This window comes from Carassius auratus, chromosome 46 (genome assembly GCF_003368295.1).
Source record: "Carassius auratus strain Wakin chromosome 46, ASM336829v1, whole genome shotgun sequence".
Classification (NCBI taxonomy): domain Eukaryota; kingdom Metazoa; phylum Chordata; class Actinopteri; order Cypriniformes; family Cyprinidae; genus Carassius; species Carassius auratus.
The window spans coordinates 5809619-6097976 of record NC_039288.1 but is presented as its reverse complement, the minus strand read 5'-3'; the positions used below and the strand labels follow the sequence as shown (position 1 = coordinate 6097976).

Here is a 288358-nt window from a genome sequence, read left to right as displayed (position 1 = left end):
GTACATCCCCAGGACAAGGCGCACTCCACTCATCCACTCCAGCCATACTTCACTTGGCACTGGTCACCCGGGGGTCAATGAAACCCTCTAGTTGCTACGGGAATGCTTCTGGTGGCCCAACATGGCCTCGGATGTCAGAAGCGAGATGCCATGTCCAAGAGTCCTCGCCATCTACCATCTGGCAAACTCCATCCTCTGCCCGTTCCCAATCGCCCGTGGTCACACCTAGGGGTGGATTTCATCACGGACCTTCCACCCTCTGACAATAACACATGTATTCTATTAATTGTGGATAGATTTTCTAAAGCTTGCCTTCTTCCTCTGAAGGGTCTCCCCACTGCCATGGAAACAGCAGAACTGATGTTTAACCATGTCTTCAGGTACTTCGGCATCCCAGAGGACATCGTGTCGGATCGGGGCCCCCAGTTCATCTCCCGGGTATGGAGAGCGTTTCACTCCCTCCTAGGTGTGCCCATCAGCCTGTCCTCCGGCTATCACCCACAATCTAACGGGCAGACGGAGAGGAAGGTCCAGGAGATCGGACGCTTCCTCCGTACCTTCTGTCAGGCCACCAGAACTCCAGGAACCAATTCCTGCGGTGGGACGAGTACGCACAGAACTCCCTCCGTCAACCCACCACCGGACTCACACCCTTCCAGTGCGTACTCGGCTACCAGCCACCTGGTAGACGCAGGACGGCAGCCAACCTTCGCTGGTCTGAGGCCCCCCAGTACCAACCCGGTCAGAAGGTCTGGCTGTCTACCCGGGACATCCGCCTGCGTCTACCCTGCCGGAAGCTTAGTCCCAGATTCATTGGCCCGTTCACCATCACCCAGCAGATCAATCCGGTCACCTACAAACTCCAGCTTCCCCCTGAGTACCGGATTCACCCCACATTCCATGTGTCACTCCTGAAACCTCACCATCCCTCTATTTCTCTCTCCACAGAACCTGGCGAGACGGAACCACCTGCACCTCATCATCCACTCATCAGTGCTGCACCATTTAAGCCACACACACGCACCCAGTCATCGTCCGGTCACGTTCGCGACAAGATCATTCCTGTGTGCTAACTATTAGGACTAACTCCTCTTCTACCTTCTCTCTAAGGATTGCCTCCAAAGATACCAATTCCCCTACAGTGCGTGTGTGTGGTTCACCTACCCTTCTCGAAGTCACTACCTTCCCGGCACGGATCCTAACACCCATTCACTCCTCACTGCCTGCTCCTCTGCTTGTGTCTTAAAAATAAACACCTTCATCTGTTACTCCTCTGTCTCTTGAGTGATCCGTAACAAATTAAGAGGCTTACGTTTACCTCAGCTTCCTGCTTTCCTTGTCAAAGGAGGGTTGTTAAGTCTATGCCAGTCATAAACCACTTTATTAACTAGTTTTACTCCTTGATCGAAGCCTTCATCCAATTAGTTTGGAGTATATAGTGATATACTCCATATGTTATCTGATCAGTGAGAAAACATCATGTCGTTGGATCAGTGTGGGGCTATGTATAGCATAATTGACCTAACATCAAAAGCAATGAATAATATAGAAGATAAGTTCCTTAAGATCTGAAACGCTATTCATAGACCACTATTCAGAGGTATACCCTCAATGACGTGGGGATTAAACCTAAAAAAGGATTATTGTATTACCATGGAATTGCAGGTGCCTTTATAAATGTTTTCTTTTATTTTTTCTTTTTATTTATTTTTTAACAATCACAAGCCGATTTTTCAGTTCATAAAGTTGTATGAGTATCCAGCCTAGTTCGGAGACACATATTAAATTATATTATATTTATTATATTATATTAAACCTTTTTCACTTTTCTGCAACTTTTCAAAAGAAGAAAACAAAAAGCTTCCTCTGTCATTGTATTAATTGCTGACACATCAACATTAACTAGTTCTCTATAATTTAATACATTTTGAATAAATTTAAATATAAAAAACTACAAGAAATGAGTGAACCTCATTATTAAAGGGAAAGTTTACCCCCCACCCCCAATCTGCCATCATTTACTCACTCTCAAGTTGTTATACCTGAATGAGTTTATTTCTTATGTTGAAAACCAGACAAGATATTTTGAAGAATGTTCAACTGGATCTCACAGTAATTCGTACATTTTTCATGAGGTGGCTTATTCGTATGAATTCGTACGACCACACTCTTACAAATTCATAAACTTTTTGCCAAATTGAACGTATTTTACTAGTTGCACAATTCGTATGAATTTGTACGAATGACCTCCTAACCACGCCCCTAAACCTAACCGTCACTTGGGTTTAGACAAATCGTATAAAAACGTACAAGTGAGGTCGTTGTGAGGACAAATTCTTACAAATAAATTGGTCATGAGATAGCATTGGAATGTTTCCAACCAAACAGGTATCCACTGACTTCCACAGTATAGAGAAAATACTACTGAAGCCAGTGGCTACCTACAACTGTTTGGTTAACCACATTCTTCGAAATACTGTCTTTTGGTTCAGCTACAGAAAGAAATTCATACAGGTTTGGAACAACATGAGGATGAGTAAAAGATGACCAAAATTTTATATTTGGGTGCAACTGCAAAGAAACACAATGAACCTACCTTGCTATAGCAAACTTTTATCTACCTTGGCATGCAAGACCATATATTTCTTGACAAAAATAAGTGGAAGGTTTGGATAAAATAATATTGCACAGACAGCATCTGACTGTAGGCTTTCATTCAATTTTTAATAAATCACAAATGAACTATTGCCTCATGGAATATAGATGGTGGTATATCTTTAAACATATATGCAACCTTAACCTTTTCTTTTCTTTTCTTTTCTTTTCTTTCCTTTTCTTTGGATTTCATCTCATTCGCCACCGCCCCTTAATGACCTTTTAGCCCTTCTTCTCATCGATTATCATTTTACCACATCTGCTGAACTGACCCTTATGCTGTCTTTTGAAAATCTTTAACCCTGCAGCCCTTTCTGTTTCCCTCAATAGAAAGTGCTGCATGTAAATTTCTCCTCAATCACAGCAATAGCAGGTATCTCCACTGGCTACAATGTGAAGGGGAGCAATCAAAGATAATTGAGTGCCTTTCAGAGGGAGCCTGGAGCATTCACTCCCATTCAACACACGTCCATTCACCACATAATCCCTCTTTAAACACACCCAATTTTCTAGGGAGCAAAGTCCTGTTATAATTTTGCTTAAGTGCATACAGAAATCATACCCCCTTTGAGCTGAGATAATTGAAATCAAATCCTTTTCATGGCTACTGAAATTTTTACGCTGCCAAATCAGGGTAATTAATTGTTGAAAATTGAGCCTGAATATTGCTAAATAGAAGGCTATTATGTTTTGAAAGGGGTGAAATGATACCACGCAATGTGGAGACGTCAAAGTGTGTTTCAGTTAAATGTCTTTCTTTCCCATACAGTTTGCTTTGTAAAGATTAACATAAATTGACTCTTAGCATAAGTTTTACTTAGGTCCTAGAGGATAGACCCCTTCTTATTATTTATTCTTTGAACACTTCAGATAACAGATATTTTTTTCATGAATGTCCCTGTTCAGTGCTGCTGTGCTTATGATGGTCACAAATGGCAGAATTCATTCGTTTACAACTAAACATATTTTTCATCAGTTGCATATAATGAAATTCTACATTTTCATTTTCATTTATTTCATTTATTTATGTATTCTCTTTTCATGATAATGCAACACAAAATGCCACAACAACAATCCAACAAACACAAAAAAATATATATATTCCATGACAAGAAGAACAGGAGTAGGATGAAGAAAAAAAAAGCTTATACACTCCTACCCCATTCTTATATAAAAAATTAGATGGCCTCACCGACATGACAATTTTTTTTTTTTAAATGACAACGCCAAAAAATAACAAAATAGCCCAGATGTAATCTACTTTCAATTTTTTTTATTATTATTAATTCTGCGTAAAAAATACTAAACAAACAAAAACAACAGTGATGCAATAATGACAACTCCAGCACTGAAAACAACTACGAGACCATCGTTGTTGTTATAGTTTTTACAATTTTCACATTCGTCTTTTACATTTTAGATAATTTTCTAGAAAATTCCATCTTTTCACACCAGAAACTGAAACACAGTAAAGTTTGTAAAGAAAACAAGTCCTTCAGTTTGAGTAGTCCTGACCTCAGAAACAGTCCTTTAGTATATGCTCTTGGAGCAACTTCATTAATTATTCTTATAGACCTTTTTTGCAAAATAAATAAGGGCATTAAATTAGTGAAATATGAATTTCCCCATACCTCCCAACAATGCATCAAACATGGCTAAATAAAGTAACAATATAGGATTCTCATTGCCTTATAATTTAACATAAACTTTACTTTGCTCAAAACGGCATAACATGATTCATTCTGTCATGATCTAAATGAGTGAAATGAATGAAAGTGCTCTGGATTGTTTATGCATTTAACATATCTTAAATATGATCAAATCGCCCTTTTTTTCTTATTTGTTTTCCGCATACACCCTTTTCTGTTATGTACACACACGTATATATTCATTTGTTTTTGATCATTTAGTTTTGGTAATTTACTTGTGTTCTCTTGCTCTTGCTTATTCTCTCAGCGGTACTTCTAGAGCTATTTGCATTCTGGTGTGACTCCGACTGGGTTGAAACTATTCAAATGTAGCAAAGCAAATTCATAATTTTTCATCATACCATATATTGTTGACACCCATGCTCACATAATGGGAAGGCGATTATGTATAGATAGATACATCTGAAATAAAGAATTTGATTTGAAAACAGTCAAAATCGACCAGTCAGTGATCAGCTGACTGAAATAAAGATTCATATTATGGACCGAGCCACTGGGACCGGTGCTGTTGTACTGAGGTTCTTAAAGCCAAAAGACAATTTTTTGACCTCTGCCTCTGAATTGTTTTAGGGTTAACTCCATGTGTTCCTTCAGCTGGCCATTTCTCAGGTCAGAGGTCAGAATCCCATCACCTTTTTGCAATTGTTCCACAAAAGAAAAAATATTTCTCACCCTCTTCCTTGCTCTCTTAGCTTCACCTTCCTCTGTGTCAGTTGCCATTGTAACAAATTACACCATAGCTCTGATATGAAGTCATTGTAAAAGTGATTGCTAGCCTTTGAAAATCAGTAATAGCAAGTCAATCAGCTGCAGAACTCTACTGTGATTACCTGAGAGTGTGAAGTGTGAGGGGTTAGGGCCTCTGTGCTCTGCCTAGGTTAGATAATGTCTCTTTTGAGCCCTTTTCTGCCCAACAGTTTGAAAGTGATGGAAATGACAAAAAAAAGTGGATTGCTCATTTAAGGATTTTAAAACACCCCCTCATTGGTTAGTTGCTTAAAATCATTTTAGGTGTGTAAAATCTTGATTACATGCACCAGGGCATAAAATGTAACTTTTATCTTGAGGGAACTGAGAGGCAAATATATTAAAACAAAACATAGGATTTCACATTGCTGGTGCTGTAATTTCTGAAAAGGAACTCTTATGTTGTTCCAAGCTTTGAGCACAGCCTCATGAAAATGTGTATAAATAGTAAACCAAATAAAAACAAACACTTTTGGTATTGATACACAAAAATGGACTTTGGTGTGCATATGATATCCATGTATTTGGACTGCATATAATACACAGTTTTCATATGCACATGATACAAAATTTGTTTTGATAGTATCTATCTTGTATTTGTATCTGATATGCAGGTTTTACGTACATATGATACAGATCGACCCCACACGTAGCATAATGCACATCAAAATCAATTTTTGCATATCAAGGCCACGAGTTTTCATTTTTATTTGTCATACTATTTATACACACTTTAATGAGATCGGGTTATGACTTCTCATCTTCTGTGGAAAACAAAAGAAGACAGGCTATTGTATAGAACCTTTCAACTGTTTCAACTGTTACTGTAGTGGACATTTGAGTTTCATCCCTCTCCTTGGAATCTTTTGTGCAAGTCTCTTAATTCCTGCTGTACTGTACAGAGGACATCCTGGGCTTTTCAGTGATATGTTATTTGATTGGCTGGGAGGCCGGGAACCCCCTCAATATTTCAATCCAAAATGGCCGGCATAGGAACAAGCACATTTTATGGAAAGATAAAAGGTGAGTAAAATATTGTTTGTCTCTGGTTTTGTTACTATGATAATCATAGATTTTCTTGTTCATTAAGGTGTTAGGAATCATATATTTAGTTCTGATAGCAAATAAATTATGTATCTTTTGAAAAATTTGCCATTTTATGAATGTCAATTATAGTGGACATCAGGACTATCTTCATGTAAATAATGACTCCACATTGCTATAGGAAACAGAACTGAAGCAGAAAGAATTCTTTACAAAATAGTCGAGGGAGATTCAGATTTAGAGTTGTCAGATGATGAGAGAGATGAGGATGAGTTTCAACCAGTGAGAGAAGACAGTGATGAAGAAGAGGAAGATGATGCAGAAGGCTCAGTTGAAGGGACAGATGCAGACACAGACGCAGATACAGACAGGGATGAGCAGGAAACTCGACGCCCTCTGTGGGCTAGGAGTAATATGTATGTTTTATGCAGTTCCACAATTTTAAATTCAGCTGCATTGACTATTTAAACTGTTATTTATCATTTATTATTCTTTTTTTCCTTCATATCAGATTTGCACCTGTGTTACCTGGGCTTCATGTGTGTCAAGATGACCCTACAACACATGCAGACTGGAGTCCAATTGAGTATTTTTCACAGTACATTGACAACAAAGTCTTTGAAGATTTGGCAACATATACAAATCAAAGAGAGCTGCAAAGCAAAGGAGTGTGTATGAACACTACACCTCAAGAAATAAAAATCTTCTTTGGCATTTCAGTCCACATGGCCTACCTTGGCTATCCCAGAATTAAAATGTTTTGGGCCAAAAAAACTAAAGTGCCAGTCATAAGTAGCAAAATGTCTAGGGATAGATTCTTCAGGATAAGAAACTCCCTCAAGATTGTCAATGACCTGGCTGTAACAGAGGAAACAAAGAAGGCAGATATTCTTTGGAAAGTTAGGCCAATACTCAATCGTGTGCGGCAAGGCTGTCTCAGCCTTGCAAAGCCAGCAAGGGTCTGCATTGATGAGCAAATCATCCCATTCACAGGCCGTTGTCCAGTCAGGCAATATGTTCCCGGCAAGCCAAACCCTACTGGCCTAAGGTATTTGTCCTTGCATCCCCAAATGGTCTGATGCTTGATTTTGAAGTCTATCAAGGGAAGAATACCTTTTCAGTCCAAAGGTTAGGAGTTGGAGGTGCAGCAGTTCTACGCATGGTTGAATCTGTTCCAACAGGAAGCCACATATTCTTCGACAGGTATTTCACAACCATAGATCTACTGGACGCATTGCTGGCAAAGGGCCTTCCTGCAACTGGAACTATAATGAAGAACCGTGTCCCAAAGCTGTGCCAGCTGCCAGAAGACAAACAATTGAAAAAAGAGGGGAGAGGAACCTCAGTGTCAGTGGCCAGAAAGAGTCCTGAGCTGGCCATCACAAAATGGTTCGACAACAAACCAGTGCTCATGGCATCCACTGTACATGGGAAAGACCCGGAAGACATCTGTACCAGATGGTCCAAGAAAGAAAAGCATGTGGTCCAGGTTAAAAGTAATTAAGCAGTATAATGACAACATGCGTGGCGTGGATCTTTGTGATCGCATGCTTAGCTTCTATCGTATGTCGAGCAGGACCAAGAAATGGACATTGCGTGTGATCAGTCACTTCTTTGATGTTGCCATCACAAACTCCTGGATACAATACAAGTCTGACAGCAAAGCTCTGCACAGATCATCCAAGAACACACATCAGTACCTGGACTTCAAATTAGTCCTAGCTGAAGAGCTGTTGGAGAGTCCGGAACTGGATAACAGCTGTGAAGAGAGTGAGGATGAGTATGAGCCACCATCTAAAATGAGGATCCCACAACCAGAGCCATCTGTTCGCAGACTAGGAGCCATGCACATGCCTGAGATGATGGATACCAAGCATGCAGAAAGATGCAGAAATAAGGGCTGCAAGAGCAAGACGTACATGAGATGTACCAAATGCAAGATGTTCCTCTGCATTACCAAAAAAAGAAATTGCTTCCAGGACTATCACCACTAACAAAGAACAAAATGAAAAGTGAAGGAAAAACTAGATTGGATTCAGTTTGACAGAAGGAAAAAATCCCCAAAAAATCAGTTTCACATTAGTTCTATGTTCATTGTTCAAATAACACTAAAAGGATTCAAGGGGACCAATAAAAGGATACAGAGATAACAAAGTGTTAAGCTTCAATAGTAAAGATATACTTACAAAATCCAAGGAAAAGTATTCAAGAATGATAAATGTGTCTTTTGTATAATCAAAATGTCTGTATTCTTGGATAATAGTCAATTTACAGCCCAAAATGTATGTATTCTTAGCTAAAAAAAACTTTATAATCTGGTAAAATTTGTATCTACCAAATGTGTTTGTTTTCGCACTCAAATGATCCTGTTGTCCACTACAGTGGACATGCTGTAAAACAAAAATAAAAAATAACAATAAAAATGTCTAAATTGTAGGATGTTTTTTTAACCCTAAACAGGTATGGAATCACAAAAAAAAATGATTAGGAAAAAAAAAAATTTCATTGGTTCTCAAGAGGATATCTACTTTTGCATTACTATTCACTTTAATTGTGGGTTAAAGTGTATGCATGTATGCCTATGTTATTTGTCAGTGTCAGTGTTTGGGATTAAAGGATACATTTATTTCCAGAATTATAATTTACTCATCCCCATGTCATCCAAGATGTTCATATCTTTTTTTCTTCAGTTGATAAAAAATTAGGTTTTTGAAGAGCATTCCAGAATTGTTCTCTGTATAATAGACTTAATAATGGTGGCCAATGGGTTGAAGGTCCAAATTGCAGTTTCAGTGCACCTTCAAAGGGATCTACACGTTCCCAGCCAAGGAAGTGTCTTATCTAGACAGATATGATCATCACGTATAAATCAATCATTCTCTAATTCATAGTAAATCATTTGGTGTTTCCTTGTATCTCACTACATCAAATTTGTCAGTTTGAGCATCTTTCTCCATTCTTTTATTTCTATGTATATTGTTTACATTTATATATATATATATATATATATATATATATATATATATATATATATATATATATATATATATATGATATTATATTTATTATTTACTTTTCTCCATTAGCTTAGCAAACAATGTTTAACTTTCTTTTGTGAGTTGACAATATACACTGGTCTAACCACTATGGCAAAAAGACTTTTGCATGAGAGGCAGACCACACGTCCAATCTAGCATCCTCACTTGCAGTCCCCCTACTGACTGTGTCATTCAAATGAAATTATACCTCCTTTCCTAACCACTGTTTCCCAGCTGTTGCCCATGGGCAATTAGCCCAGTAAGCATAATTGCAGTAATTTGTTAAGCGCTATGGCAACCTCCATTTACAGTAGGCCAGAGGTAAATATATGCCTCAATGTGTGCAAGAGTTTTATTTATATGTTCAAGACGGACATACATAGAGCTCGGGAATGTGCACATTCCAATGTAAATTTGTTTTAGTCCCAGTAGAGAACAGAGAACTGCTAATAGGAACAGTAACCATTTGTCATGTACAGTTAATACCAACACTGATTAATGAGTGTCTTTAGACAGTGTTCTCAAAAAACGTACTGACTTTTGGTATGCAAATACTACCGGCACTATGAAGATTACCCTTGTCTTCTTGTCAAACAAAAGATGATATGCTAAGGAAAAAACAATTCATCTTAAAAATAGTGATTGGATTGCTTGTTTTGCCTGTTTGCCTCCTAGCATTACTGTTAATCAAAAGTATTTACAGGGGTTTACCACATTTAAAGGTGTATTTCATCCAAAACTGACCTGAATGCTGTTCCATACCTGTATGACTCTTTTGTCCACACAATGAAAGTCAATGGAGTCCAAAACAACACTAGGCCCCATGGATGTTTTTAAAAAGTTCAAATTCAGTGTTTTTTCAGCATTGAGCTCCATAAAGTCATTGCACTTACCCAACAAAAATCACAATTTTGCAGTGCCATTTTGTGTGTGTACTTTACTGTACAATTGCCCGTAGATGTGAATTAAAAGTATGAATGTGTGAGTGTGTGTGAGCTCTGTAATGGACTGGCCATTTGTCCAGGGTGCTTTCTTATCCACAGCCCAAGATGCAGGAATAGGCTCCAGAATCCTCACAACCCTAGAACAAGCAATTTGGAAAATTGGCAGTTTGGTATGGACATATGTGTCGGTTGCTTCTGACAGCACACGAGAGGTTCCTGTGTCCCATTTGTAGAGTCTAGATTAGCACCATTATTTCTGAACAAACAAATCCCACCTGTCCAAATCCCTCTGCTGTAGAGGTCAATACATGTAAACAAATAACTTCCAGTATCTGACACACACACTTTCTCTCTCTCTCTCTCTCTCTCTCTAAAATACTTCAAGTACATGAATAAATGCATGTAGAAATGCAAATTCATTCCAACATGCTGTGTGATTTGGACAAGGATATGCCAAACATGAATAAGCAGCCCCCCTTTGACTGTCGGAAACAGGATCACTGGACTGTTTTTTAGAAAGGAATAAAAAAGGTACCATGTATTTTGATGAAAGGATGATGTATTTAAACAAAGACAGAGAATCTGTGACACTCGAGTATGGACGACAGGAGACAAAAGCAAGTGAACAGAGTTTATTTAACAAGATGAGATGATGGAAGGTTGGAGAATGACGCAGGAACTACGATGGCAGCACAGACTGGTGAGTAGATGAGTAGCGCGCCTTGCTGATGATGACGACGGTGGTGAATCCAAGAGTGGTGATCGTAATCCTTGCGTGAAGGTAAAGATCCAACAGAAACCAGACAGAAAGCAAGGCAGGAACACACAAATGAGACAACAGCCATGCATCTACAAACAACGATCTGACAAACTGGAGACGAAAGACAGGGTGTTAAATAGGCAGTTGGAATGAGTAGTGATCAGACGATCAGTGATCAATGAGTAATGATCAGACGATCAGCGGCAACACCCACATGAAACAATCAACATGGCGTAACATGAATACAGCTGGAGACCATGCATTCACGAACCGTGACAGAAACCCCTTTGTTGAGTAATTTTAAGAAAAACTTTTCTAAACTCTAAACACTTCTGTGCTAAAAAGAACCATTTAAAGAAATATTCTCTAAAAGTGCTATATAGAACATTAATGGTGTTATAAGGCACCTTTTTAAAAATAGCTTAATATTATTATTATTATTATTATTATTATCATTATTAATCTGAAAGCAAGTCATGTCAGTTAGACACTTTAATATTTTTACTGACATTGGAAACTATAGTTAAAATAAAATTTTTCGGTGAATACATTAGTAAATAATAATACAAATAATAAAATCATTACATGTATGTTGATTTGAATGTTGAATTGAGTGAAAATTTCTCTCTGCAATATACGAGGTTGTGGGGTGTGACAGGACTACAAAGTTCAGGTGTTATTAATCTGTACTTAATCAGTGTTTCAAAAAGCTATTTCTCTGTCTGGGGAACTTCCCCCTAAAAAAAGATATGGAGTACCTGGTGAAAGTGTAGCTGGATAGTTGAACTCCAAAAAAAGTTAAAAAAACAAAAAAAAAACAAGGAATGAGGAATCCTAAACTCTAACACAAAGAAAATTTAGTTTGAAAGGTTTGTTCATGACAAAATAATTATAAATAGAGCTATGTGTAGAGAACCTTTAAAATAACATATATATTTTTTAAGAGTAGTAATAACTTGAGGCACAGACAGCTGTAAAATGTTTGATGTTTCGGTCATGTTTAGAGAAAGGTTAACACGTGTCACATTGTTTTTAAGTATGATATTGACACGTTTTAATTTTAATCATCCAGAAATGGGATTTATCCTCTATGCTAGTATGATTAAGTTAGTATTGATTAAGTATTCATAAACAACTGTGCTATAGGACTGTCATGAGCCTGGTTTTATTTCTTTCCCTTTCTTCCTTTTCGCTCTCTCCACTACAAACAAGACTTCATGCTGACGTGAGTTTGTATCCAGCTCTGTGCCCACCAAGTTCGGCTGGAGAATGGCAAACTTCCTAAGTTTCCTTTTGTTAATAAACTATTTATAATTTCTTGCCTTTCCCCCTGGGGTCCCCTGCAATCCCATAAATGGAGAGGTTAAACAAACAAACAAACAAAAAATCTGAATAATGAGCAAAAGAGGGTAGTCCAATTTTTGCAGCGATGCATGGCAACTTATTTTTTTAAAGAACATACTGTGTTGAGCAGTAATGAACTAATGACTCTACCAATATGTATTTTATAGTAGAATGACTGTAGTTCTTAAAGTAGAACTTAGCGATAACAAGCTTGCCTACTTCATGAGTGGCTCTGTAGCGACCAAATGCTTTTTGTTATTTTTATTAAACAAAAGCACTTGAGTGAAATGGATTATGATATAACCAATATAGCTTTGAAAATAGGATTGATTTCAGTGAATCGGTTTAAACAATCTTCTCTTGCAGCACTGTAAAATCAGATTCATTGTAGTAGTTCTTTATGTTCTGTATGTGGCAAACTGTGATGCACTGTGTTCTGACACCTTTCTATCATGGCCAGCATTAGGCTTTTCAACAATTTGAGCTACAGCTCTTCTGTGTGATGGGGCCAGACATGTTAGCCTTCACTCCCAATGTAAATAAATGAACCTTGGGCACACTTGATTAATTGTCCCTTCTTGCACTACTTTCGGTAGGTGCTAACCACTGCATACCAGGAACACCCCAAAAGATACTCTATCCATCATTATCATTTGCATTTTCAGTGTCACTCAGAACTTTTTGTTTGCCCATTTTTCTGCTTCATACAAATGAAATGCAAGAACCGACCATTCACTTGCTGTCTAATATATCCCACCTCTTTATAGGTACCATTGATACAATATAATAAATGGTATTTACTTCACATGTTATGTTATGTTGTAGCAGTGTGAAATTATGATTAGCATGTACCTTAAACTTTAAACTTCATTTTCAGCTTCCCCAAAGTAGCAAAGCAACACCTGAGTCTTCCCGTTTTAATAAGTGGGATGCTTATAGAACAGAGTTGAATGAACAGAGATTGAAAGATATTGTAATGCACTTCTAGGTGGTTGTCCTGCTTCGTCAATAAACAAGCTACAGGTAGTCCAAAATGCAGCAGCTAGAGTCCTTACGAGGTCAAGAAAATATGATCATATTACCCCAATTTTACAGTCTCTGCACTGGCTACCTATTAAGTTCCCTTTCAGTCGGTCACGTTCAACGTTACGAATGGGGATCTCGCCCGAGAGCCCAATCACCTTCGAGTGGTACAAAACGAGCCAATGGTACACAAAGTACCTTGGTCTGCGGAATTTGCATCGCGAGCTCCGCCCCGCAGAGCGGGTATATAAGGAGCAACGCGAGCAACTCGCGTTCAAGCTTTCACTTCGGAGCCGAGCACATCGCTTGCTGCAATCACCGGAGTGTTTACAAGCAAGAGCTGGTGTTGGTGTGACGGCGCGATTCAGCGGTTCGTCTGGGTTTCCTGCGACAGCTCCCGCGTTCCCCTGAGCGCTTCAACACCTCTAAAAGAGACAAATTTCTCTCACAAAAGAGATACGGGCCGATTTGCATCTTTTTAAAGATGTCATTTCGCCCGTGTGTTTCTGGGTGCGGTCGATATATCGCTCCACGTGACGGTCACGATCGCTGTGTCACGTGTCTGGGCTTCCAGCACGCTGAGACTGCGTTCGTGGATGGCTCATGTTCTTATTGCGGGGACATGACCATCTCGGCGTTGAGATCGAGACTCGATTACCTTAAAAGGTATAGAGTCCCCTCTGCCACACCCCGTTCTAGCTCTTCTTCTCGTAAGAGAGCTACTTCGGCTGGTGGCCAGGGTGATCTGAGGGTTACCGTGTGGGCTTCCCCAACGAGCGAACCTCCTCGGGCCACACCCCCCTCACATACGCCACAGCCGGTCGAGTTCCCGGATGAGTTTGCTGGACCCTCTCAGGCTCCTGACATCTCATTCGGGGCTCGCGAAGAGGACCGTATGTCGATCGCCGCATCACAAGGCGGGCTTGAGTCCTCGGGAGATGAGGGTTCGGCTGCGTTGCCTCCCTCGGGAGTGCCAGCGTTATCCGAGTCTGATCCCGAGCTGACGGCCGTGCTTTCCCGGGCAGCGGAGAGCATCGGGCTTGAGTGGAATCCTCCACCCTGTCCCGAGCGCTCGAGGCTGGATGATTGGTTCCTGGGGGCTGCTCATGCGGATCGCCAGCACCCCCCTCTGGTTCCTTTCTTCCCGGAAGTGCACCAGGAAGTAACTAGTTCATGGAAGGCACCTTTAACTGCCCGAAACCGTTCTGGTTCTTCCTCCGCCTTCACTGCCCTCGATGGCGGGGCGGCCAAGGGGTATGCTGGGATTCCCCCGGTGGAGCGTTCTGTTGCGATGCAACTGTGTCCACAGAGCGCTTCCGCTTGGCGTGGTGGTCCCAAGCTGCCCTCCAAGGCCTGTAAGTTCTCATCCACGCTTGTGGCCAAGGCTTACAGAGCTGCGGGCCAGGCCGCTCCTGCCCTGCATGCCATGGCCTCACTTCAGGTCTATCAGGTCAAGCTGCTCCAGCAGCTGCACGAGGGCAGTGCTGACCCAGGGGTTTTTCAGGAGGCGCGCACTGCTACCGACCTCGCTCTCCGGGCGACGAAGGTCACTGCGCGCTCCTTGGGTCAGGTGATGTCCACTTTGGTGGTCCAGGAGCGCCACCTGTGGCTGAACCTGGCAGACATGAGGGAGTCTGATCGGGCTCAGCTCCTCAACTCCCCGGTCTCCCAGGATGGCCTCTTCGGTGACGCAGTAGAGAGCTTTGCCCAGCAGTTCTCTGCTGCCCAGAAGCAGTCTGAGGCCCACTGCTGCTTCCACCCCGCCGCCGGCGCAACCTCAGCCTGCTCGTCGCCGAGGGCGCCCTCCTGCGGCCTCCTCCACTCCCGCTCGGCCACAGCAGCAGCCTTCACCCCGGCCGCAGCGAGGAGATGGCCGCAAAAGGGCGGCGCAACCTGTCTCTGCCCCTAAACCTGCCAAACGCCAGGCCAAGCAGCGTTCCTGAGACGGGCGACCCGGAGTTGGAGACGTCAGCTCATCAGGAGATGGTAGCAGGACCACTCCTTCCCCCGGAGGAGGGCCGGGGGAGAATCCTTTGTTCTCGTTTTCTTTTTGTTCCGCCACTGGCCCCGCGGCCGGTGGCACCCAAACCTTCACTAAAAGAGCTGTTTCCTCTACCTCCGTGTTCCAAGAGGCCACGAACGACAGCTGGCGACGTGCTTCCTCGCCGCTCTCGTTCCCCTCTCCCCTTGCCAGTTTCCGTGCAAAGACGGCTCAAGAACGCTTCGCCTTCTCATGCCCTCTTTGCCACTTGGAGTCAGACGAGTGCCCGCACTCTGCCCCCGCTAAGGGAAGCTATGCCTCCCATGCCGGGGCTGTCTGCTCCACCACGCTGCCCCACTGTGGGTACACCTGTAGTCCCCTTGACCCCGCTGGTTCGGTTCCTGGGAGCCTGGCTAGAGCTCCCCAGGCCTTCCCGCTGGCTCATCCGGACTCTCAGGCTCGGCTACGCGATTCAGTTCGCCCGGCGTCCCCCCAGGTTTCGGGGTGTCCACGCGACAATGGTGGGCAAAGATGCCCCTGTCATGCGCGCGGAGGTTGCGACCCTGCTGGCAAAGGGTGCGATAGAGCCGGTCCCTCCAGCCGACATGAAGTCCGGCTTTTACAGCCCTTACTTCATAGTACCCAAGAAGACAGGTGGGTTACGGCCAATCCTGGACCTGCGTGCCTTGAACCGAGCTATGCACAGACTCCCGTTCAAGATGCTAACGCCCAAGCGCATTTTCGAAGACTCAAGTTCACACCATTTAGGTGATTGAAAATATCAGAAAGGTGGGACAATTTTGCAAGCCACACGAAATCACTGAGGCGGTCTGAAAGGGGGAAATTTGAGTCAGATAAAAAAAATCCTTGCTTCGTTGCATAATTCAAATAGACGAGTAAGCACCCTGCCTCGTGAAAACCATCGTACCTCAGTGTGTAACAGAAGCTGAACATGGTCACTTCCCATTTCTTCACAGAGAAGTCGAAACAGACGTGACTGAAGGGGCCTAGTCTTTATGAAATTGACGATTTTAACAGCCTCATCCAAGACGCATCTGAGATCTGTGGGCATCTTTTTGGTAGCTAGCGCCTCCCGATGTAAACTGCAGTGGACAGAGCTCATGAGCGGCGCAGCTGTTTTTATGTGTGCAACGACTCCGTTGCGATGTCCCACCATGGCTCTTGCTTCATCTGTGCTCAGACCCACGCATTTAGACCAGTCTATTCCATTTGAAACAATGAACGCATTCAAAATATCAAATATGGCTTGGGCAGTTGATTGCACCGGCAGCGGCTTACAGAAAAGGAAATCTTCTTGTAATTCTCCATTATGTACATAACGTACAAAGGCAAGGAGGTTGGAAAGGTTTGCTTTATCGGTCGATTCATCCAACTGTAGGGCATAAAAGGGACTCTCTCGAATGTTTTTGACCAACTTCTGAGTTATATCATCTGCCATTTCATTGATTCTTCTCTCGACTGTATTATCTGAAAGTGAAATCAGATTTAACTGCTTGCGGGCCTTTTCTCCACACATCACGCCAACCTTTTCTTTTGCAGCAGGTTAAATCAAAGTTTCACCAATTGTGTGCGGTTTTCCAGCCTTTGCAATGAGCTTTGCAACATGATAAGATGCCTCCACTGCTTTACTGTTGTCGTTGCCAGAGAATGCTGTTTCAAGAGTTTTTTTCCTGCTTTGGTACTCTTTAAGTTTGTTCTCAAAAAATTCTATAGGCTTGGATGCATATTCACTATGCTTTTGCCGTCGTAGTTTGATTGGTTTTAAAGCTTCATTTGACAGTATTTCTGAGCACACAACACAGAGCGGTAGCTGCTCGTTCTCTGCTCCAACATATGTGAAACCCAGCGCTAGGCAGTCGCTACTATATTTTCTTAGTTTAGGTTTATTTTGAGGCTTTTCAGTGTCATGCTTACTTGTTGCTGAAGAAACGTCTGTATTTTTTCTTTTCAGCGATCCTGTTGTCAACCAATTATCCATTTTTAAATCTGCTTCAGCACGTATGAATAAAAACAATTTTAGATAGTCTAAGTTGGCGGGTTGTTATTAAACCAATCAGCGAGCTCGAATAGTGAACGTATAGTAACAGTTTATTATTTAATTTCTCATTATTTAATTATATATCAAATTATGATTTATTTGATTTTGACTAGACATTTTTTATTATATTAACAATATTACAATTTCTATTAATAATAATTGGCGGCCCCCCTGCAATACCGTCGGCCCACAAGTTGAAAACCACTGGTCTAGCTGACTACGTCTTGTATTATTATTTTATTTTTTCTAAAATCCTGTCAAATTTGCACAAACTACTAGCTACTACTAAATATTGTAGAAACATAATTTTCTGTAAAGTTGCTTTGTAACGATTTGTATTGTATAAAGCACTATACAAATAAACTTGAATTGAATTGAAAGACAATCAGTTATTTGACCGTGACTGGGGAATGATCCCTGCCCCAGGGGTAACTGAGGTGCTGTTACTTTGAAAATGCACTGACTGACAGGTCTTCAACGGACACAACAAGCACAAGGGACTGAAGAATGACACACTGACACAAGCTCCAAGTGTCTCTGTCTCAGACAGGAATAACTGCACCCAAACACACACACACACACAGACACACACACAGGCTTATAAGTTAAAACAAGTTTTAATCTATGGAGAACAGAGGTCTGTTTAATTTTATAGACACCAACACTTTATTTGGTTGCACTTTATTTTACAGTACGTGTACTTACATGTACTAGAAAGTTAGTACCTAGTTATTACATAGTTATTGTAATTACTATAATAATTAAATAGTATGTACATGTGGAACATGACTGTAAAATAAAGTGCTACCCAGATGATTTTCAATGGTAAGATCCAGTAAGGTACTTTGTAACCCTGTGGAAGTATTTTGTAATCAGAAAAAAAATTGTGCAGTGTTGCTTTATTCTACTGTTTAGTCCAGTACAATCAGATTATAATCTTACATGTTGCTTTTTTCTGAAGCATTATCAATGTTTCTGCTTAAATAAAGGGTAGCATTTTATTTTACAGTCCTGTTCCCCATGTACATACTATGTACTTATTATAGTAATTACAATAACTATGTAATAACTAGGTACTAACCCTGAACCTACCCCTAAACCTAACCCTACCCCATGTAGTTACCTTGTATTACCAGAACTTTCTTAGATAAATACACTGTAAGTCCATGTAAGTACACGTACTGTAAAATAAAGTGCAACCATCATCTGGTTACATTTTTTTTTTTTTTTTTTGGTTCTTTCAACATCCCCAAACCCTACAACTACTTATTTCCTTGCCTGTGTCCCTCACTGAGAAATAAATGGACATTAGTTGTGTGATCAGGCAGTGTGCTCATGGAACTCAAACCTGCTGTGTGTCACGGTAGGGTTTAGGAGAAACACAAAGAGAGGGTAGGATCCAAATGCAGGTAAGGGTTTTATTTAAACAGAAGGGTAAATACAAAATAAACAGTCATGAGAGACAAACAAAACCAAAAGAGGGAACCGGATGAAACGGGGAACTCGGAAGAACGAGAAGGTAGAGGAAGTCTCGGGGAACGAGAGCATGAGACACATAGGGTAAGGACTCCATCATGACAACAGAGAAAGACAGCTCTATATAGGGGAACTAATGACAGAGGATTGTCAACACCTGTGCAATTTAATTGGAGTGCAATTACTGTGAAGACAGAACCAGACTAGAGGAATTAAAGTGCCTATGGTGAAGTGCCTAAAGGGAAGTGAGCTCACTAGGGAACACCCAGGAAAACAGAGACTGGCAGCGTGACATTACCCCCTCCCCTACGGAGCAGCTACCAGATGCTCCACCTAAACCCAGGAAAACCCCAACAGAAAAAGAGGCAGGAGGGAGGTGGAGCGGCGGCGGACCAGGGGGAGGGACGGAGGGACAGAAAACAGGGACAGGAGCAACCATCGGGAACGGCCTCGGCCACCGCCTCGGCCTCCGGAACAGCAGCGGGCACCGCATCGGGAACGGCCTCGGCCACCGCCTCCGGAACAGCAGCGGGCACCGCATCGGGAACGGCCTCGGCCACCGCCTCCGGAACAGCAGCGGGCACCGCCTCGGGCTCTGGGACAGCATCGGGCACCGCCTTGACCTCCGGAACAGCAAAGGGCACTGCCTTGACCTCCGGAACAGCAGCGGGCACCGCCTCGGCCTCCGGAACAGCAGCGGGCACCGCATCGGGAACGGCCTCGGCCACCGCCTCGGCCTCCGGAACAGCAACGGGCACCGCCTCGGCCTCCGGAACAGCATCAGGCACCGCCTCGGGAACGGCCTCAGGCACCGCCTCGGCCTCCGTAACAGCAACGGGCACCGCCTCGGGAACGGCCTCGGGCACCGCCTCGGCCTCCGGAACAGCATCGGGCCCCGCCTCGGCCTCCGGAACAGCAGCGAGCACCGCATCGGGAACGGCCTCGGGCACCGCCTCGGCCTCCGGAACAGCAGCGGGCACCGCATCGGGAACGGCCTCGGCCACCGCCTCGGCCTCCGGAACAGCAGCGGGCACCGCATCGGGAACGGCCTCGGCCACCGCCTCCGGAACAGCAGCGGGCACTGCATCGGGAATGGCCTCTGGCACCGCCTCGGCCTCGGGAACGTCCTCCTGGACGGCAGCGGCCCGCTCGGGAACGTCCTCCTGGACGGCAGCGGCCCGCTCGGGAACGTTCTCCGGGTCCTGAGGAACAGTAGCTGCCTGTCTCCTCCTCCGCCCTCTACGATGGAGAGTCGGTGGCGTTGAGTCGGCCATCTTGTGCTGTGGTGCTGGGCTGGCGGCCATCTTGGGCTGTGGCGCTAGGCTGGCGGCCATCTTGGGCTGTGGCGCTAGGCTGGCGGCCATCTTGGGCTGTGGGGCTGGGCTGGCGGCCATCTTGGGTTGTGGGGCTGGGCTGGCGGCCATCCTGTGCTGTGGGGTTGGGGTGGCGGCCATCTTGTGCTGTGGGGCTGAGCTGGCGGCCATCTTGTGCTGTGGGGCTGAGCTGGCGGCCATCTTGTGCTGTGGCGCTGAGCTGGCGGCCATCTTGTGCTGTGGCGCTGAGCTGGCGGCCATTTGGTGCCGCTGCACAGGACTGGCGGCCATCTGGTACCACGGCGCTAGCTCAGCCGATCTGCATCTCCCCTCTCCTCTCGGGACATCCTGGGGAAATGGCAGCCCCCATCCGAATCCCGGTTCGATGGGAGGCCACAGTGGCGATCGCTGCCGGACCTCCTCTCGACCGCTTGCTCCGGAGCGACCTCCCCTGGTCCCCCGGAACACCACTAGGCGAGAGCCCTCAAAACCATTTCGCTTGCTGGCTGATGAAGACATGGCAGCAGACATACCGCTGGATCCTTGTTTGATGGAGTCCTTCTGTCACGGTAGGGTTTAGGAGAAACACAAAGAGAGGGTAGGATCCAAATGCAGGTAAGGGTTTTATTTAAACAGAAGGGTAAATACAAAATAAACAGTCATGAGAGACAAACAAAACCAAAAGAGGGAACCGGATGAAACGGGGAACTCGGAAGAACGAGAAGGTAGAGGAAGTCTCGGGGAACGAGAGCATGAGACACATAGGGTAAGGACTCCATCATGACAACAGAGAAAGACAGCTCTATATAGGGAAACTAATGACAGAGGATTGTCAACACCTGTGCAATTTAATTGGAGTGCAATTACTGTGAAGACAGAACCAGACTAGAGGAATTAAAGTGCCTATGGTGAAGTGCCTAAAGGGAAGTGAGCTCACTAGGGAACACCCAGGAAAACAGAGACTGGCAGCGTGACACTGTGTCTCCACAAATCCCCAGAAAGCCCCCTCTTATTTAATACAACTGCCCAGGATGGCAGCAGTGGTTATAGTAGTATGCTGATACTGAGACCTCAATAAATCAAGTTGCTTCTATATTTTACTACCATGTCATCCGACACCTACCACAAAGAGCAAACATTTACACGGTAGGAATGCCACAACAATTATTAAGTAATATTCAACTTTTGGCTGAAAAAAAAGAAGGGATATTGAATTTAAGTATCACAGAACATAATACTGTTTTCACATACTGTTTTTTGCTTACTATACAGCAGATAAGTATGCAATTTCGTATGCATCCACTGACCATATGAATGACTCATTAAACATTTTACTCAACTGATTTAATAAAAAAACCATTGAGAAAAAAGTCACTGATCTTACGAGTAACTGAATCATTCCTTCAGCCAATACTTTCAAAAATGAATTATAAAAAAAAAAAAAACAAGTGAATGACCTCATAAGGTTAATTAATCATTCTCTCATCTGATTCATTCAAAAACACTGAATCATTCAGGAACAAAACAAGGGCTGTTCAGCTACATAAATATATTATATTATTTATTTCATAAAATTTGATTTTATTCAGTTTCCCTTTTTTAAATGTCATTGCATGATACATATCCTGGTTTTAGTAGGAACTGTAGCTGCTGCATTTTGGACTAACTGGAGTTTGTTTATTAAACGTGCACAACAACCACCCAATTAAGCATTACAATAATCTAACCTTGAGGTCATAAACGCATGGATTAACATTTCTGCATTTGAAATTGAGAGCATAGGCCGTAATTTAGATATATTTTTTTAGATATATCTCAGTTTTACAAATGCTAGAAAATTGGCTTTCTAAGGAAAGATTGCTATCAAATAGCACACCTAGGTTCCTAACTGATGACGAAGAATTGACAGAGCAGCCATCAAATCTTGGAAAGCATTCTAGGTTATTACATGCAGAGTGTTTAGGTCCTACAAAAAACACCTCTGTTTTTTCAGAATTTAGCAGTAAGAAATTACTTGCATCAAGTTTTTTTTTTATATCGACTATGCATTCCATTAGTTTTTCAAATTGGTATATTTCGCTGTCCTGCGAAGAAATATAGAGCTGAGTATCATCAGCATAACAGTGAAAGCTAACACTATGTTTCCTGATGATATCTCCCAAGGGTAACAGGTAAAGCGTAAAGAGTAATGGCCCTAGTACTGAGCCTTGAGGTACTCCATACTGCACTTATGATCAATATGATACCTCTTAATTCACTGCTACGAATTGATGGGGTACATATAAGTACAATTTAAACTATGCTAATGCACTTCTATTAATGCCAACAAATTGTTCTAGTCTATTCAAAAGAATGTTGTGGTCAACAGTGTCGAATGCAGCACTAAGATCCAATAGCACTAATAGAGAGATACAGCCACGATCAGATGATAAGAGCAGGTTATTTGTAACTAAGGAGAGCAGCCTCAGTACTATGATACAGTCCAAATCCTGACTGGAAATCCTCACAGATATCAAGAAGGAATATAATTGTGAGGATACTACCATTTCTAGTATTTTGGACAGAAAAGAGAGATTCAAGATTGGTCTACAATTAACTAGTTCTTTGGGGTCAAGTTGTGTTTTTTTTATGAAAGGCTTGATAACAGCCAATTTGAAGGTTTTGGGAAAATATCCTAATGACAATGAGGAATTAATAATAGTCAGAAGAGGATCTATGACTTCTGGAAGCACCTTTTTTAGGAGCTTAGATGGAGCTTAGATGGAGGGTCTAACTTACATGTTGTTGGTTGTTGGTTTTGTTGATTTAACAAGTTTATACAATTCTTCCTCTCCTATAGTAGAGAATGAGTGGATCTGTTACTCAGGGGGTCTATAGTGCACTATAGAGAGAACGGATGATGGGATGTGTGTACCAGCAGAGCAGCTGGACTGTGTCTTGTCCAGCTGGGAGATGGCATCGCAGTATGTTAAGCAGTATAACATTTCCGTCACATAATTTAGGTATTCGGCAAATCACAATGCATTGGATAGCCAGCCAATCAGCGTACACATCACTTTTCAAAATTATGAGCTATGTAAAAATCTAAACGTTTCAGAAAGATGGGGCATAGAGTAGAAACTATAATGTACATTATATGGAAAATATATAAATATATATTTTTTTCACTTTAAACCACATAAACACATTGCATTGCACCAAATAAAACATATTTAATATTCTAAAGTATTATTTTACTGTTATTCTACATTATACTGTTGTTTACTGTAATTCTACAAAAATACATTATTACCAAGTATTTTTGATTTTGTTCTTTGTTTTGAACTTGATTTTGTTTTGAAAATTTTAACATTTTAAACAGTCCTTGTTTATGAAAGTTTTTAATGAAATTGTATTTCCCTGCAACATTTATAATGATGTTTTCTAGGTTAACTGCAGTTTTTCATTCTTCATTTTGAACTATATTTTGTTCTGAAAAAAAAAAATAAAAAAAAAAATAATAATTGTAAAAAAGTATTTTTTGCATTGTATCTTTAAATAAAAGTTATCCATCCATCCATTACATTATTTAAAGCTCTTTGTCCTTATTAGCGTAGCAGGGAGCTGGAGCCTTAACCAGTGTCTTGAGCCACAGGCAGGGAAACACACTGGATGGATGGCCAGTCAATCACAAGGCTCAATCAAGTGATTTTTATTGAATTTCTCTTACTTTGATATAGCATGAGGTGAAAACATTCAGTTCCTCTTCAGGAACTCTGCGTCGAAAACCCTTTGGGGAACGCGTTTAGTGTGAGTCACTCTGAATATCATATCTAATCTGTTTTATAGAAGAGCATGACATCACGGGGGGGTGACGTAAGTGACCAGGAAGCTATAAAGGCACGAGCCTCGCATCTGGCATCAGCTTCGCGTATTTCAGCAAGCGCTCAGTGTGTGCATGTCATTCTGTCTTGTCAGTCTTATTTATTGTTGTTTGTCACTATTAGCTCCTCAAAGAGTAAGCAATAGTCAAAGAGCAAAGCTAAGACGAGACATCTGAAAGGCGAATCCAGATCGCGTTTCAGATTGTATGTTCATCATGAGTGGGGATACACGGTCGGTGCGCGATCTGCCTGGGACCGAGGCATGCTGTTTCGGCTCTTGAGGGAGCCGACTGCCTGCACTGGTACACTTCGATCCCGGAGGACTCTTCTCGAGAGGGAGTCTTCGCCAGCATTCCTTGCGGTGTCGGTCCCACTTTCACCGAGGTTTTCTTACCAAAACCAGACCGTCTTTACTTGTCTGATTCTGAGGAATTAAATTCAGTATCTATCTGACTATAAGAAGTTAGTTATGAATTATATCAACAAGGCAGACCGTGTTTACTCGTCTGATTGTTTGTTTGCATTAAATTCTGAGGAATATAATGACGTTTATCTCACTCTGAGAAATTATATATACTGGAGGGGCTGCTGGGTGGGAGCAGCCCTCTCAGTCTATTGTCAGAGTGTTGCTGACACGTTTCGGTCACGACTGCAGAGGGCAGCCCCTACTGGGGTAGAGTGGTGTACATCGCATTACATGGTGCCCGTCTCACCTCAGCGCCCTCTGGGGGCCGGTCTGCCAACCCTGCCAGAGTTCCAGAGCACAGTGGCCTCCAGCGAGGAATGTCATCAGTATTTTCCGCCCGCGTGCGTAGCGGAGCTGAGATGCTCGCCCCCCCTTCGGGGACCTCTTACACCAGAGGTCGGTCTTGAGAGACTGATTCCCTTAGTACATTATTTAGCAGTGTGGAAACTACTGCCAAATGTATCTCAATAGTCGGCCCTGAGCAGGCTCTGGTTACGGAACAGGAAGTGAAAACCCTATTAGAGAAGGAGGCCATTGAGGTGGTCCCTCCTCAAGACAGGGAGTCCGGGTTTTACAGCCGGATGGGGGGTTGCATCCGATCATAAATCTGCGGGTCTTAAATCGATCAGTTATGAGACTGAAGTTCAAAATGCTCATGATCACGGATGTTGTAGCCCAGATCAGGTCCGAGGACTGGTTTGTCAGTCACAATAGATCTCAAAGATGCATGCTTCCACATATCCATCCTTCCACAATACAGGAAGTTTCAGAGGTTCGCTTTCGGGGGCGAAGCTTACCAATATCGAGTACTTCCCTTAGGCCTTGCACTCTCACCCCGCACGTTCACAAAATGTGTAGATGCGGCTCTGGTCCCCCTGTGCATGCAGGGCTTCCGCATTCTCAACTATATCGACCATTGGTTGTTTTTATCTCAGTCAGAGCAGATTGCGGCTCGGCATCGAGATGTCATTCTAGCACACATGAGGGAGCTGGGTTTGAGACTGAATGCCAAGAAGAGTGTGCTTTCTCCAGTTCAGAGAACCACCTATCTAGGCGTAGTATGGGATTTGACTGCGATGCAGGCACGGTTGTCCCCTGCTCGTATCGAGTCGATCCTCATCTCAGTCAAGAGAGTCAAAGAAGGTCAGTCACTCACTGTCAAACAATTTTCGAGATTGTTGGGTGTGACGACCCTGAGTCTTCAGATCCTATTTGATGGAGTGTGACAGTCCCTGACTGGTCTTCTGTTAATTGCTAATTAGTATCATTATATATCTTCTGGCAGCTGCGTCCAGCGTGATATCTCTTGGCCTGCTGTACATGAGACCCCTACAGTGGTGGCTCAAGACCAAGGGATTTTCCCAGAGGGGCAATCCACTTTGAACTATCAAGGTCACACGGCGCTGCCTCCGTGCCTTAGACATGTGGAAGAAACCTTGGTTCTTGAATCAGGGCCCGCTGCTGGGAGCTCCTTGTCGCTGTGTAATAATATCGACGGATGCATCCCTCACTGGTTGGGGTGCGATCATGAGTGGCCACCCTGCCCGTGGTCTGTGGAGCGGTCGCCATCTGACATGGCATATCAATTGTCTAGAAATGCTAGCAGTTTATCGTGCACTGAAGCACTTCCTCCCAGACCTAAGGGGTCACCATGTGTTGGTGCGCACTGACAACACATCGGTGGTCTCTTACATCAACCACCAGGGAGGTCTGCGTTCGTGCCCCTTGTACAAGCTGGCGCACCAGATCCTTGTGTGGTCCCAGAGCAAATTCCTCTCATTAAGAGTAGTATATATTCCTGGGAAACTAAATATGGGAACAGACATACTGTCGAGGCAGGGGCCGAGGCCCGTGGAATGGAAGCTTCACCTCGAGGTGGTGAAGCAGATATGGAGAGTTTTTGGCAGAGCTCAAGTAGACCTCTTTGCGACTCAAGACACATCTCAATGTCCCCCTTTGGTTCTCTCTAGTTCATCCAGCTCCTCTGGGAATGGACGCTATGGTACAGACCTGGCCGAGGCTTCGTCTGAATGCCTTTCACCCTATTCCTATGCTCCCGTTGGTTCTGGCGAGAGTACGCTGGGACGGGGTCCGTCTTTTATTCGGCCCCGCCTGTTCAGGCTGGTCCGAGTATGGTTCACAGATCTAGTCTCGCTCCTCGACTGCTCTCCATGGGAGATACCGATCAGGACAGACCTACTCTCATGGGCACAGGGCACGATAATTCACCCTCGCCCGGAGTTGTGGAAGCTGTGGGTGTGGCCCCTGAGGGGGCACAACTAATAGCATCCGATCTCTCAACCGAGGTTAGTAGTAGTAGCCCTTTATTGTCACTAGCCACAAGTACCAGCGAAATTAGCCATCAAACTGTCAATACATACACAACATATATACAATGGGGTAGACAGAACAGGAAGACAGAGAATTGAAATGGGGGGGGGGGTCGAGGTAATCCAGTGCAGGCAGCAGCCGTCCTACCCTGCAGCTATAAAGCGCTGGTCACGGACCCGCTTGACAGACTGGCGGTACAAAGCGGCGAAGGCGAGGAATGGGGGTGGGGAGGTGAGTGCATATCTGTATATGTGTAAGAGTTCGTGTATTAGTAGGCCTGGAGAGTTGCGATTCTCTCTAGATGCCTCAGTCCGCAGATTATACAGCGTCACAGCAAGTTGCCATGGAGACAGCCTTGGTCAGGTCCTAGACAGAGTCAACAACAATCCCGGTTACTGTGGGAAATGGGTTGAGGGACGCAGAGCATCTTGTTGCCATGCTTTCCAAGGAGAAAATTTGTTATCCAGCCAAGGCCAAGCTGGGAGTGGAGCCGAAAGAAGATAAGATACCAGTTGTTTTGGTCTAGTAGCCGCATTCCAATTTAACGGTCACTATGATTGTCTTTTTTGGTCTCCAAATCCTCCAATTTCCTTTCCAAAGCCGTGAGCTTCACCGTGATGTTATCCATATTGCGGTTAATAGTCTCAGTCTCAATGTTGACCGCTCTGCCCACTGCTTCAATCATGACGGGCAGCCTTGTGAGGCTTTGGACAGCTGTTCCCATCTTTTGAATTTTCCGATAACCCAGGGCAAAGCCTAGTCCAATCAGCAGAAGACCTGTTATCATGGTTCCGAATAGGTAGATGTCTTCAATGTCCTCCACGGAAAGAGCCGCCAGACACACGACCCGCCAATTCGCCCACGCGTCCATCGTGTAGCCAGCTGCAAATGTTCCGGCAGGGCAGTCAGGTTCCTCCGAACCCATGCTCCTCGTCGAGAAGATGGTGTCAATTGTGGTGAGAGACCAATTTATCAAATCCACGTTTTTAGTTTAGGAGAGCAGTGCAGAGAGAGTCTCTCAAAGTAGACAAGACAAGAGACAGGCAAAGCAGGCAAGGCAGGGGAGGAGAGGAAAGAAATGCGACCGCCACCGTTGACAGCTAAAGTAGAAAGGTTGTACGGAGTACGGAGGTTGTTGGGACCATCCTCCAAGCCAGAGCTCCCTCAAAGAGGAAACTGTATGCCCTGAGGTTGAAACTCTTCACCTCATGGTGCAGAGACCACCAGCTAGACCCAGCAAACTGCCCAGTTGGTACAAATCTCCGTTTGAGCCTATTCAAGACATTTCAGACAGACATCTGACTCTTCAAACCGCCTTTCTGTTGGCCATTACCTCTCTGAGGAGAAAAGGAGACTTGCAGGCCCTCTCAGTGGCCCCTACCTATCTTGATTTTGCACCTGGAATGACCAAAGCGTTCATATACCCTCGAGGGGGATATGTCTCAGGACCCACACACTTAAAGGGGCACACCCTAGACCTTGTTTTCTCATTAGGTCTTGAGATAGTAAATGTGTGTGTGGAAGATGTACATGTGAGTGATCATAGTTGTGTTTTCTTTAACCTGAACTTCCCTCGGGACCCACCACCTCTAAGAATTAAGGCTCAAAGGAGAGTTATTAACCAGGATGTTGCTGGGAAGTTTGCTGTTTTGTTTGATCCATGCCAGCTAAGGGGTTGCAGTGATGTAAATGTGTATGCTGAGTCTTTTAACAGCCAATGTTTAGCAATTTTAGATGAAGTGGCTCCTATGAAATCAAACACTGTCTCTATTAAAAAGCCCTGTCCGTGGATAAATGCATCTATTCAGAGCTGTAGAAGTAAATGTCGGAAAATAGAGCGCTTATGGAAAACAACTAAACTTGAAGTTCACAGGCTTTATCTTAGGGAATTAACTGCTTCTCTAAATGAACTCCTGAAAAGTAGGGCTGTAGTACTCGAGTCCGGTCTTGGACTCGAGTCCGGACTCGAGACATTTTTCTGTCGTCTCGGACTTGTCTCGGACTCGTTGCATTTGCACTCGGACTTGTCTCGGACTTGGCCATTGGACTCGCCAAGTCTTCTAGTTGGTCTCGACCGAGTCCAGCAAAAAAATAAAAATAAAAATTCTCCTTCAAAACAAAACCACATTTGCATGATGTCGTGACTGAAAACGTGCGGAAAATGCTAGGCGCGCCGCTCTCCTTATTTCCAAAGCACTCTGTAATCTACGCTCGCGCTCCAGTGGCGTCTGCTGTTGCTGGGCAACCATGACCCGCTCTCCGTGAAGACGCATAAGTTTCAGCAAAGAATAAATGGATTTCCAGCACTAAACACCCCTTTCAGTAGCTCTGCTAATAGATTCATTTAAAAAATGGCTGTCCTTGTTCAGCTATGATCATCTGTTTCTCCATCTTAGCTTTCAGTATTGTTCCGGGAAAGGATGTGCATGACCAGCGGTGCATTTGCTGCGACCTGAAAAGTTTAGATGTTTCTACCTGTTAGATTGTGTTTTATTTACATCTACACCTAGATCGCATCAAACGTCCCCTTTACAATAATGAAATAGGCTACTAATTATTGTTGTACAGTATAGGGGTTGCAAGACTACTGATTTCTACTAGTCGATTTTTTTAATTAAAAATGCTTGAGTTAGGCTACTCGACTACTCGTGGTTCATGCTATTGTAAATGAAAACACTAAATCTTTTTTTTAATCAATAAACGCTTATTAATGTATAGCCTTATGCAACAATTGGCCTACATATGTAAATTTTAAAAAACTTTATAATTATGACATTACATATTAAAATGTTCATGTAACAGCCAGTATTTGTATCTGTAGCAATCACACATTTTTTCCTATCTGCATTCGGATAAATCTTACAGTTACTTTATAAGACCGCTATGACTTTATATATTTTTTATCGTAGTTATCACTGAACAAGTATGTCGTGTTAAACTAGAATAATTATTAATTTCTAAAATAATATTTATCATGCAAGCAGAGAGATGTCATGACAAACGTTTAGTGATCATTTGAACACGACTGAATCCATTCAATGCGCACATTTTCATTACGCAGAACAGAACACTTGAGCGATTCTTGTTAATGAACTTCACTAAACAGATGTGTGTGTGCCGCACAAACCAGCAAAAGGTAAAGATGCAAACATGTAGAAAAAGTAGACAATGTATCCGTATCTAAGCTGATTATTAGCCTACTCTTGAAAGAAAACTGATTTGGTTTTTGAGAGACTGAGACGCGCAGCGCTGCTGTTTGATTGGTGAGCGCGCTGTGCTTATTCCATTCATTCGTATCATATCGTAGCCTAAGCTTTAAATCATTGCCTTTTAAATATATATATGAATACTATAACGTGTATGATGTATTATTATAGGTAAAATTACTATTGCAACGCTCTGATTTCTGAGAGATGCGCAGAGAGGCGACAACAATGCGGTGTTTGAGTTGTGCTCTTTTCATTCATAAAGTTTACATTCATTCACTTCTGGCACAGATCCCCTGGCTCACCTGTTATCTAGCAAACACCAGACTGTGTCAGCTTCAGCCGAGTATTCAGGCAGAATTATTCCTTGTCCGTTATTCGTTTTTAAAGCCATTAACCTTGCCATTCCCAATAAGGTATTCGGTTTCAGGCACAACCCTAATTATTACATTACATATTTTATTTTTACATGCAACATAAGGTCATATAGTAACAGCTCCACGCAATATTGTAATCTAAAATTTACGTCGTACTTGCAAACACTTTGCATTATGCATTATGGTTAATGCATGCATAATTATTTCCAACAGCGCCGAGTAGTCTATGCAAGCACTAGTACAGTATAACAAAAATATTGCTGTATTTATGTGCGCATGCCCAGTAGAGCCAGACGTATCCCTTCTAGCCTTGCTGCGCGCATTTGTCATATCCCGACTTTTGCGTGTCTGTGCACTGTGCCAAGGCAAGGCATCAGTCATTTTAATTTTTGACCACAGACATAATGTCAGCAAAAGCAGCATTACTGAGTAAATAAAATGAAAATAAAGTACATAAAAATAATTTCACCTTCAAATTATTTTGTTCTAGAGGGCCAGTGTCCTTTATAGTTTAGCTCCCAGGATCGGACTGGGGGTAAAACCAGTACTGATTACCAGGCCCCAAAGGAAGAGAGGGCCCTTGAAAAGTATGAATCTGAAATATATTTTATTTTACCTGGATATTTTCATGGGTGGGGGGCATGGCGGCCCATCAGGATTGCCTTTGCATAGGGCCCGGGATCTTGTGTAACGCCCCTGTTAGCTTTAACCCTAATTATACACACTTGAACCAGCTAATCAAGCTCTTACTAGACACACTAATCTTCCAGGTGTGTTAAGGGCAGTTGGAGCTAAACTTTTCAGGACATTGGCCATCCAGGATGTAGTTTGGAGACCCCTGTCCTACAGAGTTTTTACTTTGCACATGCTTTTTGATCATTACAAATAATAATGTAAATTAATTTTCTTAGAATAGGAGATATGCTGTCTCTCGCATCACATACATTATCAGTAGTTAAGTATGTGGTCTTGAAGAGGACCCTTTTTTCTCTCATTTGGACTCGGTCTTGACTTGGACTCGAAACTTTTGGACTTGGACTTGACTTGAACTCGAACCTCTTTGGACTCGGTCTTGACTCGATCTCAACTAGTCCTGGACTTGGACTTGACTTGGACTCAACAAAGCTGGACTTGACTACAGCTCTACTGAAAAGTGCTAGAACAAACTACTTCTCTCAGCTAATATCCTCTAATAAGAAAAACCCCAAATTCTTGTTTGATACTATTAATTCTATTGTTTCGCCATCTGTTTCTCCAATTGTGGAGCTCTCTCTGCCAAAAAGTAATGTATTCCTTGACTTCTTTGTTGGGAAAATTAAGAATATCAGAGCTAGCATTTTACCTCATCCTGCACTCAAGGCTTGCACTTTTGTTCATTCCCATCCGTGTTTCTCCTTTAATTTAGTGACATTACATGATGTTACCACTTTGCTAGATAAGTTGAAGCCCTCTTATGGCCATAGTGATGTTCTCCCGACTTCACTGTTTAAGCAGGTTTTTGATAGTATTGGCCCTTGTGTTGTAGAAATTATCAATACTTCTCTTTTAACTGGTGTGGTTCCTGACTTTTTAAAACATGCTATTGTTGAACCTGTTCTTAAAAAGCCCAATTTAGACCCATTGCAACCCATAAATTATAGGCCTATATCTAAACTCCCTTTTATGGCTAAGATTTTAGAGAAAGTGGTAGCAGAGCAGCTTACTACTTTCTTAGAGATAAATGATATTTTTGAGAAATATCAGTCAGGGTTTCGTAAAAAACATTCTACGGAAACTGCACTGGTGAAAGTTTCAAGTGATATTTTGATGTCAGCTGATTCTGGGAAACATACAGTGTTAGTTTTACTGGACCTTACATCTGCCTTTGACACTATTGATCACAATATTATGCTTAATAAACTTCAGGATCTATTAGGGATATCTGGATCAGTTTTAAAATGGTTTTCATCTTACCTTATCGGTAGAAGTTTTAGTGTTTTTATAAATCAGATCATGTCAGATACTGTAGGTTTGTCGAGTGGTGTTCCTCAGGGTTCTGTCCTGGGACCGATTATTTTCCTTTTGTATATACTTCCTCTAGGACAGATAATAAGCCAGTTTGAGGATGTCTCTTATCACTTGTATGCAGATGACATTCAGTTATACTGTTCTTTTAAGCCTACTGAGTTATATAAATTGTCATCTGTTTGAGTAAGATCAAGAATTGGCTAAATGATAACTTTTTAATACTGAATTCAGCCAAGACTGAAACTTTAATAATTGCCCCTGAGCAGAGCATCCCTCAGATAAAACAACATATCGGTGCCTTAGGTTCGTCTGTTCAGCCGAGTCTCAGGAGCTTAGGTGTTGTTTTTGATGCGGCCATGTCTTTGGAGAAACACTCGAATCAACTTATTAAAAACTGTTTCTTTCAATTAAGGAACATTTCTAAGATAAGAGCCTTGGTGTCAAAGGCCGAGTTGGAGATGATCATTCATGCTTTTATTTCGTCTCGTTTAGACTATTGTAACTGTCTTTTTATTTGCCTTAATAAGAAGGATCTTTGTCGTCTCCAGACTGTCCAAAATTCTGCTGCTAGGCTTTTAACCCACACGAGTAAAAGGGCACATATTACTCCAATTTTAGCTTCTCTTCATTGGCTACCAGTGAAGTTCAGAATGCACTTTAAAATTTTGGTTCTAACTTTTAGAGCCTTACAAGGACAGGCGCCCCCATACATCTCTGACCTGATACAGCTGCGTACGTCCTTACGTAGTCTGAGATCAACAGGCCAGAGATTTTTAGTTGCCCCCCCTTACACATTTTAAAACTAGAGGAGACCGTTCGTTTCAAGCTGTGGCACCTCGGTTGTGGAACGCTTTGCCTCCTTCCATACGCTGCTTGGATTGTGTGGAAAATTTTAAAACCCAGTTGAAAACTCTTCTTTTTAAAGAGGCTTTTAACTAGACTGTAGGCTGGCCTTATGTTTACTTCTGTTTATTTTGATTATGTGCTGTAATGTATTTATAAGTGTTGTGTATTCTAACTATTGTTGTGAAGCACTTTGTGATTTTTATCTGTGAAATGTGCTATACAAATACATTTTACTTACTTACTTACTTACATGTTCCTAAGGTTCCCTCTGTCACACCACGACCTGTAGTGCTGCAGGTCTTCTGTCCTCCTCCCTTTCGGGAGCCTGACCAAGTGAAGCTAAACTGTACGTGTCCAGTTCGAGCGCTGGACGCATACGTCCAGAGAGCTGCCCTGTGGAGAAAAACAGACCAATTGCTTGTATGCTGTGGTCCACCCAAGAGGGATTCTCCTTCTTCTAAGGCATCTATTAGTCATTGGATAGTTGAGGCTATCAATGCCACCTATGAGTCTTCTGGTCGTCCCCCACTGTTGGGAGCCAAGGCTCACTCCACATGGGGTATGACGGCCTCCAAGGCCTTCCTAGCAGGTGTGTCCATGCTGGACATTTGCAATGCTTCGGGGTGGTCCATGCCTTCTACTTTCGCAAAATTCTATGGCTTAGACATGCCAGTCACTCCAGGCACTTCATTCCTCTAGTCCTAAGCTGTGCTCTTCTGAAACACACTAGGCAGGGGTTTGGTAATCTGGCAGCGTTTGTACTCGTTCCCCAAAGCATTTTCGACGCAGCTCGAGTTCCTGAAGAGGAAGCCCCTGCCGGCACTTGCTGGTACTCGAAGCTGATGCCAGCTGCGCGGCTCAAGCCTTTATAGCTTTCTGGTCGCTTACGTCACCCCGCCCGTGACGTCATGCTCTAAACAGATTAGATATTATATTCAGAGTCGCTCACGCTAAACGCGTTCCCCAAAGCGTTTTCGACGCAGCGTCTCATTCCCTCGAGGAACTAGGGTTACATAATTAACCCAGAGAAGTTTTCAATGGCACAGTTTAAAGGGATAGTTCACCCAAGTATCAAAATTATGTCATTAATAGCTCACCCTCATGTCGTTCCAAACCCGTGAGACCTCCTTTTATCTTCGGAACAAAGTTTAAGATATTTTAGTCCGAGAGCTCTCAGTCCCTCCATTGAAACTGTGTGTACGGTCTACTGTCCATGTCCATGTTGATTATGTTTTTCAAGGTAAGAAAAACATTATCAAAGTAGTCCATGTGACATCAGAGGGTCAGTTTGAATTTTTTGAAGCATCGAAAATACATTTTGGTCCAAAAATAGCAAAAACTACGACTTTATTCAGCATTGTTTTCTCTTCCATATCTGTTGTGAGAGAGTTCAAAACAAAGCGGTTTGTGATATCCGGTTCGTGAATGAATCATTTGATGTAACCAGATCTTTTTGAACCAGTTCACCAAATCGAACTGAATCGTTTGAAACTGTTCGCGTCTCAATACGCATTAATCCACAAATGACTTAAGCTTTTAATTTTTTTTAATGTGTCTGACACTCCCTCTGAGTTCAAACAAATTAATATCCCGGAGTAATTCATTTACTCAAACAGTACACTGACTGAACTGCTGTGAAGAGAGAACTGAAGACGAACACCGAGCCGAGCCAGATAACGAACAATAGACTGACTCGTTCTCGAGTCTCACTGGGGGCAAGTTGAGCAAAGAGACCACTTTTCCATAAAGCCATATTTTGGAAGCAGTTTGTTTTAGATCTAAAGTGATTATTCACAAGGATGCACCACATCCTGAAATTTTTGTACACATTTAAGTTGGACCCATTAATGCTATGTGCTAAACACACTGTAAGTAAAAACTCACCCTGCTCTCCCATACTATGAAATTCAGGTGCACTACCCAAAACAAGCCCAGTTATTATATTACTCAAAAAGTTATATTAAGTACATATAATAACCTACACTTATAATACTTTAATAATGTATTATTTTGTTTTATATTTATTAACTAATAATAATTAGTACAAGTATTAGAATCATTTCAAGGCATTTTTTTTATTTCCATTACTTCCATGTTATGAAACAGACTAGCATGTCGATTCAACCTGTCAATCGACCCATTGTGTTAAATACATAGACTTCATTCAGTGTATTTATTATTAGGGATAGTATAATGCCTTAAAGGACATTTAGTATTAACAGCCTGAATAATTTCCATTAGCAGCGTGTCTTCTAGGAAAATGTCAGTCAAAGCGGCCACCCTTTTCCACGTCCAGAACTTTCCATGAATAGCAAGAACGAATGAAGCTGTTTGTCATGACGTAACATATGATTTGCTCTACAAATCATGTTCCTGGAAATCTAGTGAGCACTGATTGTGGTTTTGAAAAAGCCAGTCACTGAATTTAGAGCACTATGAGGTGCCACCTTCTTTCCATAGTTGCATAGTTTGTCCTGCAGCAGCTGACCCCAGACCTAAAAGGATTTTCACACACTGGCTACTGATCGGATAATGGGGCTCATTTAACTGTGCACCTGCTCTTCAATGAACTAGAGGCTTAAAAAGGCACATGGTAGGACACCAAACAGTAAACTTCCATTATTAGCTAGCTAACACATTGACGACTCGTCACACCAAAAACTTACTTGAAAACCAGTATAATAATACTTATATGCCAGTCTCAATGTAAAAAAAACAATGAACATGCAGAAATATAGAATATCTCAAGACATCTTTTGACACTCTAGATCATTCTCTTTTAATTACTCATTTAGAAACTGTTTTTGGGGTCTCTTATACTGTACTAAAGTGGTTTTGAAATATTGAGACACTCAAGGATAAATTTTTGCTTTTAAATATCAACATTTTCCTACTTGGTCAACTTTTAAGATCTCTTGGTTTAAAATTTAATTTCTATGCAGATGATAATCAAATCTATATACACTACAAACTGATGATACTGTGCCTTCCTTCTCAATGTATTTCTAAGATTAAGGAATGTATGTCACAAAATTTTCTTTGTCTCAACAGTGAAAAGACTGTTGCTCAGTGTTATGCTCAGTGGTTCACCCCAACAGTTTTGTAAAGCTAGAACATTTTCTTTAATTGTTGATGACTCTATTTTGGAATCTCAGACGAAACTGAAAAATCTAGGGGTAATAACTGATTCAAATGTAACACTCTTCCATCTTAGAAATATCACCAGATTACATCCAATGTTGTCTGTCCCTGTTGCTGAGAAGATGATTAACACTTTTGTATTCTCTCGAATTGACTATTGCAATGATTTGCTGGCTGGGGTATCAACAGCTACCCTAAACAAATGACAGGTTGTGCAAAACTCTGCTGCAAGAATCCTAACTAAAACAAGTATAAGGCATCATGGCACTCCTATCTTCTTTGCAATGGCTTCCTGTTAGGTTTAGATTTAAATTAACCATTTTAAGAATCTGATGCACAATTACAAAGCTCTGCATGGTTTGATACCACTATCTGTCAGAGCTTTTAACTCCATATACCCCACGGCGGAACCTTCGTTCTTCTAATAGTGGATTGCTAATTGTTCCATCTACCTGCCTAAGTTCGATGGGCGATAGGGCTTTTTCTTCTCTAGCTCCAAAACTTTGGAATTCTCTTCCTACTGAAATAAGCCCGGCTTCAAAACACATTTCTTTAGTGTAGATTCTTAATTTTTTATATACATTTTATATTTTTCTTATTTATAATGTGGTTTATATGTGTTTTTTGCTCATTTTCATACATTTTTATATGGTGTATTTTGATGTTTTATTTGTAATGTAAAGCCCTTTGAGAAGTAACATTTAAAGGCGCTATAGACAAATAAAGATTATTATTATTGTAAAATTTAAGTAATTTATCGTAATTTAAAGAGAAAATTGTTCTGTAAAACTTTTAATGAACATTTCTGTAAAATTATTGTGTTTGCACTTTATTTCAATTAATATATTTTACTTTAATGTTATGTTTTTTTTGGCAGCCTTAGCCACCAGTCATTTACCATTTTGTATGATTATAATTATTTAATTTTTTTACAGTGTGTATAAGGCTAAATCTGTCCATCTCTCAGCATATCAAATTAAGTGCCATGATTTGAGAGTGTTCCAAAGTCTCGCAGAGCAGAAAAGCTCTATATATTACACGTACGTAGAAACACAATGCATTTCTATAATTGCCTCATTTACAAAGTTTTATGTTTCCCATTAATTTTTATTCAAAATGTTCTTCCAGCTCTGAATGGTGGAAACAAAGGATACTAAATGCTCACTAATGCAACAGGATTTGTTGCTAAATATAAGCTCATTGGTATTCTCTTTTACCCCATCCAAAGTAAAATTTGTTTTCTGTACTGTTTACTTGTCTCTGCCAAGCATATATTAAATTTAGCAAATAACCCAACATTTTAATATATTGACAAATTATCAAAGAGATACATTACATTAGGAGGGTGGCACACAAAGAGGATACATTTTTAATCTAACCTGTTATAATTTAAATGGTTACACTGACCTCTGCTGGTCTTGATATAGATTAAATTAAGGAGGGGGACACAACAAGAGGAAATGTTTTTAAGCTTAACCTGTTATGATTTAAACTGTTATACTGACCTCTGCTGGTCTTGATTTGGCTGTCTTCTCATTAATTACTTAAAGTTTTGCCAGTTACAACTGTAATGGCAGGAACCAGGAAGGACTTCTGTATACATTGTAGTTTATTCTGGCCCCCCACTAGCCGACCATTTTGAAAGATCTTTAAGGCAGACTTCACTGAAAAATGAGAATTATCTTTTCATTTACTCACTCCCGTGTGGTTCCAAACCTGTACAACATTTCTGTCTTCTGTGGAATATTAAAAATGTCTTGAGAAATAACTTACTTTTTTCCATTAAAGCTGCGGTAGGGAACTCTGATCCTGAGAGGGAGGCCATGAAGAAATACATCAATGAGTCTCTAGTAGCCGGGTTTATACGTCCTTCTTCCTCTCCAGCTGGGGTGAAGTTTTTGTCTTTGTGGAGAAGAAAGAAGGATTGCTCTGCCCCTGCATTGATTATCGGGGGCTGAATGACATCACGGTCAAGAATAGTGATCCCTTGCCGTTTATGTCTTCAGCCTTCGAACTCTTGCAGGAGTTCGAACCACCTAGTTAGGATTAGGAAGGGGATGAACGGAAGACCACTTTTAACACCCCCACAGGTCACTTTGAGTATTTGGTTATGCCTTTTGGACTTTCAAACTCCCCTGCTCGTTAATGACATGACCAGAGATGTGGTTAACCGGTTTGTGTTTGTATATCTCGATGACATCGTGATTTTCTCCCAGAACAAGCGTGAACACATCCAGCATGTCAGGTTAGTGTTACAGTTACTTCTAGAGAACCAAGCTGGATAATTGTGAGTTTCTCAATTAGTTCCATTCCTGGGGTTTATTTTGTCTCTGTAAGGCATTAGAATGGACCTTGCCAAAGTAGAAGTGGTTGCTAAATGGCCCACCCCAGACAGTGGTGAAGCAGTTCAACGGGATTTCTGGGATTTGCCAATTTTCACAGACGGTTCAGTCTGGACTGACTTGGTTCTGCCCCGGTTATTTTCTGGTTTGGACTGACCACAAAAATCTTGAGTACATTTATTCCACCAAATTAATACATTTCTGACAGGCCTGCTTGTGTTGTGATATGTAATACGTGTATACATATACGTGAGCCTGAAGTGTATGTTATATTGAACATGTGAATCCCTAGTAAAGATCTGAAAGTTCTGATCCATCTCTGATTCTGTCGAGTAATACTTCATGGTGGTAGCCAGGGTGCGATTTGCCGGGGGGAATGCGTGGGATTTCCCCCTTTCTGGTCAATGTATCCCTGCCTCTGCTGATTTTTTTTTTATTCCCGGTGGGGATAAATTTACCCCCCCTCAAAGTGATCAGTGCTACTACACTAGTGGCGAGACGGATCACAAAACTTATCACAGATCTGTGGTTTTATTTAAATCAATTTTATTTTTTAAAAATGCGCTACTTTGGCTGGCTCTGATATAGCTGCCGCACAGCCTCTCTGCAGACTTGCTCAATGTCCCGCCCTCTGCACTTTCTGATTGGTTACAACGCCGGTCCGCTGGGCAGTGGACTTGCTAACTTGGTGACTTTATCGCTAGATTTAGCAACTTTTTTTTTCAAAGAAGCAACTAGCAACAAATCTAGTGACTTTTTGGGCAATCATTATTAAGTCTCTGAGACTCTCTGGTGCTGCTGTACGAGCGTGAGGTCTCTTTTTCCTAGTGCTAGCCTCTCTCTGTATCTGCGAGCGAGCGCAGAGAGCAGCAGCACTTTCAGTTAAAAAAAAAGAAATATATTCTGTTGCTTCTAATTCTATTTTACAAGCCAAGTATAGCCGACATCAGTCACAGCACAGCCACTGACTTTAACGTATGTGTTTTTGATTTCATTAGTGCAGATTAATGTTTGAGAGTTGGTTATGCAGTCTGAATGGACCGCATTTCAGTCATTATAATATTAATTCCGTTTTCTGACGACAGAAACATTAAAGTATAGTAATAAAAACAATTTTATTGAGAATTAAATTTAATGGCTAAATTAAATTTGCAGTATGTGAGTATAGGGAGGCAATACAATATGACGCACTTACGTCATAAATATGCTTATTAGCACATGACTTCATCTAGTTCATGTTCTCATTATTTATTTTTATGAAATTAAAATTCAAAACTTCCCCCATCTGTTTTTTTACACAAATCGCACCCTGGTGGCAGCGGTGAAACAACTATAGTATCATCCGCGTGAGTGTTCGTGACCAGTTAAGTGAGGAAATTATGCCGCGAGCCGAATCTGTTTAACGTTATATGGCTGTGTGGAATGCACTCCTTGATGCGCTCTCTTGTACACATGTGGAATTATAAAAGAGTATTGTCTGCGTGATAATCTGTCCTAGAATACAACAAAATATTGAAAAGAATGACTACTTTTACGTGAATACAAGATAAATGGGCAACAATGGCGGCACATCTACCAATGATGAACTGGTCTGACACCTTGTGGAATTTCTTTGAAGGACAACTAAAGTTAAATGTGAACTTCAGAATCCACAGGCACCATCTCATGCAATATAGACAAAAGCCAAATGAGAGCATTGATGACTTTGTGATTAGAGCCAGAACTTTAGCACTGAAATGCCAGTTCACTGACGATGAGCTCAGTGAACGTTTAGTCAAACTTATCATTGCCAGTAATCCTTCTGATGCTTTAAGAAATGACCTATACAGCAAACCCAAAGGTCACCCAATTACCGAAGTTCTAGCAGAGGGGGGAAAGTACGAAGCCTTAGAATGAGCTTTAGAATGAGCTTTATTGCCAGGTATGTACACATACGAGGAATTTGTTTTCGTGACAGAAGCTCCACAGTACAACAGAATGACAGCGACAGAACATAAAACACATAATAAAAGAATAAAAAATACAAATAAGTAGAGAGTGAATAACAATATACAAATGACAATTGTAGGCAAGTATATTACAAAATGAAGTTATGTATGTACATATATATTGTGTGCAAAATTTAAGTGTATACTAAGTATGTGTGTTAGATAAATAAGTGTATGTGTATATAAATATAAAGTGTAGTGTGTCCGCCGTTATTATAAGCTGTTCATAAGATGGATTGCCTGAGGGAAGAAACTGGTCCTGTGTCTGGTTGTTCTGGTGCTCAGTGCTCTGTAGCGTCGACCAGACGGCAACAGTTCAAAGAGGGAGTGTGCTGGATGTGAGGGGTCCAGAGTGATTTTGACAGCCCTTTTTCTCACTCTGGATAAGTACAGTTCTTGAATAGATGGGAGGGTTGAACCGATGATTCGCTCAGCAGTCCGGACTACCCTCTGTAGTCTTCTGAGGTCAGATTTAGAAGCTGAGCTGAACCAGACAGTTACTGAAGTGCAGAGGATGGATTCAATGATGGTGGAGTAGAACTGTTTCAGCAGCTCCTGTGGCAGGTTAAACTTCCTCAGCTGGCGGAGAAAGTACAACCTCTGCTGGGCCTTTTTCACAATGGAGTCAATGTGAATGTCCCACTTCAGGTCCTGAGAGATAGAGGTGCCCAGGAACCTGAATGACTCCACTGCAGTCACAGTGCTGTTCATGATGGTGAGTGGGGGGAGTGCAGGGGGGTCTCTCCTGAAGTCCACGATCATCTCCACTGTTTTGAGGGTGTTAAGCTCCAGGTTGTTGAGACTGCACCAGACAGCCAGCTCTTTTACCTCCTGTCTGTAAGCAGACTCGTCACCGTCTTGAATGAGGCCGATGAGTGTGGTGTCATCTGCAAACTTCAGGAGCTTGACAGAGGGGTCCTTAGACGTGCAATCATTAGTGTACAGGGAGAAGAGCAGTGGGGAGAGAACGCACCCCTGGGGAGCTCCGGTGCTGATTGTACGGGTGCTGGATGTGTATTTTCCCAACCTCACTAGCTGCTGCCTGTCTGTCAGGAAGCTGTTGATCCACTGACAGATGGAGGTGGGCACGGAGAGCTCATTTAGTTTGGGCAGGAGGAGGTTTGGGATGATCGTGTTGAAGGCCGAGCTGAAGTCCACAAACAGGATCCTCACATAAGTCCCCGGTCTGTCTAGGTGTTGCAGAACATAATGCAGTCCAATGTTTACTGCATCGTCCACAGACCTGTTTGCTCTGTAGGCAAACTGAAGAGGATCCAGCAAGGGCCCAGTGATGTCCTTCAGGTGGCCCAGCACCAGTTTTTCAAATGACTTCATGACTACAGACGTTAGAGCCACAGGCCTGTAGTCATTTAGTCCTGTAATTTTGGGTTTCTTAGGGATGGGGATGATGGTGGAACGTTTGAGGCATGAAGGGACTTCGCACAGCTCCAGCGATCTGTTGAAGATCTGTGTGAAGATGGGGGCCAGTTGGTCAGCACAGGATTTCAGACAGGCTGGTGTAACACAATCTGGGCCTGGTGCTTTTTTCCTTTTCTGCTTCCGGAAGACCTGGCGCACCGCATCCTCGCTGATCTGAATTGCAGGTGTGGGGGAGAGGGGGGATGCAGGAGGTGAGAATGGTGAGAGTGCTTGATTGGAGAGGTGTTCAGGATGGGTTGCAGGAGCTGTTAATGGTGTGAACGGTAGTTTGGAGAGGCTTTCAGGGCTGGTTGCAGGAGTTGTGAAGGGTGTGAATGGTTGTTGGGGGAGGCGTTCAGGGCAGGTGATGGGTGTTCTTTCAAACCTGCAGTAAAACTTGTTCAGATCGTCTGCCAGTCGTTGATTCTCTACGGTGCTGGGGGGTGGTGTCTTGTAATTGGTGATCTTCTTTAGACTTTTCCACACTGATGCGGAGTCGTTGGAAGTGAACTGAGTCCTTATTTTTTCAGAATAATTCCTCTTTGCCACTTTGATCTCCTTTTCCAATGTGTATTTAGCCTGTTTATACAAGACATTGTCCCCCTTCACGTAAGCATCTTCTTTGGCCTGACGGAGCTGTCTGAGTTTTGCAGTGAACCACGGTTTGTCATTATTGTAAATTAGTTGAGTCTTTGTAGGAATACACATATCCTCACAGAAACTGATATATGATGTTACGGTCTCTGTGAGTTCATCCAGATCGGTGGCAGCAGCTTCAAAAACACTCCAATCAGTGAGGTCAAAACAAGATTGTAAATCCTGCTCTGCTTCATTAGTCCATCTTTTTACAGTCCTTGATACAGGTTTAGCTGATTTTAGTTTCTGCCTGTAGGACGGTATTAGATGAACCAGAAGGTGATCAGAACGTCCCAAAGCTGCTCGTGGAACAGAGTGAAATGCATCCTTTATTGTGGTGTAACAGTGATCCAATATATTACTGTCTCTTGTGGGACAAGTAACATGCTGTCTGTATTTTGGCAGTTCACGGGACAGATTGGCTTTATTAAAGTCCCCGAGAATGATTAAAACAGAGTCCGGGTGTTGTTGTTCTGTCTCTGTGATCTGATCAGCGAGTTTCTGTAAAGCTGAGCTCACATGCGCTTGGGGATGGATGTAAACACTGACCAGAATGAACGAGTGAAACTCCCGCGGCGAATAGAACGGCTTGCAGTTAATGAAGAGTGTTTCGAGATTTGAGCAGCACGTCTTCTTTAACACAGTTACATCTGTACACCACCGTTCATTGATGTAAAAGCATGTCCCGCCACCACGCGATTTCCCCGTTGATTCTGTGTCACGATCCGCTCTAAACAGCTGAAAGCCCGGCAGATGGAGCGCGCTGTCCGGTATGGTGTCATTCAGCCAGGTTTCCGTGAAACACAGAGCAGCAGAGTGTGTGAAATCCTTATTTGTCCGAGAAAGCAGAAGGAGTTCGTCCGTTTTGTTGGGTAGAGAGCGGAGATTTGCCAGATGGATGCTAGGCAACGGCGTTCGAAATCCGCGCTTCCTGAGTCTGACGAGCGCTCCCGATCGCTTCCCCCGTCTGCGCGTCCTGAAGCGCTTGATCAGCGCCGCCGCTCCTCCGATAACAACGTTCAGTAAAACGTCTGAATAATTGAAATCCGGTAAAATATCCTGTGGTGTGTTCTGCCGAATGTTCAGCAGTTCTTCCCTGGTGAAACTGATGGCAGGAATATAACTAAAGACAGGACAAACTAACAAAAACACAAAAACATATGCGGAGCTCGTCACGGAGGCAGCCATCCTGTATCGGCGCCAGCAGCTGGTAATAAACATATACAACAACTTGGTATGTCACAGACTGAAAATGTCCATGCTGTAACAAGAGGATGAACGTGTCAAAACTGAAACACAAACCACAAGCCAAGGTAATGCCAAGCATACTATGATATATGCTCTAAGTGCGGTAACAGAGGCCACTGTACAAAGTTCTGTAAAGAGAGCAGACAACAGAGAGAGCTATCCAGCCAGCACAGAAGAAGCAAGTCACGAAGTGCAACAGATGCCACGCTCGCCCATGGAAAGAACACAAACACAAATACGAGTCCAGCATTAGCACTGTAGACAGCACTAAAGATGATGATGAGTAGGTATACAAACCAACAACACTTTTACTCCATCACCATCAGCTCTAAATGCATGCACAGCATCCATGTGACACCACCCAGAGATGAGGCATACACAAATCTGAATATTAAACCACCTCTCTTGCACAGACATCGGTACACACTTCGCCTGAAAATAGATACCGGGCATCTGGAAACATGCTTCCACTGCATACATTCAAGCAGATGAATGGTGCATCACCACAAATAATGGAATATCTAAAATCAGCATCCAATGTTAAATTAACATCATACACTGGTGATGTGATTCCCTGCTTTGGAACCATCAATATGCCATGCCAACACAAAAAGTCCAGATGGATAAATGTAAAGTTCTATGTCGTTGATGTACCTGGACCAGCCGTGGTTGGACTACCCACAAGTGAGCTCCTCTGCCTTTGACGGTAAACATTGATGGGATGACTGAAAGAGAAAACAAGGGACATGGAGAACGACAAACAAAAGTGAGTACCCATCAACACATAAAAGGCATCAAATAACTAAAAGAACAATACCCAGACCAATTTGACAAAATTGGCAGTTTCAGTGGCACAGCAAAGCTCATCCTAAAGGAAAGTGCCAATCCATTCATCGACCCACCATGCAAATGCAGTATCCACATAAAGGACAAACTTCAAGAGGAGTTAAACAAACTTGTCGACCAAGGAGTCCTGCGAAAAGTAGAAGAACACACAGATTGGTGTTCTTAGTCTTGCCTTCAGCACTAAAAAAGACGGATCACTTAGATCTCTGCTTAGATCCTCAGAAACTAAGTGCAAGCCTGAAGAGGAGCCCTCACAAAAGTCCAACTTCAGAGGAACTAAACCCCAAATTTGCAAATGCAAAAGTGTTCAGCAAGCTTCTGTCATGGAATTTTACACAGATGCAAGTTGCAAGTAAAAATATCTCTTTATTGAGTGAACAGTACCGGCCAACACGTTGCAGTCAGCAGGAGAGTGGTGACGCAGTAACATCGATGGGTGATCCAGGACAGGTGAGTGATGATTCGTGCAGAAATCCCTGGAGTGATGAGTGAAGACCAGGGGTAGAACCCAAACAAAACAGGAACGGGAACAGCATGACACGATGAACTTGACTCCAATCAAGGGACACACGAAGAGCACAGGAAGCAACACGGAGGAAACTCCAACAATGATCTGACAAACATGAGACAAAAGACAGGGCAATAAATAGGCTAGCAGATGACATGCAGCTGCCGCTGATCACTGATGATCAGCAGTAACGCCCACATGAAACAATCAGTGAACCCAGACACACACACACACAAACATACAAACTCACAAAAGAGGATGAGACAGCGGATGACCAACCGTGACAGCTAGACGCAAAAGCCAGATACTGGTCGATACATCTTAAAGAGAAGTCACAGATTCTAACCACGTTCCACAATCCTTTTGGCAGATACTGCTGGAGACGCTTACCATTTGGTCTCAGTGTGTCCCAAGACATTTTCCAAGCCAAAATGGACCAAATTCTTGAAGGTCTTTATGGTGTAATCAGCATAGCAGACGATGTTGCAGTTTGTGGAGTTGAGGAGGATCATGACAGGAATCTGATAAGCCTAATGGAAAGAGCTGTAGAAACAGGTCTGGTGTATAACAGTGACAACTGTATCATCAAACAGCAGAGCATATTGTGGCAGGGTGGAAGGAACACGCAAGAGCAAACTCAATTGCAAAGCCCCGGAGGGTGGATTTTATTATACAGTGTAGGGATGCGGGGGTGATGGCGGTGATTCGGCGTGCGGTGGTGCTCTCACTCGAGTCCAGGTGCAGGTGAGTCGGTGGAGTACTCTTGGCAGTGTCCTCTGATCACAGGCTGATTTCTGGAAGAGATGTGAGAGAATTTGAAGACCCTGAGCATCATACTGTTGCAGTTGTAAACTTCTCACCAAACAAACAGGAGAGTCTTAGAACTGAGACTGCAAAAGACCGCAATCTCAGTGCACTAAAAGAAATCATCCATCAGGGATGGCCAGACAGAATTCGACACTTGCCAAAAAACATACGCAGCTATTGGCCTTTCTGAGATGAACTCACCATAGCTGGAATTGTATTTAAGGGAAGACAAGTGCTTATTCCAGAATCCATGATCAGCATCATTCTGACTCCATGCAGCCCACCAAGAAACATGCAGGTTGGCTAGAGAAAGTGTATATTGGACAAAGATAAACACACAGACATTGAAAAAATGTGCATATCTTTGAGTACCTGTGCAGAACACCAAGATGCACAACCAAAAGAACCTCTCATTCCACACAAAACACCCACAAAGCCATGGCAATACCTGGCATCAGATCTGTTTGAGATCCGTGGCCATTCAGTACCTACCTACCATGGGCAGATATTCTAAGTACCCATTAGTTGATGAAATGCCCATACCAGTAAGTAGCCATGCCAGGTTACATGTCTTTATTTGGTCGACCAGATGAAACAAGAATCCAGTGGAGAACAAAATCACACAACCTCTTGATACAAAAACAGACAGGTACTGAGACAAGACCAACATGCACAAGGTCTGGACAGGTCATTATCAAGACAGCCCAATACAAGGACTTTGTGTAAAGCTGAAGTAATAGTCAAACAGTAAAAAGTTTATACCAAATAGGGCTGTGCAAAAAATTGAATGCGATTTTCATGCACATCTCATCAGTAAAGACGCTCCTGTAATTAGAAGTATATCCCCAGCACGTGCGTTCAGATCAGGGTTGCCAGGTTTTCACAACAAATCCTGCCCAGTTGCTTCTCAAAACTAGCCCCGTCTGACAACAGAACAGTTTTACACTTTGCCACAGTCCATTTTAAATGAGCTTTGGCCCAGAGAAAACGCATGCGCTTCTGGATCATGTTTAGATATGTCTTCTTTTTTGACCTATATAATTTTAGCCGGCAACGGCGAATGGCACGGTGGATTGTGTTTACCGACAATGTTTTCTGGATTTATTCCTGAGCCCATGTCGTGATTTCCATTACATTAGCATTCCTGTATGTGATGCAGTGCCGTCTAAGGGTCCAAAGATCATGGGCATCCAATAGGGTTTTCCGGCCTTGACCCTTATGCACAGAGATTGTTCCAGATTCTCTGAATCTTTGGATGATATTATGCACTGTAGATGATGATAACTTCAAACTCTTTGCAATTTTTCTCTGAGAAACTCCTTTCTGATATTGCGCCACTATTTTTCACCACAGCATTGGGGGAATTGGTGATCCTCTGCCTATCTTGACTTCTGAGAGACACTGCCACTCTGAGAGGCTCTTTTTATACCCAATCATGATGCCAATTGACCTAATAAGTTGCAAATTGGTCCTCCAGCTGTTCCTTATATGTACATTTAACTTTCCCGGCCTCTTATTGCTACCTGTCCCAACTTTTTTGGAATGTGTAGCTCTCATGAAATCCAAAATGAGCCAATATTTGGCATGACATTTCAAAATATCCCACTTTCAACATTTGATTATCTATATTCTAGACTACATGTCATCGTTTTCATTGACTAAAACTAGACAAAAATTGTCATGGATAATTCTGACTAAAATAAGACTAAAATGCTCAGACTTTTAGTCGACTGAAACTTGACTAGACTAAAAAGAGTATGAACGTGACTAAAACTAATAAAAACTAAAATGACAGCTTTAATTATAATTCATTATAATTATAAAATAAAATAAAAACAGGCCACCAAAAACAACACTACTTGAAGCCAGTGGCGGCTCCAGACAATATTGATTGGGGGGGGTCAATGGGGGGTCCTGGTCATTTCAAGGGGGGTCTCATGAAAACCAACAAAAAATACAGTGGGCACGGCTAATAACTGCATATTACTGCATTGAAAATACAATTTGGTCCAAAAATAGCAAAAACTATGACTTTATTCAGCACTGTCTTCTCTTCAGTATCTGTTGTGTGAGATTTTAAAACAGTGAAGTGTAGTGATATCCGGTTCACGACAAATCATTCGATGTAACCAGATCTTCTTGAACCAGTTCACCAAATCGAACTGAATTGTTTGAAATGTTTCCAATAAGCATTAATCCACAAATGACTTAAGTGGTTAACTTTTTTAACGTGGCTGACAGTCCCTCTGAACAGGGCCATGTAGAGACCTTTGGAGGGGCAGGTGCTCAAAGTATAAAAGGGGCACATGGAACAAGGCTTTAAATGGCGCTGTTCAAAATATCAATACAGCAATATATTGTGATGCATTCCTTGCTGATTCACGTATCGATTTGGATGGTTATGTATTGATACAGCAGCAAATGCTTTGATGCAGTTTTGAAAAAGAAACAACAGAGAGGACAATTTTAAGTTTAAAATAATAATAGCTCTGGGATTAGAAACTGAAATGTCTTAAATTTTCCCAACCTGATGGCTTTTTCTTCTCTGTTCTACAGAATAATTAAGAACAGCGGTTATAGTAAAAACTATAGAAAACACTTGTGCCTCTACATTTTCCTCTTTCTCACCAGCCTTTGTCTCCTGGCTTGTTGTTCCCTGCTCTCTTTCTGTCACTAGTGCCTCTGCATTTCCCTCTTTTTCTTCCTCTATCTCCATCTACTCATTTGATCTATTACTTTCCACTCTCTGTCCATCTAGGAACAATGCTCAATTTACTATTTCAGCATTAATCTATTATTTTAACCATCACTACTACTCTTGCACCTAATCAATAAGTCCACCTTAAATATTGATACAAAACATTAAAAAGCTGATACACTGAAATTTAGTGATTAATATTATTATTACTGTTATTATTAAAATTGAACACCTTTGCAATGTAAACAAATGAAAGGCTACATTTGTTATTCATATCCTTCACACTGCACTTTGATGTCATTTATATTATGCATTTTTTATTGACATTGATATTTTTACATTTATTTCCAGAGAGATATTATTGAGTTTACAGGCTAAAGTGGTCTTGCTGTTGTAAACACTGTTGCTATTGTAGAAAAATATATATATTTGCGTCACATTTAAAATATAATATAATATAAAATATAATTAATTTCTGAATTGTTTTTATTTTTATATAAATGTCGGAATAATTATTATTTATTATTGTTCTGCATAGTTTGAAGAGAATTTTTTTTAAAATCTTTATCCCGCATATATATATTTTTTTTAATCAGGAAGGTCAAATGGGAGGTCATATAATTTTTTTGCAGAGACCCCCCAAGACGAACCCCCCCCCCCCATGGGCGCTATATGCTGCTTAGTATAGACTACAGGAGCACTGAGCAGCATCTCTGGCAACATAGAGCGCCCTCTTGCGGCTGTAGACGGTAATGTTTTCTGAGAGTTAATTTCTCTCGGTTCATGTCAAATTAATTTTTGATAAATAAGTCGCACCTGACTATAAGTCGCAGGACCAGCCAAACTATGAAAAAAAGTGTGACTTATAGTCCGGAAAATATGGTAGTTAATAAAGCTTTTGTGCACAAATTACATGAGTTTCTGATTCTGTCACTGCTTGTGGATAATGTGCCTTTAACGATCCAATTTTGTGACATGGGACTCAGGTTGCCTGAAACCACTGACTCTGACAAGACCTGACAGTTCACTCGCTGCCGAATATTCCACACTTGACAGTTGTCATTGTAATTATATAATTAAAGCTGCGGTAGGTAACTTTTGACGCTCTAGCGGTTAATAAACAGAAATGCTTGCATCTTGCGGAAGAACATCGTAGCCGGAACTACTTCTCTCTGTTTATGTCTATGAAGAATCACAAAGGTACTGGGTTACTCCGCCGCGGTACCCCCGAAGCAATCTAAAATAGTCCGAATATAAACACTTATTATAGGTGTACCCTAGTGATTCAGGACCAGAGGTGGGTAGAGTACCCAAAAACTTTACTCAAGTAAAAGTAAAAGTAATTCTAGAAATATTTACTCAAGTAAAAGTAAAAGTACTAGTCTTGAATAGTTACTTGAGTAAGAGTAAAAGAGTATCAGATAAAAAATCTACTCAAGTAGTTAGTTACTAGTTACTTTGGGTCATATATACGGAGCCTTTTTTTATATAGATATATAGACAAAAAATGTATGTAATGTATGTGTGTGTGTATAAATGTATATATTTCATCAGCCTTTAATCCAATTTATGTAATTTATTATAAAACCCTGTCTGTTTATTTAAGTAACAAATATAGGTATCATGCCATAACATATTTTTAATACGACTGACTTTATTTTAAATGTGAATTTAACATTGAAAGTTAATGTGATATAAATATTGCTACTAATCTTTCATTGTTCAGAAAGAGAGCAAATAACATTTACATTATTAAACATAATTTTCACTGACAGTCTAGATTTCATTCACTCTCAGAAACTACCATTAAAATCACTGAAACTGTTAACACTGTGAAATCAATATCTTAATTATAGATTCGTACACACATCTGCACTTTGTTGTTTCTGACGAGAGAATTCGGCAGAAAGAGGTATTCAGTAAGTGAGCGAGTGAAGGAAGCACCGGCATTTCAGCGATGACTCATCGGAACACCTCTGATTGGCCATTGCATTCAAAAGCTCAACAGAACCGTGTGTGATTGGTTAATGCGCAGCGCGTAAAAACGCGTCAGTCTCTGGCTCAGCGCCAGCAAGCGATCACAGATCTGAATTTAGCAGCTGATGATATGACTTGCTGAACGTACTCGCACTGGTGTGATTGTATTAAAATTAATAAAATCTCAATCGGCTATTCTTTGTCTTTTGGAAGCTGCATTCAACCTGTTATAAGCCACACACGTACAACAAACTAATGTCACAGTGGTATCGTGTACTGTAATCGAATGTAGCCCAAGTTATTACCTGTTAAACAGTAGACAGCACACGCGTTCATCTAATAAGGATCTCCATCGCAAGCAAAGAATAGCCTTTGCAGATTAGCTTTCAATTCAGTGCAGTTCCATAGCCCCGTTTTCAACGCTGCTAATATTCTTAAACGTTACAACTCTGAGTGAACCGCTTCAGAGCTCAGCGCGTGCAGCATGGAACTGAACGAATCATTCAAACTGATTCATGAACCAATTCACTCGTTTGCCAATTGGTTTGATCAAGCCTTTGAACAGAGTTGACTCAAAAGAATGAATCATTCGCGAATGGGCATCGCTCATTGTCCAGAGAAAAGTAGACGGCACGTTTGGAATAAACTGAAGCATTTATTGCATTAAGATAAAGTAACGAGAGGGGCGTCGCCCACAGTAACGAAGTAAAAGTACAGATTTTTCCCAAAAAATGTACTCAAGTAAGAGTATAAAGTACCCATCTTTAAATATACTCCGAAAAGTATTCGTTACCCCGAAAAATTACTCAAGTAAATGTAACGAAGTAAATGTAACTCGTTACTACCCACCTCTGTTCAGGACAAGCTAAGAACAAGGTTTGGAAAATGGATTCATGGTGTACTCGCTTATCATATACATTTTTCTACATTTTGAACACAAACAAAGTTACGGACCGCAGCTCTGATTGGTTGTTTTTTACCGGGAGCGGATGACTTTCTGCAAAGGCAATAGGACCACTGGGAGGAGCCAAAGGAGCTTGATTTTTTCACAGATTATCTGTCTCATATTCTACTTTCAGGACATAATGACAGATTTAACAAATATGTAAAAAATATATTTTTTTACAAAAGTTACCTACAGCAGCTTTAATGTTATTTAATAGTTTTCAGTATTTGCATTGTTCCTTTGTCATCTCCCAGAAAAGCAGGCCACAGTACAGAATGTTATAGTGGTCCAAGTTACAGAAGCCTTCAGTCAACTTTCAACTCACTATAGTAGTGCTTCCAAATACAGCCAGTTATCTAATAAACTTCATGAAAATTGTTGAAACTGAGAAATATCTATGCATCCATTGCCAGAGAAGCAGATTCATAGCTAATCAATGCTCCTTTTACACCCTCTGGATTTTCCAGGCATTAAACTAGCCTTAAACAAGCCTGAAATATATAACATTGGTTTTCATATGTAAAACAGCTCCTAACCATATTTATGTAATTTGAACTGTCAGTTTTATAGTTGCCAATCACTTTTTTTTTTTTACTTTACCCTGGCTACAGCATTAGTACTATTTCTACTAACTGTAATTTCAAGTCAAGCTTGTAAATACTTTAAATTACATGAAAGCATAGCATCAATACACATTAAAAATTAACCAATTATGATAAATTCGAGCAGTGTCAGGCTGAATTATTTATCATGACATACATTTGTTTAACCAGTGTAATGGAAATAATTGGGATTTTTTTTTTATTTAAACACCACTATTCCATCTTCACCCGGATTCTCCAGGCATTGAATAGAAATCTGAAACACATTACACATTACAACACTTCAACTGCATCTAACAATATTTACTTAATTAAAATACAGTTTTTATCATTTTAAAGCACTTGAAGCCATGCTGTGAATATAATATGCAACATGAGTATAATGTAGCCAATATGTGATATATCATGCCAGAACTGATTATCCATGGCTGTATTCACCATAGAGCATGACCTTGTACCATATTTCTAAAATAACACAACTGAGTAAAACCAGACTAGGCCTTACATTTGGTTGACTGATGGAATGGAAATAATTGTGAAATGAGTCAAACACCACTTGTCCATCTCGACCATCACAGTTGTCCACACACTGGATAGGATTCTAAAACACAATGAAAAAGATATAATATGCAAAAAAAAAAAAAAAAAAAAAAAAAAGATACCTTACCCTACCTTAAAGGTCTCATTCTTTGTGATCCTATGTTTGAAACTTTAGTTAGTGTGTAATGTTGTTGTTAGATTATAAATAATATCTGTAAAATTCTAAAGCTCAAAGTTCAATGCCAAGCGAGATATTTTATTTAACATATTCGCCTACATCGAACGACTAGTTTGGACTACATCCCTCTACTTCCTGCAGTAATTACATCACTAAAACCGTTTTTTGACTAACCTCCACCCACAGGAATACACAAAAAAGGGGGCGTGGTCTTGTTGCACTCGCACAGAAAAGAGGAAGAGTTGCGTTTGAAGAGTGCGTTTGTCGCCATTTTGTCATCGAAACACAGGTTCCTCGATCTCAATCAGTTTAATGCTGAATTTGCACAAAGATTATTCTTGAAATATGGAGCAGTTCCCTTGTCTGGAGAAGGCGTTGTTTATGGACCACAACCGGTAAGTGTATTTTATTATTTAAGTTGGTGCGTTTAACAGTTTCTGTAACTTATTACACAAAGGGCAACTTTGTTTAGCTTTGTTAACTAGATGGTAGGACTACGCAAAAAATCGAATGTGATTTTCATGCGCATCTCGTCAGTAAATGCGTTCTGTGATTAAAAGTAAGTCTCCAGCACGTGCGTTCAGATAAGGATTGCCAGGTTTTCAAAACAAATCCTGCTCTCTTGCTTCTCAAAACTAGTCCAAAACTAGCCCAATCGCGTTTCCAGGCGGGCCGCGTGCGCTAAGCTGCAGTCGAATCAAAACACAGGAACCGCTGGCAGAATCAGAACTCGTTACATATTTCTGTGGGACTTTATATAAAATGCATAGATAAACTATATGATTTGTAATTATACATTTAAATAATTAAACGTCTCATAAAAATCTACTCCACAATGCAGTCCAAAATCCAGACAAAAATACATTCCAAATGGTATATCATACTTCCATAGGTGACTACTGACTTTGAATGAATAAATCCTGAAAATTATTACACCTTATATTTAATGACTACCACTCCAAAAATGTAAAAACACTTAACATTTTTCATATTTCCTGATGTAATTGCATACCAAAAAAAAGTTGACAGGCTTGGCAGGCTTCTCAACTAAAGGAATGCACTGCAAAATGTACCAGTATAAGAAACAACAATCCAGGTGGGGCTAGGCAAATTAAAGGAAAAGGAAAGCCCGATATTTCCTTGTTCGTACCAACAGTAATAAGTTAAAGTCAAAGTTTTTCCAGTGAAGAAAAGATACTAGAAGGTGCATCAAATATTTACAACATGTATTTCTTTAATAAATATACTAATTACAAATACAATATTAATACAATAAACATTCAACAGTTTTGGTGTATGACAACAAGCTTGCAGGGGGATTAATGAAACCTGGTCTATCACAGCCCACAATGAATAAGGTACTAAGGTACTTTAGGTACTACCCACAACCCAACCACAATCACTAAACCAGTAGCGGTTCAGTCCCTAATTGGTAGTGGTGACTGGCAGTCCCCCTTTTTTTTTTTTTTTTTTTTGATTTATGGTAGATTTTGTGTTTTGCGCTCCACCCACTCTAGCTCCAAGGAATACCACTTCTTTTTATTGTGTATCTGCATATGACTCTATTCTTTAGCTGATCAACATTTTATGAAGTAATAGTGACCATGTTAAATTCAGAGCTCAATATAGTGCTGCAGCCATGATGTCAAAACCCTGAAGACTAATTTTCCTGGTCTTGTAAGTATAAACTGAAGATAACTGGACATTTTGCTCTACAATGTCAATTACACATCCATACTAAAAACACAAATTTTAAAGCTGTTATGTTTAGTTTTAAAAATATACATTTTTAATAAGCAACTACATAGAACTTCTGGAGTGTGAATATGTGCAGTTTATGTTGTACACAAATTAACCCAATTATCATCAATTTATGTTAAGCATAGACCTTGTTTTTACTTTTAATTTGTCTGGTTGTTGTCTGGATGAAGTTAACATGAACAGAAGTCAATACTTTTTTATATGTTTGCATTTATGTTTGCATAATTCAGTGAAAGATATGCCTCTACATCTTTGTTGCTATTTTAGCCACTCCCTGTGCAGAAGCTGTCAAGAGGCTTCTAGTAAACAAACAGAAATTCAGAAGGATAAATAGAAAGAACATACCACACAATATGTTTTAAAATAATATATTTGTTTGAGCTTACAAAAGATTTAAGTCACAAGAAAAATCAACCTATGTACTTTTGCCTCGTCACAAGGGTCAGAGTGATTGGCCAGTTATCATTACAGGAGTAAAAGCATAGGATTGTCACACATCTGGCAAGAGCAATCAGTGCAAAGCCAAAAGCAAGTGACAGTCAACTAAAATCTCTACTATGGTGAACAGGAGGCGAAATGGATCTCGTGCTAATGGTCGTTCCGGTCGAGGAGTTGTTAATGCACAACAACAGCAGCAATGCAAGCGGTCACCTATTAAGGTTAGTTTGAACAACTCATAATATTAAAATTCTATAATTTGACCATACAGCATCTGTTTTCTCTGAATCATGGACTTTTCCTGCCCTTTCTGAAATATTCTTATAGCTATTAAGACTATAACTAACTACTGAGATATATGTCAACTTTATATTAAGAAATGTAAAAATATGCATATCTCTACCAGGACCATCCTGCCAAAGATTTGTTTAAAAGTTGTTTAATCACTCATAACACTTTAAAATGCACTGAACATCTCTTTGATGAAAATAATCTGAAACAAAAAGAGCAGAACGTCGATTTACATTACTGTCATTTCTATTACATAACCTCTGGAGTTCGATAACTGAGTGCAAGGTGCAGATTCAATGGCCAACACATTCCTCTACTGCTTTCATGGGCATTATTATTCGTTTTATATGCAGCTTGTAGTTCATATCCAACTTTCATATGCATTAAGCAGTGGTGTGGTCTGATTATAATATCTATATCAGTGAACAGCTGATCGTTCAAAGTTCAACATCATAGATTATTGGGAGTTCATGCACACACCCATTCATACATGTTTATTGAAAAGGCGACTGACTATGTTCATCATTTCTTATCACGCGGACAAGATAATTGACAAAACATTTGATTAAACCTTTTTAACTTTGTTCAAAGAAGTATCAAAAACTTGTTTGTACATTCTGCACATCACATTTTTATATATAGTGTTTAATTTAACATCGAAGTACTGTAATTTTTGTCAATTCAGACAGCTTCATCTGTTCTGTTCCACAAAACACCATTTATGTGGCATACATGTGCTCTACTTGACTTGTTTCCAGTCATTTTCTGATGATGCATAATAACAGCCAAAATTTCCAACAGGCTCTTAGAGAACCAGCCATCTTTGCTAAACAATCAGGCAGCACCTCGGACACCCCACAAGACAAAGTGACTTTAGCCCAGGCTCGTCGTGGCACTCCAGGTGTGTGAAACAGTCAAGTGCAGCTCCAAGAATTCTTTGAATCTAAATTGCATTTAAGTTTGTTTTGCTTTTTTTGCAGCTCGTAGACCCGTACGAGTGTATGCCGATGGAATCTTTGACCTCTTCCATTCAGGTCATGCCCGGGCTCTGATGCAGGCCAAGACTTTGTTCCCAAACACATATCTGATTGTTGGTGGTGAGTCACACTAGCACACGTACACGCTTATCCAGTTTTACAGGAAAACATACACATCACTTTCAAGTGTCCAAAATTTGGAAAAGCCAAAAGTCTTATTTGCATTGTGTTTGTCTGATAACTGCTACAAACATGGTGTGTATCTCTTTCAGTATGCAGTGATGCCCTGACGCACAAGTATAAAGGCTACACAGTGATGACAGAGGATGAACGTTATGAAGCCCTTATACACTGTCGTTATGTGGACGAGGTGGTCCGTGATGCTCCCTGGACTCTCACTCCTGAATTCCTTAAAAAACACAGGGTAAAATAATTTTCAGTCCATTGTAGTATAAATAAAATAAAATAATTGATTATGTACTCATTTTAATTACATAAAATCTCATATTTACCCATGACCATTTTGTGCGCTTTTTACTTAACAATCTGTAAAATTTTGACATCCAAGAAATAACGTCATTTTAACTCTTTCTATAGCATAATGAGAGGATATGTAAATAACTGAATAACTACAATTCTACATTTGGTCACAAATATCATCAAGCTACTTAGTGAAACTCAATTTGAAACCCTGTTACCAGTGTTATTTTAGTATAATTGATTATATTATAGTTTTTGTATTAATTAGGTTTTTTCTGCTTTAATTTTAATATAATTTTGTTGTGTATTTTTGTCATGTTTATTATTTATTATTTTTAATATGTCTATAGTTTTCAAGTTTAGTTTATAATTGCTGTTTATTTAGGTTTAGTTAATTTTAGTACTTCAAATGAAACAACAAACAAAAAAACAAAAAACATTTTATTAATTTAATAACAATATTTTATCAATATAACACAGTTGAAAAAGTTGCAAATTACATACAATTTAGAAGAAAAGAAAAAACGACAAAAATTATATAAAAAATTAATAATGACCCATACTCTGAATCTGAGCTCTGCATTTAACCCATCCAAGTGCATACACACATTAGTGAACACACCAACACCTGGAGCAGATAGCCCATCAATTCAGTGAAAGTAGAGACAATCTGAGCCTGTGGCAGGGCATACAGACCATTGCAGACTACAAGCCCCCACCGCGGATCTGTGACAGCACCATCTCCCTGCTGAACAAGTTGAAAACCTTCTTTGCTCACTTTGAGGAACAAAACAGTACCACTGCACAGAACATTCCACCTCCTCCCGGCGACCAGGTGATGACACTGTTCATGGACAGCGTGAGGAGATCCCTCACCAGAATCACTGCCCGCAAACCTCCGGGTCCTGACCAGATTCCTGAGCGTGTACTGAGAGACTTTACAGTGGAACTCACTGATGTCTTCAAAGACATTTTCAACATCTCACTAAGTCAGGCTGTTGTCCCCACATGCTTCAAAGCCAACGCTGCCATTACCACTGCCATCCACTCAGCACTCACACATCTAGACAAAAAAGATTAATATGTCAGAATGCGGTTCATAGACTTCAGCATTCAGCATAATCATCCCTCAACAGCTCATTCACAAACTGATCTAACTGGGGCTCAACACTTCACTGTGCAACTGACTTTTGGACTTTCTGACTGGAAGACCTGCTGAGCCCCCTTCTCTTCACTCTGCTGACACATGACTGCACACCATCACACAACTCCAACCTCCAACCACAACTGATAAGATCATTGGTGTCCAGCATTCAACACAGTCATCCCTCAAAAGCTCATTCACAAACTGATCAAACTGCGGCTCAACATTTCTCTGTGCAACTGACTGTTGGACGTTATGACTGGAAGACCTGCTGAGCCCCCTTCTCTTCACTTTGCTGACACACGACTGCACACCATCACACAACTCCAACCACCAACCGCAACTTATAAGATCGTTGGTGTCTCTCCCCTCTCTCCAGGACATTTATGGAACCCGTCTCACCCGTAAAGCCCCCTGCATTGCAGGTGATCCCACACAACCACCACACAGCTTCTTCAGTCTGCTGCCATCTGCAGAGCTAATTTAGTCTGCAGACTGCAGAGTCTCCAGGCCAAGACCAGCAGACTGAAGGACAGCTTCATTAATCAGGCTGTCAGGAAGCTGAACTCCCTCTCGATCTTGCCTAATATCTTTTGCCCCAGGCACCACTGAACTCTTAAACCCCTCCCTTCTTTTGCAAAACCACCTCCCACCCAGCTCCCACATCCCCACGTCCTTCCACTCCCCCCTCCCACTAACAAACTCTGCCCTGCACGTCACTTTGTGCAGCATTGGTCTGCTCACATTCTCATTCAACCACCTTTTCAGTCAGATTAAATAAAGAACTGCTCTCTGAGCTTTTTGTCATTTTAAATTAATCTAAATAAGCTCTTTTGCACTACAATCATTTTATCTGCACTGTTTGTTTACTTCACCGGTTTGAACTCTATCTGTCATATGCCTTGTGCTGCTTTATTTAACTGTATTTTAATTTACATTTTTAACTTACATTTTTTTTATTATAATGTTTAACATTCCCTTATTTGTATAGTTGTATTTTATATTTAATCTGTTTCTATCTGTATTTTTATGGTCTACTATTAGTGTTATCTGTATGCACCATGGGTCTGAGAGTAACGCAATTTCAATTCTCTGTATGTATGTGCTATACATGTGGAAGAATTGACAATAAAGCAGACATGACTTGACTTGACTTACCTCAGTCGTGGTATTGAGGGTGGAAGAAAGCGCTGGTTATTCACTCCACCCACCAACAATTCCTGAGACTCCAAGGCCACAACTGCCCCTGAAAAAAAGGGGGTCATGGAGAAGCTCATACAGTAACTGGGATCTCCGTGTCAGTGTGTCATACCTGTTTATTTATTTATTTTTTCAAATTGTCCACAGATTGACTTTGTGGCACATGATGATATCCCATACACCTCTGCTGGATCAGAAGATGTCTACAAACATATCAAAGAAGCAGGTAAAGACTTTAACCGCAACCAAAATATACATTTATAGAACTGAGTGAAGGAATTTCTTCTAAATTGTTTGTAAGGAATGTTTGTGGCTACTCAAAGAACGGAGGGGATTTCTACCTCTGATCTCATCACGCGTATTGTTCGAGACTATGACGTCTTCGTCAGACGTAACCTGCAGAGAGGATACACAGCACGGGAACTCAACGTTGGCTTCATCAATGTAAGAAAGAAACTGTATTGCTTCAAAAGACTAGGAATACAATGAAAGTAGCATTAACAACTGTTACACCCTAAAAAATAAAGGTTCCAAAAGGGGGGTTTCACAGTGATGCTCTAGAACAATTTGAGGTTCCCAAAAGAAACTTTGAATAGTTTTTAAAGTGTAAAGAACATTTTAAAAATGTAAAGATTTTTTTCCACTATAAAAAAAAACTTGTGTCTAATGGAGAATTTGATATGATGTTAAATATTCTTCATGGAACCATAGATTCCAATAAAGTACCTTTATTTATAAGAGTGTATGATAATTTGGGGCACATACCCAGCTCCCATTTGGTTTTAAAGTATAGAAAATAGTTGAAGACATTCAAAATTCAGTGAAAGTAATGAAACCATATGGGTCTGGCACTATATGAGGAAGAGCAGATGAATTCACAATTTACATCTTTAGGTGAGCTATTCCAGCTGTTTTGATTGACAGGAGAAAAAGTATCGCCTTCAAGAGCAGGTGGACAGAATGAAGGAGACGGTGAGGACGGTGGAGGAGAAATCCAAGCATCTAGTGCACCGTGTTGAAGAGAAGAGCCATGATCTCATCTACAAATGGGAAGAGAAATCTCGCGAGTTCATTGGAAACTTCCTGGAGTTGTTTGGTCCTGATAAAGCCTGGGTAAATGAGGGGCATTAACAAAGCTGGGGCATTACACATGCAGTTTTTTTTTTTTTTTGGTGTTTTGCATTTCAAATTGATGTTCTTTGTGCCCTGTAGCACATGATCCAGGAACGGAGTGGCCGTGTTCTCCAGGCCCTGTCTCCCTATCAGTCACCAAGTACGTCGCCCAGCTCCAGTCCCAGCAGAGGTCGCTAAACATCACCTTTCTCCCAATGGCCCCTGCGCCGCTTCCATTCACCTCCACATAAAGGAGCCTCTGTCAGCAGCAGTGAGGGTGACGAGGGGGAAAATTAGGTGGAGGTTGGCTCTCCTACCAACTGCACATTTGCACAAGCACCTTCTCATTTTATTTTCTGTATTTATGCACCAAAATGCTTGATCTTCAAATGCTCAAAGATCCAGAATGGCTTCATAATTCAGTAGAATAAAAAGTATATATGTAATAAATAAAATATATATATTTTTATATGTTTTATTGTTCATCAGCTAGAAAAAAAAAAAACATTTTGAAAGTGATTTTATCAATATTGTTTTTCTGTGTTGTTATTGTTATATTGGTCAAGTTTACTACCCTATTCTCATATGATTAGAACGATTAATACATAAAAACATATTTGTGATTATTTTATAAAACACTGTTTTTCTGAACGTAATGAAGGGTGTACCACTGACCTAATGTATGAGTGTTTTAATAAACTGATCAGGCTAAATACAACATGAGCTAAGAAGCATATTGTGAAATATGGCATAATACAATCAAGGAACATATAAAATACTAATTACATATTTGTTGACAGTTTCCAAACTGATCAATAGATACTGACAAATACAGAAATATTTTAAATCTAGTACAGAAATACTATTAATTCATTAATTAATATTATAAATGATATAATACATGATCATCAATTTATTACCCCAGTCATGAATCATGTATCTCCCCATTGTACTTAAAATCGATCCAAAGCATGCCTTAAAGTGCTACCAGTGCTTGGATATTATGTGTTTCTTTAGTAGAATTTAGCAATGCACTGAAACGAAAATATTTGAAATGCATTCTGAAATTCACAATACACTGGGCAGAAAACTGAAACTAATCAATTTAATGAACTAATTATTGATTCAATTATTTGCCAGTATCATTGCATAAATAGTAGAAATATATTTGATAGTAAATTTAATTTCATAATTTATACAAAAGTTTGGTTTGGTAAGTTTTTATTTTATTTTATTTTTGTAATGTTTTTGAAAGATTTATCTTATGCTCACCAAGGGCCCATTCTTCATGTGTTGCTAATACAATTTGGCATGATCTTGGATTGTTTGGTTCTTCAAAGCTCATCCTGGAGTTGCTTCCATAGCAACAGGTCCGTAAGCTTCTGCTTTTGGGGCAGGTTTATTTCATGTAAACAGGATTAGATTGCATATTTTTAAGCAGAATTGATACTTAAAATCTGTCCGCTACCACCACTACTTTATTACAAGAGTATCCTACTGATCCAGGGAAAATCATTTAAAATAATAATTTTATTAATTAATTAATTTATAGATAATATAATAATGTACAATAATGTGCAGTCTTTAATACTACAGACACAGCCAATTTTCTGTAGTTGTTCTGTATTGTATTGTAGTTCTATCTGTATTTGAGTCTTACACACATGCTATACAGATAATGTAGAGTCGTGCATTAATTTGAGGGATGACAGCTATTATGGGAGTGGCTTGATGGAGCACAGAAGATGCAGATTACATGAACTTGAACCTTAAGAAAATTGTATTAATGCTGCCATGTAACAAATCTGTTCACATTTAAAGTAAATGAATTGCTAATTACTACAGTGAAAAAAAAAATGTAAAGCCTATACAAATATTAAAAATTGTGAATAAAAAAAATTGTTGAACCAACCCATGAATGCACAATTATCTCAGATCTCTTACTCTCACTAATGTAAAACTATTTTCAAACCTTTAGAAATGGCAGTAAGCAAGTCCTAAAAAGGCCAAGTTTGCTTATGTGGCACTGTTCTGTATAAGCTTGGCTGCTGTAAATTGGAAAGAAAGTGATGTGACATGTGGCCAAGTATGGTGACCCATACTCAGAATTAGCAGTGGTGTCAAAAGTACTGGCATTCATTACTCAAGTAGAAGTATAGATACTAGGGTTTAAAAAGACTTTTGTAGAAGTTGAAGTATCAACTCAAGCTTTTTACTCAAGTAAAAGTGTAAAAGTACTGGTTTAAAAAACTACTTAAAGTATAAAAGTAAAAGTAATGTAAGGGGAAAAAAATGCCATTAAGAACAAAAGCTTAGGCCGCACCACAGGGGCCTATTGTGTACTACCCCACCCCCTCAAAAAACATTTTTCTAAAGGCCATAGGCCATAATGACTATAATGTTCATGTTGAAAAATTTGGGATGCACTAGGCTTCCTGTTTCAGCCGCATATATAAAAATACAAAAATGGTGTGCACATCCCAAACATCCAATTAGGACACAGGTGCAAGACAACTAAATGATATAGACAAATAAAGAAGTGAAGTCTGAACACTGAAAACTACTGCTCCAGAGGAATTTAATTAAGCAACGTTTCGACCTTCAGGTCTTCCTCAGCCGCATATATGCCCATTTAAAATGAACGCACTTTAGTACAATGCAAATACATTAAAGGACTAGAGATATGATGACTAGTTGCCAATAAGTATTGTTATAGTGCAAAAAGTCAAACTTCAGAGGCTTGTCATCAATAACTTTTAATGGAATGTTTATGTACATCCATGATTAGCTGCAGGAATCTGCGAGGGCAATGGACAAGAACATTGGTGCAGGCTTAGTAACAATTACACTTGTATGGTGGTCTATTTACAGTAAACATTATAGTGCTGTCAAAATGAATGATTAATCCAAGTGATTGATCAAAAACTAAAACTGAAAAAGAAATCATAATCCTGATACTTTCTTGATTGATAGCTTCTATTTGGTACATACGTCTGCTATGTCCAGTGTTCGGGGGGTAACGAGTTACAAAGTTGGTATAGCCTACTTATCACAACATTGTCAATCGCATCGTCAATCGAAAACGCTAATTTATTAAAACATCTCGCTACCGAACTACCTATAGTAGCTTAATTTGTGGAGGACGAAGAAAAAGCACTCATTTGGTAAATGAGCCAGTGAGAAATAATAACTTTTAAATAGGGTCCAGTGCCTTTTCAATACTTTTAAAATGGTACCGGCTCCTAAACGGTGCCTGAACCGATACTTAAAAAAAAAGAAACACAAAAAAACTATGGATAACTTTAAAGAACATTACAAATATTTAAAATAAATCCATAGTTTGTTGTGCAAGTTGTGCTTCCCTTAATCTAAGGCTAATAAATGTATTTCACAATCTGGGTCATTATTTAATACAAAACCACACATAATGTTTCTACTGTATCTCTGTCACTCACTCTGATATAAAAGTTAACATGAGTGCTGTCTGTCACTGTTTTAAATCAGTTCTGTGAATTACTGTATGGTCATTCTTTATAAAGTAGCAACAATGTCGTTTTTAAAATACAGTACTGTGCAAAAGTCTTATGGAAAAATTAGTATTTTCTCCCCAAAAAGGGTTTTAAGCCAGTTATTTATATCTTTTGCTGTAGTGTGTCAGTAGGAAATATCAGTTGGTCATTAATTTTAGTAATAATCTAGTGCGATTCTGAATGCACAAGCAGTCTGACAACGGGAAAATGAATGTTTGGAAATGTAAACTGATATTTTATACTGACATACTACAGCAAAATATATAAATAACTGTCCGAACACCATTCTTTTAAGTGAAAATACTAAAGTGTCTAAGACTTTTGCACAGTAGTGTATGTATAAAGTACGTATGATTAAATTAAGTATATTTTAGTAAGTGTAATTAAAGTATGTGTTCGTTCATATGTGTTAAGGGCTAGATTTTCGCTGGAGGAAACGGCTGTGGTGTGATGAGCGAAAACTTTACAGATGAGAAACCGACTGCTACCTCGTGACTTTTTGTAAACTGTATTTATGACAAAGAACTGCACAGATATGGATATTCTAACAATCTATCGATAAACACATACCTTGTGTCCTCTGTTTGTTTAAGTGCGCATGCGCTGCTCAGTTCGCGGTCTGCGCCTCTGCGGATTGAAGAGCGCGCTCAAAGACGGGAGGAGACAGGTCTGACGCTGGTTTCATGTGAAATTTAAGCGGACTGACTCTGAGGTGATCGGATACCGGTTCCATACCCAACCCTACTTTTAAGAAATATATATTTTGATAAACGAACCCAAAACTGTCTATGTTGGACTGTGATGTGATTTGTGTCACGTGCAGGTGCGATGGATCGCGTAAAGACCAATAGGGTGTCGGAATGGTATATGTTTATACTTCTCATCCAACCACAATCAAATTCACTCCATCCGGATGGCGCGATTTATCTGGATAGGTTTTTTTTTTTTTTTTTTTAATGATGACAAGCCGGAATGAAAACAAGCCGAAATGAAACAGCAGTAACGAAGCTATTTTTAAAATGTAAGGAGTAGAAAGTACAGATACTTGCCTGAAAATGTAAGGAGTAGAAGTAAAAAGTCTGCTGAAAAATAATCACTCAAGTAAAGTATAGATACCCCAAATTTCTACTTAAGTACAGTAACGAAGTATTTGTACTTCGTTACTTGACACCTCTGAGAATTAGTGAACATACACCGCAATGAACACACACCGTGAACACACATATGGAGCAGTGGGCAGACTTTTTTTTTTTTTTTTGCTGCAGCACCTGGGGAGCAGTTTGGGGTACCTCAGTCATGGTATTGAAGGTGTCACGGTGTGGTAGAGACGGCGCCATGGAAAGAACAATGTCTGGGTCCAAATGCAGGGAAGAGACAATAGACACAATACTCAAACCCACAAAATTTGAATTATGAGTCCAACTCTCTAACCATTTGGCCACAACTTCCCTTTTTTATAGCAGTAGTTGATACAATAAAGTTATATTTTGGCTTTATATTGTATGTGGATGCATCTCGTGGGTCACTGCTCTGGTTATTCCAGTCATCAGCCTCAGGACCTGTCTGGTAATGTCGCCACGCTGACTTATTGAAGACTGGAAGATGCTCAAAAGACTCACCAGAAAAAGCCTGGAGAGAGTGAGAAAAAAAAACACTTCTAGTTTCTAGTTGAAGCTAATGTTATTACCCACGTTAATGTTATTATTGTGAAACAGTGTGGAACCTTTACAGAGATCCTCTTTTCCCAGAGTAACCATTGCTTTCACTGGAGGAAGCCCCTCACTGCTTTTTTCATAGAGGTTCACTGTTGCCCACATGGTATTCTGCATATGTACACATAATTGTCAGACTATGTTCCATGTTTTGTGTGTGTTTTGGTCCCCATGTGTTTCCATGCCAATATTTGTTCATTAATGTTCCTGTCCTTATTGTGTTAATTTGACTTCAGGTCTTCCCTGTTTATTTAGATTGATCCAAGGTGTGTCTCGTCATCCCCTCTTCATGTCATGCATAAATAGTGTTCCCCGTTCTCAGTCCAGCATCCAGTATTGTAAATATTATTTCTGATGTTCCTGTGTCCTTGTTTCTTGAATTCAATTCAAGTTCTGAACGTTCTCTAGTGTTTCCTTGTTCCCCGTTCCTTCCACCCAGTGAAGTGTGACAGAATACCGCACCATGACTCCAGGCGGCACCTTTATTCAGTGGTTCAGGAGAACACCCAACCCTCTCAGTTACGACATTCCTGAGTCAAGTCAGCCGGCCATTCCCAAGTTAGGCCCGCCGGCTGCACGATGTCAAACCCCTCGGCTGCTGCAGCGAAAAGCCCACCGGCAGCCCGGTTTACCCATAACCAAGGCAGGAGGATGAAGAGGAATCAATTCTTGATTCCTTGTTTAGCCCAGGGAGGACTCCTGACCCCAAATTAAGCCCAGGGAGGGCATCTAATTCCCCGTTCAGCCCAGGGAGGGCTCCTGAGTCCCTGTTAATCCCAGGAAGGGCTCCTGATGGGCTTATGCACAACTTCTTCTATCTCATCAGCTGCGGTACACAAAGATCTGAGGAAAATCTATCCCCTAAAAAGAGCAGGGCCAGACAACATCCCTGAGCAGGCCCTCCGAATCTGTGCTATGGAGTTGGCTGATGTACTCTCTTCCATTTTTCTCCCTCAGTCAAAGCATCATCCCCCACCTGCTTCAAGACCATGAACATTGTCCAGCTTCCCAAAAAGAGCCCCCGACCTGACTGAATGACTACAGGCCAGTAGCACTCAATTCGATCATCATGAAGTGTTTTGAGAGAGTGGTGCTGACTCACATTCAGAGCAGTATGCCGGACATATTGGACCCATTGCAGAACGCATATTGGCCCAACAGGTCCACCTCAGATGCCATTGCTGTTCTCAGTCCCACCCTCTACACACTGTTCATCACCGAGGACCTCGCCTGGACACTCAACACCACCCAGCTGGTTAAGAAGGCACAACAGCTGCTGTTCTTCCTGAGAAGGCTGAGGAAGTTTGTCATGTCACCTCAGATCCTCAACAGCTTCTACAGCTGTGTAGTTGAGAGCATCTTGACCAGCTACATCACAACATGGTGTGGCAGCACTACAGTGAGGGACCGCAAATGTATGCAGAGAGTGGTGAAGACTGCTGACTCCTCAGGAGCATCAGCATCAGGACTCCTCTGCCTTCTCTAGAGGCCATTTGACCATCGCAGAGTCCACAGAAGAGCTGCATCCATCATTAAAGGGGGGTACAATGGTGTTTCATGTATTCAGAGTTGTTCACAGTGTTAAAGAGATGGATTCTAGTGCTAAACAAGGCCAAAGTTGTAAAAAATAATTTAGAAGAATGACTGAGAATTTCTGTGCCGAAAATCTTACTTCCTGGTTGGTACAGGTTTTGGCTGTTTTTTTTTTGTTGTTTTTTTTTGATCATGGATCTAATGACGTTGACGAGAGCGGATCTCCTTATATGAGCATTTCTCTCGGAAAAGCACGCGCACACGTTGACCAGAGGAGAGCGAGACCGTGCACATCAACGCACTTCAAAATCGTCGACAGCGCTTCATAGGATTGGTTCGAGAATGCCTCCAAATAAGTACGTTTTTGGATGTGAGGGAAAGTTGACCTTGTTCAGCTTCCCCAAGAACCCAGCGTTACATGAACATTGGATGCAATTTGTTTTTCCAGGGCAGCAACGGAGTGTATCAAGTGCCTTTGTGTGTTCTGGTCATTTGAGTGACGAATGTTTTATAAACAAGGCCCAAGTTGACGCTGGATTTGCACATCGTTTGCTATTAAAACATGGAGCCATCCCTGTGTTAAAAGACCCCATTCTTCTAAGTACAATTGCATCAGATTTCTGTATTTTTTTGGAAATTAGCACATAAGTGAAATAGGGCTGTCACGATATTAGATTTTTCATGTCACGGTTATTGTGGCCATAAGAATTCACGATGTCTCCCGCATATTGAAAGCGGCTCCCTGAGACCCGCAAATTAGTTAAAATCTTTTTTTAACTAATTAAAAACCTTGCGTGTGTGTGCTAATGTGCGTGTGTGCGAAGCGCATGTCAGACAGAGAGCATCCTGATTGGCCTGTTTCTGCAAATCAACCAATCAATTGTCAGTGTGGGCAGGCTTTTATCTCTTCTCCCGAGCAAAATTAATCAGTGTCTATCTAGAAACAGGAGCACCATGGCAGAGGGAGAGTGCCACAAAAAAAAAAAAAAAAAAAAAGTACCCCTGTCTTATAGATGTAAAACATAATTTTCTGGGAAACCTCCTTGAAATGACTTTTTGCAGGTTGGGATGTCTGAACACAGCTCTTCTCAGAGTAGCTGCGAGTGCTGCATCTTCTTCTTGTGTGAGAGGTGTCAGAGTTAAGGCACGATACTGCCACCTGGGCACTCAACCAGGTACTGTTACCAAGTATTTACATGTGGTGTCATCATAAGAGAACTGTTCATTTGAAATATTGCGGTTATCAGTAATACTGTTATCCTCATACAACCCCAAATCAGAAAATGTTGGGACAGTATGGAAAACCCAAATAAAAAAACTAAGTAGTGATTTCTAAATTTACTTTGACTTGTATTTCATTGCAGACAATATGAACACAAAATATTTCATGTTTTGTCTGGTCAATTTCATGTCATTTGTAAATATGCATCCTTTCCTGTTATTCAGACCTGCAACACATTAAAAAAAAAAAGTTGGGACAGGAGCAATTTAGGGCTAGTAATGAGGTAAAATGGTTAAATGATGTGATTTGAAACAGGTGATGTCAACAGGTGATTGTAATTATGATTTGGTACAAAAGCAGCATCCAAGAAAGGTCTAATCCTTTAGGAGCAAAGATGGGCCGAGGATCGCCAGTTTGCCAACAAATACGTGAGAAAATTATTGAAATGTTTAAAAACAATGTTCCTCAAAGGAAGATAGGAAGAGATTTGGATATTTCACATTCAACAGTGCATAACATAATTAAAAGATTCAAGGAATCTGGAGTAATTTCAGTGCGTAAAGGACAAAGGCGCAAGCCTAAGCTGAACAACCGTGATCTCCGATCCCTCAGGCGGCACTGCACCAAGAATCGTCATTCATCTATAAGCGATATCACCACATGGGCTCAGGACTACTTTGGCAAACCTTTGTCAAGTACCACAATACGTAGTTACATATGCCCATTAAAACTGTACTGTGCCAAAAGGAAGCCCTATGTTAACAGTGTCCAGAAGCGCCGTCGACTTCTCTGGGCTCGGAGGCATCTGGGATGTACCATCACACAGTGGAAACGTGTACTGTGGTCAGATGAATCAATATTTCAGGTATTTTTTGGGAGGAATGGACGCCGTGTGCTCCGGACCAAAGAAGAAAAGGATCATCCAGACTTTTACCAGCAACAAGTCCAAAAGCCAGGGTCTGTCATGGTATGGGGTTGTGTCAGTGCCCTTGGCAAAGTTAACTTGCACTTCTGTGAAGGCACCATTAATGCTGAAAAGTACATAGAGATTTTGGAGCATAATATGGTGCCCTCAAGAAGACATCTTTTCCAGGGATGTACATGCATATTTCAACAAGACAATGCAAAACCACATTCTGCACACATTACAAAGTCCTGGCTGCAGAGGAAGAGGGTATGGGTACTTGACTGGCCTGCCTGCAGTCCCGACATTTCTCCAATAGAGAATGTGTGGCGCATTTTGAAGCACAAAATGCGGCAACGAAGACCCCGTACTGTTGCCCACCTTAAGACTTGTTTGCAGGAAGAATGGGACAAAATTACACATGAAACACTTCATCACTTGGTGTCTTCAGTCCCTAAATGTTGTGAAAAGGAATGGCAACATTACAAAGAGTTAAATGCTTTATTGTCCCAACTTTTTTTAAAATGTGTTGCAGGTCTGAATGACAGGAAAGGATGCATATTTACTAATGACATGAAGTTGACCAGACAAAACATGAAATATTTTTTGTTCATATTGTCTGCAATGAAATACAAGTCAAAGTAAATTTAGAAATCACTTCTTTTTTAGAAAGTAAATTTAGAATTCACTTTCTTTTTATTTGCGTTTTCCATACTGTCCCAACTTTTTCTGATTTGGTGTTGTACACTAAATAAAGACGATATCGATAATTGTTTATTTGAATATCATGGTTATCGTCAATACCGGTTTATCGCGACAGCCCTAAAGTGAATATATGTTAATGGAAACAACACGAAATATCAGTATTATAGCTCCGCCAATGGCACACCTCCAGGAGCTCTGCTTTTTCCAGAAAGAATCGGTATGCTGTATTTTTCTTTTATAAATATGATAAAACTAAAGACTTTTTGGATATATGAAGGATTCAGTACTACTCTATAGGTACTCAAGATTAACATGAGATTAGGTGAAACTGTAGCTGTGTCCCAAAATTGAGTGTACACACTTCGAAGGCCACGGACTTCGAAGACAAGGTCTTCGAAGTGCACAAAGGGCCCCCCGAAGTACATGAGATGCTCTGCCACCAGAGGATTCTGATTACCGCTCTGTCGCATAGCAAAAGTACAAGAGGAGCACTGACGAGAGCACAATCCTACCAGGGCAGGTGAAGCCAGAACTGCTAATTTTTGCTTTTATGATTTACGTCATAATAGAGGAGACGGTAAAGTAGCTCAGGCTCTGTTATGCGAGTGAGTCTACAGAGTGCAGAGCCTTTCTCATCCAGTGTGAGGTTGTTTTTTCCCTTCAGCCCAAAACGTATGCAGAGGATCGGGCTCGCATTGCTTATGTCCTCTCTCTGCTCACGGGATGAGCATGCGAGTTCATCTCCCGCTGGCGCTGGGTTTTTCTTTGTAAAGAAGAAGGATGGCTCTTTGCGTCCTTGGATCGATTATCGAGGGCTGAATGACATAACATTCAAGAACCGTTATCCTTTGCCTCTTATGTCGTCTGCTTTTGAGATCCTTCAGGGCGCAAGGATTTTTACTAAGTTAGACTCGCGCAGAGATGTATAGTAACGAAGTAGAACTACTTCACTACTGTACTTAAGTACTAAAAGGCGGTATCTGTACTTTACTAGAGTATTAATTTTTTCTCCTACTTCCACTTTTACTTCGGTACATATTTTCGCTGAGTTTAATACTTTTACTCCGACATTTTTTTTATGTGCTGCAACGTTACTCGTTACAATTATAAAAATGTCACAAATCATTCCATTACAAACTCACATTACCACTGCCAGAACTGTAGATGGCAGGTTTGATGAAGCTGGCACATCATTGAGCGAATCAAGCGATTAAGAAGACTGTGCGTGCTGACTGAACTGCTGTGAAGAGAGATGAACACCGAGCCGAGTCACATAATGACTCGTTCACGAGTCAAGAACTGGTTGCATCGGTTTTCGGATCACCAGTAGTTCTTTCTGACAGTTCGATTCAATAAACCAGTTGAAAAAAAAAACAGTTCACCGATTCTTTTGCGCTCGATTCTTTTGCAAGCCTTCGGCTCATAACATTAGCACAGAATCAGTTCAGAATCAATCTTCAAAAGAATCAGTTCAGTTCAGATGCTTTGTGTGTCGTTTGCTTCACACTGAATCACACATGCGCAGTATCATCAACTCCTCGGTTCACCAATTGGACGCGTCTGACAGAAACGGTTCTTGACTCGTGAATGAGTCATTATCTTGCTCGGCTCGGTTTCAGTTCTCTCTTCACAGCAGTTCAGTCAGTGTACTGTTTGAGTAAATGAATTACTCCGGGATATTGGTTTGTTTTAACTCAGAGGGAGTGTCAGACACATTAAACAAGTTTACAGCTTAAGTCATTTGTGGATTAATGCGTATTGGAGACGCGAACCGTTTAAAACGATTCAGTTCGATTTGGTGAAGTGTTTCAAAAAGATCCGGTTACATCGAATGATTCGTTCGCGAACCGGATATCACAAACTGCTTTGTTTTTAACTGTCTTACAACAGACACGGAAGAGAAGACAATGCTGAATAAAGTCGTAGTTTTTGCTATTTTTGGACCAAAATGTATTTTCGATGCTTCAAATTCTAACTGACCCTCTGATGTCACATTACTTTGATGATGTTTTTCTTACCTTTCTGGACATGGACAGTATAACTTCACACAGCTTCAATGGAGGAACTGAGACCTCTCGGACTAAATCTAAAATATCTTAATCCGTATTCCAAAAATGAACGGAGGTCTTACGGGTTTGAAACAACATGAGGATAAGTTATTAATGACATAATTTTGCAAATTTGGCAAACTAACCCTAGTAACCGTTTTTTTGTTTACAAAAAGTTACAGTCAAAGGAATTGTGATTGTCCTTTAGGTTAATCATTTGAAATAGTAAAATCAATATGTTCAAACTTTTGACTACTTTCTTTAATAACTACATAACACAATACTTGTACTTTTACTTTCAGTACTTGAGTAGAAATTTTTAAATAGACTACTTGCAATACTTAAGTACAAAAAATGTTGAATACTTTAGTACTTTTACTTAAGGTTGGTGCTTAAAGAGCACTTCAACTTCTACTCAAGTCACTTTTTTGATAGAGCACTTGTACTTTTACTCAAGTCTGCATCTCTAGTACTTTATACATCTCTGGACTACCATGTAATGCCTACCATTTAGTGCGTATTAAGGAGGGAGATGAGTGGAAGACAGCGTTCAACACACCTGTTGGTCACTTTGAAAACAAGGTTCTTCCATTCGGTTTGGTCAACGCCCCCGCTCTATTTCAAGTGTTAGTAAACGATGTCTGAAGAGACATGCTAAACGTTTTTGTGTACGTTTACATGGATGACATCTTAATTTTCTCACCCTCTCTCCAGGTACATGTTCAACATGTTCGCCGTGTCCTGCAGTGCTTATTAGAAAATCGCTTATTCGTCAAGGCTGAGAAATGCGTCTTTCACGCCCAATCGGTTACTTTTCTCGGTTCGGTTGTTTCAGCGGAGGGGATTAGTATGGACCCTGACAAGGTTAGAGCAGTTCTTGATTGGGATGTTCCTGATTCTCGAGTCAGGCACCAACGATTTCTGGGGTTTGCTAATTTTTACCAGCGCTTTATTCAAAACTTTAGGCAGGTTGCCGCACCTCTTACCGCTCTCACTTCATCTAAGTCCAAATTAGCTTGGTCTGAGGCTGCTTAGGATGCGTTTGACCATCTAAAGAGGCTTTTTACCTCTGCGCCCATCCTGATCACTCCTGATCCTGAGTGTCAGTTTATTGTTGAGGTCAATGCCTCTGACATTAAGATAGGAACTGTCTTGTCTCAACGCTCTCCCCAGTATGACAAAGTTCATCCTTGCACGTTTAACTCCCACCGTCTTTCGCCCGTGGAGCGCAACTACAAAGTGGGTAATCGAGAATTCTTGGCTATCCAACTGGATATCCAACTGGAACAAGTGGTCAGGCGTGCTCTTTCACACACTACTAGACCACCCCGCGCTCCTGAGGGAACTTTGTTTGTTCCCGAGGCTGCTCGTTTGACGGTTCTTCGTTGGGGTCATTCATCGAAATTAGTTGCACACCCCGGAGTAAGAGGGACGCTAGCGGCCATCTGTCAGAAATTTTGGTGGCCCACTCGTGAGTGCGATATTCGCCTTTCGTTGCTTCTTGTTCTATCTGTGCTCAGACTAAGTCTAGTAACAATCCTCCGGCAGGTCTTCTCAGACCTCTTCCTGTTCCTTCGCGTCCATGGTCGCATATTGCACTGGATTTTGTTACCTGGCTCCCCCCTTCGTCTGGTAATATGGTCATTCTCACCGTCGTGGACCGTTTTTCTAAGGCTGTGCATTTTATTCCGCTTCCTAAGTTATCGTCGGCTCAGGAGACCGCACAGATTATGGTGGATCACATATTCAAGATCCATGGTCTTCCTTCGGACATTGTGTCTGACAGAGGTCCTCAGTTCACCTCTCTGTTCTGGAGGGAATTCTGTCGCCAGATAGGGGCTTCCCCCAGCCTGTCGTCATGATTCCATCCACAGACCAATGGGCAAGCCGAAAGGACCAATCAGATTCTTGGTAGAATGCTACGTAGTCTCAACTCTCAGAATCCTGCGTCATGGTGCGAGCAGTGACCATGGTCCGAATATGCTAAACAATTCTCTCCCATTGTCCACCACTGGGTTATCTCCGTTCGAAGGTTGCCTTGGTTTCCAACCGCCCATTTTCTCTGTGCAGGAGCCTCAGGCTTCGGTTCCGTCCATCGAGACTTTTATTCATTGATGTAAGCATACCTGGAAGAGGGTAAGATCTGCCCTAAGTCTAGCCCTAACTATTCGCTGTGCTGCTGCTGTATGTAAACCTCTGCGGTTCTCTCACCCTGACTGAATTGTCTACTCCTGAGCTTCAAGTCTGCTTCAAGGGAGTCCTCCTCTGTTATTCAGCAAGACGGGAGTATTTCCTTTCAAGTTACCATTTACCAGTTTGGTGGTGGACTGCCTTTGTTATTTATTATTTCATTAAAGACTGTTATTCCTGTCATCTCAGCTTTTGGATCCTTCATTCATCACTGTGACAGGTTTGCTGTGCCCTTTGTCGGATTACAACTTCAAATGCATGTACTGGTTCGGAGCTTACTTGAATAATGTAATGATGCATTTGAAATACTACAAAATACACGAATACACACATAGCAGTTAAAATGTTGACTAAAATCTTACAAAGGTGTGATTTTTATATAGTTTATTGGCTTGACCATGGTGATCATATGAAGACAGGTTTGCAACCCATTTTTATTAAGCAGTTAAGCTTGAAAATAAAACTGAAAAAAGTGCATGGTATGAAAAGTGCTCTGTTTGAATTTAATATTCTGACAATAAATTTTGTTACTTTAATCAGAGGTGGACTGTAAGGAAGTACTTTAGTTAAGTTTACTCAATCATACAAATATAAAGAACTATGTTTTGTTTTGTTTTTCTCACAGACAGCAGCACTACAAAAATATGGTATTTTACAACATGATGCATTGTTATAGATTAAACTACCAGACATTATATTTAGTAGGCAACTTTAAATTGAATAACATTGAACATATTTAGAAGTAAACTGCAGCATACACAGTAGTGCAGAAGTAATATTAAAGTAAAACCATCCTGACAAATGATTTTTCAGAACAATACTGTACATACCTTTACTTTTACTCTCAATACCTTAAGTATATTAGAGTGTGTAAGATAATACTTCTACTTAAAAGATAGTTAAACGAAAAATTATAATTCTGTATTCCTTTGCTCACCCTTAAGTTGTACTTAAGTACTTCTTTTATTTTACACATGAATATGCAAAACAAAAATACAAAATGTATAGAAAAGTTCTTATTTACAAACAAATTACACACACAAAAAAAAGAATAATTTTTGCAACTTGCACAACAAAAATAAACTACACAAATTAGGTTGTTCATTGACAATATCAATTTTTATATTTTTTCATTTTTTTCCCACTGTTTTCTCTTGGCTAATGAAGAAAGTATTTGTTAAGCATTCTCTCAAGAAGAGAAAGCTTGTGCTCCTTTCTGTCTGTCTCTCTCTCTCTGGAGTTTGATGTCCTCCCTGAGCAGCTCCACTCACCCCCACACCTGTCCCAAGACACTTAGCAAATAAACCATGCCTGTTAACAACAACAGCACGAATTTCAGCTAAAAATTGTCTATTAACTTTGTATTAAGTCTTTCTCCAGCAGGCTCACTTTCTAATGGAAACACTTATGAAAAAACAAACACAAAGAGATCTTAACATTAGAAAATATGACACAACAGGACATGCATACAAAATACTGAAGTGCTAAAGTTTAGTTAAAATATTTGTAGACATATCTTGCATGACAGCACTTCAAAAACACAACAAAGGGAAAGACAATTGCCTTATACTATATATAATCTTGAGTTTCTTATTGTTTCTGGGCTTTATGTAAAAAAGTTTTGGGTAAATCAAAACAAAATATTTACATTTCAATGTGAACTCCTGAACAGAACTCTCACCTGCCTTGTTATTTGAATATGTACACCTTCGTCGTATGCACGCAAGTGATTCTGGGATATGGTGGGGTGCGAAGTGTCCATCAGATGTACACTTCATTTTCATAGGAATTGAAGGGCGCATTTGAAGTTGCTCTCGAAATTCATCAGCCTTCATCGTACCGTGGTGATGCATTCGCACTTCAAATGCAGTCTTCGAACTGCGCATTCTGACTTTGGGACAGCTTATGAGGTGACGCTGTGACTCAATTGCACTTCACATCCGCACTTCAGAGTACAAACACTTCTGTTTGGGACACCCTTGTCACGCAGCTGTGACGCATTCACACTTCAAATGTGCACTTCGGAGTCCATGCACTTAAGTTTGGAACACAGCATGTGTATGTTATGTAACCTTTAAAGAGCCCACCCTACCACAACAGTTTCTTGCCTGGAGGAAGAAACTGTTCGTGTGTCTGGTCGTTCTGGTTCTCAGGGCTCTGTAGTGTCAACCAGATGGCAACAGTTCAAAGAAGGAATGTGCTGGATGTGAGGGGTTCACAGTGATTTTGCCAGCCCTTATGCTCACTCTGGATAAGTACAGTTGTTGAATAGAAGGGAGGGTTGTGCCGATGATTCGCTCAGCAGTCCGGACTACCTTCTGTAGTCTTCTGAGGTCAGATTTATAAGCTGATCTGAACCAGACAGTTATTGAAGTGCAGAGGATGGATTCAATGATGGCGGAGTAGAACTGTTTCAGCAGCTCCTGTGGCAGGTTAAACTTCCTCAGCTGTGGCAGGTTAAACTTCGTCAGCCTTCATCGTACCGCGGTGATGCATTTGCACTTCAAATGCAGTCTTTGAAATGTGCATTCTGACTTTGGGACAGCTTACGAGGTGACGCTGTGACTCAATTGCACTTCACATCCGCACTTCAGAGTACAAACACTTCTGTTTGGGACACCCTTGTCACGCAGCTGTGATGCATTAACACTTCAAATGTGCACTTCGGAGTCCATGCACTTAAGTTTGGGACACAGCATGTGTATGTTATGTAACCTCTAAAGAGCCCACCCTACCACAACAGTTTCTTGCCTGGAGGAAGAAACTGTTCGTGTGTCTTCAGAGTACAAACACTTCTGTATTCCTTTGGCCCAGGATCACCAAAAACTGGTGTGAACGGTTGTTTGGAGAGTTGTTCAGGGCGTGTTTCAAGAGTTGTGAATGGTGTGAACGGTTGTGTGGAGAAACATTCAGGGCAGGTGACGGGTGTTCTTTCAAACCTGCAGTAAAACTTGTTCAGATCGTCTGCCAGTTGTTGATTCTCCACAGTGCTGGGGGCTGGTAGTTGGTGATCTCCTTCAGACTTTTCCACACTGATTTTTTCAGAATAATTCCTCTTTGCCACTCTGATCTCCTTTTCCAATGTGTATTTGGCCTGTTTATACAAGACATTGTCCCTCTTCCTGTAAGCTTCTTTGCCCTGATGGAGGTGTCTGAGTTTTGCAGTGAACTACGATTTGTCATTGTTGTAAGTAAGAGGAGTCCTTTTAGGAATACCCATATCCTCACAGAAACTGATATACTGTATGTTGTTACAGTCTCTATAATCTTGTCCAGATCAGTGGCAGTAGCTTCAAAAACAATCCAATCAGTGAGGTCAAAACAAAATTGTAAATCCTGCTCTGCTTCATTAGTCCATCTTTTAACATTCATTAATACAGGATTAGCTGATTTTAGTTTCTGCCTTTAGGTCGGTATAAGATGAACCAAACAGTGATCAGAGTGCCCAAAGCTGCCCATGGAACAGAGTGATATGCATCCTTTATTGTGGTGTAACAGTGATCCAATATATTACTGTCTCTGGTGGGACATGTGATGTGCTGTCTGTATTTTGGCAGTTCACGGGAGAGATTTGCTTTAATAAAGTCCCCAAAAATGATTAAAACAGAGTCCGGGTGTTGTTGTTCTCTCTCTGTGATCTGATCCGCGAGTTTCTGTAAAGCCAGGCTTGTAAACACTAACCAGAATGAACGAGTGAAACTCCCATGGCAAATAGAACAGCTTGCAGTTAATGAAGATTGTTTCTAGATCTGAACAGCAGATCTTCTTTCACTCTGTTACATCTTTACTCCACCTTTCACTGATGTAAAAGCATGTCCCGCCGCCGCATGATTTCCCCATTGATTGTGTATCACGGTCCTCTCTGAACAGCTGAAAGCCCGGCAGATGGAGCGCACTGTCTGGAATGGTGTCGTTTAGCCAAGTTTCTGTGAAACACAGAGCAGCAGAGTGTGAGAAATCCTTATTTGTCGGGGAGAGCAAAAGGGGAGGAGAACTGGCCCGCCAACTGAGCCTGGTTTCTCCCATGTTTTTTTTTTCTCCATTCTGTCACCGATGGAGTTTTGTTTTCTTGACGCTGTCACCTCTGGCTTGCGTAGTTGGGGTCACTTCATTTACAGCGATATCGTTAACTTGATTGCAAATAAACACACAGACACTATTTATATTGAACGGAGATGACATGAATGAGGAACTGCCTTTAACTGTCATTTTGCATTTTGACACACTGTTTTCCTAATGAATGTTGTTCAGTTGCTTTGACGCAATGTATTTTGTTTAAAGTGCTATATAAATAAAGGTGACTTGACTTGACCATAGGAATGATCTGGAATCATTCTAGTGGACTTATCGATCTCAGAGAACAATTGGTTCAAATTGTTTCATCTAATTTGAACATTTGTAATGTCATTTCTGTTATTACTACCATTGTATATTTGTTAATATTGTTCATGTAGCCTCATCTCAAATTGCATATCTGTTACTGTTACTGCTGTTATTGTTATCATGTAGTTGTACTCAATTTGCATGGTACTGCACTATTGTTTATGCACATAAGTTAATACTTATTGTGATTATGTTTCTTACATTGTATGTATGTGTGTATAGTTTGTATAGTGTATAGTATGTGTATGAGTGTGTACATTTTTGCACTGTCTTGGCATTCACTGTGGACAGCAAAGTAAGAATTTCATTACTCAGGGAAACTCGTTTTTACTCACTGGGTATATGACGATAAATGCTTTGGATCCTTGAATCCTTGATCCCCGTAAAGCCCAGGAAGGGCTCCTGATCCCCCCGTTAAGTACAGGGAGGGCTCCAAATTCCCCGTTAAGCCCAGGGAGGGCTCCATCACAGAGTTCAGACCTGTAAGTTCCCCAAGAACTTTTGGGGTAGTAGGGCTCCGTTTCAGAGACAGAGCCGCCATGGCCTCCCGAGTCTCCTGATCTGCAATGGCCTACCAATCTCCTGATCTGCAATGGCACTGCGAACGAGCACCATCCCATGTCTGTCCCAAGGGACCTCCAGAGCACCCACCCCCTCCCCATTGGATGGTGTGTGGCATGAGGATGCACCTTTTAGAAGGGAGGAGTAATGTCAGACTTTGTTACCATATTTGGTCATTCCTGTTCACCGGTGGCGCCTGGGGGTTCCTGGGGGGGTCTCAAAACGCCTTGACCCCCCATTTGACCTCCCACCCTCTTCCTGATTAAAAAATTTCATGAGACCTCCCTTGAAATGACCAGGACCCCCCATTGCCCCCCCCCAGTCAAAATTGTCTGGTGTTCCTGTTCCCATTGTGTTCATTTGACTCCAGGTGTTCCCCGTTTATTTCTATTGATCCCAGTTGTGTCTCGTCATCCCTGTCTTGTCGTGTGCATAAATAGTGTTCCCTGTTCTCAGTTCAGTGTACGGTATTGTGAATGTTGTCTCTGATGTTTTGTATCCCCTTGTTTCTTGAATTAAAGTCAAGTTCTGAACATTCTCCAGCATCTCCTCATTCCTTTCACCCCGTGAAGTGTGACAATACTATAGTAACTTACCCAAAAGTCGTGGGGAAGTTGTGGCCTAATGGTTAGAGGGTTGGACTCCCAATCGAAGGGTTGTGAGTTCTAGTCTCGGGCCGGATGGAATTGTGGGTGGGGATAGTGCACGAACAGCTCTCTCTCCACCTTCAATACCACGACTTAGGTGCCCTTGAGCAAGGCATCGAACCCCCAACTGCTCCCCGGGCGCCGCAGCATAAATGGCTGCCCACTGCTCCGGGTGTGTGCTCACAGTGTGTGTGTGTGTTCACTGCTCTGTGTGTGTGCATTTCGGATGGGTTTGTGCGACCCATACTCGCACAAATTCTGAGTATGGGTCACCATACTTGGCTGAATGTCACTTCACTTTCACTTTCAAAAGATGTACAGAAAGTAAAAAGAATAAAATAGCTGCCAAAAGTCCACCTAAAATGTAATCATTTGAGAAACAATTTGCATTCCAGTTTAATGATCATCTAAAAAAAGTTTTGGTAACACTTCATAATTAGACTTAATTTGTTAACTTAAGATACATTGAACTACCAAAAAAAAATAATAATAATAATAATAATTATAGCATTGATTTACTAATCATTTACTAACTAAAATTGTTGGTCATTTCTATATGTCCTAATATTTGTATTTAAATTATTAATTAACATAAGTTATTATGTTAAGGATTATGAATGATTATATATATATATATTAGGGGTGTAACGGTTCACAAAATTCACGGTTCGGTTCGATACGATACACTGATGTCACGGTTCGGTTTGGTTCAGTTCGATACGTTTTAGATACAGCAAAATGTAAAAACATCTCAACTTTTCAGAATGCCGCAAGCGCACCGCGGGTCATGTGACAAGAACCAACCAATCAGCTTCATCCTTTCCCGTAACAAGGTTGAGAGCTCAGCCAAGATGAAGGAACAGCTGATCATAGTTGTATATGGATTGCAATTTTGAAATAAATTTAGTAGCAGAGCTACTGCAAGCGATTTTTAGAGCTGCAAATCCATTTATCCTTCGCTGAAATTTCCGCGTCTCATGGAGAGAGCACGTCATTGTTGCTTAGCAAAGACAGACGCCTCATGAGCGCTTCTGCCCGAGCGCTTTGGAAAGGAGGAGAAAGACGTGCTTAGCGTTTTCCATGCGTTTTTAGGAGCGATATGTGAACGGCCCCTAAGGCGCTCGCTCACTCAGCACGCGCTGAAGGCTCGTTGCAAAATGTCTAATGCATTTAACAGACCAGAAATATAAGATCCTAAAATAACCAACAGGTCTGGTGTTTGGGTTGGATTCCCTGTAAGCTATAGTGTCTAAATGCTGCAGGGATAGTTTGCTGCGTGCATGTTTCTCCTTTTTTCCGTCTTTTCCCAGATAGTACTGACGCATATATCCCAGATATTCCCGCTGGTGTTTTTTTTTTTTTTGTATTCCCGCTGGTGTACCCTGTCATGTTGCAGATGCGACATACCGTTGTTTTTTTATCCACCACTCTCTTGCCATCACCATTATAGCTTAAAGGGAATCCAAAGTGCACCCAAACACCAGACCTGTTGGTTATTGGAGGATCTTCTCATTTCTAGTCTGTTAAACGCATTGGCTATTTTGCAACGAGCCTTCAGCGCGTACTGAGTGAGCGAGCGCCTGCTGAGTAGCCTAACATAAACATATAAGATGGTGTTTTTTTCTTCTTCGGGAGTGTCAGGGGCGTTGCCTGTTACGTTGTTTGGGTTATTGGGCTACCTTGTTGAACGCATATCATTATATTTCTATCTCTCTCTTTTTTTTTTTTTTTTTTCAAATATAATTAATTACTCCAACGAACCGTTCGGTATACATAATGCGTACCGCGTACCGAACCGAAAGCGTCGTACCGAACGGTTCAATACGAATACGCGTATCGTTACACCCCTAATATATATATATATATATATATATATGTGTGTGTGTGTGTGTGTGTGTGTGTGTCTATATAGGTTTGAATAATGTTATTTCTGTTTTAGTTATTTTACTACATAAAGTTAGCATAAAATTAGTCATTTCTTTGCAACTAGCTGAAATAAAGTTTTTTTTTTTTATTTCATATTTTTTTTAGTTAACATTAATTTAAAGCAATACAATTTTTACAATCTTGATGTTTATTAATTAAATTCACACTGCACCCCTAAGTTAAAAAAATTTAATACTTTAGTTTTTAGAATTTCATCTACTATATTATTATTAACTATATTATCAATTAACTATGAATAATTGTTTATTTATAAAATAGCATTAACCTAGATTTTAAATTATATGAAAAGTTCAAAATTTGTTTATTTTCTTTGTTTGTATCTTATGCATAAATTAATGCTAATTTAACCTTATTGTAAAGTGTTACCCAGTTTTCTTTGGCTAGCAGACAGAGGGAAAACTAGATAGGAAAGACACAAATAGATGAAAAAAATACTATTACTACTACCATTTTTAGTTCAGGTGCTGTCATGTAGTACTGCTCACAGAGCATTTTTGCGGTCTCATATGCATCTGAGATAATAGATCAGAATCTTCAGAACTATCGCTGAGTCCCAATTCGCATACTTATACTACGACCTAAAAGTATGTACTTTTTTCGTGAGGAAAAAGTACATACTTTTGAGTGTGTAGCAAAAGAGTATGCACGTTCTGGGACATACTTCGATGACGTCATGCAACATTAACGACAACCTGGTTGCCTAGTTACGCACACCACAACTGTTAACATTTCATTCATTCTTTATGTCCAATAACATTTTATTTACTATTCCCATCTTTTTTTCTCATCGTTTTTTTTTCACAATACATTTTACAATGTGTTCTTCTACCAAATTGAGGAGTGAAGAAGCAGGGCTGCGTCGTCGTAGAACCAAACGCAGATCGTTTGTGAGGCGGCTGGTTCTGACGTTCATGTGCAATGTGTGTAACGAAATAAAATACAACTTAATTAGTTATTAAAACTTTACAAACATGTGAATTCTTACACTTAAAAGCTGAGGGCTCATCTCCGTTGCTGCATCCGACTGCCATGTTTACATCACCGCAAAGCCATCGCAAAGCTCCTCCCTCCCGCACGCAATGGGTTGTGGGCAATATTAGCACTTCGAAGTGCATTGATCTGCACTTCGAATTCTAATCGGAAATAGTAGACCATCCTGGTATCTTTGGAATACTCTTTTCAACATACTACGATTTGGGACGTACTAATTCTAGTTTCGCATACTATTTAGGACGGATAGTATGCGAATTGGGACTCAGCATATGTTTATTTTATGTATCTATGCATTTTAGGTATGTTTTTCTCACCTCTCACCACCTCAGCCACGTTGCAGGCTGGGTCGATGTGTTTTGGTTGCACAAGACTTTAAACTTTAAAGAGGTGTGTGAACTTGCAAGCACGATGTCAGACACTGTAATATGCTCTGGTCCCCTCCCTGCTTACTGTGGTGACGAGATGCATAGCAGATTGTCATCACTCAATGGCTGGATGTCTAAGTGGTGCCCACAGAAATTACATAGGTTTCATAGACAATTGGACGAGCTTTTGGGATAGACCTGACCTGTTGAAAAGAGATGGTCTTCATCCCTCCTGGGTTGGCGCCACTCTTCTCTCTAGAAATATGGCAAATAGTCTTAGTGTTTATACTTGACTAACTGGGGCCCAGGTCAGAAAGCAGACAGACTGGCTCAAGTCACTGGCTCACGTCACAGAGGTCAGCTAATTCTCAGCACATAGAGACTCTTTCACCTAGATATAACACTATAGAGACTGTGTCTGTTCCCTGAACTAGAAAATACAAAAAACGTCCAAACCAAGTTAAGGTTAACAATTTAATTGAGGTTCAACAAATAAAAAACAAAAGCAACATGGATAAACAAATGATAAAGCTTGGCTTATTGAATATCAGATCCCTTTCTACGAAAACACTTTTTGTAAATAATATGATCACTGATCATAATATAGATGTACTCTGTTTGACAGAAACCTGGCTAAAACCTGATGATTACATTATTTTAAATGAGTCCACCCCCCAAGATTACTGTTATAAACATGAGCCGCATCTAAAAGGCAAAGGTGGAGGTGTTGCTTCAATTTATAACAATGTTTTCAGGATTTCTCAGAGGGCAGGCTTCAAGTATAACTCATTTGAAGTAATGGTGCTTCATTTAACATAATCCAGAGAAACAAATGTTAATGATAAATCACCTGTTATGTTGTTACTGGCTACTGTATACAGGCCACCAGGGCACCATACAGACTTTATTAAAGAGTTTGGTGATTTTACATCAGAGTTAGTTCTGGCTGCAGACAAAGTTTTAATAGTTGGTGATTTTAATATCCATGTTGATAATGAAAAAGATGCATTAAGATCAGCATTTATAGACATTCTGAACTCTATTGGTGTTAGACAACATGTTTCAGGACCTACTCACTGTCGAAATCATACTCTAGATTTAATACTGTCACATGGAATTGATGTTGATAGTGTTGAAATTATTCAGCCAAGTGATGATATCTCAGATTAATATAGCCAAAATTGTAAATTCTACTTCTTGTTACAAGTATGGAAGAACCATCACTTCTACCACAAAAGACTGCTTTTTAAGTTATCTCCCTGATGTATCTAAATTCCTTAGCATATCCAAAACCTCAGAACAATTTGATGATGTAACAGAAACTATGGACTCTCTCTTTTCTAGCACTTTAAATAAATTTGCTCCTTTACGCTTAAGGAAGGTTAAGGAAAACAGTTTGACACCCTAAAGAGAGCAGCCCGAAAAATGGAGCGCAGCTGGAGGAAAACAAAACTAGAGGTATTACATATTGCTTGGCGGCAAAGTAACCTATCCTACAGAAAAGCATTCAAAACTGCTAGATCCGATTACTTTTCTTCTCTTTTAGAAGAAAACAAACATAACCCCAGGTATTTATTAAATACAGTGGCTAAATTAACGAAAAATAAAGCCTCAACAAGTGTTGAAATTTCCCAAAACCACAGTAGTAATGACTTTATGAACTACTTACTTCTAAAATCGATGCTATTAGAGAGAAAATGGCAACCATTCAGCTGTCAGCTACAGTATCACATCAGACAGTGCACTATAGACCCCCTGAGGAACAGTTCCACTCATTATCTACAAATTGTATAAACTTGTTAAATCATCTAAACCAACAACATTTATGTTAGACCCTATACCATATAAGCTCCTAAAAGTGGTGCTTCCAGAAGTCATAGATCCTCTTCTGACTATTATTAATTCCTCATTGTCATTAGGATATGTCCCCAAAACCTTCAAACTGGCTGTTATTAAGCCTCTCATCAAAAAACCACAACTTGACCCCAAAGAACTAGTTAATTATAGACCAATCTCGAATCTCCCTTTTCTGTCCAAGATACTAGAAAAGGTGGTATCCTCACAATTATATTCCTTCTTAGAGAAAAATGGTATATGTGAGGATTTCCAGTCAGGATTTAGACCGTATCATACTGAGACTGCTCTCCTTAGAGTTACAAATGATCTGCTCTTATCATCTTATCATCTGAAGGCTCAGTACTAGGGCCGATACTCTTCATGTTTTATATGTTACCCTTGGCAGATATCATCAGGAAACATGGTGTTAGCTTTCACTGTTATGCTGATGATACTCAGCTCTAGATTTCTTCGCGGCCCGGTGAAACACACCAATTTGAAAAACTAATGGAATTGCATAGTCGATATAAAAAACTGGATGACGAGTAATTTCTTACTGCTAAATTCTGAAAAAACAGAGGTGTTAATTATAGGACCTAAAAACTCCGCTTGTAACAACCTAGAACACTGTCTAAGACTTGATGGTTGCTCTGTCAATTCTTCGTCATCAGTTAGGAACCTAGGTGTGCTATTTGATCGCAATCTTTCCTTAGAAAGCCACATTTCTAGCATTTGTAAAACTGCATTTTTCCATCTCAAAAATATATCTTAATTACAGCCTATGCTCTCAATGTGAAATGCAGAAATGTTAATCCATGCATTTATGACCTCAAGGTTAGATTATTGTAATGCTTTATTTGGTTGTTGTTCTACACGCTTCGTAAACAAACTACAGCTAGTCCAAAATCCAGCAGCAAGAGTTCTTAATAGAACCAGGAAGTATGACCATATTAGCCCGGTCCTGTCAACACTGCACTGGCTCCCTATCAAACATCGTATAGATTTTTAAATATTGCTTATTACTTATAAAGCCCTGAATGGTTTAGCACCTCAGTATTTGAATGAGCTCCTTTTACATTATAATCCTCTATGTCCGCTACGTTCTCAAAACTCAAACGCAATTTGATAATACCCAGAATATCAAAATCAACTGCGGGCGGCAGATCCTTTTCCTATTTGGCGCCTAAACTCTGGAGTAACCTACATAACATTGTTCGGGAGGCAGACACACCCTTGTAGTTTAAATCTAGATTAAAGACCCATCTCTTTAACCTGGCTTACACATAACATACTAATATGCTTTTAATATCCAAATACATTAAAGGATTTTTAAGGCTGCATTAATTAGGTAAACCGGAACCGGAAACACTTCCCATAACACCCTATGTACTTGCTACATCATTAGAAGAATGGCATCTACGCTAATATTTGTCTGTTTCTCTCTTATTCCGAGGTCACCGTATCCACCAGATCCGGTCTGTATCCAGATCAGAGGGTCACTGCAGTCACCCGGATCCAGTACGTATCCAGACCAGATGGTGGATCAGCACCTAGAAAGGACCTCTACAGCCCTGAAAGACAGCGGAGACCAGGACAACTGAAGCCCTAGATACAGATCCCCTGTAAAGACCTTGTCTCAGAGGAGCACCAGGACAAGACCACAGGAAACAGATGATTCTTCTGCACAATCTGACTTTGCTGCAGCCTGGAATTTAACTACTGCTTTTGTCTGATCAGAGGAGAACTGGCCCCCCAACTGAGCCTGGTTTCTCCCAAGGTTTTTTTCATCTACAGCGATATCGTTGACTTGATTGCAAATAAATGCACAGACACTATTTAACTGAACAGAGATGACATCACTGAATTTAATGATGAACTGCCTTTAACTATCATTTTGCATTATTGACACTGTTTTCCTAATGAATGTTGTTCAGTTGCTTTGACGCAATGTATTTAGTTTAAAGCGCTATATAAACAAAGGTGACTTTGACTTTGACAAGACAAGCGGCGTCAACAAACAGAAGAGCTACAACAACATAGAGACCGGTGTACTGCTGTACTTTAGTGTTCCAAGACAATATAAAGACATGACATATTAAGTTATATGTAGTCTGAGTGACGAATTTCAGGCAGGCAACCTAAAGTCACCTTCAGATATGTTGAAGAAACACAGGTGTAACGGAAACAGGTCAATTTAGCTCAAAGGGAATCATTTAATAATTTAAAGGGAATTTGAACAGAATCACTGTTTCACGGCTGATCACTGAGACGCCCTGCGATTCACTGAACAAGCCGTTTAACATCAAATCTGCGCTGGATATTAATATCCAAACTATAGTGAAACACTATCAATTAGCACAGTAACAAGATCGGCAGTTTAAGACATTAATTTGTAAGCACAAAACACAAGATACTTCTCTTTTCAATATGAATAAGGCTTTATTAGATAAATCTAAGACATATAAACTAATCTAACACATAAACGCACACACTCACACATTCACACAAGTTGCAGGAAGATCGAAAGTTAGGGAAAGATTGGTTTAAGAGAATGGAAATATGGAATCACAAGTTTACAGCAATCCGTTAAATTGCATAGACATGAACAACCATCAATCACGTAATTAGCCCTCGCATTGAGTTCCTCAATGGGGTTAAAATTATATTAGATACACCAGCACAAATGTCTGAGAGGGTACATTGCCTTGGTTTCCGAAGTCGCTGATTGGCTAGAAGTTCAGTAGTCGCTGAAATGACGTCTTGGGGAGCCCGTGCTTGGGCGTTGGCTGAAGATGCAGTTGTGTGGCTGGTTGAAGTTGAACTCGACGTTACAAACTTAACTCAGAACACGAAAATCTCAAACAGAAACGAAAAGAAAAAAAGTTTGCCGAGACAAGGTTGGGTTTCTTCTCATCGTGACTGAGTAGCAGCAGACGTGCAGGCTGAAGCACGCTGCAACCGCGCTCAAAGAACAGTGATGACTAAACAGCATGACTAGAAGCTAAAGCTAGGTAGCACAGCTACAAGCTAAAAGCTAAAAGGAAGCTAAAAGCAGACATGGCTGATAGCAGAAGCACAGCTAGAGACTAAAAGCCAAGATTTTATGGTGTCCTAAGTATTTAAACTGGCCTGTTGGCCACACCTCAAATGTTGTCTTGACCAATCAGATATTGTCTTGGCTTGAGGGTATCATAAATCATATGTTTATCTTACCAAGCATGTGGTCCGAATTTTCCTGCCTTGCAGGGTCTAATTTTGGACATGATTCCTATTACCAGATTATGATATATTTGAAAAATAAATGATTGTCTGTTCTAATTCAAGCAAGCAAATTCGATCACACACATACCAAGCATGATTATGAATCGTTAAGCTATACCATAGTTATATAAAAAAAAAAAAACATACACAATAAGTGATTATAACATGATAGTCAAATGTGTGGGTTACACATAAATGAATATGGAGTGAAGCGATGGACTGATTCATTTATAAGTTATTCTGGTCCATATACATGTACAAAAAGCAGTTTCTTTGCCATTCTCATGACAAAGAGATGTTCTGTGAACACAGAGGTTTAAAGCCCCTCCCCCCTTAGGAATTTCAGTCTGGTTCTGCTAGGTGGGGGGAAGTCAATGTAAGTGTTTGACTCATGGGTTTCCATGTTATGTCCAGTGTTGCATTTCAATTACGAACAACAAATTTGACAATCTCTTCTGCTAATTAAAATTGTAAATAATTGTTCTAGTGGTGTTAATGTTGAAAGCTGTTGTGTGAACAAGTTGGTTGGTCATCTTGCTTAGTTCTTGTGGCACTAGAACTGATTTATGACTTCCTGAGGAATTCGGCTCCGTGTTTCAAACATCGCTTTGATAGACTCTTTAATTTGTCTGGTTCGACTCATTTCTGTTACACAGGTTAAGACAGTTTTCAGTCAATAGTCTGTCACACAGACACTTGCTTCTAGCTAGACACCAGACATTTTTAAAATTTAAATTGTCACACAGCTACTCACTTTCATCACAAACACTCACACAGCCAGCTTTCAAACAGATTAAAGGATTTGTTCCCCACTGAATTTCACTTCAGATTCAGTTTAGTGATCTTGAATTCACCGCATTCGACCAGTATAAGCAGCTTGATTGGAAGTGACTTCAGAACAATACAGTCAAGATCAGCCCTCCCTACATGAAGGAGTGTGACATCAGTAAGGTCAAGCATTTTGAACACACCTAGATATACACAGTAAAAAAGTAATTTGTTAAGCATGAATAATTTACACAATTGCTTTGTATATCTGTTGTTTTTATTTTACAATTTTATTTGCTGTCTTGTGTCAGAAGTAGCACAACATGATTATATGAAAATGATTATTGTTACAATTAATACAAATAAATGATATTGAATTGTTAGCATTGTTGTGATTCATGTGCTGAATGTTGAAGACTGTGTGTGACTTCAGCATATTACCAAAAATATGAAAGAATTATATCAACCCAATAAAAAGCTATTCAAGGTATTCATGAAAAAACAATGAAGTTATAAAAGATCATTAATAATGACAAAACAATACACAAAATACAATACAAAAATTAATGATTTAATTTGAAGATCGATCACTTTCTAAAACAATCTATTTATAACTTTCTTTCTTTGAAGTAAAATAACAACAATTTCATGTTGCATTGCTGCAGTAATAGGAAGAAAATTAAATACAAATTAAGTTCCAAGTGCCCAACCAAATAGAATACTAATCACTGTATTGATGAGTAAAATAAATAAATAAATAAAAAAATAAAAAACACATTTTAGGAAAATCAGCATCCCTTTATGAAGGTTTTCGTCTCCTTCTGTTGTTATGTTGCACATTAGCAGCAAATTAGTGCAATGCTTCCTCTCACTTTTATTAAAGTCATTGGTTCCTTTGTGGCTACTTGAATATTTTATAAGTTAAGTTTTATAACTTATTTATAATACGTTTCTCTCAAAACAGTAAGTAATTGTTTTATTTTCTTTGAAAGTAGCTGTAACTTAATAAAACCTGGTAACTTTAACAACTAGGATAACTTAATATATCTAAGTAAGGTAAACTTTTGGACCTTACAGTTACAATGGAAACAGACCTTTAATCCAACAAACTAGATGCCCTTAAGTACTGTTTAACAAAGTTGTTTAACTATTGCATCCACCTGAAAGTTAACAAAAAATTAGTTATGTTTGCTCACTTTTCTTAAGAAGATTCAGTGATTACTTTTTACAGTGCTCCATTCATCTGAATGTGGTTTCATAATCTGAGCTAAGTTTTCTTTTTATACTAAAAGTTAACAGGTTATTGACAACATGCTTTTTTCTAAGTCTTTACTGGAACATAAGCTACATTCACACTGCAGGGCTTAATGCTCAATTCAGATTTTTTTTTTTAAATTAGATTTTTTTGCAAGGGTGTTCACTTTTCCAATTAAATGCGACCTTTTGTGATGATCTGTGTGAACGTGAAATGACCCAGAAGTGACCCGCATGCGCAGAAGAGTACTCAATGGTGAACGACGTCACTCGTTTTTTGCGTAAGTAGCTAACGTTAAACATGGATGTCAACAACAGTGTAGTCAACAGCGTAGCTCTTTTTGCAATATTAAAATTATTTTCCCAACGGAGCCAGCACAATTACAATCTTGTAGTTTTAAGAAGAAAATTAAAAAGAAGGAGGAAAGCAAGGTTTTTGGCCATGGCGTTTTGTGGAGCAGTGTTAGCAACGTCGGTACGGAGAAACGTGTGGTTGCGGAGTCGCAGCTAGGAGTGATGGGATACTGATGTGAGTAGCTCTTCTCGTTCCCGCCTACTTCAACGCAGAATTATGACGTTTGTAGCGTATCAATGACGTACGGGTCAGATACATGTGGCCTGGCCGTTCAGACCAGGCGGCAAGGAAGTCGACCGGAAGTTGAAGTCACCTGCGTGCTGCCATCTTGTAGCAGAACTTCACTTGCGTTAGCATTCCCATTGACTACCATTCATTTTGGCGTCACTTTGACAGCGAATAACTTTACATCTGAGGCGTTTAAAGACAGGCACGTGCACAGGTAGGGCTCAACCTGTGCAGAGCACATGCCCTTTTTGCCCTTACACTCCGAAGTGCCCTTTTTTTGGTGTTTTTTTTTTTTTTTTTTTTAATCAATGCTATTGGTCACCCTTTACGTCTGTCTGTCTGTTTTACCAAATGAAAGTTCTTAAAACGAGCTTGTGTAAATCTTATTCGATCCTCAAGCTGTCAGTAAGCTGATAACTCCGCCCCCTCTATATTCATTGAATCAACTGAAGTTCCACTGCAGCCGCACAGTAGACAACAGCTGAGCAGAACAAAGTTTTGCGAAGGGTAAAAAAATATCTTGTTGTTTGAATAAGTACTACTAAACACTGTCTATAAAGGCTCATATTTTATTTATTTGATGTCTGACTGACTCACTGACTGAGACATGTGGGACGTCGCCTGAGAGAGAGGGCTAGCATTTGCCATCTAGTCATAGCCAATACATAGCCAACACAGCCTGTGCATACAGTTGCATTTCATCTTTTATAAAATGCTAATTTGGCCAAATGCATTTTACCACAGGAAAAACTGAGCGCTCCGTCTATATAGCTAAAAAAACTAGTTTGTAACCTAGATGAAAATGTAATGTGATCCCGGCAGCGGCAGGCGCCGTCGCCGTTTTAATGACGGACAGAAAAAAAAAATCACATTTGCACACATTCGCTGGTCAAAAACGATATATTGATAAGTAATACAACAACAAATAATTTGTTTTTAACATCGGAAAATCATAACAGGTGCGCCCCCGCTGTTTCATACTGGAACTTACACAGCGACGAGTGATCCTCGTCACCTAGATAACATATTTCTAAGAAATTTCTTCTTTGATTTATGATTGATGATACTCTTAATTTATTAACATTTAGGCTAATCATGTTATGGTATACTCTCTGTATAAAATGTTGTAAAACATGGTTTTACTACAGTAATGTAGTAGTAACTAAAAAAAAAAATTACAGAAGATCACTGAAATCTTTATATTTTATCATGCAGAATGTAATTCATGATTCATTCCAAGGCTTCATTTATTTGATCCAAAATACAGCAAAATCAGTAATATTGTGTAATATTTTTACAATTTAAAATAAATGTTTCTATTTGAATATTTTAAAATGTAATTTATTTTTGTGATCAAAGCTGAATTTTCAGCATCATTACATCAGTACTCTTCAGTGTCACGTGATCCTTCAGAAATGCTTTTCACTGCAACTGTACTTTTCACACTATTTGTATTTATTTTTTCATTGCTGGCTTATTTTAGGGAAAGTTTAGTGAATAAGAGACCTTCAAGAGACCAACATCCCTGGTCCACCACAGTATCAAATTTTTGCCAGATACATGGCTCACAGAAGGTTGCTGTTGTAATTAGGTTTAAAGAAGCCCTTAAAACCCTGTTTATCTATATTATCTAATTATCTAATATTATTATTATGGGTGTTATTAATCGTGAATAAATCTAAAGCTTTTGAGGCTATTATTTTGTGTTATTGAATTTGTCATGAAGATGTGACCATTTCTTCCTTTTATGCAGGCTTACTAAATAATCTTGATATAAAAAATGGGGGGGGGGGGGTGCGCCCTTTTTCAGTTTCAGCACATGCCCCTCAAAAGGTCTGTGCACGGCCCTGTTTAAAGACTCTGTTTTTCCATTATTTATTTCTAAAGATACACGGCAATGTATAAAGGGCTCCATTACCTTCTATGTTACATTATGGCCCCGTAGAAACAGTTTTTGTAAAAAATAGGCTAACGATTGCGTCATAACCACTCGACTCTCTGTCGCATTACCGTACAGACAAGAGGAGAAGCTCGCAGGCAATTAACTTAATATGGCGTACTGGCGTTACATTTTAAAATGCTATACAAAATAATTAATCAGAATACTCCTGCTCATTCACGCCAAAGAACTCCCCGCTCAAGCTCGCCGTCTCTGCAAGATTAACGATGGCATTTTGCACGCACAGCTACTAGAACATTTACATCTGTCAGACAGGTTGCTGACGTCGTCAAGCTTCGTTTGAGTCTGCACGTCAGAAACGGAAGTCCTAAAAAACGCTAAAAATGGGCTTCAATTGTCTCAGTTGAGTTCCAATGGGTTCACTGTGTCCATTTCTTTTACTGTCTATGGTTCAGACGGAGGTCGCATTTCAAAAGATCGGATACGTATCGGATTCAGGACCACATACCCAAGTGGCCTGGGTCACATTTGAAAAGATCGCATCTGTGTCGTTCAGACTGTCATGAAAAGATCAGATACAGGTCTCATAGGGGCAAAAAAATCGGAATTGGGTCGTTTCAGCCTGCAGTGTGAACATAGCCATATATTGTGTATCATTGGAACATTCTTGATGTTTGGCTAGTCTGTTTTTAGGAAATGTGCTGATGATCAATATGTATAATAAACTGAGCATCATTCTTCTGAATCTGACGCTTTAGGGCAAAGCCTGCAGTCAAAATAATGTTCAGGACCTCTACAATAATTTTTTATAAAACAGAGTGGTAACTGAACTTAACATTTATCAAACAGGAATGTGATGTCACTCACTGGGCTGGTTGATGAGCATGTGGAAAGAATTGCGATTGGTATAGAAGTGGTCAAGGAAGTACTGTGCATTGCTGCTGATGAAGGGGTCAAAGCCAAACTTCTCTTTGTATTCGATGACACCCTGTGCCATAGTGGGCACCACCTCATTGTGTCTGTTCCGAATCTTAATCAGGCTCTCTAGGAAGTTGAAGTCCACAATAATAAGTTGTTTACTACAGACTCCAGTTGTTAAGACAAAATCAGGTTAGAACTGTTAAACCAAATTATGCAGCAAACATCCATATTCAGTATAAATTCACATTTAAAGGAATAGTTAACCCAAAAATGAAAATTGCTAAAAATGTTGGATGCTTAATTATGGATTTGTTTATTACAAACAAACAGCTTCTCACACAGCAAGACATTAACTGACAGACTGGAGTCGTGTGAATTGTTGTGATGCTTAATTTAACCCCATTAAACTCTCATTCTGATGGCAACCATTCACTCCAGAGGATCCAATGGTGGGCAAGCGATGCAATGCTAAATTTCTCCAGATCTGTTCCGATTAACAAATAGATTTATCAAATAAATCTTGGATGCTCTGAGGTTCAGTGAATTTTTTGCAAATGTTAATTTTTGGGTGAACTATTTCTTTAAATCCCCGTCAAGTGAGATAGTAAAAAAATATTTTAAACTTTCCCTGGCAAAATTGGACATAAGCAAATAAGGCTGCAGACTCATTCATTAAGGGTGTGGGTATCATCTTGACTTCTTGTCTCATATTCTAACAGCTCTTCAAATCTGTGGCTGTCCCTGATACCACAGAAGAAGAAAAAACATGCATTAAAAAGTGACATACAGTAGCACAAGATTATATTAAAGTTTTTATTATATAACACACATACAAAACTTTAATAAGGCTCTTCTCTGCTGGTTATTGGCTACACTGTTATTCCCCTCATACCCTCTAGGTGGCACATGTGAATTCTTTTCTAAACCTAAACACTGCACGTGCTTTTCAATAGCACTTTGGGATTAGCATTCTAATGAATGCACTACTCTTAGCATTTAACCAGTTAGCAGCATGCATACTATGCATAGTATGCACTAAATATCTAGATTTGCGAAAATTAAGTAGAATATGTCCACTGCACTAATTTTAAAGGCTCAGACTTTTCCAGTCTGAGCCACAGTTTTTAAAATCTGATTAGACTGCCAAAATCATTTAAACGATGATCTCTGGATGTCACTAACTTTATAACAATGTTGCATGCTACAATGTACTCTCTGTGGTCATTAAAAATCCCAGTATGTCTTTCGAAAAAGAGTAGAGGTGTGACCTCGGCTTCCTGGCTAAATTCGTCCATTGGCCTCTGACCATCATGGCCTACTAACAATCCCCATATCTGCTGATTGGCTTCATCACTCCGTCTCCTCTCCACCAGTAAGTTGGTGTGTCTTGGGTGTTCTGTTCTGTCATGGAATAATTAAGTCACCTTCACACAGTGCTTTGTACTGATTGTTTCAAAGCAACTTCACTGTGTTAAATAGAAAAGTAACAATCAATGATGCAAACTTCAAATAGGAAGCAAATGCATTTTCTGCTGTAAAGCAGCTCTCATAGCACAAAAAGTTCAGTGTTGATCCAGTTCAGTAAGGTTAAACCTTACATAAAACATATATTGGTTACATACAGTAGGCTTAAAATACATATTTTAAGCCTATTACATTAATTCCAAGTATCCTCCATAGTTGTTAAGACAGTTACATTAGAGGTGATAACTATGGGCAGTCTATAGAACACACTGATATCTGCAATGTGTAATAACACAGTAAAAAGAGAGATAGAAGAATATGTATCGGCTGCTGTTCAGAAAGTTGATAGCTAGTGGAGCTGTCTATAGAACACACACACACACACACACACACACACACATATATATATATATATATATATATATATATATATATATAATAGAGAGCAAGAGAATACATCTCGGATTAACCAATGATCTTATTAAATCTTTGTGATCACTGTAATTTAATGAACACAATCTGTCAAACACCACCTAATGAAAAAACACTGTATAATATAATTATTTCATTCAAGTGCAATATACAGTAGATTTTATTTTTTTTTTATTAAAAATGATATCAAATGAATCAGGAACAAAGTTGAAGTTATAGGGCTATGGCAAGGAATCATGCACTTATATAATATATAATAGCACATAACAAACAACCCGTATATAATATAATATCATAATAACAATCAACCCTACTGGAAAGCAAATTTTCATAATATCTACAGGATTAATCACAAATTGCAATAGTATAAGAGACAGTGTCATATTTCCCTCCATTTTAAATTGAGAAATTGTTTGTGAATATGCAGCTTTATTTTTTACTTTTTTTTTTTTGACAGATTATATTTTAGCAAGTAACACAAATTAAAACCTGTCAACAATAATGAAGGCTACAAAGAAATATTCACGGATGTGTGCTGACTCATCTGTGTCAACCATAACAGATCTTAAGTTCATAAAACCAGTTTTGCCTGCCACATTTATGAGATAGCCCAGGCATGTTTTACAAAGGCTCCTTGCTATGCCACATTATACTTTACAGTTAAGCAGAAAGTAAAAGAAAGCAATGCTTTTGGGTTTGGATTTTTGAATGGGTTATTATTTGAGCAGTGTGGAAATATATTAATTTGTTGATGGGCAGGTGGCTTAGAGCTATTTGTGGAAACCAAGGCTAATGTTGCTTGTTAATCAGCTAAGAAGCTCAGCTCTCTATATCTGTAGTCTCTCACTCTCACTAGGATAAAAGCACTGAACAAAACCTCTGTTCTATACAAGATCAAACATTTTCTGCAAAAACAGAAAGCAGTGTCTAATGGCTTAGAGCATATTGATTAAAGTTAAAATATGGATGGTTTGTTTGTTTGTTGTTGTTATTATTGTTTTTCTTTGTCTAAGCATCCTGTCTACTTTGAGATTCCATGATAATGACGATTCCGTAATAACTCATCTAATTCAGTTTCTACTACTAGTTGGTCCATGTTTTGTCCCCGCCCAGCTGGTTGAGTCCCCATGCTCAACGTCCCAAACACAAATAATTTTTATACTATTTAATTTATATTCATATTTTAATTGTCTGCTATTTGGAAATTTGGTATGGAGTTAAAGGTTAGGATTATATATTTTTGGTTGTATTATATCACATTGTGAGTGTGTATTAGCACCTTTTTTGTTTTTCTGATTCGTTTGGACGCAGAAGCGGTGACATGTGACATCAGACTTAAGCACATAAAGCCACCTGCAGGGACATACATATTTTAGTCTAATATTATTGTGCTTTAATTAGTTTGATAATAAGAGTTTTTTGCCCTATACATTCATGTTTAGCCTAACCCTTTAACCTGGCTATTTATTGTTAACGAGAGGAAATGATGAAACGATACGTAAACTTTAATAGCTGAATCGTGTAAAAGTTGCGGTGCAGTCACATTAACAAACTTCCGTGGCCAAAAAAAGTAAATTGCCTATATTGCTATAATGTAGCAATATATAAAGCAAAATTAATTAATAAAGCCACTTTCATTCCCAGGGAGCTTTTTGTTAATAAATGTTGCGAAATCTGTGTGGGGAAATCTTTCACCCTCACACAAGATTCCAGATTATCTGGATTCCTTTGGAAATGACAGCAAAATCAAATGATTCGTTGGCGAACCGGACATCACTAAACTGCAGTTTTGTGAACGCGCTTACAACAGACCCGGAAGAGAAGACAATGCTGATTAATGTTTTTTTTTTTTTTGGACCAAAATTTATTTTCGGTGCTTCAACAAATTCTAACTGACCCTCTGATGTCACATGGACTACTTTGATGATGTTTTAATTACATTTCTGGACATGGACAGTATACCGTACATACATTTTCAATGGAGGGACAGGAAGCTCTCGGACTAAATCTAAAATATCTTAAACTGTGTTCCAAAGATGAACGGAAGTCTTATGGGTTTGGAACGACACTAGGGTGTGTTATTAATGACAATTTTCATTTTTGGGTGAACTAACCCTTTAAGTTCCGCTCAGACCGATTCAGCCAGATTCGTTCAGAATGATTCAACTGATTCGTCCAAAAGATTACATTCAAAGGAACTATTGGTTTACGATAGAGGGGGATGGTGACGTAGAGGGGGAGAGAGAGAGATGAAAATCAATGCCTGGCCACACTACAGACGCGCCACGCATGAAGAACTTTTACAGCCGAGGCAACATTGAAAGGCTGTCATATCTTGGGTGGTTACGGAGAGCGCCCATGGTATTGTTTAGAGAGCTACTTACAAAATTTCTCCCGTGTTTTCCACGAAGTGAAGGAGGTAAAAACTACCCGCCGCCATTTTTTTTGGGAAGTGACTGACTGACTGGGAGTGGAGAGTTAACGTTAGCTGTAAACTGGCCACAGCTGATTTAGTTTATATTCCTTGTGAGTCATCACCTTCAACACTGTCAGCCCGGACGGCCTGGATACTGTAACGTTAAATACACAGACTCTTCTCCTTCACTGTACGAGGTGTCGAATGCCCAAAGTAATAAACAAGAAGTGATTTTGTTTACACATTTCTCCTGAATTCTTACTAACGTTAACTGTTGTGGGCTAAGTTAGCCACATTAGCACACTGAGGTTTTCTTCTGGAGTCCGCTCAAAACTGGCCTGGTGGACGGGTGAGTTCAACTAAATTACAACCTCAAATGGGCCGTTTATCTGTTCTTGTCAGGACCTTACCGATGTCTCTTTGCGGATGTCTCTTATATTGTCGTCGTAGTAAGTTAGCCAACATTCCATCAACTGCTGAGCTAATGTCTGGCTAATGTGGCTAAGTTGGATTTGGTCTAACGTATAACTTTTGGCGCTGTTTAATCATGTTTAACAGACAAACTACACAATTTGAACCTTTATTTTTTTCTCGAATGACATAGCTGGTGTCACTAATTTTTGACAGTTTTGCTGCTTGGTAACGTTAGGTAAGCATAGTTTTGTTTGTGCCAGCCCAGCATGCAGGATTGACAAACTTGGTTAAGGGTGATGTTGGTCTAAGTTCTATTGGTAAAATTGCTTTGACATTCATGGACTGCTAGTGTTTATTTAACTAGCTAACGTTAAATGTATACATTTTGTAAAGTTGTGCCCTAGCTGTTTTGAAGGATTGAGGTGAGGGAAAACGTTGTGATTTTGTTTCTGAATTGTACTTTATAAATTGAATTATTCTTAATTTTGTCAGTAAAATATAATCTAACCACATTGCTATTACGACAATGTCGAATGTCGCATATATATTATTGCAATGACACTCCCAATTTCACTTGCTTTCAGCAGCAGGCTTTGATAACCAAACAAAAACAAGCATTTTAGGGCCTAGTAGTGTCCTTCCTCATTATATTAATTAACTATCCACAGCTTTGTTATGACAAGTAATCATCTGATTAAAGCCCTGGTTTATCGAGTTGGGTATTCTCTTGTTGTGATCTTCATTCAGTGACGCGCGCCGCATTCCTCATCGGTGTTGACATTGCGTAAGACACTGGACTGGACAGCAGCCTTTGTACTCATCTCCATACCTATTTAAAGCATCATTCATAATAGTCACCTGGCCTAGGGACAATACAGTTCATTTATTAGCGTAGTTACGCATTTTAATAGATTAGTTTCAAACAGCATCGTCTCAGAGCTGAAAGAAGCTCAGCCTGAATATTGATCGCCTATTGATACTGCGCTGCTCTTCCCATCCTTTGTCATCGTGGATCTATCGCTGCGTATGTATACGAGATTCAGTGTGCGTATATGGAGTTTGGCAACCATTTGCATTTGTTAAAATATCTCTAAATCCATACGCCATATTAACTGATTGCTATATATATAGCATAGTATTTTATGTCATCAGCAATGAGAAGATGAATGGGATCAGTGTACAAACAACAAGCTGTATATATATATATATATATATATATATATATATATATATATATATATATATATATATATATATATATATATATATATATATATATATATATATAAAATAAAATATTTTGTTTAACAAGGGGCACATTGGCAAGCCTTTCTAATACATATTGTTACTGTTTAAGTTGTGAATTGTTTGTTTTTCAAGGATGTGATGACTAAATATTTTGCTGACAAATATTGTGTGCCTAAAGTTGATTTTATTCCCCTGTAGTTACCTTTGTGCTGAAGTGACAAAGGGCATGATTTTACACCTTAATTTTGGAAGCAGTTATTACATATTTAACACTTTCTAGCAAAAGTAAAATTTGTATATTTTGTTTGATTCCTATATGAAGCTCTACATATGAACTGAATCTTTCTTTTTATTACATTTTATAGTGATATACAGTGGTCGTCAATTTATGATGCACGTAACCAGTTTAAGCTTTCAGGCACACACATTTGACCTACTGTATGATAAATTATAATAATAATGATAGATTTGATAATATTTTAATGGGTTGTATTGCATGAGCAAGCAACAGCAATTACTTCTCTACATCATCCATTATAAATCACTTTTTGTTTGAACCCCCGTTCATCAATTCTTTTTTCATTGGCTTTGATTGCAAGTTCTGAACGTTGATGATGTCTGTAATGACCCTGATTCAGTGTTGTATTATCTTGATGCAGTATGCTATTCCTTTTTTCGTTTAAAGGGTTAGTTCACCTAAAAATGAGGCTGCGTTTTACTCTTTAATATTGTGATAGTTACTGTGCATTACTGTTTTTGTACACAAAACTAATAGGACTGGGAGCATGACATTTATACTGAACTTGCTTTGATTTAATTTACTGTATCTAACCATTTTGTGTTGAATGTACATACATAGATTGTCCTTATATGGCATGCACAGCGTATTTAATACAATCTCACACTGGCACATTCTGAAATGCTATGTATGGGTGGGGATATGTATAGTGACAGATACATTTATCTAGCCTCAGATCTTAAAACTAGCATAGTATTTGCTGTCATCAGCAATGAGAAGATGAATGGGATCAGTGTACAAACAACAAACTGTATAAAATGAACCGTAGCATATGAAAAAGTCACCAATGATTGATGGGCTCAGATCATCTGTTTCTATTCCACACTCGTGTATATTAAATTTCAGAATCAAACAAACATTTTTAGTATCAAAAGTAGGGTACGAATATTTTAGTTGAGTATTCTACCAAAAATTCCATCGATTAATCGAGTAATCGGATAAAATGTGTTTTTGCTTAATGTGCAATATTAATTATGCAAGAGAAAATAAGACTCCTGGGTCTTGTGTCGGTCACGGAGGGACCGCACGTTCAACATGGACGTTAATACGGCAATAATTCATCATCTTGTAAACATTTTTTTATTTAATTGTGCTGGTTTAAATTCTCTTAAAAAATGATATTTGTCTGCTTACATTCAAATGATTCAGAAACAACAGCAAAATGTGCTCACCATGCTGTGGTAAGGATAGAATCAAAATGTAAAGCAATTTTGATGTTATTTGAACGTCCCATCTTTTTTTTTTTTTTTTTTTTAACTAAGTCAACACTGAGTCCATTTTTTTTTTAGTTTTTATCTAAAGCATACATTAAAAAATGTTTTAAATTGCTATTTTATAGCACTTAAATTTGTTAATCACCATGAAAAAGGCCAAGGAAACTGGTATGGCGTTAAATCCCCAACCAACCATTTGTCTAGCAGGTGGGAACTTGATAAGTGTGTGAGAATGTCACCTTTAGAGAATCAAACTGAAAACCTGGACCAGGAAGGAGGAACCTTCTGTCATGTGAACAGTTTTAACATCAGAGATCTTGATCATAACAGTATGCTTCCAGTGAAGGACAGTCATGCTGTTTTGCAAAAAACAAGCTGGAAAGAACACGCCTGGTGTTGTCTGGTATCGTTTTGACTCTTGAAAACAGCTTCAATTTGATGTTACCAGCTTAGAAAATCTTTTCTTTATCCGATAAACGGCGAAAGGATTTTGAGAACATTGTTATTGTTAAAATTTTGTTAAAAGGGTCATATGATGCGATTTTCCTTTCTCTGTGGAGTGTTACAAGCTCTTGGTGCATAAATAAGATCTGTAAAGTTGCAAAGACTAAAGTCTCAAATCCAAAGAGAGATTCTTTATAAAAGTTAAGTCAACCATACCTAAAACCTCATTCTAACACGCCCCCACGAGGACATCATGATGTGGGAAGATTTGTATAATGCTGCCCAAATGTTCACACACAGAAAGAAGGCATAACTTTTATTCTGGCTGTAGTATTGTTGTTGCCGCGCTGCCATGTTGTGGAGATGCTGTATGTTTCATTGTGAAAGTGAAACTACTTTGTTTGGATTTCCAAAAGAGGACAATACGTGCTTCTTCATGCCTAAATCTGATCCGTGCCATTTGCTGAAGAAATACATAAACTTCGTGCTATACATAAATTACCGTCCACGGTGAAAGCCAATCAGCCCAGGGTCATCACGTGTGGTTCCTTCAACGAATCTTGAGGGCGTGCCATTCTCAAGCCTGCCTCTGCTCACTCTAGCCCGCCGTGTTTGTAAAGCTGTTTCATTGTGAAAATAAAACTACTTTGTTTGGCCTTCCAAAAGACGACACGACTAGAAATCAGTAGAGTACCGCTTGTAATTTCTCCAAATACAAATGCAGACATGGTTTTATGTTTACGTGGTGCGATGCAACTTGTAAAAAGACAGTTTAAGTCATTATAATCAGTAATTATGTCCCCACTGGATGCAACAAATGCTTAGTTTGTAATGGGTTTTATTGGTTTTGTCTGGTCGTGCCTGGAGATGGCATCGCAGTATGGTGAGGGGCGTTACATATATTTTCCTACACTTGAGGTATTCGGCCAATCACAACACACTGGATAGCTGACCACTCAGAGCACACCTCACTTTTCAGACTGATGAGCTTTGTAAAAATCAACGTGTTTCAGAAAGGTGGGGGATCGAGGAGAAACAATAATGTACAGTATGTGGAAAATGTGTTTTTTAAACCTTAAACCAGATGAAAACATTTCATTACACCAAATACAGAAAATAGTGTTCTTTTTAGCAATATCATATGACCCCTTTAATGTGACTTTTAATTAGACTTGTGCTAGAGCTGGGCGATATATCGAATATTAGCTATAGTATCAGAATAATTTTGACGACGATGTAAAATTTGAATATATCAGGAATATCGAATATTTCAAATTTAAGCATACTTTCCCAAAAGAACGCACCGAATGTCCAAAAAAGGAACCTGTAACTGCTCTACGCCCCTCTACTATGAGAGCTTAATGATAGCGGTTGCCAGATAACAAGAGTTTAAATCTCCGAATCAGAGCTCCACTGTTACAAGGATACATTTTCTGCCCGGTGTTTGCTTCTTTTAAGCAATCTGGTAACCATGCGCAGGGGCTCACTCCTCATTGCGGAAGAGCCGCCGCCGATAATCTGAAAACACTAACAAGCTAGAATTGAGCGATCTAATGAAAGCGTCGTTCCGCCGGTCTGTGTTCTGTCGTGAGATCTCAACTGTATTGTTTGCATTTGTGATCGCAAAATAAATGCACTTACTCGACCGCTGATGTTTGAATAGAGAAACATAGGCTATGGCCAATTGGAATTACTATTGGGGAATTTCACTGATATGTTTACCAGTTTCCATAATATAGACAGAGAGAATGCAAAAGTCTTTGGTATTCATTTATATATATTTATATATAAGAAATAGCTATGTGCTTCAGCAACTAGCTCCCCTTCTAAGAGGGTTTTTAATGTCAGTAGGAACATAGTTTCATGCCACAGAGCTTCTCTTAAAACCGCAGACAGTTGACAGACTTGTGTTCTTAGTTTAAAAACTTGTTAAAAAAAATTAAATAAAATACTTATCCCAGTTGCATAGTATAAATTGTGAATTGCGTCCACTAAAAAGTTGACAGAATGCACTTTCTGTACTTAATTTGCAATGCTTCAGTTACATATAGGCCTACATGTATTATAAAAAGCAGTAAGTGATCTCTTAGTCTAGATTTTTTTAACTGCTTAAATAAGCTGTTTAATCTAAATTGTTTTTTTGTGTTTTTTTTTTTATGGGCAAAAGAAAATCATGTTATTATTTAAATGCAAATGCAAACATATCGAGATGTATATCGAATATCGTAAAAATCTTGACAATATCGAGATATAATTTTTTTTTTTTTTATATATCACCCAGCCCTAACTTGTGCCGGTATTTGGTAATGCAATATATTGCGGTGATTATTATGCACAATATTGTTATTGTGGGCACTTCTAAATACCGTGAATAAATATACATTACAAATTATTCCGAATGTGGAATTCATATTAAGAATAATATTAGGGCTGTAGCTATCGAATATTTTTGTAATCGAGTATTCTACCAAACATTTCACCGATTAATCGAGTAATCGAATAAAATTTGTTTTTGCTTAATTAAAGTGCAATATTAATTATGCAAGAGAAAATAAGACTCCTGGGTCTTGTGTCGGTCACGGAGGGACATTCAACATGGATGTTAATATGCACACATATGCACAAACACACACTGAGACTGTATGGTGATACAATAATCTTTTTTTAATTATTGATCAGAGAGTGAATGAAATACCTGTAAACTATGTGTATTGTTCCAGTGTAGCGTTTGTCCCATGATTTTTAGAGCCCTTGTAAGAAACATTGGCAGGAATTATTGGTTCCACTAAGGGTGGGAATCTACCATGTATTAATTGAGCGTGGGGGTTTTAGGGGCAACGTGGCCGAGTTGTTGCTGTTATTTCCTGTTTAATGTGAACAAATAAATAACATCATAGTAGATTTATTAAGTAGAACATCATGCCAATATGTTTCTTTCAGACTCTGTATATTTAAGGGAACATGTGTAAAGTGTTTTCTGTGAGTTTGTCCCTCCACATGTGGTAATGGTGCTTGCCACCAGTATAAATGTGAATGTCTTTGTAAAAGAAGGTAGTCTGTGTTTGTTTCTGCAATGGAGAGTGTGGCCTCGGCCTGAGGGTTGCAGGTATTTTATTCACTCTATGATCCATAATTACAATAAACTCTTGTATCACCAAACGGTCTCGGTGTGTGTTTGTGCGTATTAGCGTCCATGTTGAACGTTCCGTGACCATCCCAGGCCTCTTAAAATGAACAACTAAGTTTCCTTTTTTAGATTTTTTTTTTTTTTAATGCATAGAATGCAATGCATACAACATAAATAAACATTTAATTATTACCCATTGTCTCTCTGTCTGTACTTGTACTGTGAACAATGACAAGAAAGTTGACAGATGAATTAAGTGCATTAAAGTGCCATTCAGTTGGGGTTTTAAATAAAGCACATTTGCACATTAAACACATAAAACATTAATTTAATTTATCTTTTAATTATTGAAAATTAACTTAACTTTTTGGTAAACAAAGGGGATTTACTATTAAAAATAAAACATGGAAGAAATGTTGTGTGATTAAACCTTTAAAAAAAAAAAGTTAGATTTTCTTTTTTTTTTGTAGTAGGCTATGTACATTCTGCTGAACAATAGTCTTTAACCGGACTGTTATTTTGATGGGTTGACGTACCTTTACACTTAATAATAAAATTTAGACTTATTAATATCTTCAAACATTTTATTTTTATTTATTTTATTTTTTTTATCTGGACTGCAAATGCCATAGATATTGTTTGAAAGTGTTTTGATCTTTTATTGTTCATTCACACTTTACATTATGGCTTCATTAGTTAACATAAACTGCCAATTAAAAAAATATCCTGAATAAAACATTCATTAATCTTAGGTATTCCAATATTTAATAAAACATTGTTTAAATTGAAAGTTGCAACTGTGTTTATTTAATGAGCTAACATGAACTAAGACTTGTATTTTTTAACAAAGATGAATAACTTCTATAGTAAATGTAGCTATTGCTCATTGTTTAGCTGTGCATTTCTTGAATGAGCACTTTGTGATGTCCGAACTGATTACACTATATTTTATGTATTGCACTGTATTTTATGTAAAATCATTTTCTATTTTAGAACTGTCTTAAATTCATTTTGAGTCAATTTTTTATTCATTTTCAAGTTCTTAAATTGTTTCCTTTAAATTTTTTTCTTTAAATTTTTGTGATTTATTTTTCTTCATTACTTATTTTTACTTACTTTTTGAATTACCATTGTGTACGAAATGTGCTATATAAATAAACTTGCCTTGCCTTGAATGTTAATGCATTAACTAAGGTTAACTAATGAGGTCTTACTGTAAAGTGACACCTATTGGTTTTTATACTTCTTTTGCACTTTAATGTGTAAAACATTTAAATTTTATATATGTTTCTGTATTGCTTTATTGTTTAAAATTTTTAGTTACTTTTGTTATATAAGAAAAAAAGCTATTTAACCTGTTATACTGTATTATGACCACTTTTTTTAAAACAAAATATAAATACCGTGATAATAGCGTATACCGTGATAAAAGCATTATCAATTAACCGCAACAGGAAAATTTGATACCGGCATATCCCTACTTTTAATAAATATTTATTATGTACTCGCCCTCATCTTGTTTCAAACTTATGTTTATATGGTAATAGTTTTTTTTGTGGAACAAAAAGGGAGACAATTTAAAGAATATATGTTCATCCACATTATGAAGATGAAAGAGATTAGCATTCGTCTAAATTCAGCCAAAAGGCTTATAACATTTATTGCTCAGAGGTCATAAAAATATGTACAAAAAAAAATGCAACGTGTAAAACGTTTGCACAACATCCACATTATATGACCATGCCTTTCAAACTCATTAATGCCAGTTAATGCCATAGTTTTTTATCTAAACTAATGTCATTAGGGTTAACTTGAATTTTGCTCTTTCCTCATGCAATGCTATTGTGTTAATTCAGAAAACTATGTACTGCACAACTTTGCAAAACTTTGATTTTGTGGCTTGACAACCATGGTCAACAAACTGTCATTGATGGGAAATAGCTGATTCTGCAGCATTTCTCCTACATGACTTGAGGAAGGATTCTTGGAATGAAATGAAGTGCATGAAGTAAATAACAAACTATTCCTTTAAGGAAACAATCTAAGCATGTTTAAGTTCAGCTGGAATACCATGGATAGTTTAAATGCCTCTGTAAGTTGAATGTCAATGGTACGCACAGGAATGCCACAAAATGAACTTGAACACTCTGCTTGACTTCACCTTTTGTTTGAATCTTTCGAGTTATCTTTTTTTGTTTCAGCAATAGTTAATATAAAAATAAATCCCTTATTATTATTATTATTATTATTATTATTATTATTATTATTATTATTATTATTATTATTATTATTATAGTTGATTTCCAAACAGCACAGTAGAAGATTTGTTAGTTATGTAATATTCCCCTTTTCAAACTTGCTGGAACAAACAGATGAACATTGTGTCATTTAGAAATTCATTAATTTACACTCTCTGAAAATGTGATATCTGTCAGTCAACAGTTCTTTTGGTGCTGAATTGTGCCTGAGCTCAAGGTAGGCTAGATGTAATAGATAAGATATTGAAGTGTTTAATCTATTCAATTCCTGTTATTGCTGTCTGTAAGAATGTCAGTATGCTTTCAGTCATTCTGCACTAGCGTGACCTCAGAGTAAATGACATGCTCCAAATAATGTCTTTCCTATTTTGTTGTTTTGAAAATCTCGGCCGAAAGGTTTTGTGAAAGATGCTCTTTAACTCTTTCCCCTGCCTGTGTGTGGTTGAGAAAGTAACAACGTGTTATGTGATGATGATTTAATTGTGATGTGTATTCCCCAAAGAGTTTAAGACCTGGCCTATCCAAACTTTTAATCACAATGCTTATTGGAGATTAAGGTCCAACAAATCCAGTTCACTCATTTTTAAAGCTTGTTGAAGGAATTTCCCACAGAGACTTAACTGGAAATCATAGCCAAGTTTCTGTTTCTGTCACACTGCAGTTACTAGTCTGTCTCTCAGACTGTCTTGCTGAGCTTCTGTTGCATACAGGCCTGTAGCTCAACAAAATGTTGATTATGCAAGACCCAGGCCCTAGTTAAGAAGGGGGCATGGACTGCTAGTTAATCACAGTTAATATCTACATTTGTTTCCATTCATGCCTGTGGAGCGGCATTACATGCAACCCACAGATTTTACAATATATTGTGCTGCTGCTTATGTCCTCCTTTAGTTACTATAATTTTCACTTCCATTTAGATCTCATCTGAAATCCAACCCTCCAAATTACCCAGCGCTTAAGTATAGTTTGTTATAGACTGTCTCTATAAAAATATAAACTAGTAATTATAATTTTAATGTAAGCAGTTGTGGGAAGTTAGATTGCAAACAAAGTGTGAAGATCAATATTGTACATTTAAAAGTATTATCTGGCGCATAACCGTATTCCCCATAGCCTAATTAATACTGAGCTGTATTTGTTTGGTCTCAGAGGAGCATCAGTAGGGAATAATTCAGCATTTTTTTTCTCAGAGGCTATGTTTTCTCTATGTGGAATAGGCTGAGAGTGTTTGATATTTCTAAATGAAGTTTTTCTTAAATCAGATCAGTCAATGACGTCAATGTATTAGGGCAGGGTATTGATTCATATGTCCCGATTTGATTCAATTTCGATTCTCAAGATTCTCTCTCTTTTTTTTTTCTTTTTCTTTTTTTTTTACATTCAGTGAATATAATTTTAATACAAATCCTATTAATATTTCAGTGAACAGTAAACATCGGTTTACAAATGGTGAATTAATAATACAAAATAAAAACAAGAACCACAGGCCTGTATTTTAAACCTATTCTTTTTTTGGATAGGGTCCTTTTTTGAACAATAATAGGGCCCTATAAAATGTTCTTTTATTTTTCCTGGTAATCAGATGAAGGCATAAATCTAAATGCGATTAAATTTATTCTAAATGAAAAGTAAACCCTTTTAAACTTTGGCAAACAAAGTGCTGCACAACAGAGGTTTACTGTTAAAGGTGTCATATAATGCTACATACACTTACAAGTTGTTTGAACTTAAATGTTTGTTGGCAGTGTGTGTAAACAACCACCCTGTAATGATAAAAATCCACGCAGTGTTTTTTTTTTTTTTTTTTGTAATCTCGTTAAATGTTTTCCCCTTTTAAGGAAACTGAGTTGTCTGACCATGTGACGTCACATGGTCAGAGGTCCCTCCCGCGATTGTTTGATCGACAGCAGCATTTCAGCACAGACTGGACTGGTGTCTTTCCTCAGACCCGCCCTGAGTGAGCTGTCATCAGTCCGAGATGCAGAAAAGCATGACTCCTAAGCGATTGAGGTGTTTTGTTGTTGGATGTAATGAATATAGCAGTAGTCCGTTATTCCTCACTGAAAACACAGTCTGCGTTTGGATCTGAAAGGAATGTGCCCTTGATCTACCTAAATGTTTGTTCGCACAAATCATTCATTGTCCAGCCTCGCCTGAAGAAGCAGTGAGTATAATGTCTTTTAATGAATCATTGCAAATCCTTTTCCTAATAATGTGCTAATTGGCAAGTTTCACTATGAATGCAGCTAAAGAAGTCTCTCAGAGAGCAAATCTTGTTTTAAATGCGTACTGAAATACCGAAAAAGACAGATTTGTGGCTTTTGAGATCAAATATCGAATTGATGACTTTTAAAAAAAACTATAAATTAAGGGCCCCTCAGTCGTAGTATTGAGTGCTATACATTCAACCCCCCCTCACCCACAATCCCTGCCCTAGGGGTGGGCGATATGGAAAAAATATATCACGATTTGAGAAATTTCACAATTTTATCACAGTTCTTTGTCATGTTGGTTTTACTATTTTGCAAGTTGTCTGAGCATAACAGCCAAACTATTTTCCTATTTGTTACATCCAGCGATTGTCTGTATTTCTCCTGTTCTGTATTTCCGTGTCTTGTTGTTATCTTAGGTCAGTTCCTGTGCTTAATTCATGGGGTGTGCCGGCGCGCGAGGTGTGTCCCAGCTGATGGCATAAAGAGGGCTTGGTTGTGGCGCGTTGGAGAGGGAGAGAGCGGGAGAGAGCGGTGTTGCTTTGTGTTTGAATTGTTGCTTTAAATTAGATTTTTGGTTATGTAAACTTTTGAGTTAACAAATAAATCCTTAGATATTTGTTTGCCGCACTTTCTCCTGCCTCTTGTGTTACTATTTGAGAGCCAGTAGTAACAAGTGGGGGCTCGTTCAAAAACAATTTTTCCTATAATCTATTGTAATCAGAGGCTGATGGGACGCTCGCTCGCGTGTCTCCGATATTAAATCTGGCGTTTTGGGCGATTGCAAGTAATGTGAACAAAGGAAAAAACTGTGCGGTTGGACAGTAGGCTATATCTAAACGTTATATTCTGCCTTGTGCGTGTCTGGGACTAATATGAATGTTTGTTGTCTTGACAAAGCCTTTCAAGAGAAAAAAAAAGAAAAAAAAGAATGGCAGATATTTAGGGCGAAGATAAAAATCTTTGTTCCTATTTTTTAACAACAAAGATAAAAGAATGACAAAGATACACATTACTACTACACATAATATACAAATAAAACAAACACTGCTTTATTTTCAGGTACAATAGGTGTATTTAGCAGGAGCTTTCAAGAAATTGAGTGAACAAATATAAAAATAAAACCCTATATAAACTGATTCCTAAAGCAACTGTATTAAATTTCTTCAGTCAAGAGCAGTGAGTGATTTTTCTCTGTGTTTAGTTTTTTTTTATTAATAGTTCACCACAAGAAAGAAATCAATGCAGGTTTGGGACAACGTGACAGTGTGTAAATAATGACAGGCGCTGTTGGACAGGCTTTAGGACGCTTGCTTTGGGTGTATGAGGCGCTCAGAAAAAGCACAGGTCAGACCAGCGTGCAACTGAAAATTTTAAAAGCACAAGCAAATAATGAGAGAGTAACTGTACCACTGAGTTAACACTGCTATGAATGCGTGTGGCACTGTACAATATATGATTGAAGGTGCCAGAACTGCAGCTGATAGAATGTGCGCTGTAGCACGATACTACAACATTTCTTCAAAACCAGATCGTGGAGACATTTTTAGCATCCACGATCAAAAATCATCATATCGCACACCCCTACCCTGCCAGTACTAGGTCCGACTCCAACCATTAGGCCACGACTTCCCTTTATCTATAGTCTCTTAAGGCACTACTAAATTATTATTATTATTTTTTACATGATTTATCACCGATTCTTAGTGATGTCTGGTTCATGAATGAATTATTTGTTCTGACCGGTTCTTCTTAGTGAACCGGATGAACCAGTTCACCAAATAGGAGTGAATCGTTTGAACCAGTTCGCGTCTCCAGTAAGCATTAATCCACAATTTATTTACTTTTTTAACGTGGCCAACACTCCGAGTCAAAATAAACCAATATCACGGAGTAATTCATTTACTCAAACAGTACACTGACTGAACTGTTGTGAAGAGAGAACTAAAGATGAACACGAGCATAGCAGCCTTCTATGCAGCCTGCGCACTGTGACTCCATGTTGTTTCAAGCTCATCATTCTGCGCACAGGATCCACATAAGCAGTTTGTTGCGCTCTATATTGGGGCCTTCAGTATTATATTTTCTGCGAAATCAAAGATTATTAATAGTCTTTCTTGTTCTGTCCTATCTATGATATGTAGCTGCCTTTGTTATTGTGCTCTAGATTTAAAAGAAATGTCTTTTAGATTTCTATATAATGTATATACTTGTTTTTCAATGTATTTTACAAGTCAAAGAGCAATGTGTAACATTTTTACCAGATTTTAGACTTATTCACTTTTATTTGTAAATAAAATATTTCAAAAGATTTGATAAAATTATTTTGCTCCTGTGATTTTTCTAGAATCTAAAGGATCTTTTGCTGCTGAATTATCTAACAACCTAGTTTATAATAATATTTTTGTAATCGTTTATGATTATATATTTTTTTCATTTGTTATTTTTCACTAAAATTAAGTTTTTTATATGAAGTAGATTGTGATTAACACAAAAGAATGTTGACCAGGTCAACACAGAGAAGTATAGAAATTCTATATTGAATATATATATTTTTTTGAAATGGTATCGTTGCATCCCTATAGTATTAAGCCTCAAATGTCAACTATACATTGGATTGGTTTCTTCTTTAAACTATAAAAAAGTAAAATAATGGGAAAAACACTTGCATCTTAACCACACTGAATAACATGAGTGGACTTTGAAACGATTAATTGCCACTTTGAACGATTATGTAATTGTGGAAACCATAATTGTAATCCCGATTAGAAATTGTATTAACTGTGAAGCCCTAATGCAGTATATTCTAGCCTTTAGTTTTTTTTTTCCTGAACAGATATGACTGGTTTCTGCTGGCTCTTTTTTTTTTTTTTTTTTTTTTTTTTTTTGTGTTGACAACATGCCTCTTTCATCTTTGGGCATAAACTATAGTAACGTCTACATTTTTTCACCTTATAGCTGTGAAAATAAGTTATTAACTTTAACTCTTTCCCCGCCATTGATAACCGATGTGTGACAACACCAGTAATACCGGTAATCACCGTGGGGGCAGGGGCATGGGCGTTCCCTCTTTTCTTCACTTTCCTTTGCTTTTAAATAGCTTTAAAAGTGTGTGCGCATTTTACTTTTACTTTCAAATAACGGAAATTCAGTGTCAATAGCTTGAATACAACAAAATACAACATCAAACTCACTTTTAGGGCTGCAGCAACTAATCGATAAAATTTATTATTATTGATAATGAGAATCATCGAGAATCTGCCCACAGTGCACATTCAACTGCAGCCGATTGCATCAAATTACAGCACTGACTAATGCATTTCTATGGACAAAATGCATCTACAAATATTGGAGGAAACAAAATGAGCTCCTACAGGAAAAGTACGTGATCCAAGCTTCCCAAAACATGATAAATCTTTATTTTAAGCCTCAAGCTGATGCATTAGGGAAATTGCTTGTCTGTCAGACGCTTTTACAGATGTGTGTGCGTCCTTGGTGCCAAAAACTTTTAGTAAATGGTCATATGCTCATATCTGTAAATGTCACAAGTTCACACAAGCCTTTCCCTTATTGCATAAAGGCCCTCCCTGACAGTCTGCGTTAAGTTGAAATATTTACTGAAAGAGCGCAGGCGTGCATGTTAAACAGATGGAACACAGAGAGGGAGAAAACATTAATCGCAAAAACATTCATTGAGCTGAAATATGTTGTTTAACATTTTGTATTCAAGTTTAAAAGTCAACATTCCGTACGAGTAAATTATGAAAGTAGGAACTGTGAAGGGACAGCAGCGTGTAATTGTCTGAATATAAATATCATACGCTTTTACAGGACAAAGAAATGACAGTAAGAGGAGAAGGACAGTTTGACTGTAAATAAAGGTGATTGATTGATTGATTGATTGATTGATCAAAGTGCACGAAAGGCGTTTTCCTGCAGAGCATTACTGTGATTTTTATTTAACTTTATTATCTTTGTATTAATTTTTGATCTAGAGATTTAAACTATATTCACTATACAGCCTTCAGATAAGGCTTCAGATAAAAATCTCAGCATGTCATCATGTTGAGCATTTGGTAGTGTCTCTCCACAGCCTGTCTTGTGACTCTAGCTTTCCTTCTTCATCCTAAATCTAAGAGACGCGCTTTGAAGGGCTAAACCTGTTGTTTATTCACTGCAGCTTTTACTAATGTGGTCACCACAGGAGTAATAAAGGACTGTGGAAAGGCAAGTGGTTGTTATTGGTGGCACAATGAACATTCTGAAGTATATTTATTTTGCAGCAACATATTAGGTGTCAGCAAATGGGTGTTATGCCCAATCTGTACTTATTACACATTTCCACCCATAAAATAGGTTGTGCACTAGACAAATTTTGCTGGTCTCTGCCAGGAACAATATAACATCACAGGCTTCTAAAGGTGGTATAATGTCAACACCAAGTTAAGTTTTTAATGTAACAACAACTGACACAATGCAAAACTTGATTTTTCTTATCATAATCAAGGCTGCTTGACTAGAAATATGGAAATGGAAATCATGCAACTAAGTACCCAGTAGCTCCAGCCACTTTATTGCTAAATTTAAGTACTGCATATTATTTATCATTAATGTCTGACTGTTGCATCACAAGCAGCTTTTTCATGGCATAAAGACTTATAACATCCCTAGTCATACAGATAAACATGCCATAAGTGTTAAGTAGGAGCATAATCAGTTGTGTCATCGCTTTGGCTCTCAAGTCAGTGGAAATTCCATTTGAATGAAAGAGGGGTAACCTACCCACAATCGTTCTTTCATTCATCCAGCTAATCAGCTCTAATGGATTGTGAATATGCCCAGAGTTTGACTATTATTCAACCCATTGCTTCATTTCCCTCCCAACCTGAATGAGCCTGACAAGATTAGAATGCAGCAGATCAAGTCAGTGTGAAAGCTTGGAGCTCACCAGCTGTCATACATTACTTTATTTACAGCCTGTAAACAAAGGTTAGGTAATTGTGTAGAATCAGTATCTGAAAGTAAAAGAGTTTCAATGGCGTCTTAGTCTGTTCCTTTTCAGGAACCACAGACACCCATCTAGCTCAGTTTACATTGGCAACTCTGTGCTCCACCTACAAGTTTGTAAAAGTAAAGAACTGGGCAGGTAATGGAAAGGTTGTAAGTTCAAAACATCAAATACTACACATATGATAATTTTGTAAATAATACAGTATTTTATAAATAATTCAGTTACAGTAACAATCTGTTTGAAACTCTAACAAAGTAGATGGCGGTATCCACCTTATTTTATAACTTCTGATTTGTTAGCTTTTATAACAAACAATAGGGCAGGTGCAAGGTGAAGGTAGAGCAGGTGCAGAGCAGGTAGGTGATACTGCGCATTTGTCAAGCTCATCAATCTCCACTCATCCACGATTGAGTTTATTTTGAAAGCTGTGTGGATAGAGTCTATGTGCGAGATGAGACAAAACACAGAAACTGTATTATACTGGTGCCTACAGAGGTCAGGGCATTAAAACATTCAATTTAATTATTATTAGGAAATGTTAATTTTACTGTATGTAATGTGTATGTGTTTATTTATAATCCAACACCCACGATCCAAGCCGGATGTTCTAATCGATTTCATTTAATTTAAATTATTTAGAATGTTGTTGATGTTTTTGTATGCTTTTTTTTAAAACGTCTAGCCTATAAGTTGTTTGGTGTTTTCTGCATAATAAAATCTTTACTGTTTAAATTGTGTCCATTGAACTGTTTTGAATGTTATTTGTATTGTGATCGGAACAACTTTAGCAGAGTTGTGTTATGTTATGTTAATATTATCTTATTACCTAATCTGAAAAAAAAAAAAATATATATATTATTTGAATTAACTGCGTGGAAATTGAAAGCATGCATTGCACTGCATAGTGCGATTAACATCCTGATATCTGTCAGAAACCAGCGATGGTCGATGGCATTGCCTTTCGGCTCAACCCTTTTTTTTAATAGCTAAATATATTTAGATACGGATGACACTGGAAGCCTTGCATATTCAAGTTACAAAGGGTGCTCACGCCCAAAAAAAAAAAAAACATGATTTTGCCCAGAATAATAGTGTAGTGAAAATATGATACAGTGACAGCCCTATTATATATGTTGACAATGACATATTTGTTTTGATTGTTCCCCCTCAGGTCTCTATGCGTACACTGCCTCCCTCTGGCAGATGAGTAACCAGCGTGGCCGTACGTGTCGCAGTCGCACGGCCAGATAGTCCCCTGCGAGCACGGTGCATCCTCCGGCTCGCAGCATGCCCTCCACCAGCCGGGCAGGGAGCCAGAAGGACACAGAGATCGCAGAGCTATTCTTCAGAGAGGACCCCGAGAAGCTCTTCACAGACCTCCGTGAGATCGGTCATGGCAGCTTCGGGGCAGTGTATTTTGTATGTATCAAATGCTGCAGTGTGTAGAATAAGATACATAATTTTGATACATGCTACTGAAAATAATGAAAAGTTCGGGAAATTAAATTACGAAATCTGATGTGAATCTTGCTCAGGCACGGGATGTGCGGACCGCAGAGGTGGTGGCCATCAAGAAGATGTCCTACAGTGGGAAACAGTCTAATGAGGTCAGTTTTCCTACATTCCACAGTCATTGCATACAGTCACGCAACAGTTTGGTTGTGGATTCATCTTTTCCTTCTGAAGTGCACAGTGAATTGCATTATATTACTCTTGTCCCATGGACTTGACTTTGTTTCACATTCACAAACAACTAGCTTGGCTCTTAAATAGTGACCTGGCACAGTAAAATTAAGCAAATTAAAGTCAGTTGCTGAAGTCACATTAAGTCTTGTGTAACACCACAGATTGAAGCAAAGCACCACGGCCATTCATACTTTTGCTGGTGGCAGCGTTTCCTTTGTAATTTCAGATTAGCAGTAATCGGATTACACGTAATCTCTACAAAGAATCCTTCAGAAGCTTTTAGGACTGACTTTCCTTTTCAGGAGCTGTACTAGTAAGTCAGTATGTCCAGTCTGCTCACGTCAGTAGTGGATGCAGTGATCTGGTGGAAAATTGGAATTCATTGTAGTTTTTTCTGGCTGATCAAATGCTAGCTTGTCTTTACTTAGAAATGGCAGGATATCATAAAGGAAGTCAAGTTCCTCCAGAGAATACAACACCCAAACAGCATAGAGTATAAAGGATGCTACCTGCGGGAACACACCGCATGGGTAAGATCTCTTCCTTACATTTCTAAATTTTTCATTCTCACTCTCACTCTTTGTCATAACATGTTAATGAAAATATATACACAATAACCATTTTATCTTCTCCCCCCTTCTTCAGCTTGTCATGGAGTACTGTTTGGGCTCCGCCTCTGACCTCCTTGAAGGTAAGATACAAAACATTTAGTTTAATTTGGAAGCATTATCACTATTACATACAAAAAATGTGGTTGCTTATTTATTTTCCAACTTAAGTCATAATCAAAGCATAGCTTTAATATTTAGGTGCATTATTTTTAAACCGTAAAACATGGTGCTAGCAACACCAAGTAATAGGTTTGATTCACAGGGAATGCATGAGCTGAAAAAATGTGCCACTTTGCATGAAAGTTACTGTCAATTGCATTAATGTAACTGCAAATAATTGTCAGTTTAAAGAACATTCACCTTTACCATGTTTACTTAGTTCACAAGAAGCCCCTTCAGGAAGTTGAGATTGCAGCCATTACCCATGGTGCTTTGCAGGGCCTTGCATACCTTCATTCCCATAACATGATTCACAGGTTTGTGGGGTTTTCTTTTTGATCATCTTATAAAGTGAGTACTTGATCATTAACCTGTTAGCCAGCACCCCCATTATGGGACTCACAGCTGAAAGTGATCTACCTTATAATTGTAACCTACGTCAGTGTGTTACAAACATAATTTTGGTGTCTTTGGCCTAATGGTTAGAGAGTCGGACTCCCAATCAAAAGGTTGTGAGTTCGAGTCTCGGTCCGGCAGGAATTGTGGGTGGGGGGAGTGCATGTACAGTTCTCTCTCAATCAATCAATCAGTCACCTTTATTTATATAGTGCTTTAAACAAAATACATTGCGTCAAAGCACTGAACAACATTCATTTGGAAAACAGTGTCTCAATAATGCAAAATGATAGTTAAGGCAGTTCATCATTGAATTCAGTGATGTCATCTCTGTTCAGTTTAAATAGTGTCTGTGCATTTATTTGCAATCAAGTCAATGATATTGCTGTAGATGAAGTGACCCCAACTAAGCAAGCCAGAGGCGACAGCGGCAAGGAACCGAAACTCCATCGGTGATAGAATGGAGAAAAAACCTTGGGAGAAACCAGGCTCAGTTGGGGGGCCAGTTCTCCTCTGACCAGACGAAACCAGTAGTTCAATTCCAGGCTGCAGCAAAGTCAGATTGTGCAGAAGAATCATCTGTTTCCTGTGGTCTTGTCCTGGTGGTCCTCTGAGACAAGGTCTTTACAGGGGATCTGTATCTGGGGCTCTAGGTGTCCTGGTCTCCGCTGTCTTTCAGGGATGTAGAGGTTCTTTCTAGGTGCTGATCCACCATCTGGTCTGGATACGTACTGGATCAGGGTGCCTGCAGAGACCCTCTAATCTGGATACAGACTGGATTTGGTGGCCACGGTGACCTCGGAATAAGAGAGAAACAGACAAATATTAGCGTAGATGCCATTCTTCTAATGATGTAGCAAGTACATAGGGTGTTATGTGAAGTGTTTCCGGTTCCGGTTTACCTAATTAATGCAGCCTAAAAATCCTTTAACGGATTTGGATATTAAAAGCATATTAGTATGTTATCATCAGGAAACATGGTGTTAGTTTTCACTGTTATGCTGATGATACTCAGCTCTATATTTCCTCGCAGCCCGGTGAAACACACCAATTTGAAAAACTAATGGAATGCATTGTCGATATAAAAAAATTGGATAACGAGTAATTTCTTACTGCTAAATTCAGAAAAAACAGAGGTGTTAATTATAGGACCTAAAAACTCTGCTTGTAATAACCTAGAACACTGTCTAAGACTTGATGGTTGCACTGTCAATTCTTCGTCATCAGTTAGGAACCTAGGTGTGCTACTTGATCGCAATCTTTCCTTAGAAAGCCACATTTCTAGCATTTGTAAAACTGCATTTTTCCATCTCAAAAATATATCTAAATTACGGCCTATGCTCTCAATGTCAAATGCAGAAATGTTAATCCATGCAGTTATGACTTCAAGGTTACACTATTGTAATGCTTTATTGGGTGGTTGTTCTGTACACTTAGTAAACAAATTACAGCTAGTCCAAAATGCAGCAGCAAGAGTTCTTACTAGAACCAGGAAGTATGACCATATTAGCCCAGTCCTGTCCACACTGCACTGGCTCCCTATCAAACATCGTATAGATTTAAAAAAAAAAAATGCAGTTTTACAAATGCTAGAAACGTGGCTTTCTAAGGAAAGTCTCCACCTTCAATACCACGACTTAGGTGCCCTTGAGCAAGGCATCGAACCCCCAACTGCTCCCCGGGCGCTGCAGCATAAATGGCTGCCCACTGCTCCGGGTGTGTTTTCACAGTGTGTGTGTGTGTTCACTGCTCTGTGTGTGTGCACTTCGGATGAGTTAAATTTATTTGAGCACTAGAAAAATACAACAAGATTAATTTGAGTAAAAAAAATTTGAATAATAATAATAAAAAATTAACTTTGTTTGCCAATTACAGAAAATCCTGAGATTGCTAGAAATTCAGCATTTACAATGAATTACGATGCAAATAATTGCTGATGTGCTGATGGCCACTTATACAAATATGGTAATAACACAAATGTGCCATAGAGTAAATAATCCACTCTCTCTATTCATATAGACGCATTCACTTTGATAGCCGTGATCATACAGTAATAGCGGGCTGATTTGCACTCAAACAGATGGTAATCATGCAGATACATTCACATTCAACAAAAAACTCTCACATATATAAAAACTGTTGATAAACAAAGAAAAAGGCGATTACTATAAGTTCCACCTCCATCAGCTTACAGGTGCATCAGAGCGCGTCAAGAGCCCTCACGAGGGAGTGCCAAAATTCAAATATACTATCTTTCGTCTATCTTTCATTCATTCTTGTTTTCCGGTGGATCGTCTCATTCTGTTTGTGACACTGTATGCTGCAAAACCATTCCGTTTTTTTACTACCAAGACACAGTTTTCGACCGTGAGTTATTCCATAACGGACGCAAACAGTTCTGTTGCTGAAGAAATGAAATGTAAACAAAGGAATTATGATCCATATTACAACATTATTGCTTCGTTGGACTAAACGTGCTTCATGTATAGCGTTGTCATCCTTCATGTTTTAATGTGTACTGCTTACACAAATGTAGCAAATACAGTCTTTATAAGCTTTCCTTTGAAAAACAGCAATCTGTCGTTGTTGCTTGAGGCTTAGATCTTTATAATGATACATAGTTTGTCAAGATTAAATTTGTCCCGTTTCATTTAATCTTTTCATAAACACTGACACGTGCAAGTTGAGGGGCATTCAGGACGAGGGCTTCGGGGTGCTGGCTAAGAGGTTAAGTAGTGTTAGGAATAGAGAACCAGTTCCACTGGAACCAAATGAATTTCATGACACTGGTCCTGTTAACTGTTTTTGAATGTTTGCATTCTTGTAGCAGAACTCTTTGAATACTCTGACAAGGTTTCCTGCACCTTTATTCAGTTGTGGCACAGTGTAGTGCCAAAGGAAGTAGTTTTAGCTTTAGTTGTAAGGTTGCAATGAATCAAATGCAGGGGACAGCAAACATACAGGTAGGGTTGCCAATTTCAGTAAAGGAAAATAAGTGACAATTGTGATTTTTGTATAGGAAAATATGGGACCGAATAAGGGAAACTAAAATATTTGTTTTTTTACAACATAGTGCATGTCATTTCCGTGTCTGCAATTAAGTATATGTATAAAAGTTTCCCAAATATAATCACTTTTTGCTTAACCTACTTATGAGCAATTATTCTAAAAATAATTTTAATGTCATAAATAAAAAAAAGAAATAGAAAAATGGCACACACAAACCTTCGCCTAAGTAATCTGTACCATTATAGAATTGTGACTGCAGAAGTGCTTTAGTAATTTAGGTGTATAAACTGTGAACTTACATAGTCTACATACATGGCTATATGGCATAAAATTTTAAAGCATAACTGAAGATCTAAAAAATGGCAAGTAAATAGAGCATATGTTTTTTAAACAATCGCTAAATTTTGAACTAAAATGTTATTGCAACCATATAGCCTATGAATGAATGAAAATGCTTATTTTTTTAATTAAAGATAGCTTAGAGACTCAGAGTATAGGATTCTTTTGGTTCTTAAATGTGTGCTTTAATATTGGGGTCCAATTTTAAGAATACACCAAGTTGAAATAAAAAAAAAAAATTCCTTTTTTTTTTTCTTCTCTTGTTAACAACATCATGACATGAGTTTCTATTTCAATAGTGAAAGACATCTTCTCTCAGGTTAATGGATGTTTTTCTGCCTTGCTGGAAGGATCCAGTTTCCTGCAGAGTTTAGCTCTAACCCTAATCAAACACACTTGAGCATGCTAATCAATGTCTTCAGGATCATTAGAAAATCACAGGTAGGTGAGTTTGATCAGGGTTTGAGCTAAACTCTGCAGCGCATTGGCCCTCCAGGATAAGTTTTGAGAAACCCTTCAATAGGGCGTGGACATATTGCGCTGATTTGGGACTAGAGTCTGTGCAGTAGTTAACTCGGGACCTGAGTTTCCTAGCAGAGTCAATCACAAGCACATGCCCATGACCCTTTTTTTGATTAGCCTGACTGCTCCAATTTTGTCTGCTGCTTGCCATGCAAAAGGCTTGTTAAAATAAGGTAAATACAACTCTGATCTCCTCATGAAGATCTAGAAAAAGTTAGTTCGCTCAGAGAAGCTGTCAATCTGAGCTCTCAATCATGACTACACATTCCCGTTTTTATAACATCACATAACTAACTAAAGCCAAACGTATTTTTTTAATTATTTATTATTTAGTTTGTCTTGCGTCCCATTCGATTACATGGAGAGGTCTGGGTTTATGACCTATACTGGGACCACTGGGCTTCACTTGCTCATGATCAATTGTCACCCAATTTGCATTCACAAAAGCTTGAATGCTTTTTTGATGCCTTAAATACGGGGCGATCCCATATTATACAGAACAGTTGGCAATCCTACATACAGGTCACCAATTCATTTTAATTGATTCAAAAAGATTTCTAATTGCAAAGTCACATAGATATTAAAACAATTCTTCAGGTGGCACTGCCTGTGGAATTTGAGGGAAACTACCCCTAATTTTGACTGTTATGCATGTCATTCTTCACTTAGGGATATCAAAGCTGGGAACATCCTGCTGACCGAGCCAGGACAAGTCAAACTGGCAGATTTTGGTTCTGCCTCCATTGCTTCTCCAGCCAACTCTTTTGTGGGGACACCATATTGGTGAGCACACTGGTTATCTCTGAGTAAAAATGATTCCATTCACACAGCCTGGTTACTGACATGGCCACCTCCTCTCAGGATGGCCCCTGAAGTGATTTTAGCCATGGATGAGGGACAGTATGATGGAAAGATTGACATCTGGTCTCTTGGGATCACCTGCATAGAACTAGGTGACGAAGAAGTGCTGCTCATTGTAAGAATTGTGTGTCTTTGATGTTGTGAAAGTCTGTCTTACTTTTTTTCCTCCCTTTTGCTGTAGCGGAAAGGAAACCTCCTCTGTTTAACATGAATGCGATGAGTGCCTTATATCACATAGCACAGAATGAGAGCCCTGCACTGCAATCGAGTGAATGGTGAGTCCACTAATATATACATAAAAATAGCTGTTTGAATTAGGGCTTTCTGCATTAATGTGGAGTCATAAGTTGATTTACATGCTGCATCATTTTCTTTCCTCAGGACGGATTATTTTAGAAATTTTGTTGACTCCTGCCTTCAGAAAATCCCTCAAGACAGACCACACTCTGAGGATCTGTTGCAGGTGTTTTATTTTGCTATAAATTATCAACATTTAAATTAAATAAACTTTTTGTTTCTTAATCATATTAATATTACACTTGAATATTTACAATTCTCTTATTTTCTGTGCTCTTTACTAAAACCATAGCATGCCTTTGTCCTGCGAGGGAGGCCAGAATCTGTTCTGATAGACTTAATTTTGCGGACAAAAGATGCGGTCCGAGAGCTGGACAACCTGCAGTACCGCAAGATGAAGAAGATCCTCTTTCAGGAGGCACACAATGGGCCGACCACTGAGACCCAGGAGGGAGATGAGGTCAGATCTCGAACCTTACCTAGTTACGTGTTTTAATATTGACTGGCTCGTATGTATGTATGTACGTATGCATGTATGTAACGTATTTTCTGGACTATAAGTGACACTTTTTTTCATAGTTTGGCTGGTCCTGCGACTTATAGTCAGGTGCGACTTATTTATCAAAATTAATTTGACATGAACCAAGAGAAATGAATCAAGAGAAAACATTACCGTCTCCAGCCGCAAGAGGGCACTCTATGCTGCTCCAAAGTGCTCCTGTAGCCTACCACTGAGCAGCATAGAGCGCCCTCTCGCGTCTGAAGATGGTAATATTTTATCTTGGTGGTTGGTTCTAAATAAATGCGACTTAGTCCAGTGCAACTTATATATGTTTTTTTCCTCGTCATAACATATTTTTGGACTGATGCGACTTATACTTAGGTGCGACTTATAGTACGAAATACGAAAAATACGGTATGTATGTATTTGGGGTCTGAAATCTGAGTCTAAATCAATATAAAAAATTTTCACATTCTGGACACTCTTATTTACTTATTTATTTATTCAAAATAGGGATGTTTGTATCACCATGACGTTTGGTACCTGATACAAGTGCGCCAAAATAACGTTTTCCTAATATAAGGCCTTAAAATGTTTTACATTTGGATTCAATGGGTCTTAAATATTTTTTGTCACATCACCGCTAAATTTCTGAAGTCTTGACGGACCTAATGATGGTTTACAATAAAAACCTAAAGTTGTATATACAACTTCATATAGTTAATCAATTTCACAAGGACGAGTGCCTTTTCTTCCTCCAAAAATTACCATATACAAATGTGATATTGATTTTATTTATTTAAATTTTTTTTACAACAGTTTAATAAACTAGAAGTTTTATTGAGAGACTTACGTTTTAGACACCATTGCCTGTTTTCGCCAACAAAACCATTGTTAAAAAAAAAAAAAAGGCAACAAATTATTTATGCATTTGTAACTGCAATTTAAATGCATTCATGTTCTGCATTGAACTGTGTTTGGATTGCTGGATTGCAAAGATACATTTACATTTCATTTGCATAGTAACAGCCCAAATGTCTTATCATTCTAATTCACTGATTAAATGTAAGAATTTGACTCAAAAGATAATGCACACTTATATATAAAAAGCTTTATAAAGGTAAAATGGCCATAAAAGTTAAAAATAGGCTTTTGTAAAAGTAAATAAAAGTATGCAGATTTAAGTATGTAAAAGCTGATAGAACACTGAAAATATTGCTTCAGAATAAATAGTTTACTCCACCAAAAATCTCAGTGATGCAATTATTTTGAAGGGATATTTAGTATGAAATATTGTCTGCTGACATTAAAAGTTCATTGTATATCATTGTAATAAATATAATTGATTACAGCAATTATATTTTGTTTTCTTTTTAATTTAAACACATTAAATATTAAGTATATGTATGATTCTGTATACTCTGTATACTATTTCTGGTATCAGTTCTGAAAAAGTGGTATGGAGCCAGCCCTAGTATCTGAACTGCTGTTTTTTGTGTATGTGTATTTAGGAGCCAGAGCATGGTCCTGGTCACACGGGCACAGTGAGCAGTGTGGGCAGTAATCAGTCCATTCCCAGCATGTCAATCAGTGCAAGCTCTCAGAGCAGCTCAGTGAACAGCATTCCCGATGCTGCTGATGACAAGAGTGACCATGACCTGGAGAAAGACCACACTTTTATGTCAAATAATTCGGTCATACACCTGAAGCCTGTACGTTCACACATCTTGATAAAATATCTCAGAAATGTCATCCTGCATAACCAAAATCTGAGATTCTTTATACTAAGTAACTGTGAACTTTGAACTTCATGATGCCTAATATATGTTTCCTGCTTTTTTGTCCAACAGGAAGAAGAGGAAGTTTACCCCAACGATCCTGAAACGCGTCCTCATCCCTCAGAAGCCCAGGCGGCACCCGCACAGCCCCCGCAACGCAAACACCATCGCAACCGCGAGCACTTTGCCACCATTCGCACAGCTTATCTGGTGAGTAGGGATGTGCCTGAATCGGAATCTGGTATTTGGAAAGTTAATGACATATACTACGATACTATTAATACGTGATGTATGATGCGAATATATTTCAGTTTTTTCTTTCACAATTATGCCGCTGGATTATTGTCCTGTATATAAACTGTGGGCATCAGGGAGCCGTTATTAATATATGAAAGTCATTAAAATAACTTATAAATGCACGTTGGCTTTTTACTTTCACTTTTGAGATTCATGTTTACACTTAGCCTCCTCCACTACAGAGAGGCACTACTTACCACGCATTTCACAAGATTAGTTTTTTGTCAGTGGAGCTCAGGATGTGCAAATAATTTGCCATCATCCTATCAATCATCTGTCCTTACTTCTCTCTGTTTATGTGGTAAGGGAAATTTTATGTACTGTATGTACTTTAGTGGCTCCATACTCCGTACGACGCATTATTTGTTTTCCATGCCTTTCTGAATACGGATTTGCTATTCAGGCACATCCCTAATGGTGAGCCAGTCATAGTGGATCTGTAGTGAAATGCTTCACAACCCTAAAGACGCATTAAAACTACATTACTCATTTATAATCGATGAACCTTGGCATTGGTTGCTTTCAGTGTAGACACAGTTTAATCTGAATGGCTTCACAAGAATTTTTTGCTCACTCTCAGCCTCAGGCTCTTGTAATGTTCAAAATGTACAAGACGTCTCTTGATTATTTTTATTTCCTCTTCTTCACTTTTGATCCATTTTCTTGTGTTCCTCCTTTCAGGTGACACGCCAGATGCAGGAACATGAGCAGGACTCCGAGCTGAGGGAGCAGATGTCCGGTTACAAACGCATGAGACGGCAGCACCAGAAGCACCTTATGGCCCTGGAGAACAAACTGAAAGCGGAGATGGACGAACACAGGCTGAGACTGGACAAAGAACTGGAGGCCCAGAGGAACAGCTTTGCCGCTGAGATGGAGAAACTTGTGAAGAAAAACCAAGCATCCATAGAGAAAGATGTAAGTTGTGAGAAAGATGTAACATGATCTGTTAGATAACAAGCACAATAATTTCTTGGGCGGCACAAAGATGCGGAAAGTAATGTGGAAGTTCACCTAAAAAATGCTTATGAACTGGGAATTCCCCTCTTCCTCTTATGCCATGGCCCTCAATTCCAGTGAAGACAAATCTTTATATCATAAATTTATGTGCTTTCTACTTTGTGGCAACAAAAAGGGAAGATTCTATTTCTACTTTATCATTACAAAGGCAGTTTGCAACAAAAATATTTTATTTGATCTATTTTATTTTATTTTATTTTATTTTATTAATTTGTATGAATGTTTAATCTTGAAGGCCAAGTCATTTGCCAATGATGAGAAGAAATTCCAACAGCACATTCAAGCACAGCAAAAGAAAGAGCTTAGTAGCTTCCTGGAGTCACAGAAACGAGAGTACAAGCTAAGGAAGGAACAACTCAAAGAGGTAAACACACATGCTCAAGCATGGCTTGATACCCATGTATGAATTTGCCAGTGGTGTTTTTCATCTTGGCATAATCCTACCTAGACTGACCTCTGAGATCTGTGAGATTTATTTTTGCTTTGAACAGTGTAATGAAATGAAGGCAAATGGAAAAAGCCGGAAATGGTAATAGACAACACCGCTATAATGTCATATATTTCTATTTATTCAGCCATTTGACAGTTACACAATTATACAAATGGACAATATACAATCCAGAGGATGAGAAAAAACTGTTACAAAGTTGATTCTACATGTTTAAAGCAAGAAGTAAAATACAGACACATTCATAGTTTTTTTTCCTTAATGAATTAAAAAGAATGTTTATTGATTTAAAGCCTCCCTGCAATCACAAATTTGTAAGCAAGGCTTTGATAATCAAAATAAAAATTTTCCCCATTAAAATAATTGACTGTATAATTGGCCTGTATATTCTTAGTTTTACAGGATTAGTTTCTAGTTGACAAAACCAAACCAACCCAGTCTGGCTTTGTTGGTACCCTGACGCTGATCATCAACTTTCTTTGTCAACCCCCACTTTGATCCTGAGTTTATAGAGCATGTTCACATTAAAGTGTGGAATCTGTAATGAACAGCCAGTTACACACCTTGAAACTGTGATTCAATTTTCACCAATGTTTTAATTCTTGATATTTTTTAAACACATTTACACGGCAAGATAAAAAGAGCAGTCCATAAGAGGACAATTTAAAGAAATCATCTTGCATTATCAGTGGAAGTCAAAGTTGTGTGAGTCGTTTATATAATTAAAACAGTATAAATGTATATAGGTATACAGAGACTAAAAAAATCTAAGCTTAAATGAAGTTATGTTTAAAGTTTTATCTATTGTTTATAATTGCTTATTTATATTATGTATGTATTTGTTTATTAATTAGGCTAAAATGGCTAATGTATTGGATTAAGGGTATAATAATCATATGAATTATATAAAACAATGATAATAAATATCACTAAAAGACAGACGATTTTATCTTTAATAATGTTTTACTATGTAGTGCCCTTTAATTTGGAGCTAGAGTAACTGGGGGAGTGACATTGTGTCACCGATGTGTCTCTTTGCTCAAAGCTGATTGGAAAAATTTCGATTTGAGATCTTTAAACCAGAGCCATGGAGTACAAGTTACTATGGTGATGAACACTGCTGAAAGCCAAACCCCAAACCACTTTCATGGTGCCTAACAACCCAAAGTTAGCGCAAACTTAACTGAAACTTACCTGGCTAGCCAGCCAAAACAGCTTCATTGTATAGGCCCCAGATATAAAAGGCCTCATCTCACAAGTTGACACAATTGGTTACATGTTTGTGACGGTAGGAAACGGGCAGTTTAAAAACACTTTTTTGAGACCGTCTTTATTACACTGCAGTTCTAAGAAGAAAATCCTCATCGATGGTGTTGATTTGATTTTAGATTTGCACATGGTTTGACTTTAAGCAGGATAAAAACAACAGTGAAACTATTTCATAAACCAGATTTAGGATCTGATCACAGTGGATCTTTAAAAATTGTATTATATATAACAAATATATACAAATATGTAGTTAAATCTTGCCTTTTTGTTACTAAAACAACAAAAAAAAAAAAGAAAAAAAAATGTCTGTATTTCACCTTACACTCCATTGATGTTTCCCACGCTGCGTGTAGGAGCTAAATGAGAACCAGTCCACCCCTAAGAAAGAGAAGCAAGAGCGGCTTTCGAAGCAGAAGGAGAACTTTCAGCACTACCAGGCAGAGGAGGAAGCCAACCTGCTCCGCCGACAGCGGCAGTACCTGGAGCTAGAATGTCGGCGCTTTAAACGGCGAATCCTCATTGCAAAACACAATGTAGAACAGGACCTTGTACGGGAGGTAACGTCACGTCACATAACTAATGACTGTTTTGATGCTTCATTAGTTTCTTTTTTTTTTTCTTAAATGTTCCCATATTTTTACTTTTAAAGAAAACATTTATAATGACATCGTTTTTCTTGATCCAGGAACTAAATAAGCGCCAGACACAGAAAGATCTGGAACATGCCATGCTGCTCCGCCATCATGAATCCATGCAGGAGCTGGAAGTTAGGCAGCTGGGCACCATTCAGAAGATGCGTACAGAGCTGATTCGCTTGCAGCATCAGACTGAACTCACCAACCAGCTAGAGTACAACAAACGCAGAGAGCGAGAGCTCCGCCGCAAACATGTCATGGAGGTCCGGCAACAGCCCAAAAGCCTTAAGGTGTGTAGCCTATGCTTGTTTGTTTTTGTAACCTACAGTATGTACTAGTAGTGTAGAATCAGTATTTTCTCTTCTCTAGTCTAAAGAGCTTCAGATCAAGAAACAGTTCCAGGACACGTGTAAAATCCAGACACGGCAGTATAAGGCCTTGCGCAACCACCTCCTGGAGACCACACCCAAGTCTGACCACAAGGCTGTGCTGAAGAGGCTGAAGGAGGAGCAGACCCGGAAATTAGCCATCCTTGCTGAACAGTACGACCATTCCATCAATGACATGCTCTCCACACAAGCTGTGAGTGACCTGCCATGTTAGGTGTATGCATATGTATATTTCTTCCTGTAAAGCCATCGAAGAGTTTGAACCAGTCACAAAGTTCTAAAGGAGTTTATGCAATTACTTAACAGTATTCAGTTATTCAGGGATGTAATGCAGGAGGCAACATTTTTTTTCTCCTAATTAAAATGTGGATAATGTGCCATTCATCTTCTCTTGTCATTAACAAACTAATTCTAAATGTAACTATGCCTCCCATCTTGCTCCTTAGCTGCGATTGGATGAGGCACAGGAGGCTGAATGTCAGGTGTTAAAGATGCAGCTGCAGCAGGAGTTGGAGTTGCTGAATGCTTATCAGAGCAAAATCAAAAAGCAGACGGATGCACAGCATGATCGTGAGAGGAAAGAGCTGGAGCAGAGGGTTTCGCTGAGGAGGGCTCTTCTTGAGCAGAAGGTATGTTAACTGATACAAACCCAAGAAGCCAACTACTTGAAACCACAAGAGGTGGCATGTTGTTTTAAAAAGTTTGAGTTTTTGACATTCTAGAATAAGAAATAAAGGTATATCTCACACAAATATGAAAGTTCTGTCATTTGTTCCATGTAACTCATTTTCAAACTTATTATCAGTGGAATATGAACTTTGAAGCATCTCCAAATCATTGAAAGATGTTTAGCCTAATTTCACATCCAAAATTTAAAAAAGACATTCACTTAACGCATGCCCAAGAACAAGTGTTTTGCCATTTATGTTGACCCCCCAATTTTGAATTTGGACACAGTATTTAAAAAATGTGTAGATTCTTAAAAAATGTCTACTTTTGTATCCCCCCCAAAAATTTACATACAAATTCAGAATGGCACAAGGGTGAACAAATGAAGCTCAAGTTTGACAAGTATTTTGTCTAAAGGCTGGAATATACTACACAACTTTTTTAAAACCTGAACACTGCATCATTCAGTTGGCGACTTTCTGAATGGTTAGAGTGAAAAACTGGTCATCATAAGCTAATATGAGTGATGTTCACACAATACCAGACTTTCAAGTAGTTCTGAACACAATCTCATGCATAACCATCTTCCTCGGTGCTAGGAGACAAAAAAATAAATAATATTGTATATACAATATACGCAATTTTCTGTGAAATCGGTCACCTCTGAGTGCCCAATATCTGCAGGCTAGTGTTATGGAAAAAGTCTCTGTTTTCCTTGCAAAAATCATTCAAGTCACAGAGTTGTAGATGTCAAAGATAAAACTATTGCAGCAGTCAACAAAGCGAGATGCCTGCAGAACCCAGTCACTGCTTTCACTTTTATTCAGTTCATAACCAATGACTTCATCTTTAAACTCTTGTTATAATTATTTAACTATCCTCTTGCTTACTTTCTAAGGGTGAAGCACATACTACCAACATGCGTTAAATTATGTCAATGGCCAGTGCAGCGTGTTTATCATGCACCATGAACAGAATAACACCCATCAAACAGTGACAGAAAGGCCTTACGTTTCCTGGCTTTATTCATACATTTCCCAGGATATCCTACAATCACATCTTATGTGACTAATAAAAATATACTATACTATTTCTGACTTTCTTCAGCTAGCGTTGACACACATGCCACAAATCTGTACAAAAATCTGGGGAAAAGTGATGTGGTGTATTACAGCCTTAACTATACCAACAACAGCTTAGAAAATATAATTTCTTCATCAAAATGTTACCTGATTCTGTTTTGGTTTTTGGTCAGATTGAAGAGGAGATGGTTACCCTGCAAAATGAGCGCTCAGAACGAATCCGCAGTCTATTAGAGAAGCAGGCCCGGGAGATTGAAGCGTTCGACTCTGAAAGCATGCGCCTGGGATTCAGCAACATGGTGCTCTCCAACCTGGCCTCATCCGATGGCCACAGCCACAGCTTTCCGGGGGCCCAGAGTAGCTGGGGCTCCCAGCACGGTGCAAGCACCCAGGGGTCACCCTGGGGAGGACACCACAGTGGCAGCCAGCACGGCCACCACCACCACCCAAGCCACAGTGACTCTATCCAGCAGCCTTGGGGTCATGGCCTACCTTCAGGGGGGCCACCCCCCTGGGGGCACTACGGGTCTGGGGCCAGTCAGCGCTCGAGTGGGGGAAGTGGTGGGCTACGGAACAGTCCCCAGGTGGTACGGCGGGCCACCACAGGTGTCCGCAATGAGCAGGGGATGAGCAGAAGTACCAGCATCGCCTCTCAGATTTCCAATGGTTCGCACCTGTCCTACACGTAAGACCACCCACTGCTTTCCCACAACACTCATCTTGACCCAAAGTGCCATAGGGGAGGGGACAAAGGGGCACCAGGGCTTTTTTTTTTCTTTTTTTTTTTTTTTTTTTTTTTTACACATTCTCTAATCCTCTAAATACATATTTTATACACATGGTAAGCACAAAATGCAGCAATTGTAGTTCAGGTTCAAAGAATGTAAAACATTTTCGAGAAAATGCAGTGTGCATTAAGGAGTGTGTTAAACTGATTTGAAAATGTTAGTGAGGGTGAGAATGAATATGTGGATGCTGTACATTGCCTCTCACAGGTAAAATTGTAAGTCTTTATGCAGTGGGTTTTATCATGGTCTCATTAGAAGCTGGTACCAGTTGTAAAGAGCGGGAGATCTGTTTATATGTATTTCTGAAATTGTTTTCTTATGAATCAGTGTTTCTGAGAAAATTATATGCATTCTCTCAGAAAAATTGATTCATAAGAAAACAATTTCAGAAATACATATAAATAGATGGTATAAAGGTTGGATAGCAGAATGTGAAAGAATTAAGCTTTACAACACACTTGATTTTGTGTAGCTTAGTCTTTTATAAACAAGCACTAATTTTAATATGTGACTGAACATTATACTTTGTGCCAGAACAAATTTTAACTATGAAAAGATACTGTGAAATTCCAAGATTTTGCTGATTTATTTTGATTATTGAATTATTGTGTTTTTTGTTGTTGTTTTTTTTATGTTGCCATTGACATCCTTCCACAGGTCCAAATAACCAAAAACTGTGTGGAGAGCAGGATGCCATTTTGCTTTTAAAACTTTGAAAACATAGCCTAAAATTCTGATAGTAAGTGTATGAACAGATGTGTTCTATTGCTATAGGCCAAAAGGATATAAGTTATAAGGTAGGTGAGCGCTGTGAAATGACTATATTAATATGGAGGTACTGAAAGGTAGCGTTCTGATGACACTAAAAACAGGTTTTGCAATGTGAATGTACGTGAGTGTTAAAGCATGTTGGCACAGTAAAACTTCACTCGTTAATGACAGTATAGCAAAAGCCGCTGAAGTATATTAATGTTTGTTTTAGTCTTTTGATTTAGTGATGCCAAAGTTAACAATCGCAACTATGCAAAAGGATAATAGCCTGTTACATTAAGGTCTTCTTTCATTGAGCTTAACATCACAGAAAAGCACTTTATCATCCTCTTCTTCTCTTAGTTTCTCACTACAATCACATACAAGCAGATCTCCTGGTCCTCAGGTGTCCCCTCCTTCCCTTTCTCAGGCTGGGTTTGACAAGAGCGTGTTGTGTGGATTTTAGGGGTGGGGAGGTTTGGTTTGGGTAGGCTTGACCACTGAATGTTTTTGCTGGGCGGGTGGGTGCTGCTGCTGTCATCCCTGCAATGCCTTTGTTTCTTCCACGCCCACTCTAGAGCTCCAGTGACTGCTGCCCACCCTCCAACTGAACACTTATGACAGCATGTAGAAAAAAAGATTAGAAATGCAATGAAAAATGTCAGATAGCATATAAAACATTATATTGGAAGGGTATAATACAGCCAGGAGACAGCTTTAAGTGAGATGTATAGGAGAATCTGTGTATATTGTATATTTAGAAATTTAAATAAATGAAAATCAATATAAAGACCCAAGATAAAACTATACTAAAATGCCATTGCTTAAATGTGAAGATAAAAGGAAAAAAAAATTACTTTGTTTCTAATACTGATGATTTAAAAAAGAGAGTAAAGAGGTTTCTAATACTGATGATTTAAAAAAGAGAGTAAAGAGAGTATATATATATATATATATATATATATATATATATATATATATATATATATATATATATATATATATACAGACAGACAGACAGACAGACAGACACACACACACACACACACACACACACACACACACACACACACACACACACACACACACACACACACACACACACACACACACACACACACACACATATATATATATACATACATATACATATACATACGCACACACACTCGAAAGCATATTCTCAGAGGTGTCAGGTAAAGATTATTTTTTTTCTTGCAATTACACTCATACAGAGGATGTCATAGTCCTCTCTTTGCTTCTTGCTTTTTTTTTTTATACCGTCAAAGGTATGAATTACCATATTCACTAGTGCCAGTAATCATGTTCTGTTATCTGTGAACCAGCTGTGAACTTTCGTTTTCTGAAAGATGAATGGTTTGGGTTTTCTTTAGTTTCATTCGAAGACAGAGAAATCTCTTCATAACCGCCATCAAGCCTATTTCAGAATGGTTTTACAAATATTTTTTTCCAGGAAAAGAAATTCCAGTTTGCAATATCAGTACTACCTATAATTAAATAACTATGAACACTATTTTTGGCACACTTCTGGTATATGCATGGAATTGCAGATTTCATGAAGTTGCATATCTCAGTCTAACTAAACCCAGCTGAGCCAATGCAGAGCCAATCCTAAAGATTTAGGCCAAATGTAACAAATTAACAAGATATACATACAACATCTCAATTGTTTAATTACATTCAGTACTCTAATGGAATCACTGGAGAAGAGGAATAGCCATAGACTCATAATGTGACTTCTCACAAAGTATTTTCGAAAAGAAAAAAAAGAGAGAGAGGTGTGCCCTTTTATAAGAGAGCAGATTTCTTTGGAAGCTCATAACATCCTTGTTTTAATTACCCTTTTGACAAGTATGAAAACAGAAAGATGAATAATAATCAAGAAAGGTGGTCTATGTACAGTGCGTTTACCAGTATTTCAACCTTTTTCTTTGGATGGATGTCGTATCGTTTTTCTGCTTCAACATTACCATAACAATCCATATATAACCTGTATTAAAATGTATAGATTGTAAAAAGAAATTAAACTGAATGTTTGAGAGATTACAAAAATTGTTATGGCTATTCATAACAAAAACACAAGTGAATTAAAATATACAAAAATTATGAAAACTTAAGAGGATAAATGTAATGTTTTGTTTGTAATTACTACTTTTGCTGGCAGAGGGCTACTGGACAAAGAAATCAACTGTAATAAAGTAATTTTAGTATATTTTGGTTTTGTCATTTGTATGTTTCAATACAGTTTGCTTTAGGTGAATAAGTGTAATCTTTCCTGAACATCCTTTTCATTGGGATTTTTTCATTGATTCCCCTTTAGAACATGGTGCATTTGAATTCAGATAATGAATCCAAAAATTTGAAAACCATCTTGCACACAGAGTGTTGCCTCACTTGCTCCAACTGAATTTGTAAAAAAAAAAAAAAAAATGAGATGGTTAAATTTAGCATCTAATAGTATAGGCCAAGCTGTCAACATAATTAAGCCCCTTTCCAGTTAGATCCTTTTTGTCTTTCAACATGTTCTTGATCTACATTTTTTTCCTAACTTCCTAAGTGCACCTCATATTTCTTAAAGGGATAGTTGACCCAAAAAAAAAATTGTGTCATTAATTACTAACCCTCATCAAGTTCCAAACTTGTAAGACCATCCTCGGAACAAAAAGTAACCTAGTTTTGATGAAATGCATAGACAGCAAGGGAACTACCACATTCAAGGCCCAGAAATGTAGCAAGGACATCATTGGATCGACTGTAATTTTAAGCTACGAGAATACTTTTTTTGCACAAAGAAAACAAATAACTATTCAACAGTTTCTTCTCTTCAATGTCAGTTTGGAATGCCATGAGAGTGTGTAATAAATGGCATAATTGTTATTTATGGGTGAACTATCCATGCTTTTTTGTAGAAAGTTTAGCACTACCAATCTGGTAAGATCTTATAATACCACCTGCTTTTCTCACTCAGCATGTATAGGATCTATTCCAAGTAAAATCCTCCTGCTCCTCTTCAAATGTGAATTTATCGGAGGGAGTTGAGATTTGCCATCTTTTTGAACCTAAGATGGGCCTCGTCTTTTTCGGAGCAAGTTTGTTTTTGTTCTGGACAGCACGGCACTGGTGCAATGCCTCAGACCTCCATGACCATCTTCATGCATAAAGCTGCAAAGTCCTCAATGTTCTGTCACAGCCAGCAGGAAGTAAGGGCTATTATGAAAAAGGTGAAAGAAGAGGATCATCCTGGCTACACAAACCGCACTGGGACTGCCTCTTCTTATGCATCTCGCTTCATTGATAATCTGTGATCCGACTGCTTAGGAGCACAGAACATGAGCTCTTCCATATCTTTCAAGGATTTGCAGTGTAGAATTTTGTGGAATTCTTTTTTTCTTTTTTTGTGGTATTCTTTTGTGGAATGTTATAATTCCTAAAAATTATGACTATAGATTATGCAACTGCAAGTGATTGCAAGATTGTAATTAATGCTTTTAATTATGAATTGTCTCAAAGGGTTTGACATACTGTAAGTGCATTCAGCATAATGGCATAGGATAGCTGTTGAAGTGCATATGCAATTTTAAGAGTTTAGCATAGGACACAAAGTTGCATGAGCTAATTTTATAGTTTTTTTTTTTTCCATTTGTCATTTTTTGGGTGAACTTTTCTTTAACCGAGGGGAGTCCAATCCTGCTTCTGGAGGGCCACTGATCCCTGATACACACCCGAACCACCTGATCAAGGTCTTTCTAGGCATACTGGAAACTTCCAGGTAGATGTTCTGAGGCAAGTTAGAGCTAAACTCTGCAGGACACTGGCCCTCCAGGACTGAGTTTGGACACACCTGCTTTAACCTGTACTTATGCAGCAGTAGATTCTGTAGTCCATAACATTTTTGAGATTGCTGGTCTGTCTGACACAGCCCAATTCAGGGCCACAATACCTTTATCTTTAAGAGAAGGTAACCCTGTGTAAAGCAGACTCCACCGTGCAGTTCAGCGCCTTCCTTTTGTGGGCGATATGAGATTGCTAATTATCTGAAAATGAGTGTCCGCCTGAGGCCATCTTGCCAGCAGAGGTGGCTGGGCCAAAGTATAACAGTGTTTCTTTAGGTGGCTGACAAGGACAGTGGATTTACAGATCATTGTGACTTCAGGTTGACATTCTTCTGTGGATTCTGATACTGTAAAGCCTGGCAGTTTCAAGAGTCTATAGGCCATAGTACATATAGGTACAGTGACCCAACTTCTAAACATCTTTAGCATCTTTTAAGATGACAGATCAAGTTCTATCGATGAAATCTCATAACCAGGACCAACAGCAGAGAAGGTAGCAGGCCGAGGAGTCCCAAATTGCTCTCAAATTTGTAACCTATAGGTCTATCCAAGGGCACAAGGAACCTTACCTTAACACCGAGGTTGGTGGACAATGGTTTCTCAAGTGAGCAAATGGAAAAACCTTTGCTTTGTTAAACCAAATTATCTGTTCTACTATTACTAGTGCATCAGCCTAAATGGACTTTCACCTCCTCCCCCTATCCATAGCAAACATCCATGCTCCCCCCTCCTTCAGAAATCATTAACGATACTTTAATCAACAGTCTGTTGTTAGCAATAGGAATAGCAGTTTAATGGAACTAATGGAGGTTTTGCCACTATGATGTCTGAGATTTAAGTAATTCTTTCCGTTACTGCCTTCAGAATCCACTTCAAGTGCTACAGAGGTGGAACGCATTGAAAGGGACCATTGATAGCTCACAATCTGAATAGGGAAGAGACCTTGAGGATACTGCACTCAAACCAGGACCATTTGTTCCCGAGTTGTTTATATAATAAAACTGTGCTAGCTGCACGGTCCTATAACTAAAAACTGAACAGAGACACTATTTGCTATGTGCCTAGAAATAAATAAGCAAGTTGCAGAGAGAGTAATTAACCATGTGTTGTGTGTGTCCGTGCATTTTTATAAGAAATTAACTATGTATTCAACACTGGCAACATTTTCTTGTAAATAAGTTTTATTCAAAACAAAGTACTCATGAATTATCCTCTACATAAACACAAAACAATGTCTTTGGCTTTTTCGTTTTATATATATATATATATATGTGTGTGTGTGTGTGTGTGTGTGTGTATTTACATTTTGAAATGTTAAACAGAAGCCACATAAGCTTTAATTGTATTGGTCAAAGCTGGAAATTCAGAGGTGTGTAAAATGAGTTTAGTAATATTTTAATAGTTAATAATGTAAGCACTCTTACAAAGAGGGACAAATAGAGACAACTGTTGTTTATGCAAACATCCTTTTGCTTTTTATGTTAAATCATTAGATTAACTAGATTAACATTTGATATCTTTATATAAAGATTTCCAGGAGCCACCTGCCTTAAGGAAGTGTGTATTTATGTTGTCAAGCTTCAAGTTTCAAAAATGTGAAATAAAAATGGTGTAATACTAATACACACACCAACACACACATGCAGGTGCTGGTCTTATAATTAGAATATCATCAAAAAGTTGATTTATTTCACTAATTCCATTCAAAAAGTGAAACTTTTATATTATGTTCATTCATTACACATAGACTGATATATTTCAAATGTTTTTTTCCCCCCTTTTAATTTTGATGATTATAACTGTCAGCTTAGGAAAATCCCAAATTCATCATCTCAGAAAATTAGAATATAACTTGAGACCAATACAAAGAAAGGATTTTTAGAAATCTTGGCCAACTAAAAAGTATGAGCATGTACAGCACTCAATACATAGTTGGGGCTCCTTTTGCCTGAATTACTGCATCAATGCGATGTGGCATGGAGTCGATCAGTCTGTGGCACTGCTCAGGTGTTTTGAGAGCTCAGGTTGCTCTGATAGAGGTCTTCAATTCTTCTGCATTGTTGGGTCTGACATATCGCATCTTCCTCTTCACAGTACCCCATAGATTTTCTAAGGGGTTAAGGTCGGGCAAGATTGCTGGCCAATTAACAGGGATAACATGGTCCTTAAACTGGTAGCTTTGGCACTGTGTGCAGGTGCCAAGTCCCGTTGGAAAATGAAATCTTAATCTCCACAAAGTTGGTCAGCAGCAGGAAGCATGAAGTGCTCTAAAACTTCCTGGTATATAGCTGCGTTGACCTTGGACCTCAGAAAACACAGTGGACTAACACCAGCAGATGACATGGCACCGCAAACCATCACTGACTGTGGAAACTTTACACTGGACCTCAGGGGATTGTGTGCCTCTCCTCTCTTCCTCCAGACTCTGGGACCCTGATTTCCAAAAGAAAATGCAAAATTTACTTTCATCAGAGAACTTAACTTTGGACCACTCAGCAGCAGTCCAGTCCTTTTTGAAACGAGACGCTTCTGATGCGGTCTGTTGTTCAAGTAGTTTGACTTAAGGAATGCGACAGCTGAGACCCATGTCTTGCATATGTCTGTGCGTAGTGATTCTTGAAGCACTGACTCTAGCTGCAGTCCACTCATTGTGAATTTCCCCCTCATTTTTTTATTGGTTTTGTTTCACAATCCTCTCCAGGGTGCAGTTATCCCTATTGCTTGTACACTTTTTTTTACCACATCTTTTCCTTTCCTTCGCCTCTCTATTAATGTGCTTGAACACACTCTTTTGCAATTACCTTTTGTGTCTTGACCTCCTTGTGCAAAGTGTCAATGGTCGTCTTTTGGACAACTGTCAAGTCAGCAGTCTTCCCCATGATTGTGTAGCCTACTAGACTGAGAGACCATTTAAAGGCTTTGCAGGTGTTTTGAGGTAATTTGTTAAAGGGGGGGTGAAATGCTATTTCATGCATACTGAGTTTTTTATACTGTTAAAGAGTTGGATTCCCATGCTAAACATGGACAAAGTTTAAAAAATTAAGTTGTACGTTTGAAGTTTGTACGTTTTGTTCCAAAAATACTCCTTCCGGTTTGTCACAAGTTTCGGAAAGTTTTATTTGAGTATGGCTCTGTGTGACGTTAGATGGAGCGAATTTCCTTATATGGGTCCTAAGGGCACTTCTCCCGGAAGAGCGTGTGCTCCCGTAGAGCAGAGCACTGAGAGCACAGACATTCACTGATCAGAGCGAGAGCGAAATGTCACAGAAGAAGTGTGATTTTGGTTGCGAGGGCAAGACAACCCTGCACAGATTACCAAAAAAAAAAAAAACATTAAGGGACCTATTGAGTGAAAATGAGCATTTCACCTCCCCTTTAAAATTGTGACACCAGGTGTCTTCAATATTGAACCTTTCACAATATTCAAATTTTCTGAGATACTGAATTTGGGATTTTCCTTAGTTGTTAGTTATAAACATGAAAATTAAAAGAAATAAACATATCAGTCTGTGTGTTATGAATGAATCTAATATACAAGTTTCACTTTTTGAGTGGAATTAGTGAAATGAATCAACTTTTTGATGATATTCTAATTATATGACCAGCACCTGTACACAATAATAAAAAATCTTCTGAAGCTATATGGTCTATATATAGTTTTGTATGAAGAACACACCAAAAGCAGTTATATTTAGTTATTTTCAGTTGTGCTGATGGCATAATGCATCTTGTGCTTGTTCCTCAGTGATCCTAAGTCTTCAGAACATTTAGAATATAGTGCACGAGTCACGGGCCACTTTTATGGTAGGTGTTTTTTTTTTTTTTTTTAGCTCCACAGCCCGAGTAATTACTCACATTCATTGTATGGAAAAGAGCAGCTTGGACATTCAGCAACAACTTCCATATCTTCTAAAACATTAAACAATAGTTTGGAACAATATGAGGGTGAGTATATGAAGAATAATTTGGGTGAACTGATCCTTTAAGATAAAATGGCAGGATGTGATGTACAGAACTCTTAATATCAGCCTTAAATCTGAGGGAAATTGGTGCTCGTTCATGTGAGTGACTATTATATAGTAATATAGGTCATATAGTGGAGAGAAGCAATTGAATTAAAATCTGTACTTACTGTGTGAATCTGTATGAACACAAATTGTGTTTTGACTCGAAATTACATTGGCGACCACTTGCAGATTGCAGAACCACTCGCAGAAAAAAATCTAGTGCAAGGGAAATATTGAGTAGAAGTCATCTTAACCTTAACTTATTTATTTTTATTTTTTGGTAGATTACAAGCTTCTTGTGGATCACCATTTTGATTTGCAGGATTTGCAGTCCCAAGCCAGAATTCCATTCATACATGATCTCTCATTCCCTGAATTGGATTCTTACTAGTAAATCGTGTGATGTGTGATCCACAGTCACTGATCTGTCATTATGTGCAAACCACAGAAACTTCATGAACCTAAAAAAAAAAATAGTATAATGTGAAAAGAACAGCAATCGATGACCTGAAAATTGTGTAGTGTTTTGGCGGAATTACTGAGCTCACTACTGTCCTGACATGTCATAGTCATAACGTAGATGTTGCTTTTCCAGAGCTGACCAAATAAGAGCTACATATGCTACCATCTGGTCCAAAGTCCTGGTCTTTATAATAAAGTATGTTCACACAGAGACTACCAAAGACACTGTGACTATTAACCACTACGGCTACATTTCTTCCGTCATTATTTGTCAGCATTTATGTTGAAAAAGCAGTGAGTACATTAAAGGATTTGTAAATCCTAAAATTAAGGTGGTTTTGCCTACCTTTTGCATGCTGACATAAATTCTTCCTGATATGATTCCTTAAGCATTTAACGAATATAGCTTACTGTATATTGTGTACTACTACACAATATTAACAATTTCTCTACAAAGTGCCTTTGCCAAATTAACTCTCCTAATTCTCCAAAATCTAACTACCGTATAGGTGATTTATTCACATGTAAAAAAAGCCTGTGAAGTCAAGAAATCACTTGGTGGTACAGCCAGTTGAACCGGAGTTACGGTTGTTGCCTTATCTGTGCTCGTACTTTAGTTTTAAGGGGTTAGCAGTGAATTGGGGTGTGCATTGGATGAGTTAGCTTTATTCAGACTGCCATTAGTGTACTTCGAGAGCTTATTCTCTAAATCACAGAAACAGATTCGTTTCTCCTGAGAGAGAACTGTGGCCTTCAGATTTTGGACCTCCTCAACAAGCTTCTCCAACAACTGAGGCTAGAGTTTGAAAGAGACTGAGAGAAAGCAAAGGAGAAGATGGCAGTTGGAAAGAGGAAACAGAAGAGAGAAGAATAGTGACAGTAGAATAAGGATGAATAAAAGCAAAAAAAATAGAGGGAAAAGAGCAAGTCAAGGACAGGTTTAATTAGGAAATAAAAAGATATGTTTAGCTTCTAGGGATGGGAATCAAAAGGAAATTAATGATTCAGATTCAGATTACACTTCCATTTATTCACTTACACTGTGGTTTCCACAATTCAATTCTTCAAAGTACCACATTTCAAAAAATATTAGGTACAACTGTCAGGTGTCGCCAACTTACTGATTCAGTAGTATTTAGTGATAGTGTGAGTTATTTCGACAGTTTCATTAAAAGAACCAGATCAGTCATTAATTTGTGATTTAAGCTTATACACTGTATTAATTATATAATTTGGTGGTGCTTTTTTCATAGTATCAGACATCAAGCTACAGCTTAAACATACATATGCCGTAGCATTATAGATTAAAAAAAAAAACACAGAAAACATTGTTAGGGTATGTTTTTATAATGTTCCAATGTGTTTTTTTTTTAAATTATTATTATTGTTTTTAAAAGTAACCGAATCTGAATAAAATTCCTAGCCATATTTGCTTCTTGAGAAATTTCAGAAAAGGAGGTGATAAAGGAACAAAAGCTTTGAAAGAGACCAAGGATAACCAACATATTCTACTTACGGGCAAACTACTTCCATCTATGACAGACATGCTTTTACGTGTTGAAGGCCTGGTGTCTAGAACATTCTTCTTGGCCACCTTTAGCTCTCTACTCTTTGGAGGAACATAGCCATCCCTCATGGACACTAATGTGGGGTCTGCATCTTGTCCGTCCATCCATTCTTCAGGTTCCAGAGCTGGCTCTGGGCCTGCTGTGTCTGGGTACAAAAGAAAGAGAAAAAAATAATGTTTACATACTTTCTAAAAAAAAAAAAAGTTATTTTACATACTTCATCATATATTCAGTTTTGTTGGATTTGTGTTAATATAATCTATAAGGAATAATAAAAGTTTCAGAAATGCTCAGTGTGAATGTTTAGAATACAATACACAAAATGTCAGAGGATTGCACACCTCTGGAGCAACTAGGGGTTGAGTGTCTTGCTCAGGGACACATTGGTATCTCACAGTGGATTCGAACCCGGGTCTCTCACACCAAAGGCATGTGTCTTATTCACTGCGCCAACACCACCCCATTTTTCTTTTTTTTTCAAAGCCATCTCTCCAAGGCTGCATTTATTTGATACAAAAACTAAAAACATTAAAAACATCAAAATTGTGAAATAGTATTACAATTTAAAATAACTGTTTTCTGTTTTAATATAATTTAAAATGTAATTTTAAGTGTTCCTTTAGCTCAAGTAGTAGAGAGTGGTAGAGCATTGTGTTACCAAGCGCAAGGTTTGGGGTTCGATTCCCCGGAAGCACGATAGGTAAAAACTGATAGCCTGAACTAAGATAAAAGCGTCTGCTAAATGCATAAAATTTACACTTAAATGTATTTATTCCTGTGCTGGCAAAACAGATTTTTCATTACTCCAGTCTTCAGTGTCACATGATCATTTTGAAATCATTCTAATATGCTGATTTGGTGCTTAAAAATATCTCTCATTATCCATACTGAAAATATTTGTGCTGCTTAATATTTTTGTGGATACTTTTTTTTTTTCGTCAGGATTTTTTGATGAATAGAAAGCTCAGTAACAGTATACTGTATATTTATTTGAAACACAAATCTTTTGTAACATTACAAATATCTGTCACTTTTCATCTATTTAATGTGTCCCTGCTAAATAAAAGTACAAATAAATCTCACTGACCCAATGGTATTTCTGTATACCACATTTAAGTAACTAACACATATCCAAATTAACCAGCATAACCATGCAAATCTGACCTGGCAATCTCACACTTGCTGACGTCCACTCCTCTCTTGGGCATGAAGCCCATTCCTCTCTGTGGTTCCTTGCTACTGAATTTGCTGATGTAATGCACATAGGGACGCTCCTCTGTGATCTCAAAATACCGAATACTGCTGTCACCCTGTGGAGACATGGAAACAACTTTACAGCACCAGCCTGAGTATGATAGCAAATGGAGATGAAACATGGAGTCATACCTTGCCGCTGAGAAACACAATGCTAGTGTCTGGATCATAAAAAGCCAATAAAACTCCATTACTTGTGTCCAACTCCAACAGTGCTATGGGCTCTTCAAAATTAGTCTAAATGATGACAGGAATAAACACTATCAGTGATATGAAAGAAAACCCCTGCAGTGAAATAAAACTGATCAAATTATAGAAAAATGAATGGAATAAAATCAATAAAATGAATAATTAATTAGCCTTGAATCGATATATGAACATTTTGTCACCATTTAATCACCCTCATATTGTTCCAAACACATAAAACTTTAATTAATTGAGACTCAAATAAAGGTATTTCAGAGTAACCTGAGAGATTACATTCTGTCCACTGATAGTCCAGGTAATCAAATATTGGAATATCCAAAAATGCCACAAAGGCATTATAAAAGTAAACCTTTTGAAGAGATATGATCACATATGGCAAACAACAAGCTCAAACATGTATGTGTTACACAGGATAATCAGTGAGGTTTGTTTTAGCATGTGAGACACATACAGGCTTCCATGTTTACCTTATTTTATGTGCTCTATGTATGTGTGATTATATGTGAATAAAATCCTGTAAAGTTATCATATCTCTTCATAAGACTTGGATTACACCACTCAGTTCAATTATTTTTTATAATGTTTTTTTATTTTATAATGGATCTTCAAAGTTTCAGGCACCTGTTCCCTCAATGGAGTGACAGAAATTTCTCAGGTTTCACAAAATATATTTAAAGGGGGGTGAAATGCTCGTTTTCACTCAATATCCTGTTAATCTTGAGTACCTATAGAGTAGTACTGCATCCTTCATAACTCCAAAAAGTCTTTAGTTTTATTATATTTATAAGAGAAAAATAGTCTGTACCGATTTTTCCCGGAAAAACACGAGCGCCTAGAGGCGTGACGTGTGGGCGGAGCTAAAGAATCACGAGCGCCAGTAGGCTTTTGCTTTGAGAGCGTTTGGAAGCTGTGACACAGATCCAGAGGCTGGAATTTAACAAGAGCAGCATCAGCAAAGGCTTCTCTATGTGGTATGTACTGAAACCTTATATATTTGCTTAGCGGTTTTGGGAAATGAAAAGTTCCACTTTATGTCGCCTTTTTTTTATTTTTTAAGCTGTACGTTACATGTGGAAAGTGCAGTTTGATGACAACATCGCATGTTGATATAACAACACTGAGATATTTGAAGCAGTTTTACTCACCGCATGCGGTTCCAACACACGATCGTGACTCTTTTTCGTTGGGACTGCATTATCCTTAAGAAATAAACGATGTGCAATCCGAAATGCAGGGAACAAACAAAAACACTTGCACAACTCCGTTGATGCTCTGTAAAAATAAACTCCATCAACTGGTCCCTTAATGCTGTTTCTCTTTTGGAAATCTGTGCTGGGTTGTCTTGCCCTGGCAACCAAAAACACACTCCTTTTGTGACTTTTCGCGACGCTCTCGCTCTGATCAGGCTGTGCTCAGCCTCTCAGTGCGCTGCTATACCGGAGCGCGCGCTCTTCCGGCAGAAGTTCCTTAGAACCCATATAAGGAAATTCCGCTCCATCTAACGTCACACAGAGCCATACTCGAAAAAAACTTTCCGAAACTTGTGACAAACCGGAAGAGGTATTTTTGGAACAAAAATACTCCTTCAAATGTACAACTTAATTTTTGAAACTTTGTCCATGTTTAGCATGGGAATCCAACTCTTTAACAGTGTAAAAAACTCAGTATGCATGAAATAGCATTTCACCCCCCCTTTAAATTTGTGTCGAAGATTAGCCAAAGCAAACTAGGTATGGAATAGTATGAAGGTACGTAAATGAACTATCCTTCATTACCGGATCCCACAGGCCAAGCTCTCTCTGACTCATCCGGGTGAAACCTGTGGTGAAAATGTTGCCCTCTCTGGTAAAAATGGCTCTCATTGGCCGGATACCCTCATGTGGGGACAGTCTTTCCTACAGAAGAAAACAATGTGTATTATGTCCAAGTTTACCACAACCACCTCGTTTTTCCGGGGATTGCATACTCGAAGGCGAAGATCCTTGCAAGTGGTACAAAACAGACTACCATTGTAGGTCCAACTGATGTTATAAATGAGATCAAGATGGTCATCCATTGTCATCAAGGGTTCTCCAGTGCCCACATTCCAGATGATGATCAGATTATCACCGCCTGAAACAAAATCACACTGAATGGAAACCATCTACATTGTGGGACAAAGGCTTTCCAATGCTTCTAATTTATTTCCCATGAAATTAATTATTCTTATTGTAATACACTTGTGTATCTGTTTAATGTAATAAGTTGGCGTCTATTAAAAAGGAGTATTGTTCTTAACCTGCAGTAAGGAGTATGTTGCGGGCAGTGGGGTGCCATTCGATGATGCCACACACTACTCACACTTAATCAAGCCTGAGGATGGCTGATTGAATACAATGTTCCTAATTAACTTTTTTTAATGATACTAGTTGTATACATTGTATATTAATTTTGTTTACATTTTTCTGTAGTAACATAATATGGTAATTAAACAAAAATGATCAATTAGCCAAAAAAAAGCATTTGGTGTATTTTCCAATCATCTTTGTTTCATTTACAACTTCAAACCATATATATTTCTTCATATATCTGGTTTAGATAGATAGATCAGGTTACACAGTCTGGGTATACCTATATATTGGCTTGAAGATAAGTTGTATCATTCCTTTGGTATCAAGTGAGCACAGCAGCAATGCCAGCACAGATGACAGCTGCACTTAACCTCTTCTAACAGCAGTGCATGCCATTCATGTTTGGAATGTAATGTTAAGTAATAGCAGTTATAGCATCCACATATTATAATCCCCACATCGTCTATCTTAACTCTGGGGAAATGCATCCCACATCCATTTTAAATGGATTAAATAGTACTTTCAGCATTTATACTCATATTTAAAATGTCTGAATGACATCGCAATAGATATAAAACAAACCAAATGATATCTGCAAGCAAATACTTCTAGAGCTTTTCCAGTAGCAACTTCACTGTGCTGAGCCTTGTAAGTAAATTAAAAAAATAATTACAAGGAAACTTACATTTTAAAGAAAGACTATATATTTATTTATTTTGCAAAATGTACTGCAATTATCTGCGATTAATTTTTTTTTTTTAACAGTGTATTGTTTTATCATTTTAACTTTTCGTGAAATTCTTTTTCTTGAAAGAGGAGCTTATGTTTCCTTTATTAAAGAAAAATGTAAAAATGGGTGGGGGGGGGGGGTATAAGTCATGCTACGAAAGCACTGTATAACTGATATAGGACTATGTTTTATTTATTTTTCCTTTAATTCAAAACAATTCTAAACATGCTTAATATATCAGGAAATATCTCGATTCTCAAACGTGAAAGTAAACGCGTTTTGCACCTTTATAGATTGTTATTTGATCAATATATGGAAAAGTAGTGTAATCTATTAAGTACACATAATACCCCGACTTTTTACTTAAGTGCCATATAATATTTTCGATATGACTGAATTTGCATTTAATGTAAATTTTAATAACAATATTGTAAGTTACTTATTTTAACACTTTCATTTTACAGAGAATTTACAGAGAATTTACATTATCAAAGAACATTTTCATTCAGTCTAGACAGAGTTCAGGCACTCTCAAAAACTACCATTACAATCACTGAAGCACTTTACATTACATTATGCACAGGATTTCTCTCTCTCTCTCTCTGAAGAAAGAATTCGCTAAATAATTCAGTCAGAGAGAAAGTGAACAAAAACACCGCGTTTCATGATGACTCTTCTGCACGTCTCCAATTGACCATTGCATTTATAAGCACAACAGAATCGTTTCTGATTGGTTATCATGAAGCGTTATACGAACGTGTCTGTCTCTGGCCCAGCGCCAGCCAGCGAACACAGATTTGAATTTAGCATTGAATTTGGAAGCTGCATTTAAAATCCACCTTGCTCAGAAATCTCTGAATGGGCATGACGCCTCTGCCCTCGATGCCTGTGAAACGATTCTACCTCAAACAGCACACTAACGTTACTCTACACTACAGGCTACCCACGATATAAACAACATATCTGCATGTTCTCACATCACGTCGTTCTTGTAAAATAATAATAAGTAAATAAATATCAAAATCACTTCGCTGAGAATGAAACACCACTCACCAGCTTCCGCGGTGTTGAAAATATCCTTTGGCAATTAAAAAATGCGCGTGCGGCGTGACGAATCTTCCCAGACGTCGTCAGGTAAAAAAGGTCATCATGTGGGTCATCTTATTGACGGCTAAATTATTATTCAGAAATTTTACTAAAATTTAGATTGGGCATGGGCAGGCATTCACAAAAGGGTACGTAATGACAAAAAAAAAAAAAAAAAAAAAAAAACAAGTTTTGAAAGACTAGGGGCTTTAGCTACATTGTATCGCTAAACTCATATCTTACATTAAAATTTTTTTTAATACATTAAAAAATGTTTTTAATATTTTTATTTTTATGTTTGAGCTTATATGTATCTCTATTATCATAACAGTCTTGAGTGATTCTGATTCATGAACAGTAAACTTTGACGTGTCAGCTTTGTGAAAAAATGTTGATTACAGGTATGTATCTAGTCAGAAAGAATCATGAGCAGAAACCTTTTTATTTTGGGTATGTCATTTCTGTCTCCATGCCAAAAAATAGCCGTGGGCCCCTATATTCATCACCACCTTTCACTCCACTAGCGACAGCCCTGCTTATAACTATAGGATTACTAACTAGAAATTCAAATTAATGTTCAATCATAATGTTAAATGTAAAATTTGCTTGCCATATTTTATAGTCAGGGCTGTCGTGTTGGGATATTTCGCTGTCCGGTGACAAGGGTTATAGAATGCAGTGAGAGCACACACTGAGATCAGGTGGTTGTGAGCATGCAGCATAAACCCTGGCATTTAACACCCTTGATTTAAGCATACATAAATTGTATATACAATCAATCCTACAGATTCAGTCAGGCAATACTTTTGCTGTAGTCCCCTGCCATTTGTCGATACCCTCTCAACAGCTTGTTGTAGCTTTCATGAAATAATGTACATTGCAAAAACCATTATGTCAGGTTTAAGTTAAATTATTATCTATCACTACACAATCCTCACTATATTTGGTCTATTAGGACTGATCAGGTGTGCAGAGATGTTCAGCTTTTAAAGTGTAGCAAGCATCAGTTAAACATGATCTGTGTCCTTAACAATAAGAACAAGTAATACTTTCAGAGTTATACAGGGTTCCATCTCCTACAGACTGGACCAATAGAGAGTGGACTAACAATATATAATCACATACTTTTAGAGATTTTTTAGAGGTTTTAGAGATGAGAATATCTAGAAATATAATGTTTGGGAATAATAATAATAATAATGAATAATAATAATAATAACATTTCCCACAAAACAAAAAACTGTTTTATAGTTGTGGGAACCTGGTCAAAAATACACCCACAAAAGTATTTTTGTAAATTTACTTTAATTGTCACAGTTTAAGCAATATAAAAAGATTAAATATTTTTCCAGTCTTGCGACAAACAGAAAGACATTTCAGCTTTCTTTCTTTTTTGCACAGCACAACACCCTCACAAGCAACTCTAAATATATACTTTTGCAAACATGCTTCCAGAATACAAACCACAGTAAAAAAAAAAAAAGACAATAATAAAAAGTGTACATTAAAATCCACCATGTCTCTTTTTTGTTGTCTTTAACAAAACAGAAAATGCTGAAGGAAGAAACTGGACCAAAGTTGAAAACAGACAGAGAATACATACACTCATATTAAAGTATACATATTATACACATTCACAAAATATACATACACACACTGAGGCCCATAAACTCTACATTCTAGAAGTACCACAGAACCCATTCCCAACAACATGCACACACACAATCACCAACATGCACACACGCAATCTCATATCTGTAATAATTTTAGACACACAATTACATGTCATTCAATTCTGAATGCATTTATACATACTCATCTATGGCTCTCCTGCAACCCTTAAAAAACACATGCTCACTTTCTTTATCTTTTTTTCTTTCTTTCTCTTTCTCTCTCTCTCTCTCACACACACATACACTTCCAGAATACATTTCAGCAATGTAAAAAATGAAATGGTAATGTATTACCATACTAAGCAAAGAATGACCTGGTAGACACTGTGCAAAAAGTATATCAGTTATAACATTTCATTGTTCCTCAAGCTATTTTTTTCCTACTCAAATGATAGGTCAGGATTACATGATTTCTATTCCATGGGCCATCAACCCCACCAAAAACATTCAAATCACATTGTGCTTTAAAATATCCACATTGTTTGATTTCCAGTTGGATAAGGCCCACTGAGGTATGCGTGGCAATTTAAACAAATAGTTTCACCCAAAAATAATTCTGTCATTATTTCCCACCCTCATGTCAACTGAAATCTGTACAACTTTGTTTTATCTGTGGAAAAACAAAACATTTTGTATAACATTATTGTCCAAACAATGAAAGTCAATGGGGTCCATAATCTGTTATTTTAGACCCCACTGAGAATAAACAGAAGAAAAAGTCATATAGGTCTGGATATCCATGAGGGTGAGTAAATGACATAATTGTCATTTTTGGGTGTGCTACCTCTTTAATCACAAACTAAACATGGCAGGCACAAACAAGCATACACTCACACACAGAAAAAAAAAGTCACATAGTGTGGTAAGGGTTTAGTCCATTTCTTCAGGCTCTGCAGCGGATGTGTTCTCCCATATCGTTGGCATGTTTCCACAGGTATCAAGGCAGAAGCAGGTAATGGGGCGTAACCTCCATCCTCCTGTGCATGATCCTGCCTCCAAAACTGACTGGAGGGTGGGGAAAGTGGCAGTGGCATGGGCATGACATCATAGTGAATATATTTTGTGTCTTCAGTCTCATCATTATTCTTCTTGCTTGTCCAAGCATATGAGATTGAGTGGAAGAAATAGGAGAGGCAGAAGAGCAAGGGACAGCAGGAGTCCAATGGTGCAATACCTTCTTTTTTGAGGTATCATCACTAAAAAAGTGGGCACGCAGAGAGTATGGCAGGACTTAAGTCAAGCTCACTCAGGTCAACAGGCGAGAGCTCCAAAGACCCAAGTTTGGCTAATGAAGCAGAGCACTTCATTATTGAGGGTGGAGTCAGACCAGCCTGCCGGATCTGAGCCTCCACCTCTTTGGTCCTCTCTCGCGCAGCCTGGCCCTTTCTTTGCTCCCTCATGGACCACGGTTGGCTGAGCCGCCTGTCTGAGCAGCCACTTACCTGCAAGAGAAATGCCCCAAGCTCTTTCAGGGTCTCCCAGGTTTCCCTCATGTCTTTAGGACAGCATCCCGTTGGACAATTAGAGTCTGTGTAACTCTCCTGCTTGGTGATTCCCTCTAGCTGTAGAACCCTGGCCAGAGACGAGCTAGATGAAATGGAATGGTTTTGTCTTAAGTGTGTGAGGCCAGTGTTCATGCACTCTCCTTCCCTGAGTTGTCTCTCGCACTTTCTTCCCATTCTGTCCTCATCAGCTGAAAGACTCTTGTCTTTCTCTACTTTGCCCATATTGTTCTGAGGCTGGTGATGGTGTGTAGACACAGTGCTTGAATCAGGTGTGAGGTGTGTGTGAGATGAGGTCTCCTCCGTTTTCTCTCTGCTGCTGGTGTTGACGGGGAAGTGTCCCGAGGACACCAGTGCCACTGATGAGACCTGCTTGATCTTCTGCTCAAGCTCCCTGGTGGTTCGACGCACAGTATCCTTTGGCCAGTCACTTTGCTGGTCCTTCCCATGCTCCACCTCCTCCTTTTCAGCTTCCACTGATGTGGCTTGTGTAAACTCCTCTTCCTCACTGATGCTACTGGAAACAAGTTGGCTGGTAGGAGGAGGGGGAGGGGTTACACTGTGCTGTATGGAATCCATTTCTGAAACTATATTATGGACTGAGACACTGCAGCTCTCCTGTAGCAGAAAAACAGGGACATGGTGTGGTTATTTATATTGAATATGTACCTTCATTATTTTCTGATTTAAAGGTAAAGTTCAGCTTTGATACTAGGGTATTTGAAAGTTGACAATGATTCACTATGTAGCTGCTATGGTATTCTGGGTGATGGAATACATTTCTGTGCATCAAAAGAAAGCCATGTGACTTTGCATCAATGAGTTGTGTGACTTAATATGTCTTTCAGAAAATAAAAGAAAACACGTTTATCTGGTCATTTTGAAATAGAGGAGCCAATGCATGTCAAATAACTAGCCTCCCAGAAATGAGCATAAGATATTATGCTGTCTAGAGCTAGCAAGCTGGAAGTTCTTCAGAGTGTTCTAACCTGTAAGAAATTTTAAATTTATTTATTTTACATTTTTTATTTATTACATAAATTATATTTAGTAAACAGCCACAGTAGCCTTTGCAGCGATTCCAACTTCCATTGGCATTGATATTTTGAACCAATTTTCCATGAAGTCGCAACTTTGTTCTCTTGAGCACATCTGATGGAAATGTTGTTTTACTTGTTTTTGAGATTGGGCGTTTCGATTGCTTTTTTCAAATAGATTAAATTTGTAACTTGCATGAAAAAAATAGCTATTGTTAAAAAAATATATATTAAGATAATATATGATTGGTGTACTTTTAGTTTAAACGGGAAGATTAAACCGAAACAGGAAAAATCTTTTTTCCATCAAAAAATTACACATTTCACCTTTTACTCTAATTGTGCATGAAAACTGATTGCAACTGCAGCAGACTGATCAGCACCATTACAGTTGAAGGATCCCATGCAAAATTTGTCATCAACAGTGGGTGCCAGTGTGATAATATATTTTTGGGTGAACTATGCCTTTAAGAAATTAATTAAACACAATTACAGCATTGTAAGGTTAAACTTACATTTCACCAAAAATTCTGTCATTATTTACTTACCCTCAAGTTGTTCCAAACATGCACAGGGGTTAAAGCAAAAAAAAAAAAATCCTGAGCCAGAACTTTTTTCCGGGGACGGGGCATGGGCAGCACATGTAAAGCATACAATGACTGTGACCATTTTAACATTTGAAAGGATACTATGGCAAAGTTATTGCTTTCTTTATTGCTGATTTTCTTTTTCATGGATATATGATTGATCTGCAGAATGAAAGCTGTATCATACACTTAGAAAATTATGAGCTATATCATCGCTTACTGACACTAGGGGTGTGACAATACACTTAGCTAATGAGATGAGACAAAGTACAAATACTTGGTTCACTAGAATGTATCAATATTTTAATACTGTTTTTAAGAAGTTTTCAATAAAATGTTTGTCTTTTTATTACAAAAAGTAAAACAATGCAGTTGTATTTAGAAAAATTTTAACTAATCTATGGCTGTAACTAATGATTCTTTTGGTAATCAGTTAATCTACTGATTATTTTGACAACTGAGTAATCCTATTTTTTTTTTTGTAACAAACAGACCTAAGTGAAAACCGGGCTTTAGTATGACTATTTATATATAAACTAACAATGAGGCAATAATAATTGGCTCAAATAAAACATCAAAACCAAGAAATTACAAGATTGTATTGAACAACACTGTTAAAAAACATGATATAATATGCCTATATATAACATGAATATAACTTAAAGGGTAACTAAACCCCTGGTCAGACCCTGACTCCACCCACTAGCAAGATTTGAAAAATGCTAAAAAGTGGGCAGAGCACAGCAGAGATAGAGGGGATGAACCGAGGGCGGGGCTGAGCGTGTGGGGCGTGAACCTGAGACCTGTAGTGACGGATTAATTGACAGCTGCTGTCAGAGTCGTTAAAATGGAGAGTGACTGTAGTGACGCAAGCTTTAGTATGACTATTTATATATAAACTAACAATGAGGCAATAATAATTGGCTCAAATAAAACATCAAAACCAAGAAATTACAAGATTGTATTGAACAACACTGTTAAAAAACATGATATAATATGCCTATATATAACATGAATATAACTTAAAGGGTAACTAAACCCCTGGTCAGACCCTGACTCCACCCACTAGCAAGATTTGAAAAATGCTAAAAAGTGGGCAGAGCACAGCAGAGATAGAGGGGATGAACCGAGGGCGGGGCTGAGCGTGTGGGGCGTGAACCTGAGACCTGTAGTGACGGATTAATTGACAGCTGCTGTCAGAGTCGTTAAAATGGAGAGTGACTGTAGTGACGCAAGTGGGTTTGCAAGAGCGTTCATTTGAAGTAGAGGACTTTTCTCCCCCACCTTCACCTGAAGTGGAGGATATGTTGAGGTGTCTGTGGCTTGAGCCATATCAATCCGAGCCGCTCAAACTGCACTCTTAACTTCCGCACCGCGACGCTTTTCAGCGCGAGCTGTGTGGAGAAGCCCATTTCCACCTCCATTGCGTTGGAGAAGCAATCTCTTCTGCAAAAAAATGCATTTTAAACACTCCAGCTCTAGGCGGGAACTCGCGGTCTTTCAGGCCAAGTTCATGCAACCACTGGCGCCTAATTTTAAAGTCTGCTGGAAAACTATGCAGTCCAGCAGTGCTGTCGCAACACAACACATACATACCACCCTGACCACTGTACTAAATACAGATAAATCTATGCCAACTTGAAGCTATCCTAACAATACTATGCTACTAACTATGCTTCAAACAATACTAACGTTACACTAACAACTATGCTAATTGACTATATAGGCTACACAAAATAATCTAAATAACTATATAAATGCTATGCTAAATAGATGCTATCATAGTCTATTCTGGTCGTTTTCAATACTCGCAATTCCAACTCCTGACTCACTACAGTGATTTTGACGAAACAAGATGGTTTTATAATGCTAAGGGTGTGGTAGCTCGTACCAAGGGGCGTGGTTTGCTGGAAACTGCTTACGTCACCTGCCACCGCTTACGTCACTTGCCACCACAACATCCAATAGGAAAAATCAACTGCAGTAGCAACCATTCAACCTGAAGAGGGCAGCACTCAGACGTTTTTACACCATATATTGTAGAATTAAAACACTTTATACTCAAATGTCAAAAAAGTTACTCGAATCAATGAACAGCAATAATAAAGCCCCATTCTTACAGATTATTAACTAAAAAAAGTTGGTTTAGGGTTTAGTTAATCTTTAAGTACATTATGTATTAAAACAAATACCTGCAGAGGGCGCCAACGGCCTGGTGACGTTTCACTTTACAGCTTGATTAAACAATGTTTAAATCCATTCAATTTTAATATTTGGCCATGTGTAGAAACATTTATTTTGAAATCGTGATGTACAATACAATGGCATATTTAGACATAGGTTGATGTATCTGCTGTATTGGCAAAGGTTTATAAATGATTTACGTTACAAATCTAGGGAGATAATGCACAGTTTTTCCAGATTACATTAAGCAATTAAAATTCACAGCGTATACAGAGGAAGAGTTTAGCCCCTTTTACACATACAGTCTTTACTGGTAAATTACTGGTAAAGTTACCATTAATAGATCATGTGTGAACAGGACATTTCAGAAATCCCTGTAAATATGTTTTGGCAATCATATCATTCTTATGGAGATGACATGATTACTCTGAGCTGTTTACAAAGCTCCGCTGCTTTATAATAAGATTTTCTATGTAAATACGCGCTAGATGGATATATTAGACCATTTCGCTTCACAGCTTTTTGTCGCGCTTCTCCATTCATGGCAATTGCATACTATTATGCTCGTCTCGTGTTTATAAGGCTACTAATGTTAGTTTTGTTGAGAGTGAAAGCTGCACCTCCATACCACTGGTAGGCGACCGCATGGACTCAAAAGTGATATTTTAAGATTTTATTTTATTTTTATTTTATGTAGAATGAGAATATCTAGAAATATAATGTTTGGGAAAATAATAATAATAATAATAATACATAATAATAACATTTCCCAGGATTAAACGCTGCATGCCGGAAATCCGGCACGGTGCCGGAGAACTTTAAGCCCTGCACTATAAGTTGAACCTAAGTATAAGTCGCATCAGTCCAAAAATACGTCATGACGAGGTAAAAAAAACATATATACAGTATTGTTCAAAATAATAGCAGTACAATGTGACTAACCAGAATAATCAAGGTTTTTCGTATATTTTTTTATTGCTACGTGGCAAACAAGTTACCAGTAGGTTCAGTAGATTCTCAGAAAACAAATGAGACCCAGCATTCATGATATGCACGCTCTTAAGGCTGTGCAATTGGGCAATTAGTTGAATTAGTTGAAAGGGGTGTGTTCAAAAAAATAGCAGTGTGGCATTCAATCACTGAGGTCATCAATTTTGTGAAGAAACAGGTGTGAATCAGGTGGCCCCTATTTAAGGATGAAGCCAACACTTGTTGAACATGCATTTGAAAGCTGAGGAAAATGGGTCGTTCAAGACATTGTTCAGAAGAACAGCGTACTTTGATTAAAAAGTTGATTAGAGAGGGGAAAACCTATAAAGAGGTGCAAAAAATGATAGGCTGTTCAGCTAAAATGATCTCCAATGCCTTAAAATGGAGAGCAAAACCAGAGAGACGTGGAAGAAAACGGAAGACAACCATCAAAATGGATAGAAGAATAACCAGAATGGCAAAGGCTCAGCCAATGATCACCTCCAGGATGATCAAAGACAGTCTGGAGTTACCTGTAAGTACTGTGACAGTTAGAAGACGTCTGTGTGAAGCTAATCTATTTTCAAGAATCCCCCGCAAAGTCCCTCTGTTAAAAAAAAGGCATGTGCAGAACAGGTTACAATTTGCCAAAGAACACATCAACTGGCCTAAAGAGAAATGGAGGAACATTTTGTGGACTGATGAGAGTAAAATTGTTCTTTTTGGGTCCAAGGGCCACAGGCAGTTTGTGAGATGACCCCCAAACTCTGAATTCAAGCCACAGTACACAGTGAAGACAGTGAAGCATGGAGGTGCAAGCATCATGATATGGGCATGTTTCTCCTACTATGGTGTTGGGCCTATTTATCGCATACCAGGGATCATGGATCAGTTTGCATATGTTAAAATACTTGAAGAGGTCATGTTGCCCTATGCTGAAGAGGACATGCCCTTGAAATGGTTGTTTCAACAAGACAATGACCCAAAACACACTAGTAAATGGGCAAAGTCTTGGTTCCAAACCAACAAAATTAATGTTATGGAGTGGCCAGCCCAATCTCCAGACCTTAATCCAATTGAGAACTTGTGGGGTGATATCAAAAATGCTGTTTCTGAAGCAAAACCAAGAAATGTGAATGAATTGTGGAATGTTGTTAAAGAATCATGGAGTGGAATAACAGCTGAGAGGTGCCACAAGTTGATTGACTCCATGCCACACAGATGTCAAGCAGTTTTAAAAAACTGTGGTCATACAACTAAATATTAGTTTAGTGATTCACAGGATTGCTAAATCCCAGAAAAAAAAAATGTTTGTACAAAATAGTTTTGAGTTTGTACAGTCAAAGGTAGACACTGCTATTTTTTTGAACACACCCCTTTCAACTAATTGCCCAATTGCACAGCCTTAAGAGCGTGCATATCATGAATGCTGGGTCTTGTTTGTTTTCTGACAATCTACTGAACCTACTGGTAACTTGTTTGCCACGTAGCAATAAAAAATATACTAAAAACCTTGATTATTCTGGTTAGTCACATTGTACTGCTATTATTTTGAACAATACTGTAAGTCGCACTGGACTATAAGTCGCATTTATTTAGAACCAAGAACCAAGAGAAAACATGACCGTCTACAGCCACGAGAGGGCGCTCTATGCTGCTCAGTGTAGACTACAGAAGCACTTTTCGGAGCAGCATAGAACACCCTCTCGCGGCTGTAGACGGTAGTGTTTTCTCTTGGTTAATTTCTCTCGGTTCATGTCAAATTAATTTTGATAAATATGTTGCACCTGACTATAAGTCGCAGGACCAGCCAAACTATGTACAAAAAATGTGACTTATAGTCCGGAAAATACAGTAAATGTCTTCATTATTCAATTATCTTTCATTCGTGTTCCACAGAAGAAAAGTCATACAGATTTGGAATGACATGAATGTGAATAAATAAATGATGAAATTATAAATGACTATTAGGGAAGTTTCCAAAACTACACCAAGACTGCACATTCCCACAATTTTTTAATACCACCTTGCCTTTTTCTGTTCCTCCTCTTTGATAGGGTTATCAAGAAGTAGCCGTTTGGTTTCTATACTTGGGCTTTTGTTTCAAGGAGTCTGCTGCACCGCCTGCTCAGAAGTTCCACGGATCTGACCCTCTTGAAAAATGCCGTCAAACTTCTCTCTTGCACTGAAGAAGTCAATGCGGTCTGTGCTTAAGAGTCAAGGGAGGGGTGGTAGAGAGCCCAGCTCTGTGTAATGTTGCACTGGGGTGGTGGTCTATATCACTGCTGTAACTTAGTCCTACACAGTCTGTCTCCTTGTGGACTCCGTGTTTTCCCAATGGGAAAGTTTCTGCAGTAGTCACGGAGGTAATATCGGATCTGGCCTCTGGGACCACAGTGGCAGCCCTGGGTCTGGGGGGGGGGGGGGGGGTCTCTGTGGGTCCATGGGTCTCTGTGGGTTCATGGAGAATGTCGTCTGGGTTGCCCTGGCCATTGTAAACGTGGGTATCTGGCCAGGGTGTTGTATCAGGCTCTGTCTGCCCCTTAGCTTCATTATCACTGGCTGAGGTGGGTGTGAGAGTCTGCAGTAGCTCCTGTATTGAGGGTGACATCAGGCCGAAGGTCTGGTTGCGGGACTTGGAATGTCTGAGAGACTGTGCAGCAGTGGCCTTACATAGCGGCCCATGGTGCTCTGACAGATCACTATCCGAGTGGGAACGCCACAACTTATTGTGTCTCTGTTTGCTAGTATGGAAAAAGGGAAAGCTTGGGTAAACAAACCATCCAGGAGTCGGTATAATTTTGGTGGCTGATAAATTATTTTATATCAAGAAAATTTGATTTTAGTCATTGAAAGTAATTAAAGCTGCAGTCCATAACTTTTTTGGGTTAAAAATGATCCAAAATCAATATTTGATCAAGTACATGACCAGCCAGTGTTTGAAACTATTGCTTTACTTTAGCCCGATTCAAAACCGTTAATTTATAATAATGTTTTCTAATTTGAGTGGTTCGGGTAGGTTTTCACGGACAAATTTGAGTATGTGCTTCTTATTACAAAAAGCCTGGGTTTACACAAGATGTGTATTTTGAAGACAACCAGTTCGATGTGAGCATAGTTTGGTTTTTGTGTTAAAATAATTTCTTAATATGAAATTGGAATGATGTATACTCATAGTCAGTCAATGCTGATGTTGTTAACATTAATAATTTGAGAATAAAGTATAACAATAATAATAATTTGCAGGTTTTGATGTGATATGAGCGAATCGCTTGTTAAGATAGATTAAATCATCATTGGTAGCGTGATTTATTGTAATGCTTTTTTCCTCAGTTGGTCAGAACAATGAATGGCAGACTTGTTACTTACTTGTTCAGATGACAATATATGGTGAAAATTCTTATTTGGGTCATATATTCCAAGACATAGGCTAGAATCTGCGAATACTAAGTACAGTGAATATCCACACCGGTGCGGTGACTTTGCAACACATTCACATCAAAACAGTTTCATCCGCACTGGATCACAACCCATGCATGGAATATAATTTCACATCAAACTGCAATTCCAGGTTTTCAAACAGATAGCGACAAAGAGGAAAAACTTACGGACTGCAGCTTTAAAGTAGAATTACAGATGATAATTCTAAGCGCGTTACAGTAAAATATTTTCCGGTTGTATTCTATTTTTTTATGGTGCACTTAAGACCTAACCTGTCTCACTTGAGCCCCTTTCACACTGCCATTCCGGCAAATACACGGGTAAATTGTTCCGGCAATTGTTCCCGGGTCGCTAGATTTTGCACTTTCACACTGCCAGTGATTACCTGGGATATGTGTGTGCTTTCACACACAACCCGTAAAGATCCCGTAACAACACGTGTCAGACATGTAATGTACGAGTCGATAACGTTAGGCACGTTATACTTTTACTGAAGCTGGCGAACGATCTTGGCGTCAGCGCAGAAAGTGAGGAACAAACTGATCTATGCTTCATCACAGTTTGCACATATTTTTTTAGTCGCGAACGTTGATCTTCCTGTCAATGTTCCGGGAATTTGCCGGGTCCGACGTGCAGTGTAAAATGGGCTTTGTCAATTTGCATGCTTGCACACAGTGTATAAACATGAGCTCAAAAGATTCCATGTTTTTAGCCAAGGTGACATCACTATGAGAATTTTTTTCAAGATTTATGCAGCATGTTATGCTGTGTTTGGGCCAGTTTTAATTGGGATCATCTGCTTTAAGTAGAAAATGCAATTCTTAAAATTTTGTTTATGTTTCAGGCTGCACAAATTGTAAATTATTCGTTATTATTGTGAGCACAGAAATTCCACAGTGTATCTATATAACAAGTATTAATATTTTGGTGAAAAAAAAATGCTGTTTTTGATGCAAACTACTAATGAATTATAACATTGTTCTGCAGGTGAGCGCAGAGTCACTCATAGCACATACAGTATGTCTTATTTTACACCCTCTGCCATTATCAGCTGAGTGAATACTACTTATTTGTATTTTTTATTCTTTTATTATGTGTTTTTTTGTTCTGTCGCTGTCATTCTGTTGCACTGCGGAGCTTCTGTCATGAAAACGAATTCCTCGTTTGTGTAAACATACCTGGTAATAAAGCTCATTCTGATTCTGATTCTGAATATTGACTGTAACAACACATTATTTGCAGTATAAACATGCCAGCTTGTGGCGTAAGTCTGTTAAATGACAGAGAAATGTCAACTGTCGTGTAAATAACTACTGAAACCTCACTGGTAGTTTTGTTAATCTTTAATTGTCCATATCATGATTTTCTTGCTTTACCAAAATAAAAGAGCATGCTTCAATGAACATAAACTACTGTTCAAAAGTTTTGGGTTGGTAAGATTTTTCAAATGCTTTACAATGCTGCATTAATTTGATCAAAACAGTAATAATATAAAATATTGTTTCCATTTAAAACAACTATTTTCTATTTTAAAATACAATTTATTCCTGTGAAGGCAAAGCTGAATTTAAAGCAGCCATTACTCATCACATGATTCTTCAGAAATCAATCTAATATGCTGATTTATTGCTCAAGAAACATTTATTCTTATTATAAACTTTTACAAATAAAAGTTTGAACTGCTTATAATGGGTCAGAAAGAGAATGGAAATGGTATAAGACTAATGTTAATTAAAAATGTTTCAAACATGTATAATACTGCTCTTTTCACAGCTTGAGTGGTTTTGTCAGACCTAAAAAAAATTAATAATCCCATTCAGTGATTTTACAGGAAGTGCAAGTGCATTGTTGCACATGCATACCCACCCACACCAGAGCCCATATGCACAATCCTACAACCTTTGAAATGCAAGCACATTATCAAAGATGCTAAGTGGAATGTGGTCAAACCGCCAATGTAACTTCTCAATGAATACAATTAGAGCCCTATAAATCAACTGTGAAAAGAAACAGGTCATTAAAATGGAAGTGAACGTGTCTGTGGTCATTAGAATGAGTGGCATACTTGTACGTTTAAATATTTGAAGGCACACAGACATTTCCTGATATTCACTACACTACACACATTCAAATGACACATTTACCTGGCTATCAGGATTCCCTGATACTCTTCCAGCTGTCTCATGAATGATGGGTTGGGTTTGGTGACGGCTCGTCGCTCTTTAACATACTTAAATGCCTGCTTTAGGTCCCAGCCATACTCCTTCATGGCATATGCGATCACAGTGGAGGCTGAACGACTAACTCCCATCTTACAATGCACCAAACACTTCGCCCCTGCTTTCCTGTGGGTAATATGTAAGTCTTATGTTAAAAGATAGATGAGGTGCTAGTAAAGACAACATGACATTTCTTCGTGAAACAAAACAAAAACACAGGTTAACAATCAATTATAATTAAGACTTTATCTGAAACCAAGGAGCAGAGAGAAAGAGAGACTTTAAACCTGAATCTTTGGTTCTTTTATACTAATGCAGTGTTCACATTATGTCAGAATTACTGTAATGTCAAGTTCCTTATTTAAACTGTTCATACTTTTATTGAACCTGTAATTTTAACTGTTCTTCAGTATTCCTAATAGTTTATCTTTATGATTATTCCTTAATGTTTTGTAATGGGTGTTATTTGAAGTTCTTAATCATTTGGATTTCCAGCAAGTGTATTGTTCATTAGTTTTCTATCATCCAGTTTTCATATGTAAAATTCCTTGAAATCTGCTTAAATGAAAATCGACTTTACTGTTGTGACGTTATGTTAAAAGAACTGGCGAAGCAAAATGGCGACGGCCTCCACAGTAGAAGTGAGTTAGATACTCCAACATATTTTAATATGCAATTTTATTATAATCATAATTGCAAATTGCATATTGAGATTAATTCATATTAATTAATATTTAAATAATATTGGTTACTGGCTGATATTAGTGAAAGAATATTGGTTATTGGCTGATATTAGTGAGTTTTCTTTTTTCATTTATTAGTATCTGTCAATATTGGATGTCCTGTATACCGAACCAATATTGGACATAATGCTCAGTTCTCATATTTTTACATTTAGATTATTTTGATCTAATCATCTAATGCTCGCTCAATTATTTTTTATAACCCATCCATTTAAATTGCATAAATCCTTAATGTTCTGCATAATTAAGGGCGTGGTCACTTAAGAGACAGCTGGATTGCCGCTGCTGTCACCACCTTCAAGCTAGGTGGGTGTGGTTTTAGCAACCAGCTCCCGCCTATTTGTCCAGCCCGGTGACGCGCTGCAAAGATGGCGATGGCCACCTTAGGTTTCAAAAACACTCTTCAGAAAAACACGGGTAACATCGTGGACACTACGTCCATGTTTTGATACAATCTATGAAAACTATACTTTATTTTTTGTTTTAGTTTAATGTTTTGAATATAATATTGTGCTTATATTTATTATAATTATTACTAATATAATTATATTAGTTATCGGTTATTTATTTTATTGTCAAATTTTTATGGTCCAGATTTTTTTATACATCCATATAATTAATGTATTGATAAAGTATTTTCTTGTCATTAACAACAAAGTCATAGATGGATCGATTTGCAGTTATGAGTAATATCAAAATGATTCAGAGTAGAATCTCGCAAATGTAATTCTTACATAAAAAATGCAGCACAAGTATTTAGAAACAGCACAAGTTCTTTGTTAACAAACATCTTTGTATAACAATTACAGCTAGAACACCTGTGTGTTTTACTCCAAAGTGAGCATTAGGAGGTTACTCATACTTACTTTGCTCTGGAGATAAATTTGTAAGTGTCATTCCAGTAAGCCAGCAAGTCTGTGGCCTCTTCATCGTAAACCCGGATATTGTGGTACTCAAATAGGCCTGGAAAGAAGTTATCGATCTCCCGCGTCACATTAAGGATGTATTGCACCCTGAAAACACAGAGACATAACCGAAAATCTGTGTAATCATTAACACCAGGAACAGATTTCAAAGAGAATAATAAAAGATAACAGGTTCATGGCTTACACGGTCTGGCAAAGTAGCTTCTATTGCATGTATTAAAGGTATGTGTGGTTTCATAGACAAAGGATGTCATCAAAACTCACCCGGTGTTTTGTAGCTCTTCCAGATTAGATGCATTCCATTCAGAACCCTATAATTATGTGCAATTCAAAAATGACTTATGGTACAACATAACTGAAATGTATGATTAAAATGTATTGGTGACATAACTCTCACCAGGTAAACATGCTCAAAAATCTCTGTGGGCCTGTCCATCTGCCCTAAAATGATGATCATCTCATTATCAATGTACTCCTTAAATTCCCGTAGATTACACACCATCTGCATCTCCAGCTCTGTGCGGATCTAAAAAGTGTTTGTGCAGGTACAACGTGTGAGCTGAGTACACGTAAGAAGATTCTACTGAATAAATAATTCATTCAGGATGTGTATTTGCATCATACATCTTTAGAGGTGACGTTCTCAAGGTCCTTCTGCGTCATGATCTCTCTCAAGCGAGTCTTGATGAGTCTCTCTGTTCTTTCTCGCTCGGTTGGCCTGGAGACACAAAGCAAAAGATAGATAGATAAATTAATTAGTTAATTAATTAAATAAACACTTTCAAAATTCTGTTAACATTTACATTACCTGAAAAACAAATCTAACACGTTAAATGGTACAACTCTGCAAGCAAAATAGATATTATATTATCTATTAGACATATTTAGAGAAAGTGTTAAAATCTAAAGTTCCACAATGCATGAAAATTGCGTTTGCTCAAATTGCAGGAGCATTCACAAATTAGTACTCACACTTCTGAGAAGAGCACAGGTGAGTCTGCGCGGTGGGACTGCACGTCCTGCATAGCATTCCACTCATTGATGAGGGCCTGATCTGAAGACACCTGGCTCTGGTAGTAACTAACCCAGGTCAGGAACAGGCTGCCTGGGAAGTAGCTATGACAGCGAGCCACTTCACAGGCTTTATGAAGAGACTGCAGGGCAGACCTGGGAGAAAAAGGTGCTCCATATCAAAACATGCCACCATATCAGGGTTGAACTGATCCTAAATTGTTTCTATGGTACAATATCAGCCTTTAGTACCTCAGTATCAATATTAGATCACATGCAACAAATTAACAGTCAATGGATGATATAAATAATTGAATATTTAAATGACAATAAGCTCTGATATTTATATTTTATTTATTTACAAATATATACTTTAATAAAACAATAATTCATATTTTTACTTTTTTTTTACTTTTTCTTTTTATGAAAATAAAATAACATTAATAATAAAAAGAAAATAAGTTAATGGAGCAATAAAAAATTTCCATGAAAAAAGGGGAAAAGGCTTTTGACTGACTATTTTTTAAATATCTAACTGTATTTGATTAAATGACAGAATGAAAACATATAATAACAAATTTCAGTAAGTGTTCAAAATATTGATACAAAAAAACTTTTTTTAAATGTATTTTAAATTATTATTATGGTCCCACTTTATATTAGGTGGCCTTAACTACTATGTACTTACATAAAAAAATAAGTGCAATGTACTTATTGTGTTCATTTTGTATTGTAAAACACTTTTGCTGCTATTGAGGTGGGATGGGGTAAAGGTTAGGGAGAGGGTTGGAGGTATGGGTAAGTTTAAGGGTGGGTTAATGTGTAAAGTATGGGTCAACAGTGTAATTATAAATGTTATTACAGAAATTAAATACAGATGTAATTACATGTAGGTTTTTTTATATAAGTACAATGTAAAAACATGTATGTACACAATAAGTACATTGTACTAAATTATTAATTAAAATGTAAGTATATAGTAGTTAAGGCCACTTAATATAAAGTGGGTCCATTATTATTTTTTTTTATTATTATTTATATTTAATGAATCTCTGGAAAAAAAAGTAAAGCCACCCACCACATAGCTTGGACTGATACAGGCTTGAATATGTGTATCTTGTTATCTGTAGACACACTAAAACCCCTGTGAAGAAAACAAAGGAGTGAAACACTATCTGAAGTACCTGCAGGAAGAGTCAGATGTCTCAGTTTTTGTCTAATTTGCCACACCTACCCATCACCATCCAGGTGGATCCGTGTGTCACTCCACAAAGGAAGCACCATGCCAATGGAACAGGAACTGCAACAAACATAAAATGTAATAATTTCTTGTTAATTTATTTGATTGGTTTAAATTAAAAGTAAAAGTAGAAACACAAACAAACCTGTCGGAGGGGCTGAAGTCCATGCCCAGGACCACACTCTCTTCTGTGTCCTGTCTGCCATTAGTGGAGACCACCACCATGTAACGGGTGCACTGCAGGAATGCGCTCTCCAACCGCACAGCCTTTAGAGAAAGTAGAGATTTAAGTTAGAAAAACATAGTATCATTATTTTAAGCAGTATTTACATGCCCATTTTGGTAATTCTTATGTGTGACGGATTTATGCAGTGTGGACTGATTTTGGTCAAACCATGCCCCAAAATTTACCCTCTATGGCCAATTCACTAAGTTTTGGTGGCAGGCTAGTTACTGTGTGTGTGTGTGGTGCTCACCAGGCGGATGTTGTCCTCTGGCCGCAGTAATGTGAACATTGTCTGCAGGTGCTGCTGAAGGTCCCCTGCACCAAAAGTTCAAATTGTTCATTAACTATAAATATTCATATTCTTTTTATTGCTTCTTTATTGCTTATTTTCATCGAACGAACGCCCTTACCTGCATGTTTGCTGCGCTGTGCTGTGAATCTGTAGGAGCAGGAGGAGGAAGAGGAGCCATTCCCACATGGAAGGAAAAGGGCAGCACCTTTTACTGTTAGGAAGCTTTCACTGATGCTGAGGACAGGGAAAGAGACAGAATCTGAAATATAGAGTTTTTCTGAATAGTAATACATTTCCGTTCAAAAGTCAGGGATCAGTATGTTTTTTTTTTTTTTTTATTCAGCTAGGATGCATTAAATTAATCAAAGTCATCCATTATGTTACAAAAGAATTTGATTTCAAATAAATGTTGTTCTTTTTACATTTCCATTTTTTAAAAGAATATTGAAAAAAGTACTGTTTAAACAAAATTATTAAGCAGCATAACTGTTTTCAACATTTATAACAAGAAAAAAAGTTTCTTCAATATATGAGTTTGATATCTGAATTATCATGTGACACTGAAGACAGCTAAAGGTAGCTTTGCCACCTCTAGAATAAATTACATTTTAAAAACATTTACTTTAAATCTGAATATTTTTTTAACAATTTCTGTATCTACTGTATTTTTGTATAATAGATATTTAGATAATTTTTCAGAAGAGACTTTTAAAAACATAAAAAATCTTATGGACCCCAAACCTTTGAACTTTTGTATGTTTTTTGGATTTTGTTTTGTGTTACTATAATTACATAATTTACATTGTAATACTTTGCAATACAAATAGAAGTTTACATTTTATGAAGCATGCACAGGCAAATGTTGCTATGAACATGCTTTTATGATGTCAGCAAAACACAATAAAATAAAATTAAGTTAAAATTAAGAGAGGGAACCTGAAAATCTACAGAACAGTAAAACAAATGCTTAACCTTTTTTAATTGTGCTGGTGAATTTCTAAGAGGTTATTTTGTGAAATTTTAAAAAGTAGTTGGTTGCATTGGGATTTGGGAAAGCAATTTGTATTTAAATTAGCCATTAGAGGAAAACATCATCTTAATGTGAAAGAAACACTGCATTACTTCATTTTTTTCTATGAATTCACATGGGTTTTATATCCTGAGTGGGGCATAAGACATTGAGTTCAGTAGGGTAATATGGAAGGACTCTTTTTTGAGGGCATTAGCTCTCACACCAAACTCTCTGTGCGGAACGCAAACAAGAGAAGTAAGAGAGCTATAGATTAATTTAGTGACTGTATGGCTGTGGTTTTGAGTCTTGTGCATAACCATGTGTTTTTTTTTTTTTTTTAATGAGGTTGTTATTGTAAGTCGGCTTGAAAGAGTGAGAATGAAGTATTATGGGAGTATGTACATGTGACTGAATGTGTGTCTAAAGTCTGTTGCAGCTCTTTAATGATCTGTTTTTAATCATGAACCTGTTACGTTATTTTATAAACATTACGAAGTGTCATTTCTTATAAGATTTTCTTTTTGCAGTATATTTGGCCGTAAAAGCTTTCTAAATATTAACAAAACATCAATAAAAAAAAAATTTTGTATTAAAAAATTATACATATACTAGGGGTTGCACGGTTCGCTGACAAAAAACCGAACCATTCGGTTCACCACACACGGATCGGCATGCGCTGGGACCGCGTTTATAAAACATCTGTATTATGGTTTGTTATAAATAACAAGTACATCAAACAGAGTTCAGCTAATATATGTGTCTGTTGATGGATGTGCATTCTGGATTCCCAGACATTACAACAATAGCGATGAGGAAAAAAAAAAAAAAACCCTGGACAAATCATTCACTCTTGTTCAATGTGAATGCTGTATTCTGGAATATGAGCAGTCATTTATTCCGTCATCACCCGTGTGCTGATGAGATCTGAACAGCACACATTAATATGTGTTTAAACTAAACTCATTTAAGCTTTGCCAGTTTAAAGGATTTGTTGTAAAGTGAAGGGAACTAAAAATGTCTTGTTGGTACATTATAACATTATTAACCCTCTGGGGTTCTTCATTTATGAGTCACACTCAGGACCTTCGGGTCAAAAATGATGAAAAAGGTATACTTCTTTTCAGTAAAATCAATCAAATGTATTTTTGTTCAATAATATTTTTTCTTTCTTTTTTGGTGTTTTGAGAGAATTTCATGATAATAATGAATTTTTATTCAATAATTATGATAATTTTTTTTCCCATTGAATATAATAGAAAATGTGTATATATATATATATATATATATATATATATATATATATATATATATATATATATATATATATATATATTAGAGGTGGGCATAGATTAATTTTAATTTAATTTAATCTACATTAATCTCACTGTGATCTTGAAATTAATCTAGATTAATCTAGATTAAAATGGCTCATTCGAATTCTGCCAAAGTGCATTCAGAATGTGTGCTACCAAAATAAAATTGACAAACAGTAAGTCTTTGAGAAGGGTTTATCAAGCTAGATGGTGCATTAGAAATGTACATCTCCTGTTTCCAAAATGCATCACAAACTGCTTGAAAAAGCTGTAAACTATTTCCACATTGCACAAGGTGCAAACAACCATACACCTGTTTCACACTGTGTGAAAACACATCGATCCTGTGTGAAAGCGCATCGAGTCCGTGCTGCATCACATTCATAATGCACACGGACTGCATACGCACTGCAGACGGAGTATGTGTGAAACAGGCGTGAGCAGGGCCGTAGCTGGGGTCAGAGGGGACCCGGTGAAGGTTGTACCAGTGGGCCCTGTTTGAAATTGTTTAATTTGTATGTTCATTTATTTTTATTTATTTGTGCTATTTACACAATGTTTAAGTTTTTTTTTCAGGTTTAGGTGTCAAGGTACAGAAACTAAATAATTAAATGTAAAAAAGCACTGGATAGTCTTCATTTTAAAAATGAAATATACAATCAAACCTACATTTATTCAGACACCTTCAACATCTCTCACATTATTATAGTTTTGCTATATATATCAAAAATTATACCTGGTGTCTGAATACGTTTTGGTTTGACTGTTAAAACTACAAAGTAGTCAAGCAGTGAGTGATTTTCTTTCTTTCATTTTCTTGGATTAACATTACAGCCCTGAACACCAGAACACCAGAACACCGCGGTGCTGAATTGTGCTCTTTCACATCTTTTTCTTTGTTCAAACTGCGATTTGTATTTGTTCGTTTAAGTGCAGGAGGGACTTTGAGGAGAACTTTGCAGAAGAGAGCTCGGTTCAGTGTCGCTGTCCGTGATACGCGGCTCTCTCTCTCTCGTGCGCACCTAACATGGCACGCGCTACTCTGTTCAGCTTTTCCGTGTCTTGTGGATGCTTTAATGTTTAAATCGACAAGCGGTAAGGCTTAAAAACACCTGAAAAAGATAAGCTTTCGTGACGATGCGCAGCAGTGGCCCGTCAACTGTCCTGAGCATCTTTTTAGGCCTCAGCCAGTCGGTTATATAAAATATCAAGGTGAAAGTCATCATAGCTTGCTTAGTATAGACCCAGCTCCCAACTCAACTTTGAGAATAGATTAACGGCGATATTTTTTTTATCGCCCGATAAGAGTCTCGCGTTAATGCAGCACGTTAACGCCGATAACGGCCCACCACTAATATATATATATATATATATATATTAGGGGTGTAACGATACGCGTATTCGTATTGAACCGTTCGGTACGACGCTTTCGGTTCGGTACGCGGTACGCATTATGTATACCGAACGGTTCGTTGGAGTATTTAATTATATTTGAAAAAAAAAAAAAAAAAAAGAGAGAGAGAAATATAATGATATGCGTTCAACAAGGTAGCCCAATAACCCAAACAACGTAACAGGCAACGCCCCTGACACTCCCGAAGAAGAAAAAAACACCATCTTATATGTTTATGTTAGGCTACTCAGCAGGCGCTCGCTCACTCAGTACGCGCTGAAGGCTCGTTGCAAAATAGCCAATGCGTTTAACAGACTAGAAATGAGAAGATCCTCCAATAACCAACAGGTCTGGTGTTTGGGTGCAGTTTGGATTCCCTTTAAGCTATAATGGTGATGGCAAGAGAGTGGTGGATAAAAAAACAACGGTATGTCGCATCTGCAACATGACAGGGTACACCAGCGGGAATACAAAAAAAAAAAAAAAAACACCAGCGGGAATATCTGGGATATGTGCGTCAGTACTATCTGGGAAAAGACGAAAAAAAAGGAGAAACATGCACGCAGCAAACTATCCCTGCAGCATTTAGACACTATAGCTTACAGGGAATCCAACCCAAACACCAGACCTGTTGGTTATTTTAGGATCTTATATTTCTGGTCTGTTAAATGCATTCGACATTTTGCAACGAGCCTTCAGCGCGTGCTGAGTGAGCGAGCGCCTTAGGGGCCGTTCACATATCGTGCCTAAAAACGCATGGAAAACGCTAAGCGCGTCTTTCTCCTCCTTTCCAAAGCGCTCGGGCAGAAGCGCTCATGAGGCGTCTGTCTTTGCTAAGCAACAATGACGTGCTCTCTCCATGAGACGCGGAAATTTCAGCGAAGGATAAATGGATTTGCAGCTCTAAAAATCGCTTGCAGTAGCTCTGCTACTAAATTTATTTCAAAATTGCAATCCATGTACAACTATGATCAGCTGATCCTTCATCTTGGCTGAGCTCTCAACGTTGTTACGGGAAAGGATGAAGCTGATTGGTTGGTTCTTGTCACATGACCCGCGGTGCGCTTGCGGCATTCTGAAAAGTTGAGATGTTTTTACATTTTGCTGTATCTAAAACGTATCGAACCGAACCGAACCGTGACATCAGTGTATCGTATCGAACCGAACCGTGAATTTTGTGAACCGTTACACCCCTAATATATATATATATATATGAAGAGTTCAGATGCAAAAACCTCTAAATGCCATCTGAAATTTTCATCTAAAATTAGGATTTTTATCAAGCGCCTATGCTTAGGTTGAGTCATTTTACTGTAATGGCAATGTGCAGGTCCTTTTCCAGGCTATTAAAGTGAAATAACTGAACATAAATATAGGAGCCTGAAAAAATTCCTCATGCAATAGCACATTTTTACCACTATAGAAAATTTACAGCTCTCTGTAGAAAGGCTTGTGAATTCTAGTGATTTTTGTACATATTTGCCTATTCATTTCAGGTTGTGGATTTTAATATATAATCACAGATTCCCAAAGACTATTTTTGTCAAGTTTTTGTTTTTGTTTGGTTGGTTTAAATGTTCATTTCAAGTGCCAGTTTTACTTATACAGTCAAACCTGAACATTGCACTAGAAAGAGAACAAATGGAAAGCATTTTGTTACCCATTGTTTTAATTCTAACTTAATACAAAAATTACATTATTTCAATCATAACATATTTTTATTGACCTTTTATTATAAACATCTCCATTAAAATTATTTTTTGCAATTCAATGAACAGTAACTCTTCAAAATTGCCAACAGCAATTATGAACCAAAAACTAAAATAACAGCAAACGTATAATAATTTTCAAATAGTACGTGTAAATGGAAATAGAAAAATAAAAAAAGTGTCACGCTGGGCATGGGTCGCTCGAATAGGCCTGGAGGTTACTAGGGAAGAATTCCATCCTTTGACCTTACTCTGTTTGTGCGTGTGCGCGCACGTGCTTGTGTGTGTGTGTTTGTGTGTGTTCAAGAGAGAGACATGGTGTGTGTGACTTTTGCATTTTGGATCCAATGTCTCCCCTTTATTTGATTCATTGATTTTATTTCACATATTCTCACATTTCTCTGTTACAGTTTCACCAGTCTATTTCCCTATGTGTGTGAGTGTGTGTGTGAGTGTCTGTGTGTTTGTGTAAGTGTGTGATTGTGTATATTTTGCAACCTTGATGGCTTACAGCCTCATGCTTTCATTGCTGTGCACTTTATTTCTTACATTGATGAATAATTGCTTTTATTTCACACATTTCCCAAAATTAGCTTTTGCAATGACACACTTTCATTTGTGTGTGCGTGTGTTTTTGTGTGTATAAGTGTGTGTGTGAATTTTTTGTCTGTTTTGCACTCTTGATGTTTTAGAGATTCACCCCTTCACTGTTGTGTGCTTTTTTTCTGCATCATGGCTGATTTGTAGATTGTACACACAAAAACAAAACTCAGTATTTTCATATTTTCGCCAATTTCCCATTCATTTCCGATGGCGGGTCATTTTTGACCCGAAGACCCTGAGTGTGACCATTTTTTATGACCACATAAGACTTTTCGAATCCTGTCCCCAATTTAAGTGATTTTAAAGGGAGCCTTCTTTACTTGCTTTTAGTGTTGGGCGAAAGCATATGGCCTAAAAAAAAAAAATCAGATTTATGATTTAAATCAATTTTAAAATCAATATTCAGATGACAAAGAAATTTTTCAAAACAAGTTTTAATATAGTTATAAACTTATAACTGAGACAAGATGATAAAAAACTGTTATGTTATTACCTTAATGCTGGAAAGACCTTTATTCTATTTTAATCAGTAAAAATAATCAATAAAAGAAACAGACAAACTCATATAGCCTTTAACATCCCGGTCGACTATTGCAGTCATTTTGACATGATCAAGCCATATAGCTAAATATGTTTAACATGAATTCTATGTTTAACATTCAAACAAACCAATGTAAATTACAAATTCGAGTTAATTGATAAAATCGATTTATCACACAGCCCTACTTGCTTTCATATTATTTAATGAAAAAAAAAAAAAAATGCAGCTGCATTTAAATACACTCCACGTGTGATGGTAGATGTGCAGCTTTTATTCTTATTTATTTTATCTTCATTACAAATCTTGTTTGGTTTCATTTTAGAAAATTGCATGTAAAAAATCATTTTCGTTGTAATGCAAAATGTGAATTAATATTCATATGCAAATATTTGTGCAAAAATTATTAATTCGCATTAATGACAGGGCGCATTAATATTCAACATTCAACAGTCTGTGAATGTTGCATTTCTCTGTCGGAGAGAGCCAGCACTGTGAATTTCATCTTACAGCAGACAAGAAAACATTTGTTTATTAATAAATAATTAAAATGTCATTTTTCACAATTATTAGGCTACTTCTGCATGAACTTTGTGGCAAACTTAATGCATGTGCTTGAGCGCGGAATATATTAAGATTTGATTATGTAAATTTAATATAAACCTCTGATTAGTTGAATATAACAATATAAGATGGCACGATGTATGGCGACACACTACGAGCCTCTCTCACGCTGCACTTAGTGTTAGTTTTAATTTTATTTATTAATTTGATAATACAGCCTATGTCCTCCTCTATTACTTATGATCGACAGACTTTATTGGACATTAGGCAAAATGTTCCAAAACTGTATTTAACATCTAGGATACCTGTGGATATTAACAAAAGATCAGAAAACTGGCGCTCTGGAAATCAAAGGCGATATATGCGAAAGAGAGGAAGACGCGGGGGACTGCTGGTGAGGCTACGGAATCGACCTACACGGCCTCCAATACCAAGCATGCTGCTGGCAAATATCCAATCTATCAGCAATAAGATGGATGAGCTTCGCTGCCGTGTTAGTGTCCAGCGAGATCTGGGAAATTGCTGTGTGTTCTGTTTTACTGAGACATGGCTAACATCGGATTATCCTGACAGTGCTGTACACTTGGATGGTTTCTCTGTATTACGTTCGGACCGAGCTAAGGACACGACCGGTAAATCGAAAGGTGGGGGTGTGTGTTTTTTGGTAAACAACTCGTGGTGCACTGACGCGGAAGTGATCTCTAACTCCTGTTCACCGGTCCTTGAACAGCTTACCATCAAATGTCGGCCGTTTTATGCACCATGAGAATTTCCATCAGTTTTACTCACTGCAGTTTACATACCTCCCCAAGCTAACGCCAAGGCAGCTTTGGATGAGCTCTGTGACGCTGTTAACAGGTGTGTGAGGCTGCATCCGCAAGCTCTCTCCATAGTAGCCGGGGACTTTAATCATTGTAATTTGAAGTCAGTGCTACCGAAATATTATCAACACGTCAGCTGTGTAACCAGAGGCAACAAAACTCTTGACCACTATTATTCAACCATCAAGGGAGCTTATAAATCTATCCCCCGGCCGTACTTTGGGAAATCAGATCATTCCTCTGTACTACTGCTCCCCATGTACAAGCAAGAGATAAAAAGGGAGAAACCCACGGTGAGGACAGTACAGCGCTGGACTGCTGAAGGTGAGCTTAAGTTGCAAGATTGTTTTGATTCTACTGACTGGTCAGTTTTTAGTGATTCTGCTACCTTGCATGAGTACACTGAAGCAGTTACGGATTATGTTAAATTCTGTGTGGACAGTTGTATTCCCACACATACTTTCTGTGTTTACCCTAATGAAAAACCGTGGGTAAACAAAAATGTTTGCGCGAAATTGCATGAGAGGACAGTTGCTTTTAAATCCGGGGATGATGCTCGTTACAAGAGCGCGAGATACGAGCTTAGGAATGCAATTAAATCTGCTACAAAACTACATCGGGAGAAGATAGAGCGATATTGTTCTGAAGGGGACTCTAGGCGTGTTTGGCAAGGCCTACAAGTGGTCACCAGCTATAAGGCCAAACCTAGCGGCGTCATAACCAGCTCTACTTCTTTCCCAAATGACCTGAACAACTTTTATGCTCGTTTTGATTGCGCTGCTGAGGCATTGACGCGGGGAACATCTCCAACTGGGGATGTGCATGTTAAAGTACCTTCATATGGGAACATACACACAGACATATCATCTCCCAATGGGGTTACCCTTGGCAGTCAAACATATCAGGTCTCAGTTGCCGATACTTGTAAAGTTTTTAAAGCTGTGAAAATTGGGAAGGCTGCTGGGCCTGATGGCATTACTCCGCGTGTCTTAAGGACATGTTGTAGTCAACTTGCATCTGTTTTTACTGATATCTATAACCTGTCACTCTCTTTTTGTATGGTTCCGAATTGTTTAAAAAAATCTATAATAATTCCTGTGCCTAAGAAAACAACTGCCACCTGTATGAATGATTTTAGACCTGTAGCCTTGACTTCTGCGATAATGAAGTGCTTTGAACTGCTTGTGAAATCATATATTAACAACTGCATTCCTGTCTTCACGGATCCATTACAATTTGCATATAGATCAAATAGAGCTGTGGACGATGCTGTATCATTGGTTTTACATTCTGCACTTTAACATCTAGAGGGTAGGGGATACGTATGTCAGGATGCTGTTTGTTGATTATAGCAGTGCCTTCAATACCATCAGACCTTCCATTTTAATACCTAAGCTGTTAGACCTGGGCCTCTGTACTTCCATCTGCAGGTGGATACAGGACTTTCTAACAGGCCGTTCTCAGACAGTTAGAGTAGGCACTACATACTCAGCCCCAATAGTGTTAAATACCGGAGCACCTCAAGGTTGCTGTCTTAGTCCTTTATTATATAGTCTGTATACTTATGACTGTATTGCAAAATATCTCACAAATAGTATTGTGAAATTTGCAGACGATACTACAGTGGTAGGACTTATTGACAGAACACACAGAAGTGGTGTGCACATCACATGAACCCAAATTTGGGCCAGGTGCAAGACAACTGGATATGCAATCAATAAATACAAAAATGCAGTCTGCACACTGAAAAATACTGCTCCATACAAAAGTGTATTTAATTATTTACAAGGCAACGTTTCGACCCTCAGGTCTTCATCAGGCACAATCTCAATAAGTGAGGAACACCTTTAAATACATAACAGGTGCTCACCTTAATTAGACTTCCTCACTTAGAAGTCATGTGACAGAAACAAATCATGTGACAGAAACAAATCATATGACAAACACTCAAAAAACAACATCAAATAACTTGAAAATCATATAACAAACACTCAAAATGCAGCATCAAATAACTTGAAAAAAACAAACGTATGAAAATATTTATAGAAATGGCTTGATATCAAAATCCTCATTCAACCCTAATGGTGACAAAGTATTTAGAGAATAAATCCAAAAACATTCTCTCTGTAATAATTTCTTCTCATAGTCTCCACCTCTTGATGGTTTAGTTACCTTTTCTATACCGATGTACTTTAACACACTGACATTATGACCCATTTGCCTAAAATGAGACGCAATGGGACTGCGCATATCACCGGTCCTGATGTTGCTGCGATGTTCACAAATACGAATACGTAATTGTCTGGATGTTTTACCCACGTAGGCAAGACCACACGGGCAGCGAATTAAATAAATAACATGGGTTGAAGCACATGTGATAGTGCCTCGTATCGGAATGTCGCGACCAGTGCGTGGATGACTAAAAGAATTACATTTGTGTGTGAAAGCGCACTGAGCACAATTGCCACACCTGTAGTTACCTGGAGGAAGAGATGGAATACCTTTCATGCGTGCAGGATATTCAGATTTTACCAACCAATCACGGAGGTTATTTTGACGTTTAAAAACTAATTTAGGACTGTTTTTAAAAACGCCAGACAAACTAGGATCACTAGAAATAATATGCCAGTGTTTTTTTAAAATTCTACGAAACTCCGCACCCAAAGATGAGTACTTCGTTGTGCAAATGGGAGCATTGAAGGCCTGCGTTTTGTTGTTACTTTTGTTTTGTAAACACTGCATTTGAGATGTATCATTCAACTTCTGTTTGGCATTTTTTATCCATTCCATACGGTAACCACGATTCAGAAATCTTTTAGTTAACTGATTAGATTGGTAAGTGTAAGATTCATCCGTGCTGCACAGTCTACGCACACGTTTAAACTGACTGATAGGCAAACTCTTAACTAAAGGTCTAGGATGGAAACTATCCCCTCTCAAAATGGTATTTCGATCCGTAGGTTTACGATATAGATCGGTATGAAGTTTGCCGTCACATTTGTATACTCTAACATCAAGAAAACTGATGCTAACAGAGTCATATTCCATAGTAAAATTCACATGCTCATTCCTTGAATTAAGATAATTTAGAAATAACATCATCTCTGCAGGTGTAGCCTTGGTAATCATAAAAATGTCATCAATATACCGTTTGTAGAACAAAATCTTAGGAAAAAAGAAATTTGACTCATTCAAAATAAAATCATTTTCAAAAATTCCCATATACAAGCAAGCATAGTTTGGTGCCATTTTACTACCCATTGCAGTACCTTTGATTTGTAAATAAAAATCGTCCTGAAAACGAAAAAAGTTCTTAGTTAAGACAATGTTCGCTAAGTCCAATAAACATGCTGTGCTGGGTTTTTCATCTGCAGGTCTTTTTGTTAGAAATTGTTCTAAAGCACCTAAACCATCAATGTGAGGAATATTTGTGTATAAGCTCTGAACATCAAAGGTGGCCAAGAGCACATCATCTATAGCAAAATCAACACAAAATAGTGATTCAATAAAATCCATAGAGTCTCTGACATAGGAAGACAACATTGGTACAAAAGGTTTTATAAAATAATCCACATAAGAGGAGATGTTTTCAGTAAGACTACCAATGCCACTCACTATTGGACGGCCTTTTAAAGGGGTGTCTAATCCTTTGTGAACCTTAGGCAGAGTATATATAATGGGTATTATTGGAAAGTCTACCTTAAGGAAATTATATTCATTTTTGCTAAACTCCCCATTCTCAAAATGGGATAACAACTTGGAGTCAATGCAGGTTTTAAATTTATTGGTAGGATCAGCAGGTAAAGATTGATAAAAAATATGATCATTCAATTGTCTACGAATCTCTTGTTCATAATCCGAAGCACGTTGAAGTACAATCGCGCCACCCTTATCTGCAGGACGCACTATCACCGTATTATCTTTGCCAAGATCAAGTAAAGCATCCCTCTCCTTTTTCGACAAGTTGTTGTAAACCTTATACTGCCTTTTGTTCTTAAGAGCAGTCTTTACATCACATTCCACAAGTCTACAATAGGTATCAAGGGATGAATTCCTATTCTTAGGTGGAATAAAAGTAGACTTTCTTTTAAAAGGGAGACGAGTGGTGGACTGTTCAATAGTGATGCTGTCCTGTGTGGTAGCAGATGATACTTCGTTAGAAGGAAGCGACTGTTCATTCGTGCCAAAGAATTCGCGAAGTCTCAAAGTTCTAAAAAATTTTTGAAAGTCAATTATAGTATCAAAATCATTAGCCTCAGTGGTGGGAACAAAAGAAAGACCCTTACTCAAAGCAGAAATGCAAGAGCTAGAAAGAGACTTATCTGAAAAGTTCATCAGTGTGGCCCCTGGTTGCTCCTTGTCATCCGTGGAGGTAGAGAGAAGTGTTTTTCTCTTGCCCCTTCTGCACCTCTTCTTGGTCGATTTAATCTTCGATCTATACGTTGATTGTCGGGCTGGGTACGGCCCAAAAAAGTGGAGCCATTTCGCCATCGTACAACAGAATCTGAGTCAGAATCACAAGAGGTAGAAGAAGCCAGGGATCTATTACCATGTTGTTGGCGTGTGCGAAAACCAGCAGTAGCCGCCCGATTCCGATGGAACATATTAGATTCAGGTTTTCCGTCCTTCCAAAAATAGATCTTGCCTTGTTGGTAATCAGCATTGTCTCTCGCAAACTTAGTACGTTTAATTGCTCTAATCTCTTTAGATATCTCAGCACGTTGACGTTCCAAGTCTTTTTTAAACTCAGTAAGCTTACTTTTAGTCACCATTTCACCGAGTTGAATCTCCATTTTCTTAGTCTCCAATTTTGTAGACTCAAGTTGTTTGGTGATCTCTGTAATTCCTCACATTGATGGTTTAGGTGCTTTAGAACAATTTCTAACAAAAAGACCTGCAGATGAAAAACCCAGCACAGCATGTTTATTGGACTTAGCGAACATTGTCTTAACTAAGAACTTTTTTCGTTTTCAGGACGATTTTTATTTACAAATCAAAGGTACTGCAATGGGTAGTAAAATGGCACCAAACTATGCTTGCTTGTATATGGGAATTTTTGAAAATGATTTTATTTTGAATGAGTCAAATTTCTTTTTTCCTAAGATTTTGTTCTACAAACGGTATATTGATGACATTTTTATGATTACCAAGGCTACACCTGCAGAGATGATGTTATTTCTAAATTATCTTAATTCAAGGAATGAGCATGTGAATTTTACTATGGAATATGACTCTGTTAGCATCAGTTTTCTTGATGTTAGAGTATACAAATGTGACGGCAAACTTCATACCGATCTATATCGTAAACCTACGGATCGAAATACCATTTTGAGAGGGGATAGTTTCCATCCTAGACCTTTAGTTAAGAGTTTGCCTATCAGTCAGTTTAAACGTGTGCGTAGACTGTGCAGCACGGATGAATCTTACACTTACCAATCTAATCAGTTAACTAAAAGATTTCTGAATCGTGGTTACCGTATGGAATGGATAAAAAATGCCAAACAGAAGTTGAATGATACATCTCAAATGCAGTGTTTACAAAACAAAAGTAACAACAAAACGCAGGCCTTCAATGCTCCCATTTGCACAACGAAGTACTCATCTTTGGGTGCGGAGTTTCGTAGAATTTTAAAAAAACACTGGCATATTATTTCTAGTGATCCTAGTTTGTCTGGCGTTTTTAAAAACAGTCCTAAATTAGTTTTTAAACGTCAAAATAACCTCCGTGATTGGTTGGTAAAATCTGAATATCCTGCACGCATGAAAGGTATTCCATCTCTTCCTCCAGGTAACTACAGGTGTGGCAATTGTGCTCAGTGCGCTTTCACACACAAATGTAATTCTTTTAGTCATCCACGCACTGGTCGCGACATTCCGATACGAGGCACTATCACATGTGCTTCAACCCATGTTATTTATTTAATTCGCTGCCCGTGTGGTCTTGCCTACGTGGGTAAAACATCCAGACAATTACGTATTCGTATTTGTGAACATCGCAGCAACATCAGGACCGGTGATATGCGCAGTCCCATTGCGTCTCATTTTAGGCAAATGGGTCATAATGTCAGTGTGTTAAAGTACATCGGTATAGAAAAGGTAACTAAACCATCAAGAGGTGGAGACTATGAGAAGAAATTATTACAGAGAGAATGTTTTTGGATTTATTCTCTAAATACTTTGTCACCATTAGGGTTGAATGAGGATTTTGATATCAAGCCATTTCTATAAATATTTTCATACGTTTGTTTTTTTCAAGTTATTTGATGCTGCATTTTGAGTGTTTGTTATATGATTTTCAAGTTATTTGATGTTGTTTTTTGAGTGTTTGTCATATGATTTGTTTCTGTCACATGATTTGTTTCTGTCACATGACTTCTAAGTGAGGAAGTCTAATTAAGGTGAGCACCTGTTATGTATTTAAAGGTGTTCCTCACTTATTGAGATTGTGCCTGATGAAGACCTGAGGGTCGAAACGTTGCCTTGTAAATAATTAAATACACTTTTGTATGGAGCAGTATTTTTCGGTGTGCAGACTGCATTTTAGGACTTATTGACAACAATAATGAAACTGCCTATAGGGATGAGGTGAGTAATTTGATCATGTGGTGCCGAAGAAATAATTTGTCCCTGAATGTGGGGAAAACTAAGGAGGTCATCATAGATTTTAGAAGAAATAAACCCACACATACACCTGTCTACATCAATAACTCTGCAGTTGAAATTGTTAATACTTTTAAGTTTTTAGGCATTCATATTTCAGACTCCCTTTCATGGTCTTTCCACATTACCTGTGCGATTAAGAAGGCTCACCAGAGGCTTTACTTCTTGAGGTGTCTTAAGAAATATGGTATGTCTCTAAATATTTTAAAGAAATTTTACCGTTGTACAATTGAGAGTATACTGACAGGTAATATTACAGTGTGGTTTGGAAGGGCTACTTCAAGTGAATTGAATCTTCTGACAAAGGTGGTTAAAACTGCATCAAAAATTATTGGGGTTCCACTGGAATCACTACAGGATATTAATTGGAAACGCAGCACTGTGAAGGCACTGAGAATTATATAGGATGTTAGTCATCCGGCACATAGTCTCTTCTCCCAACTCCCATCAGGGAGACGTTGGCAGAGCATCCCAACACGTACGTCACGTTTTAGGGACAGTTTTTATCCACAGGCTGTAAGGATACTGAACGATAGTGTAAGAGCAAGGAGGGCTGAGGTTTGAGCGTATGTTTTTAAAAAAAAATTTTTTATTCTATTCTATTCTATCTTATTTATTGACTGGTGCTGAAAGAGTGCTGAGGCACATTGTATTTCATTGCTGTGGTACTCTGTACGAATTTGCATATGACAATAAAACTGAAACTGAACTAACAAATGGACGACTAGAACTAGAAAAATCTTACGTAGGGACAGACCATTTTTTTGTCTTAACCAAAACAACAGTCCTATATAAACCGGTCCAGCAACTTTAAAAGCCTCATAAGACACTGTCCATATGAAAGAGCAATTCACAACTTTATCTCGACCCCCACAAGCCACACATAACTAACCCCAAAAACCCAACCCCCTCCAGCTGAACAGAATTCGGTCTGTGTTTTGGCTCTGAGGAAAGGTGTGTTACTGGGCTGAAAAATGCCTGCACTCAGCAGCACTACTCTTTGTATTCATTATATTCTCGCAGCCCACATTATTATTTTCATAAGACCATAATGATAATAACAAATCATCAATTAATAATAAATCATTATTTTACAAAAATCATTGTTATTTGTGATCGTGGAAGTTTGCGGAAACCTTTAAGACCAAGCGGAATCCTCTGTTCCCGCCTCACAGCACGTGGGTCTCCAAGGCTTCACTGTCTGCGGTTCGACTTTACTGAATCAGATTGAGGCGAATACAACTTATTGATCATGACCTCAACATTTAGCAAGCAGGAAAACATTAATTCTACCTGAAGGAAGACGTGTTTTATTGAGCTAATGATGTTAAATAGAGAGAGAGAGAGAGAACCAGTATAAGGCTATTCTTAAACTTGGAGCTCATTATATTGAAGTACAAAACCAAACACCAGAAATGTTATGCATTTTATGAATAATGAAATGTTATAAAAAGTATGCATTTTATTTATTCACATGCAGTATGGTTGTTGGTATTTAGCCGTTAAAACCTATTTTTAAACTTGAATTTAAATACTATTAAACTAACTTTTAAATATCAAGGAGTTTATAAATTAAAAATGGTAAAATGTCACAGTGCATGTTAATTAGCCTAAATGAACTTGTGTTAATATAATTCGATTTTTTACATGAAAAACTCCTGTATAAAATGGGACAGGAACCTTTATATCAAACATTTAAAATCTTCCACAGCTGAGCAACGAGAGAGGGGGATCTGCGCCAGAGGGTGTGAAGTGAATGCAATGAACGAAGTCATTTTCAGATGCAATGAAAAAAACAAAACAAAAAAATAGCCTAGATTAGGCCCATGCAGGCTCTGCTCTGAAGTATATAATACTTATAATTACTGTTAACCCAGAGTAACACATTTTAACGGATCAATCGCCTTTTTTCATTTGCTGCATGTTTTCTAAAAAACACGCTAGAAAATAAATTAAGTTTGTGAGAGAAAAAAAAATTTAATCGTGTATAGGTTTAATTTTAATGTATTAATCACCTATTTTCGTTTGCTTTTTTTTTTTTTTTGGCATTGGATTTTAGAGCATAACAACTGAGGGTTTATGAAAACTTTGGCCAATAAATCATTTTTTTTTTTTTTAACAATGGAACTTAAAGTTGTGAACTAAAATATTATTTCAACCATACAGCATGTGAATAAATAAAATGCATACTTTACATAACATTTCATTATTCATAAAATGCATAACATTTCTGGTGTTTGGATTTGTACTTCAATACAATGAGCTCCAAGTTTAAGAATAGCCCTAGACTAGGTTCTCTCTCTCTCTCTCTCTCTCTCTCTCTCTCTCTCTCTCTCTCTATTTAACAGCATTAGCTCAATGAAATACGTCTTCCTTCAGGTAGAATTAATGTTTTCCTGCCTTGCTAATCATGAAAATAAAATAAACATACAGAATACATGGATGGGAATTTAATGTGAGTGGGTATGTATGAAGTAATGTATGAAATGGGGTGGCGTACAAGTAGGCTACTGACCAGGTTTGCAAATGAGAAGGAAGCTGAGGTTGCATGTCGTCATCAGACACTAGGACAGGAGGATAAACGGGCTGCATTTCATTGGACATTCCATCCATATAGACGGTCTGGAAACGTCATGCTTAAGTTTAGTCAAACTCCATGCTGCTCAAACATCATTTACAGGGAATAATACTCAAAGCGGCCGTACTTTTTCTCTTCACTGGAATCCATTAAATCCGAAACATGCAACAGTAAACCTTCCACGCAAACTTTGATGACGAGCCTCTCTCAGGTACGTCACATCTTCTTTATATCCTCTATTCTTCCGCTGTTAACTGAAAACTCCGCCTAAATCATTTCAATTGGAAACGAAAGTAAACTAAAAGGTACATTGGCCGAAGTTTCCACTGCCACACTCTCCCTCCCTTGAAGAAAACAACCCATAGTTGTTTAAAAGAAAGAATTTATTCGATACCTAGAAATTCTTGTTCCTCATCAGAAGCTTCTTGAAACAGGTCAAGGAGTTTTTGGGTTTCCTGGGAGTCTAATTCCTCGGCTGTTGGAAAACACATTTTTTAATTACAGACATGTGCTGTACGGATATCTTCTCCGGTGTCTTCCAGGGCTATTTTATAGTTCAGAGGACCCAGCTGCTTCAGAATACGGTAAGGTTCCTTCCACTTTGGGGCTAGTTTTGCACTAAAATTATGTTGTGCACTGGACTGTGGGAAGTTTCGTAACCATACACGATCCTTGTTCTTAAATGTTAAATCTCTTCTATTTTTGTTGTAATTTCTCAGTTGTCTCAATTTTGCTTTCCTACTGTTTTCTTTGGCTTGGGCTTGTAAGTGATGAAGATGATGGACCACATCGTAGGAAGCAGCGTCTGGGGTTAAATTAGCCCCATGGAGCATCTTGTCCATTGAACCCTGAAGTTTTCTGCCAAGCTATAGCTCTGCTGGGGACAGTCCAGTGGTTTCTTGTATGGCTGAATTTATGGCGAATCGAAACTCAGGTAAGAACTGGTTTCACTTCTTGTGATTTTCATCCACATAAGCTGAAATCATATTCTTGAGGGTCCGACTTACTCTTTCAGTCATGTTGGTTTGCGGATGGTAGGCTGTAGTCAGTTTGGGAGTAATTTGCCAATTCTCACACAGTTCTTTGAACACAGAGGAGACAAACTGAACACCCCTGTCTGAGAGGAGATAATCTGGAACACCCCATCGAGTCAGAACTTCTTTTCTGAAGATAGAGGCAATATTCTGGGCAGTGGATTTGCGCATGGGGAACAACTCAATCCATCGGGAATAATAATCAACAAACACAAGCAGGTATTCATTCTGGTTTGTACTTCTTGGTAGTGGTCCCATGATGTCAACTCCCAGCATTTGGTTTGGGTGAGTGATAGTGGTTTGCTGCAGTTTCCCAGCCGGCTTTTGATTGTCATGTTTTATTATTTTACATTTCACACAGGTTTTCACATGATGTTTCACGTCAGACCGTCGTCGTTTGTATGTTTTGTAGATTCCTCCATGGCCACTGAGAGGACTGGAGTGGTAGTGCTGCAACAGACAGGGTCGAAGACTACTGGGTACATACACTCGGTAGTGCAACTGGTTATTTGGTGGGTACGTTTTCTGATATAATTTGTCCTCAACAACTTCATATTGGTCCATCAAACTGGCACGGTTCTCTGCAACTGCTTGCAATAGTTTTGTAACCTCAGGATCTTTGTGCTGTTCCTCCCACAGGACAACATCTGAGAATGGCATGTCTGACTCCTTGTGGCTGGTGTACAGACTGCAGCTCGAGATTGGGGAGGACCTAGATAACGCATCTGGGGCTACATTGAGTTTCCCTTTTCGGTACTCAATGATAAAATCTAATTTTTGCAGGCGCAGGACCCAACGGATGAGTCGGCTGGTGGTTTTGGGAGAACCCATGACCCATTGTAGTGCAGAGTGGTCAGTGACAACTATGAAGAGTTTGTGTTCCAGGTAGTGTTGCCATTTTTCCAAAGCCCATATGACTGCCAGACATTCTTTTTCCGTTGCTGTATAATTAAGTTCAGCTCCTGTTAAGGTTCTACTCACATAGGAAATGACCTCCTCTTTGCCCTGTTCTTTCCGTTGGGCCAGAATAGCACCCAAACCAGTGTCACTGGCATTGGTGTAAACAGTGAAGGGGAGCTGAAGATCTGGATGGCCAAGGATGGGTGGTGAAGTGAGGCACGACTTTAACTGCTCAAATGCTTGTTGGCATGTAGTTGTCCATTCAAACTGATGTGCTTTCTTTTTTAGTGAGTTGAGGGGTTCGGCTATCCTTGAAAAGTTCGGGTCAAACCGATGATACCACCCAGCCAGTCCAAGAAACCTTTGAACCTCCTTCAGGTTTCTAGGCGAGGGGTAGGAATGAATGGCCTCAGTCTTACATGGGTCTGCTGAGATGCCGTGAATGGTTACAACATGTCCTAAAAAGGTGATTTCTTGAAGACAGAACTTGCTCTTCTTCAAATTAATAGTTAGACCAGCAGTCTCCAATCTGTGGAGGACAGTCTGAAGGTCATGAAAGTGCTGAGTTATTGAAGGTGAGTGAATGATTATATCGTCTATGTAGACAAAGCATATTTTTCTCCTTAGTTCCCCCAGGACTGTTTCCATAAGTCTCTGGAAAGTGGCCAGAGCATTTTTGAGACCAAACGGCATAACATTAAACTGAAAGAGACCTGCAGGAGTGATGAAGGCAGTCTTGGCTTTGCTATTGGGATCCATTGCTACCTGCCAATAACCACTGTTGAGGTCAATAGTGGATAAAATAGCCTCTCCAGAGAGTGACCCCAAGATTTCTGTAATGTTTGGAAGAGGGTAAGCATCACTTTCAGTTACAGAATTAACCTTTCTGTAGTCCACACAGAATCTAAGTTTGCCATCCTTTTTGGGTACCAAGACCACTGGGGAGGCCCAACCAGAGTGGGATGGCTCAACAATTCCTTTCATCAACATCTCCTCAAGCTGTTCCTCCATGGAAAGTTGCTTAACAGGGGACAAACGGTATGGTTTTAGCTTAATGGGTACCTGACAAGTGGTATAAATCAGTGCGTCCAGTCCGGAGAGTACATACCTGAGGGTTGCTTTTCAGGATGTGGAGCAACTGTTGTTTACCATCTGGAGGTAAATGAGCTTCATTTACTGCATTTTCTATTAAACATTTTTCGTCCATAAGGTCAGGTGGGTGTATTAACATTTGGGAAACTGGAGGTGGAACAGAACTCAACAGGGACAGATTCTGTGTTGATTTCTTCTGTTGCAGGTATTCACATTGGGGACTCACCATTGGCACACTGGCATTACCTGGTTGAAAGGGGTACTCTTTTGCAGGGGCAAACTTGAAAGAATATTTTTGATCTGAGACATTAAGTTGCATTCCACCAAAGAAAATAAAGTCCAATGCCAGGACTACAGCATAGGCGAGGGCTTGTGATGACAAAACAACAGCAGGTATAGTGAAGTCTTGGTCATGGAGTTGTATGGTGGTATTCATCCATCCTAATGGAATCTCTGCTTCTCTATTTGCTAGGTAGAGAGGACTACGAGATCATGAATGAAGCTGCTCTGCTGATGTGAGCGGTTTCATTAGACTTTCACGAATGAGTGTGTAACTTGCCCCAGTATCAACAATGGCTTTTCCAGTCCATGCAGCAATGCTAACGGGAACAACCAACTGCTGAGGTACTGCCGTGGGAGCATTAAGGTTTGTGGTGGTAGAGGCTTTCTTGTTTTTAATTGGAGGCTTCTGCATTTCTGTAGCAGTAACGGAGTTGTTAGGAAACTGACCCCTTGTCTGAGGAGATGAATAGGGGTGTTTACTGCTGGTAAATTGGTGTGCAGATGACTGAGGGGACTGTGGAGGAATATAGTGTGGACACTTGCCTGGAGGATGCTGTCCTCTGCATCTCCAGCACTGAACTGGGATTTTCTCAGCAGATTGGTTCGATGAGGGTCTTTTTGACGTGGGTGGATGTTTAGGGCCCATTCGACCTTCATATCGAAGCAGTTGCTCATAATCTTTTTCCAGTTGGGGTCCTAACCTGACTAATTCCTCTACAGTACTCACCCGACTACGCAATTGGCTGGCAAGGTAAGGCTTGATGTTTTTAAGGGTCATCTTCACAATTTCACACTCAGTTAGATATGCCTTCCATCTTTTGCAAAGGGCTCTGTAGGAGAAAGAAAAGTCTCTAATAGATTCTTTCTCACTTTGAATTTTTGTTCGGACCCATTCAGCCAGTTTATCATCATAATCTTCAGATAAGAATGCAGAAAGGAATGCAGCCTCAAACTCACTCCATGTGGATATGCTGGAACGTCTGACCTCCCACCGGTCACGAGCAGTTCCATGTAAAACAGTACGGAATGTGGCTAGGATATCTGTATCAGTGAGGGGATGAAGGGCCAAGAAATCCTGACATTTTGTTAAGTACAGTAGGGGGTCTGGGTCATCTGATGGTCTACCAAAAGTGGGAAAAGTTAATTTAATATGATCACTTTTTACGATAGGTGTGGGAAGAGGGGTTGAAGTTGAAGGAATTGCTGGAGTATACACAGATGGCGTAGTTGAAGTAATGGTGCTGGAAATTTGTGCTGCCAATTTTTGTTGTTCGTCAATTAGATTTTTTTAGATCCTGAAATCCTTTCTCCATCTCTTTTCTCAGCTCCTTTCTTGTCTTAACATGTGGATAACTGGTCATTTTGGGTGACAAATTTCTGAAGTTCTATAGTAACGTGATCATGGCTTGTTTGAAATGTGTGTTGAACAGCTTTGATGTCCTGTTGAACTTCTGACTGGAGTTGATCCACCATGAAACGCATCTCTGCCACCCAGGTAGATTCCATCTTTTGGGTTTCAGCTGTAATCATTTGCTTCATAGCTTTAATCAACTTGTCCGTTTCAGATTCCTCCTGTTGTTTGGTAGAGGTCAGTGAAGAGTGAAGACTTGACTCTTGTTATCCTCCACTTTTGCAGCGAGGTCAGCGAGTTGATTTTTGTTTTGGGTAGAAGTGGCTTTCATTTCTTGGTTAAGATCATTCACTGTCCTTTCTTGTCTTTTCATGAAGTCAAATAAATTTTCCCAGTTCCCTTGTACCTGATAAGTAAACTGTTGAATTTCTTTTCCAGGAGTTGGTGGAACGTTGGGTAGGTCATGCTGAGAACTTGAAAGAGATCCTCCTTCAGATGATGTGCATAGTTGCATGTTATCCACTGGGGGTGCCCAGGTGACTGTATGCACGGGAGTGCGGCCAGCCAGCACAGGAGAATCCATTAGCATACGGGACACAGGATGCATGGGGCTGAATGGAATAGGGGTGTTATTCACTGCAGAGACACCAGGTGGAGCTACTGGTGGCATCAGAGGTTGCACTGCTGGTGGCCATACAGGAGTTGAGATGTCTGGAGGTGATTCCATTTCAATAAAAGTGGATAGGGAAAGAGGGGGAGTCGCCATGTGTGTTGTGCTTGTGTGGGTGAAACAAATGTTGGGCAGGATATCAGTAAAATGTATATGTAAATCAATAATTGTGTTTGTCAGTAATTTTAAGCACCACACTTTTCACAAAACAGCAATTTTACAATTTACAGAAATGGCTAGAAAAGTAGTTAACAACAACTCTACTGAATCAATTAACGTTCACAGACACAATTTATACAAGTTCCACAAAAACTTTTACCATAGACAAAACAGCCTTGTTAAAACATTTCAATTCAAGGGTTCAATAATTCATAAACACTTTCAAAATTCAAATGTTCACAAAAAAAAAACAATTTACCATAAGGTTTCAATAATTGCCCAACAAAACTTTTTAAGTTTATGTTTTTTCAAGTTTAGGTTTTCAAGTACCTGTTCGGGCACCACTCTGTAACGGTGGTGGCCGCCCTAGCTTAAATTTTTTAAAGAAAATGTTCGGGCGCCAGACAAATACAAGAAACAAGAAAAATCCTGTCAAATTATAAATTAACCCAGGATAGCAAAAACTAAGAAACCACCTGTTACAATAATAATAATAATAATAAACAGTCCAAGGAACATTTCATGAGAGAAATTTATTCCATAAGTCCATGAAAGAAAAAGAAAAAAGAAGTAAAATCCTCATGACAAAAGATCATATAAAAAAAAAACTAAGTTCACAGGTTTTTACTTTCCACACGTGAACTTAGCTTGCCGTGTAGAAAACCGCGGCATTCTATCATGTCCAAGTTCATTCATATAATGACCATAGAGAATGTTTAGCACCTCAGTATTTGAATGAGCTCCTTTTACATTATACTCCTCTACGTCCGCTACGTTCTCAAAACTCAGGCAATTTGATAATACCTAGAATATCAAAATCAACTGCGGGCGGCAGATCCTTTTCCTATTTGGCGCCTAAACTCTGGAATAACCTACCTAACATTGTTCGGGAGGCAGACACACTCTTGCAGTTTAAATCTAGATTAAAGACCCATCTCTTTAACCTGGCATACACATAACATACTAATATGCTTTTAATATCCAAATCCGTTAAAGGATTTTTAGGCTGCATTAATTAGGTAAACTGGAACCGGAACACTTCACATAACACCGTACTTTCTACATCATTAGAAGAATGGCATCTACGCTAATATTTGTCTGTTTCTCTCTTGTTCCGAGGTCACCGTGGCCACCAGATCCAGTCTGTATCCAGATCAGATGGTCACTGCAGTCGCCCGGATCCAGTACGTATCCAGACCAGATGGTGGATCAGCACCTAGAAAGGACCTCTACTGCCCTGAAAGACAGCGGAGACCAGGACAACTAGAGCCCCAGATACAGATGCCCTGAAAAGACCTTGTCTCAGAGGAGCACCAGGACAGGACCACAGGAAACAGATGATTCTTCTGCACAATCTGACTTTGCTGCAGCCTGGAATTGAACTACTGGTTTCGTCTGGTCAGAGGAGAACTGGCCCCCCAACTGAGCCTGGTTTCTCCAAAGGTTTTTTTTCTCCATTCTGTCACCGATGGAGTTTCGGTTCCTTGCCGCTGTCGCCTCTGGCTTGCTTAGTTGGGGTCACTTCATCTACAGCGATATCATTGACTTGATTGCAAATTAAAACAGACACTATTTCAACTGAACAGAGATGACATAACTGAATTCAATGATGAACTGCCTTTAACTATCATTTTGCATTATTGAGACACTGTTTTCCAAATGAATGTTGTTCAGTGCTTTGGCGCATGTATTTTGTTTAAAGCACTATATAAATAAAGGTGATTGATTGATTGATTGATAGAAAGAGAAAAAAAAAACATGAAATAAAACTGGTTCAGATTTAAGAAACAATAACAATAAATCAAACAACAGTCTTAGAGCAAAAATAACATTTGCATAATCATGAAAATAAATTAAAATAAACATACAGAATACACGGATGGGAATTTAACGTGAGTGGGTATGTGTGAAGTAATGTATGAAATGGGGTGGCGCACATATAGATGGTCTGGAAACGTCATGCTTAAGTTTAGTCAAACTCCATGCTGCTCAAACATCATTTACAGGGAATAATACTCAAAGCGGCCGTACTTTTTCTCTTCACTGGAATCCATTAAAGGGGGTGTGAAATGCTCGTTTTCACTCAATATCTTGTTAATCTTGAGTACCTATAGAGTAGTACTGCATCCTTCATAACTCCAAATAGTCTTTATTTTTATTATATTTATAAGAGAAAGATAGTCTGTACCGATTTTTCCAGGAAAAACACGAGCGCCTAGAGGCGTGACGTGTGGGCGGAGCTAAAGAATCACGAGCGCCAGTAGGCTTTTGCGTTGAGAGCGTTTGGAAGCGGTGACACAGATCCAGAGGCTGAAATTTAACAAGAGCAGCATCAGCAAAGGCGTCTCTATGTGGTATTTACTGAAACTGTATATATTTGCTTAGTGGTTTTGGAAAATGACTAAGTTCCACTTTATGTCGTCTTTTTTTTTTTTTTTTTTTTTTTTTAAGCTGTACATGTGGAAAGTGCAGTTTGATGACAACATCGCATGTTGTTTACTTGATGTGCTTACGCGCTGATAGCTAAGTTAACAACACAGAGATATTTGAAGCAGTTTTACTCACCGCATTTGGTTCCAATACACGATAGTGACCCTTTTTCGTTGGGACTGCATTATCCTTAAGAAATAAACGATGTGCAAATCCGGCGTCAAACTGGGCCTTGTTTGTAAAACAAGCATCTTCGAAATGAAGGGAACAAACAAAAACACTTGCACAACTCCGTTGATGCTCTGTAAAAATAAACTCCATCCACTGGTCCCTTAATGCTGTTTCTCTTTTGGTAATCTGTGCAGGGTTGTCTTGCCCTGGCAACCAAAAACGCACTTCTTTTGTGACTTTTTGCGACGCTCTCACTCTGATCAGCGAATGCCTGTGCCCAGCCTCTCAGTGCTCTGCTATATGGGAGCGCGCGCTCTTCCGGCAGAAGTGCCTTAGGACCCATATAAGGAAATTCCGCTCCATCTAACGTCACACAGAGCCATACTCGAAAAAAACTTTCCAAAACTTGTGACAAACCGGAAGAGGTTTTTTTTGGAACAAAAATACTCCTTCAAACGTACAACTTAATTTTTTAAAACTTTGTCCATGTTTAGCATGGGAATCCAACTCTTTAACAGTTTAAAAAACTCAGTATGCATCAAATAGCATTTCACCCCCCCCTTTAAATCCGAAACATGCAACAGTAAACCTTCCACGCAAACTTTGATGACGCGCCTCTCTCAGGTACGTCACATCTCCTTTATCCTCCATTCTTCGGCTGTTAATTGAAAACTCCGCCTAAATCATTTCAATTGGAAACGAAAGTAAACTAAAAGGTACGGTGGCCGAAGTTTTCCACTGCCACAAGGGGTTGGGTAATCATGCAGATACATTACATACTAAGGTATTCAGATTTGAAATAGAAACTCATGAGACATGTGGCTTTCAACCCATTACTTTTCTAGATTGCTCCAGGACTCATTTCATGTATTTTTATATCGAATAAAAAAATAATAAAGTGTGGTAAAAAAAAAAATTCAAGGCACTGCAATGTCTATAACTTTTAATATTTTTGAGCATAATCAAATCTAGTTGATAAAAAGTAAAGCCCAAAGTGTCTTCTTTCCAAAGACACCAAAATGATGTTTGTAACACACTGGAGTAGGAAACTGTTATAATTATAATTTAGGTAGAGCACTTTCAGCTGTGAGTCCCATTATGGGGGGGCTGGCTAACAGGTTAAAGTAGCCTTTTTTTCTCAGAAATTTTGTGTTGTGTATTTACATTTTTCTGATTATCAAATGAACGCTTAATACATTTATTTAATTTATCTTTTAATTACTGAAAATTAAGCAAACTTATTTTTTTAGGGGAAAATGGTATTTACTATTAAAATTAAATTATGGAAGAAATGTTGCGATTATTCCTTAAAAAAAATAATGTTTGTTTAATTTTAGTAGTATTAGCGGAAATTTAACTGGACTTTTATTTTGACAGGTTGCCTTACCTTTACAGTTTTGTGTATGTGATATGACACTAGCTTTACTCAAATCAAACAGTCGAATGCTAATGCAGTAACACTCAAAGCAGTTCTGGAGATTGTTCATGTGTTTATATCCTCATTTAGAGAGACAGCAGATGCTAAAATCACTGCGAGCATCATGTGCGCTTCAGTATGTGTGTAGTAAATTATAGTTATCGTTAAATATAGTTATAGTTAAATTATAATATCGGTTTTTGGTATTTTTTCGGCCAATTTTTCAGGAAGTGCGATCGCGTGCACAGACTCTGTAAACATTCGCTATCATGTCAGTTGTGTGGAAGTATTTTGAAATCTGTGCGCAGAACACAGTGCAGAGCTACATGTCTGAGGCACAGATAGCAGGAAGCGAACTGCTGACTGCACAAAAACTCCCTTTCCTGCTCACTGAAGCACACTGTACCTGTCCCTGCACAAGTGGAGACACTGAAGCGATGTTCAGCTCAACTTTTCGCGTGTTGGATGAGAAACGAAATGGACTAAACTGTGACAAAACTGAAATGCTTTTTTTTTGTAAAGTAGAACTTGCATACACGTTTGAAAAGACAGAAGTAAACGTCAGTTCTGCATAGGATGATTATTTTTATTTTACCTTAAAATTACATTGACATAATTTTATTTAAAAATCACCTGCTGTAGCACACTGAAAAAAGTTTTTCATTCATCCAATTAAAACATTTCAGGGTAATGATTCACATCTATATATTCTTAACTTAAGACAATAGTTATTTATTTTTATTGGCTCAAGTAAAAAAATATAGATGTTAATCATTACCCTATTTCTTTTTAATTGGATGAATGAACCCCTTTGCATTTTTGTTTTATTCGCACCAACATTAATTGTTTTAACATTTTGGAATAATGTATATAGCATACTTTTTTTAGTCTCTCTGGTAAAGACCTTTTTTAAACAAAATTTAAAAACAAACAAATACTGAAAGCGGATTAAGAAACCTCTTATTGAATGTGTGTTGATTGTGTTGTTTGGATTGTAGAACTATGCAGTTGTTGCCTTTAATTTCACATGGTTACAGTTAATGTTTTCATGTAAGGCCAGTTCTATGTAGTTTCAGCCCAATTCAAAAACAAAAGCTAAATGCTGATGTCTGTAACATCTGTGTTTGTATTAATTTTAGTCTACTTACTGTGCAGTTACTGCTGTTAATTTCAGATGGTCACAGTTATTGAAAAGCTATTTTGGCCTATTAAATACCAAATAAACATCTTGTTTATGCACACTTTCCTTCTTTCTTGTTAGTTGCTTAAGGATAAATAACAAAATCGATATTGAAATCGGCCAGTTTGCTTTTAAAAAATCGGTATCTGAATCGGCCATGAAAAATCATGATTGTGCATCCCTAGTAAATTAAACTGTGCGCATGTGCCATTCATTAACAGAGACATGTAGAACATGCAAGATTCAAATTTAAATCAACTTTTGCGGGTTAATATTTACAGATACTAGGCCATATTTGATTGTCCCGATTTGATTTAAGTGTAATGGCCTACTTTTAAATTTATTAAACATTTGACAAATTTTGTGACATTCTGTGTTAAAATATGAATTCTGTTTTTATTAATGGATTCCACGATTCCACCTGCATTTTCCACATCGCGGAAATCATAGGGCTCTAAAAATGGACTCAGAATCGCCTTAGAGTCGTCATATTTTTTAATCTTTTGCCTGTTACGGGTATACAGTAGGTAAACATCCAAAACCCGACGGATATGGTATACCGCCGCACGTACCGCCGCCACAGCGTCTGTAAAGTGCATTTGCAGCTTTTGACCGCCGGGTGGCACTTTAACCACAAGTTATCAAACAAGCGCATCAAAGAACAATTTTCGCAAATAGACGTCAGTTTTGCCTCCTGATGTGTTACATTTGATGGCTTCAGTCAGGGAAAATGAAAGAAAAACACTAAAGTTTAAATATTTCATATATTTAATATTTAATATTCGCAAATGAAAGTTTGGTACTTATGAAGTAATGTGCATTTCTTAATACAAATTCAAGCAGGATAAAAGTCAAGCCTGTGCTTATATTTTCTCTAAACTACATGGTATTAAACCATATTTTAGATTTGTACATTTAAAAGGTGTGCAGTATTATTTATATTATATGAATTATGTGCTATATTATTCAAAAGAAATTGTATCGGAGCATTAAAAGTGGTAGCCTATTTTAGGGGGGTAGGCTACATGGATTAATAAGCAAAATGTCAATATTTTCATATATTATTTCTATATTTTAATTTATATTTTTTAATTCCTTTAATAAAACAACAAGCATTTCTGTTATTCGTTACCTGTCCTTTATTTTAACAGATAACTTCTTAGGAAAAAGACATTTGTCTGCATACTGATTGAGAAATTGTTGCATGTTAATAAAACGTGAGGCACTGTATAATTTCGTTCCCATTATTTAACAAGAAACAAATAAATTAAACCTGCACGATTTAGCTAAATCTTTGAAACTCTAAAGAATGGATGGATTAAAGGGGGGGTGAAATGCTATTTCATGCATACTGAGTTTCTTACACTGTTAAAGAGTTGGATTCCCATGCTAAACATGGACAAAGTTTCAAAAATTAAGTTGTACGTTTGAAGGAGTATTTTTGTTCCAAAAATACTCCTTCCGGTTTGTCACAAGTTTTGGAAAGTTTTTTTCTAGTTTGGCTCTGTCTGACGTTAGATTGAGCGGAATTTCCTTATATGGGTCCTAAGGGCACTTCTGCCGGAAGAGCGCGCGCTCCCATATAGCAGAGCACTGAGGCTGAGCCGTCTATGGGCTGAGCACAGACATTCGCTGATCAGAGCGAGAGCGTCGCGAAAAGTCACAAAAGAAGTGTGTTTTTGGTTGCCAGGGCAAGACAACCCTGCACAGATTACCAAAAAAAAAAAAACAGCATTAAGGGACCAGTGGATGGAGTTTATTTTTACAGAGCATCAACGGAGTTGTGCAAGTGTTTTTGTTTGTTCCCTGCATTTCGAAGATGCTTGTTTTACAAACAAGGCCCAGTTTGACGCCGGATTTGCACATCGTTTATTTCGTAAGGATAATGCAGTCCCAACGAAAAAGGGTCACGATTGTGTGTTGGAACCGCAGGCGGTGAGTAAAACTGCTTCAAATATCTCTGTGTTGTTAACTTAGCTATCGGCGCGTAAGCACATCAAGTAAACAACATGCGATGTTGTCATCAAACTGCACTTTCCACATGTACAGTAAAAAAAAATTAAAAAAAAAGACAACATAAAGTGGAACTTATTCATTTTCCAAAATCACTAAGCAAATATATACAGTTTCAGTACATACCACATAGAGACGTCGTTGCTGATGCTGCTCTTGTTAAATTTCAGCCTCTGGATCTGATTCTGGATCATAAATATACGGTGAATATGACTGTTAGCCATGGTTTGTTTGGGATGATGGTTTTTTCCTCACGGTAATGTCACAGCTTCCAAACGCTCTCAACGCAAAAGCCTACTGGCGCTCGTGATTCTTTAGCTCCGCCCACACGTCACGCCTCCAGCCGGTCGTGTTTTTCTGGGAAAAATCGGTACAGACTATCTTTCTCTTATGAATATAATAAAACTAAAGACTTTTTGGAGTTATGAAGGATGCAGTACTACTCTATAGGTACTCAAGATTAACAGGATATTGAGTGAAAACGAGCATTTCACCCCCCCTTTAATAAAAGTCCTCATGATTAAACTCAAGTTCTCTCATTATAATCAACAAAATGCACACGACGTAAAAAAAGAGCTTTATTAATTGACAACTTAAGTGATTTTAAAGGGAGCCTTCTTAACTTGCTATTAGGGCTGGGCGACACCATATGGCCTAAAAAAAAACCCTGATGTTTTCAGAAAAAAAAAAATCCAATTTATGATTCAAATACATTTTTAAATCAATATTCAAAGTGACAAAGAAATTGTTCAAAACAACTTTTTATATAGTTCTTCATTTACAAGTAAAATGTTTAACTGAGACAACATGATAAAAAAAACAGTAATGTTATTATCTTAATGCTGGAAAGACCTTTATTTTATTTTATTTTATTTTATTATTGTTGTTACTACTAGTCCATCATGCATCTAACCATCCACTTGGCATTAAGAGCTGTTCAGATTAAAACTGGAAGCTCCGCAGTGAGTCAGTGTCATGGACGGAGGACAGAACAAAGTCTATATTTCCATCTCGTTATGCTGCTGGTTTAGTTTTTTATTATTATCATTATTATTATTATTATTATTATTATTATTATTATTATATAACTTATTTGTAAGTAGAGCAGTCACTGTCTGTGTCTACAGCAGATGCGAGAGTTGTCATCCATGCCCCACTGTGCTAAAAGTGTGTCTAAACGTGATGACATCACACTATAGTGTCAAATCATCTGAACACTGTGTCAGTACATTTCGTCATAAACAGAACGAGCATCAGTTCACTGATGGGGATCGTGTCCAGTGATCGTGTCTACTGGGTTATGTTTTCTTTTGTAGGATCGCGCCACTCGTGTCCGGTGTAGACCAGGCTTGCGTTTTTTAATGGGTTATGTTACTGCCCTGTCTGTTTTATTTTTTATTTTTTTATTAAACATCTGTATTGACTGCATGATCATATCGTATTATTTACTGCCATGCAACCTACAAAAGCAAAGGTTGGCAAGTCGAGCAACAAGCATTCCTGCAGCCGGTTGATTTCGACGGATATGCTGTGCTTGTGCTGCTGCGGTCGTCTGTATTTCGTCGGGTGAAACATCTCTCTCACTCGGCAGCAGAGTCTGTGAGCAGTAACAGCTTCCCCTCCGCTCAGAGCATTTAATAATTACTCCGATGTGCGCTCACTGATACCAGAAACACCCTCCGCCTTCACTCCGTGGATAAAGTATTTCAGTATGTTCGAAATAATGTTCATAACGTAACCTATTAAAAAATAAAAAAAAAATGAAAATAACAGAAGAGTTTCAAAGTGGCTTAGGCTATTGTGTGTAAAAATTGTAAGCATTTAATCTTTAATTGCTGCTTTCTGCTGTGCAAATTTTGTTCGTCCGTACGAGAGTACTCGTGGTGGAGTACTCTTGGAGAAACGACGACGCTCAGACTCTTAAAAAGATCCGCTCCTTGCTCCAGTCAGAATCACCCCGCTCCGCTCATACTCTGCTCGGTAGCACGTTTCTGTGTCAGACGTGCGCGGTGAGGGTTGAGCCCTGCGTGTGATGCTGGATGTGCAGCATTTATTCTTAAATGTTTTTTCTTCATTACAAATCTTGTTTGGTTTTATTTTGGATAATTGCATTGTAAAAAATAATTTGTTGTAATGCAAATGCAAAATATGAATTAATATTCATATTCAAGTGTTTGTGCAAAAAATATTAATTAGCATTAATGACAGGGAGGGGCCGTCTCAATCACTTTAAGTTTTCCTGATAATGCAGTTATATGCAGTTATTTTACTTAAAATTGTGGTATCTCACATACATTAAAAATATAACTACAGAAAGCTTGAAAAACGAAAGCATTGTGTAATCTGTGAATGTTGCATTTCTCTCGTCGGAGAGAGCCAGCATTGTGAATTTCATCTTGCAGCCGACAAGAAAACATTTGTTTATTAATAAATGATGAAAATGTCTCATTTTTTCTCAATTATTAGGCAACTTCTGCATGTGCTTTGCGGCAAACTTAATGCATGTGCTTGAGCATGGAATATATTAAGACTTGATTATGTCCATTTAATATAAACGTCTGATTAGTTGAATAATGACAAATGAACGTCTAGAACTAGAAAAGTCTTAAGTGGGGACAGACCACAACAAGTCCTAAACCTGTTCAGTAAGTTTCATAAGACATTGTCCATATGAAAGAGCAAGAGATTCACACCTTTATCTCGACCCCCACAAGCCATACATAACTACCCCCCCAAAAACCCAACCCCCTCCAGCTGAACTGAATTTGGTCTGTTTTTTTGGGGGCTGAAGGAACATGTGTTTTCATGTTACAGAGTTGAAACACGCCTGCACTCAGAGCAGCATTACTCTTGTTATTCATTAGTTTCTAGCAGCCATAATGATATCAATCAATTGATAATTAATCATTATTTTACAAAATGCATTGTTATTTGTGATCGTGGGTGTTTGATGAAGGCTTTAAGACCAAGTGGAGTCCTACCTTATCTGCTCCCGCCTCACAGCACGCGGTACTCCGTTCACTGACACAGCTTCACCATCTGCAGTTTGACTTTACTAAATCAGATCGAGTCGAATACAACTTATTGATCATGAGCCCAACATTTAGCAAAGCAGGACATTCAGTCTGCCTGAAGGAAGATGTATTTCATTGAGCTAATGCTGTTAAATAAAGAGAGAGAGAGAGAGAGAGAGAGAGAGAGAGAGAGAGAGAACCTAGTCTAGGGCTATTCTTAAACTTGGAGCTCATTAGTACAAATCCAAACACCAGAAACGTTATGCATTTTATGAATAATGAAACATTATGAAAAGTTTGCATTTTATTTATTCACAGGCTATATAGTTGAAATAACATTTTAATTCACAACTTTAAGTTCCATTGTTTAAAAAATGCTTTATTGGCTAACGTTTCATAGACCTTCAGTTGTTATGCTCTAAAATCCATGCCATTTGTAATTTCACAGTATTTTCACCTCCTAAAACACTAAGCTTTAAAGTCAAAATTCTATAATGGTCAAATTTACTCAGGCCAATGGCATTTTTTAATGACATTATTATTATTATTATTTATTTATTTGGTCACGCTTTATTTTGGGGTCCAATTCTCACTATTAACTAACCATTAACTATGACTTTTGCCTCAATTAACTCCTTATTTACTGCTTATTAATAGTTTATAAGGTAGTTGTTAAGTTTAGGGTATTGGGTAGGATTATGGATGTCATGCATTATATGTACTTTATAAGCACTAATAAACAGCCAGTATGTTAATAATAGACATGCTGATAAGCAACTAGTTATTAGTGTGAATTGGACCCTATACTAAAGTGTTACCATTTCTTTTTATTTTAATTTTATTTATTTATTTATTTATTTATTTATTTATTTATAATTGTAGCCTACATAAACAGGTGAAGCAAAACACATATTTGGATCATCCCTTATTTTTCCCTTAATGTCTTAAAGAATAAACACTTATTTTCTACAAGAATAAACATAACATATTATTAATTCATAGAAATAATTTAAGCAATTAAAACCTTTTTTTAACTTAAATTGAAATACTATTAAACTAACTTGAAAATCTCAAAGAGTTTATAAGTTAAAAAGGGTAAAATGTCACAGTGCATGTTCTAAATGAACTTGTGTTAACAATATAATTAGAACTAACAATATAATTCTATCTTTTTTTTTAAATAACCAATTCCTGTATAAAATGGGGCAGCAACCTTTATATCCAACATTTTTAAATTGTCCACAGCTGAGCAATGCGAGAGGCGGATCTGCGCCGGAGCGCATTAAGTGAATGTGAACTCATTTTCAGATGCAATGAAAATAACAATAATATTGGGCTCACGCAGAGAAAGGTCTCTCAAAACACTTGAACATCGAATTTGCTTATTTTTGCTCGTGTCGACAAATACATACAAAATATGTCAAAATATCCGCCTTGGAAATTAGGCTAGAATAAACTGTCAGTTATTTCTTAAGTAAAAGTAAACAGTTGAGGAAAAAAATGGGATGTGAATTATATTGGATGCGTTCATCGTCTCTTAATCCAAGAAAATGAAAATGGAAATCACTCACTGCTCTTGACTGATATATAGCAAAACTGTAATAATGTGAGAAATGTTGAAGGTGTCTGAATAAATGTAGGTTTGATTGTATATTTCATTTTTACATTGAAGACCATCCAGTGCTTTTTGACATTTAATTATTTATTACACCTTGTGCAATGTGGAATTAATTTACAGCTTTTTCAAGCACTTTGTGATGCATTTTGGAAACAGGAGATGAGCCCCTTTTCTAATGCACCACCTAGCTTGATAAACTCCTTCTCAAAGACTTACTGTTTGTCAATTTTATTTGGATAACACACATATTCTGAATGCCTTCGGCAAATTCGAATGAGCCATTTTAATCTAGATTAATCTAGATGGAAGCAACAAAAACCAACAAAAGTCGTAGTCTACTGTCCATGTCCAGAAAAGTAATAAAAGCATCATCAAAGTAGTCCATGTGACATCAGAGGTTCAGTTAGAATTTTTTGAAGCATTGAAAATACATTTTGGTCCAAAAATAGCAAAAACTACGACTTTATTCATCATTGTCTTTTCTTCCATGTCTGTTGTAAGAGAGTTCAAAACAAGCTCATAAGTGTAGCGCTGCTTTGTTTACAGCAGAAACCAAGGAAATGCTTTAAGAAAAAAAAAGGAATAAAGTAAGTTGTTTTATGCATTCAAATAATTAAGACATGCTAAAACATGCAGAATTTGGTAACAATGAAAAAAAAATAACATTTCATAGGGCCAAAAACATGTAATTTTTGTTAAGCTTTTAATAGATTTTTGTGAAAATGGATACATTTCCTGATTTTAATTAACCAGACATGCTTTTTATTAATAACATTTAATTTAACTATTAGAATGGATTTGTCATACCGAAAGCCCTGTACCGAAACGGTCCAGTACGAATACACGTACCGTTACACCCCTAATAAATATATATATATATATATATATATATATATATATATATAGAGAGAGAGAGAGAGAGAGAGAGAGAGAGAGAGGGCGCTCTATGCTGGTCAGTGCTCCTATAGTCTACACTGAAAGCATAGAGTGCCCTCTCGCGGCTGTAGACGGTAATGTTTTCTCTTGGTTCTTGGTTCTAAATAAATGCGACTTATAGTCCAGTGCGACTTATATGTTTTTTTCCTCATCATGACGTATTTTTTGACTGATGTATCTTATACTCATGTGCGACTTATTAGTCGGTATATATCATTGCTTTTTTTGTTGTTTTTGATTGCTTCCATTGTCCTCATTTGAAAGTAGCTTTGGAAAAAAGTGTCTGCTAAATGACTAAATGTAAATATTGTCAGAAAGCCTATTCAGGAACTAGGAACCGAAGTTCAATTCACGTTTCCTAGAGGGACACTTTATTACCGTTACCTGCCAGTGAAGATCGCTGTCTGTCTTTGTTTATGCTGCTGCTATGTTCCTGTAATGTGTTCATATAATACAAGTAAGTCCGAACAATATTGTATCCAATAGTCATATGTTATGCATGCTTTTGCTATTTCTGATGTCTATACTGTTCGTGGTGTCCCGTTTTATCGGTTATTTGCGGCCGCGATTTGCCGCGATTGTTTTGCTGAGTCATATATATTGTCAGCTTCATGTAGCCTTCACGAAAGTATTTACTTATATAATTATGTATACAAGCGGGCATTTCTCAGTCCCTTATTGTGTTGTTGTTGATCATATTATCACTTACAGACATTTCTGTAAATTATATTTGGGTTACAAATGCATATTTGCTGTTAAATACCATTGTGGTGCTATGCTATTATATTATGTCAGTAGATGTTATAGGCAATTTATACATTTGTTAATAGTGAGTAATTTGTAATTATTTTCCTTTGTTTCTTTGTAGAATACATCTAAATTCATAGCAGATGCATATATTGGATTAAATAAATGTCTCAATCTAAAGACTTCTCCTGCTCTCCTGATTCTCTGACCGGAATCTGGTCCATACTTGGCCGCCTCAACCAGTTGTAATTTGAATGTAGTAAGGTTTACTACATTAGTTTGGTCCTTCGAGCCGGATTGAGAGTAACATCAAACCAGTATGGACCCAACAGTAAGTGACACAGAGACAATGGAAAGACCTCGCCGCAGGACAAATCTTCCGCCTCACCTGGATGATTATGAGGTTGGCTACCGGCCTACAGAGGACCATCCTCCTAAAGTTTCTACTCCCTGTCCCAGTCAACGTAGAAGCAGCTCGAGGAAAACGTCCCACAGCAGTACCAGCTCTCATTCTAGGACCAGCAGGCGTTCCATTACCTCCACTGGCGTTTATCTTCCACCAGAACTCTCTAATGTCCAGACTGCTGTTTTAGAGGAGAAGATTAAGCAGAGACAGTTTGACAGTCTCCGGCAGCAGGTACAGGAGGACTCACTCGCTGACATGGAATATCAGCGGCTGCAGACACAAGCAAAGGAAGCTCAGCGCATTCAGGAAGAGGCTCTCGCTTTGTCCAAGCATCTAGAGAGACAGCGCATGCTGCAACAAGCAGAGACAGAACTTGAGGTAGCAAAACTTGTATCTACCATGCTCATTGAAGACTCTGGTTCAGCCACTCCTGTGCCTCCAGGCTCACCAGCCAGCCCTTTGCCTCCACCTCAACCTAATCAGAGTAGTCCAGCCATGAGTCCACAGTCTCCCTCGTTGTCTCAACAGCTCTTTACTCAGTCACCAGCCGTGACATCATCTGTACACCCTTCCTCAGGTGATCAGATCATGCTGGACGACACATCACAGCTGTCATTCAGGCCACAGGCGCCGACACTACCTACCACTGAAACCGTGACTGTTTCTCTTCCTAAACCATTCCACTTGCCACAAGCAGTTTCATCACCAGTCTCTACAGTATCTCAGACTGCCCCTATAACTGCGCCATTACGCACAGTGATGTCAGCATCGTATGCGGTACCTCAGCCTTCCTCATTAGCCACAGTTATGTCCACTGCTAGACACTCCATGAATATGTCCATGCCGTCTATGCCACAGCTGTCTACAAGTCCATATGTGATACATCAATCATTGAACCCTCCAGTGAGCACACATCATCTGCAACCTCCAGTTACTAGCCAGCATGCATCAGCTATGCCACCTAATGCTAACTTTGCTCAGCGACCCTCATTCCAGCACTTCCCCCAAACACAGTCTGCATACCCTGGTACAGAGCTACTATATGCCTCAGCTTATGGCATCCCACAGCCTAAGCTACCAGTGTTTGAAAGTGGTAATGAGAGTGACTTTGCCCTGTTAAAATTGGCATTGGACAATTTGTTAAGTCATCACAGCTATCTCAGTGAGCAGTACAAATACCACGTCCTGTTAAGCCATTTGAAGCTTCCCAGTGCTCAGCAGCTAGCTAAAGCCTACATGTATCATTCGCATCCATATTCAGCTGCACTGCAAGCGCTTCAGGATAAGTATGGGCAGTCAAGACAACTTGTGCAGTCCGAGCTAGGTGCCATCATGAACAGTCCGCCACTTAAGACTGGGCGATGCTAATGCTTTTGACTCCTTTGCCTTATCAGTTCAATCATTGGTGGGCATGTTGAGGACTCTTGAAGGTCAGAATGGTTTCGAGCTCTTGTGTGGCTCTCATGTGGATCGTCTGCTCAGCAAGTTGCCGGCTGCCTATCGTGATAGCTTTGTTGAATACTGCCTGAGTAAGGGTATTCTCCAGACAGGCACAGACAAAACCTATACACTCCCCGATCTGGCTACTTGGTTAGAGATTAAGTCCCAGGCTAAGCGCATTTCCAACCGAGCAGCAGCCTTGTTTCAGAGCGACTTACCCAAGTCCTATGGTAAACCTACAACATCTACTCGTCCCAAGGAGCGATTTACACCTGTTCTCTTGACCAGTGAGAGAGCCATGAAAGGTCCTGATGCTGCAGCACAGAAATCTAGCTCAAAGCCAAAGCCCAGGCCATATTGTCCTCATTGTGATAGCAGGGAGCATTACCTCAATGCCTGTGACCAGTTTAAGAAACTAACTACAGCTCAAATTATCACTTGGATTAAAGAGGGTAAGCGCCGCTGGAGGTGTGGCCGAGTTCATGCAGTGGAGGTCTGCAACCTCAAGCGAACATGTGGCGTTTGTAAAGAGTTACATCTCACAGTTCTCCATGATTCTGTTGATGATACTTCCAGGGCTGTTCTCATGGTCAGTTTGCCACCTACCAGGATTTACCTTGATCATCCAAACCATTCACCCAAGGTCATGCTGAAAGTGGTTAAAGTCCTTCTACACAATGGTCAACAAACTATGGAAACTCATGCAGTTCTTGATGACGGGTCAGAGAGAACATTAGTGCTTCAGCCGGTGGTGCAGCAGCTTAAATTATCTGGTACCCCTGAATTTGCTCCCGTTACAGACAATCCACCAGTGTCACACTGAACTTGCAGGATCATCTGTGTCCTTTGAGGTGTCTTCAGTATCCAAGCCTGAGAGGAAGTTTGCTATACACAATGCATTCACTGCTACGGACCTGTGTCTAGCAGAACACAACTACCCAGTGGCTGCTCTCCAGAAGGCCTATCGACACCTGCAGGACCTGCCACTGCCTCCTATGGACAGAGTGAAACCACTGCTGCTTATTGGGTCAGACATGCCTCATCTCCTGACACCTGTTCAGCCCATATGCAAAGGCCCAGTAGGGGGACCCATTGCTGTTCATACACAACTTGGATGGTCTCTCCAAGGCCCGATGAGTCCCATGCAGCCCTCAAGGGGAAATCAGCAGTGCCTCCACATAATGACATCTCCAAACCGTGATGACCTGATTCAACATGTGGAAAGACTCTGGCAAGTTGATACACTCCCATACAATACTAAGGTGATTACACGGTCCAAACAGGACAAAGAGGCTTACACCTTGCTTCAAAATGCCACTATAAGAGTGACAGTGGACCATGTACAACGATATGCTACCCCATTGCTGAGAAAAACCCCCCTGAGCTTACTCCATGCAGACCAAACTGCGGTTCTCCCCATTTTACGCCGCACAGAGCGCAGACTGTCACGGGATCCAGAAAAGGCTAAAGTTTACTGCAGTGAGATCCGTAAGTTAGAGTCAGCGGGTTATGTGGCAAAGATAAGTGCAGAGGAAGCGGATCAAAGTACAGAGTCTTGGTTCATTCCGCACCACATGGTGCACCACAATGGTAAAGACAGAATTGTTTTCAACTGCTCCTTCCAACATCAAGGACAGTCTTTGAATGATCAGCTGCTGCCAGGGCCAACTTTGGGACCATCCTTACTAGGTGTCCTCCTGAGATTCCGCCAGCACACTGTTGCTATCAGTGGGGACATCAAAGGTATGTTCCACCAAGTCCGCTTGCTGCCTGGGGACAAACCAATACTGCGTTTCCTTTGGAGAGACATGAACAGGGAAGCAGAACCTGAGATATACGAGTGGCAAGTGCTTCCATTTGGCACTACATGCAGCCCCTGTTGTGCCATCCATGCCCTCCAACAACATGTCCAAGGGCACAAAGATGATATGGCTGACTTAGTTGATATTGTGGAACATTCATTCTGTGTCGACAACTGCCTTCACAGTGTACCAACGACAAGTGAGGCTAAAGAGAAAGTGGATGGGCTGCGCCAGATCCTTTCTGAAGGGGGCTTTGAGATTAGACAGTGGGCATGCAATGTGCCATCTGTAACCCAACACCTACCTCCAGAGGCCAGGTCTGCAAACAGTGAGCGCTGGTTAACACAAAGCAGCATGGATCTTCAGGAACTCACTCTTGGTCTGCGGTGGGATTGCATAAGTGACACTCTGGGGTACAACTTGCGTTCTGTGGAGACTGCTGAGCCTACAATGAGGAATATATATAAAACATTGGCAAGTCAGTATGACCCTTTGGGGTTCATTATCCCATTCACTACCAGGGCCAAAGTCATTATTCAAGACCTCTGGAAGCACAATCTTGGTTGGGACGACCCCATAGAACTGTTGCATTTGAGAGAAAGTTGGCTCACCTGGGTAGGAGAGCTCCCAATTCTTCCCAAGTTGCAGTTCCCTCGAGCATACACCCCAGTCTCTGCCGACAACCCATCAGCCACCCGAGAGCTTCATGTCTTTAGTGATGCATCGGAAAGGGCCTACGGTTCAGTGGCATACCTACGCACCACAGATGATCAAGGACAGGTTACTCTTACCTTTGTCTTGGCCAGGTCTAGAGTAGCACCTCGCAAATGCCTGTCAATACCTCGTTTGGAGCTCTGTGCTGCCCTTACCGGCGCACAGTTGGGCAAGGTGATCCAAACTGAGTTGACCATACCTGTCCACAAAGTCACTTTCTGGTCTGACTCTACCACTGTGTTGTACTGGTTGACATCTGAATCATGCCGCTACAAAGTGTTTGTAGGGACACGTGTGGCAGAGGTACAGACTTTAACAGAGATGTCTGAATGGAGGTACGTGGACTCAAATCACAACCCAGCCGACCACATCACACGAGGTCTTAGACTGACAGAATTAACAGGCACTCATCAGGTCCAGCCTTCCTGAATCAGTCACCTGATAAGTGGCCGTCAATGCCCAAAACTGAAGAAGAGCCTGACTGCAATGAATTAAAGAAATCTGCCTTTATTGGCGCTGTTTCATCACTTAGACATTCTCTTCCAGATCCAAGCCAATTCCACTCATGGCAAGAGCTCGTCCAGGCCACTGTTAGATCCCTGCATGGGGCGGCTACCACTGACACTGACCATCCTACAGAGGCTTCTGAATATATTGAAGCTGAAAAGCTACTTCTTGCACAGGCTCAAATGGACTCCTTCCCTACTGATGTTAGACATTTAAAGGTCGGACATCCTGTTCCACAAACCAGTCGCTTAGGCTCACTTGCCCCTGAATATGATAACGGCACTGGTCTCATTAGAGTGGGCGGACGGCTACGGCGTGCTAGTGACCTTGACCCAGAGGCCATACAACCCAATTGTATTAGACCCTAGCCATCCTATCACCAAGCTGTTAATTAAGGAGACAGATCAACGACTCCTTCACCCTGGCTCAGAAAGGGTTCTAGCAGAGCTGCGCCGCCAGTATTGGATACTTCGAGGCCGAGAAGCAGTTCGTAAACACCAGCACAGCTGTCGAGACTGTCAGTACTGGCGCGCCAAACCTCAAATCCCACGTCTGGCAGATCTTCCTCCCTGCAGATTAAATCTGTATAAGCCCCCCTTCTATTCTACTGGCGTCGACTGCTTTGGCCCATTCGCAGTCAAAATTGGGCGCCGTCAAGAGAAAAGGTGGGGGATTATTTACAAATGCTTAACGACACGTTGTGTGCATCTGGATCTGTTGGAGCATATGGACAGTGATGCTTTTCTGCTCTCCCTGCGCCATTTCATAGCCCGACGCGGTAAGCCTATGGAGCTGTTGTGCGACAATGGCACCAACTTCGTTGGAGGTGATCGGGAGTTACGGGAATCCTTTGAAGCCATGTCACCAAAGCTACAGGAACAGCTGGCAGAGCAGAAAATTTGGTTTCGCCATAACCCCCAAATGCTCCTCACTTTGGGGGAACCTGGGAGCGTGAAATAAAATCAGTTAAGGCAGCACTCCGTGTGATCCTCAGAGAGCAGTCGGTGCCGGAATCAGTACTGCAAACCCTTCTGGTAGAAATTGAAAGCATCCTAAACTCCAAGCCCCTCGGCTATGTATCCTCGGATATTGCGGATGTGGACCCTGTGACTCCAAATCTACTACTTATGGGTCATCGAGATGCATCGCTGCCTCAGGTCTTGTATGACTCTAACAACCTGCTTGGAAAACGAAGGTGGAGACATAGCCAAGTGCTGGCTGATTGTTTCTGGGCTGCCTTTATCCGCCGATACCTCCCAGACATGCAGGGACGTCAAAAGTGGACCGCCGAGGGCAGGGAACTGACAGTAGGGCAGGTCGTACTTGTTGCAGATCCACAACTACCACGCTCACTCTGGCCTGTAGGAACCATAACAGAGACCTTACCTGGAGCTGATGGTAGAATTCGTGTTGTCAGAGTCCAGGTTAAAGACAAAACTTACACTCGTCCAGTTGTGCGATTAATCCCTCTTCCTCATCTTGAGGATAATGACACGAGCACCCCCGATAGACTTTCTTAAAGTGTTTAATTATCTTGCCAGATAATTGGGGCGGCTGTGTCAGAAAGCCTATTCAGGAACTAGGAACCGAAGTTCAATTCACGTTTCCTAGAGGGACACTTTATTACCGTTACCTGCCAGTGAAGATCGCTGTCTGTCTTTGTTTATGCTGCTGCTATGTTCCTGTAATGTGTTCATATAATACAAGTAAGTCCGAACAATATTGTATCCAATAGTCATATGTTATGCATGCTTTTGCTATTTCTGATGTTTATACTGTTCGCGGTGTCCCGTTTTATCGGTTATTTGCGGCCGCGATTTGCCGCGATTGTTTTGCTGAGTCATATATATTGTCAGCTTCATGTAGCCTTCACGAAAGTATTTACTTATATAATTATGTATACAAGCGGGCATTTCTCAGTCCCTTATTGTGTTGTTGTTGATCATATTATCACTTACAGACATTTCTGTAAATTATATTTGGGTTACAAATGCATATTTGCTGTTAAATACCATTGTGGTGCTATGCTATTATATTATGTCAGTAGATGTTATAGGCAATTTATACATTTGTTAATAGTGAGTAATTTGTAATTATTTTCCTTTGTTTCTTTGTAGAACACATCTAAATTCATAGCAGATGCATATATTGGATTAAATAAATGTCTCAATCTAAAGACTTCTCCTGCTCTCCTGATTCTCTGACCGGAATCTGGTCCATACTTGGCCGCCTCAACCAGTTGTAATTTGAATGTAGTAAGGTTTACTACAAATATATTATAGTCTAGATGGAAATAGGGGTCCACGTGCACCCCCCGGCTTTTTTTATGCCACCTGATTTTTTTAAATCCTTAAAGTGTTTATTTTCATAATCTGCCAGGTGCCAAGCTGAAATAATGTCCCAAAGGGTTCTTTTTTAACCCTTTGCTGCACCCGACCCGAAAAATCTAAAAATGATATAGAAAGTGGCATAACATTAGAAGTAAACAACATACAGAGACAAATGAACACATTTTCCCATACAATTCTGACCCCAGGAATTTAATGGAATGGTTATTTTTGACATTTGATTACATATTGACCTTATTTCTGGACAAAAATAGCAAAAAATTGCCAAAGATGTGTAGAGGATCAACTATTTTTTCGTTTTCTCAACCACATAGGGTGATTTTTTTCCCACAACATATTATTTCTTTATCATTCAAGTGTCTATTTTGAGATTAAATTGGGTGCCAAGCTGAAATAATGTCCAAAATGCTTTATTGTTAACCCTTTGCACCAAACCTGAAAAATCTAAATATGATTTAAAGTGGCATAACTTATGTAAACAACTAACAGAGACAAATGTACACATTTTTCAATACAATTCTGACCCCAGAAATTGTTATTTGTCATGTTTTATAACATGTTGACCATCTGTGGTCAAAAAGAGCAAAAAAAGTTCATTTGACAGCCTGAAATAGGATTTATTTTAACCTTATTTTCAATATAAAAGTAATTGTGGCTGGATTTTTTTTACTTTTTATAACAGTCTTGGGCATGTCAAAGATTAGTAGCAACATTGGCTTTGATGCATTTTTAGTTTTTGTGCAGCATTAGATTTAATTATTTTCTCCCTAATTTGTTGTTGGTGCCTGTTTTTGCCCCATTGACTTCCATCATAATGACATTTTTATAATGGCATTATAATGGCATGTAATCATGCATTCTTGATTGTTTGTTGTTTTTCACTTTTGGGAAAAGGTAAAATTTGTTAATTTTACAGTTGATCACTAGGTGGGACCTTTAACCATTTAAATAGGCCTGTGCAAAAAAAGCTTAGTTTCTGACTTGTATATGAAGCTATATGGAGTATAACAGCATATTATATTGAGTGTGTATGTGTGTGTGTATGTGAGAAAGAGAGAGAGAGTGTGTGTGTGTGTGAGAGAGACCTTTGCGCACTTACCTTAAAGTATTTCAGAAAATCACAATGTACACCTCAGCTCTAAGAACTACATGGAGTAAACAAAAGTGTATTTATGCACCTGCTGCCTTTTAATGGTGGTGAAAGTATTCGGTTGTTAAGTGATGACATAAGAAGCGCTGTTTCCGGGTCCAGGCCTCAACTCACTTCACTTGAGAATATGACCTCAGCAGCCATTTATGAGCACTGTTTATTCATATTGATAATTTAAGTTAAACGCTTTCAAAGTTACGATATACACTACAGTCTCCGTGCTCACAGCGTCCCAAACACAAATATTTTTTATATATTTTATTTATATTAATATTTTCATTGTCTGGCTATCTGGTACTTCGGTATGGAGTTAAAGGTTAATATTATAACTTTTTCGCTAGTATTCTATAACATTGTGAGTTTATATTAGCACCTTTTGTAGTTTTCTCGTGGTAACTGGACACAGAAGCGCTGCTACATGATGTCAGACTAAACAAGCGAATAGACTAAACAAAAGCAAAGTACCTGGATTTAAACACTTCCATGCCATCGTGCTGGATATTTAATGGTGAGAAGAGCAGCAAGCAACACGAGAAAGGGCTTGACTTGTACCAAAGTTTTAGAAATGATTATGTAGCGTGACCCCTCCAGCGAGCTGCAGCTTATTTGAAGTTGGTATTGCATTTTGGTTCATAATACATTATGTTCATAAATTTGATGCGAATTAGATTTTTTTTTTTTACAGGATTTTAAGGTTTTAAACTGGCTTTACCATCAAGAAAAGAGGAGCATTTCACATATAGGCCATCTGTACTTTTCACCATCAAAAGGCAGCATGTGCACAAACACAATTATTTTTTTATTGTTTACTCCATGTAGTTCTGAGAGCATGAGCTGCATATTTTGATTTTTTCAGATACTGTACATCAAGGTAAGTGCACAAAGATCTCTCTCACATCCTTTCTTTCTCTCTCTCTCTCTCTCTCTCTATCACACACACACACAAACACACACTATAATTTGCCATTATACTCCATATAACGTCCATATAACAACTTTTTTGCACAGGCCTATCTAAAGGGTTAATGGTCCCACCTAGTGATCAACTGTAAAAAATAACAAAAGTTACCTCTTCCCAATAGGGAAAACCACCAACAATCAAGAATCTCACACACACACAAACACTATAATTTGCTGTTATACTCCATATAATTCCATATACAAGCCAGAAACCAAGCATTTTTTTGCACAGGCCTATTTAAAGGGTTAATGGTCCCACCTAGTGATCAACTGTAAAAATAACAAATGTTACCTCTTCCCAACAGGGAAAACCACCAACAATCAAGAATCTCACACACACACACAAACACTATAATTTGCTGTTATACTTCATATAACTCCATATACAAGCCAGAAACTATGCCTTTTTTTGCACAGGCCTATCTAAAGGGTTAATGGTCCCACCTAGTGATCAACTGTAAAATTAACAAATTTTACCTCTTCCCAAAAGGGAAAACCACAATCAAGAATGCATGATTACATGGTGTCATGGCTTTGCAATCAAAAAATGTCATTATAATGGAAGTCGATGGCGCAAAAACAGCCACCAACAACAAATTAGGGAGAAAATTTTTAAATCTGATGCTGCACAAAAACTAACAATGCATCAAAGCCAATCTTGTAACTAATCTTTGACATGCCCAAGACTGTGATAAAAGGTAAAAAAAAATATCAGGCCACAATCACTTTTTATATTGAAAATATGTAATTTTGTCTGTGTTTTTTTTCCAAATCAGTGACACAATTTATGAACTTCGTAATTAAAAAGGTAAAATCTTGGAATTTTTTAAAAAAATTGGTAGAAAAAAATTGGTAGTTTTGATCAGGACTGAGGTTGATTAATAGATTTATGCAAATAAAATTGTTATTAAAAAAATATTTATCTGATACATTTTTACAGCAGTTTAATTTAGAGGATGTTTTCATCCATGAACATCCCGAAAGGTTAGTGAATTTGCCCACAGTGTACCGTTGAGTTTTTGAAAAATTCCAAAGCATTTTCCCAAAATATTAGTCAAAATAAGATGTCACCAAAAATCATTCCATTAGCTCAAACACAGAGAAAGTTGTGGCCAAAATAAGACTCAACTTTACCTCCTAGTGGACGAAAATGTCCCCAACAACGCACAAGGGTTAAAATAGTTTTACTTTTGAAGTTAACAAAACAAAGCAAATTAACTTATATTTTAATAAATAAATAAATAACTACAGAAAAAATCCAAAAAGGTCCAAAAAGTTGACTGAGCATTAACTGCAAGTTTTTTTTAATTTTGGGGCTTTGCAGTTGGCAGTTGGTGGTCGCGGTTCGTACCTGCAGATCGCCATCTCCCACTGCTCTCTCTTTTGGAAAAATTTCAGTAAGCATTTGAAACTATAAATAAGATATACCTTTGTAGTCATAACTTAAAGTGATTTTTCAACAGTTTTTACTATAATCACAGGCTTTCGGAAATCGAAGCTGAATTCTTGACTAGCAGTGTTGGTAGCTTAGTTGGCAACTACTAGCTAAAGTTTTTTTTTTCCTTTTTTTCAGGCTCAATACTTCATATATACTTACCAAGGGGAAAATTAAACATTGTTACACAGCTCAAGTGCCTCCAAAGAGGATTCGTTCCCTAACACGTATTTTACATGTCTCAATTCTGAGTATGGTAATTTTACAACACTCAACACATGCAGGTGGGGAGGGCAAGCAAGAAGCTATCATATCTACACAGTATATGAGATATGAGACTCTGTAAAGACGTCAGTTCACCATACCACATGAGGGATATTTGTGAACAGGTTCCATTGAAATTAGAGGACTTGTCTTTGGATACAATTGGCTATCACCAATACTGCTATAAAAGCTTTACAGGGAAAATACACTCACCTAAAGGATTATTAGGAACACCATACTGACACTGTGTTTGACCCCCTTTCGCATTCAGAACTGCCTTAATTATACATGGCATTGACTCAACAAGGTGCTGAAAGCATTCTATAGAAATGTTGGCCCATATTGATAGGATAGCATCTTGCAGTTGATGGAGATTTGTGCGATGCACATCTAGGGCACGAAGCTCCCGTTCCACCACATCCCAAAGATGCTCTATTGGATTGAGATCTGGTGACTGTGGGGGCCATTTTAGTACAGTGAACTCATTGTCATGTTCAAGAAACCAATTTGAAATGATTCAAGCTTTGTGACATGTTGCATTATCCTGCTGGAAGTAGCCATCGGAGGATGGGTACATGGTGGTCATAAAGGGATGGACATGGTCAGAAACAATGTTCAGGTAGGCCGTGGCATTTAAACGATGCCCAACTGACACTAAGGGGCCTAAAGTGTGCCAAGAAAACATCCTACACACCAGTACACCACCACCAGCCAGCCCAGTGGTAACAAGGTATGATGGATCCATGTTCTCATTCTGTTTACGCCAAATTCTGACTCTACAATCTGAATGTCTCAACAGAAATCGAGACTCATCAGACCAGGTAACATTTTTCCAGTCTTCAACTGTCCAATTTTGGTGAGCTCATGCAAATGTAGCCTCTTTTTCCTATTTGTAGTGGAGATGAGTGGTACCCGGTGGGGTCTTCCGCTGTTGTAGCCCATCTGACTCAAGGTTGTGTGTGTCGTGGCTTCACAAATGCTTTGCTGCATACCTCGGTTGTAACGAGTGGTTATTTCAGTCAAAGTTGCTCTTCTATCAGCTTGAATCAGTCGGCCCATTCTCCTCTGACCTCTAGCATCAACAAGGCATTTTCGCCCACAGGACTGCCACATACTGGAAGTTTTTCCCTTTTCCAAATCCAAGTAACTGAGCAGATTGTGAATTACTCAGACCAGCCCATCTGGCACCAACAACCAATGCCACGCTCAAAATTGCTTAAATCACCTTTCTTTCCCATTCTGAAATTCAGTATGGAGTTCAGGAGATTGTCTTGACCAGGACCACACCCCTTAATGCATTGAAGCAACTGCCATGTGATTGGTTGATTAGATAATTGCATTAATGAGAAATTGAACAGGTGTACCTAATAATCCTTTAGGTGAGTGTAGATTGTTTACAAGTGTCAAAGGCTTCTATATCTGGTGAATCATTATCATTGAAAAGGGACTCTCTGCACTATTGTCAAATCACTGTCTGCTCAATCTGAAGGAGCTGCAAGAAGGTGTTCCTTCTTGTTTTCTCAATCAGTGCATTTTCTGTGACAAAGCAAAATCCAAGTTCAAGGGCAAGACTGAAGAGCTTACAAAGTTTCAGAGTTGGAAACAATAGGAACCAGGCTGGAAAGTTATTGAACCTAGGGCACAGGAATTAAAGAAAGAGGCTCTTTATCGCAAGGTGCAGGGCAAGGAGCCATGTGTAATGGAAGCTAAGTATCATTCATCATGCAGAAACAACTTCAACACAGAGTACCAAACCCATGAGCGTGGAAGGGAGAGAGTAGAAAAGGCAGCAGACAACATTGACAGCCTGCAGGCCCAGAAGATAGCAGCACATAACAAGTCATGTTGTGTGGTAAAGGATTACATTCTTAGGAATGTGATTGAATGCAAAGAGGTTGTCCAGCTAAGATCCATGTGCAACTTGTACATGAAGACACTGGAAAATCAAGGATTTCCTAATCCTGAATACCGCAGTGAGAAATTGGCAAGACGGTTACAGGGAGAAAAATACATCTCTCATGAACTCACATTCTCCAAGGTGCAACAACATGAGTGTATTAAGTCGAACCTCATATACAGCTCAGCATTACTGTAGATGAAGCAGTTGGATGTGCATACAAACTTGGAACAGCTGACCAACTTTGAGAAGCAGCACTCACACTGTAAACATAATCAAAGCTTCAAAAAAGCACAAAAAACGGGACCTTTAATACTTTCCCCTTAAAAGCATACTACCGCATGTGTAGCCACATGACTTTGCCCCATTCAGTCAGTGGCATAAAAGCAAAACACGGAGGTGAGCGCCAGTTCAACACATAGTGATGGCGCGCGAGCGGTGAGCCTTGCATCTTCACTAAACTTTGTCAGTTGTTTTTGTTTCATAGTTTGGACATTCAAGCGATTAGAGCTCTTATGTTCACGCAGCGGCATTGTGGCAAGAACACTCATATAAACAGCTGTGAAGATCGCATGCACAGAGGAACGCAAAAACTAGTTGTCAGCGCTGTTCTGTGATTTATTACTAAAGTAGCTTAGAATCTTTAAACTTATTATAGCATATTTTTCTACTTTTAAGGGAACTAGGCTATTTACAACCCACATCTTCACAATAATATAGAGACGGTATGACTAATTCACACACGCAATCACTCGTACTGGTACTTGTGCCAATTTATATTTATCTGATCTTTATTTATCTCTTACACCGAGCAACAATCTATATGAAATGTTACGAACATAGATAAAATAACTGCTGATAGTGAGCTATGATGTAAGATTGCGTTTTCAATAGGAAAAAATATCCCACCTTTACTAGTCGATCTCAACCGTCTGGCTGAGGCCAGTCTAAAAAGATGCTCAGGACAGTTGACAGAATGCTTCTGCGTGTCATCATGAAGAGTATCATTTTCACGTGTTATTAAGCCTTTAACCCACTTTAACCATTCAAAAAACTTTAAAGCATTCAAACACAAGACGCGGAAAAGCTGAACTGAGCAGCTGCCCAGCAAACATTGATCCGACGACGTCAAGTGCCCGGCCAAAAATAGTTGCGGTAGGACGGCATAAATCGGTAGAAATATGTAACTTTTCCTAAAAATGCATTTAGATACATTTGTAAACGTCTATAGTTCTCTGGGGTTGCATGTATAATTGTTACTTTGACTTTTAGCTTTGTGTAGTTCAATATTTACCCGTGCGTTACACGTCCATCATGACCCTCTATGAAATCCTTGTGGAATAAGCAAAAGCTGTGCTTACACCTTGATTAATTGAGGTTTTAAAGAGGTTGTGAACAGACGTCCACTGACGTCTTTTACACGTCTCGTCATGGTTTGTGAAAAGACGTCCAAGCAAGACTGACAGGATAAATTTTTTTTGTACAAAGTAAATATATTTACTTTATCTTGTTTAAATAAATGATAATCACAAAGAGCCCAGTGTGGTTGCAAAGCAATGCTGCAATTTAGTCATTATTTCAACCTGTTTTATGTATTTGTTGTTATTATTTTTATGGAATCTATGCATATGTAAAACAGATATATACCCGATCACAATTTCGGTCTGAGTTAGATGTAATTGCCAAAACGGTGCTGTCAAGATGTAGACACAAAACATACTAATATATTTTGTGATATTACAAAATCCCCGATTATCTCGCGAGATCTCACTTTCTTCCGGAAGTTCCCTTTGAGCAGGCAACCACGAGGAGAGGAAAGGACTCGAAAAGGACTCTTGGAGGGAGATGTATCGATATATATTATATAAAATCTACTGTTGGGTAAGTACATATTGTATTATTTGGTTAACGTGCTTGAGTTTTACTTGTTTGACACATAGGAACCGAGAGAAATTATGCCCACATTTTCAACTGAAATTCACGGAGTATGGTTAAAATTAGCTAACGTTAGAAGGCTAAAAAGTTACTTATATTGATGTAATTTTTATTGGTATGCTTTAATGAATTATTCAGGGGACATCACAGCCCTCCTGTCTTATCAGAAATGTCCTGTTCACTTTCTCACACTTACACACCCAGTTAAGGATGTTTCTCAAGGGCATCACATTGAAGCATAACACCTTTTGTACAATAAAAATACAATCTAATGCATGTTGATTACCTTTCTTATAATGTTTCATTCATGATTCAATTATCTTGGTCCAAGGTTTTTTTTTTGTTTTTTTTTTTTAGCTGTATATATAACAAAGATATTTTGAAAATAAGTGCATGTCATTTATCTAAAAAAAAAATTATCTTATTTTAAAAAGAAATATATTCTCTTCCCTCAGATGCTGTGAAGAAGTGGAGACTCTGAAGGGGATGCAGCAATGGCAGAACACCTGAAGCTCACTCCAGGAAGAGATGGGGGTGGAGGTTACAAGAAATGAGCCAAACAACTGTAATGTGTTTAAGGGATAGTTCACCCAAAAATGAAAATAGTCTCACCCTCATGTTTCGATCATAATCATTTTTCCTACAATGGCAGTTAATGGATTGTGAGATCTGCTTGGTTACAAACATTCTTCCAAATATCTTTGTGTTTATAAGACGTAAGTGTAAGTCAATGACAAGATTAATAAAGACATGATAAAAAGAAACCATCTTTTAACATTCTAGTAGAAAACAGGTGCACGCATTCTCAGAAATGTAATATTTGAATTCATGCCGGTTCTATAAAGCTTAAAAACATTTACACCACTTTGATTTTATAAATAGCAATGATTTCAAACATATTTTATGATGAGGGTCTTATGTTTTATTATTTTTCTTGTCATATGACAACAATGGCTCCTGCAAGGTGTTTATTTCATATTTTATTACCATTTTCTAAACTATAGCAAATAAACTGATAATGTGAGAAATGTTGAAGGTGTCTGAATAAATTTTGGTTTGACTATGTTTAATTTTTACAGTGCTATTTTACATTTAATTATTCGGTTTATGTACCTGGACACTTACAAACTTGAAAAAACTTAAACACTGTGTAAATACCACAAACAAATAAACAGAACAAACAACCAAAATTAAACACTTTCAAACAGGGCCCACTGGTACAACCAGTACCGGGGCCCTGCTAACCCCAGCTACGGCCCTGCTTACAGTACAAACCTTGTCAGTGAACTATGAGGGCAAAAAAACAAAACAGATACAAAATAATCGTTCATTAATCGTAATCGAGGTAAAATGTTCAATTAATCAAGGTTTTGATTTTAGGCCATAATCGTCCAGCCCTATATTTAGTTATTATTTAAAAACATTTTACTTACCAAGATTAAGCAAGGCCAACGTGTTTTTGTGGAGGAAAATGATTGAATCCACTGTATATGGCTTCAGCGCGTTCCTGCGCTCACTGATGGTGCGTCCAGCGATATAACCCTCTGGCTCATTATTCGAGGATTATCATTATAAACAAGGTCAAAACTTTTCCAAACCTCAGACTTTGCTTTAGTTGCTGGTGCTACCAAAACGTAATCGTCAAAGGCAAGCCTCCGTTCCAACTACTCAGCATACATTTTCGCATCTTTCTCGTGCTAATCGAAACACATTACATGACCGCTCATTTACCGCCAGAGATGTATAAAGTACTAGAGACCCATACTTGAGTAAAAGTACAAGTGCTCTATCAAAAAAGTGACTTGAGTAGAAGTTGAAGTGCTCTTTAAGGACCACACTTAAGTAGAAGTACTAAAGTATTCAACATTTTTTGTACTTAAGTATTGCAAGTAGTCTATTTTAAAATTTACTACTCAAGTACTGAAAGTAAAAGTAGAAGTGTGTTATGTAGCTATTAAAGAAAGTAGTCAAAAGTTTGAACATATTGTTTTTACTATTTCAGATGATGAAAGGACAATCACAATTCCTTTGACTGTAACTTCTTGTAAACAAAAAAATGGTTACTAGGGTTAGTTAGCCCAATTTGCAAAATGATGTCATTAATAACTTACCCTCATGTTGTTTCAAACCCCTAAGACATCAGAGGGTCATTTAGAATTTTTTGAAGCATCGAAAATACATTTTGGTCCAAAAATAGCAAAAACTACGACTTTATTCAGCATTGTCTTCTCTTCCGTGTCTGTTGTAAGACAGTTAAAAACAAAGCAGTTTGTGATATCCGGTTCGCGAACGAATCATTCGATGTAACCTGGTCTTTTTGAAACAGTCCACCAAATCGAATTGAATCGTTTTAAACAGTTCGCGTCTCCAATACGCATTAATCCACAGATTAATTAAGCTGTTGACTTGTTTAATGTGTCTGACACTCCCTCTGAGTTAAAACAAACCAATATCCCGGAGTAATTCATTGACTCAAACAGTACACTGACTGAACTGCTATGAAGAGAGAACTGTAGATGAACACCGAGCCGAGCCAGATAATGACTCGTTCACGAGTCAAGAACCGTTTCTGCCAGACGCGTCCGATTCGTGAACCGAGGAGCTGATGATACTGCGCATGTGTGATTTAGCGTGAAGCAAACCGACACACAGAGCGTCTGAACCGAACTGATTCTTTTGGTGATTGATTCTGAACTGATTCTGTGTTAATGTTATGAGCCCAGGTGCAGTAAACGCCAATGACGCCATTGCATCGAGCGCAAAAGAATCGGTGAACTGTTTTCTTCAACTGGTTTATTGAATCGAACTGTCAGAAAGAACTAACGTTACTGGTCATCCGAGAACCGATGCAACCGGTTCTTGACTCGTGAACGAGTCATTATCTGGCTCGGCTCGGTGTTCATTTCTCTCTTCACAGCAGTTCAGTCAGCACACGCAGTCTTCTTAATCGCTTGATTCGCTCAATGATGTGGCAGCTTCATCAAACCTGCCATCTACAGTTCTGGCAGTGGTTTGTAATGGAATGATTCGTAACATTATTATAATTGTAACGAGTAACGATGCAGCACATAAAAAAATATCGGAGTAAAAGTATTAAACTCAGCGAAAATTTGTACCGAAGTAAAAGTGGAAGTAGGAGAAAAAAATAATACTCCAGTAAAGTACAGATACCGCCTTTTAGTACTTAAGTACAGTAGTAAAGTAGTTCTACTTTGTTACTATACATCTCTGTTTACCGCACAAGCCTGAGCCCGACCCAAGCCCGTGTAAAATTATATAAATAAAGCCTCTAAATGAAGTCCGATTGGGTTCGGGCAAAGATCTTAAGCTCTATTTTCTATACTCGATTCTCGATTCAAGTCAATGAATATAGATTTAATACAAATACTATATGTATAAATAAGAACAGTGAACATAAGTTTACAATTGGGTAATTAATAAAAAGAAATTAAGAGCCACAAACCTGTATATTAAACTCTTTTATTTTAGGTACACTTGGGTACATTAAAACAGAACCCATCTCTAATTTTCAAATGCATACAATTATGTTAAATAAATACAAGTTTGATGCAAGATGAAAGATGCTTTTTTCTTGTCAACAACACTATCGTCGTAGTCTTGCTTACGAAATCTATAATGCTTCCCTACCTCTGACTTTTTATGTGAAGGTGGCATCAACGTCGACAAAGCACCTGGAAACCTTTTAAGCCAGTGGTTCTCAACCTTTTTTTCCAGCGGGCCGCATTATGGTCCAAGTACAAGTCTCGCGGGCCGCACGCACATTACGTCACCAAACCAACCTGATTTATAATATTATAGCCTAAATATTATGATATCTAATCAATTAGATTCATTGAAGTAAATAAATAATTCTACTACACCTGATTCTGTCGGGAGCTGAACAATTTTGTCAAATTTGGCTCGACGTAGTAACAGCACAATGAAATTGCGATTGTAAAGCATGTGTTATACTTTCCGCATGAGCAATCCGGACGCAGACATGGCCAGTGCTGACACGGACTTCTTCCATTTATACTTCTGAAAGCGCACGCTGATGGTCCACTCTGCAACAAACATGTGAACAAACAATTGCCCAGAATCATTGCACATAGCTGTCTTTATATTCTTTATTGACGGATTGCACAGGTTCGATTGGCAATGGGCTTCTTCACACTGCCTGAACAGATGCAGTCTGTAAGACGTGCACGGGAGCATGACTTGACGCATGACATTGGAGAAAATGTGCGTTCCCAAATGTAGCCTATGTTGACCCAAATATGGAAAGCACTTTCGAATTTAATAATATGAGGTTCTCTTCAGAGATGTTTGCCACATTTCTTCAATTAAGGATGATTGCTGCATAGTATATGGTGTTTTTAATTTTCTTGAACTTCTTTAAGTGAGTTGCAAAAGTTTTGTGTGTGTGTGTTCAGCATATGGTGGGCCGCATTTGAATTTGTGACGGGCCGCGGGTTGAGAACCACTGCTTTAAACTGAATAAATGAATGACAGGCTCGTTGTTAACAACGCACAAGGCACATAAGAGGGTGACATCTTGTGGAGAAGATTTGTAATTAGATTTACGCCAATCTTACGTTCAATGTCTGTGGAAATAAATATGGAAAAAATAGATTCATGGCCTTTGAGAATCAATTTTGAATCGACCACATTTTAAAAAATGATTAATCGAAAAATTTATTTTTTTACCCAGCCCTACTTGTCATAATCTGAGTTTATAATTAGTAAATAAATAATTGCTAAATTCAAAACAGAAATAGGCGCTGTGACCGTCACTGACAATACAATTTCCCGGTGCATTCAATGATGTCACTAAACGGTGACGCCACAACAAACATCGTTCACAAGTTTCTGCATGGACCTAACTAGGGCACAGGTTCTCAAGCCCTGGGACAAAATGGTATGCTTTAAGGAAAATGTATAGCCTATATAAGTTCATGGAAAGAAAAGGATGGCAATGTGCATTCTGTTTGTTTGCTTTATTTTACTCGTGAACGAGTCAGTCTTTTGTTCGTCATCTGGCTCGGCTCGGTGTTCATCTTCAGTTCTCTCTTCACAGTAGTTCAGTCAGTGTACTGTTTGAGTAAATTAATTACTCCGGGATAGTGGTTTGTTTTAACTCAAACGGAGTGTCCGCCACATTAAAAAAGCTAACAGCTTAAGTGGATTGATGCATATTGGAGACGTGAACCGTTTAAAATGATTCAGTTCTGGTTCAAATAGATCCTGTTACATCGAATGATTCGTTCGTGAACTAGATATCACAAACTGCTTTGTTTTGAACTCTCTCTCACAACAGACACGGAAGAGAAGACAGTGCTGAATAAAGTCATAGTTTTGGCTATTTTTGGACCAAAATGTATTTTCAATGCTTCAAAATTATATATATATATATATATATATATATATATATATATATATATATATATATATATATATATATATATATATATATATATATATATACGGATAAAAAGCTAAATGTTTTCATTTCATTTTGGTTCATTCTTGATCACAAGCATGATGCTGCCACCACCATGCTTCACTGTTGGGACTGTATTGGACAGGTGATGAGCAGTGCCTGGTTTGTTTTCTCCACACAAACTGCTTAGAATTAAGGCCAAAGGGTTCTATCTGTGTCTTATCAGACCAGAGTCCTTCAGCTGTTTTTTTAACAAACTCCATGCAGGCTTTCATGTGTCTTGCAATGAGGAGAGGCTTCCATTGGGCCACACAGGGCTGCAGTGATGGTTGACTTTCTACAACTTTCTCCCATCTCCCGACTGCATCTCTGGAGCTCAGCCACAGTGATCTTTGGGTTTTTCTTTAAATCTCACACCAAGGCTCTTCTCCCCCGATAGCTCAGTTTGGCCAGATGGCCAGCTCTAGGAAAGGTTCTGGTCATCCCAAACGTCTTCCATTTAAGAATTATGGAGGCCACTGTGCTCTTAGGAACCTTAAGTGCAGCAGTATTTTTTTGTAACCTTAGCCAGATCTGTCTGTGCCTTGCCAGAATTCTATCTCTGAGCTCTTTGACCTTTGACCTCATGATTCTCATTTGCTCTGACATGCACTGTGAGCTGTAAGGTCTTATATAGACCGGTGTGTGGCTTTCCTAATCAAGTCCAATCAGTATAATCAAACACAGCTGATTATGAAGGTGTAGAACCATCAAGGATGATCAGAAGAAATGGACAGCACCTAAGTTAAATATATGAGTGTCACAGCAAAGGGTCTGAATACTTAGGACCATGTGATATTTAAGTTTTTCTTTTTAATAAATGTGCAAAAATGTCAACAATTCTGTGTTTTAGTGTCAATATGGGGTGCTGTGTGTACATTAATGAGAAAAAGAAAATGAACTTTTAGCAAATGGCTGCAATATAACAAAGAGTGAAAAGTTTAATGGGGTCTGAATACTTTCCGTACCCACTGTGTGTCTGTGTGTGTATATATAAATATATAAATATTTATATTTATATTTATATATATATATATATATATATATATATATATATATATATATATATAAATATAAATATTTATATTTTTATATATACACACACAGACACATTTATATTTATATATATATATATATATATATATATATATATATATATATAAATATAAATATTTATATATTTATATATACACACACAGACACACAGTGGGTAAGGAAAGTATTCAGACCCCATTAAACTTTAAGAAAGTATAATTCATTTTAAAATGGATTAAAAAATAAATGTGTAAAATAAATATACATATACTTCAGATGACAAAGTATTTCTCACAAATAAATAGATAAAAAAGAAATATTGCTACAAGTGTGACTGCATCATATGATAATTATCAATTATTAATAATATTAATAATGTTCATCGTCTGACTGACTACATCTTGTATTAATTTTTCTAAAAATCCTGTCACACGCGCACAAACTGACAGTCACCACTTATAAGCTACTACTAAATATAGTAAAAAAACATCATTTTCTATAAAGCTTTGTAACGATTTGTATTGTAAAAAACGCTATACAAATAAACTTGAATTGAATTGAATTTAATTTAATTTAATAAAAAATATAATTAAAAAGTAAGTAAACAGTGTAACCAACAGTGCAGTCAGTATTCTGGGAAGTTTGTGTGCATTGGGAATCTTATTTTTCAAATAAAGCCAAGGTAACACTCATTTTACCTACAGCACACAGTGAAAGTGACATAAACATGAAAGTAGGCAAATGCATAAAGCACAGCATAATTTGAAATCACGAGTTTAAAGTTTAAAGCATTCAATTCACACAGACCAACTGTCACACAGAGAATATTTCATCATGCTGGATACAAACACACTTCACAAGATCTGACAGCTAGATTCGACTAAGTTTGCAAGGTCTGTGAAATTAAATATTCATTAGTCATTCAAAGATTTGTTTAAGTGATATACATGCGTATTTGCTAAATGCTGATGGCAAATGAGAAAGTTTTATAATATTTGACTTTCTATTACTAATATTATAAAAGCAATCGTTAATACTTTTTGTATACATTAATTCCTTTGTTTAACCATTCTAACTGATTATTAGACAGACTTTTCGTATTAGACAGAACTGTTAACAACGACAGTAAACAAGAGGGACAGTGTGCACAAACGTTTAGGAGCTGCCTATTGGTCTATTGTGGCATCAAAATAATGATGTCTCAGATGCATCAGCCAAGCAGAAAATCTTATCGGCCGATTGCGATATTTGAAAAATGCAAATATCGGCAGATATATCAGCCTTGGTGATATATCGGTCGACCACTAATATTATATATATATATATATATATATATATATATATATATATATATATATATATATATATATATATATATATATACACACACACACATTATATATATATATATATATACACACACACACACACACACACACACACACACACACACACACACACACGTAATGTCTGTTACATTGACATATGAGAACTTCCCATCACATCTGATACTCTGTCAAAAAATGGAAGTATACTCTTAGTCTTTTACATTTTAAGGATGTCTGATTAAAATGTCACAACTTGCAGCACAGAAACAATATGATGTGTGCGTGAGATAAGAGCAAGTGACATCTCAGTTTAGTACAGAATGTTATTGATTTCTGAGCTCTACAGATCTGAGACACCATAGAGCTATAATATCTTTATAGAAAATGATCTTGTAATATTGTAACCACCTAAGGTAAAATTTTGCTAAATAATTAAAAAAATATATTTAATGGCAACATGAAAGTGAAAGATTCTTTACTCTCTGTCAACCTATTAAAGTAATGTATTGCCATTATGTAATAATGCAAGAGTCTGTCTGTCTATCTATCTATATAGCCATCCATCCATCGCCATTCCAGTTAAAACGTATTAATATGTTGAAACGACCGGATTAATATAGAGTATACATCAAGCATTATGCATGTTTTGATAATGTACAACTGATTGATTTATACTCCAGAACTGCCACACAACACCAAGAACAACTTTTTGTAACATTATGATATGATCTGAGGCTCAGTGATACAAAATAAAATAATGGGGGCAGGGGGGTAATATTCTGTGATAGACAACCCAGCACAATTATTGTGGCAAAGTAAATCATGGGGAGGGAGCAGGGCTGTGCAATATGGGGAAAAAGTTAAGCTTCAGCTCAACACTGTCAATAATGTGCAGCACAGTATGAGTATCATTACCCTGCTGAAAAATAAAAAAATAAAAAGATAAATAAATCATAAGTTTTAGTTTCCATATTTTTTTTTTCAGCAGACAAGATTATAATAGCATAACTAATTTTATAGAATTAACTTAGTTACTGAATTTAGCTCAATTTTTATAGCATTGCGCTATCAAGCCAAAGGTTGGGGGTTCGATTCCCCGGGAACACATGATAGTTAAAAATTGATAGCCTATCTGCTAAATGCATACCTTTAAAAGTTCTGCTAAATGCATAACTATTTATTTTTTATATAAATAAAGAGCTGTATTTCTTTAGTCAATTATTAACCCTTAAAGACCTAGAACATTTTTGGGGCGCCTGACACAAACTATGCAGCATAGGCAATAGTAAAAACAATTGCACAAATTGTCTTCAACAAAACAGTGCAAAAGCAGTGCAAAAGATTCACAAACTACACAAAATGAGTGAGAAATATTCAGAGTGCAACAGAAAAAAAACAGTCCAAACTATCTTCTTGAACTATATATTTTTTATAATTATTTTATTATAATAGACATAATATAAATAAAACATCTGTTGGCTGTAATATGTGTCAGAATTGATTTTACCGGGACATCGCCTAGCGACCCAAGACAAGACATAAATTCCAGTGCTTTATCAGATATGTACTACTGTTTCATCCTTGGTTTTGGTTTGTTTTATGTCAAAGTTCTCTGTCGTGTTTTTTTTTTTTTTTCAGAGAGTTTTCTCATGCAAATGTGTTAGTTTGTGTTTGTATCCACGCACTCGCGACAGACTTCCCTTTCACTTTGTGTTCGTTCATATTTCAAAAGCAATATGTTAAGTAGTAGTTCAAAAGACTACTTATTGGTTGAATATGGTACAGCTTGAACCAATCTGGGCTTGGGGGTGGGACTACGCGTCAACAATCATTTCTGTTTGGCTCAGAGGAACGAAAGCATTGGTTTCTTCTGACAAATCAATGTTGTCAAAATATGATGACGTGATAACGTGCACTACTGCGCCTCTGAATATCCAAATGAGATAAATAGGATAGGATATCTCCTATCTCGATGCAGGTTGCGAATGTGCCTCAAGCCTCGTCCATACTGCCAGATGCACTCGTGGAGATTTGCAGTGCAGGGCCGTGTGAGAATATAACCGAGCATTACAAAACGGGCTGCGTGAGTACTGCAAGTGTGAACGGCTCGTCCATGACGTGGGATTCGTGCCGTGTGGGGAAGAGAGGGGCGAGTATGAGAAGAATTCAGAGACACAGGCTGTGTGTGCGGTCTTCTGAATTGGGAATAGTGCACTTCACTACTTACTCTATTGGTAAGTAGTGAAGTGAAGTGAAGTGACATTCAGCCAAGTATGGTTACCCATACTCAGAATTTGTGCTCTGCATTTAACCCATCCGAAGTGCACACACACAGAGCAGTGAACACACACCCGGAGCAGTGGGCAGCCATTTATGCTGCGGCGCCCAGGGAGCAGTTGGGGGTTCGATGCCTTGCTCAAGGGCACCTAAGTCGTGGTATTGAAGGTGGAGAGAGAACTGTACATGCACTCCCCCCACCCACAATTCCTGCCGGCCCGGGACTCGAACTCACAACCTTTCGATTGGGAGTCAGACTCTCTAACCATTAGGCCACGACTTCCCAAAGAAAAGACTGTCACTGAAGGCTGAAAGTCATGCATATGCTCTGGAACAGAGTAATATCACGTCCACATCGCAGGCTTTTGCGATTAGCAAATCGCAATGTTTCAAATCGCGATTTCGATTCAATTTTGATTAATCGCACAGCCCTAGGAGGGAGTGATATTCTGTAAGAGACAACCCATCACAATTATTGTGGCAGCTTTCTTTGACTCAGTATTACTTTATAACTACAGGTTTTTATGACATCAAGGCTCCATTGAGAAAGGTTTCAGAATGAGGTTTTCTTACCTTCTGGGCTGGGATCGGTGGTCATCTTCCCCACTGCCAGACTCCTTTAAAATAAATAAATAAAAGGAAACAGATTTATTAGTAGTATTGATCTGTAGCATAATAGCATTCTACCTCTGGTTGTAACACTCAGTCTAAACTATACAATGAAAATGCACTGTAAAATTGAGCATAAAATCTATTTTTATTGTAGGGGTCTTAAAAAAAAATGTGTTCATGCAGAGACAGAGCATCCACTAAACTTGAGTGTTGCATTTTAACTAAACAAGGTTACCTTTAGTTGAAGTTAATGTTGTATTTCTGCTTCAAAATATTTGTAATTTCATAAAAATTAAATTAAGCTCAAACACTGATTGATAGATGCCCTGCAGTATTGCTGTCATTCTCTGTTGATAACCCCTACTTAATAAAAACTTTAACTAGAAAAAAAAGTTTGTTGAGACAAACTTTAAAGGGGGGGGTGAAATGCTCGCTTTCACTCAATATCCTGTTAATCTTGAGTACCCATAGAGTAGTACTGCATCCTTCATAACTCCAAAAAGTCTTTAGTTTTATTATACTTATAAGAGAAAGATAGTCTGTACCGTTTTTTCCCGGAAAAACACGAGCGGCTGGAGGCGTGACGTGTGGGCGGAGCTAAAGAATCACGAGCAAGGTGTACATGTGTAAAGTGCAGTTTGATGCCAACATCGCATGTTGTTTACTTGATGTGCTTATGCGCCGATAGTTAAATTAACAACACAGAGATATTTGAAGCGGTTTTACTCACCCCCTGCGGTTCCAACACACGATCGTGACACTTTTCCGTTGGGACTGCATTATCCCTTAAGAAATAAACGATATGCAAATCCGGCGTCAAACTGGGGCTTGTTTGTAAAACAAGCATCTTCGATATGCAGGTAACAAACAAAAACACTCTGTAAAAATAAACTCCATCCACTGGTCCCTTAATGCTGTTGTTTTTTTTGGTAATCTGTGCAGGGTTGTCTTGCCCTGGCAACCAAAAACACACTTCTTTTGTGACATTTTTCTCTCTCGCTTTGATCAGTGAATGTCTCTGCCCTGCTCTATGGGAGCGCGTGCTCTTCCGGGAGAAATGCCCTTAGGACCCATATAAGGAAATTCCGCTCCATCTAACGTCACACAGACCCATACTCGAAAAAAACTTTCCGAAACGTGACAAACTGGGAGGTCCATGTTTATCATGGGAATCCAACTCTTTAACGGTGTAAAAAACTCAGTATGCATGAAATAGCATTTCACCCCCCCCCCCCCCTTTAAGTTGGCTTGAGAAAGCCTGACCAGAAAGTTTGAAGAAGTTTAAAGTTAGAAGTTTAAAGTAGTTTGAAGTTTAAAGTAGTTTAAAGTTAGATTGATAGATTATTTAAAAGAAAGATTTATTAGTTAGAAAGAATGATAGATAGATTAGTTAGAATGATAGGTTAGTTCAAATGAAAGATATTTTATTTAATATTTCTTTTAGCATGTTGCTAGCTTTTGACGCTAGCATGCGACTAGCATGTCGCCAGCATGTTTCTAGCATGATTAGCATGTTGCTAGCATGTTTCTAGCATGATTAGCATGCGACTAGCATGTTTCCAGCCTGATTAGCATGTCGCTAGCATGTTTTTCGCATGATTAGCATATGACTAGCATTTTTCTAGCATAATTAACATGTTGCTAGCATTATTAGCATGTTTGCTAGCATGTTTCTAGCATGACTAACATGTCATTAACATGTTTCTAGCATGATTAACATTCGACTAGCATGTTTAACATGTTTATTAGATTCTGTACCCACACAATTACTGAAAGAGTTGTTACCTGTAGCCGAAGAACCGTTTCTCAATAGAGCCCGACTGATAAATCGGCAGGCCAATATTACTGGCCGATATGAGCTAATTGCATTTAAATCGGCATCGGCGTTTATAACGGCCGATGAAACATGAGAAACAGAGTCTCATGCTTCACTCATGTTATGAGTGTTGCATAGTTTGCCCACCAGAGGGAGCTCTGCAACTCCCCAGTTGACAACGGCGTCAGAAATCCACTACAGAAGAAAGCTATCAGCCGAGCCAAGGAGATGTACTCTTTTGACGGTGAGTCTGTCATTCGTCATGTGAAATGATTGTAGATTTAGTTCATACACTGTATGTAAAACAGTGTGGTAGTTCTAGCTAACGGTCCTATCATTATCACTTCTAAATATTCTGTAACATCACTTACAGCCGCTAATGCATTGCTATATTAGATTAGCCACAAAGCTAATACCATCTTTATCAGTGGAAGAGCGCGAACGTTAATAAGAGGTCAAACTATAACGTTAGCGTTTAACCCTCTTGGCGCCACGGTCGAGTTTACTCGACAAGATCTGGCACTGAATAAAACGGCCGATTTTGTCAAATAGGGTGTCAAATTTCATGCGACCTCCCCTGCACCAGATAACAGACATGTAATACTTCATCTCTGACTGAAAAAAACATCATGCTTCTATACAAAATCTTCGAGCTAGAGCGCAATCAGTGCGAATAAAAGCGGAGCTTGTGTGAGAGTGAGCCATTTTATCTGACCAATATTGTCAACGTCAGCGAGTATTGGTATTAGATTATTATTATTATCATTATTACTATTATCTAATGGCATCAATAAAGCTTCATTAAAGCCGCAATGAAGTGTTGGGACTTCTATTCGCGGACACTAATTCTGAAGGGGAATATCTGCCTTCAGAAGATGACGGGGATACTGAAAGTAAAAGTATAGCCCTACACCAAGCACAGACGGTGAATCCTTTGCCCAATGTAAATAAATGGTCCTTTGCCATATGTCAGAGGTGTGAACAATGTTTGCCGGGTCGAGTGTTCATCGCGAAATTAGCAGGCGTGTTATTGTTGCGGGGACGAGGCGGGAGATTTTTACCACGCTAGACATGTATATTTGTTTTCTGACCGCTCCTCTCCGCAATCGCGGCGACAGTATTGTAGTGGAGACTTTGTCTAATGCCACTGGGTATGTTAGACGAGGTCAAAGTATTCATAGAACAGTTAGGAGGCAAGGTAGGAAGTCGCAATGACAATGACAGTAGTCCGAGCTGTGCACACTCGGCGCGTGCGCGAGGCAGATCTGGCCACGCTGCTCATAGCAGAAGCAGAGGCGATGTGACACGGGGCATAGATTTTGAACTAAACAGGTCTTGTCTACTTGTGTTTGTGTGTAATATGAATAATATATATGTGCCCCATACATGGAATCAGAGTGCCTGCTGCATGTAGTAAATTGAAAATCCCAACCGCTACATACATTCGGTTTGTTTCTACCATTTATTAGTAATGATTTACACAGTTTGTTTACTACTTACTATTTACCTGAGCATTCAGTATGTTGCAATATAGCACACAGAAGGTGAGGGACATTTTTTGGCGGGAAAGAAGTGATGCATTTTATCATTTTAACATGTGACTTTTCATGAAAATTCTATAATTCAAGATGGCCACCCCCATATAACGTCATAATATGCAAATTAGATGGGAAAATAAAATCCCTACATAAACATTGGGTCATCCTTAATATTTTTATAATTGACAGAAAGTCTCTATCTTTTATAAATTTTAAGATATAGCCTTTTGAAATTAAGAGGTCAAAATCGAAAGTTTTAGGAAAAAACCTCTGGCGCCTAAAGGGTTAACTTATTCTAAATATATCTGCAGTGTTTCCCACATAATGACCGCGTAACTGTGGCAGGGGGGCGCGTGTAGTCAATGACTAGAAGTTATTTACAGCGTGCCTCGAAAAAACAACAACTGTTACGTTATTATAATGCTAACATACCATTTAAGGGGCCTTTTTAGCAGGCCCCTTAAATGCTTGCTATTAACTTGCTTGAAGGTGGTTATTCTCAAAATTGACAGCGGTGTGTTCATGACACTAACGTTAACCATTCAACTTCGAATTGATTCCGTAATCTTCCGGTAACAGTAGGCTAACTTTACGTTCGCCAGCGCATGACGATGTTTTGGTTCAGACTGCAAAAAGAGAAGAGGAGAAGATATACGGGTCCATTGTGAATGTGTCTGTGAGAGCAAATATAGTGTAGTTACAGTAACTACAGTTTTTTTTCCTTCTTTTTTACAGATTGTATCAAAGCAGCTTTACAGACATAACAGGAAAATGTTGTAATAATATAGTTAAATATAAGTAGGAAATAGGTAATACCTATTACTTGACAAAAAAACAAAAACAAAAAAAAACATACATACATATATATATATATATATATATATATATATATATATATATATATATATATATATATATATATATATATACATACATACATACATACATACATACATACATATATATATATATATATATATATATATATATATATATATATATATATATTTCTCTATATTTCTAATTTTTGCCTATGTAGGAGATCCCTGTTTATTATTATTATAATTCTAATGATGACATGAGTAATGATACATGGTGATATTATTAATACACATGCTTATTCTTTCTCGGTCTCTCTTTCTGCCCCACAGATGGCTGAAAAAGATGAACGCTGTAGCAGAAAAGTGTGGGACTACTTCTGCAAAGATTCCTCTAATGCAGTGTTCTGCAATATATGTGCAGCTAATGTAAGCCAGGGGTCTATCAAAGCGAAGCAGAAAAACACTTCCAATTTAAAACCAGACTGTTTTTTGATCATTAAAGGGTTAGTTCACCCAAAAATGAAAATTATGTCATTAATAACTCACCCTTATGCTGTTCCAAACATGTAAGACCTCCTTTTTATCTTCGGAACACAGTTTAAGACATTTTAGATTTAGTCCGAGACCTCTCAGTCCCTCCATTGAAGCTGTGTGTACGGTATACTGTCCATGTCCAGAAAGGTAAGAAAAACATCATCAAAGTAGTCCATGTAACATCAGAGGGTCCGTTGTAATTTTTTGAAGCATCGAAAATACATTTTGGTCCAAAAATAGCAAAAACGACGACTTTATTCAGTATTTTCTTCTCTTCCGTGTCTGTTGTGAGAGAGAGTTCAAATCAAAGCAGTCTGTATATCCGGTTCGCCAACCAATCATTCAGTTCACCAAATCAAACTGAATCGTTTTAAACGGTTCGCATCTCTAATAGACATTATTTCACAAATGACTTAAGATGTTAACTTTATTTTAATGTGGCTGACACCCTGTCTGAGTTCAAACAAACCAATATCCCCGAGTAATGCATGCACTGGTCTTGTCCTGTCATCACAGTAATTGCACTCCGGTTAATTGCACCAGGTGCAGGCACTCATTAGCCATTAGCCTCCCTATAAATTCCAGTCTTTTCCTTTTGTTTGTATGGAGTCCTTTCGATTCGTATGTTCAGCCTTCTCGTCTTCCGAGATTCCTCCTTGTTTTCTTGTCCTCCGAGTTCCCGTTCTTTTTCCTTTCCTGTTCCCTCTTTTGTTTTTTTGTTCATTTGTTTTTGGACTGATTTTTGGTGTTGACCTTGGACTGTTGTTTGACCACAATTTGGATTACCCTGTATAAATAAAATACCTGCAATTGGATCTCTTGCTCTCCCTGTGTCTCTCTGGGCAACGATCGTCACAGAAGGACTCCATCAAAGAGATCCAGCGGTATGTCTGTTCATATTTCCTCCCCAGCCACAGAGCGGGAGAGGAATGGTTTTGAAGGTACACCGCCTGGTCATGTTCCGTGGGACCAGGGGAGGTCGCTCAGGAGTGAGTGGTCGAGAGGAGGTCCAGCATCGCTCTCCATTGTGGCCCCCCGTCGACCATGGGTTCAGATGGGAGCCGCCGTCTCCCCATTGTGGAAGGAGAGGGGAGAGGAGGCGCAACCAAGTGCCAACCAAGCACCGCTGCGCAGAATGGCCGCCGACCCAGCACCACGAGGAAAGATGGAAGCCAGCCCAACACCCTCCATTGTGGCCCCCCGTCGACCATGGGTTCAGATGGGAGCCGCCGTCTCCCCATTGTGGAAGGAGAGGGGAGAGGAGGCGCAACCAAGTGCCAACCAAGCACTGCTGCGCAGAATGGCCGCCGACCCAGCGCCATTGCACAGGATGGCCGCCAACCCAGCACCACGAGGCAAGATGGAAGCCAGCCCAACACCACAGCACAAGATGGCCGCAGGCCCAGCACCACTGCCCATGGTGGCCGCAGGTCCAGCGACACTGCACAAGATGGCCGTCAACCCAGCGCCACGAGGCAAGATGGACGCCAGCACAGCGCCACAGCACAAAGTGGTCACCAGCCCAGCACCACGGTGCAAATGGCCGCCAGCTCAGCACCAACACCCAAGATGGTCGCTGAGACGTTTTTGGATTATTTCTCCATGCTGTCAAAGATCCAAGAGATTCCCAGGAGTGTTCACGTCATGTCTGCCGATCCAGAGACTGAGCCAGCACCACAGTACAAGATGGCCACCAACCCAGCGCCACTGCACAAGGTTGCTGCCAGCCCGGAGCCACTGCAGAGGATGGCAGCTACAGTGGGTTTTCCTGAGGTGAGTCAGGTTCCCGTTGACTCTCCAGACTTGAGTCAGGTTCCGGTTGACCTTCCAGAGTCGAGTCATATTCCTGTTGACCCTCCAGAGTTGAGTCAGGTTCCCGTTGACCCTCCAGAGTTGAGTCAGGTTCCTGTTGACCCTCCAGAGTTGAGTCAGGTTTCGGTTGACCCTCCAAAGTCAAGTCAGGTGCTTGTGGACCCTCCGAAGTCGAGTCAGGTGCTCATGGACCCTCCAGAGTCAGGGTCAGTCACCACTGACTTTCCAGAGTCAGGGTTAGTCACCGACGACCTTCCAGATTAAGGGTTAGTCACCGTTGACCTTCCAGAGTCAGGGCTAGTTCCTGTTGACCTTCCAAAGTTGAGTCAGATTCCAGTTGACTATCCAGAGTCAAGTCAGGCTCCTGTTGACCATCCAGAGTCGAGTCACGTTCCAGTTGATCCTCCTGAATCAAGTCAGATTCCTGTTGACCTTCCAGAGTCGAGTCAGGTGCCCGTTGACTTTCCAGAGTTGAGTCAGGTTCCGGTTGACCCTCCAAAGTCGAGTCAGGTGCTCGTGGACCCTCCAGAGTCGAGTCAGGTGCTCATGGACCCTCCAGAGTCAGGGTTAGTCACCGTTGACCTTCCAGAGTCAGGGTCAGTCACCGCCGACCTTCCAGAGTCAGGGTTAGTCACTGTTGACCTTCCAGAGTCAGGGCTAGTTCCTGTTGACCTTCCAGAGTCGAGTCAGGTGCCCATTGATTTTCCAGAGTTTGGTCAGGTTCCGGTTGACCCTCCAGAGTCGAGTCAGGTGCTCGTGGACCCTCTAGAGTCAGGGTTAGTCACTGTTGACCTTCCAGAGTCAGGGTTAGTCACTTTTGACCTTCCAGAATCAGGGCTAGTCACCGTTGACCTTCCAGAGTCAGGGCTAGTTACCATGGACTTTCCAGAGTCAAGGCTAGTCACCGTTGACCTTTCAGAGTCAAGTCAAGTCACTGGTGATCTTCAAGGACAGAGTCAAGTCACTGGTGATCTTCAAGGACAGAGTCAAGTCACCGGGGTTCTTCATGGGAGAATTCAGGTCACCAGGATCTTCATGAACAAAGGCAAGTCACCATTGATCTTTATGAACAAGGAAACACCATGGGAGTACCAGAGTCTCGTCATTTCTCTGTGGATTTACCAGAGCCTCTCCAGGTCTCTGATGAACTACCAGAGTCTCTCCATGTATCTGATGATTTACCAGAGTCTCTCCTCGCTTCTGCGGAACTTCCAGAGCCTCGTCACATCTCAGTTGAACTCTCTGAGCACCCGACTGATCCTGCTGTGGCCATGGAGGCTACCCTTAACTTGTTCAGATTATTTGTTTCAGAGCCAGATTATTTGTTTCAGAGCCAGATTATTTGTTTCAGACTTGCCCAATCAGACGTATCCTCCTGTTTAATCGGCCACATGGAGGTGGTGGTCTTCTGCTCTGCCCTGGGAGGCGTCTGGTTCGGACAAATGGATGTGGTGGTCTTCTGCTCCACCCTGGGGGGCGTCTGGTTCGGAAGCACGGATTTGGTGGTCTTCTGCTCTGCCCTGGGGGGCGTCTGGTTCAGACGCACAGATGTGGTGGTCTTCTGCTCCGCCCTGGGGGGTGTCTGGTTCGGACACACGGATGTGGTGGTCTTCTGCTCTGCCCTGGGGGGCGTCTGGTTCGGACACACTGATGTGGTGGTCTTCTGCTCCGCCCTGGGGGGCATCTGGTTCGGACGCACTGATGTGGTGGTCTTCTGCTTCGCCCTGGGGGGGGGTCTGGTTCGGCCGCACAGATGTGGTGATCTTCTGCTCCGCCCTGGGGGGCGTCTGGTTTGGACGCACAGATGTGGTGGTCTTCTGCACCGCCTTGGTGGGCGTCACGTGATGTCCTTCTTGGACTTGTGTTTTTGTGTTTTTTTTTTGTTTTGTTTTTTCTGTCTGTCTTCCTCCTATGAACCGTCCCTCCCCCTGATCCTCCGCTGGTCCACCTCCCTCCTGCACTCCTTGTTTTGTGTTGCACTTCTCTTGTCTCCGTTTCCCCATTTTACCTGGTCGTCTTGTCTCCGTTTCCCCATTCTACCTGGTCCTCTTGTCTCTGTTTTACCATTTTATCTGGCCCTCCGTCCCTCCCCCTGGTCCTCCGCCATTCCACCTCCCTCCTGGTCTCTTTGTGTCTTTGGTTTTCCTTTGGGTTCGGGTGGAGCATCTGGCAGCTGCTCCGTGGAGGAGGGGGTAATATGTCACACTATCTAGTAGGGCTGCAACTAACGATTATTTTGATAATCGATTAATCTGTCGATTATTTTTACGATTAATCGATTAATCGGTTTATGTACTTATATTTTTGTTTTTTCCATTTTTTCCCCAAGTAAATTATTAATAAAGGGTCTTTATCATTCAGCATAGATTTTTAAGAGATTTTAACCATTTTGCATTGTCATATCCTCATCAAAAATATACCTGGAGTTGTTTTATTATGTTAGTAATCCTTTGTCGAACTCTTCTGCAATCAAAACACTGACCCATACTCTAGCAAAATTCACAAGGAGATTTCCAATATTGTTTTCACCATGGCAGTCCTTAGAGCTCCTAAAGTAGTTTAACATCCCAAACAAAGCTTAAGGAATCTTTGAGAACATATTTTCACGAAGTATAAGGATAAAACAGAATAAAATTGCAGTGCATTGTATTTTATTATTTACTGGGAAAAAGCTTTATAGCTTATGCTGTGAAATTGTAAACAATCCTTCGAAAAAAAAAGTGCCAATGGCATGAAACCTGAATGGAACTCACAATTGAAAGTAAAATCCATCAGAAGGTTGTCCAGAAAAAAAAAAATTGGGACACACACAAAAAACCTGCTGTGTGAAAAAGAGCAGTGAATACTTAGAAAAGAAGTGCATTTTAAATATACTCAAACATTTACCTCTCTCATTCAGTCATAATTAGGCTGCAAGTCTGAATTATGAACTGGTAAACGACAAACTGATCACATAACATGTTTGTAAAGCTTTAAATGTTAACTGTTAAAAAGCAATGTTATCAGCTTTTATGACTAAACATTTGCAAACAACCTTGTACTGGAGAATCTGCACAAATAAAATTCTTAGGGGCCGTTCACATATCGCACCTAAAAACGCGTGGAAAACGCTAGTCGCGCCGCTTTCTCCTTCTTTCCAAAGCGCTCGGGCAGAAGCGCCCCTGAGGCGTCTGCCTTTGCTAAGCAACCATGACGTGCTCTCTCCATGACGTGCCCTCTCCATGAAGACCCGGAAATTTCAGCAAATGATAAATGGATGCGGTGTGGATGCGCCTTGGAAAAACGGGCGCATCGCACCGCGTGCGTGTCGCGACCGCGTCGCTTCCATTATGAGAGTGCATACTGCGCGCCTACATAGGAAATAACGAACATGAGCACGCAAAAGACACGATATGTGAACGGCCCCTTAAACAGTTCAGTAGTGCAGAGTTTACAGGTTACTCTTCATTTTAAAGGCTCAAAGTAAAGTACTCCCACTTCCCGCTGAATGCTGCAGAGACGCTGTTCGGGAAGCACGTGACATAAAACGAGGCCAGCTATTGGCTATTCGCTACTTCACCTGCTGTACTGGCTGAGTAAAACCTCCGGTGGCTCATTACTGCCACACTTTGGTCACCGCAGATTTGAAATATGCACGAAATGAGCCGCTTATGGCAAATAAAATTTATTTAGCGACGAATCGATTACTAAATTAGTTGACAACTATTTTAATAATCGATTTTAATCGATTAAATCGATTCGTTGTTTCAGCTCTACTATCTAGTCTCTGTTTCCCGGGGTGTCCACTAGTGGGCTCACTTCCCCTTAGGCACTTCACTGTAGGCACTAGATTTCCTCTAGTCTTGTCCTGTCATCACAGTAATTGCACTCCGGTTAAAGCTGCAGTCGGTAACTTTTGATGCTCTAGCGGTTAAAAAACAAAACAGCTTGCGTCTTGCGGAAGAACATTGTAGCCGGATCTACTTTTCTCTGTTTATGTCTATGAAGAATCACAAAGGTAATGGTTACTCCGCCACGGTGCCCCCGAAGCAATCTAAAATAGTCTTAATATAATATATACCCTAGTGATTCAGGACAGGCTAAAAACACGGTTTGGAAAAAGGATTCATGGTGTACTCACTTATTATATACATTTTGTAAATTTTGAACACACAAAAAAGTTACGGACCGCAGCTCTGATTGGTTGCTTCTTACCGGGAGCGATGTATTCCTGCAAATGGCAGTAGGACCACTGGGAGGAGCCAGAGGAGCTTGATTTTTTCACAGATTATCTGTCTCATATTCTACTGTCAGGACATAATGACAGGTTTAACAAATATGTAAAAAATATATTTTTACAAAAGTTACCTACTGCAGCTTTAATTGCACCAGGTGCAGGCACTCTATTGTCATTAGCCTCCCTATAAATTCCAGTCTTTTCCAGTCCTTTCCGTTCGTATATTCAGCCTTCTCGTCTTCAAAGATTCCTCCTTGTCTTCTCGTCCCCCGAGTTCCCGTTCCTTTTTCTTTCCTGTTCACTCTTTTGTTTATTTGTTCATTTGTTTTTGGACTGATTTTTGGTGTTGACCTTGGACTGTTGTTTGACCACGATTTGGATTACCCTGTATAAATAAAATACCTGCAATTGGATCTCGCTCTCCCTGTGTCTCTCTGGGCAACGATCGTCACAGTTCCTACCTGTCTGATCGCTACCATTTTGTTTATTTAAATGGGGAGTCATCTCATTTATCACCAGTAAAATATGGAGTGCCACAAGGATCCGTCCTAGGTCCCCTTCTGTTTTCAATATACATGTTGCCCCTTGGTAATATTATTAGAAAATACGGGTTTATCTTCCGTTATGCTGATGATACTCAGCTATATATCTCAACGAAACCAGATTCAACTTCTAAATTACCTAAGCTAACAGAATGTGTTAAAAATTTTAAAAATTGGATGACCAATAATGTTCTCTCCAAATAAATTCAGATAAAACAGATATATTAATTATTGGACCAAAAAAACAGAACACAGAATCTTGTAGACTACAATTTGCAACTAGACGGATGTACGGTTACTAAATGGTTTAGCTCCTGCATACCTAACTAGCCTTCTACCACGTTACAATCCATCACGCTCCCTAAGGTCACAAAATGCTGGACTTTTGGTAGTTCCTAGGATAGCAAAGACCATTAAGGAGGTAGAGCCTTTTCACATTTGGCTCCCAAACTCTGGAATAGCCTTCCTGGTAATGTTCGGGGTTCAGACACACTCAGTATGTTTAAATCTAGATTAAAAACGCATCTCTTTCGCCAAGTATTCAAATAATGTATCTCTTAAATTGTTAGCATAGTTGCATCTGATCAAATGTGCATTCTCATTCTTTAGCTTGGGTTAAACTAATTAATTTTACTTTGTTGGAACAGCAGCTATGCTAATGATGTCTCTATTTGTTTCTGTGTTTTACCACGGGATTTACACAAGCTCCAGTCTGGATCCAGAACACCTGAGAAGAGATGATGCTGACCCTCAGAGGACCTCAGATGATGCCAACCCTGAATCAACAAACAAAACTAACAAATATTGCTACAAGTGTGACTGCATCATATAATAATTATTAATTGTTAATAATATTAATAATGTTCATCGTCTGGCTGACTACGTCTTGTATTAATTTTCTAAAAATCCTGTCATACACGCACAAACTGACAGTCACCACTTATAATCTAATACTAAAAATTGTAGAAACATAATTTTCTGTAAAGTTGCTTTGTAACGATTTGTATTGTAAAAAGCGCTATACAAATAAAACTTGAATGTTGACATGTTTCTAGCATGATTAGCATGCGACTAGCATGTCGTTAACATATTTCTAGCAAGATTAGCATTCGACTAGCATGTTTCTAACATTACTAGCATGTTGCTAGGAGATAGATAGACAGACAGACAGACAGACATAAGAAATATTAGATAAGTATATAGATAGATATATAGATAAACAGACAGACAGACAGATAGAAAGATAGATAGATAGATAGATAGATAGATAGATAGATAGATAGATAGATAGATAGATAGATAGGGGTGTGACGGTTAGTATATAACTGTGAGACCGGTGGTTATAGTTGAACACCGTCATTAGAACTCTATAACCGGCAAAACAGTGTCATTAAAATATTTTTTACAAACATTTTTTATCAAAAATTATTTTCATTTTTTAGATAGGATCATACGATGCGCAATATATCAGGAGACATGGTTTTTACCACTTAATGAAGTTTTGTAAATCGTCAGACATGATATTTACCACTTCATTAAATTTTGCTTTGTAGAAAATCTTTCTTAAAAACAAATTTCGTTTTGTACAAATTTTATCTTAATTTTAATAAATGTTTCATCAACCAATTGAATGTATTTTAATAAATAAAAAGCAAATATAGCAGACAATGATAACCGTGACATGGAAGCACCAGCGCGCCGCGTTCACTTGCACTGCACTGTGAACTAGAGCGCATCTCATCATAAATGAAACTCAGCGTAGGCCTATGCCTCATACATTAGCATTGCATGGCTTTGTTTGAGGCTCGCATCAACAAAGCATTGCATCGTCCATAGATCGCAAAACAATCAGCGGATGGCGGGCGGGTGCGGCTTTGAAATTTGCTCAAAAAACTTTGGCGGGGATGATGAGTTTTGTGACAGATCTCCTTAATAAACGGAGGTCTGAAATCTCTGCCCCTTTACCGATCAGAGCGCGCGCTGATACGGAGTTAACCCGCTATTTCCAAGAACAACCAATTGACTCTACGGCAGATCCACTAGCATGGTGGCGAGACAATGAAACACGCTATCCGTGAAATTTAACAAGAGCAGCATCAGCAACAACGTCTCTATGTGGTATGTATTGAAACTGTATATATTTGCTTAGCGGTTTAGGAAAATGACTAAGTTCCACTTTATGTCGTCTTTTTTTTTTTTTTTTTTAAGCTGTACATGTGGAAAGTGCAGTTTGATGACAACATCGCATGTTGTTTACTTGACGTGCTTATGCGCCGATAGCCAAGTTAACAATACAGAGATATTTGAAGCAGTTTTACTCACCGCCTGCGGTTCCAACACACGATCGTGACCCTTTTTCGTTGGGACTGCATTATCCTTAAGAAATAAACTATATGCAAATCCGGCGTCAAACTGGGCCTTGTTTGTAAAACAAGCATCTTCGAAATGCAGGGAACAAACAAAAACACTTGCACAACTCCGTTGATGCTCTGTAAAAATAAACTCCATCCACTGGTCCTTTAATGCTGTTTTTTTTTTATGGTAATCTGTGCAGGGTTGTCTTGCCCTGGCAGCCAAAAACACACTTCTTTTGTGACATTTCGCTCTCGCTCTGATCAGTGAATATTTCTGCTCTCAGTGCTCTGCTCTACGGGAGCGCGCTCTTCCGGGAGAAGTGCCCTTAGGACCCATATAAAGAAATTCCGCTCCATCTAACGTCACACAGACCCATACTTGAAAAAAACTTTCCGAAACTTGTGACAAACCGGAAGAGGTATTTTTGGAACAAAAATACTCCTTCAAATGTATAACTTAATTTTTGAAACTTTGTCCATGTTTAGCATGGGAATCCAACTCTTTAACAGTGTAAAAAACTCAGTATGCATGAAATAGCATTTCACCCCCCCGAATGTGGCAACATTTGGATATGCACAGAACGAGACCTGAGCAATAACCTCCAAATACATCTAGTCAAACCCGTGCTCTCTTGTCCTCGTATGCATGCACGCACTCATGCACTCATGCATCTCGATCTAGTGCACTGCAAGCATGATTTTTTTAAAACAAATAGGCCTAGCGTAACGCAAAAATTCTAAATCGAATGTTTTGCAGAACAGAATCAAACAAAACAGTACTGGTCATAATACTTGCAAAAATGTTTGATGTGAAAAGGTGGTTCACTGACTGCGCAGCACAGCCACAAGTGCCACAGTTACGTTTGGGATAATTTTAAGTGTAATACTATAGCGTCATTTGAAAACATTGCAATTGCGTTTTAAAACACAACAACGAGCACCACAAAACCCTTTGAAGAGACGCATTCAGCATTCTCCTTGACGGTCAACAAAATAAAATGTAGGGGTCGACCGATTATCAGCACAAATATTAAGCATTTTTATTGTTATCGGCATCGGCCACTTTCAAAACCAATTTGCAGATAAAACCATGTTATTTTGAAATGCGCGATCTGGCACTGATCCAGCCACCTCAGTCAGAGCGCACCGCTCTGTGGCCTAGACTAAGCCCCGCCCATCCTCCGTCTGATTTGTTGGGAGTCACGAGCCTGACCAATCAATACGGCTGGCGTGGCTGGAAAATGTTCTGCTCTAGGAGCTGCTTCAGTGATCATCATCACACATCAATAAGTTATCTCTCGAAGGTAAGAATGCAGTAAACGTTCCTGAAGTTGCAATAAATTAGAGCCCGACCGATATATCGGCCGGCCGATATTATCGGCCGATATGAGCTAATTGCATTTAAATCGGCATCGCCGTTTATAACGGCCAATAAAATATGAGAAACAGAGTCTCATGCTTCACTCATGTTATGAGTGTTGCAAAGTTTGCCCACCAGAGGGCGGTTTGCAACACTCCAGAGTTGACAACTGCGCCAGAAATTCACTACAGAAGAAAGCGATCAGCCAAGCCACAGAGATGTACTGTTTTGACGGTGAGTCTGTCGTTCGTCATGTGAAATGATTGTAGATTTAGTTCATACACTGTATATAAAAACGGTGTGGTAGTTCTAGCTAACGGTCCTATCATTACCACTTCTAAATATTCTGTAGCATCACTTACAGCCGCTAATGCATTGCAATATTAGATTAGCCACAAAGCTAATACCATGTTCATCAGTGGAAGAGCGCGAACGTTAATAAGGTCAAACTATAACGTTACCTGTATTACAGTGTATGATGTAGCTGTCCATCAGTGTAAACAATGTGCAAAGTAATTAAACCAATAAGTACACAATTTATAAAGTTATTGGCTTCTAAAGTAAGGAGTCGACTCTGAATCGCTGAAACGAGTCGTTATAGATTTCAAATCTTTTGCACATCTCTATGTACGTCACTAGAACACTTTGCATAATAATCTCCGCCTACCTTCTTGAGAGAAACGGAACTCTGACCTGCCCCACCCCCCCACACAGGCGCTCTGGTTGGTGTGATAGCATCATGTTGAGGAGACAGTGTGATTTTAATTGTAAAGGCAAGTTTGTTTTATTTTCACTGCCAAAGAATGAAGATCAGAAGAACCAATGGCTAAAATTCATTTTTACCACAATAACAGAGCAGTACAAAAAATTCATTTTGTTGTGTTCACAACATTTCACTGATGACTGCTTTTCTAATCTCGGTGAGTACAAGGCGGGATTTTCAAAGCGTTTGGCCATAAAAGAGGGTTCATTACCAACTTTATTTAGACCAACAAGCATCCCCGAATCACAACGCGAAGTATGATTATGAAGTTATGTGTTTGTTTTCTCCCGAGCGTCTCATCAGTATGTGTGCTCTCTGCAGCCTTTATCGGTTTACCATGAAGTTGTGTGCGGAACAACCAATCAAACCTGACTATGTTAGTTGACCAATCAGAACACAGTATGCTACCGAAAGGTGGGGTTTAAGGAAACTGAATCTTTTGAACAGCTTCGTGCGAACCATTTGGGGATCTCTGAGAATTCTTATTCTATTGCGGTGTGTTTCCCAAATATTGACCGCGTAATGGGCCTTTCACACAGGACGCAGTATGCATGGCGCTTGCCGCTGGGTTCAGCGTTGCCCTTCAGATACAACGCGATTTGCGCTGCGCTATGGCGTAGACAGAGTTTTAAAAACTTTTAGCGGGAGATCTTTCATAGTCTGTTGTTCCTCCTTTCGGTCAGCAGCAAACATGTATCTGTCCCGTTGTAAGAAGCGAGCGATAGCGCTAGTCCTGCTGATGAGAATTAAAGCTGCGGTAGGGAACTTTTGACGCTCTAGCGGTTAATAAACAGAACTGCTTGCGTCTTGCGGAAGAACATCGTAGCCGGATCTACTTCTCTCTGTTTATATCTATGAAGAATCACAAAGGTACTGGGTTACTCCGCCGCGGTATCCCCGAAGCAATCTAAAATAGTCCGAATATAAACACTTATTATAGGTGCACCCTAGTGATTCAGGACACGCTAAAAACACGGTTTGGAAAATGGATTCCTGGTGTACTTGCTTATTATATAAATTGTTCTACATTTTGAACACAAACAAAGTTACGGACCGCAGCTCTGATTGGTTGTTTTTTACCGGGAGCGCATGAATTTCTGCAAATGGCAATAGGACCACTGGGAGGAGCCAGAGGAGCTTGATTTTTTTCACAGATTATCTGTCTCATATTCTACTGTCAGGACATAATGACAGGTTTAACAAATATGTAAAAAATATATTTTTACAAAAGTTACCTACTGCAACTTTAAGAGAGAAGCAAGGAAGAAGAGGCTACCCTCAGGTCCAGAGAACAATTTGGTGAATTCAGGCTGCCTACGTTACTCTAAAGCTAAAATAGCTTCCTTTTTAACAGGCCCCTTAAATGCGTGCTATTAACTTGTTTGAAGGTGGTTATTCTCAAAATTGACAGCGGTGTGTTCATGACACTAACGTGAACCATTCAACTTCGAATTGATTCTGTAATCTTCCAGTAACAGTAGGCTAACTTTACGTTCGCCAGCGCATGACAATGTTTTGATTCAGACTGCACAAATAGAAGTGGAGAAGATACACGGGTCCGTTGTGAATGTGTCTGTGAGAGCAAATATAATGTAGTTACAGTAACTACAGTAGGTGCGTCAGAAATGATTAAACCAGGGGGGACATGTAAATAAATGTGAGCTGAACAAGCGCTTTTTTTTTCATTTATTTATTTATTTATTTATTTTTTCATATTGTTTCAAATCAGCTTTACAGACATAACGGGAAAATGTTGAAATAATATTGTTAAATATAAGTAGGTAATACCTATTGCTTGACAAATAAAAAAAAAAAAATAGCCTATACCCGCCGGGTGTGCTATATCTTTTTTAACTGATTGGACTTATGATTTTCATAAAAATTAAGATTAAAAATCATAAAAATCCCATAGACTTTCATTGACAGGATGTTCAGATGACCCAAGCTCCAAATCCCATTAGACTCAATCAAGCTTCGATGCTAATCAAATTAAACTCATTCAAACTCATCTTATCTATCTATCTATCTATCTATCTATCTATCTGACTATTTCTGTCTATCTATCTATCTGTCTATCTGATCTCTTATATATCTATTTATCTATCTATCTATCTGTCTATCTATCTAATATTTCTTATATATTTATTTATCTATCTATCTGTCTATCTATCTAATATTTCTTATATATCTATCTATCTGTCTATCTAATATTTCTTATATATCTATCTATCTATCTATCTCTCCTAACAACATGCTAATCATGCTAAAATCATGCTAGTCGCATGCTAGTCATGCTAGCAACATGCTAGTCGCATGCTAATCATGCTAGAAAAATGCTAACAACATGCTAATCATACTAAAATCATGGTAGCAACATGCTAGTCACATGCTAGTCATGTTAGAAACATGCTAGCAACATGCTAATCATGCAAGCAACATGCTAGTCGCATGCTAGTCATGCTAGAAACATGTTAACAACATGCTAATCATGGTAGAAACATGCTAGTGACATGCTAGCAATGTGCTAATCATGCTAGAAACATGCTAACAACATGCTAATAATGCTAAAATCATGCTAGCAACATGCTAATAATGCTGGCAACTTGCTAGTTGCATCGTAGTCATGCTAGAAACAAGCTAACAACATGCTAGCAACATGCTAATCATGCTAAAATAATGCTAACAACATGCTAGTCGCATGCTAGTCATGTTAGAAACATGCTAGCAACATGCTAATCATGGTAGAAACATGCTAGTGACATGCTAGCAATGTGCTAATCATGCTAGAAACATGTTAACAACATGCTAATAATGCTAAAATCATGCTAGCAAAATGCTAATAATGCTGGCAACTTGCTAGTTGCATGGTAGTCATGCTAGAAACAAGCTAACAACATGCTAGCAATGCTAATCATGCTAAAATAATGCTAACAACATGCTAGTCGCATGCTAGTCATGTTAGAAACATGCTATCAAAATGCTAATCATGCTAGCAACATGCTAGTCGCAAGCTAGAAACATGTTAACAACATGCTAATCATGGTAGAAACATGCTAGCAAAATGCTAATCATGGTAAAATCATGCTAGCAACATGTTAGTCGCATACTAATCATGCTAGAAAAATGTTAACATGCTAGCAACATGCTAATCATGCTAGCAACATGCTAGTCGAATGCTAGTCATGCTAGAAACATGTTAACAACATGGTAATCATGGTAGAAACATGCTAGCGACATGCTAGCAATGTGCTAATCATGCTAGAAAAATGGTAACAACATGCTAATAATGCTAAAATCATGCTAACAACATGCTAATAATGCTGGCAACTTGTTAGTTGCATCGTAGTCAAGCTAGAAACAAGCTAACAACATGCTAGCAACATGCCAATCATGGTAGAAACATGCTAGCAAAATGCTAATCATGTTAAAATCATGCAAACAACATGTTAGTCGCATGCTAATCATGCTAGAAAAATGTTAACAACATGCTAATCATGGTTAAATAATGCTAGCAACATGCTTATCATGCTAGAAACATGCTAGCAACATGCTAATCATCCTAGAAACATGCTAGCAACATGCTTATCATGCTAAAATCATGTTAACAACATGCTAGTTGCATGCTAATCATTACTAGAAAAATGCTAATCATGTTAACAACATGCTAGCGACATGCTAGTAACTTGATAATCATGCTAGCGACATGCTATCAACATGCTAATCATGGTAGAAACATGCTAGCAAAATGCTAATCATGGTAAAATCATGCTAGCAACATGTTAGTCGCATGCTAATCATGCTAGAAAAATGCTAACAACATGCTAATCATGGTTAAATCATGCTAGCAACATGCTAATCATGCTAGCAACATGCTAGTCGCATGCTAGTCATGCTAGAAACATGCTAACAAAATGTTAGCAACATGCTAATCATGCTAGAAACATGTTAACAACATGCTAATCATCCTAGAAACATGCTAGCAACATGCTAATCATGCTAAAATCATGCTAGCGACATGCTAGTAACTTGATAATCATGCTAGCGACGTGGCTAGTAACTTACTAATAATGCTAGCGACATGCTAGCAACATGCTAATCAGGCTAGAAACATATTAGTCACATGCTAATCATTCTAGAAACATGCTAGCAACATGTTAGTCACATGTTAATCATGCTAGAAACATGCTAGAGACATGCTAGTAATTTGCTAATCGTGCTAGCGACATGGCTAGTCACTTGCTAATTATGCTAGCAACATGCTAGATACCTTGCTAATCATGCTAAGTACATGCTTGTCACTTGGAAATCATGCTAGCAACATGCTAGCAACTTTGCTAATCATGCTAATGACATGGTAGTCACTAGCTTGTAATGCTAGCAATATGTTAATCACGGTCTTTTTTAAACTTCTTAAACTTTTAAATCTTTTTAAACTTTTTAAACTTCACATTTTCAAACTTTTCAGACTTTCAAACTTCCTAAACTTTTCAAACTTTCTGGTCGGGCTTTCTCAAGCCAACTTAAAGTTTGTCTTGACAAACTTTTTTATCTAGTTCTTATTATTATTTTTCTGATCCTAAATTCCAAACACTCCTCCTCCTAGGGCTTTAAAGCCACAAGCCCCAAACTCGGCAGACACCTGCGGGATAGAGCGGTGCTGGTTGCTATATCTTTTCAGAGTGATCAGACTTAAAGTTTTTTTTGTATTAATTTTTAAATGTAAAAATACATTACCCATAAACTTACATTGTCTGAGAAAAATTGCGCCCCTACAGTTGCAATAGCCGATCTAAGTTTTAATTTCACTTTTAAATCGGTCAAAAATACCGTAAATAATACAATTTCCCTCAAACCGACAAGCTAAACCAACATATCTGATTATTACAGGGGTCAGGGCTCATTAATAATTGATTTCTGGGCAGAGAGCAGTCAGAAAGACGAGATAAGAATCAGCTGCTGGTCATGCAGGCATTCTCCACGGAGCTCACAACGAGTGAATTCATTTTTATTTAAGACCTTTTAAAACGGCGATTGCACGCAATCCACTCGTTAGAACACACCAAGAGCTAAATTCAGATGTTTCTGAACTGTTTAAAGTAATAACATGATATATTCGCGGCAGCCAACTGTCCGCGAGCTCGCAATGTATTTCTCTTGAAGTCCACATGAAGTCTTGAAGTCCACATGACAGCCGCGTTTCAGGGCAAGATCGGATAAATAAATAGGCTACACATTTCATTCACACTGACAAGCTAAACCAACATATGTTATTATTACCGGGTCAGATCTCATTAATAAACTAGAATTAGAATAGTGAACTAACTTTGATGTTGGCCATGGGGCAAAAGAGCCACAGTACTTGTGCGCCCAACATACTTGAGCTGCCCCGCTACAAAAAATAAATAAATAATAATACAAAATACACCTGTAACAGGTTTTTTCCATGGTCCCTTGCTGTTTTCTTTTCTAATAAAAAGCCTAGGCTATGATAACAGCTACGACAGGATTTTCTAGCCTGATGCGAAATAAGTCATGCATATTTTTCTCTAATAAAAAAATTATAAATATTCATTTTTTTTTTTTATAAACTTCAATAAGGCCCAATATAGTAATAATGCAAAAACTAAATACCATTCAATATGATCTTATTTTAATAGTACTGACAACATATTTCTCAAGTTATCACACATTACTGAAAAATTAAAGAGGGGACACTATATTAGTTATCTATTTTCATATTGTGCATATAATAGTAATCACAGAAGGACTCATAATTTACTTGAAAAGAGGCAATTTATGTATTCACTTGTATTTTTAACCGGTTTAAAAGTGAAACTAAGGCAAAATTCTGTGCTCCGCTGATAAATAAAGTTACTTTACTATTCAAATCCGGTATCATGATCAACTTCCGATTTATATATCAAAGTTTATGTTCACATTGCTGTTTTCGTTTCTATTCACCAAGCAATTTTCTATGGACCCTTGCTGTCTTCTGTTCTAATAAAAAGCCTAGGCTATGACAATAGCTTCGACAGAATTGGCTATTGAACATAAACTGTTGAGAAATAAAATGGAAGTGGATCATGATAATCGATTTGAATATTAAAGTGATATCATTTACCAACTGCTTTGTCTCTGAATATAGCTTGAAGTATTTAGTATTTATCCTGTGGCGCCATCGTGTTGACAACATAAGCAATGTGGCCTTCATTTCCCATTAAAATTAATTTACTAAAAGCAGCAGGTAAATGCAGTCTCTTTTAAAACCCCTTACCAGTTACCCCCCATTTTTGGCATGGAAACAGAAATGACATACCCAAAATAAAAATGTTTTTGCTCATGATTCTTTCTGACTAGATACATAATCAACATTTGTCCACAAAGCTGACACTTCAAAGTTTACTGTTCAGGAATCATAATCACTCAGACTGTTATGATAATAGAGATATATAAGCTCAAACATAAAAACAAAAATAAAAATATTAAAAACATATTTTTTAAATGTATTTTAAAAAAATGTTGATGTAGGATATGAGTTTAGCAACACAGTGTAGCTAAAGCCAAAAGTCTACCAAAGCTTCATATGAAAATCTAAAATCTAATCTGTAAAACTGTGAATTTTATGAAATATTTTCTAAGGCCATGTCAAGTGTGTTTTTAGAGAAGGCTAAACAAATAGATTTATGGCACTTGTCATCTCTGTAAAATCTCACATGCAATCATTCCTTTGCTCTCTGTATGTGTGTTGGCTTTGAAAACTCCCCGTTTCATGATTGTATTGTTCTCACCAAATGAGTCTTTCGAACCTCCGGGAGGTATGAAACATTATCCGCATTATTCTTCTATCATTGTTCTTTTGCTTTTATTACACCTTTATCAGCCTTTGTTGTGGTTATTTCAAGCTTTACAGTCCACTAAACTGCTATCTCACTTAGCCTCAGTTTGCATTTAGCACTTATTTATCAAAAGTCTTACTATAAAAATTATTGTGACAGAAATGCATTATGAAGAAATGCACCTTCTATTAGTAGCATTAGAGCTAACGTTAGCATCAAGCTACATCAGACAGTTTATTAAATTATTAGTACAATTTTACTAAATACTTTAAACACCGATCGAGTGTTTGTAATAACTTCATTTAGCGATCAGGGGTGGAATTTGGTCGTTTACTATTGTAAAAATATGCTATTTGTAGCCTTTTTTATCGTTGCACAAGTTAGCATTTCCGATGTACATTTTCGATTTTTTTATAAAAACGCCCCAGATCTCAAGAAAATCTCATACCAAGTTTTACTAACGTAATCGCGGGTTTATTATTTGAATATTTCGTGCGTACAGAGGTGTTTAAGTGTTATGGTTAGATATGAACCAGGAAGTTTACAGGAAGCATGTGACACGATGTGGCGGTGTCCGAATATGACACTCTAAGACTGACATGGCGAAGGACCAATCGGAGTCTGAAGGTGCGTTCCATTCGACCGTAAGTGTACTGCGAAGTGGACTTCAAAGGGTATTCCGCCATCTTAAGTGAGATTCCAATCCGAAGGGAGCGAACATGTTCAGTTCGAAGGGCACTGCGCATGGCACAGGGAATAAGGGAACATCGATACATCACTTCACAGGAAGTGGAGAGGGATTATCCCCCAACTGTCATTGCGCGCAGCACGTCATCACCGGTCAGAACGGCCGTCTTCGCTGTCTTCATTCATATTCATTACGGATTGTAAAAAGGTATGATAATGTAAAAGCGACTAGAAGCAGATGAGGCTCTACCATTTTTCTTTATTTTCCTTTATTTACCTCAGTGTTTACTATATGGCTGTGCGCGTAAGAAGGCGCACGAGACCGCTATGCAATTATATTATGACCATTTATTAAAAACACACACACACATACATTATATATATATATATATATATATATATATATATATATATATATATATATATATATATATATATATATACACATACACACACACACACACAGTTAACCAAATAAAATTTTATTTTCATATTTGCATTACAGTTACAGCAGGGTGTAACAGATATGCGGGTCATCGATTCATGTGTTAAGTCCAGGCATACAAATGAAACATCTTTGGACCAAGTGCCTGGCCTGGCGCCAGCCGGGCTGGACTTAAAGTATTTACGATACCCATGCGAGCCTCAAAGGAGACCTGAAAACCCCCCCAAATTCCTCAAACACACTGGAGACAAAGGAAACCTTTCGTAAAGTTCCTTACTTTTGTAAGTCCTTATTAATATGTATTTTGAATATGTTTTGTGTGTACCATGGTTAACCCTTGTTATGCGAGGATTATAATTTTTCTAGCGTATAAATTGGAATTGTTTCTCCTCACCAACTTTCTCAAAGAGAGCCATGGACTACAACCCCCAGTCCCTTGCAGCTCGTAAAATTTTACGACCACACAGGACTACACAGGACAGGAAACCTAATCCTTACAAGAGAATGGTAAAATGTACTCAAATGTAGTCTTAATGTGTATATTATTGTTTTTGCGGTGCATTAGAGGTTTCCCATATAAATTGGGACTATCTGCAGTGTTGTCATGTGTTAATCAAATCTTTAAATATGTGTAATTCTGCATTTGAATGTAACTTCATGTTTTGATCACTTATATATATTATGTTTAGTATCTTTGTGATCGTCATGCTTTGACCGACCCATTTATCTAGAGCAAAGTAATGAAAAATGTATTTAATCTGGAATTAAAGTGTTGCTAGAACTCCCCGATGAATTCGGAGAAGCCCTAAATCATCAGGGGGTTGTCTCCACAGAGACAAAGGAACTTTTCCCTCCGCTTCAGATCGCGGACGTTCATTGGCTGTTCACGTGAAAAGAGGCGGGGACCATCTCAAGCCATAAGAACGACCGAACAAGGTCCGCCTCTCTTCCTCTCTTCTTCTCGTTCTTGGTCCTCGGACACGCTGCTCTCCTGTGCGACCAGCGCTGCTTCCGCGCGGCCTTAGGAAGCCCCCCTCAGCACAGGGGCTGAGAGAAAAAGCCATTTTAATGGCTCCTTTGGAAGCTTTCGTTTTTGTTGTTTCTTTTCTTTTCTTTACTAAGTTCATTCAACTATTCGCCTCTCCACACAAGGAAGACGAATTCTGGGACATTGTTTGTTGAACCTTTCAAATACCGTGCGAGGACAGAACAAAGGACCACGTGCTCCACGCTCATGCCAAGAACCAGCGCTGCGTGCACGAGTGTCACATGGCCTCCAGGACCACGCACGCTGTTTTCAAAAGGAACATCGCGCAAAGCTCACACGCGCGACGCCGATCTCACGCCACGCACACTGGGCCATGCAAGTATCTTTCTCTATGGAGATTTAAATGCTGCTTTAAATTGTTGCTATGATCTGATTGTTGTTGGCTTCCAAAAGTTACTGACTATGATTTCCATACCTGAGCTCCTTATGTGATCTCATTCTTTTTTTTCTCTCTCTCTCTCTCTCTTTCTCTCTCTCTTTTATTTGGATTCCGTTATGTCTTGTATAAAGCTTACTGTTTGTATTGTCGTACGCATATTTACTCTGTGTGATTTGTAGTTTGATGTATTACTAGTTGATTTATTAAAAACCCATATACTGACGATTGGCTTGGACTCCACCCCACTTACATTACGAGTCACTGAGATGTCTGATCTTTAGCTACAAGCTTTAAATTTAGAAACTAAATTTATCATAAGGATAGGATAATGTTTTCATGGCCAGAGAATATTTTTCCTTGAATTATAATAAGTGATAACTTTATTGGAAATTGATAGGTCAGTCTGGTTTGCTGGACAAACCACTGTTTGATTTGCAGTAATTTACAGTAAGGCATATCACAACAATTGATATGGAGAATGGAATATTGACATATTAATGAGTAAATTACAGTGCCCTGTGATTATTTATTGGTATAGGCAATTGAGGTATTTTTCATAATCAATCAAATTTAATGTAACTGTCATCTGAGATATAAATTAATCATATTCCTGATTAATTATTCAAATTCCCTATATATCATTTGAGTTAATTATTCTGTAAAACTCATTGTTGTTACAAGGGCTTCAATTCTATTAATAGTCAGGTAATAGCAGCAATAGTCAATTAAAGTGTATAATAAACATACGTTTTTCATTATATAGTACTCAATGTTTTTTCTTTTTTATTGTATAGTGTATATATTTTAAATGTGATTGTAAATAAAAAATTATATATGAATGTAGTCCTATATATTTATGTTATATCATAATTTGCGCTACCCCATTGTTGACTTTCTTTGATGACGTTTGCAGGGCATTCCAAATGAGCAGTTATTGTCAGTGAAGTCCACTTCAACTGATATACCGTGCTCAGGGAGTAGGGAGCAGTGAACACAGAGTAGGAACCCTGTCGAATAGAATGCACCTTGAGTGACACACAGCATGAGCTCACACCACTGCACACAGATCGCTGGGAGAGGCTGTTGATCATCAGATCGCGTAAATCAGTGGAAAATGAATAGAAATGACGATTCTGTCTGAAGAAATATGAAGTAAACATCAGTAAATATATCCATATATCTCCGCAGATATGCATCTTTGGTCTATAAATCCTTATTGACGCTGTTCAGTGGGTCTATGTGAACACAAATAAACCGCTGCTGACATAACTGAATATGAATGAGTGGTGAATTTCTATTCAAAATGTGGCATAATACGGATTTATTATTTTGCACTCATAATACGGATTTATTATTTTGCACTAATGGATGTTATTTTCACCTAAGACACAAAAAAAAAAAAATCACACAAGCACTCATTTTGATCTCTATAATATATTCTTAGAATTGTTTTGTGTTGATTCGCTGCACTGTTTTAATTTAAAAGGCTGTTGTGACTTTTTTTCCTTCCAGTATTCATAAGCTGTATCACGCTGCAAGGGCTGCTCATGAAGCGCTCATTTCTCTCTCGTCTTTCTCTCGGTTCTTTGGCCTGAGACATAATTTATTAATGAGATCCGATCCGGTAACATATGTTGGTTTAGCTTGGCAGTGTGAATTAAATATGTATTTATTTATCTGATCTCGCCTAGAAACGCTGCTGTCATGTGACTTTTTTCCCTCGATGTCAAATGATATTTCGTTTTGCACGGCTCAACAAACACCTGGATTTTGCTCTTGTTTTGTTCTAATGAGTGGATTGTGTGCATTAATATTTTAAGAAGCTCTTAAAAATATATATAAATGACTTTACCATGTTGTGACGATGGATAGCAATTGATGTGACGTTCAGCCTGACAGATAAAATCTCACAAGCACATATAAACACTCATTTTCATATGTATAATATATTCTTCTAATTGTTTTGTGCCGTTTCGCTGCAGTGTTTTAATGTGAAAGGCTGTGAATTCTCTGTGGACTTCAAGTGTTTAGAGAAATACATCGCGAGCTCGCGGGCAGTTGGCTGCCGCGAATATATCATGTTATTACTTTAAACAGTTCAGAAACATCTGAATTTAGCTCTTGGTGTGTTCTAACGTGTGGATTGCGTGCAATCGCCGCTTTAAAAGGTCTTAAATAAGAATAAATTGGCTCGTTGTGAGCTCCGTGGAGACAATGCCTGAGCTGACCAGCCGTGATTCTTCTCTCGTTTTTCTGACTGCTCTCTGCCCAGAAATCAATTATTAATGAGCCCTGACCCCTGTAATAATCAGATATGTTGGTTTAGCTTGTCAGTTTAAGGGAAATTGTATTATTTACTGTATTTTTGACCGATTTAAAAGTGAAATTAAACCTAGATCGGTATTGCAACTGTAGGGGCGCAATTTTTCTCAGACAATGTAAGTCTATGGGTAATGAATTTGTACATAAAAAAAATTTATAAAAAAAAAACTTTAAGTCTGATCAGTCTGAAAAGATTATAGCAACCAGCACCGCTCTATCCCGCAGGTGTCTGCCGATTTTGGGGCTTGTGGCTTTAAAACCCTAGGAGGAGGAGCGTTTGGAATTCAGTCTCAGAATAATAATAATAATAAAAATAAAAATAAGTTTAAATAGCATAACAGTATGTTGGCTTGTTGCCAAGCCAAGATAATTATGTCTCTGGCCAAAGAACAGAGAGAAAGTCGAGAGAGAAATGAGCGCTTCATCAGCATTTTTTAAGGGCTTCCAAAGATAATATCACAGCGAATGCACTAATCCAACCATTAGAACACAACAAGAGAAGAATTCAGTTGTTTTTGAGCTGTTTATGTGTGCAAAATGAAATATAATTTGACAGCGTGAGACCGCTTATGAATACTGGAAGGAAAAAAAAAGTCACGACGATAGCCTTTTAACTCTGGAGTCGATTAACGCATATACACGTTTTGAGTCATTTTCTCCTGATAACCCCAAAAATTACTTAAATTACACTTTCAGTTTTAATCGTACAGATGAGAGCAATACATCAATCGAATCTGTAAAGGGTCTATTTTTTGGATGCAAACATAATAACAACAAAACTTTGTGCACTTATAAAATAAAGATAACAAACAAGGTGTGCTGTCTGCAGCCTTGGTCTGCGCTGATCTTCATTTACAAACACGTCATTAAAATGAACTGTAACTCCATGAATACTCAACGAAGAGACATGAGAGATATATCTATAGAAAGCTTGACATGTCTACTTTTAAACTAAACAAGTGCTGCCGAACAAATATTCTGTGATAAAGTAATCCATATCAAAACAATGCGATGTCCTTTTTTCACGTCTCCCTTCATTATATCTAATGTGTATGGAAGGCCAAGAGGGTCAAATACACATGAATTTTAACGCATCAACAACACGTTAAATACGTGTATTTCATGCGTAGACAACACGTATTTAATATTATTTATTTATCGGCGCTGCACAACATGGTAAATTCATTTATATATTTTTTTAAGAGCTTCTTAATATACTATATTACTCCGATATTATATCCAATATTATTTAACGCGTTAAATACGTGTTGTTTACCCGTGAAAAATCAGCGCGTATTTAACGTGTATTTCACGTGCTAAATACACGTTAAATACACGTGAAATACACATGAAGTACTCGTTAAAAATCAGTTTGAACAGGTCAATGTCATTGGCTGCTGAGGACTTGGGTCAAACCACTTCTGTGAGCTTAGAGGGGTGTACCATTCATAGACAGGCAACCACCATTTAACATGCTATAGATCAGCTTATTCAGCCTTATTATTTAGTCCTTTTTCTTTTCTGTTTTGTTTAGCCTATAGAAATAATATATTTAAGTTTCAGTTTTATGAAATATTAATTTTTTAATAAATATTAATTAAAATTTTGTGGTGATAGTATAAAGTTTATAAAAGTTACAGTATTTTGTAATGAAACAGGACTTTTTGTTTAGCTCTTGACTCGCCGAAGTATACTACTGTATATATAGTGTCCCTTCTTTAATTTTTCAGTAATGTGTGATAACTTAAAATATGTTGTCAGTACTATTAAAATAAGATCAAATTGAATGGTATTTAGGAGATTATGGTTTTTGCATGACTTATTTCGCATCAGCTAGACAACCCTGTGGTAGCTGTTATCATAGCCTAGGCTTTTTATTAAAAAAAGAAAACAGCAAGGGACCATGGAAAAAGACTGTTGCAGGTGTATTTTTTTATGGTATTATTATTATTTTTGCAGCAGGGCAACTCAAGAATGTTCGGCACACAAGTACTGTGGCTCTTTTGCCCCATGGCCAAGATGGCCAAGCCAACATCAAAGTTAGTTCACTAACTTTTAATTCTAGTTATAGTTCTAATTCTAATGATGACATGAGTAATGATACATGGTGATATTATTAATACACATGCTTATTCTTTCTCTGTCTCTCTTTCCGCCTACAGATGGCTCAAAAAGGTGAATGATGTAGCAGCAAAGTGTGGGACTACTTCTAAAAATACTTTAACTTTAGTATTATAATTTATTTACAGTACACACACAGACTGTTAAAACCAGCTTCAACTGGAAGAAAGTAAAAGTTTTAAATGTTTAAAACCAGAATGTTTTTTGATAATTAAAAATTATATACTTTTGATGTGCAATTGTTTAGTCATTGAGACTGTAATCTAAGGCTTTTTTTTTTTTACATAATCCCTTCTGGAAAATGGTTTATACAGCACACATAGATAGAACAGGCAGATATTTTGCTATTGAATGTTGTGTACGTGCAGTTTATAGGAAATGGGTCTAATATCCAGATTATTTTTAAAATCAAAATATCGGCTTATAAGTCGGCTCTTTTCGAGTTAATATCGGTATTGGCCCCTAAAAATCCATATCGGTCGGGCTCTACAATAAATCACTACACTGAAGTTGCAAAACACCTAAATATAATTGATTTATGATGACAGGCACCGTTATTATACTGTGAATTCCCGGTCAATGTCTGTCATTGCAGTGATATGCTTTAACGGATCATCACATCAGTGCTGAGATAGTGAAACTAAAACCTACTTCTCTCACCATTCGGCCAACTTAACGTTATATTGTGAATAGATTATCAACACGAATGAATTCGCTCATGTCTGCTGCGGGTTTTTTTTGTGTTGTTCACATAGCTTTACTGAACAGCGTCCGTTCCGTTAGGGCTCTTAGTCAAAAAAATTGCGCATATTTGGAGAAATATTGCTTTATTCTAACATGATTGCAAAATAATTTATCATACAAATTCAGAATTACCATTATGCAATTTTGAAAAGCTGAAAGGGCATCAAGCGCGAGCTCTGACGCCCTGACGCTACGCAAGCTCCCCATTCCTAATTTAGTTATCTCCACGGCCGCGATCTCTCATTTGACTAATAACCCTATGCTAATAACGTAAATTGTCAATAATCTCACATTGCACGTTTCTGGATGACGCTGTCCTGTATACTTCCTAGTTTGTATCACCGTGATAAATAGTCAAACAAAAATTTTAGACATCAAAAATGAAAAAAAAAAACACTATAACAATATGGGATGTGTGTGATTTTAATGAAATTCTGGGTTGCAAATAAAATGCTAAATATAACACACACACACACACACACACATATATATATATATATATATATATATATATATATATATATATATACACGTGTGTGTGTATGTGTGTGCTTTTTTAGTTAATCCATTGATGTGCATTAGACTATTAATTGAGTAGTCACTTCTATTATTTTAGGCTATGTTTTAGTCATCAGAAAATAATTATGAGAGGTTAAGCTATTGCGCATTTCTAACATGTAAATTATTGATGCCAATACTTCTCTTTCCCTAAGCTGTTTAGCTGCAGTAAAATATCCATAGGCTTAATCATGAAGCATACTGTGGTCCCACTTTTAACTCTCTCTTTATCTTACCCTCATTGTAGATGCATTCACAGAAGAAGACAACATTTAGAAGTGCAGTGTGGGAGTACTACACTTAACCAACACCAGGGCAGGCAGTGTACAATACATGTAAAAATGTTGTCAGTATGGGTGGTACAGTGGCAAAAAGTGCCAATACTTCAAACCTGTGGTCCCATCTTAGAATTCATCACAATGACTTGTATAAATCTGCCCAATCAAACAAAGCTGAATCTGAGCAGGGAGCAACATCCACATGTCAGCCTACAATAGATGACATTTTTCAGAAACAAAAAAAATGGACAAATCTGGATGACAGATCAAAACAAATGGACAAACTGATCACAGAAATGATCATTTCTGACAACCAACCATTCACAATGGTCTCTGACATTGGCTTTAAGCGACTCATGGATGTGGCAGAACCACGATATGCACTAAAAAGTGACAAGTATTATCGCACTGAGAAGCCGCCAGAAATCTATGAAAAGGTTGTAAGCAAGATTAAAGCCCTAATCCAGCCAGAGAAGGCTGGATTCTCACTCTCCTTTACAACAGATTGCTGGTCAGGATCAACAGAGTCAATGATGAGCCTCACGTCATTTCATTGACAATGAATGGAACAGAAGGCAGGTTGTTTTAAATACGAGAGTGATGTACGGATATCATTCTGGGGAATACATCAGAGACACATTCCTGCACATGCTGGAGGAATGGGAAATTACCAAAGACCGTGTAGCTCTGGTCCCGCGTGACAATGGCGCAAACATGGTGAAGGGTTTGAGGTTTGCCGATATTTCGGACCTTAGCTGCACAGCACATACGTTGCAGCTGGTTGTGAACAATGGTTTGGCTAGCCAAAGAATTGTGATAGATGTGATTGCCTTGCTAAAGAAATGTGTCACTCATTTCCAACATTTCATCTTGGCCAAGCAGCATCTGAGAAACATCCAGAGGTTCCTTGGCCTACCAGAACACAACTTAATCCAGGCAGTCCCAACAAGTTGGAATTCAACACTCCACATGCTGCAAAGGGCATTTGAGCAAAAGTGTGCTCTTAAAGGGGGGTTAAAAAGCTTGTTTTCACTCAATATCCTGTTAATCTTGAGTACCTACAGAGTAGTACTGCATCCTTCATAACTCCAAAAAGTCTTTAGTTTTATTATATTTATAAGACAAAGATAGTCTGTACTGATTTTTCCCGAAAAAACACGAGCGCCTGGAGGCGTGACGTGTGGGCGGAGCTAAAGAATCACGAGCGTGAGTAGGCTTTTGCGTTGAGAGCGTCTGTGATATTACCGTGAGGAAAAAAACATCCAAAACAAACCATGGCTAACAGTCAGATTCAGCCGTATATTTATGATCCAGAATCAGATCCAGAGGCTGAAATTTAACAAGAGCAGCATCAGCAACGACGTCTCTATTTGGTATGTATTGAAATGTATATATTTGCTTAGTGGTTTTGGAAAATGACTAAGTTCCACTTTATGTCGTCTTTTTTTTTTTTAAGCTGTACATGTGGAAAGTGCAGTTTGATGACAACATTGCATGTTGTTTACTTGATGTGCTTACGTGCCAATAGCTAAGTTAACAACACAGAGATATTTGAAGCAGTTTTACTCACGTCTGCGGTTCCAACACACGATCGTGACCCTTTTTCATTGGAACTGCATTATCCTTAAGAAATAAACGATGTGCAAATCCGGCATCAAACTGGGCCTTGTTTGTAAAACAAGCATCTTCAAAATGCAGGGAACAAACACAAACACTTGCACAACTCCGTTGATGCTCTGTAAAAATAAACTCCATCCACTGGTCCCTTAAAGGGACAATAAGTAACTTTTTAGGTATTTTATTATCTAAAATCAATATTTTTATTCATAAATATGCCCTCAATGGTGTACAAATACCTATGCCAATGTTTAAACTAATCCTCGTAAATGAAGAATTTATTATCTTTTTATACACCAGACGGGTAGGTCGACGGAGGCTTCCATGTAGTTCCGCCATCTTGCAAAACTATAATAGCAGAGAGGGACTAAAAGTACTAAGCCAACGCGTTTCCACAACGCGTTTTCGGTCAGAGCCAGAAACGCAGGTGCAGAGCAGTGAGAGGCGCTTGAAACTGCACCGGCAAGTTTAAAAGTCTGGATTGCATTCTTATTATGGACCATACATATGCCGCGCCACAGGAGAAGAAAACATTGTCGCCAAAACAGTCAAAAATAGAACGTAAAAGGAAACGTGACCGTAGATTACAGAAAACAAGAGTTAATGTCGGGGAAGCTTTTTCTAGGTGGAAAGAGCTAATGCTGGATAAAGATTTCAAAAGAGACGCTGAAGTGGCCAGTTTTCTTCTCGACAGGTAAGTCAGTGTTACAATCTATATTACAATATTTTTTTTTATATCTAACAATGCACATTATTCAGAAAATATAACGAATAAAGAAGACATAACTACTAATTACAATATTTCATGTTTTCCACAGTCGGTAATTCATACTGTAACATTCGTTTGTTTATGGTCATGTTGCTGTTTGTTTGAAATAACACACCTGTTCACCTGAAGGAAAACACGACGAAGTGCTATTAGAAGACATCCCGTCAAAGCTTTTTGGTACATATCGCCTACCGTAGATGCAACGCGCATTTGAAAAAGCGAGGCGCTGGAGAGCAAAATTAGTTTGAATGCAAAATACTATTTTACCACTAGATGGGAGTAATTCCTACTTAGTGTCCCTTTAATGCTGTTTTTTTTTTTTTGGTAATCTGTGCAGGGTTGAAAACACACTTCTTTTGTGACAATTCGGTCTCTCGCTCTGATCAGTGAATGTTTCTGCTCTGATCAGTGAATGTCTCGGGAGCACGCGCTCTTCCGGGACCTAAGTGCCCTTAGGTCCCATATAAGGAAATTCCACTCCATCTAACGTCACACAGACCCATACTCGAAAAAAACTTTCCAAAACTTGTGACAAACCGGAAGAGGTATTTTTGGAATACCCCCTTTAATGTCTACTCTGGGGAACACGGCGGTTTTACATGTCCAACTGCCTACCAGTGGGACATTGTGTCCAATTTGATTGAAACACTCATCCCAATTGAGGAAGTGACACTAGAAGTGAGCTACAATGTGAATGTCCAAATTCAGGGTCTGCATCCTCCTTAGGATCCTTCCTACCCGGTTGAAGGAGGATGGGTCCTCCGACGACTGCAAAAACCGGAAGTCTGTGTTTGTGAATTTGGACAGCCTACCCTTCTTTCAGTTCCCTCCCTTAACCGTTGCTCATATCCCGTCGCCTAGCAACCGTGACAGCTGCTAAGAAAGACGCGGGTGAAGAGCTCATCATTCGCTCCCCGGAGCTTTATAAACACTTCTGTCTGCTCTTTTGTCCTTAGAAGCGTTAAAAACAGCTTCAATCACTAACAAATAAGCTGTGTGTAAGGGGATATTCACACAGGCAGTAAGGAAGAAGCTAGTTTACGAAAGTAAACTTTTTTTTTTTTTTACATATACACTTAAATGGAAAAAAAAAATGCTTAACGCTAAAACAAAATGCCTAACTAGAAAACCACTGAAAATATATATTTTTGAAAAGCCAGTTTTTAAAAAACATCGAAAATAATACTCCTCCCCCACTCCGCTACCACTCACTTCGTCCTGCCGAAAAGAATTATGGGATAGGTAGGACGCGAAAGGATCCATCACACCCATCCTTCCAATTCGGGGAAAAGGAGGACGCATTTGTGGGCCGCATTTGAAGGATCCTACGAATTTGGACAGCCTTCGTCGCGGCGCTGTGACGTTACATCCTTCAAATGCGTCCTCCGAAGGATGTAGACCCTGAATTTGGACACAGCTAATAACTCATCTGCATCCAGCATCATTCCCTGTGTGACAGTGCTCAAAATGCTACTTGAAGATAAAGGGCCATCAACAGCAATGTTAAGGAATTCATGTTTTTTTTCATTCAGATATGTAAATCAACATGTATAAATTGTTAGTAGTCAATTAATGGGGAGATAATCGAAATCGAATCGGTCTGAAAAAATGAATCGTTAGATTAATCGATGCATCGGAAAAATAATCGCTAGATTAATCGTTAAAAAAAAATAATCGTTTATCCCAGCCCTACCCAGCACTTTTTATGTTTGTTGTTATTATTAATATTAATGTTGTTATTATGAACAGTTCTCAGAATTAAACGTGTTAAAATAATTTAAAGAGAATCTTTGTCAGAGTTCTTTTTATTCTTAATTTTGACATTAATTTTCATTTTTACACTAGACACATATCGGTTCAAAATATCGGTTATCGGTCTCCTTGATCTGTAATAATCGGTATCGGCCCTGAAAAATGCATATCGGTCGATCCCTAGTAAAATGATCTAAAACGTATGGCGCACTCTCTTCATTTTATCAAATAATCATAATCACATCTATTCATTTTACAGTCCTGCTACTAGAATTTTATTCAGACTAAAACACCTTTAATTCGGGTGAGAAAGCTTTTTTTTCAAGTGGCTTTGCACATAATAATAATACCGCTGCAGACGCATATTGCAGTATTAAGGTTATTAATTGATCGTTAATTTAAACATCGATCGATCATAGAAATGATCAAATATTTATATCCTTAAATGCAAATGAGTTGGATGGAAACATGGCTATTGTCTGCATCAAACCATGCTTCCGAACAAATGTCATTGACCGTTCTGGGCAGCTCCAGGACAGCTGTCTCTCCGTGCACGCTGCTGTCTGTGAGTGGGGCGGAGTAACAGAGCCCTCAATCACACTGCATTGCCAACTTCTCCACTCCATTTACAAAGTGAAATTCTGTGACTACCTTTATCTCCCAGGACTGTTGTTGAATCTACCAAAAGTTTTGGCTTGGGGTCCTTCACATGCGCAGCAGCACTTTCCACTGCAACAATAACACGGGGCTGCCCGCCGACGTGCCTGACTTTAAATCGGCGCTACTAAACACGGATATTGGCCGATGCCGATATATAAAAAAAAATGACAAATATCGGCCCGATATATCGACCGAGTAATATATCGGTCGACCTCTAATTTCTTCTATGTTTTATTCTTAATAGTAAATTCCCTTTGTTTACCAAAAAGTTAAGTTTGCTTAATTTTCAATAATTTAAAGATAAATTAAAATAATGTTTTGTGTGTTTAATGTGCATCTCAGAAAATGCTTTATTTAAAAACCCAACTGAATGTCATTATGCACTTAATTCATCTGTCAACTTTATTGTCATTGTTCACAGCACAAATACAGACAGAGAAACAATGGGTAATAATTAAATGTTTATTTTTGATGTATGCATTGTATTCTATGCATTTAAAAAATACAAATAAATATTTTCTTAAAAAGGAAACTTATTTGTTCATTTTAAGAGACCCAGGATTCGTATTTTCTCTTGTATAATTAATATTGCACTTTAATTAAGCAAAAACGTGTATCGATTAATCGATGGAATTTTTGGTAGAATCCTTGATTACTAAAATATTCAATAGCTACAACCCTAAACTCTTGACCACAACATGGAGTGGAATATTTTAGCCGAATTATTTTCGTAACGATACAATAATGAGTTAAAAAAATACAGCATTTTAAAACATAATTCAAAATCTGGATATCATTCGACTCGACATGACTCACTGAATCTAAAGAGAACAGTTGTGTGATTTTTGGCCAAACCATTCAGAAGTTATCATTTTTTTCTTATCTCCTGACCACTAGTTGGCGCTTTTGCAAAACACTGCAGGTAGTTTCGGGTCATGGTTATTATAACACACACCAAGTTTGGTCTCAATATGCCAAACCGTTGTCGAGATATAGCCTCACCTGCATTTTGCGTGCTTTTTGTCAAATTTGTTCACGTGTCATTCGAGAAACGGTTCTTGACTCGTGAATGAGTCAGTCTGTTGTTCGTTATCTGGCTTGGCTCAGTGTTCATCTTCAGTTCTCTCTTCACAGCAGTTCAGTCAGTGTACTGTTTGAGTGCATGCATTACTCCGGGATATTGGTTTGTTTGAACTCATAGGGGGTGTCAGCCACATTAAAAAAGTTAACAGCTTAAGTCATTTGTGGATTAATGCGTATTAGAGATGCGAACCGTTTAAAACGATTCAGTTCGATTTGTTGAACTGAATGATTTGTTCGCGAACCAGATATCCAGACTGCTTTGTTTTGAACTCTCTCTCAAAACAGACACGGAAGAGAAGACAATGCTGAATAAAGCCGTAGTTTTTGCTATTTTTGGACCAAAATGTATTTTCAATGCTTCAAAAAATTCTAACTGACCCTCTGATGTCACATGGACTACTTTGATGATGATTTTATTTCCTTTCTGGACATGGACAGTATACCGTACACACAGCTTCAATGGAGTGACTGAGAGCTCTCGGACTAAATCTAAAATATCTTAAACTGTGTCCCAAAGATAAAAGGAGGTCTTACGGGTTTGAAACAACATGAGGGTGAGTTATTAATTACATAATGTTGCCATCTGGGTGAACTAACCCTTTAATATGTTCACAGCGAAAAGTCTCTAAAGTGCCTTTCCATTTGAAAGCAGGTGATGGACATTTACCGCTAATCACAGAACCGGCTTTACTAACGAGACACACATGACTATTGCATGCGATTAATCGTGCAGCCTTAATATGCGACTAAATTTTACTCTGGGCGACTAAATGATGTCTATCATTAGCCATTCGCTAATAAATTCTTAGATATTACTCACCAGTGTGTGTGTTCGAGGCTATTATAAGATTAGCACATTTTCACTCGCTGAACACTGACTGAGCGCATCAGAGTTTCACTCTCCATCAAGGGATCGGTTCTTTTTCAGTTCATCTCAATGGACGCACAGCACACCTGTATTTGACGCTCTGTAAACTCTAAACTGTGTGAAGGCGCACAACTCGCCGTTGCTTTGCTGATAGTGCTGTTTCCCACACATGCAAAGAGAGAGAGCGAGAGTCTTATCACGCTGAATCGACGCGCTACATGTAAACTATATTCTTTGTTGTATTTTCCTGTCAAAACAATGAAGTTCATTTAGAATTATTTGGCTATTTGGAACAAGCAGAAAAAAAGCCGGTTTCTCCAGTAGTGGGCGGAGCTTGCAATTTCATTGGCTGGCGCTGTCTATTACCATCCCTGGTTTGATTTCAGCAAATCAGCAGACAACGTGATTAATATTCATGAACTCAGCAACTCAGTAGTGCATTGTATATTGTTAATATGGTAGTAGAATTAGTATTAGTATTATCTTTTAATAATGCTTTAATATGATCTATTACTATACAAAAAAAAATTTCTTTTTACAGAAACCCTGAATGACCATCAATATCTTAAGCATTACCACCAGTCTTAAGTTCAGTTAAAATTAGAAATATGCATTCATACATGGTTACCAGGTTTTAATCACTAAAGCTATATATCATAATATAATGCTTGACTGACTTTTTAAGAAGCTGTGACATTTTACAGAGATAAGCTGATTGGAATCATGTGTGTGTGTGTGTGTGTGTGTGTAAAATAGTATATCAGTCTGGCGAGTAAACTGAAAAAAAAAATTACTAGCCAATGTCGATTATATTGCCAAAGGTGTGCGTAGAGGGTTGAGGAACAATTTATGTTTTAAAATATACTTAAAAATAAGCTACTTACAGCTTCTGGAGTTTTTTATTGTGAGAAAATGTAACTTCCGCATTTCAAAATCGCCAAAACCACAAGTGATGTAATGGGAGGGACAGTTCCGATGCTGAGGATGGTTTATCTGTGTGGTGTAATAGAGACCCAGATTTTACCAGCACCATCATGGCTGCAGTTTCAGCAACTGAATAGAAAACACTTATATCATACAACTCTGTAGTGGTAACAGTTCTGTTGTGAGTTTATTTTTGGGCTATGGTCTTAAACTTTTGATCAGCTGATGAACAGCCTGTTTGACTTTAAATGCAGTTTTCAATAAATTGCCTACTCTCTATTTTTTGTCTCTTGCTCCTGTTTCTTCTATTGGCATTTTGAAGCAGCACTTACAACCCGGTTATGATCCACTAGTGCGAAATGTGTAAAATTTGCAAGCATCCCCTGGTCTTAAGATTTTGTTCAGGAGTGTATTCATCCTGCCACCTAAAGGCTGGTGGGAAATGATAATTAAAATTGAATAACTGTCTGAATTTAAATAAATCTGAAATAAACTGAATATCTCTTCAGAATTATAAATATAATAATGGTTAATAATGGCTTGATGGTAAAATAAAATTTAAATAAAAATAATAGATGGAAAATATATAGTGGGGTGCCTGACAAGGGAATCGTTAAGGGTTTTTTTTTTTTTTTTTACCCTTGCTTTACTTACTTTAATCAACAATGCTTTCTCCTCCTATGCAATCTAGTTTCAGAGATTTATCCCATTTCACTATCCTACTGTTTACTATGACCATGTATGACTAGAAAAACTTTTAAGGGGGAAAGTTGTGTATACTTCCTAGTTCTAAAACGACTTTCGTTTGAAATTGTCATCATCATATTCCGTAAATCCGCATATGACTTTAAACTGTCTGATACAGTCTCAAAAGGGAGCTTTTGAGTCATAGTCTTTGGAGTCATTTGAACAATTATCACAAAACACCTCCTAGCTGTGGCATGCCACTGCAAACAACCGGTAGATTTAACGTTACCAGACATTGTCTACGACTGAAATACAGCCCATGTCTCATGCTCGCCAGATATTTGTTGGACCATATGAGCAATATTGTTATTCCTAGTCTATATTTCACGCATGCGTATTTCTATAGCGTCTGAGGACAAACGGACTATAGGAAACAGCGGAAATGAACTCAAACCTACAGAGGCAGTAGGTGTCGAAGCAAAAGATGCGAGTCACTTACCGAAACGCACGGACTGGGTGTTGCGCTTGGAGTAGGCGACCGCTGCACAGTTACCAACGCCATTCAGGCTCCGGTAAACGGATACCTTAGAGAAACTGGCGGTGGCGAGACAGACATAATTGTGTCAGGGGACATCAGCCGCAGCTCGTCATTGCTCTGTCGCGCTTCCTCTCTGTGACTGCTCTGCGCATGCGCCGGAACCGCCAGCTGTCAAGATTCAGTGGCCTCAAGCCATAGTTAACCATGTACTGAAGAAGCATGTGAAATTTTGAGTTAAATGCCATAAAAAATAAAAAGGAATGGGGTTCTATTAATAATTTAGGCTATTAAAACATACACACACACACACAACGTATAAATAAATAAAATGAATAAACGAATCTAAAAATACTGGTGTGCATTGCCTTTAATTATATCGTTCTGTATTAATGCCTTGCTTACTGACACACACACATATCGGAAATCTTGCAGTTCACAAATCCAGAAAATAAACTTGTCAACGCTGCCCCACGACTTTTATTAAATACAGTTTAAATACTGAATCGCTACATTATATTTTCCAGCGACGAGAGGATACAATCACTGTTTTTAAGTAAACTCACTCTAAAAAGATAAACGCACAGACGCAGATACACACGACAGCTCCTACGAATCTACAGTAGGCTACAGTATATTGCTTTCTTTAGGTCCACTGTAATAAAACACAATCTCTTATATGATAGACTTCAGTTGGGGAGAGCTTGCAGAAGGAGGCAGTCAAAAAGAAGATGATGAAGCAGGTAAAGATGGAAGATATACCAAGAACAGTTGAATAATTATGTAATTTATAGTGTTGAAAACACTTTTTTTTTTAATTCAGACCCGTCTTGAGATGCAAAAGGCACTTGTGACCGCAGTAAGAATATTTCATCAAGCACGGTGAGTAATGGCTTCTCCTACAATTGTTATTTGCACCTCTTGCCACATGTACAGTTTATCTATCTCTGTCGCTGATGAGGGATTCACATGTGATAAATGCAGGGAAATAGTTAGGCTGACAGAGAAGATTTCAGAATTAGAGACACGCATCCAAACTTTAATTGAGGACAGTAAGAATGTTAGGGCTCTAGATATGGCTTTGGATGCGTCTAGCTCAGGGATTCCTGTACATTGTCCGGTTCCAGCAGAGCCCCTGCAGCAGGGCAACTGGGTGACGGTGAGGCAGCGTAGTCGTGGGTCAAAACACCGCTCTTCTGTTCCGATCAAAACATTAAACAGGTTCTCCCCACTCAGTGATGCACCCACTGAGAAACCTGATGAAAGTGCTCTAGTTATTGGTGATTCTATTGTACGGAACGTGAATATAGAGACACCAGCCACCAAAGTCAAATGTTTACCGGGAGCCAGAGCGCCTGACATCTTGGCAAATTTAAAAGTGCTGGCTAATGCTAAGCGTAAATACAGTAAGATTGTTATTCATGCCGGCGCTAATGATGTTCGACTTCGCCAGTCGGAGATCACTAAAAATAACTTTAAAGAGGTGTGTGAACTTGCAAGCACGATGTCAGACACTGTAATATGCTCTGGTCCCCTCCCTGCTTACCGTGGTGACGAGATGCATAGCAGATTGTCATCACTCAATGGCTGGATGTCTAAGTGGTGCCCACAGGATAACATAGGTTTCATAGACAATTGGACGAGCTTTTGGGGCAGACCTGACCTGTTTAAAAGAGATGGTCTTTACTAAAGAGTTTGGTGATTTTACATCCGAGTTAGTTCTGGCTGCAGATAAAGTCTTAATAGTTGGTGATTTTAATATCCATGTCGATAATGAAAAAGATGCATTGGGATCAGCATTTATAGACATTCTGAACTCTATTGGTGTTAGACAACATGTTTCAGGACCTACTCATTGTCGAAATCTTTTTCTTATTATTATTTTTCTGACAAAAATTCTAAACGCTACTCCTCCTAGGGCTTTAAAGCCACAAGCCCCAAACTCGGCAGACACCTGTGGGATAGAGCAGTGGTGTGTGCTATATCTTTTCAGAGTGATCAGACTTAAAGGGGGGGTGAAATGCTCGTTTTCACTCAATATCCTGTTAATCTTGAGTACCTATAGAGTAGTACTGCATTCTTCATAACTCGAAAAAGTCTTTAGTTTTATTATATTCATAAGAGAAAGATAGTCTGTACCGATTTTTCCCGGAAAAACACGACCGGCTGGAGGCGTGACATGTGGGCGGAGCTAAAGAATCACAAGCGCGAGTAAGCTTTTGCGTTGAGAGCGTTTGGAAGCTGTGACCGTGAGGACAAAACCAACCAAAACAAACCATGGCTAACAGTCAGATTCAGTGTATATTTATGATCCAGAATCAGATCCAGAGGCTGAAATTTAACAAGAGCAGCATCAGCAACGAAGTCTCTATGTGGTATGTACTGAAACTGTATATATTTGCTTAGCGTTTTGGAGTTCCACTTTGAAAGTGTGGAAAGTGTGGAAAGTGCAGTTTGATGACAACATCGCATGTTGTTTACTTGATGTGCTTATGCGCCGATAGCTAAGTTAACAACACAGAGATATTTGAAGCAGTTTTACCCACCGCATGCGGTTCCAACACACGATCGTGACCCTTTTTCTTTGGCCTTGTTTGTAAAACAAGCATCTTCGAAATCCAGGGGAACAAACACAAACACTTGCACAACTCCGTTGATGCTCTGTAAAAATAAACTCCATCCACTGGTCCCTTAATGCTGTTTCTCTTTTGGTAATCTGTGCAGGGTTGCCTTGCCCTGGCAACCAAAAACAAACTCCTTTTGTGACATTTCGCGACGCTCTCGCTCTGATCAGTGAATGCCTGTTGTGCTCTCAGTGCTCTGCTTTACGGGAGCACGCACTCTTCCGGCAGACGTGCCCTCAGGACCCATATAAGGAAATTCCACTCCATCTAACGTCACACAGAGCCATACTCGAAAAAAACTTTCCGAAACTTGTGACAAACGCTTGGTAAACAAACTACAGCTAGTCCAAAATGCAGCAGCAAGAGTTCTTACTAGAACCAGGAAGTATGACCATATTAGCCCGGTCCTGTCCACACTGCACTGGCTCCCTATCAAACATCGTATAGATTTTAAAATATTGCTTATTACTTATAAAGCCCTGAATGGTTTAGCACCTCAGTATTTGAATGAGCTCCTTTAACATTATACTCCTCTACGTCCGCTACGTTCTCAAAACTCAGGCAATTTGATAATACCTAGAATATCAAAATCAACTGCGGCCGGCAGATCCTTTTCCTATTTGGCGCCTAAACTCTGGAATAACCTACCTAACATTGTTCGGGAGGCAGACACACTCTTGCAGTTTAAATCTAGATTAAAGACCCATCTCTTTAACCTGGCATACACATAACATACTAATATGCTTTTAATATCCAAATCCGTTAAAGGATTTTTAGGCTGCATTAATTAGGTAAACCGTAACCGGAAACACTTGACATAACACCGTACTTTCTACATCATTAGAAGAATGGCATCTATGCTAATATTTGTCTGTTTCTCTCTTGTTCCGAGGTCACCGTGGCCACGAGATCCAGTCTGTGTCCAGATCAGAGGGTCACTGCAGTCACCCGGATCCAGTACGTATCCAGACCAGATGGTGGATCAGCACCTAGAAAGGACCTCTACTGCCCTGAAAGACAGCGGAGACCAGGACAACTAGAGCCCCAGATACAGATCCCCTGTAAAGACCTTGTCTCAGAGGAGCACCAGGACAAGACCACAGGAAACAGATGATTCTTCTGCACAATCTGACTTTGCTGCAGCCTGGAATTGAACTACTGGTTTTCGTCTGGTCAGAGGAGAACTGACCCCCCAACTGAGCCTGGTTTCTCCCAAGGTTTTTTTCTCCATTCTGTCACCGATGGAGTTTCGGTTCCTTGCCGCTGTCGCCTCTGGCTTGCTTAGTTGGGGTCACTTCATCTACAGCGATATCATTGACTTGATTGCAAATAAAAACAAACACTATTTCAACTGAACAGAGATGACATAACTGAATTCAATGATGAACTGCCTTTAACTATCATTTTGCATTATTGAGACACTGTTTTCCAAATGAATGTTGTTCAGTGCTTTGACGCAATGTATTTTGTTTAAAGCACTATATAAATAAAGGTGATTGATTGATTGATTGACAAACCGGAAGGAGTATTTTTGGAACAGAAATACTCCTTCAAACGTACAACTTAATTTTTGAAACTTTGTCCATGTTTAGCATGGGAATCCAACTCTTTAACAGTGTAAAAAACTCAGTATGCATGAAATAGCATTTCACCCCCCCTTTAAAGTTTTTTTTTTTAATACATTTTTAAATGTCAAAATACATTACCCATAGACTTACATTATCTGAGAAAAATTGCGCCCCTAGTTGCAATACCCGATCTAAGGTTTACTTTCACTTTTAAATCGGTCAGAAATTCCATAAATAATACAATTTCCCTCAAACTGACAAGCTAAACCAACATATCTGATTAGTACAGGGGTAAGGGCTCATTAATAATTTATTTCTGGGTAGAGAGCAGTCAGAAAGACGAGAGAAGAATCGCTGCTTCTCAGCTCAGCCATTGTCTACATGGAGCTCACAACGAGCAAATTTATTCTTATTTAAGACCTTTCATAATTAAATTATATCGGCGATTGCACGCAATCTACCCGTTAGAACACACCAAGAGCTAAATTTAGATGTTTTTGAACTGTTTAAAGTAATAACATGATATATTCGCGGGAGCCGAGCTCGCGATGTATTTCTCTGAACACTTGAAGTCCCACAATCCACCCATTAGAACACAATAACAGCAAAATCCAGGGGTTGAGCCGTGTATGTGTGCAAAATGCAATATTTTACATCGCGAAGGAAAAAAAAAGTCACGTTTCAGGGCGAGATCGGACAAATAAATAGGCTACACATTTCATTCACACTGACAAGCTAAACAAACATATGTTATTATTACCGGATCGGATCTCATTAATAAACTAGAATTAAAAGTTAGTGAACTAACTTTGATGTTGGCTTGGCCATCTTGGCCATGGGGCAAAAGAGCCACAGTACTTGTGTGCCCAACATTCTTGAGTTGTCCCGCTGCAAAAAAAAAAAAAAAAAAATACCATAAAAAAATACACCTGCAACAGTGTTTTTCCATGGTCCCTTGCTGTTTTCTTTTTTAATAAAAAGCCTAGGCTATGACAGAGTTGTCTAGCTGAATCCGAAATAAGTCATGCAAAAACCATAATCTCCTAAATACCATTCAATTTAATCTTATTTTAATAGTACTGACAACATATTTTAAGTTATCACACATTACTGAAAAATTAAAGAAGGGACACTATATATAGTATACTTCGGCGAGTCAAGAGCTAAACAAAAAGTCCTGTTTCATTACAAAATACTGTAACTTTTATAAACTTTATACTATCACCACAAAATTTTTATTAATATTTATTATAAAATAAATATTTCATAAAACTGAAACTTAAATATATTATTTATATAGGCAATACAAAACAGAAAAGACTAAATAATAAGGCTGAATAAGCTGATCTATAGCATGTTAAACGGTGGTTGCTTGTCTATGAATGGTACACCCCTCTAAGCTCACAGAAGTGGTTTGACCCAAGTCCTCAGCAGCCAATGACATTGACCTCTTCAAACTGATTTTTAATGTGTACTTCACGTGTATTTCACGTGTATTTAACGTTAAATACGCGCTGATTTTTCATGAGTAAACAACACGTATTTAACATTAAATAATATTGTATATAATATCGGAGTAATATAGTATCACCACAAAATTTTAATTAATATTTATTATAAAATAAATATTTCATAAAACTGAAACTTAAATATATTATTTATATAGGCAATACAAAACAGAAAAGACTAAATAATAAGGCTGAATAAGCTGATCTATAGCATGTTAAATGGTGGTTGCTTGTCTATGAATGGTACACCCCTCTAAGCTCACAGAAGTGGTTTGACCCAAGTCCTCAGCAGCCAATGACATTGACCTCTTCAAACTGATTTTTAACGTGTACTTTTTATTTTTCACGAGTAAACAACACATATTTAACGCATTAAATAGTATTGTATATAATATCGGAGTAATATAGTATTTTAAGAAGCTCTTAAAAAAATATATAAATGACTTTACCATGTTGTGCAGCGCCGATAAATAAATAATATTAAATACATGTTGTCTACGCATGAAATACACGTATTAAACGTGTTGTTGACGCGTTAAAATTCACGTGTATTTGACCCTCTTGGCCTTCCATAAACATTAGATATAATGAAGGGAGATGTGAAAAAAGGACATCGCATTGTTTTGATATGGATTACTTTATCACAGAATATTTGTTCGGGAGCACTTGTTTAGTTTAAAAGAAGACATGTCAAGCTTTCTATAGATATATCGCTCATGTCTCTTCGTTGAGTATTCATGGAGTTACAGTTCATTTTAATGACGTGTTTGTAAATAAAGATCCGCGCAGACCAAGGCTGCAGAAAGCACACCTTGTTTTTTAATTTTATTTTATAAGTTGCCAAAGTTTTGTTGTTATTATGTTTGTATCCAAAAAAAGTAGACCCTTTACAGAGACACGTTAAAATTCACGTGTATTTGACCCTCTTGGCCTTCCATACACATTAGACGTGAAAAAAGGAGATCGCGTTGTTTTGATATGGATTACTTTATCACAGAATATTTGTTCGGCAGCACTTGTTTGCTTTAAAAGTAGACATGTCAAGCTTTCTATAGATATATCTCTCATGTCTCTCATGTTCATTTTAATGACGTCTTTGTAAATGAAGATCAGCGCAGACCAAGGCTGCAGACAGCACACCTTGTTTGTTATCTTTATTTTATAAGTGCACAAAGTTTTGTTGTTATTATGTTTGTATCCAAAAAAAAAAAAGTAGACCCTTTACAGATTCGATTGATGTATTGCTCTTATCTGTACGATTAAAACTGAAAGTGTAATTTAAGTAATTTTCGGGGTTATCAGGAGAAAATGACTCAAAACGCGTAGGCTATATGCGTTAATCGACTCCAGAGTTAAAAGGCTGTCATGACTTTTTTTCCTTCCAGTATTCATAAGCTGTATCACGCTGTCAAATTATTTTTCATTTTGCACACATAAACAGCTCAAAAACACCTTAATTCTGCTCTTGTTGGGTTCTAATGGGTGGATTAGTGCAATTCGCTGTGATATTATTTTTGGAAGCTCTTAAAAAATGCTGATGAAGCGCTCATTTCTCTCTCGTCTTTCTCTCTGTTCTTTGGACAGAGACATAATTTATAAATGAGATCTGACCCGGTAATAATAACATATGTTGGTTTAGCTTGTCAGTGTGAATGAAATGTGTAGCCTATTTATTTGTCCGATCTCGCTCCGAAACGCGGCTGTCATGTGGACTTCAAGTGTTCAGAGAAATACATTGCGAGCTCGCGGACATTTGGCTGCCGCGAATATATCATGTTATTACTTTAAACAGTTCAGAAACATCTGAATTTAGCTCTTGGTGTGTTCTAACGGGTAGATTGCGTGCAATCGCCATTTTAAAAGGTCTTAAATAAGAGTGAATTAGCTCGTTGTGAGCTCCGTGGAGACACTCCCTGCTAACAACATGCAACTGCAACGTAATCTGGTGACAAAAGTTTTGTCGTGGCGACGTGGCAACCGGAAAAGTGAAAGGTGCGTATATCGCAAGCCGTTTTAGCATTTAAAACGTTGTTTTGACTATCCATAAATATAATTTCGGATAGTCACATTTGTGAATCGAATAGTCATAATTATAATTCGACTAGTCACAATGACAATTAGAGATATCTGCAATTATAATTGCACTAGTAAGAAATCGGATTAGAGATATCTCTAAATATTTATGACTAGTCAAAACTACATTTAAGATATCTGTAATTACTTTATAGATATCTTCAATAGACGCGTCATACATCCGCAAATGTAATTAGAGATATCTCTTATTCAATTTCGACTAGTCACAATTATAGTTTAAGATATCTGAAATGATAGTCGAAATGCTGTTGTGTGATGTCAGAATAAATTTACTCAGCACCTCCCCGCCTACTCTGCTAACCGCTAACAACATAATAAAAGTCTGCTTTTGTTGTCACGGAGAGAAAAGCTAATGGATGAGGTGCTTCAAGGATTATTAAATAAATCTGGATGTAGCCTTGTGTGGTAAAAGGTTTCCCCAGTGCATGTGTATGTATAGCGCTGTGTTTTAATTGAATCATTTTGCCAAATAGACCAAATGCAGTGTAATGTTCAATAAAGGCAGAAAATCACAAACTGCTCGTCTGAATTTATTTATTATATATTTAGACAATAAAAAACAATGTTTATTTTTTATTAAAGAAAGGTAGGCCGGTACCTTTAAAAAAAATAAAGAAAGGCCTAATTTGCAGCTTTTATCTTACCATTCATTCTGAATTTCTCCCAGAATTGCAAGATTTAATAACTGTGAGATAAAAAAGTTGCTATTTCTTTATTAATTTCTTTTTTAATTAATTTATTTATTTAGTGGTGGAAACGAGCTTCCATAAATAGCCAACAAGGTGGGAGTATTGTATTAAAGCGAGAAATCCATGATTATTATATTCTGCTCTGTTCAGTGATGAGCACCAATGTATTCTTTTAGGCAGGGGCTATTTGCATTAGGTGTAAATAGCATATTTTCTTAGCAACAAATGCTATTTACACTAAGTGCAAATAGCAATGGATTAAATTTACACTGTGTTAAAATAGCTAGATTTGATGCTATTTATACTACTTATTTGAAATAGTGGCAATTATCTGCACCTCAGTATTGTAGTACATTATAAAACAGTACGCAATAATAACTTTTTAATTTGAATTTTAATTCAAATTTTAAATGGATGCCACCTTACTTGGACAATAAAGCCCTCCCTACACCTACCCTAACCCTACCCAATAATTATTTTCAACTTTTTATTTATTTCCTTAATTTTTATAGAAAATAAATGCCTTTCCGATACAATATGGATTTGAAAAAGGAGAAAAAATGTTTGACAAAAGGCGGATGCGAATTCAGGTCGATCGCGTCAAAAGGCACACATTTTAACCACTAATCCACAGCAGCTGATGTTAGAGTATCGTCGTTTATCAGTGTTAACTATCCCAATCACATGGTGGGCGATAATGTAATTGATCTCTGACAAGGCAGGCTTGCAGTGTAAATAGACACTGATTCTTTTAACATTATATCAAATGTTGCAACAGCTTACATGAGGCTTATGCATGTGTTCGTTTGTAAATGAAGACTAACAAAATTTAATCCACAGCGTCTCAACATTACGATAAAAAAAACAGGACAAAAGCCTATTTAAGTCCTCTCTGTATAGCCTACCACTTTTACACATGCTACAGCTACATTTTTATTTCCATACTTTTGAATTACTTCTGTATAAAACAGTTTAAAATCAAGCAAAGACGCGGGACTTTTATTATATAACTCTTAGACAAAACTGTGAATGACAACAGTTTCAAAGCTAGGATTGGTTAAATAAAATGTTTAAGGCGGGGCTCAACAAATGTGTATTTGCATGCACATTGTAGATATCTATAAAGGTATTTTGACTAGTCAAATTGTTAATTCCAGATATCTACATTGCAATTATGCCTAGTCACGAAGCTAAATGCAGATATCTCCAAATATAGTTCTTCCTAGTCAAAAATCTGATTGGGATATCCATAATTAAATTGCAGATATCTTTAAATGAGTTTTGACTAGTCATAATTCCAATTCAAGATATCTTTAAATATGATTTGCCTAGTCAAAATTCCAATTCAAGATATCTACAAATGTAATTTGACTAATCATAAATGAATTGCAGATATCTACAAATGTATTTTGGATATCTTTTAAAATTTGGAATTAAAGATATCTTAAATTGTATTTTGACTAGTCAAATCATATTTAAAGATATCTTGAATTGGAATTATGACTAGTCAAAACTCAATTGAAGATATCTGAAAATATTTTTCAATGGAAGTCAATGGAAGATTATGACTAGTCGTAATAGCATTGCAGATATCTGGAATGTGTATTATGACTAGTCAAAATTAAATTGTAGATATCTTCAATGCATATTATGACTGGTCATAATCACATTGTAGATATCTTAATTCCAATTACGACGAGTCATAATTGCAATATAGATATCTGGAATTACAATTGTGACTATCCAAAATTATATTTATGGATAGTCAAAACCAAGTTTTAAATGCTAAAACGGCTTGCCATAGCTTCACTCACAAAACCCAACAAATAAGGCTTTGGCGGGACACAAAATAGTTTTGGCGGCAGCCAAAAATTTTTCAATGTAGGAAAAACCCTGCATCAGAACTAGTCTAGAAGGAATACAAAGATGGTCATTTTAAGGTCCTGGCAGCTGCCATTTTGAAAACGGGCCTCTCTTTGAGTCAAACTTTGGTAAACTTTTAGTATGTACATTTGATACTACTGTAAATCACTGAGAAACCTTTTGTTGGAATTTTTTTGGGGTCAAGACATATTTGCAGCTGACTACTTTGGGCTTTACTTTTTATCAACCAGATTTGATAATGCTCAAAAATATTAAAAGTTATAGACACTGAAGTGCCTTGATTTTTTTCCCCCCACACTTAAATATTTTTTTTATTTGATATAAACATACATTAAATGAGACCTGGAGCAATCTAGAAAAGTAATGGGTTGAAAGTCACATGTCTCATGAGTTTCTATTTCAAATCTGAATAAGATATCATGAAAAATGAGACTGCAAATATTTTTATGAGACAGTCTACACCCCCCACCTCCCAAATGTAAAAAAATATATATTTCCCAATAGTATTGAAGGTTTCTACAAACTATTTAGTCAGTAAACATACTACTGCATAGTTTTTTTTCCAATTATAAAACACTAGACAGAAACTTAGACATCATATAAGTGTTTTATTTGAGCACTAGAAAAATACAATAAGAATAATATGAGTGAGACAAATAAGAATAATAAGAAATATAAAAAAAAGGTTTAACTTTGCCAATTACAGAAAATTTTGAGATTGCTAGAAATGCAACATTTACAATGAATTACAACGTAAAGTGCTGATGGCCACTTATACAGATGATAATAATGCAAATGCACCATAAAGTAATTAACCCACTCTCTATTCATATAGACGTGTTCATTTTGATAGCCATGATCATACAGTAATAGTGAGCTGATTTGTGCTGATTTGCACTCAAACAGATGGCAGTCATGCAGATACATTCACTTCAACATAAAACACACTCTCACATATATATAAAAACTGTTGAAAAATAAAACTAACAAAGATAAAGGCGATCGCTATAAGTTCCACCTCCATCAGCTGACAGGTGCGTCAGAGCGCTTCACGAGCTGCCAGGAGAGAGCCCCAGAATTCAAATATACTATCTTTCGCCTATCTTTCATTCATTATTTTTTCCGGTGGATTATCTCATTCTGTTTGTGACTGTAACAATACACAAATCTCCATATACATCGGGAAGAAGGAGGCGGGAACCGGCGCACAATCAAAAAGCATTTTAATAATCAAAGCAAATACAAAACGGCGCGTCAGCCCCTCACGGCGACTGACGCGCACAAATAAAAAGTAAACACATAAAATAATGTCCCAGGCCTGGTCCTCTCTCGTCCTTCACGGTCGTCACTCCAGTTTTATATCCTTCCATCTCCTACGTGGGACTCGATACTAGCGGTGGGGCTCAGGTGTAGCTCATCTCCAATCACTACACCTGGCCTCACTCCTCGTTCCCACGCCTCTCGGCCCCGCCCCACTCGCCACATACCCCCATCGCCCCTCGCAGGCCGGGGGGTACTCCCGAGACTGCGCTCTACTCCCCCCCCCCCTTCCCTCCGGGGGAGACCGCTCACGGGGACCTGCGGGAACCCGGGGGTAGGACAGACGAGGCGAGAGAAAAGGAGATGGAAGGAGGAGCGACAAGGACGAGAGAGGGGAGAGAGGAAAAAGAAAAAAAAATCCAGTTACCAGACGCACTGCTGCTCGGCCCTCCACCAGCTGGGTGATCTCCTCCGCGGTGCCTGGCGGTGGCACTGGACGGCCCTCGGCGGACGGCGCGACACTCCTCCGCCGCCCGATGGACGGCGACGGCTCCTCCGGTTTTGGGCAGCCGGCAGGAGTCCCCCGTTCCCTGCCCCTCCGGATTCCTTCGCGGAGGCAGCAGGCTCCGGCCCCCTGGCGAACGGCGCCGACTCCTCCGCTCCCTCACGGACGGCAGCCGCCCCTCCATATCGTGGGCGGCCAGCAGCGAGCTCGCCCGTCCCCGGCAACTCGCTCCAGCCCACCGCCTGGAGCGTCCCTGGCGGCAAATACCTCGCCAGCTCGAGGGCACCGCGGATTCACCACAGTGGCGAGGGATCTTCAGCAGCGCGTCCCTCCTTCTCCCGGGCTTCAGCACCACTGTACCAATACACAAATCTCCATATACATCGGGAAGAAGGAGGCGGGAACCGGCGCACAATCAAAAAGCATTTTAATAATCAAAGCAAATACAAAACCCCTCACGGCGACTGACGCACACAAATAAAAAGTAAACACATAAAATAATGTCCCAGGCCTGGTCCTCTCTCGTCCTTCACGGTCGTCACTCCAGTTTTATATCCTTCCATCTCCTACGTGGGACTCGATACTAGCGGTGGGGCTCAGGTGTAGCTCATCTCCAATCACTACACCTGGCCTCACTCCTCGTTCCCACGCCTCTCGGCCCCGCCCCACTCGCCACAGTGACACTTTACGCTGCAAAACCTTGCCGTTTATTTACTACCAAGATGCAGTTTCTGACTGTGAGTTATTCCATAATGGACACAAACAGTTCTGTCGCTGAAGAACTGAAACGTAAACAAAGGAATTATGATCCATATTACAGCGTTATTGCTTCATTGGATTAAACATGCTCCATGAGATGTCGTTCAGTGGACCCTTACCTACCTTACTAAACTGGGATTTACAGCTGTGGAAGTGTTTATGACTCGTTATTATGACGGATCTGGTATGTACTGCGTTTTTAATTTTCATGTTTTTATGTGTACTGCTTACACCAATTTAGCTAATACAGTCTTTATAAGCTTTCAATTGAAAAACAGTGATTTGTTGTTGATGCTTGAGGCTTAGATCTTTATAATGATGCATAGTTTGTCAAGATTACATTTGTCCAGTTTCATTTAATCTATTCGTAAACACTGACACGTGCAAGTTTTGGGGCATTCAGGATGCCTGCATTCTGGTGCTGGCTAACAGGTTACCCGATACCCGAGACATGTCCCTTTACTGCACATCATATGTATCTGACACATAATGTTTGTGTATGCGGTTTTGAAATTTACATTAGTGTTTTCTAGGGCTGAAACAATTCCTCGAGTAACTTGATTACAAAAAATTATCGAGGCAAAGTCCTCTGCCTCAGCCTCAGCCTCTTTTAATTTATTTTAAATCTCACGTCAAGTTCTTTCGCATTAATTTTTTTAATTTGACACAACGCGTTTACGTCACCCACAAAGCGGAAGGAGACACAAGCGCTGCGTCTGAGGGCGCAGGCAAAGTAAAGAGAACGTCGTGGCATGTGTCCATTGCAAGATAGAGCTGGCATACCACAACTAGGGCCCTATGATTTCATGATGCAGAAAACGCGGAGGGAATCGCGGAATCCAGTCATAAAAACGGAATTTACAGTTTAATGCGGAATGGCACGGAATTGGGAAAATTTTTAATGAATTAATCAAAAATAGGTCATTGCACTTATGTCTAATCAACTGCGGTCAAGCCAGCCGCACTTCAGAAAAACACCATCAAGCCAGCCGCGAGTGAAATTTATATGCGCGTGTATTACTATAATTACGGCAATAGCAGGAACAACAGGAGCGCTTTCAGAGCGCTTTTCATCTATACGTTCAGATTTGATATATGACGACCTTTTTCGCCCATCTGCCCTAATATTCGTGTAACTTATTGTTTTCCTTGACTGCTCTGTATTACTATAATTTTCAGCCTTTCAAAGCATTACAATTATTAGTAGAAAACGAGATATGGGACATTCATTGATTTAGAAGACACTTTTTTATGATGAGAAAGAAGCAATTAAAGGTCAGTTCTTAAAGAAGACATCCCATACTATATCCATACCTCACATAAAACCATTTTACTGGAGCCTTTTAGAGATATAGGATAATATTACACTTTACAAGTCTTTTAAGATCCCATTTCTAACAAGTAGAAAAAAACAATGGTCAGTTCTTATAAGGGAGATCGCATACTATAAGCAAACTTCATATCAAACCATTGTACAACAGCATTTTTGAGATATGGGACATTATTACACTTTAAAGGGTTATAAAGATCATATTTCTAATAAATAGAAAAAAAACAATGGTCAGTTCTTATCAGGGACGTCCCATACTATATACACAAAAAATCATTTTGCTGCAGCATTTTTGAGATATGGGTCCATATGGCGATTTAGAGGGCTATAAAGACCCCTATAGCGGAGTACAAAACTTTTTATCCACAGGAAGGAGGAGGCGGAAACCGGCCATCAATCAAATAAGGCTTTTAATAACAAAATAAACACAAAACACTGCGACAGCCCTTCACGGACGACTGTCGCTTACAAACAAAAACCAAACACAAACTAAAATCATGGGCTGGCCTGGCCCTCTCTCGTTGTTCACTGTCGTCGCCCCCTCTTTTGTATCCTTCCATCTCCACCACGGGACGCGAGACCGGTGAGTGGAGCAGGCGTCGCTCATTTCCAGTCACTCCACTGGCCTCATTCCGTTCGCATGGCTCGCGGCCCCACCCTACTCATCACAACCCTATTTCTAATAAGTAGAAAAAAAACAAAGGTCAGTTCATATAAGGGACATCCCAAACTATATGCAAACCTCATATCAAACCATTTTACTGCAGCATTTTTGAGATATGGGTCCATGTGGTAATTTAGAGGGCTATAAAGACAACATTTCTAACAAGTAGAAAAAAAACAATAGTCAGTTCTTATCAGGGACGTCCCATACTATATGCACCCTTCTTATGAAACCATTTTACTGCAGCATTTTTAAGATACGAGACATTTTTACACTTTAAAGGGCTGTAAAGATCCCATTTCTAATAAGTAGAAAAAAACAATGGTATGTTCCTATAAGGGATGTCCCATACTATATGCACACCTCATATCAAACCCTTTTACTGCAGCATTTTTGAGATATGGGTCCAAATGGTGATTTACAGTGCTACAAAGACCCCATTTCTAATAAGTAGAAAAAAACAATGGTCAGTTCTTATAAAGGACATGCCATACTATATGCACACCTCATATCAAACCATTTTACTGCAGCATTTTCAAGATATGGGACATTATTACACTTTAAAGGGCTATAAAGATCCCATTTCTAATAAGTAGAAAAAAACAATGGTCAGTTCTTATAAAGGACATGCCATACTATATGCACACCTCATATCAAACCATTTTACTGCAGCATTTTTGAGATATGGGACATTATTACACTTTAAAGGGCTATAAAGATCCCATTTGTAATAAGTACAAAAATAGAATAGTCAGTTCTTATCAGGGACGTCCCATATTGTATGCACACATCATATCAAACCATTTTACTGCAGCATTTTTGAGATATGGGTCCAAATGGTGATTTGGAGGGCTATAAAGACATAATTTCTAATAAGTAGAAAAAAACAATGGTCAGTTCTTATAAAGGACATGCCATACTATATGCACACCTCATATCAAACCATTTTACTGCAGCATTTTCGAGATATGGGACATTATTACACTTTAAAGGGCTATAAAGATCCCATTTCTAATAAGTAGAAAAAAACAAAAGTCAGTTCTTATCAGGGACATCCCATACTATATGCACACCTCATATCAAACCATTTTACTGCAGCATTTTCAAGATATGGGACATTATTACACTTTAAAGGGCTATAAAGATCCCATTTGTAATAAGTAGAAAAAAACAATGGTATGTTCCTATAAGGGATGTCCCATACTATATGCACACCTCATATCAAACCCTTTTACTGCAGCATTTTTGAGATATGGGTCCAAATGGTGATTTAGAGTGCTACAAAGACCCCATTTCTAATAAGTAGAAAAAAACAATGGTCAGTTCTTATAAAGGACATGCCATACTATATGCACACCTCATATCAAACCATTTTACTGCCGCATTTTCAAGATATGGGACATTATTACACTTTAAAGGGCTATAAAGATCCCATTTGTAATAAGTAGAAAAATAGAATAGTCAGTTCTTATCAGGGACGTCCCATATTATATGCACACATCATATCAAACCATTTTACTGCAGCATTTTTGAGATATGGGTCCAAATGGTGATTTGGAGGGCTATAAAGACATCGTTTCTAATAAGTAGAAAAAAACAATGGTCAGTTCTTATAAAGGACATGCCATACTATATGCACACCTCATATCAAACCCTTTTACTGCAGCATTTTTTAGATATGGGACATTATTACACTTTAACGGGCTTTAAAGATCCCATTTCTAATAAGTAGAAAAAAACAATGGTCAGTTCTCATAAGGGACATCCCATACTATATGCACACATAATGGTTTGATATAAAACCCAGTCTACTGCAGCATTAATGAGATATGGACCTATATTGTGCTTTAGGGGGCTATAAAGATAAAGGATTCACTTCAGAGGCTCATAGAGAAATGTAATGTTTTCTAAAATCTATGAGTAAATCCATGGAAAACATTTTACTGTATGGTTTTTTTAAGAGCTAGCAAGTATTTCACATATAGAGTTATAAAACATTACATTTATCTATTCCAATAATAATAATAATAATAATAATAATAAACAATTGTCATAAGGGACATCACCAAATATGTGCAGCCATTATAAAAAAAACATTTCAGTTTACCAATCTGGAACTGCATGCATTCAGAGTCAGTTCTGAGACTTTGCATAACTTTGAGACATGTAGAAATGTCAGCTTATAAAAGTAGAGGAAAACGAAGCCCATTTCATGCAAGGCACTTCCTACTTTATTAGCACAGCTAAAATAAAATCTGGGTACTTTGGCAGTTTGGACTTACATGTATTCTAATTCAACAAAATGGTATTTAACTACATGAGTGGGAACACTTACTATTTTTAAAAGGCACATAATAATACTACCTTCGTGCAGAGTTCAGTGTCAATCCTGCTCCAGCAAACCTTTCTGTAACTATGAATTGTTCCTGACTCTTAATTAGATTAGGGTTGGAACTGAACTTTAAGTGAGATTTCCAGAAACAAGACTGGGGATAAGCTATGATCCATTCATCCATTGAATGCAAGCTACTCTAAACTTTCACAGAGCAAAGACTCCATATTTGGTGTTTAGAAAGTGTGTGAAGTATAGTGTGACAGACAAGTGTGTGTGACTTCATATTTGCTGAAAGAATAGGGAGTGCCTTGCATGCAAAGGCCATTATTTTTATCTACTGTATGTATTTAACCTGATGTTTATATAGACCTCAAAACTGGGGAAAAAATATCCAGTCTTTAATATATATATAAATTAGCTCATATTCTATCAGCACAGATAATCTGAAGTCTGATATATATATATATATATATATATATATATATATATATATATATATATATATATATATATATATATATATATATAATTTATTTAATTTGGATGTATGCAACAAACTGCCAAAGTACACAGACTTCAGATTATCTGTGCTGATAGAATATGAGCTACTTTGTAAGAAAAGGCCATTATTTCTTTTAAGTATTTGAAAAAAAAAACATTTCTATAGGTTGCAAAAAATGAGGAAATATTAAAATGTATTTGAGTGTTTTGTTCTATATGAATGCATGCTTCTACAAACTGCCACAGTACACAGACTTCACATTAGGTGTGCTTAAAATGTAGGAGGAACTTTAGAAGGAATGGCCTTTTTTTAAACTTATTTGAAATAGTTCTCAAAACTGGAGCTTCTGAGGATTTTCTTGATTTTTAACCCCAAATTGCTATGGTAAAATATCTTTATACACCAAATACTTCAGTAAAATAGTTTTATATAAGGTGTGCTTGTGGGATGTCCCATGTACTAACTGATCATTGTATTCTTCTACTTATTAGAAATGGGGTCTTTCTAGGCCTCTGAAACAGAATACATTTCAGAAAAACAGAAAAACATCTTTGCAAAATGCTAGAAATGCAGTAAAACTTTTTTATATAAGGTGTGAATATAGTATGGCACCTCCAATATACAAACTGAATATTGTTTTTTTTTTCAACTTATTAGAAATGGGGGTTCCACTTTATATTGTGTCCCTAATACCTGTGTACTTAGTAATTAGATGTGTATGTAGTATGTAACCACAGTGTAAGTACACATTGGTACATAGTATCTATAGCTCTAATGTTTGTGTAACTACATATTTGTAATAACCCATTGAATGGTATGTGTAAGTACAAATGTGCAACAGGACATTGGTGATAAAATTTATTGGTAAGAAAGTACAAATGTGTAACAGGACTAATACCAATATTAAATTTATTATGTAATTACCCCTATGTTACACTGCAGTGGCAAGTAAATTAGGCTTTACATATAAAATGTGGTTGGTGTCCACAATGTTGCACTTTAAATGAAGTCGACAGTTCCTGAGGAGTTACCATGTAAGTACACGGGTATTAAAGTGGTGCACCAACTCCTCCCACTTTACAGAACGCTAAGCCCACCCATCTCCACCACCTGGATCAAATGGTTCAAATTACTCTTATACATATTGTTGTTACAAAATGTAGATTTACATGTCCTGTTTAACATTTGTACTTGCACAAACCATTCTGAGGATTGTTACAAAAATATTATAGCAATGGATACTATATACCAATGTGTACTTACACTGTGTTATATATTACGTACACATGTAGTTACATTGTATATACACAGGTATTAAGAACACTTAAGATAATGTGGGAGCGACATGGGATATTTATAGCCCAATAAATCACCATATAGTCCCATATCTGAAAATGCTGCCGTAAAATGGTTTGATATGAGGTGTGCATATAGTATGGGACATCCCTTAAAGGAACTGACCATTGTTTTTTTCTACTTATTAGAAATTATGTCTTTATAGCCCTCCAAATCACCATTTGGACCCATATCTCAAAAATGCTGCAGTAAAATGGTTTGATATGATGTGTGCATATAATATGGGACGTCCCTGATAAGAACTGACTATTCTATTTTTCTACTTATTACAAATGGGATCTTTATAGCCCTTTAAAGTGTAATAATGTCCCATATCTCGAAAATGCTGCAGTAAAATGGTTTGATATGAGGTGTGCATATAGTATGGCATGTCCTTTATAAGAACTGACCATTGTTTTTTTCTACTTATTAGAAATTATGTCTTTATAGCCCTCCAAATCACCATTTGGACCCATATCTCAAAAATGCTGCAGTAAAATGGTTTGATATGATGTGTGCATATAATATGGGATGTCCCTGATAAGAACTGACTATTCTATTTTTCTACTTATTACAAATGGGATCTTTATAGCCCTTTAAAGTGTAATAATGTCCCATATCTCAAAAATGCTGCAGTAAAATGGTTTGATATGAGGTGTGCATATAGTATGGCATGTCCTTTATAAGAACTGACCATTGTTTTTTTCTACTTATTAGAAATTATGTCTTTATAGCCCTCCAAATCACCATTTGGACCCATATCTCAAAAATGCTGCAGTAAAATGGTTTGATATGATGTGTGCATATAATATGGGACGTCCCTGATAAGAACTGACTATTCTATTTTTCTACTTATTACAAATGGGATCTTTATAGCCCTTTAAAGTGTAATAATGTCCCATATCTCGAAAATGCTGCAGTAAAATGGTTTGATATGAGGTGTGCATATAGTATGGCATGTCCTTTATAAGAACTGACCATTGTTTTTTTCTACTTATTAGAAATGGGATCTTTATAGCCCTTTAAAGTATAATAATGTCCCATATCTTGAAAATGCTGCAGTAAAATGGTTTGATATGAGGTGTGCATATAGTATGGCATGTCCTTTATAAGAACTGACCATTGTTTTTTTCTACTTATTAGAAATGGGGTCTTTGTAGCGCTCGAAATCACCATTTGGACCCATATCTCAAAAATGCTGCAGTAAAAGGTTTTGATATGAGGTGTGCATATAGTATGGGACATCCCTTATAGGAACATACCATTCTTTTTTTCTACTTATTACAAATGGGATCTTTATAGCCCTTTAAAGTGTAATAATGTCCCATATCTCGAAAATGCTGCAGTAAAAGGTTTTGATATGAGGTGTGCATATAGTATGGCATGTCCTTTATAAGAACTGACCATTGTTTTTTTTCTACTTATTAGAAATTATGTCTTTATAGCCCTCCAAATCACCATTTGGACCCATATCTCAAAAATGCTGCAGTAAAATGGTTTGATATGAGGTGTGCATATAGTATGGCATGTCCTTTATAAGAACTGACCATTGTTTTTTTCTACTTATTAGAAATGGGGTCTTTGTAGCACTGTAAATCACCATTTGGACCCATATCTCAAAAATGCTGCAGTAAAAGGGTTTGATATGAGGTGTGCATATAGTATGGGACATCCCTTATAGGAACATACCATTGTTTTTATCTACTTATTAGAAATGGGATCTTTATAGCCCTTTAAAGTGTAAAAATGTCCCATATCTCGAAAATGCTGCAGTAAAATGGTTTGATATGAGGTGTGCATATAGTATGGCATGTCCTTTATAAGAACTGACCATTGTTTTTTTCTACTTATTAGAAATTATGTCTTTATAGCCCTCCAAATCACCATTTGGACCCATATCTCAAAAATGCTGCAGTAAAATGGTTTGATATGATGTGTGCATATAATATGGGACGTCCCTGATAAGAACTGACTATTCTATTTTTTCTACATATTACAAATGGGATCTTTATAGCCCTTTAAAGTGTAATAATGTCCCATATCTCGAAAATGCTGCAGTAAAATGGTTTGATATGATGTGTGCATATAATATGGGACGTCCCTGATAAGAACTGA

At 38.6% G+C, this 288358-nt stretch overlaps 4 protein-coding genes and 1 pseudogene across 5 annotated transcripts; 3 read left to right on the top strand and 2 right to left on the bottom strand.

The window, feature by feature from the left end:
- The first annotated feature begins 55174 nt into the window (after positions 1-55174).
- Positions 55175-61223, top strand: LOC113063720 (choline-phosphate cytidylyltransferase B-like). The gene is made up of 8 exons (XM_026234048.1): positions 55175-55485; positions 56357-56456; positions 56536-56652; positions 56805-56956; positions 59504-59582; positions 59658-59800; positions 60281-60469; positions 60569-61223. The coding sequence occupies exons 1-8, from the start codon at positions 55384-55386 to the stop codon at positions 60665-60667; spliced, it is 981 nt and encodes a 326-aa protein (XP_026089833.1). The 5' UTR covers positions 55175-55383; the 3' UTR covers positions 60668-61223.
- A 36615-nt stretch (positions 61224-97838) lies between these two features.
- Positions 97839-132631, top strand: LOC113063983 (serine/threonine-protein kinase TAO1-B-like). Of its 2 annotated transcripts, none has more exons than XM_026234454.1 (20): positions 97839-98393; positions 115440-115687; positions 115804-115875; positions 116383-116484; positions 116600-116645; positions 116945-117041; positions 121660-121773; positions 121852-121943; positions 122033-122126; positions 122233-122314; positions 122441-122608; positions 124162-124362; positions 124501-124638; positions 125407-125643; positions 125981-126109; positions 127816-128019; positions 128148-128387; positions 128467-128679; positions 128933-129115; positions 130411-132631. In XM_026234454.1, the coding sequence occupies exons 2-20, from the start codon at positions 115556-115558 to the stop codon at positions 130924-130926; spliced, it is 3060 nt and encodes a 1019-aa protein (XP_026090239.1). In that variant the 5' UTR covers positions 97839-98393; positions 115440-115555; the 3' UTR covers positions 130927-132631. The 2 variants fall into 2 exon arrangements, with proteins under 2 accessions (XP_026090239.1, XP_026090240.1); XM_026234455.1 differs by lacking the exon at positions 97839-98393 and adding an exon at positions 108884-109211.
- Positions 132632-140592: 7961 nt separating this feature from the next.
- LOC113063981 (coronin-6-like) lies at positions 140593-145274 on the bottom strand. Its single transcript, XM_026234452.1, has 5 exons — positions 145094-145274; positions 144903-145022; positions 143053-143157; positions 142831-142976; positions 140593-141811 (listed from the first exon to the last, which is right to left on the bottom strand). The coding sequence occupies exons 1-5, from the start codon at positions 145268-145270 to the stop codon at positions 141778-141780; spliced, it is 582 nt and encodes a 193-aa protein (XP_026090237.1). The 5' UTR covers positions 145271-145274; the 3' UTR covers positions 140593-141777.
- A 4412-nt stretch (positions 145275-149686) lies between these two features.
- On the bottom strand, positions 149687-267522 carry LOC113063982 (uncharacterized; annotated as a pseudogene).
- Positions 204332-208683, top strand: LOC113063980 (uncharacterized). Its single transcript, XM_026234451.1, has 2 exons — positions 204332-208103; positions 208515-208683. Exon 1 carries the CDS (start codon positions 204370-204372, stop codon positions 206317-206319), a length of 1950 nt encoding a protein of 649 aa, XP_026090236.1. The 5' UTR covers positions 204332-204369; the 3' UTR covers positions 206320-208103; positions 208515-208683.
- Positions 267523-288358: the final 20836 nt, after the last annotated feature.

Coding starts and splice junctions, on each gene's coding strand:
- LOC113063720 (XM_026234048.1), top strand. CDS start 55,384: ATGGTGAACAGGAGGCGAAATGGATCTCGTGCTAATGGTCGTTCCGGT. Junction 59,583..59,657: donor CAAACATATCAAAGAAGCAG/GTAAAGACTTTA, acceptor ATTGTTTGTAAG/GAATGTTTGTGGCTACTCAA. Junction 59,801..60,280: donor TCAACGTTGGCTTCATCAAT/GTAAGAAAGAAA, acceptor TTTGATTGACAG/GAGAAAAAGTATCGCCTTCA.
- LOC113063983 (XM_026234454.1), top strand. CDS start 115,556: ATGCCCTCCACCAGCCGGGCAGGGAGCCAGAAGGACACAGAGATCGCA. Junction 122,315..122,440: donor ACTCTGAGGATCTGTTGCAG/GTGTTTTATTTT, acceptor CTAAAACCATAG/CATGCCTTTGTCCTGCGAGG. Junction 125,644..125,980: donor AAGCATCCATAGAGAAAGAT/GTAAGTTGTGAG, acceptor TTAATCTTGAAG/GCCAAGTCATTTGCCAATGA.
- LOC113063981 (XM_026234452.1), bottom strand. CDS start 145,270: ATGGTTTCCATTCAGTGTGATTTTGTTTCAGGCGGTGATAATCTGATC. Junction 142,977..143,052: donor TTGTGTTTCTCAGCGGCAAG/GTATGACTCCAT, acceptor ATGTCTCCACAG/GGTGACAGCAGTATTCGGTA. Junction 141,812..142,830: donor AGCAAGTGTGAGATTGCCAG/GTCAGATTTGCA, acceptor TTTTGTACCCAG/ACACAGCAGGCCCAGAGCCA.
- LOC113063980 (XM_026234451.1), top strand. CDS start 204,370: ATGGACAGAGTGAAACCACTGCTGCTTATTGGGTCAGACATGCCTCAT.